This window comes from Perca flavescens, chromosome 13, assembly GCF_004354835.1.
Source record: "Perca flavescens isolate YP-PL-M2 chromosome 13, PFLA_1.0, whole genome shotgun sequence".
Lineage (NCBI taxonomy): Eukaryota > Metazoa > Chordata > Actinopteri > Perciformes > Percidae > Perca > Perca flavescens.
Window position 1 is genome coordinate 4739800 of NC_041343.1, and position 288358 is coordinate 5028157.

Here is a 288358-nt window from a genome sequence, read left to right on the forward strand (position 1 = left end):
TTTAAATAGCACCAGTGTCAGAATGTATATGACATGTTTTTTTTTGGCAATGTACAGCACCGAATTGGATGTCACCAATGTCTGGGGTAACGTTTAGCAGCTGCTGCAATGCTCAAACTCCACTTCTGAGCAAAAGGCAACAGAACGTTCATATTACCTTGCACATGCTTCTGCCTATAACCTAAACAAACCAAAAAACCCATTTGGATCCCCTTATGTCAGTTCAAAGCATCATGAAGCACTGTGTCTGTTACATACATACTGTAAATATACGACGTGAAACATTTCTATCTGCACAGTTTGTGAATTAGATGATTATACAGTTATATTTATGTGCTCTGCTGTGATACAGATTGCAAGGGAGCACCATAGTAAGGAAAAAAAAGATTCTTACCATTCTTTCATGGCAAAAATATATTTTTGAAAAGATGAATGTGTGACTGCAGAAGCCAGCCTGGTAGAAGAAAAAAAAAATCAAGAAGTAAATAAATGTTACCAACCAATGTTACGTGTGGTAAGATGATGGCCCACAGATAATTCAACAATTACATTTGCTATTCACACCAAATGGACGTTGCTATAATAACTAGTTTGCTGTATCCTTCTCTGAGAGTCTCTGGGTAATGGACAGTGAGATATACAGTACAGTAGTGACAGCCATTTTGGTGCACCATTCTCTTTTGTTTTGTACACAACTTAAAAACCTCAGACATATTTCTCTACTGTGTGTACGATTCTGCATTGCTACAGTATAGAGCAACAAATGGATATAAAAATAATAGAATATAGACTTATACATTCTTGAAAACAAGTACTGTCCCCAAATATAGATACTCATATAACCATTTTGGTTCCATGACAATATATTTATATAGACTTTTTTTTCTCTATATTTCTTGGCTCTATAATATTAAACTCTTTAACTAATTTCTAGCATTTAGAAGATTTCCATCACTCACATATAGACATTGGTCTGTTACATCATGTTATAATGTGTCACTGAAGCAGACCCTACACTACTCGGTTCCCACTCACTCTTCTATATAGTTAATGTTCATCATATTTTCTTCTACAAAAAATATATATGACAAGGTAAGCTTATTTGAGATATTATTTACACAGTGCAACAAAACTTTGTTTTCTAAATCTCAAATCTGTAATGCCTTTTTGTACACACACGCTTGGTCAAAAGTTGATACGTTATATCTCAATACACGTTGCTGTATCGATACACTGGTGGGAAGTATCTGCAGTGTGTTGGACTTCTCTAAGATTGATTTTCGATGAGCTCGGCTTTGTGTCACATTTAGTTTAGATTAAGGTCTCTGCGTCAGTGCATCCTTCCTGCCAGTAAGATGATAGAAGAGTCTTTTATTTAGTCATTTATTTACTATTTCACTGGCTTTTCAGCTTTTATTTCATTTGAAAGGCAGAGTCATGTTTTGCGACGTATTACATTGCACTTTATCATTGTATCAATTTGCAGTTTTATAATATTGTGAGTTTGTCAGTTCCGGCCATGAGTCATAATAGCAATATGTCCATTTATTTACAGATATCTCAGTGATATGATTAAACCCCATGTTACAACACACGTGTAAATTGCTCATTTGGGCTCTTTTTTAATAAGGAACATAATATGGCAGTTTTAGGTATCAGATCCAGTTAGTTCAGAGAGTTGCATTTCAAGAGCAACTAAATGTAGTAAATATGGTGGCAACAAAAACGTTGTACTTTTGCGGCATGTGTTAGCACCAGAGGTTCTCCACTCTTAGCGTATGGGATAAAAGTCTGCTCAACACGTCAACAATACGATGAGAAGTCTCTTTTAATGCATCTTAAAATATGTAAAGTCAGAGCAGAACGTCTGGTTCTCCTCCGCTCAAGAGTCAAGAGTGATACAGTACTGAGATTTTCTTTTAATGAGCTATTTCAGAGGCTTGTACAGTACTATCAACTGTGAATCATCACTGTAATCTCTAAATGTGTTGCACTAGTGGGGGCTCATATGACAGTAGAGTTACCCTCATCATGGTACATAGTCTGTAATATCATTCCGAGCTCGGGTATTTCACAAGTTTACATCTATGTACTGCACTTAACACAAGTCAGACTGCAATTTGACAACTAAAGCATCTTTTTAAAAGAAAAAATCCACACAGCCAACAATTCGTCTGTGCTCTACTAATAATCTAGTAATCTACTAGAGCATCAAAATGGACTTGGTTCTTTTCACTCCATACTACAGTTTGTGAGGTAACATTCACCTAACATGTACTATAAAAAAATATCAATTGATAGACATCACAGAAGTAGTAAAGAGCAAATCTACCTGCCCTAATGACCAAATCATCTAGAAATTCTCAATTTTGGGTGTTGCAGCGGCTTCAAATCCACGTATCTAACCGCATGGCATGTGCTTTTGTTACATGTCAACACTACTGTGGCCAAAACTGCCATAATGGTCAAATTTCAAACATTGGGACTGTGTCTGCCTGTACAGCAGGTGGTTTTATCATTTAAAGATCCTTACTGCTTTCCTTTACCTTCCAGGTAAGCATAGCTGTTTCATTGGGACTTAACATGTTGTCATGCTTTTGTTACACATAACCACAGCACGTTTGCTCGGGTAGTAGCCATCCCCCAGTAGCGTTCAAATGTTCATACCATGCAAATAATATCTTTCACTATACACTATGTACATGGACACACTTCTCAGTGGCACATTAAGAGGTATACAGTACTTCTTTGATGAGGCAGATCTGACCTTGCCCTCAGCCTCTCCCAGCTCACACTGTTCTCACTTCACATAAGTCTCATTAAAGCCCTTGGTGATGACAAAACTGCACAGTCATACAAAGCTACAATTTCCCACCACCGCTGCTTTAAAGAGCTGTCTTGTGACTTTGAATTTTCAGGGTTTTGTTGGTGTACTAAATTTTCAGTGCATTCATTCTTCTACATTCAGCCAAAATAAACTTAGCACAAAAAGTAAGGACCAAAATGCTAAGCTAACTGAATATTGCTCTGTATATAGGGAAGGCTCAGTGGTATGGTTTTTCTTTCATATAAACTTAGCACAAAAAGTAAGGATATTTGGTAGATTATTTCTCTGTGGTAACAATGCTTTTTGGCAATAAATCTTATACCGTTGGAAAGCCTGTTTAGTTCCCTTTCAAAAGGTGCCCCATTTGTAAGGAACATGCATTTGTGGGATGAGCAGCAGAGTATGTGGGTTGCACCCATGAAAAATTTGCCAAATCTTCTCTGCCAATGCCAAACAGCTTATTCTGCCATTGTTTGGTGGATTGGATGATTGAAGTTTGAAGAAACAAGACATATTGGCAATTTTAACAATTTATTCATTTCACAAACAGGAGCCTCAGTAGTGTGTGGAAGAACCATACACAGCCACAACAGCCTGGCACCTCCTCATGCTGGTCACACACTGCTGTGGGATGGCATCCCATTCTTCAACCAGCATTTGTCGCAAGTCAGCAAACGTGGTTGTGTTGGTCACTCTGGCACAAACAGCACGCTCAAGCTGATCCCACAAGTGTTCAACGGGGTTGAGGTCCGGACTGCAGCTGGCAGGCCATTCCATCCTCTCCACTCCCACATTCTGGAGGTAGTCTCTGATAAACCCCGCCCTGTAGGGGCAAGCGTTGTCATCTTGGAGGATAGAGTTTGGTCCCAGACTGTGGAGATATGGGATTGCCACTGGTTGCAGAATTTCATCGCTATATCTCTCTGCATTGAGATTGCCTCCAGTGATGACATGGCATTGGCAGAGAAGATTTGGCAATTTTTTTTATTTGTTTTATTTTGGCAACCCACATACTTAGTGCTGCTGCTCATCCCACAAATGCATGTTCCTTACAAATGGGGCACCATTTGAAAGGGAACTAAACAGGCTTTCCAACGGTATAAGAGTTATTGCCAAAAAGCATTGTTACCACAGAGAAATAATCTACCAAATTTCCTTACTTTTGTGCTAAGTTTATATGAAAAAAAACCATACCACTGAGCCTTCCCTATATACAGAGCAATGTTCAGTTAACTTAGCATTTTGGATGTGTTTCCCCAAACGCAGAGGCTCACCATGTTTGTTTCTGCTGACTTAATCCACTCTGCTCACATCTACATAACTATTTCCATATTGAAATAAAAAAATGGGTATATATTTTTCATTTGCGTAACTGCATGCATATCATCGACCAATTTTGATAAAATATTTAATTTCAATTTTCAATTTCAAATTTCAATAAATCTGAATTTATTTTAGGTCTTTTTCCACATCTGTCAGTGTTTTGGTTTATTTTAAATGTAATTACAACATGTTAGCTTGGCAGAGTGCATCAGTTATGAAATTCGCAGATATTTGCAATTAATTGTAAAGTTAATTCCTCAACAGAAACAATATAATATGTATGTATATTGGGAAAATATCATTGCTGTCGGGTGAAAACCTTGTATGTCCAAAATGGTTGTTTTTCAGGAAATGAAAAAAGGCTAACGTAAAAACATTTTATTATAATATATAAAATAAATATATAAATATTTGTAAAACCCCCGGGTGACCAATAGCATTGATTCATAAAAAAAAAAAAAAGACGAATATGGAGATACAAGATTTCTGCCCGACAGCGACAATATGTTGGTACAGTACAGAATGTACATTACAAGCTATCCCTATTGTTAATACACTTAGTTTTGTTTTAAATTTAAACTCTTAACAGAATGTTGTCGACTTTTTTAACACCTATTCTACTGATCTTACATTCCATTCTAGAACGTCATCATTGGTAGAAAATAGTGCCTGCTTTGGAATAATTGGTTAGAAATGCTCTGCTGGTATTAGGGAATGTCAGATTCCCAAACTTTCCTAACAGCAATATCTTGCTCGTTTCTTAGCAATGTAAATATAGTCTTTCTAGTCCTGGTTGATAAATTAATTGTTAATTGATGTTAATCAAACCGTCCCTTAAATGTGTTTACCTTGTCTTTTCATACACAGTGTTACATGCAATGGCCTCTGTCCCCTCGATCATGCAGGCCTAGAAAGTACAATGCCAAAGTCTTTCAACAAAACCAACAGACTGACTTCACTCATTCAGCGAACTCCCTCCAGAGCTCGGCTAAGATGACCCACAGCAACACAAACATCAGAAGGTCTGCAGTGAAACAGTCAATAAACCAAAATGTCATTTTGAAAGGAAACTATGGCACTCTTCTTCTTACATCTGACAAATACATTTCTATAATTACATATTTGACTTGGAGAACATCAGAGTGCCTTAAAACATGAAATATCACTGTAGGTATGCCACAAAAAGGCATTTATGGAAGAAGAGGTCATTGTTTCTCTTTCAGTGTGATTTTGAATCCAACCATCACTCCAACAAGTGCCTTCCAACCACCGATCTTTTAAACATAGGCTCATTAGAAAAGAATCATAAAATACAACAATACAGTAATTACACAGTTGTGAAAATGGAAGTGACATTTGTAATAATTTACATTACATTACTTTATGGTTCACTTAGCACATTGGACTGCATGAAGAGCCACTGCTCAAACACTTCCTGTATGATGGGATGGCCTCTCCGCTGATACATTTCAGTCATCCCATCAGTTAGTGCCTTAAAAAGCTCATGGTAATTCCTCTAGGCTCTGCCCCGACACATTCACATTGGAGGGCAGGAGTTCTCATTGATCACATGTTGAAGATGGTTGGGGATTGGTAATGTTGAAGTTGGTTGGGGATTGGTAACGTTGAAGTTGGTTGGGGAATGGCCAATGACCAATGATCTGGGTGTTCTACGTGCATTCTAATGCCACTTCATTCTCACTGAAATGATTCATGCTGACTTTGTTATCTTTGGAAGTACAGATTGTGGTTTCACTTTAGTTACATATGTTAACATTAATACATTATTAATGTATAAATTGTATTTCAAAGTTATTTCCACAATAATTGCATTATGTTGACATAGGCGCAATACTTCACTGTTAGCTACCAGATGTTCCAACCTTGGAGACATAATAATTCATAAAGGCACTAGCTTCTCTACTAAAACTGCTAATGCATCTGTATGATGCATGTATTAACTTTATTCCAGTATGATGGATATAGTCAAGTTATTATTATTAGTATTATTTTTGCTTCTCTATTTATGTATGATCATTTTCTAACAGGAGATGTAGTTATTATTCCCTGTTTTATGAAATAGATCACATCACTTCGTCTTCTTCACTCCTCCTGCACTTTAAATATTAAATATGAGAGGAGAAGTCGGTTGTCTGAGCAGATTGTTTTGTAAGCTTAACACCGCTAAGCACTAAGCATTTATTGTGGAAATATCTTAATCAAGCAAACAAATTGAATCACTTAAAATGTGGTTGATTTTAGAAGACTATGTTGGAGTTGTCAGAATCTGCTAAAAATCACAATAACACAAATAAATAAATTCATAAAAACTGAACATGAGCAAAACCACTCCAAACACACTTCAGCAGAACAGCTTTCATTTCATATTAGGAGCCCAAGATATGTTACTGTAACATCTATGAATGAATACAACTTCTGAAGAAATTGAGCACCTTTTGAGCAAAACAGGAAAAAGAAAACAAACAAAAAAAACAGCAACAAAACTGTTACATTACACACCCATCCTTTGTTGAACCTAAAATATGATTGAGCTGCAGCATGTGTAATATGTGATATAGTTGAGTTTCGGATGTTATGGCACTTCCTTTACTTATCCAATAAAAACAAATTTTAGCCCCTTAGTGTCTACATTTCCGTGTCAGTTAGACAGGCAAATGTAATATCAATCACTGGAATCTTTCAAAGTAAAACTGGGCCACATGTTAACAAAAGTGTAGCATACGACAAAAACTTTTGGCTCTCTGTGTGTTGCCTTCAATGCCACTTACTATTTCCTTCAGGGATGACTGTACTCTCAGCATTTCCATTTGAAATGACAAGCACATAAAGAGACAAAATACAAAGAGGCAGGTAATTACACATGCACGCACACATAAAAAAACAAAACGTAAATATATAAATAGAAATTAGACGTGAGTCAGGCAACCGACCAGAAGCTTCATTAAGGCCAAACAAAGCCATTGTTTTTTATGCCCTCTAAAATCTATGAAGAAAATACTATAATATACTATTTCACAAAATCTTATCCTCCACTATGTATGGATGGTTACTTTTTTAATTGATTTTCTTTTTGGCATAACTATAGTTATTAGGATTTGGAACTCTCTACACTACCTAAAGAAGAAAAACTGGAGGAGATGTAAAGAAGCAGACACAAATCTGAGGAAATGGACCCGATTTTGCTCCAGTGCAAAGACAGAGCAGTTAATTGGAGCGTTTAAATGACTTCATATAGAATAACTCAAAGCAAGTGAATTAACACTTTTCATTGCGCCTGTTAATCTTGGTTATAAGAGTGTGAAATGCAAATGTAGAGTAAGCCCCTGTGCGATTCACTGCTGAATGACATCTATTCAATAAGTAATTGGATATAGTGAAAGTCAATAGAATTCCCTCAGTAGGCTGAGTAAAGTAGTTTAAGGTTGTGTTTCTGTTTGTCAGTCCTGATCGTTTCCGACAAGAGACAGAAAAGATGAGTAGAATGTGACAGAATCATCATTCTGAGAGCTAAATAAAATGAATTATGTACATCTACTGTAACAAACTAGAAGAAGTGCATATAAGAAAGGAAAAGTAAAGAGAAACTATAACGCGTCATTATGAGGAAAGGAAGTGGAACACAATGACATGAAAAAAGGCTAGTTTGTTCTGCTGGCTGATCCTGGTGGTTGTGTGGTCTCGTGTCCTGTGCTCTGAGGTATACTTGGTAGAAAGTGAGAACACCCATATTTGTGAGGCGAGTTTTTCGGCAGATTAGAGACGCTGCTGGCGGAGAGGATCCGGTGGAAGGTGCTGTAAACAGAGACCCGCAGGGCGTTTTTTTGGGGGGGGGGGGGGGGATTGGCTCAGCACAATAAACATGATCTTAGTCTGGAGAAGCCTTTTAAATTAAGTACGGTAACACTGGAGTGGGAAAACTACAGTATATTCTTTTTTATTTTAAATGGGGAAAACAGGAGCTGGTTATCATGTACTGTATTGCCTCTTTTGTAATTCCTTTTTTTGCACTGGAGTAAAACTTTGGAAAATTGTGGCAACTATCATTTTGATTTAAACTGCTAATAGTCTAAACACATTTTTAAAAGGAATACTTCTGGATGTAAGCATACACAGATCATCCCAATCAGTAGTAGTCAAAATAATCTTTTTTTCAGAGGGAAAGCCTTGGAACCAGGATGCCCTCTGTGATGCCATTCCAATCTACAAATGCTGCTACTGTACATCACTAACAGTAAGTTGGGACCAGCATTTCAGACACAATCATTAATGTACTTTTTTTGTGTGTTCTTGATCTGATTGTTTGGGGTACATTTTCAGTCATCACAGATTGAACACAGCAGAATGCTTACTAGTGCGGATTGAACTGACCAAGGGCGTAACTACAGAAGGTACCCAATCTGAACGCTGAAATTTAGAGCTATTCCCCTTTATAGACAATAAATTGCAATCATCTTTGTTTTGTTTTTTACCATCTGGTATGTAGCTAGTGTTATTTTGGAATGATGGCATATGGTTGTGACCTTTCAGAGGAGGGTTGCATGGTCTAGGTCTATGTTGTCCATGCTGGCCAAAATAGCCTTCTGGTCCTCCCTGGGTGGGCGGCGGTACAGCAGAGCAGAAAAGCGAGTATATGGGTCATAGAGGATGGGCCGTTTCTTCTTCTTGCGGAGGTAGAGAGCTTCTTCGGGCTGGAGTACCTGAGAGGTGTAGGCCTGCTGGGTCTGAGAGGTGGTGACACCTGGAGGAGGGGAGATGGAAGGCAGGCCATAGCCACCATGTTCACAGGCAACGCTGCACAATTGTCCCACTCACATGACTGTAGCAGTTGTTTCCTGCCCCACCACTATCTCATTTTACCATGTTTTGTGAAATCATTACAAAAAAATGCAAATTAAACAGTATGTGACTTGCCTGAGGTAATGCTGTTACTTCTGGATGTGGCAGAATTGAGGGAGTTCAGTGTAAAATGTGTGTTGTATGTATGTACCTTTGTTCAGTGTCCAGTGTGTCCGTCAGCAGTTATTTTTTTTCTAAAAAGAAAATGTTCTTTTGGGAAACATACTCATTTGCTTTCTTTCAGAAAGTTAGATGAGAAAATACAACTCTCATGTTCGTAAACTAAATATAAAATGAATTTACAGCCAGCACATGCTTAGCTTAGCTTAACATGAAGCTGGAGTCTTTGCCGGTTGCCAGGCAACCTCATGGTGACAACAAGGCTCCAGGAAGTCACTGTCCCGGCCAAGAAATAGTTCCAGCACGCAATTCCCCGTAAAACCATGACTAGATGACTAGTTTTTTAATTCCTGTGTGTGTGTGTGTGTGTGTGTGTGTGTGTGTGTGTGTGTGTGTGTGTATGGATTAAACAAACGAATGATAAAGTATGTGACAAGTTAATTAGTAAAATGTACAGGTGCTTTCAGTCTTTACACTGACTCTCTTTGCTGACTCTCAGCAAGGATGAAAATAAGTTTCCTGTTATTCCTTGTTTCCTAAAATGTCAAACTATTGCTTTAGTCAGAGATGTAACCAAAATATCAATACTGTACCTTGAACCATTTTTCTCAAAGGCACCAGAAAACAGGAAATAACATCTGCTGTTCTGGGGGAGGATTTGCATTGAATAGTAATGTTCACCTAGTGTTGTACGTACTGAATGAAGTGCATTGAAGGGTGATGCGTTCACTTAGCTTAGAAAAAAATGGAACCAACTACATAGTCATTGGCTACAAATATTTGAATAGACCTGAACAAAAGGATTTCAATTAGCAAAGTGACTTATAATTTACATCCCCAGTGTGTACCGAGGCTGCATGCTTTGTTTGCAGTGTTTGGATGTCTCAGTGTAAGTCCCAAAGTTAACGGGAAGGCATTGGGTATGTATGGAGGAAATATCTATTCATAATTCAAATTGAAAGTCCAAAGAGAAATTGAAAGTCCAAAGGGAAAACAAAGCGAGATCAAGTTAAAAATATTATTATTATTTTTTAAATTTTCCATTTGGCTTTGGCTTTTGAATTTAATATTTGGCTTTTGAATTTCAATTTATCATTGGCTCTTAATTTTCATTTAATATTTGGCTTTTGAATTTCAATTTAACATTGGATTTTAATTTTCATTTAATATTTGGCTTTTGAATTTCAATTAAACATTGGATTTTAATTTTCATTTGGCTTTTGAATTTCAATTTAACATTGGATTTTAATTTTCATTTAATATTTGGCTTTTGAATTTCAATTTAACATTGGATTTTAATTTTCATTTAACATTTGGCTTTTGAATTTCCATTTAACATTGCCTTTTCATTTGGACTTGACACATGTCAATGTAAATGAGGAGGCGTGGCCCAAAGGCTGGTGGGAGGGTCTGAAACGAAAGGGGTGCAGAGGCACCTTATGAGCAGCAGGGGGAGCTTACTGCTGAGGAGCACACTGTTAAGCATCTGTCTGCAGATTCACCACTAGGCTGGGTCTGGTTTCACATGATAGAAAATGATGATGTAAGCTAAACACAAACCACATTTCATGCTACAACAGTGAAGTTTTCATGTAGTTACTATAATTGGGCCCGTGTTAGTGAGGACTAGATTAGGACTGGATTTAAAGCTGATTCTGGTTCCCAACAACCGCCCCAGGTGTGTCTGTTTAAAACACGACTCAGACAACTTCTCTCTTTTGATGTTATATTTAATTAAGCAACAGTAGAAACATGGGTGTGGGTAGCTCTGCTTACGTGTGTTTGTGTGTGGTCAAATTTCGAGGACGCACACACACAATCTCAACCAGATAGTCATCGTCCGAACTGCGACCTCTCCTTTTTCTTTCTCTCACTTTTTTCTCCGGGTGGTGCGCGCGGTGTGAGGTGCGTGTCCGCGCTATTATAAAAAAGCAATCAATTCTATAATCTAGATCGGGAGTTTGATGTATTAGCAGCAGCAAACAACTGGAAACTTTTTACATTTACATCTGCTATTCCACCACTAAATTCACTATTGAGACTTTTTTATGCGATAAATTAACTGTGTAAAGTTTGAATATGGGCAGTTTTACAAACGTTGATGGCCAACTGCACATTTTCTTCGATGTTGTCAGAAGCTTCAGTCTGACGGGACAGCCAGCTGGTGGCGGCCGGGATCGCCTCCCTGCTGGCCGGCCAGTGATGCTCACAGACACCGCTGTTAGCTGGAAGTCTGAAAAAGTACACGGGCTGTACAAAAGGCCTTCAGTCAGGAGTGATTGTTGTGAGTAGGCTACATGTTGGAGAATAGAGTGGACACGCACCTCACACCGCGCGCACCACCCGGAGAAAAAAGTGAGAGAAAGAAAAAGGAGAGGTCGCAGTTCGGACGATGACTATCCGGTTGAGATTGTGTGTGTGTGCGTCCTCGAAATTTGACCACACACAAACACACGTAAGCAGAGCTACCCACACCCATGTCTCTACTGTTGCTTAATTAAATATAACATCAAAAGAGAGAAGTTGTCTGAGTCGTGTTTTAAACAGACACACCTGGGGCGAAGTTGGGAACCAGAATCAGCTTTAAATCCAGTCCTAATCTAGTCCTCACTAACACGGGCCCAATTATAGTAACTACATGAAAACTTCACTGTTGTTGCATGAAATGTGGTTTGTGTTCAGCTTACATCATCATTTTCTATCATGTGAAACCAGACCCAGCCTAGTGGTGAATCTGCAGACAGATGCTTAACAGTGTGCTCCTCAGCAGTAAGCTCCCCCTGCTGCTCATAAGGTGCCTCTGCATCCTTTTGGTTTCAGACCCTCCCACCAGCCTTTGGGCCACGCCTCCTCATTTACATTGACATGTGTCAAGTCCAAATGAAAAGGCAATGTTAAATGGAAATTCAAAAGCCAAATGTTAAATGAAAATTAAAATCCAATGTTAAATTGAAATTCAAAAGCCAAATATTAAATGAAAATTAAAATCCAATGTTAAATTGAAGTTCAAAAGCCAAATATTAAATGAAAATTAAAATCCAATGTTAAATTGAAATTCAAAAGCCAAATGAAAATTAAAATCCAATGTTAAATTGAAATTCAAAAGCCAAATATTAAATGAAAATTAAAAGCCAATGATAAATTGAAATTCAAAAGCCAAATATTAAATTCAAAAGCCAAAGCCAAATTGAAAATTTTAAAAATAATAATAATTTTTTAATTTGATCTCGCTTTGTTTTCCCTTTGGACTTTCAATTTCTCTTTGGACTTTCAATTTGAATTATGAATAAATATTTCCTCCATAGGTATGTGCTAGTTCATTTTAAAACTTTATAATTCTTAGCCTTACATCTCTGCAAACTGCAGCAACAACATGATTAAACATTCACTGCCACTTTCCCATATCAAAGTAAAGTCATGAGCATTTCAAAAGCTTAGTTTTGTGTTCTTATTTATTCATCATTAAACTATCTTGTGATAATTTAGGCAAAAGTGAAACATGATTAATAAATAAGAGCACACAGCACATTTTGAAGGACTAGAAGCAGCAACATTCTCATAATTTAAAATGTTGATGTGGTGGCTTGTGGCGGAGCTGAAACGTTGAAATCATAAAAAGTAATGCACACATTATTATCATGTACCAACCATACCAGGATTTGACTGAGTTATATGACAAATGCAGGACATATAAGACTGGAACAATAGCCAGACTAGTTTGACTTTGATTTTGACCTTTCTTTTTTTCTTCCGTCTCTTGTGAGTCCCACCTCTTGATTGGAATTGCAAAGCTGAATCACCGGAGTACTCCTTGTTTTTAGAAATGTAAACACATTTTTACAATGCCATGCCAAATCAGTACTGACCACATTGTGTTTAATTGAGTCAACAGTGGAGTTTTGATTCTCTTATTTCTACTGACCGACACAAAACTGATGCTTCACAAACCCATTTGGAATCACAGTATAAGCATCACATTACATTATAAATAGTATTACCAGTTTTAGTGTGGACTAACTGCTATGCCCTCCTTTGGCAAATGACTGTAAAATGTTATTCCCTTTTAACCTTTCAGCCAGTGTGTTGTAAGAAACAATATACGAATGCAGCAAAAAATAAAAAATAAACATTTTACGTCTGGTCATCATGATCATGATCCTAGCAAATTTAAAAAATATCACTGCGTTAGAAGTGAAAACAGAGAGGAACAGGGATCATACCTGCTTTCTTTCTGGACTTGGAGTTATTGTTGTTCATCATCATCTTCTTGGCCTTTTTAATACGTTGGTATCTCAGTGCATCAATCCTCTCAGACCCTGAAAGGGCACTCGGCGCACCTCGGCGTTTTCTGGATAAAGAGCAGAGAGAGGGGAAAACGGGTAACTCTAGGCCAAACATAGTCAGTGGACTGTGTTTCTGCACTACGGAGTGCAACGGAACCAGAAACCCACACAATCTCAAAACAGCACTGCTCGTGCTAAGCAAGAGGTTCAGCACATTGCCAAAGGATCAATATGAGACACACCCAAAGAGCTGAAATCGGAAATCCAGCAAAAACTTTTTTAAAGGTTTTAAGTACAAAGTCATTAATTCTAATATTCCCAAAACCTTGTACACCATCTGGATTTACTAGTTATGTTTAGGTTAATGATGACTATGTTTCACAAAATACATTAATACATCCAGAAGGTACTGTAGATATTCAATTGTGCACATTTGAAATTCCATTGCCCTTCAGGGTCATCTGAGATATTTTGCTCAAATTGATCCAAACAACCTTTATCCAAAGGAAAGCAAAGTATTACATGACCCCTGGAACCATCTGTTGACCTCATGGTGCAGAGTAGAACAGCAAGTAACGTCTTTGAGAAGAACATTTTAAAAGACTTGCACTGTTGATTTCAGAGGGAAATAGAAGAGAATACTATTTTGAACTACATGTAAGCAAGACTTTTCAATTGATATGTTTGCAGATTGTATACTTCTTTTATAAATGAATCTATCCCACTCCGAAAATAACAGATGCAAATGTTTCCTTGGTGTTGAGTGTATACAGTATTTCTCAGCTGTTAATGACTGCACAGACATCCCTCCTATTCACTGAGGCACTTATGACTTGGCAGCCCACAGATTTCTGCCACAAACACACACTTGGTTCTCTCAAGGCACAGAAAACAATTAGCATAACAGAGAGGCCATCTTCCCACCGTGGCTGTAGAGAGAAACCGAAGGCTGTTAGTAGAGGGGGAGAATCACAGCTGAGCAACAAAGCATCATCAATATGTATTCATAGACATGGATACTGTCTACAATGGGCTTCACCATGCTGACAGGGGGAGAGATGGCGGGAGGGGAAAATGACTACTCGGGAACAGTCACATAATGAAAAATAAGCCAAAGAAAAGCGAAGCACTAGGACAACAAATGTAACAATAATTTATCCATATAATTTTTCCTTTTTTGAAACGGAGGAGCAATATTTAGCGATGGCATGCATGGCAGTTTGCACATGGAACACGACTTTAAAGGGGAATACATTCAAAAGCACTTGGGCAGTTCACGCACACATAAAAATAGGGGGGGGTCCCTCAAGCCCCCTGTGTTCCCCATCTACAAGCCCTTGGCAAAATATTCTTTAGCATAAAAAGAAGAAGCTGTTTTGGCAGGACACTTGCTTCACTTGGTAGTGAGAACTGTTCTGCAGTCCAAACTTACAAGTGCAATTGTATATTTACAGTAGATGGTTTGATTTGTGTTCTATACAGATGCTTTATACAGGGATTAAGGCCATGTGTCCACCAGGAAACTGCTTTTAGTTATTCGGGCTAGAGATGGTTGCTGGAAGTACTGGTCATGGCTCCTGCTTTTGCTCTGTTGCTGTTCAAAACCTGCTAAGAATCTGGTGCATTTTTGACAAAAGCTGGGATATTTTTTTTAATTCTTGAAACTGATGCACTGAGAACACATGCTGAGCTTTCATCACTGCCAGGAACATGCAACAGCATTTGTGCTTCACTGTTAATGCAAAAGAGCAGTGAATGATGGCTCCCAGTGGACACACAGCTTAAGCTGACGTCATAATGCCAATCTATTTCTTGGGAGATTGGGGTCCAAAATATTTTTCAGTTTGTATCGTATACTACAAGCATCTGTAAAAATATATAAATGGCAGAATGTGTCACGCTTGAGAAGAATGCTAAGAGCGTTTTATAAAGTGATCATCTGACATTAAAGAATGTCTATGTGGACGTCCACATAGACATTCTTTAATAAATACACAGTATGCCCACCTTGTAATAATCTATATAGTACAGAGAGACACAAGACAAAAATAAAATTGGTGAACATACATGCTGAGAACAGCAGAACTGCTTTTTATAATGAAACTATTATATGCCTACTTATGTGGTTTTGTTTTGTTATGGAAATCGTTATTGTTTTTTATATAAAGGAAGTAATTAGTGCTACAGCGCCCTTTATTATAAGCATTATTCATTCTATGGATGAGATTGGTCCTCCAAACCTCTACTAGGCTCATCTTCCAGACAGATAGGAAGGAGGGGCCTGGAGCAGCTGGTGTCAGTTCAACACCTTGCTGGATGTTAGACAGGTGAGGTGGAGGGATAGCATGTTGAGGAGTGCTCACCACTCATGTTCGTTCATCTACTGTATGTAGTGCACATGGGTTTCTCACAGCTGATTGTAAAGACCAGAGAAATCCTGAGAAGTGTTGGCCTCACCGTAGTCTCGCATTGCCAGACCTTCCTCCACAGCGCTACGAAGGAAGGTCTGGCTAGTCCACACAGCATGCCAGGATGGGAGAAAAACGTGCTCTGGTTTATTGGTATTTCTTTAAACCGATCACAATCGTTTTAGGCTCCGCTAAGCGACGGACGGAGCCACGGTGCCTCTGCTAAATAGTCTTGGGAAGGAACTTGTTTTGGTGAAACGTCTACGTTCAAAGGTTGTTTTAGTTGTGCAACAGAAAACTCAGATTGGACAGATAGTCTAGCTAGCTGTCTGGATTTACCCTGCAGAGATCTGAGGAGCAGTTAACCATAGTCCTCAGAAATTCACTGGAGTTTAGAACGCCAACACAAAGACATAGGGAGGTGATGGACATCCGGGGGAATTTCCAACGGCACCTGAACAATTCCAGAAATTAAATGTTGTCGATATAGACTAGCCTCATTGTAATCCTTGACAATCTTCTCGGGAATCAGTTCAGTCTTGTATTAGCAAGAGAGACTGCTAAGAAGGCTAGGCTAGGGCTGCACCCTGTGCAGCATATGCATATATGAAATTGGACAGGATCGAGCAGCAATGGATTTCTTCCTGAGGAAGATGGCCGAATGTGAGAGATGGTTTACAACTGGTCTCAAGAGAGGAAGAGGGAAGGAGGCACTGACTGTATTCTTGACATGTGCAATTCCTTTGTTTGATTGAAGGGCCTTAACCATGCATTTGGTAGATTAAGCCATTGCCACGGGATAAGTAGTTAGCAATGCATTCCGTTCTTACTTGGCGTAGTAAAATAGGGGGACATATAACCCAGGCCTTATACCTGGCGTCTTGAGCCGAGATAGGAGTGGAGCAGAAGGATCAGGTCTCATCCATGATGATATCTTGCAATGACGTTGGATTGTTGGACATGTCTGCTGAAGAGGTCTTTCTTTTTTCACATTGATTCAAGGTGAACACCAATCTCCCCTCTCTTAATTACGGCATAATACTAGAGTGCAATGATATGTCTCAGGGTGCTGAGGCAGAGGCTCATTAGGATAAATCAATAGAGAAGTCAGTAGAGGGCTGAGGATGTACAAAATACCATCAACCTACAGTACACTTTCAAAACTTTATAAAATTATAGGAGGCCATTTTAGGGGCTTGCGTCTGTATTGACAATCATGTAACTTTTGGCTGATGTCAAACCCATTACATATAGGACACAACAACTTTAGTGTGGCTTTAAATGTATTAAAAAATATATATACTTGAATGAATATTAAAATTGGTTTGAGGCTGATAAGAGTTCTATTGTCTTACTTATGTGAGGAGGTAGATTGATCTGTGAACGTGGTCAGTTAGCAAACCACTCAAGCATGAAATCATGTCGGTGATACATCTCTAACCTAATCTGTTAGCCAACAGATGGCATATGCATATCAGAATGCATAATGTACTAAAGACTGCAGAACTTAAAATGCATAGCCACTTTAAGAAAAAGGAAAAAGTAAAGAACTGAAATGAACTGCACGTGTTGACTGAAGGAAGGAACAAATCAAACAAAGACTCAAAGTCTTGTATTCCCCTTTAAAGGACGAGGTGATCAAAAAAGTCCCACCTGCTAACCCCCCCCTTTCAGACATGGATCCAACCCTTACCTATTGCGGTGTAGAGGACCTGGTCACAACAACGCTGCCCAGATAGCTGAGATCAATCAAAAACAAAGCAGGTAAGACTCCAGGAGCCATCAATAACCACCATACTGCCCCTAATTCATAATGATGGAGACATTGCAGTACATGAGAAGCGGACAGGCCCTGTGACACACTTTGCCCAACAACCTTTCCTTGGTAGTCAGACCTGGGGCTGTCCTGGGGGCAATTAAAGGGGTTAGGGAAAGGAGGGTTACAGAAAGGGAAGGGGAAGTAGGGTAGGAAAAAATCTGAGAGGTTGGAAGGTAAGGGAGAATTGGTCATGCAGTCAGGTTACTAAGGTCGAGCATGGGCCGCAGGGCCTGCCAAGATGAACTCTTCTTAAAGCATCCCTCTGCATGATAAAGGCATCTTCAAAGGCTTGGAGCTAGACATAACAATGGGTGTTTGTTTTGTCTGGGGAATCAATTGGATGAATATTATGGGATTCCTCCTGTTAGTTGAAAGCAAGATAACGCATGAAACAGATGGAAAAACAGGGATCTTGTGGTGACGTCTGCAAATTCCCAGGCTTTTAGGGGCTTGTGCCAAACAAATTACTGTACACAGTGAAGTGGCAATATTGTTTTTCATCCGGATGGACTGTAGCCCCAAAAGGTCTGAAATATAATCTGTGAAGCAAATGCATTTTCTTGTCAATTCAACAAATAGTTACTTTCACAATTTATACTAATGTATTTTTCAAGGTGATACTTTTGGAACAATGCTTCACAGATTCAATGGGTGGTACCTCTAACTTGATGTCTGACATGAAAAGCAGCATTGACAAAATTAAACTAAACTGAACTTCCAGAGCTCATCAAATGAATCATCACAATAAAATGTTTTTTCCCTCAACCATACAGTTAATTTTTTCACATAAAAGTGATAACAAACATCTAAAGCAACTAAACTATAAAACTAATTTGCCACAGAGATGATTTAACAAATTGATGGATATTAGACAGCACGTCAGTAACCAAAATGTTAGAGCAACTTCACACATCAAAGCATTATGGGTTGGGGCAGATGACTAAAATTGCATCCCTCTCTGCATGCCTAATGCACCTACCCTGAAGCTGACCACTGGGGTGGAGAGGGCTCAGATGGAAGGATCCCCTCCTCAGTCCTCCTCTGAGATGGCATCTGCCCAAATAGGTTGCTGCTTTCCATGGGGGGTGACGGGGACTGGGAAGCTGGGTAGCTGGTTGCAGAGGTGGCAAAGGCCATGTGGGAACGGTAGCTGGGACTTGCTCTGCCTTTACCCTGGCCTTGGGCAGGTGAGGAGGAGGGGGAAGATCTCCTTGAGAAGCTGGCTGTGGAAGGAGGGAGGAGGGTAATCTCAGACATCTCTGGGGGTATGCGAGGTTGGACAATGCTGGGACGTGGCCTGGGACGTACTACAATCTCTGGGGAGCCCTCATGAGAACTAAAGGGGCTTTGGGTGAGGGGTGAGAGTCGGGAGGGCTGGAGAACCACCTGATGCATGCCAGAATCCATCCTACGAGGCTGTCTAGGACTGAAACGAGGGGTTGTTTCAAACCATCGTGTGTCCAGGCTACTGAATGTGCTAGGGACAATATGGGCCATTGGATCGGTGTAAGGCAAAACCGGCACACCAATACCGTGGCTTGTGTGTCTTAGCTGCCCTAAATGTGCCTCTTGCATAGCTAAATGCTTGGCTGGGGAGCCATGAGGCTTGGCCTTGCTGGGAGACTTGCTTGAGCGGCTCTTTGGGGCCTCCAGTGGCAGAACAGCTGGGTAAGTAGGCATCGGAAGAGAGGAGGGCTGGAAAGCACTAAGGGGGAGAACATGAGGTGGAGGATAGGGGGAACCATGGCGGAGATGCAAAGGGTGATGCGGCGGAAAAATAAACTGGGGCCCCTCCAGACTTGCAAAGGTGAAATCCAGTCCCTGCCAAATCTCTGGTGAACGAGAGGAAGAGGTGAGTGTCAGAGGAAGTGGGAAACCAGGGACAGCATATTGTGGGAAATCACCCTCCCCCATTTCTTCAGGAATCATGGGGTGACCAAAAGGACCTTCAGCAAGGTATGGAGGGGAGGACATGACAGAGCTGAGTGGGCTAGTATCGGGCATGTAAAAAGGTGGGGGATCATGATCCCCATGGGGACCTAGATAGCCATAGAAAGCCCTGTGGTGGAGAGAACCTCGGATCTGCCCCGCGGCCTGGAGCCGACTGCTCTCCATTATGGTCATACCTTCGAAGGGCCTGTGGAATCGAGGGCTGTAGGCTGGAGGTTGCAGGTAGGATTCCTGACTGGAGATGGGGGAAATCTGGTGAGGCCGAAGGGGGGCCATAACTGGGGGCAGAGGCCTGGGATCGTCATTCTCTTCGTCTGACTGCCGGAATTCAGGATAGAGGTCTGATTCTTCCACAAAAGGAAAGCCCTCAATTCGCCGTGGCTTAACAGACATTTCTGCATCAGCGGGATCTATGACAAAGCGTCCATCTGGGCCTCGGCTGATGAGTTCAATGGGTGTTGTTGCTTCAGCTTCATGCTTGGAGATGCTGTATTTCTTGCTTGTTATTGCTCTTTTGGTCTTCTTGTACAAAGACAATTCCTCCCTCTTTCCCGGACTTGGGGGTGGTTTCTTCCCACGCTGGTCGTGACTGTCTTCAGATGATTCTGACGGGGATGCCTTTGAACGAACGCTCTCTGGGCTCACCTTTCCTGAAGATGACCTAAAGAAAAGAATACAGAAGTGAATCTTTAAATATTCAAAAAGCCAGTACTTTGCACAAAACTTTACTGAAGAAAAGCAGTTTTTGTGCCTAAACCTAACCAAACTGTGACTGTTCACAACGTAAACGACTTGTTTAAAACCGCGACCGCTACGTTTAGGTAATGAGGACGTAAAAAACGCTCCTGTTGGGTTGGATTTCCTGCTTTATGAAACGCTCTTATGAGTCGTATTAGAATGTAGAAACAAATGACCTGTGTTGAATGGTTTGGAGGACTTGTTGGCCATTTGTAACATCTTCATAAGTTGATACAAATATCACAAACCTCAAACGTCTTGGAAAACAATGGGAACTTAAGAAGAGTAATGACTCTTTCATAAGCTGTCTTTGCTCTCCCCTTGATACTAAATGTTATGAACGTTGCCTAACAGCCAGGAGTTTATGTGTATTGGCTGCTGCACCCTCTAAACCTGTTCATTTAACAGTCTTATACATACTGGCAGAGCTAAGCATTGGAAAAGGACACACACCATGTGCCTCAATGCCTCACTGTTATACCGCCCAAACTTGGCTGGACACATACTTCGCTTGAACAGTGAGATGTAACGGAGTGTAGATGCTCGAGTTTGGTGATACAAGAGAATTTTTTTATTTATTTAGTTGTAAGAAAGGTGCACACAAGGAGGGGATATCACACACAAAATGAAAAATTCAATAGACAAGTGTGAATCTCAAACATTCAACAGTATATTCATTTCATGCAATTCCATTACAAAAAAATTACTTTTAATTGTTTGGCACATTTGATTTTGAAACTACAATAAAAAAGAAATGAAGCTATAACATAAGTTCAGTCAGGAAGACTACTATTTTGCATACTTAAATCGTAATCTATTTCTCATACATACATCAATCTGTCAGCAGTAGAGAAACGATGCCTCCATTTGCTGTCAACTATGGGTGAGGCCAAATTTCCAGGAAAAAACCCACAGGATAGAAGTGTGCATGGTTTGTTGTCACGACATGTTAACTTTTTGAGTTCTACTTTTTTGTTTTTCATTTATTTTATTACTTCTGCCACGTAGGTTATGATTTTGCGCATTTTGAAGTAAAAAGGAATAAAAATACACTCTGGGACTCAAGCTTGGGAGAAACAGCTTGCTAGACCACTTCAGGGCCAAAAAATAACTATCCATGGGAATGTCAAAAAAGGAAAGAGCTGGCCTTTGCACTAGATTTAAGCAACATTGTGGCAATAGGGTTGAGGTAGTTGTTATCAACAGCAATAAAACGCTCTAGCATGGCAGACAGGTGACACCTAAAAAACCTCTGTACAGTAGGTGTCTTGGATCAAAGCCTCTCTTTCCACTCTTCTAAAGAGTATGAATATTACCAATCTAAGCTTGGAATGATGCTAATCGTGCTGTCTAATCGTGCAAGCTAGTTGAGATGGCCCAATTGCGAAAACTTTTCTGTAGCCAGCTTTAAGGATGAGGATTCTGAATGGCATCAAATACTTTAAGTTCAGGCGATGACAGACACTGTATACATTGTATTTGGATTTGAGAATATGACCAGTACACTACATTATGATACTGATCCAGCTGTTACAAGGAGCGCTACAGGATGTCCTTCCTGCCAGCTACCATCTGCCTATACAACCAGTCCCCTCTGTGTCAGGACAGGAGGCACGTCCCCCTAACGGACTAAAGGTTAATACAAACATTCTCACCCTGGACTTATACATCCCCTTTAAATGATCTGACCCATACCTGCACTAATTCAGTTTGCACTACATCCACTATGTCCACCTCACAGCATTAGTATTGTATCTTGCTAAGTTTTGTATATTGACAAGTATTGTATAGTTTCTTGCACATTATCTTTGTCTTTTTTTGCTAAGCTGCTGTAACAGTGGAATTCCTGTCGATCTGCCTTTACACAACACACACTTTAAAGTACATGATGAAACATGTCTTCTTATAGGAAGGAGTAAATGAAAACAATAATTTGTTTTGAAGCCACAATTACTTTATTTAGTGGAAAATGAAACATATAGCCAATCCTCATAGGAATCACTAAGGCTTGTGCTAATAATGATGTTATAAATAGAGTCTGAGAAACACTGTTACATATGATAGATATTCCTGCTGTGTTTCCAGGGTGCAACGCCTACTCAGATATGGTTTTCTTGAAAAAGCACATCTGCTTTATTAAGATACAGAGAGATATAATACTAAAATATCAAGTAGCTTCTGTTCATAAACTACAGTGATAATATATTCTACATAATATAAAAGAAACACATACGTTAAAACAACTATGCCATTCTTAATAATGTGTTGCCTTTCCAATGTTCCCATGAAAGACTGCTCATCAATGTAACAACTCATTTAATCCATACTTTTTTTGTTATGTTTGTTGATTTGACCATTATTCCCTTTGGTTACAATAACATTTTTTATTTTACATTACATTTGCTTTTATGCCTTTATTTTGATAGGACAGCTCGGTGAGAAAGGGGAGAGAGAGGGAAGACGTGCAGGGAATCGTCACAGGTCGGATTCGAACCCTGGACATCTGCGTCGAGGCATAAACCTCTCAGTATATGTGTGCCTGCTCTACCCACTGAACCAACCCGGCCATAGGTTACAATAATATCTGAATCAGAAACTTCATGAAATAGACATCATGGTAAAACTGGGCTTGTTTTAAAGCTTTTTGATGACTTTAGTTTGTTTAACCGTGTAAGAATGTTGTTAAGTTGTCTCTGCTGGTGCTATTGCGTCCCTGCTTCAACCAAAGGGAATAGTGGCCAAAACAATAAAATGCAGGGTAAATACTGTATAATCAGAATTTTCCCTTTATGTGCTCAGTACTCATTAGTATGTAAGAAATACAGCTGACACTCGTCAAACTGGCTGGATCATGACAGAAAGAAAATGACTGTAAGACAACACGGCAATTACTCATTAAAATGAAGATTCAGTGATAACTACTGATGCTGTAAAAATGTAGATTATTCACATTGACTCAATCATCATACAATTTAATAAACTACCAAGTACAGCCAATTTTTTTCATAAGCTTACACATATTATATGATGTAATCTCTACAAGCTAAAAATCCAGACTAACAATGAAAACACTTGACTTTCATCTAACGAGACAAAGTAGATTAACAGGCAGAACAAAAAGTGTGAGTGTGACAGCATCTGGGATGAGAAAGCAATAGTGGTGAGAAAAGAAAGTGTTTCAGGCCACTTGGAGGTGAAACAGTGATTTAAAAGGAGTGAGAAAGGACCCGGTCACATATACAGCTCAAACCATAGAAATGGCCACAAAGCATAAGCAAAGTGCTTAGCTTAGCTTAGCTTAGCATAAAGACTGGAAACAGGGTCAAAACAGCGAGCCTAACTCTGTCCAATGGTGACAAAATCAGCCTACCAGCACCACTCCTGAAGTATTCCTTTAACAAATAGAGTGAAGTGCTGTGGTTGAACACACAGCTCAAGAATGATTTCTTTGCTCTGGAAAGAAGTACCTAAGGATTTATATATTAGTTTCAGACAAAAGCAGCTATATACTGTATATTCCCTTATATTTGAAATAGTAAGTATGTTTCTCATGCAGTGTATGAGATCATTTACCACGGTAATTCTCAAATCTTTACTTTCATTTCATGACCTGCATTGCTCTGTTTGATGTTTCAACAAATGAATCACCATTTCCATACAGTGACTGATCATTATACTATATGTAGTTGACTAACCGGTTCTCAGAGCCCGGCAGCATTTGAGTTAGATGAGAAGATTGATACCACTCCAATATCTGAATATATGACGCAAGGGCCAGGGGACAGTTAGGTTAGCTTAGCATTAAGACTGGAAGCAGGGGATTTACTTCAAATGCTAAAAACTCACCATTTAACATGTTATATTTGATTTGTTTTCCTCTGCTTTCAGCCTTTATGCTAATCAAAGCTAACCATCCCCGGGCCCTAGTTTCATATATAGTGTGCATACATAAGTGTGGTATTGATTCTGATTGAAATCTCAGCCAGTAAGAGAATAAGTGGATTTGATAAAATGTCAAACTATTCCTTTAAAGTTACAATCACGAAGATCTCTGTTTCGTTCTCTTTGGCAGCGCCACTACCTGTGCACCGCTGTTCATTTTTCCCGGGAGTGTGGCCACAGACACCCAGTTCATAATAATGTAAGGCCTTTTATCAGTGGGCCATAGGCTCAATCCCCATTGTGTTACCTCATAGTGACTTAACAAATATCTATTTCAATGGAAATCTTTGAGATTTATTGCTGGGAGGCACTATGATCCTCTTAGTGAACTACATACAGTATAACAGCCATTTAATGTTTGGTAAGGGTGATTAATTCACTGAAACATCAACAAGGAGTCCAGAAATGATGATACAAAAGTAAAGATTATACGTCCCATTATCTACTACTGCTATGTTGTGTTAAGCTAAGAGAAATTAGCAGACAGATTGTGTCATACTTCCCTGTGTCTTTGAATCTTGTCCTGCATGGCAAGATGGATTGTTTATTTAATTTTAAATCCCTAACAATCAGGGCTGAACAGGTTTTTTGAACATCTTCTGACGATGAAGATCCTTCATCTTTAATCAATGAAAGAACCAGACCGGTATTGTTGTTGCCTTGTGGGGATATTTGGCCAGACGCATGCAGCCAGGTCAGGAGTCGGAGGAGCTTGGGTTGAACCAAAGTGCAAAGAGGGTGTATACAGTGTGCAAGAACGGGGGACAATGGTTGGCACACTCACTGAGGACTGGAAGGTTGGGGCCTGTACCTGCTTGCGTCCAGCCCCTCCCAGAAGGGTTCAACGCTGGGAATGAGGCTAAGTGGACTCCTGTAGAAGTGGGGAGATCAGACAGTAAGAATTGAGGAGAATATGGAGGTTAACAGGGAGCCTGTCAATGAGAGGTATGTTTGAAACCGCAACAGAAAATGAGAGAAAATATATCTTTATTAAAAAGTGGGCTGGAAAAAACAGAAATGGCAAGAGACATTAGTAAGTCACAGAGAAGATCTGAGAGTAAGAAGTGTCAGAGAAAAAGCTTGAAGACAAGAAAGGCTACCATGGAGCAACAAGAGGAAGATAAAGAAGTATGTAGGATGTGACCACTGCACTGTGAGACAGTTCTCCATGTATTGTTTCTAAAGATATATGGCCAAAATTACCCATTCTCAGACTTGAATCCTCTAGGTGCGTGTCATAAGAGGGGCAAGGAAGGAGAAATCAAGGAAACTTTTTTTGAGATTGTTGCGGCCCAAAATGCCTGATTTTGTGGGAGCTTTCGTAAAAAATTGCGATAAAAGTTGCAATGTCTTTTTTATTTTTGTTTATTGAATGAATCAAATTTGAACATATGTGTCAGTGGCTTGTTGATCTTTACATTGTTAGTTAATTTCCTATCAATTCATACGGTTTGATAAAGTACTTATTGGACTTTAACTTATTGCATTTACAATAACAAGTGTAGCTGTGCTCAGTTTAGGTCATTGTGTACGTCTCATCTCCGGTTTTTCCGGCATCCACCGTGTGTGTGTGTTTGTGTGTGTGCGCGCGTCAGTCAAGGGGGGAACTGAGCAGCAGCCCCGCCCGCTGCAGAGAGCCAACAGGATTGAAACAGCAGCAGCTTTCAGCGACTTTAGAGTGAAAAAACGTTACAGCGTACATTGATGTTAAAATGTATACAGGTTGGCAGGACGGTCTGAAATGTTTTGTCTTTCGCTGTACGTTTTGTTGGTGAATGTGAGATTCAGTCACAGCGTCACACACGTCTCGTCTTCATATCAGAAACAAGGAGGTGTAACATAATGATGGATATTTTCCATTTACGTGTGCCAGTGTCAGGGTTCCAGTCTGTGCATACTGGCTCACTGGCATGGCTTACTAGAGCCACGGTTAACGTTACACCTGTGCTCCTTCTGTAAGACATGTCAAAATGTCGGCTGTGAAAAGAGTCTATTAAGGGACCTGCAGCATCCTTTATGATGGTGGATTGGATTGATTTTAGGGTCACACCAGGACAAAGGAATGAAAAGACATGAAATAATGGGATGGCACCTTTGTCACCTGCAATCTTACTGTCCTAAAACAGCATTGTCCAATTACATTTGACACATAATAAATCCTGTCTAAAAAATAATAAGACTTCAGACAGATGTCTATATACCCTATTTTTATGACAGATGATTTTTTTTTTGTTATCTAAATAGAAGCAATTTCCCTTTCCCTAAATTATGACCCTTTTTCAAATTGGAAAAAAACATGACCCAACCAAGCTAAAGCTTTTAGCTGCTAAGCTCTGTTCACTCCTGCACAAAGATTGGAGTGTGAACATTTCGTTAAAACTGAAGCAACAAAGCTTCATTTGCATTTTTGAGTTGTTCATTGTCTTGTTGTCCTGTAACCAGGTGTCATATATTGTGAAATGGAAACATAGCTCTTGGCTCTGAGGTCCCCTTTCCAGCAGGGTGGCCAACCTTTTAGACCTTTCTGACTGAGGTTTGAGCAGCTTTCACTGGAATGAATCAGCAGTTTCATTACATCAACCACTGTTAAAAACAGCCATCCAACTACAACACACACCTGTTGCTGCGCACTGCATGCAATGTTGTGTACATTTGTTACATCACAGACAGAAAGCCCTGTCCCCACTCACACAATAACCCACAACAAACGTCAGCAGGCTACAATGCTAACTAGCCTGCTGATGTTTGGTTAGGAGCCAGCCTATCTCGGTTCACTCTGACACAACAGACTTCCACCTGCTCACTGTAATGCCACATTTGACACACTGATGAACCGGATATGGATTTCAGGTCAGACGATGTAATGTTGCTCCTATACACAAGAAACATTCAGGATTTACATAATTTGAAGTTGTCATTTAGATATCAACGGGATAACTTTATATATATATATATATATATATATATATATATATATATATATATATATATATATGAACCGTGTACGTACTTCTTCTGTGCTGCAGTTTTACTTACCATGTTACTAATGTACTACATACATCTCACATGTAGAAATAAAGCATCTGCTTTGCAGAATACAATTATATTTGGATGACCTAAAACGATGTCTTCTGATCCAGTGAAAAAAAAAGAATCCTAATGGGTGTGCTGTTTGATTGTGGGTTGGTTGTAGAGTACTCTGTAGGTGTAGCAGTATATGTCATGTAGGGGTTACTTACGGCGTTTCCATGCTTTTTCTGCAGTGGGTTATGGAAAGAGGGGGGTCTGGAAGACAGGAAATAGACAGACAAGGTTATTACAGCCATGAAGCTTGGATTGTTTTAGACAAAGACGAAGCCTTTCCATACCACGTGAAAGTTTTAGGAAGTGGTTCAACTCTACACTGTTTTCATTATACAGCCATGACATACAAACGCAATTCACTGCCCTCTGCCTGTTAAACCATTGCCACTTTCCAGTTTTAGAATTGTAATATTGCCCCAACTGCTATTATTATATTATGACCAAAGGATTGATTTACACACACATTTGATAGCTACTTCCTCTCAAGGCAATTAGTTTATTATACAGTTATGTTTTACAATCATTATACCACCAGAAAATACACACTATAAAATACAAATGGATTACATTATTTTTTTTCATTGTTATTTCTAAGCCTTTACTGGCACAAAATACAGTGTTTTAAACTCTTTGACCAACAGGTGGTATTGTGAGCACACTCAAGAAATGAACCCTTTGGCGAATCAACTGGCTGGAAAGCTTCAACGCTTCATTAAGGCTTCATCTCGCCATCACTAACAAATACTGCAGAGTTGGCTGTCTATCGTTTCAGAACTATTTCAATAAAGACTTCACGATGAGTAAAACATAGAGGCAGTTAGAGGCAGTGTAAATGCAACAAAAGGAGGCCAATGAAGTGTTTTCACATTCACAAAAAGGAAAAGGTCCTTTTAGGTATTCACGATAAACAACACTAGACATTTACATAAAAGGTTTATAAAAACTGCTGCTGAGACCGGAGCAGGGTTTAAAACCAAGTTACAGAATAACAAAAAATATGAAATATAACGGGTGGATCCCAAGTTTCCTATTTGATATCTCCTCGCTTGAACTAGAAGTTGCTGTGGTCCGCCTTCGTGAAGGCCGTCCAGAGCTCTTATTCCTGCCCAGAGGAGGGAGGATGGAGGAGGGATCTCTGAGGAGCTATGAGCGAGGATACACCAGAGCAGCCTTCCGGGATGCCTTCACGTGACACTTCAGAGGAAAGGACGTCTCATCCCTTTAAAAACACATTTTCTTGTTTCCTCTCTGCTCACATGATTTCTTCACATCGTGGATGCAATTTAAGGAACTGGGACGTACCCAACGACTATAGCCATAGCAGCTTTCTGAAGTGTCATTAGGCCGCTTTTAGTTTACATTCCAGGTCAAACATTTAAATGGATGTTTCCTAAAACGATGTTTGAACATGTAGTTAAAGCTGAGAGGATATGAGTCAGATAATGCAGCATGAGGTTGCAGTTCAAGTCCATGAATCAGTGAAGTACAAGTTAGGCAACTTGTGGTAAATGGGTCACAGTTGAAGTTTGACTAAATAAATGTATTAATTAACCATATACATATACATGAATGTTTTCTGTACAACATGAAAGAATCCTCTCCTCTTATTATTTGAAGTTGCCTAAAAGCTGGCTTAGCAATTGTGGAGATAGCTTTTGATGACTTTCACCTCACCTCTTTTCTTCTTCAGCTTCCGCCTGCGCTGCTTGTTGACGAAGCAGGCAGCCATGGTACTGAACAGGACAGCTGCTGCCAGGAAACAGATGGTGGCCACGATGCCAGCCACCACTGGCCGCGCCAGGCCACGCTCCTCAACCAGCTCTGGGGGAGGGAAGAAGTCTGTGGGGTGAGGAGGGAAGAGTCAGGGCCGTAAAGCTGGTTGAAGTCACAGAGGAGCATTAAAATGAAACGGATGTAAAAAAAAAAAAAAAAAAACAGGGACATGACAGTTTGCAGTTGGAGATGTGTAGGCACAGACGTGGCCCATTCAGAGGTGAAGGAAATTACAGATTAATGGAGGAGCATTTGTTAAAGATAGCAAACAGAATAAAGAAACAAATGTAAAACTTTACTTTGCTCACTAGATTTCTAATATGGCACTGCTCAAGTCTAATGCTAATGTCAACATTCATTGGCTCTGAAATGGTGGCTGATATTTAATATGAGATTACCGCGCAGATGTGAGTCCACTGAAAAAGAACACTGATTAGGCAGCTATTTAACTATATAAGAAACTGAATCAGGATGCATATGATATGCGTATAAGCTCATTTGCTTTTTGCCAACCCCGCCCCCCAACAAAAAAAAAGACGCCTCATGCAATAATTTGTACCTTGTTCCTATAGAGAAGCCTTTGAAGGGCCTACGAACGGAACAGTCCTGCCATATCCAAGATTCAAATTTGCAAGAGCTGACCTTTACTACTGTATGTGTCTTCAAAATGGGCATCTCTGCAGGGCATGCGCCATGATGATTTAGCAGAATCTAAACTTTTTTCCCAAACTATATGCATTCCGACGTTACAGTGAAGGAAGCTGCAGAGGCCACATGTACACTGTATTGCCTGGGTGCTACCTCTTTAGGTTGTTTTGGTTATGAACACTGACATTATTGTTAGAAATCCCCTTTAGACATGTTTTAACCAGGGATGGAAATGAACACCCGCCACCCACCAAATGCGGTTGATTTCGTGCATTGGCGGGTGAATTTGTCAAACCTATGGCAGGAGGCATGGAGAATAAAAGCAGCATACTGATTCAATCGATTTACATACTGTATGTATCGTGATTACTTTGTGACAATTTGTAAAATCGATTATTTCCCCCAGAATCAATATTTTTTTTTATTTTTAGCAATGATTCACCTAAATATTTTCTATTTATACGGTACCACTGATGGCGACTACATCATATTCGTTTCCAGCAAAACAGAGCAAAAGCAGAAAATGCAAACAATCCATGTTATGTACTTCTTTACAAATGAAATGTCAGACTGACTGACTGATGTGTGATGTGCATTCTTCTTATAAAACAATCAGTATTTAGAAATAGTCTCATAATATATTGTCTCTAGAAGTGACACGAAAAGAGAATCACAATACTCAATACTATCGAATCGCCAACATGGCATCATGACTTTGCGTAAACATACACGCCACTTTCCTAAAGCCAAATGGCGTGTTATCTGTACGCATTTTCAGCTATCCACGTGTATGTCTACGCCGTATACAGCAGATGTAAACATACCCACCACGTGGCATCACCACGTTGCGTATTATCGTGAGAATGTGACGTACTATCGCGAGAACAACACAATACAAATCCAATCGGCACCCATGTATCATGGAAGAATCAAATCGTGACAAAAGCATATTGCCCCAGCCTTAATAAACCATCACTGTCTGTAGAACTACCATTTAGCTTGCGTTATTCAAAGATTCAGATTGCCTGAACAAATCCAGCACTGTACCATATTGTAGAGCTGCATTTCTTCTCTATTTTCTGACGCTGTAGTCCGTTAAACATGACTGGCTGTACTCTGCAGCTTGTTACACTCAGATGCTTTAAAGCCAGAATCAATGTGACCGGCACAGTCGTGCATTAACAATATCATTAAGAAAATGAAAATCCAGCCAGTGTACTAGAGGAAAATGTGCTGTGCAGCTGCTTTAACTCCTGCTATAGAGCTACTAACTTCAGAACTGACTGCAGTTATTAATGTTGGAGTTGTTTTAGTGGCCTGCATGCTAATGAATCGCTCAGTGACGACCAGGGGGGATAATGTGTCAATCTTTGTTATGAACTTGTTAGAGTGGTTTATGTGCAGCAGTGAAGCATGACACAGCAAAATGCAAAGGTATTGTACCTCCAGCAATATTGGTACCTGAAAGAACTTCTAATCAGCCAAAGAACACCTTCACTCAGAAGGACAGGGTGTATCCACAACTCGCTTTGAGTATGATGCTCACTGACACATATGCACAGAAAACGCAGTCCCACTGATACCAGATCAACAGAGAAATGAGCAGGAGCCTTTGATCACCTCATTGCATAGCACTCCATCTTTACCAGTAGGGGGCAGCATAGTACTTCCAGAGATCCAAGGGTTCCTGAGCCAATCCTGTCTATAAATGCTACCAACAGCTGCTCTTACTAAATGATGTGTACCCAGTGACCTCTGCAGCAGAGTGACATCAGATTTTGAGGGGTTTCGTTTCGTATTTTAAACAGCCTTTCAGTATTGCGATCAAAAAAAAAAAAAAAAAAAAAAAAAGACAGCCTTAAATGAGTCTGTTTTTAGCACAAAGCAGCCCAAGACAGTCCATGGCAGACAGGCAGAACGATGATGTCATACTTTTCAGGATGGTACAAAGCAGTGTGCATGTAAAGAGAGCTTAGATTTAATATTGCTGAGTGGGCAAAATGTGAAGTTCAAATTGCTGCGTTTGCAACACATCCACAGCCCCTCCTCAGAGTTGATTGCCTGAGGTTAGAGATGCAGATTACTGCCAGAGGTTGCTGGGTTGAATCCCAACATTGACAAGAAAAGCTCCTCTGAATTAAAGGCAGTGAGTAGAGTTTTTAAGAAGACCTGCCTTTTGTTCCCCCAGTTTCTTATTCATTTTACATGCATATTCAGGGTGTCACATCTCGATTTTATATCGGTAATCAATCAAATGCAGGATCAGCAATTCCTACAGTATTTGTTTCTCTTTCCACCTCTGCCTACTTGCAGACGTCGGAAGGAAAAAAAAACACACGGTGTAGTTTGCCGGGCGGTAGCATTCAGAGCGAACGGTAAAGCCTGTGGCCTCCGTTGGAACTTCATGGTGCGTTCAGGTTCACCTCGTTAAACTCATTGTGCATGTAAGTGCGCCTTGTAAACTCTGAGGAACTTAAGTGTTATTGTAAAGTAGTAAGTGGCTGTAATTGTGGCATTGCCGTCAGTGCTGTATCGGCAGTTCAAACTCAATGAAAAATCGGAAATCGTAAATCGGCCTAGAAAGTTGAAATCGGTGCATCTCTAGATTTAATAATAATGTAATAACTATAACAATAACTTATTTCACCAGCAAATTGCTGTTGAACGACAAAAACAACCACCAGATGGAAAAAGGGTATTTTACTATTACTGTGAATGCACCACGAGGCTACCTGTTTTAAGTGAACTGTGTTGTTGTTAAGAGTGTGTGTTGTTTAATTCTGACAACGACAGCTGCTGCGCTGCAGAGCAGACCGTTACGTCCTGGTGTTGGAATCCTCTCCAGTGAAATACAGTCACACTTTACACTGTTTAATGTCAGCTGTCAGCATTTTAACCCTGTTTAATCCAGCTGCTAGCTAAAGGTAGGCTAACGTTACCTGCTGTCAGGTGTAGTGTAAAGTCAGGCACCGAAATGAGGCAGCAACATTTTCGTTCTTATTCAATCTCGTTACTACTGTTTAGGTCGGCACGTTTCGGTACCCAACCCTACTTACCAGAGTCAATATAGTGTGCAGTAACTTCTAAATCATTTTGATTACTCACTGACGTCCAGTGATCACCGGTTGATGAGACAGCGTTTGCACTTTGGTTTCAATAACAGGTCGGTGAGTAGCACTCTCCAAAATAGTGCTTTGCCTGAGCCCACTAGCATCAACCTGAGTCACGTTAACTGGACTATGCTTAGCTCGTTGGTGGTAGCTCAAGCTTGACGTGCTTCGGTGAAATTTTAATTCGGTTTTACACAATGTGCCTATGGCTTTCGACTTGTCTATGAGCCACGGGAGTTTTGGAAAATAAAAAGCGCCATTCAGAATTGTGTTGCTGTTGCATTTCTCCATCATGCCTGCAGCCTGCAGCAGTAGGATGTGTTAGGAGGAAGTATGACAGCTTGATGGTAAGTAAAGGTGCAGCAAAGGGTCAAAATAGTAGCCTGTTAGGCACAACGTGAAGCCGAGTGAAGTGAAAATAAATTAATAAATGGCAGCATGCAATTAATAAAAATGAACGCATTATGCTTGGCCATTAATCGCAACGCGACAACCCTAACACACACACACACACACACACACACACACACACACACACACACACACACACACACACACACACACACACACACACACACACAATGTATAATGTAGGGTTTCCACACTTGATATTTATACTTCAATATAAAATTAGATTGTGTTAAACATGACCACAGGTAAAATTAGAATGCAGCGTGTGTGATGCAATGGCTCACCTGTGCTGGACACTCCTACTACATTACTAGGCTCGCTGATCATGTCATCCATGATGGCCATGACACGGAACTCGTACCACGCCTCCTAGGAGCAGGGGAACAGAGAGAGATCTAGGTTAGAAGGTAAACTCATGTCTGGTGTCAGAAAGGTTGGATCAGGCTGCAGCATTCTGTTTGTGTCTCCAAAGACCAGCCAGCTGAGTCACCAAGGCTTTGGAAATGGATGGTGCCGCTCAGTCACTGACAGTTCCCATTGTGTTTAACAGCTAAAAATTAAACATATTTGTTCCTACAGTGCATAAATGACACAATGGAACCACAAAGCCATGTATTGAAAACTGAATTTGGCATGATTCAATTGTTTTTATTTTAGGGGCATTCCACAAATTTTGCACACGAAGATCAGTTTGCCAAACACATACCACTCAGCCAATGAAAACAGTTGTTTAGCTTCTGTGGCTCTGGGGGGAGCTTTCCTAAAATCTGACAAAATCACACTCATGTCATAGTGATGTCATCAGGGTTATCTTGGATTGGACTCTTGGACTTGACACTCACATTTTAACAGAAAGCCTGCATTATGAAATAGGGGTGTGGACTGTGAAAGATGTGGGCATTTATCAGGTGGGGAGAGTCACAAAGTCTCCCTCAGTCCTGCTGTTCCCATTCTGCCTCTCTGCGCCATGTATTTGTCTGCGTTTGAGTCTTCCTCACTTTTACTTTTTAACTAGTTATATTATGGGAAAGTAGGAGACAGCGTTTTTGGAGCTTGCCCCACATCATATTTAATGATAGAAATTTCAAAAATATTTGAAACGTTAAAATCTTTAAACACCAAATTAAGAGGAGTGTGGATGATATTGTTTAATGTTAGAACATTTTTTTTATTGTATTAATTCAGACAGCCGGATGATGTAAACCGTAATAATTGGCAGCTTAATGTGGCTTGTCAAATTGCTTTAAAAATCAATAAGATATTATCAAAATGGGCTGACAGGAACAATACGTAGCCTACAAGGAGGAACAAGTAATACTACCTAAACCCAAAAACATCACAACGTCTCAATAGAAAATGATAAGAGCAAATGCACTGATTATGTGAATATCATAATGGATGATTACTAAATCAGCTATGACTAAGTCATGATGAAAAGACATATTAAGTCTCTTTTTTATTTCCTTGGTGCTGGCTGTGCTCCCCACATTGCAGGGTCAGCTACAGAACAGCAGCTGTGGAGCTGGCAGAGATTCAGTCAGTGTCTTGCTCAAGGACACTTTAGCAGGGTGCAGTACCTACTTTACTGTACTGTTGGCATAACACTCAGGAACCGTCTGATACATTTGCTGTGGACTCAGTTGTCACACACCAGCAGGAAATAGGATTAGAATGTGGAGCGTTGTGTCACACCAAACTACATGCAGACAACCAAACATCCAGGAGCATCCCTCCCGGTCATGTTAGCTCCGCCGAAGCAGTAAGACATATGCAGCAAAAAAGTTATACAAGCTAGGTGCATTGTGTGTGTGGTGGGAGGGCTGGAGAGAAGTGTGTGTGGGTGTTTGCTGTGCAACGGAAGGAGAGATAAAAGCATCTGCATGGAGCTGACAGTGGTAGATTAAAGCTCAAACATGTCATGGCGGGAGAATTAGCTGACATGTGCAAAGATGTGAAATTGCTGAAAGAGAAGTATAAATCAGAAATCAGTATTGATTTTCCTTTGCTGTAGTGAAATTTACTCTCTTCCTCTAAAAAGCATATTGTATTCATAATTAATATTGATACAGTGTATTACATGTATCTATCGCTATTCTCTCTTCTCGCTCAGTACAAGCCGCTTGCAGACCCGCATCTGTGTATTATGCACAACATATAAGAACAAAAAAAGTCAAGTCCACAGAGATGGTAAGAAAGTGAGCCTAGTCAGCGCGTGCACACCTGCATTGTTACTATGACAGCCAAGGTGGATATGGCAGCACATTATTATACGTATGCAGAATCTGATCTGGGTAATTAGAGCATTAAAGTACCAGTGTGTAGGATGTAATGGCATATAGCCATGAGGTTGAGATTGCAACCAACTGAAACTTCTCCCGTGTGCCAAGGGTGTAGAGAACTACGCTGGCCAACGTGAAAATGCAAATGGCCCTCTCCCATGCCAGTGTTTGGTTTGGTTATTCTGGGCTTCTGTAGAAACATGGCAGTGCAACATGGCGGTGGAAGAGGTTGTCCGAATGTACACATAAACAGCTCATTCTTTAGGTAACGAAAACACAACCATTCTTACTTTGTGGGGATTATACACTAATATTATATTCCATTTCTGCCAAAAGACTGCCCTGAATCCTTCACACTAGACCTTTAAACAGTACAATTTGCAAAACAGATCAACTTTGCCTGCAGCCTGTGTTGATTTTGTTCAGGTATTAAATTAAATAAATAAATATTTTTTTTATATATCTTACTGTTATTTCTTCTTACACTTTCATTAGCATACAGTGTTAAATCAGTACAGATGGGAATGAGCAAAGAGGAAGAAACTCAATTTCAGCACTTTTAACTGAATCCAAATGATTTCTGAAGACTCAGATTATGACTGGATGAAGTGAAATGATGGAACACTTAAGGTTAGAAAAATATGTTTGATCTGTTGGTGGCCACTTAATACTGGGTAACCAGCTATTGCACATAGTTAATTAAGACTCTTTAGAAGTAAACACGTCTTTTTTCATAATATCACTCTTGCGTGAAGCTACTATACTACTATCCAGTGGGATAATTCCTGGGTTTAAAAACTTAAAATTAATTGTATACAATTTTAAACATCCAAACCAAGTAAACCCAGAAATTAGCCCACTGGATTAGCTATTGTGTTTTATCGTTTAGACTAAAGACAAGTATTTGACGTGGTCTGTGTAAAAGAATCTTGAAAGGCTTAAAGGTGCATGCTGATTGCCCGGATATACCTTGTTTTGCTGGATTTGCATTTTACATATCTCAACAACTAGTGATGAGAAGACGGGTTCTTTTAAGTAACACGGTTGGTGTAGAGTAAGGGCCACTATGAACTGACTCACGGATGACCCTGGTTCAGTGAGCGTGCTTTGTCAGAAAGGACACAACTATGAGGATAAGACCTAGGCTGAGAAATACCTGAAATTTCATTTAATCACGGACATTGGTCTTTTCATCAAGCTCTTAGTCGAATATGAAAAACACCAAATATCCTCACACTCTTTTTAAAGATCCAATATGTAATATTTGTACTGTAATAAATCCAAGAATGACACCAATGCCTCATCAGATATTAAGGAAACGTTAAACTGAAATACTATCTTTTCTGACAACAATGCTAATGTCAGTATTTTTTCTTTTTGAAATGTACATTCCGTGACGGAATTTATGTTTATGTTTTGATGTGTGTGTTGGTATCAACGGCCCAGTTTGACAGGCAGGCCGGGTGGCCAGATATACCTGTAAAAACGTAAACCCAGCGCGCTACAGCTGTAACGGTAGAACAGCCATGAAAGCAGCAAACAAACCAACAGGATCAACGGAGATAGATTCTACCGGACGCAAAAAAAAAGAAAACAGCATGTTTCTAACAGTTGCTTGACCAGAGACGTAACAACCCCCTGGTAAATATTGGAGATGTATTTGAAAGATGGAGACAGCTTAGATCCCAAAAGGACGTAGAGTTAGCTTATTTCCTCCAGAACAGGTAAGCATTAGCTTCAGGCTAATTTATCACAGCTACTAGGGATGGGCATTTTTTGTCATTTCAACATTTGTGTACTCACATTGAATTATATAGCTAGAGTACCCGAGTTGGTTACTCGCAAAAACAATTGAGACATAGCCAGTAAAGTGATCCCGACTGGTCCTGGCTAACTGCTAACGTTACCGGGAGGACCAGGCATGCAGCCCATGGCTGTTTACAACGTGTAGTTCAGCGGCTGGAGCTGACAACGGTGAGTTATTCTAAGCCACGAGAGGGGGGCTGTAAATCGGAAAGAGAGGACTGTGAGTTTGCGGTGTGTTTAGCGATTGTTGCTGTAATTCTAAGCCAATGAAGTGTGTTCCGTCGGCAAGGTAGTGGTATTTTTAGCGTTTCGTATTGTAATTCTAAGCCGAGGAAGTGTGCCTGACTGGCGTGTGGAGAGGACAGTGAGGTTGTTGTGTTTTTAGCGGTTCATACTGTAATTTTAAGCCGAAAAAGTAAGTAAGTAAGTAAAGTTTATTTATAGAGCGCTTTTCACAGATAAAAATCACAAAGTGCTTCACAAGGTACAACCACATTGAAATATATTGGATGAAGATAAAACATTTAAAAAGGTCAAAGATAAATTAAACCCAGTCAACTAAAAGCCTTTTTAAATAACAGTGTCTTGAGTTGCCTTTTAAAAGAATCAACAGAATCAGCCACACGGAGGAGCAAGGGCAAGGCGTTCCAGAGTCTGGGGGCTACAGCCTCGAAGGACAGGTCTCCCCGTGTTTTATAGCGAGTCTTTGGGACCATTAAGAGACTTTGGCCTGCTGATTGAAGGGCACGGCCTGGGGAGTATGAACGTAACAAGTCAGCAATGTATTCTGGGGCCTGACCATTTAAAGCTTTAAAAGTTAAAACCAATATTTTAAATTCAATACGAAATTTAATAAGTAACCAATGTAGGGAGGACAAAATGGGATTAATGTGTGTCCTTCTGCCAGATCCTGTTAAAAGCCTTGCCGCAGCATTTTGAACCATTTGAAGACGATTTACAGCAGATTTGTTAAGAAACATAAAAAGAGAATTACAATAATCTAAACGTGAAGAGATACAAGCATGAATAACCATCTCAAGGTCAGAGTCTGTTAAAACTGTCCTCAATTTTGCAGTATTTCTTAGATGATAAAAACAATTTCTGACCAGAAGTCTTGAATGGCAGTCCAAAGACATTGAGTTGTCAAACCAGACACCAAGATTTCTGATGCTCGACTGGACAGTGGAGCTCAGAGAACCAAGATGTTGGATGATGGATGGAATTTTGTTGTCTGGGGCTACAATCAGGGTTTCAGTCTTTTTCGTGTTTAATTGGAGGAAGTTACTAGCAAGCCAGGATTTTACACAGGAAATACAGTCCAATAAATCCGTTAGTTTGTGTAACTCAGAGTCATTGAACGAGCAATACAACTGTATGTCATCCGCATAAAAATGGTATGACACATTGTTAAAGTTGTTCAAAATTTTTCCAAGAGGGGTAATGTACAGTAAGAATAAAAGTGGACCTAGGACAGAGCCCTGAGGAACAGCATTTAAGAATGGAGTGGTTTCAGACAGAATATCATTTACATATACAGAAAAAGTTCTATCACTCAAGAGGAAAACCATTTTAAAACGGGCCCAACCACACCAAACTCTTTTTCCAATCTATGTAACAGTATTTTGTGGTCCACTGTATCGAAAGCTGCTGATAAATCCAATAAAACCAATAAAAACCTTTTTTTAATAAATTATGTACTGTAGCACACACAAACACTAAAATGTGATTGATTCTTGTGAAATGCAGTAATAGTAACATCCACATTTTCTTTGTAAAATAAGGCTGCTTTCAAGAATAGAATTATAGACATAGAGAATTCTAAAATGCTTGACACAATCATCTGACACATTTAAAAGGGAACATCAGGTAATGATCCTGATATAGTAGTTTGAATTAAAACCATAAAAACGATGTATAACTTGGACTCTGCCAATTGAAATGTATATTTAACCCCCCACTATGTCCCAGACGTGCCTTTATCCTGGAACTGGTCTTTTATAATATCGTGTGTGAAGTCTACAGTCCGTGTCCTGTCTTTTACCTGGATCAGATCTCGGGCGAGCAAGTCCGTCTCCCCAGCAGGAATGCTGTCGTCCAAGACCTCCCACCGTTCCCCCAGGCGGAACTCCATGACGTAATGCTGGATAGGTGCTGTATGATTGGCAGGCGGCATCCAGGACAGCAGAACTCCCTGCTGCGTGCGATTGGCTGTGAGGCACCGTGGTGGGGTAAGCAGCACCAATGGTTCAGGGGTACTTATAGGAAATACTGAAAGAGCACATAGGATTGAGAATGTGTGTGAGTGACTCAGTTCTATATTCAGTTCCACCAGCATGATGCCAGTGAATCAGCTCTTTACACTCTGACATGTATCACAACTGTGACTACATGTCATAACACTTTTATACCAAATGCATGTCCCACACACGCATGCAATCCACATGCATCGTTAACATTACTTCTGGGGCTGTCTTTGCTTAAAGGAACTCTTAGTCGACTAGCACCATATGATTTTGTTGACTAATCGATTAGTTGATTTAATGGACAGATCTGTAAAACTGAGTTGCTCCACAAAAAAATCATGCAAAGGCACCACTTTAAATCTTGTGTTTACCAGAGATATGCTCATGAGTTTCTTGGAATAAAGTCATTCAGCATGAAAAACGCATTAACAATGACTAATAGAGTAAGAAATCTTAGTCAACTAATCTACTGAAAGTTATTTTAAAATTATTTTGTCTCTAAATCCTTTGCAATCATTTCATCGTGCTATCAAGTCCACTTCCTGGTCAGATCTGTAAGTTTATTCCCATTATAATAGACAATGAACTCACTCTGCATTGACACTTCACACACAGTTTTTCTCTGACCACCTGTGGACATGGTTTGGTTAAAAGATCGTCCAGTCCTTGCCATTACCCTCATTTACTAATTAAGTGGTCATCTCCATTAAAAACAAATAGTTAACTGTAGGTGGTATCCAACTTATTAGCTACTACTTTTTTTCTTTCTTCAATAAAAAAGCATTATGATTTAATAGATGTGCCAATATACCTGACTTCCCAATGAATGGTGTAAAACGGTTTTGAAGCGAGAGCAAGACAACAAGCCTTCTTTGTTTCTCCTCCTTGGCTGACACAGAAGGTGATGAAGCGTGAACAGTTATCCCAATTTTCAGCATGTCACTTATCTTTAATTAATAATCGGTGACAGCTTCATTTATACCTAATAAATGTCCTCACTGCTGTTAGTAATGATACAATGCATAATGATTCAACCAAAGCCTAGTTTAAGCTTTTACATTGTGCTTCTGAAAATCAGTTTGTTTCAGTCAAAAAGTTGTCTTGTTACAATATATGTAAAATTTCAGGGCACTTATTTATGTCCCAATAAAAAAGGGCACTGTTAGAACAGTGTCTTAACAAGCTGAAGCAAATGACAGTTTGAGCTGGCGACCATTGATTTCACTGCCTTCTAATGACAACTGTCCCCGGCAGATTTACTTAGCTGTAGTTAATAAACAATAATTCTGTAAGTTGGCGGAGCAGCAAAAGAAACCATCTTGGCTGTTGTCTGGTTAACGGATTCTTTGCCTGCACGCTGCTGTCTGCAGTTTCTGGTGGTTTTGTGAAAGAAAAAACACCACTCTGTCTCTTTTTTGACTGTGGCTGTGTCCTTTGCTGTTAATATAAGACCAACGGAGTGACCTGTCTTTCTGGACATACCTTGAACGATGACCTGATAATTTTAGACAGGCAGTGAACAGGTAGCTCAGCAGATGTGGTGTAAATCAATATAATGCCACTTTTGAATCTTGTGATTATATATGAATATTATTGAGTAGTGTGCAGTATACCACTAATGTAATATCTTAAAGGTCCCATGGCATGAAAATGTCACTTTATGAGGTCTTGGCTAGAAATGGTGATAGGTGTAAACCGAGCACTGGGTATCCTGCTCTGCCTTTGAGAAAATGAAAGCTCAGATGGGCCAATCAGGAATCTTCTCCTTATGAGGTCATAAGGAGCAAGGTTACCTCCCCTTTCTCTGCTTTGCCCGCCCAGAGAATTTGGCCCACCCATGAGAAAGAGAGAGACATCACGGCTTTCAGGCTTTGTGATAATGGTGGGTACAATCATATCATGTTTGATATTATGTAGAAAACAAAGAGGCCTGCAGTTTAGTACATAGAAAAGAATTGCTATTTAAATTGCAATATTGGTCAAGAAAATTGCAATTACATATTTTCTTTTAATAGTTTAGCCGGAAAATATAACATATATATATTATTAAGGACAGAAAATAAAATGTTCATTGACAGAGCCTACACACCGCCGGCGAAGCGCTGCAAAGCGCTGCAAAGCGCCGTGAAGTGTAGATTCGTGCCTGATCACACGCCTGGCTGTTGCCAAACGCACATTTCTCCACGCCGGTCATCAAGCGATCCTTCTCCTCTCCACTCTACAGAACGTCTCTTTTTCTCTCTCTCTCTATGAGTGTTTGTTTGTTTGTGTGTGTGTGTGAGTGTGTGTTGTGTGTGTCACTCTGTCTCTGTCCGTCTGTCGGGCTGTCTCCGTGGGCGACGAACAGTGCTTCACAGTTATTCGCGTGCGGTGTGTTTCCGGTATAATTTACTCACTCACTCACTGACATAATATTGGTTAGACTATGAGGTTAGCAATGTCTAAGAACAATCACTGAACCAGCCAGAATCATTCACTGCCTCCTCCCTGTATAGTCCTCTACTTTGTGGCAATCTTTGTATTTGTTTAAGGTTTCTGGATAACCACCAGTAGACATGAAGGGAATATGGGAATGGAAGCCTATAAAACATGAGCATGATCCTCTACAGCTGCTCAATTCTCACACCACACAACCAGCACTCTCACGGAGGGTGTTGTTTGGATTTTCCAGAGCGGAGGCGTGAAACATGAACTTGTCAGACTTCATTTACAGCACAGATCTAAAATTATTGCTCTACCACTGGAGCGCTAATCTTATCTGGAATGCTATCTGGACATGTTTCTTGAACTGGCCTACTTTTATATTTAGCACTTTCCATAGTTCTTTAGGTTTACGATCCTTGGTGGACCAGGAATTTTAGTTTTGCACTTTAAGATATGAAAAAAAAGCAGAAATAAAAATGATTCTAAATGTTTTGTTTTAAGAAACAGGCTTTCTGGTCATTCTAGTTGCATGCCTGTCAAAGCCATTTTATAATTGAATCCCTTTGTCCCGGGCGAGCAGCCGTGAGTATGCTCACCTAGTGTGTTCACAGTGACAACCTCGCTGAAAGGGCCTGTGCCAAGTTTGTTTTGGGCCAGGATGCTGAACTGGTATGTTGTCTCTGGCTCCAAGCCGGGCACCAGCATCCAGTCGTGGCCTCCAGGCACGGGTATGGAAAGCCAGTCATGGGGTCCTAAATGCTCCCTCTTCAGCCTGTAGGAGTTAGAATGAGAGGTGAGCGGACAGACAGGATAATGGAGGTTCCCTCACTTTTTTCTTTTTGATGAAGTTAAAAGTCCTTCAAGTTTAAAGTAAAAAAAAAAGACACAATCTGAAGTAGAGTCTTACATCTTTTTTCAGCATCATTAGCTAGATCCATTATTGATCCAACATTACAAGTGTAAAGTTAAATATTTCTTCCATGAATTTTTGTTCACTTCATTCACAACATGACTTTCAGGGTAATAATGCCCATGCTGAGCTCAGCTTTGCGGTTTGATGTTTGCCCATGCCATACATTCAGCGTTGACTGCACCTAGTCACCAAACAAAGCAGGACACATGCAGCAGCAGCAACACTCCGACTGTAAATGCCTGCTGTAATAGACCTGTATTTTGCAGGAAATGCAACATTTGTCAGAGGACATCACCTACTGAGATTCTTTTATTTCACCAACACTGCCACTATAGTACTTCGGCGTCCATGCAGTACAATTCAATATATTGATTCAAGTATTAATATGTTTTTGCCCCAGGTCCAAAACCAAAGGCTGTGAAAAATGATGGACGTAGCATCCGTGATGTCACCCATTAGTTTGTGGCCTGCCGCTTTGAAGCACATATTACTGGCAGCAGCTACCACTATCACAGTCACATGTATTAAATATATATTAGGTTCATGCCTAAATTACTGCATTAGTTGCTACATCTGTAACTGAGTCAGTCTTGTAGAGGAGTTTGCCAATATAAAATCAACACGTCCACTGAAAATGCATACAGATGGCAGCAATGTAAAATACCACAGACCTTAAAATGAGCACTTAGTTAAATAGAATGACAGCATCCTGTAAACTTGTTGTTTTATTGATTACATATAGATTACGTATAGGTATATTTCTGCTCCTCTCCTTGGTCATGTGTCATAGAAATCTTCCATCAAGTCCACCAAACTTTTTTTTTTTGACATTCTGATCACACAGCGGGAGATTGTTCGGAGAATCGGCGCAGTATTACATTCAATTTATCGCACCGTTGTGACGAAAAGAGACCTGAGCCAGAAGGCAAAGCTCTCGATCTACCGGTCATTTTTTGTTCCTACCCTCACCTATGGTCATGAAGGCTGGGTCATGACCAAAAGAACGAGATCCAGGGTGCAAGCAGACAAAATCGGTTTCCTCAGGAGGGGGGCTGGCGTCTCCCTTAGAGATAGGGTGAGAAGCTCAGTCATCCGTGAGGAGCTCGGAGTAGAGCCGCTGCTCCTTTGCATTGAAAGGAGCCAGTTGAGGTGGTTCGGGCATCTGGTAAGGATGCCCCCTGGGCGCCTCCCTAGGGAGGTGTTCCAGGCACGTCCAGCTGGGAGGAGGCCTCGGGGAAGACCCAGGACTAGGTGGAGGGATTATATCTCCATCCTGGCCTGGGAACGCCTCGGGATCCCCCAGTCGGAGCTGGTTAATGTGGCTCAGGAAAGGGTCCCCTACTGGAGCTGCTGCCCCCGCGACCCGACCCCAGATAAGCGGACAAAGAGGATGGATGGATGGATTCTGATCACACACACCCATCAGCCAAAATGCAGATGGCTACCTTGTAGACCTGGGTTAAAACAGTACTTCATACTCCTTCAAGAAGATGAAATACTGTATTTATTTAGACACTGTGATATGCATGTACCCGCTTGTGAAGATCAACCAGATAATTTACTTTTTAGTACACCTACATTTCACAGATTTTGCTTAAGTTAACAAGTGAAAAATCTCTTCAGTGTGGTTAAGATTGTACTGTGCCAGTCATGGCTAAAATCTCAAGTCATTAAATAAATGAAACATTTCAACCCAGGCCTTTTCTTCAGTCAAGCAGCAGCAAAGCAGCAGCAGCAGCAGCAGCAGCAGCAGGACGACAGAGAACTTTGGTTCATGTTCAGTTAAGTTGCAACTGTTTTTATGCGTTCCTCCAGAAATACCAAAGATTAGGGATGAAAACTCACTCACACTGGATCTTCATGTATTTCCATCTCTACGTTTTCACAACTGTTCTGAACACAACCCTGGGAAAGGACATTTTTTAGAAATAACAGAGAAAGTAATGAAAGAAGAAAAAAGCAGGAAGCAAAGCATGCTGGGATGACTCACACATGGCCATACCAGACTGAGAATGTCTGCTGGAAGCCTCCGTCATAGCCCGCGTCCCAGGACACATTAGCCCAGGTGGAGGATGGCACCACATGGATGCTGGTGGGGGCGTGGGGGCTTGTGCCTAGAGTGATGGAGAGCAGTGACATAGATGTGGTTAAAAGAGCACAATAGTCACTAATGTTGTACATTCATTTTACTTCAAACACATTGGCCCTCATTTATCAACCTAACGTAGAAACCAGCGCAGATATGAGCGCAGAAATCATCTTACGACAGGCTTCACGTGGGATTCATGAAAAGTTCGTATCACACCAATCCGAGCGTAAGAATGGTCGTACATTGATAAATGCGGCGGCTGGAAACGATCGTCATTTAAATATCACGCCCCAATATATTCTGGATTTTGAGGCCTCGCCCCTACAATTTACGACATGGCGAGACGTAATCCGGCTGAGAAGCGGAACTTTTCAGAGGTGGAGATTGAAACCCTGATTTCTCAGGTTCATTTGCACTAACGTGTGTACTATTTGGCAGCCTGAAAACTGGTATTAAAGGCTGTAGAAAGAATGCGGGATGAAAAGAGATCACTGATGCGGTCAACAGTGTTGCCGTAGTAAATCGGACTCCAGCTGAAGTTTAGCCTATTTAATTTATACATCCTTGACACATTTTCTATAGTCCTAATAGTAATATACAGGCTTCTATTGCAATCTATTAGGCCTACATGTAGGTGTACCTATAATTAAATAAACACACGGTAGCGGAGTTTATGCAGTGTCTTTTATTTTACTCGTGTTTGTCGGAACGAGGCAACAGCTGAGGGAGAGCGCGTGTCCTCCGCCCCCCCGTGCTGGACCCTGTCTCCTGACAGCACAGGGGCTGGAAAAACAAGCCAAAATAACTTGGTCAATGGCAGAAATAAATCATTCACTTGAAAGAGAAACAAAAACCTGAAGAATAAATAAAAATGTTGTGCATCGTCATGTTTCCTGTATTGAATATCATTGCCAAACATACCACTATAGGCTACCTTTTAAAAGTGAGGAATAATATCCTGTCTCCTTCATATAGCCCTCAGTTGGTGGCTGTTCTGGACACTGCTCTCTGGGCATCGGGTCATCTGGCTCCATCGCTACATTTATGGCACCGTGTCTTCCTGTGCGATGTTGTGCAGAACCCCACAGGCTAAAACAATGTTGCAGACCGGCGCATAGAGGTCTTCTAAAAGAGCCAGATCTGCCATTGCTGATATGTGATCAACTGATGACTTCTGCTTCTCCTGTTAAACTGATTATATGCTGCACCGCAAGTCCACACTGACTCGAGAACTTGCGTACACGAGTTCAGACCAGACGTGAGATTTGATCGCAGCCTACGCTCACGTCCAAATTGATAAATGCCAAGCTTTGCGTAGGAATCGGCGTACGCCCGTCGTACGCCTGTTTTAGGTCGTACGCACGTTTCATAAATGAGGGCCATTGACTGTAAGCTGGAACCAGTAATGTGTTTTTAAGCCAGCCAGCAACCCAATGTAACATCTAAGTGTAAAATAGAAACATTTTAGGTTGCATGAATAATGTAATCTTGATCTTTTTGCCTGTCAAATGTAAATAATGTAAGTAAAAGTGCTAAAGAATAATTCCACCCAAAATGCTCAATATGCATTTTACTCATTTCCAGTTCCATTGTTAAGGTACTGTACTGGAGCCAAAGCAACAGGAAACCAATCAGGAGCCAGTTCAATAAAGTCTTTGTATTGCTCTGATTTGATTGGCTCACATCCACATAGGAAGCACAGTGGTCAGCCAGGACAAAAGGTGGACAACAGGGCAGACAATGCCCATGACTGCATTAACCATAGACATGTATTCATATTGTAGAAACAAATAACATTTCAAAACTAATTCTGGAGCCAAATCATTTACTCCTGGACAGCTTGTAGTGTGTTGTCCTTGGGGTTGAGCCAAAGTAAAACAACCAACACTACCACTACTGTCTACATGGGCAAGCATCTGGTTTCCTCTTGGAGACATAAAGTATCCACCACTACGCAGCTTCTGAAGAAGCCAACCACTAAGCACCTCTTGTAAACGTGAAAATGTAAAAATTAAAATGTGCCAATGCGAAAAATGGAACACTAGGTAGGTGATAGGTGTAGCAACCGTAACGGAGGCTTAGTGAACAAGTCTGATGTAATGTAGGTTTCTATATGTGAATGTGTGTTTGTGACTGTGTGTACATGTTGGGTACCTATGACTTGGACGTGCGTGCTGGCAGTGATGCTCGTGGCAACGTTGGTGGCGACACACTCCCACTCCCCGTGGTCCTCCTTTATGAGGGACTTGAACTGTAAGCTGCCTCGGGGCAGAACATTGTGCTTGCTTTTACTGGGCTTCCCTACCTGCAGTCAACCAGCCAAGAGAAGACATAGATAGATTGGAACATGGGAAACATATAGAAAAACATAGAGGCCACACATACAGAAGGGACAGTTTAGCAGTTTTTAAAAATCTCAACCTACAATTTTACATCTACTACAATACTAATGCTCTCAATATCTAACTTAAATATCAAATCTTTTTTTAAGTGGGGGAAAAATGCAACACCTAATCACACTGTAGTCAATATGCGAGATTCAACATGCTTCATAATCAAGCAAACAATTGAGGGAATCTAATATATTCCCTTGATTGCATATTTTATAGACATCATTAAAATGTAATTAAAAATGCTAAAATGACAAACAGTAGCTTGAGTAATTAATATCAGAGCACCCACTACAGACACACAGCTTTCAGATTCACTCTCAATGGAAAACAGTGAATGTGATTTAAAACAACCCAAAGTGGTGATTTAAAATACACATAGGCAGGTGGGGTGTAGAGCTAGAAAGGGTCTTACCTTCCTCCATGTGATGTTGGGAAAGGGGTCTCCCTCTGCCTCGCAGGGGATGACCAGTTCTCTCCCAGCCTCCTGCCTGTACTCCCCTCCAGGAACCACTGAGAATTTGGGAGGGTCCTGCCGGGGGTGAAGAAGCCAGAACAGGTAAGTCAAAACTGATGGGTTGGTGGGGAACTTGAAATGCCTCCTGTTTTGCTATCTCGGGATCATTTAAATGCATAGTAGTCTCGCATTGCCAGACCTTCCTCTGCGGGGGTGGGTCTGGCTAGTCGGATGGGAGAAAAACGTGCTCTGGTTTACTGGCATTTCTTTAAACCAATCACAATCGTCTTGGGTGGCTGCGCCGGACAGAGCCCCGGTGCCGCTGCAAAACAGTCTCGGGAAGGAACTTGTTTTGGTCATTTTAGTCGTGCAACAGAAAACTCCAATTGGACAGATAGTCTAGCTAGCTGTCTGGATTTTTCCTGCAGAGATCTGAGGAGCAGTTAAACATAGTCCTCGTAAATCCACAGCAATTTAAAATTACAACACAAAGAAAGCCCAAGGTAACAGATATTGGTCCGAAAAGAGGTACCGGAGGCAACAGAGACTAAATAGCTATGGCTGTACCTTTAGCACCAGGGGAGCGGGAGGGGACCATCCCATGGAACCCAGGGCGTTGTAAGGCATGCAGGTATAGGTGCCGAGAGAGTCCTCTGTGACCTCTGCCACACGGATGCTCCCATCGTCCATTTGGCTCCAACCAGGGTACTGTGGAAGGAAAAGTCATGGACGGTGTGTAATGAAGAGTTACGTTTTGTTAGAGATCAATGCAAATGGTTCCCATCAATAACTTTGAAGGTTAACTGAATCGTTTCACTCAAATAAGAGACAGAGGGGCGTACTGAAAATGAAAGGATGAAGTGAAGAAAGGAATCACACTCAAGCTTCATCTGAAGAAATGACCCACTTGTTTCCAGTTTGAGGCAGGGTAAAGTGAGCGGAACCAAAGCTGCAGCACTGCACCGGCTCACCTTATCTATTCGGAGAGGGAGGCCATCTTTCTTCCACTTAACCAGAGTTACCGGGGGGTTGGCATCGACAGGACAGCGGATGAAGCCGGGCAGACCAATGGCCACGTAGATGACAGATGGCATGTTTCCCACACGGGCAGGATCTGGTGAAAAACACATGAAACAAGATAGAACATCTCTTTGTAGCTTAGGAAAACGGGTGCCTGCTGATTGTAAAATCAAACAGTTTATGGGATGTGGGCTCATCATTAAATGATAAATGAGTTTATGTGGAGCACAGCTGGTCTCAGAGCAACATTTGTGCGTGTTTGCAGAGTGTAAATTGTTCTACACTGAACCCCCATGCTCATAAGTTTTATTCCTGAACTGAAGCATTGTGCACATGATGGCACATAGAGTAAATCAAACAAGATTTTAACAAGGTTTAAATCTCACTACCAACCTGCTCGCTTCACTGACTTCTATCACACTTAAAAGTAATCTTTCAACCTGGACCCTATTTTCCCATGCATTGGTGTCTAAGTGACTAATGTGAACAAACATCTTTGAAATTGGTTCAGTATTGAGCGAAAATAATGTAACCGGATAATTCTTAATGTACTCCGGGACAACAAGTTTTTATTTTTAAAAGTGCTCATATTACGCTTTTTGGCTTTTCCCCTTTCCTTTATAGTGTTATATATCTTTTTTGTGCATGTTATAGGTTTACAAAGTGAAAAAGCCCAAAGTCCCCCCCAAAGGGACTTACCATCTCCAACAGAAAACACTGTTCACCAACTGCTCCAAACAGCTCTATTGTAGTCCAGCCTTTACCTCAGAGACCAACGTGGTCACTTTGGAACACACGTTATAATGCTAGCCTAGCTGCTAGCATGGCACGCCCTCATACTCTGCTTCTGACTGGCTAGTAGTCCTTACCTAGGTACTGTCAGGGCACGCCCTCATACTCTGCTTCTGACTGGCTAGTAGTCCTTACCTAGGTACTGTCAGGGCACGCCCTCATACTCTGCTTCTGACTGGCTAGTAGTCCTTACCTAGCTACTGTCAGGGCACGCCCTCATACTCTGCTTCTGACTGGCTAGTAGTCCTTACCTAGGTACTGTCAGGGCACGCCCTCATACTCTGCTTCTGACTGGCTAGTAGTCCTTACCTAGCTACTGTCAGGGCACGCCCTCATACTCTGCTTCTGACTGGCTAGTAGTCCTTACCTAGGTACTGTCAGGGCACGCCCTCATACTCTGCTTCTGACTGGCTAGTAGTCCTTACCTAGGTACTGTCAGGGCACGCCCTCATACTCTGCTTCTGACTGGCTAGTAGTCCTTACCTAGCTACTGTCAGGGCACACTCTCATACTCTGCTTCTGACTGGCTAGTAGTCCTTACCTAGGTACTGTCAGGGCACGCCCTCATACTCTGCTTCTGACTGGCTAGTAGTCCTTACCTAGGTACTGAGCATGTGCGACTCCAACAAAGAAGTGAGATGTCTCACTCTGTAGCTAAAACAGAGAGCTCAACACACAGGGTGAAAAGAGGAGCTAGAGCAATGTGCAGTACAACAAATATATGGTGTTTTTAATTTTTTTTTTATGTAAAGCTATTCTGATATAACCTCTAAATACAATTATGAACCTGAAAATGAGCATAATATGAGCACTTTAACTATTATATCATCCTATCATCATACAAATCTGTATGCCATTTACTATTTAATACTAAGTCAACAAAGCAGTATTACAGTGCATCTATTCTCACATTCAGTTGTAGACAGTTTATAAAAACATCACACTACATCACACCTGACCTGCCTCACCTCAATCAGCCTAATCAGATCAGCTCCTAAATGTTTGAGTTTTATTTCTATATTTGCTCCACATTAGTGGCTATCCTTTCACATGTCCACCCCCTGTATTTTAAGTCTTAAATAATTGGGATTCGATATGGTCGAGCTATACCCTTTGGGCATAGAGAGGCACACAAGTAAAACAGAGAGTCCATGTGGTAGAGGAAAAAGGGGCTGAGAGGAGGAAAAGGAGGGCAAAAAAGAGGAGAAGCTCAAACTTCTCATTCCCAAACCCTGAATCTTGAAGAGGGGAGAGAACAGCGTGGTTCCTAAATGAGGTCAGAGAGGAGAGCTTCAGAGCAGGCACTGGATGATAAGGAGGAGAAGTGGTGTGAGTGAGAGGAGGGAGAGGAAGGTGTGGGGCGGGGTGGGGGGGGGGCGTGAGTGCTATCAGAGGAGCGATAGAGGAAGGACGAGCGAGGCTGAGCGTGGGAAAGAGGACAGATGAGAGAGAGAGAGAGCTAGTTTGTTACAGCACTTTAATTATCTGTATACATATATATCCGATGTTAAATTCTGTTGAACATTTTTATTAGAATTGAATTTTTTGTTTTTGTTTCATATTGCTCATTAACTATTGTTTTCATATTTGCTATGTAAATGGATTTACATAATTAATATGAATCCATCCTATTATTGTGTTAATGTTCATATAATTGTTTGTGTTCTGTCCGAATATTTGGACAAATTGCATGTTGATGCTTTTGCAAAATTGTTATTGGAACTTTCATGCCAATAAAGCCCCTTTGAATTTGACAGAGAGAGAGAGAGAGAGAGAGAGAGAGAGAGAGAGAGAGAGATGTGAATGGATGATGTAAGGTAGAGAGGAGCTGGTGGAGGAGAGAGAAGAGAAGGGAAAGAGGGGGAGGAGAGAGGACAGAGGAGAGAGGGGAGGAGAGAGGAGAGAGGAGAGAGGGGAGAGGGGGAGGAGGCGGGGTGACACAATGAAGCAGGCAAAAGGCATGCATCTGGCTTTGCAAAGGAGAGGAGATGAGAGAGTGAGAGAGTGAGAGAGTGAGCGAATGAGTGCGTGACAAGGGGAGATGGAGGGATTAAACCTCAGCGAGAGAGAGATCGACTGACCGCACCGTTGCCAGAACAACTTTGTACTACAGCTGCTGTCCTCCTGAGTCCTAACCGCCGGCCAGCCAGCACTCGGCCACAGAGAGCCCAGAGGAGCGCCGCCACCAGGACCACAGACCAGAATATCAGCCAAGTTTCTAAATATAGCCCTCAGACAGCGCTATCGCTCACGACACGCTGGTTTCCCACTGCAAGATGCTTTAGGGAAGTCATTCACTGGCAGGCATTTCAGGGAGAAAGACAGAGGCAGGACAGGGAGGAAAGGAGGAAAGGAGACTGTGGGAGAGAGATTTCAATAGGACGAGGCAGAAGAGAGAAAAAGGGCATGAAGCGAATGGTGAGGAGCGAATGTTGAGGATTGAGAGAAAGTGATAAAGAGAGGAAGAGGGGACAGAAGGAAAAAAATGAGAATAAGGGGAAAGAATAGGACAGAAAGACAGAGGGAGCGCTCTGCAGTCTGACAAAGAAAAGTCCTTGGTCTTACAGCAATGATGTAATCCCCCCCCTCACTTCTCCCTCCCTCTCATGACTGGTGTTGCCTGCTTCTGTTCGTCTCACACACACACACACACACACACACACACACACACACACACACACACACACACACACACACACACACACACACACACTATCTAATGTACAGCCATCAAAGGAGGCAGGAGAGCAAAGGAATGCAAAATGTCTGTTGCCTTGACTACTGCCAGTGGCCGGTCACCGGTCGCCGAGGCTAAAATCTCAGAGCTCGTCCTGCCTTCTGCCTCTGCCTGTCTGCTCTGGATAAGAGGATAAGAGCCAGATGCTTTTCCAAAGTGACAAATTCACCAAGCGTCATGATTATAGCGCTGCAAGTGACTGATGGAGAGTGAGTGTTTTATGGGAGGGGAGAATGAGGAAGGGGACACCCATGATGAAGACAGAGGGCGGGAGAGATAGAGATGTGTTGCTGTGCATAGGAATATATATGCATACATGAGTACAAATGAGCAATTAAGAAGGGGGGGGGGGAGGCAGAGGAGAGACGGGGAGCAGGAGGGAGAGGCAGAAAGCAAACAAATAGAAAAGTGTATTTGAGAAAGCAAATAGGTGTTTGTATGGCACTGGCTGAGAGGTGGGACAGAGTAGGCCTGGAGACCAGGGGTTTACCTTCCATTACAGGTCTTAGGAGGAGCACCCAAGCCTACCATACACTAGAAGACTTTGAACAGACTACTGCAGTCCGACACCATCTCACATCTGAAGACAACCGTCTCACATCTAACGTTAAAGACATAAACAAAGTCATAATATGTAAAGACTTGCAGGGTCACACACGGCAAGACTACAACTAGATTCGTTTTGAGCCCTGCGTTTATAGGTTCCACCAGGGATTTTGGTTTTGAGTGAGTTAATCCATGAATGAAAACAAGGCTGTTTTCTGCCACTCTTCATTAAGCCCACTTGAAAGCTATTTTTATCCAGAAAATGTCTGCTATCAGTCAGCCTGGGGAAGACAGTTAGGCCTGCCGCTGTCCTTTCTCAGCTCAGGAGTTGCTGCTGACGGCCGCAGTTGGTCTGGACTCAGTAACACCTGATGTGGATTCCCAGTTGATCATATTATGTGTTTTAAAGGATGTGAGATTAGCTATTTGCATTTAAAGAGTATCAATAACATAAAATACATTTTGACGTTCTTGATTGGTAAATAATACAACTAAAATACAATTTCATGACCTGTTGATTAAAGGCAGTCAGATTAATATATATATATATAAGGTCTGGTTTATTTACTCAAAGCTGGGGAAGGCAGTTTTATGGAAAAGGCTAAACAAACGCCCGAATCTGAAACTCTGTCTAGCCCTCTTCGTGCAGCAACCTGTACCAGTACTAGTTATTCATTTCAATCATCCCCATGGTGACTGTGACCCTGATGCGGTTATATAGCAGCAATTCTTTGAGAAGTACTGCCCTGTTTTCTTGTGTGCCCTTTGAGATGACATACTGTGATTCAAGTTCATGTTTATGAATAAAACACATTTTAATAATTTTCTCTCCATCTCTGAAACGCTTCGCCCAAATTGACACGTGTTTTACTGTGTTTGTCAGACTCTCTTTGAGATCACCATTGAACCTGGCTATTACTATCTGAAGGGACGTGCACATGTAACAGCCAATGGGAACACTCTCTCTGAAATGACCTGTGATTGGCCAAAGTCTCTCGTCACGGGCTACATTTCCTAAAGCCTGAGAACAGAGCCAGGAGGAGGTGCAGAAGTCTAGTTTTCTCTCAGACCCCTTGAATTATAATATGCTGAAAGGTTATTATGGAATGTTATGCCCAATGATGCAAAAAATAAAGGGCCTATTGTAGCTTCAAATTCCCTAATAAAGTATTTCTTGACAAGCTTCTTTCTATGAGCTACGGGATCCTATATGAACACCACCACTACCAAAGTTAGAACACTTCAGCTTATTTCACATGATTTTTCTTGGTCTTTGGATATGGGCGGGGCTCAGTTGGAAAAAGGTGATGTCACAATCTTCCATCCCCCCCAATCAGGATTAAGAATCATTTCATCAAATAATTGAATGGAATTTGGTGGATTGTTTGATCACTGTCAATCAAATGTGATCAAACCATACCCACACAGTCCCCAAGAAACCAAGTAACAGACCTTTTAGTATTGACCTCTTAAAACAATACCTAAGGATGTTTTTGATTGTTGCTGATTTAGTTATTCATATTTAATGTCTAAGATTTGAAGCCGAGTTTTCAGGGGCTGGAAGTTATCCATGTTCTTGCAGTGGACAGCGTCTCTTTCTCTACCTGCTCTGCCATCTTTCATTCCTCTGAACCTCTGGCATGATTAGTGCTTGGGTTCAGGTATTATTAGTACAGAGTTGACCCACGCAAACACGCATAAAGAGGAATCCTTGCAATGAACCAGGACAGACTCTAAAGTTCAGCACATACAGCAATGAAAAGTGTAGAAAAAGCAGAGCACTCACATTGCACTGTTAGGTAGGCAGAGGCAGTGGGGGGTTGGCCCAGGCTGTTGCTAGGAGCACAGGTGTATTTCCCAGCATCCTCCGGCTTGACTTGAGCAATGATGAGGGATCCATCAATGAGAATACTGACTCTGCGCTTCAGGTCACTGTGAAAAATGAAGAGAGCGGAAACGTTCATGTTGGGATCAAAGTGGGTTTTTTTGGGAAGAAATCAGTGTTGAGAAAAAAAAGACTTGGCAAAATGTTAGCGAATTAGCAAACATCTAAGGCGTAAGACTCATGCAGTGTGTACCAAACGTGTACACATTGGGACAACTATCTTCCACGCTGAAGCTTAGTCTTTGTTAGTACTGAATACTATTTCAACACATCTCGTCAGTCATCAGAAGGCACAAGTCTTATGAGCATTTACTTGAGAATATTTATAGATAGATGCACACGTATGCTGTCATACTGATTTATGATGCAAGGCTTCCATGAAGACGACGACAGTATATTTGGCCACTGCCACATTTTCTTGCCCTTTTGTGCTTTTACCTCAGTGGATGTGTAGCTCTGACTTTCATATAAATGATGTCCAGCACACAGCTTGATTCATGATTCCTAGCTGAATGGTTGGTTGCATAGGAACTGTAAGTCTCCACGCTATAAAAAGGTAGCTGGAAAACTCATTAGGATATGCCAGTGGGAGGTTGATGGATTAATTGATACCAATATCAATAATAACTTTGCCAGATGCAGAGATTTCAGATTTTCCTTTAAATCTCTAGAACCCCCCCCAGCTTGCAGGCTTTGTGTTGGATCTGAAGAAGGGGATCTCGGTTCATGCTCAACTTAGCGTCACGCACAGTGCCTGCAGATTTTTCAGCAGCACATTCATTCTTTACAAATCCCATTTATTTTCATCCTAAAGGGGCTCTATTATTGTGAGATCTGGGGGTGTGTGTGTGTGTGTGTGTGTGTGTGTGTGTGTGTGTGTGTGTGTGTGTGTGTGTGTGTGTATATCTCTGGAGAACTACACCAAAGTTACTGTCATGTTTCTGGAACTAGCCTCAAGTGCAATATTTGTGAGAAGTATCCATTTAAATATGGTTAGACTGTGGCGGTGAAGGGATTTTGACCGCTGTTTTAGCTGATTTTGGACTAAGGAAAAAAAAACAAGTCAGGCATAAAGTAGCCTAGCATTTTCAGGTTGTGATGGATTACATCACACCATATTAGCATGACAGTATTAAAGGCAATTTTTTATTTTACCGATCAAACTCCAAAAACACTGGCTCCTACCCTTGAACAGATGTACGTATTATTTACAGGATAAGTCTCTTGAGATCCTGTTGTCAAAAAGGTCCTGACAAGTCATTTCATTTTACCAGCTGTTGGGTGGTGCATACAAAAAACATACAGAAACCCTTCAAGGTCATGGATTATGGGAAAAAAGAATGTTCTAAATTGGTCAATCAGCAGAGGCAAAGATTTCCCAACTTAAGTCCATTTATGGGTCATGCTCCCCAAAACCCTCGCTCCAACATTTCCCATAATGCAATGCGATAGTGTCCTTTTTAGATAGTGCTCATTAATGTTTATTCTTTTAATGCCAGGACTGCCAAGGATTCTTCTTCCATCATTTAGCTTTAGCTTTCAGCTTTAACAAAAAGCTTGGATTTCAAGTTGTGGAGTTTGAAAGATTTGGGTGTTTAAAGAATGTCCAGACCTTGGTTTTTATTTTTTCATTGGCAATAATGTGGAGGTTGGATGACAGCTCAGAATCAATAATAACTTTTAGAATTATATAAATAATATATAGAATAGAATCAACTTGTCATAATAAAGACCAATCACTGCATGTAATTGAAAGAATATTTGAGGATCTTTTGACTCAGTGTTTAGTGCCAAGAAGCACAATAGAATACTAGAATTTTCCATAATGCATCAACAGCATCCTCCCTGTCTGTAAATGCCCATGTCTTACAAACTCCAGGCTCCCAGTTTGTAATGCAGGTTATCTGTTGTCCAATCTCCAAGCCTAAACTGAGCTGACCCTGATGATCCAGCGTGTGGTCCAGCACACACTTATCCAGCTAAAACTGGTTCTTAATGCTGAAAAGACCAAACTAATGTTGTTTTCAAACACAAAGAAGGTCCCTCAATCTACTCCCTTAGTGTCCACTCTTGAGGGAAATGTCATAGAGATGGTTCACACCTACAAGTATCTTGGTATTTTGCTTGATGACTCCCTGACTTTTAAACCCCATATAGATAATCTTGTGAAAATGCTTAAACTTAAACTGGGCTTTTTCTTTCGTAATAAATTCTGTTTTTCTTTTGAGGCAAAAAAGCACCTTGTTAATGCAACATTTTTATCCATTTTAGACTATGGAGAACTGTTGTACATGAATGCCTCTGCTAAATCTCTCCATAAGATTGACATTGCATATCATGCTTCTCTGCGGTTCATTACTAATTGTAGGGTCTTGACCCATCACTGTGAACTGTATTCTCGAGTGGGATGGCCTTCTTTGTCCTCCAGGAGGCTGGGTCACTGGTATACTTTCATTTATAAGGCCATGCTTGGTCTATTGCCATCCTACATCTGTAACTTAATCTCACGGAGGAGTGTTGGCTCTCTTTGTTTGCGTTTAAATGATCTTTTGTTGCTCGCTGTTCCACTTGCCCGTACAGAACTGGGAACAAGGGCTTTTGTTTACTCAGCCCCCCACACATGTAACATGTTGCAAAAAGACTGGAAATTGACTGAATTACTCATTGAACGCTTTTAAGTCCAGTTTGAGATCACTTGAGTCAATCCTTTGTAACTGTTTTTCCTAATGTGTATGTAATTGTATTGTATGTTTGAAATTCTTTTGCTGCTTCTTGGCCAGGACTCCCTTGAAAAAGAGGTTTTTAATCTCAATGGGACTTTCCTGGTTAAATAAAGGTAAAATAAAAAAAAAAATGATATCATCAGGGTTATTTTTTTTCCCTCCAGAGTCACAGAAGACATTAAACAACTGTTTTCATATGCTGGGTAGTACTCCTCATGATGAGTACATTTGTGTGTAAAATACAACATTACAGTATTAAACATAAGGGCACACTGTAGATTATTCAGTGCTGTAAATCTGCTGTTTTGCAGAACACAGCATGCGCTGTAGCTCTGTCTATAGTTTCAATAGTCCAAGATGTTGCATTTATCCATTTCTACATCAGACATGTTTGCATTTGGAGAGAGGGAGCAGGGATGAGATACAGGTCTCGTGACTGTTGACCAGCCACTTGCAGTAGCCAAGGCAACAGATATTTTGCAATTCTTCGCTTTGCTCCCTCCGCTGCCCATTCCACATCATACTGTAGTGCAACGAGCAGAGGTGGGCTGTATGAGTCTTGGGAGAAAAGCGAGTGAAAAAAGATGACATCATCCCTGATGGAAACAACACGTTTGTTGTCATTTAACCACTGTTGTGGTGTCACTTTCACAGGATGTGTTTTGCAAAGCAGCATTTCTGCTGATTGAACATAGAATATAGAGGCCTTAGAAGCAAAACATCAAATCTGTCATGATTGCGGCTTTTTCAAAAGACAGAAGCCTTACATTTCAGAGAGCTGTTCACGCTGCTCCGACTGAAACATGAGGGGAAAACAGCAGTCAAATTTAAGGGATTTGTTAGCAAAGGCAATCATTTATCAAACTACACAATTCAGTCCTCAGTCACTACAGTCATAAAATAACTAGAAACTGCCAGGAGCAACAGAATCTGCATCGCCTGCCCTGTCTGGAGGCATTAGAACAAGCTTTGTGTGAAATCCTTCGTTTTTATACCCCAGTCGCTAGTCAAAATATATCACAGCAGTTGTAGTTTAAGCCATGTTGTGGACAGAGAAGCTTAGCAAGCGGTAGTTTAGGCCACGAGTGACCTAAGAACTCGGGTCAAACTGGGACAAGCCACATTGATTGCCAGGCTGATCTAGTGACTCTGTGAGCAATTTGAAATACAATTTGAAGGCATTAATGATGCTTGAGCCTTGTGTCACACAGTATCTCTCACAATACGCATGGTAGTGAGCTGATTCATCAGCGTGGTTGTTTGTGTTCACTATCTCCCGTCACAGAGACTGATGAGCATTAAATGAATGACTCATCCGGTGGGTCTCCCTTCCACAGGATAGAAGCTGCAGAGTGTCACCCATCTCATTTCTCCTAAGCTTTCTACTCTTGTCTTACTTCTTCAGGGTTTCCCCCAGAAACGTTGTTTAGGCCCGGTGGGAAATGTCTTTTTTTGACGAGGGCCCAGCTGGGGCCAGTCCCTGACTGATGGCAGCATTAATGTAGAGGCCAATAGTTTCTGTAATAAAAGAATCATGGACAGAATCGCGAAATTGAGAATTTAAAAAAGCTATAAGACAGATTCCATAGGGCCGCACATTAAGTCAGAGCTGAAAGCTAACTGGAGATTTGAAAATATGACTGTCTAAGTTTTCAACCCCAAGGCCTACACAGGACTTCCAAGCGGGGGAGTGTTATTCATGTCCCAGAAGAAGATAAACTTAACTGTCACTAGACCTAAGGTTGACCGGTTATCAGAATTTCGTACAATATCATACAAACCCGTTGATGAGAATATGTGACTAGCAATGACTAAATATGTAGTGAAAGCGCCTTATAACTAAGAGATGGCTTAATTTCCCACCAAACAAATGACGATGTTGGGAAGTTGCGTGGAATTATGGGAGTTGTAGTTTTTAATGTTAAATACCTTTGCTGGTTAGAATGCATCTGTTCACTGACAAGTTTACCCATTCAAGGTTATTCACGTTACATTTAGTAACGATTATTCATGTTATTCTAATAAAATAGCTGCAGTTTCCCCAACATAATTATGTTTTTCTTGATTCGATTTGTATTGTTGGCTGACCAGTTAGCTAGTGAGCCAGCAAGCTAACATTAGCCAGCAGCTAAAACTCAGAATATTTCACATATCACTGTCACCTTTTGGATGGTTGTAACCCTAGCTAGCTATTCAATGAGGCTGAGAGACGGTGTGGGTGGGGATTGCTGGGGGAATGGCCGCTATTGTGATTCGGGTGCTGGGTCTGAAATGGTCCGTTTCCCGACGCTTCATTAAACTGCCGTTAGCGTCGTAAGCACCAGGCACTGGAGTTAAGTGCTGGCCGGGGGGTTGCTGTAATGAAAGGCTGGCTTCTAGCTGACGGGGGGCTAATGGTAACTAGCTAGTTATATGTCCCGGGGCAGTTGTCAGCTATCATCCCGACTGAGTCTCTCTGCGCCGGGGGAGTGAGGCAGACAGACCGGGGTGTGCTAGCTAGCTGGCTAAATTAGCATTAATCGTCTATCTATACAGCTAACGTTAACGTTACTGGTGAACTCATTCGTGGGTTAGTCCAGTGCTGTTAACCATGGTCAAAACAATCATACTTAAAATAACTTTATGAGCATGTTGAACGATGTTGTAACCAAGCTTTAGCATTAACGTTAGCTACTTGTCAACCAGCACATTGTAGTAACGTTAAGCTGATCGATATTGATATGTATCAATAAATAAGGTCTCTGTTGTATTACTGTGTTGCAAAGTGGCATGTAATCAATTACAAAATGATGCTGCGTGGCAAAAAAAAAAAAAGCAGTATTACGGTTACGAATATTTTTCTGTGACATTGTATGATTTACAATTACTCCTGAACATATCATCTGGGTGCCGTGTTCTGTGTGATGTTTTAAACCTTTTCACTACACAGTATATCAACTCTGGAAAATAAACATATCAGAGCAAATTCTTCCATCATGTCCTTATTTTAAATTTTTCAAAAGGGCAGACATCCTGTTATTGAAATGAACTTACGGTATACTGTAAAGACTATTTCCTATTTCTTTTTCATAATTTAATAATAAATGAAATATAATATTAGGCAGCATGAAATGGCCATACCAGTAAAAAGAGAAAATCTCCCTCTTTGTTTGACAATATAGCCTGATGCATGAGAGCTGGGTTTGACTCTGTCTCTTTTAAAAACCGTGCATTGAAGCGGACGTTGATGTAATTTGATGCATTGTGAATGTGCATCATAAACCTAACTTAACTTCAAGCTTTGGTGGCTGTAGGGCACTTTATGGGGAAGCAGAATGGACAAGTGCATTTTTGTCTCTGTCAGAACAGCTTCCAAGGATCAACAGTGGAAATGTCATCGCTTGGGGCTATGGAGGGAGATGTGCCGACTGACTGACATTTCTAGAGATCCATCATACAAAATTAGTGATTTTGCTTTCTTTCCATTATAACATTTCTTTTAGTTTAAAGCTGATAACATGGATAGAGAGATGGAGAGATGTATGTCTTTTTGTCTAAAAACTCATCAAACTGAACTCGCTCAGCATATTGTCTAGCAGTGACTAAATATGTAGCGAAAGCCTTTTAACTAAGAGATGGCATCATTTCATACCAAACAAACTACGTAAAAAGAGATGGTAAATAATTTAAAAGGGTTCAGATTTGATGACTTAACTGGAACTGGACTTAGATGTAATAAAATGCGATGAAAGCCCAGATGACCCTGATAATACTGCAGACCAACAGGGTGAAGAATTGCCATTTTTCCACTGCATGGTACAGCTCAACACGATTCTACTCGACTATCTCCGTTTTGGTTTAAATATTACTGCACCTGGAACTCTCTTCGGTCGAGGTTCCAAGCGAGCTGAGCCGATACTAGAAGGTGGAGTTAAAACACTGCGGACCACTGATTGGTCAGAGAGACGTCAGTAGCGCAACACGCAACATTCTGCACAAACCTGCCATTTTAATATAGCCAAGCTATCGTCAATAGCAACGGCAATTTTTTATTCACTTGACCCACATATAAAAAATTGGCAGCCCGCAAAACTACGGCGTACACTACACGTCCAATTAAGTACAGACATTCCTCTGTTTGGATGCCAATACAAGGATTCAGCGAATGACACAGCAGTTTCAAGCATCGTGGCTATGAAAATCGGCTGACAATCTCACCTACACTGATGGGTACTATCTTCTGTGGAAAACAAAAAGAGAAAAGTACTGGTACCAAAAAAGTGAGCCGAGTCGAGCAGAGCCATACCATTCAGTAGAGACACGGCATTACAACACCTGTTGTGCAAGAGGAAGAAGGATCACTGCCAGAAATCAGCAATGAGTTGAAATGTCTCATGATATAAAGAAAGAAGAGTGTTTTCCGTTCTCTCACAGGCTGCATTCACTGATGGATTTTAAAAACTTATTTTGTGAATCTCTCTTAATAAATGTTATTACCACCTTCATCAGTTATTAGAGAATTCAGCTGCAGTGCGACAGACCACAATCACTGTTTGCAAAGCTAGGTTTGGCTGGATATTAATTTATTCATCTATGCTGTTGGAATATATGAAATTTAAAGGAGGGGGGGCTGGTCCGATTATTACTGTGGTTGTTTTATTAAGTATTTTGTAAACCTCTCACCCATGAGGGTAAAACATTTTTTATCTGACATGAGAAGAATCGGAAAACTTCAAATCCGCTCATTAAAAGTTAATAAAACTGATGTGACTGTTTTTCAGCAAAGGAGATGATAATTAAGTTCTAACAGTATTACAGTATTACAGTAATTAGGCGAAGAAGACATGCATTTATTCCATGCAAACTTAACCATGTGATGCAACTTTTACATTAATCTGACCACATTTCATTTAGATTTTTGCCATGTTTAAAGTGTTACAGAAATGGTACTGTTTGACCTAGTAAGATTGCTGCCATGCTTTTGAAATAAAAGTGACTGTGCACTACTTTAGACATGAGACCCACATGTTAAATCACCATTTACATGAATGAGTGAATGTCTGAAAGGGGCTTTGCTCCATGCTGTCTTGAATGGACTCTCAAAAACATTCATGTGAGAAGAGATCTCATATCTCAATGGGACCTTTCTGGCTAATTAAAGGATACATAAAATAAAAAAATAGCATGTGATGTTATTCTCAAAACCCAATCACCAAGTTGAAACAGAATGTAACATACAATGACTCCTAGAACTTATTCATGAAAATATACATAATGAAGTCAAGGATATTGTTTTAACATTGAATATCATTGTCATGTAAAAATGACTTTTTTAGTTCCACTGCAGCTACTACAATCTTAAAGGGGTGATAGAATGATTATATAGGGTATTTCACACTGTTCCTTATGGTCTCCTAATGGGGTATGTAACATTGGTTGGGCTGAAAATGGCTTGTTTGATATTTTATTGGCCCTTATGCCTCCCTGTGTTTTGGCCCTATTTGTAACAAGAGCTTTTCTTCCAAATATGGTATGCTCATGAATATTTAGATGAGCTGCGCGCTGATTGGTTGAGCGAATTGCCATACGCACACATTAGAGACACGCGCTGATTGGTTGAGTGAATCCCCAATACACGCACATTAGAGACGCGACAGAATCTCATATTCCAGACACTGCAATGTTTCCTTACCAAATTCACTTCTGAGCCTTTTTAATGCGAGAAATCAACTATATAAAGCTCATATATGGGCCGTTTTACGAAAATTGATGGCTAATTGCAAATTTGGTAAGACATGTCGGACTTTAGGAGCTCCACACAGTCTGACGAGAAAGCGGCAGCCTGCTGGGCTCCATACCCAGCGCAAAGTCACCCTTTGTGGATACTGCACTACCGGCCGGTTGCCGGCTGCCGGCATAACTATATAATATATTCACGGTTTGAATTCGTCACGCCACTTATATAACATCTACCCCAATGTCTTATAAAGCTAACCGTTGTGTCCGATTTGATTTTAAGGCATTTTTATGAACACCAGGCATCTTATTAGGACGAGCAGTTAGCTAGCTATATGTCCCATTCAATACAATGGGAAACGATAGCAACTAGCTAGCTACACTTTCGGCATAACTATAGTATATTTACAGTTTGAATTTAGTCACGACACTTATATAACATCATTCCCCAATGTCTTATAAAGCTAACCGTAGTGTCTGATTTGACTTTAAGGCATTTTTATTAACGCGAGGCCTCTTTGTAGGACGAGCACCTGCTAGCTATATGTCCCATTCAATACAATGGGGAACTATCGCAGCTAGCTAGCTAGCTACACTTTCGGCATTACTATAGTATATTTACAGTTTGAATTTCGTCACGGCATGAATATTACAGGTTCCCCAAGGTCTTACAAAGCTTAGCTAACACTTGTCCGATTTCAGATTTCAATTGAATGCATTTTTGTGAATGTCAGAGGTCTCGTTAGGAGGAGGCTAGTTAGCTCTCATTGATGGACTCCAGCTCACCGCGGGCTCTATCAATGAGGCTTGCGGACAAGAGGCGTTTATTTCCCCGATTGTTTGTTTAAATAACTCAACGCACATATCTATTATAAGATTAACTGGAACCTGCGGGCTGCGGTAAGAGATTGCGGGCGTAACAAGCTCGCTGACCGCGCTCTCAGTCACTCACCGGCCGGCCGGTAGCAGGAAGAGGGGAGGGAGAACAGCGAGCTGCAGGCCCTGGAGCGGGTATTGAGCACCGGGCCGCCGGCCGAGCTCAATCGAGCTCACAGCAGGCCGGGGCAAAGGCGCGGGAAGTCATTTTCAGCAGGGGGTGCGGGGTGCTGGCGCGGGGGGGTGCGAAGAACGACTCTACCTCTGCCTCCCCCCCCCCTCCATGAAGTAGGCTACATACGGTGCGTACTGCACAGCGAACTAATGCACTAAATCACATGCCAATCACTACTGGTCAAAAGATTCCTTTGCAGCGGCCCGGGTTTAAATCCGACCTGCGGCCCTTTGCTGCGTGTCATTCCCTCTCTCTCTCTCCCCCGTTCCTGTCTATCCACTGTCACTATCGAATAAAAAATAACAAAAAAAACGATGAATGACCAGCTGAGGAGGCATCAAGTATGCCTTTCCAGTTCAATAAACCAAGTACTGCCATCTGACTCACACATCACAAGACAGTGTTACAATTAATTAAATCATACCAAAGCGTTGTATGGCTCAAGACTATGGCAATATAATATTCACTAAAAATCACCCAAGCAGAAAGCACAATAGTAATTCTGAAACGTGATTGACTGAAGATACAACAATGCCATCACACAACACAGCTGAGTGCAGGTTGTAAAATAACAGTCACTTAGTCAGCTGGCTACTTCACAAACTGCAAAAGCCAACATATAGGCTACTGCACTTGACAACTGTCTCACACAAGCCTATAGCAGCATCACAAAATTATGATGCCATTCGTCTGATATGCATGGCATTTCAATAAACTAAACAAAATATGTGCATTATCTGGTCACACGGTCACAACAGATTATATTAACCTACTCAATTTACAGATAGCATAATAGCTCTTACCTTTAGAAGATCTAATTTCTTGTCTTTTTCTTTGCAAAGTCGCAGATCAAATCCTCAAAGTCCAGCTCCCTCAGCAGCTCGCTAAACCCTACTACACATGTGTTGCTGTGTGTTGGGAGCACTTTACAGGCAACGCGACAAATGTCTCCGGTGGACAGTGATCTAGAATCCACTCCCGTGGTACCGTTTCACCGTTGTGAAGGTGTCGGGCAGTGCCTCGTTAGTGAGAGAGCGGGTCTTTTTGCCGCCAGCCTCGTCCCCCCTCCGAGATGCTGGATATTTAGCCGCCGATTCTGAAAGGCTAATATCCCTCTGGGTATAACTTCCTCCCGGATGGTCTCTGTAATCGGTCCCCGTAGTGCAGGGTCTTCAGAGATGATGGTACCTGAGGGGCCATTACCTTGTTCTGTAATGCTGATGACCGCCGGCCTCATCTCTGTCTTTTTCCACAACAACTTCGCTAAAGTGAACGTTAGCCACCGTTAGCTGTGGCTGAGTGTAGCTGGTAGAAGGCAGCGATTCTTCCAAGCTAACGTTGGCTAGCTCCTCGACATCCTCCTCTTCGTCATTCCCAGCTCTTTTAAAAAAGCTTTTTATTCGCGGGACATTTTTTATAGCAGCCGCTTCTTTCTCTCTCTTTTCCACACTTTCACTCGCTGATGCAACCCAATCTGACCGGGGATCAGTTACAAATTAATTCCACTCTTTCAATCTCAACTCGTTCTTAGAAAGCTGATCTTGGATCAGTGCGATGTAAACAACATGCTCTATGCCCACCCACCTTTATCTTTAGCCAATCTACACAGTGCACCCAATCATTACATTAAACAACTTTTATTTTATTCTGATTGGATAATTATCCCCATAATGATTAATGCCCATTGGGTAATACGGGTTTGATCGCAGTTTGCCAACAACGGGTGCTGCCACCAACAGGGGGTGCTGCAGCACCCCCAGCACCCCTACTTCCCGCGCCTATGGGCCGGGGTCTGTAACAGAGGACAGGCAGGGCGGCGATGTAGCAACCCAGGCAGCACCGGCCGCTGAACTCCGACACACAGTCGGACAAAATTTGCAATTAGCCATAAATTTTCATTAAATGGCCCATATTTGAGCTTTAAATAGTTGATTTCTCACATAAAAAAGTTTCAGAAGTGAATTTTGTAATGGAATAGCACAGATCTGCGTGACCTAGATTCAGAACACTACCTGATCTCAGGTCAGTTGTGTAGCCTATGTAAATGTTGGGGCGTGACCTAGGGCTGGGCGATATATCGATATTAAAAATATATCGATATATTTTTAAATGAGATATGGAATTAGACCATATCGCATATATCGATATAGTTCAAATGTGATCCTTGCTCCCATAGATATATACACAGATGTCGCCTTGAGGTTCTAAACATACGTCGAAACCGCCGCCATCTTGGAACAGGGGTCCGAAGCATTCAGATCAACGCTAAAGATGCCGGACTTTTGTACTGCTTAATTATGTTCGATAGAGGAAATGAAAAGAACAAACAGCAATGAATAACATTTAACAGGTGACAATGTGTTTTATGATTATGTATGCCGCCTTCGACCAGCAATCTGAGCTCCGGCGGCAGCGGGAGGCGGAGAGCTCCGTGGCCGGCCGCAGCGTCTCTTCCCCCGGGAAAAACACAGCTTTGCCTCGCTGCAGCGCCGGTCCCCGCTGATCCAGATCGGACCAGCCAAAGACAGAGTGGTGATCGGTAGGATCTTACACGTAGTCCAGGACGACTTGTATGTCGATATCGGCGGAAAGTTCCACTAAGTTTGCCGGCGGCAGGCGGACGGAGAGAAGCTACAGCGGGGCAGCAGAGACCGTCTGCAGCTGCAGGATCTGGAGCTCAGTGCCCGTTAAAATGACATGTAACGCATAAATACATACAGAAATAAATAGTGAAGGAATGAGCCTGGACATTTCAGTCTGTTTTAAACTTCACCTTGAAGCAGAAACTCTTAGTTCAGAAGGGTGAAGTTTCCGTTTGGACTCAGATCTGTGAACCGATCATAATAAATATTCTTTGTATTAACACATTAATTAGTTTCTTTGTTTTGTAGTCGATAGTTCATCTTTTAGTTTACTTAAGTGGAAGCAGTATCAAGTGGAAGAATGGGACTATAAACCTAGGCTTACAGGCATGAGGCATTACATTTTGAACAAAGTAGATTATATTAATATCAAAAGCTTAATTGACCTTTGGAACGAATCACAAATATGGAGCTTTGATTTCAAAAAAGGTACTCCTGTTATACAGTATTTAGGTTTACATTTTATTGTTATTTGAACAGCTGAGCATTTAATCATGAACCAGGTGAAGAAACCGGTTTATTATTTATTTGATTTTGCAACTGTCTCTATGAAACTACTTGTGACATGTCATATTTGATTTTGGCTTTGACTGAACATTTGCTCTCACTTTGCGGAAAAAAATATCGGGATATATATCGTATATCGATATTCAGCCAAAATATATCGGGATATGACTTTTGGTCCATATCGCCCAGCCCTAGCGTGACCGTTCTCTTAAAGGAGAATTCCGGCCAATTTTTACGTTAATCTTGATCGCTATAGCTACGCGAGTACTTTTGATAGAAAAAACCCCGACCCGAATCAGTGCAGGTAACACGGAGAAGCTGCAGCTACGTACTACAAGCGTCCCCTGAGCTAAAACGGCAGTGCTCGGGGCAAGTTTTAGAGTGCCTTTGTGCCTCTTAACAGACACAAAATGCAATTAATATGTCTGTGCCACAAGAACAGGGCCCTTACGTGTCAACAAGATGCGTTTTCAACTCAGACATTGTTTAAATTCACCTACCCTGGTCCCTGTCTCGATCCTGCCAGTAGCTAGCTTGCCCTGCTAGCTGATAGCCGTTAGCTGCTAGCTGCCGTTTGGTGAGTGTATTCAGACAGGCTTCTGTGATAATCATCCCAAAAACAATCCACGGAGCGGTGGTGGTGTGGCTATGTCCTCCAGAGGACAGGTCATGTCATGTCTTGAAGTGTATTCCCCCCTAAAAAAAAACAATAGTGCGGTAGTAGCTGTTAGCTGCTAGCTGCCCTCCGGTGAGTGTGTACAGCCAGATAGCTGTTAGCCGTTAGCTGCTAGCTGCCGTCCGGAGAGTGTATTCAGCCAGGCATCTGTGCTAATCATCCCAATAGAAATCCACGGAGCGCCCGGTGGGTTGGTGGATATCCTGCATAGGACAGATCATGCCTTTGCAGCGAAAGGTTTAGATTATTTCCCCCTCAAAATAGGTAATTGAGCACTGTAGTGGTTATGACCATATCAGTGACTATGTAACTACATGGAAACGGGATAAACGATGTCTGTGGCTTGCACAGTAATAGCGTTACTGAAGCCTAGCTGTTGCATCGCGCGGTCTCCTGGGAATTCAGTTGTAGCAGAAAAAGGTAAACAGTAATTTGCAGATTGGAGCGTAGTGTGTGTGAAGAGTGAAAAGCAGAGTTGTTTATAACGGAAGAAGCTTGGAGTATGAAGAATATAGCAGATATGCAACACACGGAAGAGAGCTTTTTGCGTTTGATGGTCATCCTTATTTATTCGAACCAGAGTATACAGACGAAGAACTAGCCTCAAGAGTTGGAAAGAACGAGACTGACAGACAGAGGGGAAACAGGCAGATGAACTTGCTGTTCCAAGCACAAGCTAAAGGTAGCCTTCAGTAACTGGGGGACATAGCCACACCACCGGGCGCTCCGTGGATTTTTACTGGGATGATTATCACAGATGCCTGGCTGAATACACTCTCCGGACGGCAGCTAGCAGCTAACGGCTAACAGCTATCTGGCTGTACACACTCACCGGAGGGCAGCTAGCAGCTAACAGCTACTACAGCACTATTGTTTTTTTTAGGGGGGAATACACTTCAAGACATGACATGACCTGTCCTCTGGAAGACATAGCCACACCACCACCGCTCCGTGGATTGTTATTGGGATGATTATCACAGAAGCCTGTCTGAATACACTCACCAAACGGCAGCTAACGGCTATCAGCTAGCAGGGCAAGCTAGCTACTGGCAGGATCGAGACAGGGACCAGGGTAGGTGAATTTAAACAATGTCTGAGTTGAAAACGCATCTTGTTGACACGTAAGGGCTCTGTTCATGTGGCACAGACATATTAATTGCATATTGTGTCTGTTAAGAGGCACAAAGGCACTCTAAAACTTGCCCCGAGTACTGCCGTTTTAGCTCAGGGGACGCTTGTAGTACGTAGCTGCAGCTTCTCCGTGTTACCTGCACTGATTTGGGTCAGGGTTTTTTCTATCGAAAGTACTCGCGTAGCTATAGCGATCAAGATTAACGTAAAAATTGGCCGGAATTCTCCTTTAATACACCCATGGGCTGACAAGGTTACAGGTCTTGGGAGATTGACGTCAACTTCCAGCTTTGTTGAGATTTGCCTGTTTTCAGCAGCAGTTTCAAAATATGAGATTTTCATAGTAAAGGGGTGTCAATGGAATTTTGAGCTTATGTATGTCCTATTTACCCACCTGTCGTTATTCAACTATGACATGGTAAAATCGGTTTTGCATTCTATCACCCCTTTAAAGCAATTAGATAAGCCATGTTACACGCCAAAAGAGTCCCTAAAAGCCTATATAGTTAAGCTAAATAACTGCTACACCAAAGGGCAGATTTCTGTCCGCACACATGATCATTGCATTTGTACCTGTTGTTTTTTTATTTCATTAAATTATATCATTTCTCTCTAGTAAATATCCAGCACAGAAACAACACAGGACTCTTGACAGTGGCTGGTGAACAGTCGGTACAGACAGGTGAGGTCAGGGTTTCCCGCAGCACTTTGCAGCTTAGGCGGCCACCTAAGCAAGACACGCCTGCCGCCTTAACTACATGGTTAAAAAAAATCAAAAAATCCAAATAAAACAAAGGATATGAAAGATATCCGCCGTGTTACTCTGACCTGTTTTCTCCCTTTCATTCCAAACCGTGACCAACGCCAGTCTCCCTTCTGTGCGGAAGGCATTAAAAATAAAAAATAAAAAAACGTGCCATGAATTGGAAAATAATCAGTTTTTACAATCTTTAAATATGTGACAGGGCTCGACATTAAGGCTTGTCCGCTTGTCCGGAGAAGTGGATTTTTTTGTAGGGCAAGTGGAAGAGAAATGTACTTGCCCCACTGGACTGGAAGTTAAAACTCAAACAAAATAAAATGCCATGTTACTTCACGTTATGTGCCACTCATTACTAGGGTTGGGTACCGAACAAATGACGTCGGTACTACCGAGGACGGAGTCACTTTAAATGAAACGGTGCCATATTTCGGTACCCGAGAGCGCATAAGCGCGAGCATATCTGACGTCTCTGCATCTTGACAGAGAGCGGAGCTCCGACTGCCGACACCCACCCACAGAGCTGTGGTGCAGACGGAGCGAAACGTCGATTTTGTTAAAGTCAGTGAGTCACGGCAACGTCGGTAAAGCGGTTGCAAGTGTGTTTACACTTTTCAAAACTCCATGCAGACAGCGTATGTAACGGCGAGGTGAAAGCCGTCACGGTATGGGTTAACTAAAATTAGACTTCCTCTGTTACAGGCAGGCACCACTGTGTTCACTATGCCCTATGGCACACTGACAGGCTGAGGTTGTCAGTCTCTCCCCCCACCCCCGGTCTGACGGCAATCGCCACCCTACCACCTTAACTGACACATTTTCTGCGGGAAACCCTGTGAGGTGATATGGCAGACCATAATGAAACCGATCATAACTTTACTTCTTGAAGAAGACGTTGTCCTCCTCCCAGAACCAGGTGTAGGTCAGGTTGCGAGGGTAGGCCTCCGCCTGGCAGGTGAAGAAGGCGTCCTGTGAGATGTTCACTGTGATGTTCTCTGGTGGCGAAACAATGAACGGAGGGCCTGGTGGGGGTTGGGGGGGGGGGGGAAGACACATACACTGAGTAGGACACTTAGCCTCAGCAGAAGTGCATGATGCCAAATGTCATTTTGTCAAAAAGGGATTGAGACGAATTTGTTTCAAATAAATCAATTATAATATTTTGCTTAGCAGAAAATCCATTTTTGCAGGGATGGAACCTGCTGTTGGAAAAATAATTACTAGGGCTGTCACTTTACATTCAAAATTCAAACTACTATTCAAACGTAGGAAGAAATCAAATATTTGATCTATAGTCATCGGATCAAGTTCAACCCTTTCAGTGTATAAGTGCAACATGTCAACAGTTTGTTCTTAAACCAGAATTAAAAAAAAAAAAAAAAAAAAAAAAAAAAACTAGGCTACCCCCTCTTAAACGATTAGTCAACTACCGGTAATCGGCTGTTTTGGTCTTAGTCAACTAAGATTTCTTTAGTTGATTTCTTTAGTTATCATCTTTTATGCTTTTTTCATGCTGAATGACTTTATTCCAAGAAACTCATGAGCACATCTCTGGTAAACACAATATTTAAAGTGGTGCTTTTGCATGATTCTTTGTAAGAGAAACTCAGTTTTACAGATCTGTCTGATTAAATCAACTAATCAATTAGTCGACAAAATCATATTGTGTTAGTCGACTTAACGCCTGAAGCACACCGCATGCTGAAGCGCCGTGAAGCACAGCTATTTTCATTTCGGCGGCCTATTTTATCTTTCAGGCCACACCGGCTGGCACACTGCAGCGATCTTTTCGGCGTCCCTTCTGCGAATGTGTCAAGCCAGTTAATCACATACAGGAAGGCCACAGGGCAGCCAGATACTTTACAAAATAAAAACAAATTTCAAAATAAAAACACCCGGGTCTATGGTGATTTTGGCTGTCTTGACTTCTCAGCTGTGTCCAGCGAGACACGCGATCAGGCACAAGGAGAGACAGACAGAGTGACACACACACACACTCGCTGTTGGGGGGGAGAGAGAGAGAGAGAGAGAGAGAGAGAGAGAGAGAGAGAGAGAGAGAGATCTGTAGAGAGGAAAATTGTTTTGTGACCAGTGCGGGGAAATGCGTGCTATTTGCAGCGCTTTCACGTGCAGTGTGTTCCCGCTGTAAGAATTTCTTTAATCCTAAAACCAACACAAGACATATACAGCACATACAGGATCATTTTACTGCCTGCAGCATGAAATTAATCAGTGTGAAGCTATACCGCAATCTAAATGACTGCACGGTCCACATGGAGAACAGGGGCCAGTGTGACACTCACATATTGACCACTCTCAGTAGGAAGCACCTACTCAACCACTTCATACCTACTACAGACACAACACAGGAATTAGTTAACAGACTGAGCAAGGGTCATGTGGGGTATTTATGGCCATGTACACATACTGTGAAGACACACGGGGATTAACACCGGTACAGCCACTCTGGTTCTGTTAACAGACCCCAGAGCCATATGACATACTTATTTTGCACTCAGTAAAGGATTATGAGAATTTATTGAGTGATCCTTGCTGTGCCAGATGGATCATCCTCCTTGCACGCATGGATATATTTATATACCATGATACATGATTTGCAGTTATTTCTTATCTGTGAACATACATCCATAACCATGCTAAAAGCAGCCTATTCTACCATTATCTACGTTCAGCTACTTACCACACACACTAGGTGGTAAGATTTATACAAAAGCACCCCTTTAGTGTGTGAGAGTATGTGGCAATACCACCCAAAATAGATTATACTACACATAAGTACTGCTTAAGACTGAGCCATTACGATCTCATTTGAACGTGTCAGTTCTGCAGGCTTTCTGATGTGTGGATTTTATTCTTTCAAACTAAATATATAAATAATTTTGACATAACAGGAACAGTGGCATAAGCTTAAAAGTCCAACTGTAATACAGAATTTAGACAGATACATGTAAAGCCAAGGAAGGATGAAGAGATGGACAGGTAGATGGCCCAACTAAATCTCAGTGAGACTCTGCTGGAGAGGGAGCCAGTATCAAAGAGATCTTTCTCTCAGCTCCTCAACTGGCTGGAAGAGTACGAAGAGGCAACTGAGGGTTGAAACTAAGTATGGAGAGATTTTAAAGCGTGTGCTCAAGACTATTGGCAAGGGTTAAAAGGTAGGAGGAGTAGCGCCACCAGTCCAGAGATAATTAGCGATGAAGAGATTGATGCAATAAAGACATGGCTGCGGTGCGCTCCGAGTTCAAGGCTGAGGAGTCAGCAGTTTAACCAGCTGAGGATGCAGTCAGTTTATTTTTTTATTTTTTTACAAAAATTAGATCAATAAAATGAAAGAGGGAAAGGGGGAGGAGGAGGGTGTCAATGGGGACATGACAGTAACAGATGGTTATAAAGTAGGTGTTGTTAAATTATTAGGTTAAAGGAAGGACGCAGACATTATAAAAAATACAAAATTCCAGCAATATGAGTGATCATCTTTGATGAAATATTATTTAATATGGTATGAATACAAAGTACATTCAATGACATGCTTCACTGTAGTATCGTACTTTGCTATACAGTATGAGCTAATTTACTATTCATCAAGGGATTCAAATCTTTCATAACACCCACTTTCTGATTTTTTTAACCATAATCTATAGCAAATGCAGAGTTCTCTTGGAGAGTGCGCTTTATCCTTTACAGCACTGTTTCCCAAACTTGTTACAGTCCCGTACCCCTTCAGACTTTCAACCTGCAGCTATGTATAGAGACACCCTTACATGATGTTTTTTTTAGACGTACCCCCTAAGTCACATCGTGTAACCCTGGTTTGGGAACCAATGCTTTACAGCATAATTCCAACAAATGCAAGCAGCATTTCCTCCTCCAATTAGGACGACTGCCAGGCGTGTGTGTGCGCGTGCTATCCTGCCCTATTTGGAACCAGCTGAGTGCTGGAGATTTGTTGGCGCTGTAGTCTTAGCTGATCTGCTGCTCAGTGGCTTTCCAGGAGGTCCTCTATTAATCCGTCTGTCCCGTAAATTATACAGGATGGGTCAAACAAGTGCTCTGGCCTCAGCCATGGCTTTGGACTCAGTCGCTAAAGGAAACATGGGATCTCTGGGAACATGTTCTCTGACGAATGACAGCAACTGACCAACATTTAAACCACAGAAACTTTTTTTTATTTAGCGTTCACTTGATAAATGCAATGCATGATACCATATATACATTACACTTGGGTATAACACCAGACTACAGAGCAGCTTCTTTCCTCAGCTGTAAGAATCCTCAAATCATCCTCCATTCTGCACCATAAAAACAACTGTTTTCTCGTGTAGCATAAAGAATGACAATAAATTACATGTACATGTCTGTACAAAATTTGGTGCCAACCCATCTGATAGATGTTGAGATAGTTCACAGGATAAGGGTAAACTTTAAACGGCTGGTGACACTAAATGGAAAATCAGGATCACCAATGTGGTGATCACCAAAGGACTCATCCTCTGGGGAACACGAATGTCTGTTCAAAATGTCATAGCGATCCAACTCCAGTCCAGTCATACTGGACCAAAGTGGTGGACTGACTGACTGGCTGACATTGTTAAAACTTAAAGATCCCCTCCAGACATGTTTAGGACATATGGAAATGTTGTGCATTGGTGAAGCTCTAACATCACAGTGAAGAAACCATAGGAAGTATCATTCAGAGAAATTCTCTAGTTTTGCAGTGCATTATATGGCTTTCAGCTAGCTTTAGGTCTCATAGTCCAGTCTTGCACAGTCCTTTTTCTGGTATCTAACTGGCATTCATTATGAAGTGAGCATGTCTTTGCTACTTTGTTAAATTTCCACAAGAATGACAGAAGTCAATCTGCCGAAAACTCAGTGAAAATGTTTCAGTTAGAGATGGAGCCCCAATTTCCTCAGTTCAGATGAACACTCAGCTGTGTACATCTGGGGCAGCCATCTTTAAATGAGATGACCTGGAAAGCCATGTTTGCTGCTTTATCATTTATCCTCTTCGGTGAGGCGTATCAAATCTATGGTTGTTGCACAGACACGTTTGATACTGTGTTTACTTTCAATTTCTGGATAGAGAAAAAAAAATGTAGTTTCAGCACTGATGTGTGCATGATGTGGCACATTCTAGACAATAAATGATTTATTTGCTAAATATGTCTTGATTTTGTGGTAAAGCGTGGATTGATACAAACAGATCTTCATAGTTACAGAAGCTGATGTTTCATTTAGAGCTGCAGCCAAAAAGCTCTCTCTTCCTCTGATTCTTTCTCTGTAGGCCTCTATAAATAATAAACTGTGCAAATGTATGAATGCAATTGCTGAGCTCCATTTAGTCTTAAATGTTCCTGTTGTAAAATGCAGCAGTTAGTTGTCCCCAAACTAATTTCAGTGTAGAGCAGTCTCACCCCTAAACATACTATCATTAACTAGTTCAATTCTCCTCAGCCTGCTGTGTCCACATGGGTGTGATAGCACTCTTGATGGATCAGCTAGCTGATATCACATAGGTTGTGTTGGTTTTACACCAGCAGGGAAGAGATACATTTAGCTTTAACACATTTCAATCTAAGACAAAATGTTGCAGTTTCACTTAAAGCTGTTTACGTTATTGTTAGCGATAAAAACGGCATGGCTCAAGGACCAGCAATTTCGGTGTGTAATGTAAATGTAAACTCATCTCAAAACTAGACTAGACTAGACTATTATTCTGTACAGTATATTACATTTGGAGGTTTGTGGATGTGACTTGCAACGCTGCACATCCAGAAGAGTTTCTCTTAGCGAAGCCACTCTGTGCTGTCCTTACTGCTCATTAGTCTTTCGGCTGCATTTTAAAGGTGATGAGGGGAGTTTATGAGATTGGCCATTACTGAGGCATGCCCAAACATCAATCTGTAATTACACTGCAAAAAGTGGTGCTTTAGACGGGTTTCCAAGCAATGGAATAATTTTCAATGCAACCCAGGATAACTAAGAGCTTATGAGAAGATCAACATGAGAGGTTTTTGTGCCATAAACTGCACAAATCGAAAAGCAATGCACAAAAAGTTCAATATCCCAAGAGGGAAACCTCCCTGTTAGCTCAGAGGGCATACATCTATATCAGCATCCTGTTATCTGGATTTAAATAAGGTGGTGGAAAGTTTTGCAAAGATAGTTTATCAGGCTCTATCATAAATTAGGGTCAGAGGGATGTGTGCTTAGTTTCAGTGTATGATTTGGTTACAGCTGTTAGAGTTGCAGTGTTAGCTTTGGAAAATGCATCATGTTGTTACTGGTCATTTTTCAGAGAGAAAAGTTTTGCCTGTATACTGTACTGCTAACACAGTACGCTATAGTACGCTAACGTTACTTGTTAGACGAGCTAACTGTGTGGCACGGCTTTGCGTTATTACTGCTAGTAGCTACTGTTCTCACTGGAAGGCTTCTCTAGCTGGCTTAACGTTTTGGACAAGTACGGTACACAAATTCACCTCTAAAAAGCAACTGGTTTTCAGCTTGTTGCTCCATTTTTGAATACTAATAAAAAATATTGTCAGGTAAGAAAAATTATTAAAAAAAGTAGAACAAAAACAGTGTATCACATCAAATTAAAGTAAAAATCACATACAAGAAAAAAAACAAATAGAAATGTCCTAAATAGGCAAAACAGCATTATTCCACTAAAATATTAATGTATCTCTCAAAGTAGTATTCCTTAGTATCACATTCCCAACCTCCAAAAAAGTTGCTATACTTTATCTATAATGTGTATGTACATGTAAATGGACTGTTCTTATATAGCGCTTTTCTAGTCTCAACGACTACTCAAAGCGCTTTAACATTGTACAGGAACCATTCACCATTCACACACATTCATACACCGTGGCCGAGGCTGCTGTACAAGGTGCCACCTGCTCATCAGATAATCAGTCACAGACATTTACACTCTGATGCACAGCATCGGGGGCAACTCGGGATTCAGTGTCTTGCCCAAGGACACTTCGACATGGGACTGCAGGGCCAAGGATCGAACCACCAACCTTCCGATTGGCAGGCAACCGCTGAACCACAGCCGCCCCTTATGCATGACTGTATATTGAACTGTTGCAGCTACCACAGACTCCATGTCAACAGTAAAGTTAAAGCAAAGAAAAACTATTTCCTGAGTGAAAAGTGGAGCTACATCTAAAAAAAAGTCCATCAGAAGAATTCAATCAAAGTTGTTGTCAGTTATATTCCATGCTGCCTGAGGACAAACACATGGAATGATAGAAATTAAAAAACTTTATCTGCAAAAGTCCAATCAAATGTTTTCATAGTCTTAATCCAAACATTTCTTAATCAAAAGAAGTGTGTGACATAAGAACATGTAAAACATGCTTTGCACTTCTAAGGACACAGCAACACATACACATGTACCTACCTTGTACTAGCAGCCGTGTGGTGTGAACGACCTCTCCCTGAGGGCTGAAGGCTCGACACGTGTAGGCCCCACGATCCTCCCGGGTGATGGATAGCACTGTCAAACTCCCATCAGACACCTGAACACACACACAAACATTTTAACTATTATATGTCTACTTTGTATTTTTTTGTTATTTGTTATTTATAGTTGTTATTTTTGTACAGAAAAATATTAATATTAAAATGACACATTAGTCAAACCACACACACACATATATATATATATATATATATATATATATATATATATATATATATATATATATATATATATATATATATATATATATATATATATATATTAGGGCTGGGTGATATAAATAAAATATTTACACAATGAGATTTTTGATAAATAATCATCAGTAATGTGGATATAATGACTAAGTGGGTAAATGCAAATAACAAAACAGTTACAACAGTCAAATATGACGTAACTTTACTGTAATGCAGCCTTTAAAACCAGGAAAAGGCAACACTTATGCCATATTACAATATTACGATATCCAAAATCTAAGACGATATCTAGTCTCATATCACGATATCGATATAATATCGATATATTGCCCAGCTCTAATATATATATATACACATACACACACACAAACACACTAGACTAGAAATATTCAGTCCAGTATTATGATGTCTCAAATTTGATTAAAGAAAGTGCAGTAGAGAAACCAATCATCACAGGCACAAAAAAGTTGTGCATTTACGTAAGAAGATCATGAAGTGGGCTCCATCTGTGTGCTGAATGGTAGCTAAAAGCAGCTCGTTACTACCAGCTCATTGCTTCTAAATCATCTGAGGGAACTGCTGTATTTATATTCTCTAGGCAGAACTGCATGTTGGCCTGAGGTTGTGAGGTGATTTATAAACCTGCAGCAGCACTTTCAAAATCGGTTCTATAACTAACCAGAAGCCAGTGGGAAGATTTAAGGACAGGAAGAATATGCTCAATGGTACTGGTACCGGTTTGAACTTTGGCAGCAGTGTTCTCAATGTGCTGAAGTTGTCTAATGGTCTTTTACAATAACCCACACTGCTGGAGATGAAGACATGAATGCATTTCTCCAAATCTTGTCTTAACATGTAGATTTTTTTCTTCATGTTGCTATTGAAGCTATGAACATCGCTATGATGATGCAGATGAGTGTAAATGCCAGACGACAACTATATAAAATAGCCGTTATATTTGGCTCGTAAATTACATTTAAAAAGTCTCTCGTCTCCTCGTTCGTCCACTTAGATCTCTGTCTTTGTTGACACTCGCCACGTCTGCAAAGAAAGCGTAAATTACCTAAAACTTCTTCTTCTTTGTTTTATGGCAGGTTGCAACCATAAAATGGCCTAAAACGTAATAAAAATTCATTATTTATTCGGCAAATAACGTTTCCATCTGCGTTTATTGCATAAGCTGTTTACCAATTAAGAGAAAATCCAATGAAATCGAACGTATAAAATTTGCGTCGATATTCATGAAATTCAATTGAATTTTTCTGTTTCTTTAAGTCATTTTTACATTCGATATTACTTAATTCGCATTAAAAACGTGTGGATGGAAACATGGCTACTTTCTGTCTTTATTGAATTGACGGAAATGTAAACGCATGGACGTGCACAGGTACGGGCTATTGTTCCCTGAGCAACAGCCCGTTTGCATAAACTTTTCTTTCTTTCTTTTTTTCTTTCTTTTTTGCTGTTGTGGCTGCATCATTACGATAAGCCCATCATTAGCAAAATTAAATCAAATTAACTCGCCATATCATCCAATCTTGTGTTCATTTGTTTTGCCCTCAGCCCAGTCACGTGACTTTGTTTTAATTCTCACACGGAGCACTGCGTGTGAAAGAGAGGGCATTCCCTTCTGCCTTCACGCGAGTTTTGGAAGTCATGGAGATAATGACAAATGTTTTGACAAACCAACAAACAGACATGAAACAAACATAATCTCCTCGGCTGAGGTAATTAATATTTTTTTGATTTAAGGGGCAGGAAGTAATCTATGAATTTCATCAAACTTGAGCATTGATTAGGGAATTCTAAAAACATTTAGAGGTCCATCTGGAAATAACAAGAGTTTGATTTTCACAATAGACTAATAACCTGCTGTAGCTCATTACAGCAGCAATCCAACTACTATTACAATCCCAGAAATAATTATATTGCTTCTTAATTTGCTTTTTAAGCATGCTACTGGTATTGAAGAAGGTAAATGGGGAGTATAGCTGGAAAGTGAGTTGTGGAAGACTACCGATACAAGAACCTCTACAGTACACCCAGGAGAGGGGGGTTTTATGACACAATGTCGCCTTCAGGGCCAAGCCTAGAGGCATGGAAACGTTGAACTTGTTTCAAATTGGAAATTGGTGTTTGTGAAGAGCTGAGCACATTGCATTGGTTGGGCGGTTTTACTTCTTATTTAATTGGACGAATGAAACCAACTGAATATTACTTTCTAGCCCCTCCCATTCCGAGCGCATTTTAACTGCTACGGTGGCCGTATTATTCCAAGAAGTATGACTTTGTCCGTGAGAGTTCCTTCCAGTGTAATAATAGTTTGATATTTTGGTACCATTTCATTGCTAATATCAGCTTTCAGGTTCCCAAACATATGCAAGCTAATGTTAGTAAAGTATCAATGCTATCGTCATTCTGTATGTTATACGAGATTAATAGTGTATGGCAATGTTTACAGCGCAGGACAGAAACAACTAACCTGACTCCGCCAGATGGATTGCTTTGCATTTGCGCGGCATATCCATCTGGGAACTTTCCGTTGGAGAACTTTTGGGAAGGGGCAGAATACTGGTTATTTGATTGGATGAACCATCCAAATCAACCAATCAGATTCACGAAGCGTATGAAAATACAACCACAAGCCCGCCCCTGCTGCTGCAGGCAAAGCATAGCTCGTAAGCTCAGCATGCAAGCAACATGTCGGTAAAGGATATTTGCCGTTTGTGTAACGAGAATTTAGGAATAAAAGACACCATTTCAGGTTCCCGGACCATATTCCAAAACAAGGATCCAAGAGAAAAAAAGCATTAGCGAGCGGCTAACAGAATTAGGGCTACCGCTGGCTGATAATACTGGTTAGCTGATTGGATAAACCATCGGTCTATCACCACCTAACCCACCTCAAAACCAACGCTGATTGGCCCGGTCGTTTGGCTAACGGCTCCAAATTTTCTCTGCCTCAAGATGCCAGACTGATCTGGGAGGAGAACTGGAGCTCGCCAGATCAGGACGGTCTCACGAGGCTAAGAAACAACGGAGGTTTGTGTTTTTAATATATTTCTCTGAGCAGTATGAACAATGTCAATGAAACCGAAATAAGCTCTTAGTATCTCCATGTTTACACGCAGCAGTTCTAGCTGTAGCTAGTCTGTGTTACAACTCCATTACATGAGTTGTCTGCCAGGGAAATCGCAACACATATGATTACATTTACAGTACAGGCCAAAAGTTTGGACACACCTTCTCATTCAATGCGTCGAATTTCGAATTTCCACAAATAGGCAGAATTACCTTTCGAGAAGAAAGCAGGCAACTTCAGAGTGCCTTTTTAAAATCCTTGCTACTTATGAGCCACTCGAATATTAACTTTGGTCTTGTTGTTTTGCCTGTCACATTGTCATTTTAATTCTCTTTTTAACTCCCTCCATAATCTTCTCCCCCTCCCTGGCATTCGTCACGGTGCCACTGAGTATAAAAGCACGAAAGGCGGAGGTATGTCCCTCTTTGGCTAATGTACTTTAAAGATGGAGGCGCTACATGGCTGCCGCCATACGAGCGACTCGCTCAAATGTATTCTGAATGATTCTGAATGGCAGATTCTACGCCTACGAGAATACATTGATTAGTTGGTGGAAGTAATTACACATGAATGAGCACATATTTGTCAAAGAACAAAGGGGTTTTTGCTAAGAATCAACTCAAAAAATTACACAATGGTGCTTTAAAAAGGAACTCCACTGATTTTACATTATATTATTGTTTAAGACGGACATGAAAAAGTGTAGTATAATGTAGTTGTAGTTCTAAACAGGACCTGTTTGCCATTTTTTGCAGAAGCTTTAAAAAAACATTTTTTATGGTAAGCACGTCATATCAAATAAACACAGCTGAAGTCAAAACTGACTCAAAGCACTTTCCTTCTCCTCCCTTTAACTTCATTTTTCAGTCCACCACACCTGACAGCATGATGCAACAGCTTCCACTTTACATGGGGCAGTTTTTTCAGAAAACAAGAAGTTTGTTTACTGAAAGAGATGAGTGCAGCCTAGGGCTTGGCAATATATCGATATCATATCCATATTGTGATATGAGACTAGATATTGCCCCTTATTTTGGATATCTGGATATTGTCATTTCTGAACTTACCAGACTGTTCTAGACGTCTATTATTTGCTTTTACCCACTTAGTCATTGTATTCACATTACTGATGATTATTTATCACAAATCTCATTGTGTAAGTATTTTTGTCAACCCTACAATATCGATATCGAGGTATTTGGTAAAAAATATTGTGATCTTTGATTTTCTCCAAATCGCCCAGCCCTAGTGCAGCCTTTCGATTAACACTAAATGGTCATTCAGATTGATGAGTCAGTCAGTGTAGAGCACATCTTCATGTTAGCAGATCTACAGGTTTCACAGTTGCTCACCAGACTATAGAAGTAAACAGCATAGTCTAGTGACTCTGAGAAAGCTGCTGACCGCTACTTTAGATATAGAACTCTTCCATGAACAAACGTGTGTGTGTTTGTGTTTGTGGGGGGGTCATTTCCATTCTTACATGCAGCATTTAATGGTAGATACTGTACAGCATACACTTCTCTCGTCATTAAACTAAAGGCAAACTCTGCCGTATTAAGTGTAAAGATGAATGAGACTCAAAGATCCCAGCTGCAGTGACAATTTATTCTCAATCTGAGATGCTACACTTACAGTAAATCGCATAAGGAACATACTCACTAATAGATTCACAAATTCTCCAGGAGATTCAGTCCCTCCTCTAGTCTTTCTCTCCCTCGTGTGCATGACGTCCTTGTCTTAAATTGGGCTATATAAATAAGACTTACATGACTTGACTCAACAGATCAAGAATTAAACAATAATAAAGAGGTAAGGAAGGAAGCCTAGAAGAGTGATCAGGAAGAATGTTAAGTGAATTTGGCCATTAATGAGATGGAAATTAGCCTTTGGGCTATAATCTGGCACTTTTACGTGTACTGCTGTACATGTTCATTAAATGTGCATTGTCCTTAAATAAATAAATAAATAAAAATGATAATATTGTCATTCTAAGTGAACCAATCACACAACACGTTGTTACAAGATGTATGAATGAATTCCATCTAGATGCAGAATTCCAATTTGTCTCATTAAAATGAATAACAAAGCTGCATATTTACACACAGCACTGGTGTCAGTCTGAACACAACCTGAAAGGAGCGTCACGATCAATATTCAGATGAGACATAAAGACATTATACAGTCATATACCTTGTACTTGGCACTGCTGACCATAAGGCTGCCTTCCCGCAGCCAGCTGACCGAGGGTTTGGGGTTGCCGAAGGCTGTGCAGGTCAAAGTGATGCTACCTCCCTCCTTGGCCTCTACATACTGAGGTGGCGTATCTGTGAATGTGGGGGGGGCTGAAGAGTCAGAGGATAGGGAGCAGAAGAAGACACAAGGACATGTTAAAATGCTTCAAAAAGGATCAAGCACAGATAGAACAAGGACAGTGTTCTTTCTGCAGACTTCTTCTTTTGATCCATTATAAACTGTAGCATACTGTTAGCAGCAACCAACCACATCCATCAGACAATGACAACTCTTGTTAAAACAATGTAGTTTTGAGTACATAGATGCCTTTGGAGTATACATGTTTGGTCAGTCATTGCAAATCTCAGCTTACCCAACATTAACTGAGCCCATGGACAATATTCACTAAATATGTTTTTCTAAATATATATTATAGTATACTGGCTGTAAAAATGAAACCAATACTTAATCGGGTAAATCAGTTATTTTATGTTGCTCTGTGTATGATGATGCAGATTTGTCCGTGGTGTATGGTACCAAGAGTGTGCAGGTGGGACTCACAGCAAAAAGGCAGAACTTTCCCAATTACACTTTGTGGAAAGCAAACACAAACACAAACACAGTCCAGTCCGTATGCTGTACAATCCCATGGCATCTACATGACGGAAGACACATTTTTGTGGAGGTCAGCTGTATTTAGTAAGCTAATTATTTGGTTCAGTGGGCATTATATGTCTGCTTTGATGGCACAGTCTTGTTATAAGTTCAAAACCCTTTGGTACTATCTTGCGCTCCCTGTTTTTTTCTTGTTGAGCAGTAAGCAGTGATTGTTCACTGCAACCTTACTGCACAGTGAGTGAGCAATGCTTCCTAATCACTGGCCAATGAAGACAAAACTGCACTGGTAGCTAAATCTTGCTGTAATCACATGTATAACAATGTGTTAACAAAATATGTAGGTGGAGGGGGGGCATTGGGTTTCCCCTCCTGATGCTGGTTGCACAAAATGTAACCAGCGGATCTGCTGTGCGTAATTGTGGCTTGGCAGTGACATCATCACTCCAGTTAGAGAACGCAGATAAGATACCTGTTGCATTCAGAGTCACATGTAAAGGGAAGGCCTTCTGTATAGAACTAAGGAGCACCAGACAACACCAGGGTTGATATTTACATGTTAAAAGAACCCTTCCAAGTGCATTTGACATTTGACATTGAAGTCTTTGAAGTTCTTACATGGTTCGTACATGGTTGCAGAATTCCTCCTTTGGAAGCCAGGTGTACATAATAGCAGGAGACCGACCAGTCAAACGGGTTACCATGCAATAATGCATGTGTGTAAACATTTGCCTGGCTTTGCCTTTGCTATCTGGTTGGCTGCACAAGTCACAACTTTAGATTTGTACCAGAACAGAAATAAGACGATGAAAGTCAGGTCACTGAATGGGAAGAAGAGCTGAGTAATAAACATGAATGACTTTTACCCCTGGTGCTGCAAGTGCATGTACACCAACAGAGCATATGCAAAACACACACTCACAAGCAGCTGATGAAAGCCTTTATGTTTGAATCCACATCCATCTGAAAAATCATGTCACAAATGGAGCAGCAGGTCTGACATTTTCTGCAGCCGCAGAATAATAAACAGGAGTACTTGTTCTTGTCCTTCTTCACGGACATGAGTTCTTAGAATAGTTTTTTTGTCTGCTTTTGAATTCCAAATGTCACCATTTTTTAATTTTTTGCAAAAATGAAATACACACAGTATAGCGAAGGTTGTGAAATTAATATGTCTAAACATCTAAATACCCATAAACTGCAGAAAAAGTTTTCCACCTTGGCTGTCAGGGCTTTTACAATTCAATCAAGTGTGCATCTAGTGTTGTGCCAGGCATGCTGCATTTTTCAAAATCCTCTTTAGCTCAGAGGCCTTCTAGATTATGAAGAGGGATGATCATGCAAGACAGTTGGCATGTCTTCCTACCAAATATACTTAAGCTGTGTTTTCTAACAACCCCACCCCCATTTAACCTATCCCATTCAATGCACACACATGTAGATATCATTGTCAGGGATTTAATACCGATTTTGTTCAGTCATAATTCCTGTTTTGATATTCTCAATCTAATCACCTTAGGACTGAAGCTGATCTGCTTACATGTGTAATCCTGTAGCCTCTCAAGTGCCAACATGTCATTCCATCTTCAACCATAAACCAGACCATAGTGCTAATTCCATGCCACAGAGATGGTGACAGTAAAGGCACTCCAACCATGCAACTTCTTAGCGACATTTTTTTTCTATTGATTCATTTAATACTTAAAAAAACAGCAAATGTGTTGGGATTTCCATCTTGTTTTTGGGTGATCTGCAATTGCTATGGGACGCAGGGTATTTCATCATCATCAATCAGATATCTTCATATCTAATATTATGATTATTTTTAAATGTAATTTAAAACTTTTCCTTTTTCAATGGTAGTGGTTTTTCATATTTTAGTGCAACTACAAACCGCATACACTAAACAATATTTTTAACCATTCACCTTTACCATTTGCCAGAGTTACATAATTGTTGTCATGTGAACTGCAGTAGGGAGCAGGTACTATTTTTATAACTCTACTCTGTTGTGCATTCAAGGGCACTTTGACTCCCAATAAGTGATAGCCAGCTTTCCCAAAGTATTGCATTCAGAGCTATATGTGGTATGACTGTCCTAGTTGAGTGAAATGCAAGACAACCTGATCTGGGAGTTTGCCATGCTTCGAATACTGTACTGTGTGCAGGTTGACTGTGATCATAAGTCATCCTTAACTACATCCTGTCATGCAAAATCTGCAGGTAATGAGATGCGATTCATAAATCTACCATGGCAGTGATGACCATTATGGGGTCAGTACCCCACTGACCTACTCTGAGCAGTGGCATATGTGACATAAAATGTTAGTGCTAACTGTGCCTCACTGCAGGCACTGGCATGGTGTTGGTTGGGTGTCTACAGAATCAAATATCAACCAAAGATGTTTCTGTTGCTGTTACAGCTATCACAATAGGCATCTCTCTGTATCACTGTAGGCGGCCACATTACTATGTTAGATTGGCAGATGGTAGTATTCCCTTTGTACATGTTTTAATAGGGCTGGGAATATTCATGCTGAGCTGAGCTGTGACCAACCACTATTCAAGCCCTGCTGGCATGGAGTGTTTTCCATAGCACAGCAAGTTAAAAGGCATTGCTGACCTGTTGGAGGTGTGTTCGTTTGAACCAACCACAGTAAGCACAGTACGCTATCCTGCAGCTCTTTATCTCACAGCTCACTGTGTCTGTTGTATGCTGTATGTCCTCCCTGCAATATCCAAAACAGATGCATATGAATATGCCATGTCAGTTAGCAAAAATATTAATTATAACTCCAAAACTTGCCTGAGAATCATCATGTTTTTAACTTGCTTTGGGTATCAAAGTAATCTCATATTAGTTGTCTGTAAATCTAAAGCAGGAACTGCTAATAAGTAATTCAGCATACTCTAAATGGTGCCAATTTGCCTAAAATTTGCCCAAAAATATTTATTAATTTAACTTATTTTTTAAAAGTGCTTTAGTACAACTACCAGGAGAAATGTAATAATTGAGGTAAGTTTGGAGACAGTACCTCATTTAATCATTAAATTAATAAATATTTTTGTTGTATGTCTTTTTGGTGTTGTAATTTGTAGACGGCCCTAAGCACTCGTCTAATTTCCGGTAGCAGCAGCAGCAGCAACAGCAGAGAGCAGAAGCCAGCAGGCAAGTGCTACTTAAAATAAACTCCTGGTGTACTTACAAACTTTCCAATCCATCATTTTATGAGTACATAACCTATTTGTACTAGTGTAGAAGTTTGGTATAATTTCGGGCATTATTATTGGGGTAATGTACAAGATATTCATTCCATTAGCGCCTGCACTAAGCTATTCAGCTGATAACTCATCCAATGTTCGACCCAGGTGAAAAAAGCTTCTGGGGGGTGTTTGGCTCGATGTCGTGGTGCAAAGGACCCTAGGGTGAAATTACTGAGAACCATCACTTTAATTTGAAACATCCCTGATACATTGTCCCAACCTTTTGGAGATGCTGTGACAACGTCACTTTATGGTGCATGCAACGTCCAGGGTTGTTGCAGGAACGTCACTGCAACGTCCGACATTGAACGAACGTCACAATCACGGCGTTGCAGGGACATACTGTGTTTGTAGGAGTGGCGACTTTTCTACTTAAATCCCTGTTTTTGTCACCCACTTAACTAATACAGCCTTTATAACAAAATGAGGATACTAACATACTGTAACATAAAAAGGGAAAACTGCAATAAACCATATTTCCAGGTGCATCTATTTATGCAACAAATTCTTTGTCAATACAAAACACAAAAGAGCATTGGACACGTGTTAGCATGTCACCACAGTCACTCACAACAGGCAACCAAAATATGAAACAAGTGCAAATGAGGCCAGCACAATGCATCATAAAGAATAAAGGGCTAATTATTATTCTGTAATATCTTAGACTAACTGTGTTCATTGTAGTCTGAAATAAGTTCTAATGAAAGCTGTATGTAAAATCTTATATTACAGAAAAGTAGGTGTGTTAACTTGATAGATTTGGAGGGTGATCATTTTGTCTTGGGGGTTTGGACACTGTGCTTGTTAATCCAACAGTACATGGGATAAGCAGTGACCAGTTGTCAAATCCAAATCTGTTTTTAGACCATGACAAGGAAGGGGCATAAAGACATTTGTATCCCTTTTTCCTCAATGACTTCAACCTGTGCTTTGTTTGCATGTGTGTGTTTGCAAGTCCAAAAAGCTCACAAGAGAGAAAAAGAGGGCAAAAGGTAAAGTAGTAGAGAGAGCGGTAAAGATGGGGGAAAGAAAGAGAAAGAAAGCCACCATCAAAGAGGTAAGATAGAGAGAAAGGCTGTTGTGCAGCATGGTGGCACTGCAGACTTCTGCTGCAGAATACAGGGATGGCAAGCAGGAGGATGTGCTGAAGCTATTTTAGGGGGAGCTGTTGAAGACTAACCCTGAGAGATATGAACCTTGCTTCCTTGGAATCACCTCATGCTGGATTGGGGCCTGCACAGTGAGGGAGAGCGAGCAAATCATTTTAGAAGGAGAATAAAAGGAGAGAGTAATGACCCAAGAAGCCAGAAACTGGGATACTTAGTTACAATGATCCTCTTCGTCCCTCCATGAATTCCATTTCGAAACTACTTAGTGGGTAAAAACTGCACGTCTCGCAACAGCAATAACTTAAATACAAAAAAATAGAAGAAGAATATTTGCTAAAATCATAGAGTGTAAAAATGGTGGACGTAGCATCAGTGACGTCACCCACTTGTTTGAGGACTGTCGTTTTGAAGCCTTGAGTTTGGCAATTTGGCCGTTTTTTGTTTTTTTTAAACCGGACGCAACGATCTTTGAACGACAAGGTGGAGCTGGGGAAGGATGGCACGGCCAAGCCAGTGTTGTTTACAGTTGCAGTGGCAACCTAAGCTAACCGCTTCCGCAACCCTTCTGAAGCGAGTCCTTCATCTGCATGTACGGCAGTACACAGAAATCGGCAAACTTTCGCTAAAGTTACCAGCTAATGCTAAACTAGCAATTGAGACTATAAACTCATTATGTAAATGTTTACTGAGGTAATAAATCGTAGGGTCATTTTCTCATAGACTTCTATAGAAACAGACTTCTTTTTGCAACCAGTGGAGTCGCTCCCTGCTGGAAATTAGATAGAATGCAAACCCCATTCCATGCTCATTCCATTCAATAACTGGTGGTATTCCTTTCATTCAAGCAAATGGCTTGCACAATAATTACATCATTCTTACAAACACATCCTCTCTTCCTGCTCATCCTTTTCTCCTCTCACACTCTCCGAAAAGAGATTGAGGGCGATATAAGTTCACAGGAATGGAGCATAGGTGTCAATTTGTAGAAGAAAAGCATCAGAGTGGTATAGCACTCTCACCCACAATCTATATGCATCACACCCGGAATCTATATGCATCGCTTACTTCCTCAATGCCAACAGGGCTGACAGCTAAAGTGCTGAGAGTAATCACTGACAACCACTGATGTTTGACAATGATAGTGAGAGGTGGGTTGCAAATGGGGATCTATAAATAGCAGCACTGCTGGAGCTTCATGCAGCATGAGTATGTAGCAGGGCCCTGAACCTTAAAGATTCTGTCACGGCAATTCCTAAAAATATAAGCCACACTTAAACATGGCGCTAGAACACTTGTTAAACATTCAACACACTTGCGCTATTAATGGCCAGGTAGGTATTCACAGACTCACAGGTAGTACAGTACTGAAGGATGTACACTGCAGTTGTAAGCATCAGCTGGTTCACTGTGACTGTATAATATCTACAGCCTGCCAGCACTGTATTGACAGAAACTGGGGTGTGAGGATGTAAAGCTTGGGTGGGCTCATCTACTGTAGATGACATCTCATAGATCACATTAAAACCCCATAAAAAGGTAAGCCTGAAAAAAGTTCCTTTCAGCTCTATTTCAGACACGCTTCACTGCCAATTGAGCTCTTAAGGCTCATTCATCTTCTTAAATCTATGGTCAGAAAATGGGCATGTATATGCTCAGTCAACTACGGTGGACCTGGGCCTGTATTTGTCAAAGTGCCCAATGACCAGCCAGTTTGAGAGAGGGGGGTGGAACGGATTTCTCATTCAGGAAATTTTTCTTGTTAAAATTCATGTTAATGGAACAGCACTATGAAATAATACAAGCAGCAGTTGCTTGGCTGCACTGAGTGCAAAACAGCGACAGAAGTTAGTGACAATAAAATATGTGATAAGACGCTGTATAATTTGTCAATCTCACCAAGCAAAATCTGGTCTGACTGTAACTAAAGGCTGGGCAGCTTTATTTATACAGACATTTTTTTATTTAATCTTCCTCTTAAATCCCGTCTTATTCTTCACCTGGAATTAATTTGATATTTGATATGGACCTGATCAAAACATTTAGAAGCATATCTTTGATGCACTGTGCTTTGGTGACTCCACCATGACTTCCACAGCCACAGACCATTGGATTCTGTATACACACATCTGTCACGGTGCAGAACACACCACCCACTGCCATGGAAGACTAGACATCCTGAATTAACTGCTTCTACCAGCCAGCCAAACAGAAGTGGGAGGTTTTCTCCTGTCGTGCTGCATGTGGATGACATCAGCCAACAGTAAAGCAGCAGGGACTCCCCAGAGCCAGTGGCGCAAAAAGTGGGTATGCACTATATGCGGCACATAGGGGCGCAGCACCGTGGGGGCGCCAAAGCGATGGTAAAAGAATTTTTTTTAAATATTTGTTTAGGTGTTTTCTATATGTAGCTGCTTTTCTGCGTTTCTAAATCATTTCTGCATTTCCTCAATGTTATTATATAACATTGTAGAGGACTAACAGGCTTAAGTAGGCGCCCTGTCTCATAAGATTCCATCATAGATGAGAAGAGGGAGCGGGGGGCGCTCCCTACTATGGCCACGCCAAGACCCGGGCTATTGAAGGGCGGGTCCGGCCTTGGCGTGGCCATAGTAGGATTCGTAATATCGCGAGTCGGGGCGCCGTGAGCGCTGAGCGAACAGGTACAGTAGTGAGTTGTCGTCTGTGGAAAAAGATGGATAAAGCAAAAAAGAAAAAAGAAAGAGGGAAAAGGAGATAGCATGTCAATGTATGCAACAGCAGTTAAGTACGTGGATGGTGAAAGGCAACAGGTAAGATTTAAAGTGTGACGTCTGTGCTTGGAGGCTTGCAAATATTAATGTTAACAGACTAGCTAGCGTTAGCTAACACTGGGAATGTAGCAGCCAAATATTCATGTTAACAGACTAGCTAGCGTTAGCTAACACTGGGAATGTAGCAGCCAAATATTCATGTTAACAGACTAGCTAGCGTTAGCTAACACTGGGAATGTAGCAGCCAAATATTCATGTTAACAGACTAGCTAGCGTTAGCTAACACTGGGAATGTAGCAGCCAAATATTCATGTTAACAGACTAGCTAGCGTTAGCTAACACTGGGAATGTAGCAGCCAAATGGGGGTTTACAGCTAGCTTAGAATATGCAGAATTGAGGTTGCTGAGCTGAAAACTGATAAATATAAGGTAGCATGTACAATAAATAACAAGAATCTGGAAAACATAACTAATGCTATAACTTTGGTTTACCATGGAATCATTAATATATTTTGTGTTACCATTAGCTGTCAGACATACAGGCTAGGCCTATACATCTGTACATCTGTTGGGTGACATGGAAGCTGTAATTACAGGGTTACATCTCTCTCTCTCTCTCTCTCTCTCTCTCTCTCTCTCTCTCTCTCTATTTAAAGGTCTCTGTGCTAAGTGGCTCTCCATACTTGTACTTTTTAAAATCCCCATAAAACAGCAGCACAACCTTACTGCATAATAGTTGTGTTATCTAATGCCATCACTAGGCTGATTTAAGAATTGAATTTAGGCTGCTACATTTAACAGTGAGTTCATTTCATTCAGGTGTGAGGATGGTGGATCAGTAAAGACAGGGGAAGGCAACAGGTAGGTCTAACATTAGTTGGAAGAGTAGGGGGAGCCACTTGATACCAACAGATTCATTTCTTAATATTATGGAAAAACTAATACATAATGTTTGTTTGACAATATGTCTTAGTGGAGAAGAGCACAGGCAAGGAGTGAATGAGACAGACATGAGGTCGGCGATGACTAGAGATGAGCCCAGTGATGACATCAAGTAGGAGTTCTATTAGTTAGACCACACAAAACTAAATGTCCACTATGGTTTGAAGTTCTGTTGACCAACCTATTCACTGTGTCCTTTTTGGGGAAAAAATAGTGCAGACAGAGATGGAAAATATAACAATTAGCCTATGTCTGACAGCGGGGACGTAGTAAACATATCAGAACATATCATATTTATTTATTTATTTATATGTTTTTTGTGGGGGGGTGGGCGCCAAAATTGTTGTTGCATACCCCTCTGACACTGGGTAGTTGCGCCCCTGCCCAGAGCCCCGGTCCCCCTGACCCTGACTCCGCTTCACTGCTGTTTTACTGAGCATTTCACCAGGCCAGCCTCCTTGTTTTAGGCTTACTTTCTTTCATGTTTGAGTTATTTGATATTTTATCCCTATATTTTAACTTGCACTATATTATGTCTTAGATTCTCATTCTGTTTTGTTTTTTTACTTCATTTAATGAGCACTGTTGCAGGGAGCCTGAGGCCCAAGATTTTCATTGACAACGACGGCTTCTGTAATTGTTGTGCATTTGATAATAAATAACTTAAATGTTGTTTTTTTATAAACTAACAGGGTGCAACCATCTTTTCTTAGTGGGCAGTTTCACAACACATACCATGTTATACTACTGTTTTTAAACCAAGCTACCTTTCAGTTTTATTGGTACAGTACACTTTAAGTTGGTTCTCATATTGACCTCCCACCCACTCCTACACATCTAGCTTTGTCTTTTTCTTCTTAGTGAAAAATTGAAACACTAAAAACGCTGGTGTACCTGGTCTGTCTGTTACCACAGCAACTAGCATCATCATATGCTGTCTGATTAAGTGTCTCGATGAATGCTTGAGCTATCAAGAGAAGGCAAGAATAATTGTTTCTGTGTTTCTCATGAGTCCCATGAGTGGGTTACTTATTTTATACTCAGGTGTTTGTCTGGTGCTCCTCTCTCCAGAGACAATGTCAGTGACAGAGCATGTAGGGGGGTGCAATGTTTTGCTCAGGGTCACCTTTGTCAAGCTTCCGAGTAATGACACCGCCACCATGAGGCCAGTGAGACACCACAAACAGACAGGGAGTTTGCTTTGGAGTTGTTACTATGGGGACCTAACCTTTGACCCTGTGGGTCACTGGACAGTAGCTCTGCCCAGCTGACCACTGTTAGAAAATTTGACATTCATGCCCAGAAGAAAATAATTGTAGTTTTATTTTGGTCATTTTAGTGAAGCAAAAACTCACCAGTATTTGCTGGTTCAAGCACCTCAAATGATATGATTTGCTGCATGCTCTATGTTTCATATCACTATAAACTCAATATATTTGTGTTTTGGACCCATATTTGGGGTTTGAACCAACCAAATATTTGTTGGTTGCAGCCATAACTGTGATACAATTCGATTCCTTTAAAGGTCCTATGACATGTTACTTTTTGGATGCTTTTATATAGACCTTAGTGGTCCCCTAATACTGTATCTGAAGTCTCTTTTATATAGACCTTAGTGGTCCCCTAATACTGTATCTGAAGTCTCTTTTATATAGACCTTAGTGGTCCCCTAATACTGTATCTGAAGTCTCTTTTATATAGACCTTAGTGGTCCCCTAATACTGTATCTGAAGTCTCTTTTATATAGACCTTAGTGGTCCCCTAATACTGTATCTGAAGTCTCTTTTATATAGACCTTAGTGGTCCCCTAATACTGTATCTGAAGTCTCTTTCCCGAAATTCAGCCTTGGTGCAGAATTACAGCCACTAGAGTCAGTCCCACAATGAGCTTTCCTTAGGATGTGCCATTTCTGTGTCTGTAGCTTTAAATGCTATTGAGGAGGAGAGGGGGGGGGGAAGGTGGAGGGTGAGGGTGTGGCCTTGACCAACTGCCACTTTGCTCGTTTGAAAGCCATGATGTCTCTCTCTTTCTCATGGGTGGGCCAAATTCTCTGGGCGGGCAAAGCAGAGAAGGGGGAGGTAACCTTGCTCCTTATGACCTCATAAGGAGAAGATTCCAGATCGGTCCATCTGAGCTTTCATTTTCTCAAAGGCAGAGCAGGATACCCAGGGCTCGGTTTACACCTATCACCATTTCTAGCTACTGAGGGACCATAGGCAGGCTGGGGAAACTCACATTAATGTTAAAAAACCTCCTAAAGTGAAATTTTCATGCCATGGGACCTTTAATATCTGGTATCTTCTGATGACAAGTCCTATACAATAAAGAAAAAAAATTAAAGGAATTAAGATGTAGCTACTCAATCTGACACTGTTTTTACGAGCTACTTGATCCAAATGCTCGACGTCCTAGTTCAAATATATTATGTTATATATACTAAAACTAAAATGACTGATACACTGTATTATATGAATGAAACTGGAGAATGCATCTCCTGAAAGATAAAGAGAAGACATTTCTCTCTGTTGGATTTGATGGGACTACAGAAGCACTCCCAGTTGTGGTGTTCCAGAGTGGAGCGTCCTCCCACACAAACTATCTTTGACAGCACAGACAGCAGCTGCAGAGACAGCACTTAAACAAGGCAACAGCCAAGTTATCAAGTTACTTGCTGAATTAACAGTGTGTTGAAAAAAAAACAGCCCTATGGAGAAATTATTAGCCTTAAATTAACATTCATTATATTTCAATAATTTTAACATAGCCTCACAATTTCTGATTTGAACATTTATCATATATAGTGCTAAAATCCTGTAAGCTCACACACCACTCATTGCCATGAGAAAACATCAACAAAAACATATATATATATATATATATATATATATATATATATATATATATATATATATATATGTGTGTGTGTGTGTGTGTGTGTGTGTGTGTGTGTGTGTGTGTGTGTGTGTGTGTGTGTGTGTGTGTGTATGTATGTATCTGTTATTATCTGTATCGTGAGCCATATATCATGTATCGTATCTCGAGGTACCTGGGATTCCCACCCCTAAAAAAAAAAAATCTATCTATCTATCCATCTATCTATCTATCTATCTATCTATCTATCTATCTGACTATACACACAGTACTGTGCAAAAGTTTTAGGCAGGTATGAAAAAATGCTGTAAACAAAGAATGCTTTCAAAAATGGAAGTGTTAATAGTTTATTTTCATCAATTAACAAAATGCAGTGAATAAGTAGAAGAGAAATCTAAATCAAATCAATATTTGGTGTGACCACCCTTTGCCTTCAAGACAGCATCAATTCTTCCAGGTACACTTGCACAAAGTTTTTGCAGGAACTCTGCTGGTAGGTTGTTCCAAACATCTTGAGAACTAACCACAGATCTTCTGTGGAGGCTTCCTCACATCCTTCTCTCTTCATGTTATCCCAGACAGATTGGATGATGCTGAGATCAGGGCTCTGTGGGGGCCATGCCATCACTTCCAGGACTTCTTGTTCTTCTTTATGCTGAAGATAGTTCTTAATGACCTTGGCTGTGTTTTTGGGGTCGTTGTCCTGCTGCAGAATAAATTTGGGGCCAATCATACGCCTCCCTGATGGTATTACATGATGGATAAGTATCTGCCTGTATTTCTCAGCATTGAGGACACCATTAATCCTGACCAAATTTCCAACCCCAAACTTGCAAGGAACCTCCACCATGCTTCACTGTTGCTGCAGACGCTCATTATTGTACCGCTCTGCAGCCCTTCGGCGAACAACCTGCCTTATGCTACACCAAATATTTCAAATCCAGAGCACCTGCTGCCATTTTTCTGCACCCCAGTTCCTATGTTTTCATGCATAGTTGAGTCGCTTGGCCTTGTTTCTATGTCTATGCTTTTTGCTGCAACTCTTCCATGAAGACCACTTCTGGCCAGACTTCTCCGGACAGTAGATGGGTGTACCTGGGTCCCACTGGTTTCTGCAAGTTCTGAGCTGATGGCACTGCTGGACATCTTCCAGTTTCAAAGGGAAATGAGATTGATATGTTTTTCATCTGCTGCACTAAGTTTCCTTGGCCGACCATTGCGTCTATGATCCTCAACGTTCCCTGACTTTTTGCAAGTGTACCTTGATGCTGGTTTGAAGGCAAAGGGTAGTAACACCAAATATTGATGTGATTTAGATGTTATTTAGATGTCACTTAGAATTTTGTAAATTGATAAAAATAAACAATAATTATATTTTTGAAAGCATTATTAGTTTACAGCATTTTTTCCCCCACACCTGCCTAAGACTTTTGCACAGTACTGTATTTATTTATTTTTTTACAGAGTCATACTGTAAAAAACCCTACTGTAAATACTTATTTACAGTAGTTTATCCAAGTCCATATCCTTGTGCAAATGGTATTGAGTTGACCTATAAAATCCCAGTTGTCTGTCATACTGTGTGTGTTTGCATTGATTGTGCGCATATCTCAAGGTGAGAAGGGACTTTAAAATGTCTTACACTGGAGCCCATCTTTACTAGCTGACGCCACAGCTGCTAATATTAATAACCCTAATAATCAATATACCTACCTGTGCAATAATACATCAGTCCACATATGTACACATATATAAGTCTGATGTTTGTATTGAACCGTGTGAATAAAGCATGCTAACTGTGCTTACCGTTGACGGTTAGATGCACCCAGCTGCCGTTGTGGAAGGTGTTATACTGCTGCTCCAGCATCAGCACCTTACACTCATACCAGCCTTGGTCGTCTGAACGCACATTCTCTATCCGCAGGGAGGACTTGCCGTGCAGACTGGCCCGGCCTAGTGCAGAGACACGGAGATGAGGTGTCAGCAGAAAGGGACACAGAGAGGTGAGAAAGGACGGGTGGATTGAATTTAATGAGGGGAAATGAAGGGAAGGAAAGAACAGGTAAGAGGTGAATGAATAAAGAAAAGGAAGAGAAACGCCAGATGAATTTTAAAGAGAAAATCAACCTTTGAACGGTTCAGATATAAATGTGCAGGGATCACACAATGTGTTAGTGTAAGTGTCTCAGGGTAACAGCACAGTTCAGACCTGTTTCCAAACAGAGTCAATGCTGCAACAACATCAAAGTAGGATAACCAACGCAGTTGTGTATATACGCAGCAAAATCTGTCACTTAAGCCTCAGTGCGGCTGAGATGTCCTCATCTCCATGTGTGTGGCAGTCTATTTTGGAGATGCACTGAGGCAAGGACAGGTCATTACTTCCTTTGAGGAGTGGGAAGTGGCCAACATGACAACAGAGAAGCCTCAGGGATACACAGGAGTCACAATCCATCAGAACAGATATCAGCTTTTGACTTGGCGAGTACAGAGTCAGGAATAGCTGCATTTTACTTTTACAGATCAAAAGCTGGGAGAAGGGGGATTGATGATGTTGCTCCGGGCAATCTGGCAACTGGATCATAGCAGATGGCGACTGGCAATAAGGGCTAAACAAAAGGGCTTTCAGGGAGCACAGGCCGGCTCAAAACGTCAGCATTATCAAAGCCTGGCTATCCCTCATTAATCCCCTCACTCTGCCCTATCCTCTTCATTTTGTGGGTATTCCTGACTAATTTGGTTTGCCTTCCTAAATCTCCTCTGCAGCATGACAGCCCAGGTAAATATATCAGCTGCACTGGCGGCTGCCTCACTGAGTTAAAGGTACGACAGTCAAAAGTGATGTGTGTCCCCTAGCCTGTATTTGTGTGTGTGTCTGAGTGTGTGTGAGTATGTGTGTCCTTGTTAGCCTATTTATATATCAGATCATATTTGTCCAGCTTACAACCATGTCGGTCTCCTCTCTTGGCTGACTGGAAAGAACTGAGAAAGAGATGCCATGTTTCTTATTGAGTGTGAATTATGTATTTAATACACTGTATACAGTCTCTATGTATCCTCCACTATCCACCACTGTGTACCTGCCCTTTGACTCAATCTCTCTTTGTCTGAGGGTAAACAATCTGTCCAGACAGAAGTGGATGTCCTTTTTGGACTTGATGTATTCAAGCATAGAAGTTAACGAACAGGAAATCATGCATGAGTGTGTCTGTATAAACACAGGGTGCTATTCTGACTCTCACTTACGGTATGACAGCGTAGTGGTGCTTCATTTTCACATATGGCCCTTGCTTTACCCACGCTAATCTCTGAATTACCCGGTGAATGTTTATGTAAATTAAGATGTTGATGACTAGAGACCATCTTGCAATGGGATCACACCAGCCGCAGTGGTGGCTGGTGTGATCCTCGAATACAGATGTGAAGAGTTTCCTGACTGTATCTTGCACGGTTGTGACACTATTGCGGAAACAAAAATCAGTTGCAGACAGACAGACAGACACCATCTTGTAATTTTGGAGCTAGTAGTGATCCCATCCCGCCCACACACCCGCTCGACCAATCGCGAGTCAATCACAGCTGTCAATCATGACGTTTCAACCCATTTTTATGGCATCAAATAACCAAACATCAGAAAAATCCAAAAACATCAGCGGGATCAGAACGACCTAAAAAAACAGAAACCATCTTCAGGGAAAATGTGATTGACGTTTTTAGTTTGGCTCATGTCCCATCCGCTAACATAGAGGGGCGGGGTTTATGACCTATACTGCAGCCAGCCACCAGGGGGCGATCCAGATGTTCTGGCTTCAGTTATACAGTCTATTCAGCAACCCCTAGGAAAAAGAAAACAAAAATTTGGATGCTGTTCATATCCAAAATGTATTTGTATTCGTTCACATCCCTTACATGAAACACATTCCTCTTTATCATCAGCCCTTGTGCTTGCATTACTTCCTTTCTGTACAAAACAAAGACTCATCCTGCCAATTAAACGGTTGACAAACTACGTCACTTAAAAGCAGATGTCTAAACAATCTGCTACACGATTTTTGGGATCACCAGGTAAAATCAAGTAGCTTTTAATAAGCACTTAGAACACAAATAAGACAATGCTATTTAACATTCGGACTGTTTTTTAAATATCTTTAAACAGGAAACAGAATAGATACGGCAAGCCCTGCTCACACAGAAGGTCAGACGATATTATATACCACAACCCTGTTAATGATGTATTTTACATTTACCACCAGTTGCTGACATGGCCTCCATGCTCTGTGCCCTCTGGGGTCACATCCTACTCAATTATCAACAAAAATAAATCTCCACTGTTGAGTCAAAACACCATCAGTGGTATGATGCTCTCTGTTTGCTCTGTGTGTGGATACATTTCACACCTCTGACAGCTATAGTCTTAAGCTATTTTGAAGTATATGAATGCAGGTTTTACTCTTGTTTTCACAACAGTAAGTTAGCATTTGTCTGACAGCCTATGCGAAAAAGATATCACCGGGAATGGGATATGTCAGGCTTTGATACTCACACAATGCGTTCCAATAGCCAGTTCCATTTTGGATCTGATTCCAAGTTCATAAAATACCTGGATTTCTTTGTTTTATTCACCATCTCTCTTAGATAGTCTATTTAGCATCTTACTGACAGTACAGGCATCTACAAAGAAATACAGGTGACGTATACAAACCTGTGCTTACTAAGAGACACTGTTGTTAATAACGCTGACTAGGGCCACACTATATTGGAAAGACACTGCAATATTTTTTTCCTGCGATACATATTGCAACATGAATACATTCTGGAATATTCACAAGATTACAGTATTTTATTTGAATATTACTATTTTGAAATAATAAATAATTCACAAATTACTGGGGTGATTTTTGAAGACGAGTGCATCCGCATAGAAAAAATTAAAAAGTGACTCTTATTTGAACCATCCTTTGTTGAACTTTAATGCTTTACAAACACAAAAGAAAGTGAGGAGGGGTACATTTGCTACTCAAATACACTGGTTGACTCACATCTTTGTATTCATATAATACTCTACTATCATTCCATTCTGAAGTCAGTGATATTAATAATGCATGCATGTTGCTTCCCCTAAAATAAGGGGGCTCCCTGATGTTGCTCCCCTCCTGTTCCTCGCTCATTTTCAGGTTGTGGTCGACTAGCGGGGCCTGCTTTGCAGGGGTGGGGGAAAAATCGATACAGCATAGTATTGCGATATTTTCCGTGGCAATACTGTATCGATACACAGACGCCAAGTATCCATCTTTTATTATATATGTGTTGGTCAGTTTGTCTGCCTGACAATTCCATTTTGCAACAATAAAGTTAAAGTGAGATAAACAAACAGAGAAATGTATCATTTTAGATAAAACAGATGTTGAAAAAGTTTCCTTTTGGGGACATAATTTGAAATTGGAAAAAAAATTATAAATTGCAATATATCGCAAGAATATTGCAATATATTTAAAATCGCAATAATATTGTATCGTGACATAAGTATTGTGATGATATCATATTGTGAGGCCACTGGTGATTCCCACCCCTACTGCTTTGGTTGTTTGATTAATTGATCAACTGATTGTTGATTGTGATTGGTGGTTGGCTGTACATGTCACGCACTAGCAACAAACTCCATGTACCAAGAACCCTTGAATCAGAGTGAACTATGTTATATCAGACACAGACTTCTCTTGTAGATTAGTCTTAGGTTTCCAGCTTCAAACCGTAGTTGGGACAGACCCCTGGTTTATTTAGGCTAACTCAATTAGCTTTAGCTGAGAATGGTCGCGAGACGTCGTGATAATGTTGCATTAATCAGGGGCTTTATTTCTTCTTGCCAGCAAACAAAACACTGACTACTGTAGCTTCGCTACCCACGGAAAAGCACACATTTCCCTGCGTCTTTGCCACCATCCGATTACAGTACTTTTCGACACACGCACGCACTCAATCTCTCTAGTTGAATATAATAATTTTCGGGTTTTGTCATGGTGTTCGCTCACTAAAGAAATTATTAAAGAAGCTTTGACAACTGGTTTTGCTTGACGAAGAAAAAAGCAGGAGTGCCATTTGGAAATACTTTGCATTTGAGGCAAATTAACAAAGAAAGGCAAAGGTTTCAAGCAAGCCCATATATCCTCTCTCTCTCTCTCTCTCTCTCTCTCTCTCTCTCTATATATATATATATATACTCTGCTGCTGCTGCTACCGGCAGTAAGACTAGTGCTTAGGGCCATCTACAACTTACTACACCGAAAAGAGATACAACAAAAATATTTATTAATTTAATGATTAAATAAGGTAATGTCTCCAAACTTACCTCAATTATTACTTGTCTCCTGCTAGTTATACTACAGCACTTTCTAAATTAAAAAATATTTTTGTTGTTGTTGTGTTGTAATTTGTAGACGGCCCTAAGCACTTGTCTTACAGCAGCAACAACAAACACAAGAGAGCAGAAGCCAACAGGCAAGTGTTATTTACATAAACTTCTGGTGTACTTACAAACTTTACAATCCATCGTTTTATGAGTGCATAACCTATTTGTACTAGTGTAGAAGTTTGGTATCATTTTGGGCATTATTAGTGGGGTCATTTACGAGATACAAACGTGGGTCCATTAGCCCCTGCGCTAAGCTATTCAGCTGATAACGCTACTCTACACTAACTCTCCCAATGTTCGACCCAGGTGAAAAAAGCTTCTGGGGTGGTGTTTGGCTTGAGGTCATGGTGCAAAGGACCCTAGGGTGAAATTACTCCGAACCATCACTTTAAGGAGGGACTAACTGTCATACAGATAGCTTTAGTCCGGCTAAAACGGAGTATAGTCCTTGTGCTAGCCTTATAGATGTGAAGCATGGGTTATGTCGTCACCATGAGCCCTTGCACATTCTTTTCAAACTGTGGCAATAAGGAGGAAGCATACATGGAGCCTAACACGCAGCTATGGTACTTTTATTCCCTCCTTATTTAAGGAAAGCTAAACCATGCAGAAAAATGACATTTACTATCTATTGATAGAATAGGCCAATTAAGCGTATACTTTCTCTTTTATACCCTGTGGAGCAGTGACGGTGTGTCAGCATGTTGTTTTTAAGCCCTGCAGTGCTATTTCCCTGTTAAATCTTTTAATTACACAATTCATTGACAGAGTTATTTCTCAGGCACACACTATTACTCTGGGGAGGAGCTCCAATTTTTCAGGGGACAACAGTCCGCCAGGAAAAAGGTGAATGTATTATGATTGACGATTATTCTCATGCATATATACAAGTATATGGCCACACTAGTGGCTCTGTAGGCTGTACCTGGGGACAGCTTTGAGCTAAAAGCTTAAGTCAGCATGCTAACCAGGGGTGGGAATCCCAGGGTACCTCACGATACAATAAGATACACGATATATGGCCCAATTATGCAATAATCAGTATATTGCTAGACGATCCTGTAATGATACATCACGACATCAGTCTTACTAGGTACTCTAAGTGATGTGACGCGTTTTTTAGGCTACAACATTTTTTGTCACATACAGCAAATATCTCCTCACTATCCGCTAGCTGCCTGTCCCCTGAACACACTGTAAAAAACCGCGGTCTGTGCAGACAGCCCAGGCTCCACAAACAGCAACAAAAACAAACTGCGCCAACCTGCCCCAAAAACCATAACAAACAGTCTTCCAGCCAATAACCGACAAGAAAGACGTTGCCGTTTGTGGAGCCTGGGCTGTCTTCAGAGACTGCGTTTTTCTTACAGTGTGTTCAGGGGACAGGCAGCTAGCGGAAAAATGTTGTAGCCTAAACTACGCGTCACATCACTTAGAGCACCTTTAAGTACAGGTGATCTCTCTTTATTCACTGCAAGTCCAAACTGTTAGAAAACAGCACAATTCTGCAACACACGTTTTTCAATCTGTAAATGAAAAAAATCCCGCCGTCTGTCACAGATCATGGAAAGTGAAACTTGAATCTGTCATTGGGCGGTTGGATTTATTTACGTACTTTAAAAAGATTTATTAAAGGGGTGATATAATGCAAAACCGATTTTACCCTGTCATAGTTGAATAACAACAGGTCAGTGGGTAAATAGGACATACATATGAGCTCAAAATCCCATTGACACCCCTTTACTATGAAAATCTCATATTTTGAAACTGCCGCTGAAAATGGGCGAATCTCAACAAAGCTAGTTGCTTACGTAAGCATCTCAAAATCCGGAACCTTTGTCACAGCCGTGGGTGTATTAAGAGAACAGTTACGCCCCAACATTTACATAGGCTACACAACTGACCTGAGATCAGGTAGTCTTCTGAATCTAGGTCACGCAGATCTCTGCTATTGCATTACAAAATTCACTTCTGAAACTTTTTTATGCGAGAAATCAACAATGTAAAGCTCAAATATGGGCCGTTTTACACAAATGTATGTCTAATTGCAAATTTTGTCCGACTGTGTGTCGGACTTCAGCGGCCAGTGCTGCCTGGGTTACTGCCTCGCCACCCGGGCCTGCCTTCCTTAACAGACCCCGGCCTGCTGTGAGCTCGATTGAGCTCCGTTACGGCTGGCAACCCACGGCACTTCATACCCACGCAAAGTCACCGTTGTGTGGGCTAATGGACTACTAAACGCCGGTGCTCTGACAGAGCTCCAGGGCCTGCAGTTCCCCTCTTCCTAATGCCTTGTGTGTGTGAGTGAGAGCGCGGTCAGCGAGCTTGTTACGCCAGCAATCTCTTACCACAGGATCCAGTTAATCTTTTAATGTGTGTAATTATAATGTGTTGAGTTATTTAAACAAACGATCGGTGAAATACACGCCTCTTGTCCGCGAGTCTCATTGATAGAGCCTGCGGCTGGATGTGATAGAGCCTGCGGCTGAATGGAGCTAGCTAGCCTCCTCTTAGAATTCTTCTGGAATTCACAAAAATTAATTAACTTGAAATCGGACACCGTTGTTAGTTTTATAAGACATTTAGTTAGATGTTGTATAAGTGGCGTGACGAAATTCAAACTGTAAATATACTCGGAATTACGCCGAAAATGAAGCTAACTATCTGTGATTTGTAGCTACACACAGCTAGGATTGTCGCAGCTGACAAAACCCCTAGTCTTCACAAATATTCATTAACTTGAAATCGGACACCGTTGTTAGCTTTATAAGACAATTAGTTAGATGTTGTATAAGTGGCGTGACATGTGTGTAACATGTGGTAAGAGATTGCTGGTGTAACAAGCTCGCTGACCGCGCTCTCACTCTCACACAACGGGCCATTTAGCTAGCAGGAAGAGGGGAGTTGCAGGCCCCTGGAGCTCTGTCAGGGCTGCCAGCCGTAACGGAGCTCACAGCAGGCCGGGGTCTGTGAAGGAAGACGGGGCGGGCGGACGAGGCAGCAGCACCGCCGCTGAAGTCCGACACATAGTCTTACCATATTTGCAATTAGCCATCAATTTTCGTAAAACGGCCCATATTTGAGATTTGTATAGTTGATTTCTCACATAAAAAAAGTCTCAGAAGTGAACTTGGTAATGAAACATTGCAGTGTCTGGAATATGAGATTCTGTTGCTTCTCTAATGTGTGTGTATTGGGAATTCGCTCAACCAATCAGCGCGCGTCTCTAATGTGTGTGTATTGGGGATTCGCTCAACCAATCAGCGCGCATATCTAATGTGTGCGTATGGCAATTCGCTCAACCAATCAGCGCGCAGCTCATCTAAATATTCACGAGCATACCATATTTGGAAGAAAAGCTCTTGTTACAAATAGGGCCAAAACACAGGGATGCATAAGGGCCAATAAAATATCAACCAGGCCATTTTCAGCCCAACCAATGTTACATACCCCATTAGGAGACCATAAGGAACAGTGTGAAATACTCTATACAATCATTCTATCACCCCTTTAAAAGCTTGTTTATTTTCACATTTTTATTTACAGCAATATGTTGATTATTTATATCATTATAGGTTGTATATTAACTTATCAGACAGCACCCCCATATAACAAAAATGGCGTGATCCTTGTTTCATAAAGCCTAGTTCATACCAAAGATTCGCAACAAGACAAAACTGTTTTAGAACGTTGCAGAAAAGTCCGTCTCAGCTCGACTCAAACCAGCTGATGGTGTCGCTGCGACTCAGCTGGTCGAGTCTCCAGAGGCTGGTTTTAGAACGTAAGAGACCTCTCCTGTTTCAACAGCCAATAGAGAAGTCAGCTGGTCAAGTTAGCTATAAACTATAGATTTGACTGACTAGTTTGGAAGCCAATCATAGTCTAGCATGCAACTTACACAAGTGTGCAAACTTGAAGCCTTCAGTGCACACACACTAAGAATGGACTTTTGAACTTGTAACTTTTCAAATTAACAATTTCTGCTTTTTCATTGATTCTGGATTCTAGAGCAAAAGATGAGCCAAATAAAAAATAATTGGGGGGGACAAAATGATTCCAAAAAGAGTATTTTTGTTATAAAAGAGTCAAATAAAAGCTACAACTTTTTTGCACACACAACCTCATATTAATGGAAAGACATTATTATATCTCAGCTTTGAAACCCAGAAGATATATTGGCTAGTATAAAAAAATTCAATTAGAAAGATTGTTTGCAAGAGTGGAGGGTGTAGAATTCATAAGGTGCTCAAAATTCTCATTTAAATCCCTGTTCAATTCACAGTGGGAATATACAGCCTGAACTGTGTCCATAGAATAACGTAATAAGTGAAAATAACAGTATCCCTCAGGCAGCAGACGCAGCAGTCAGCAGGACTTTGGTTCATTGAAGTAATTATAACACAACTCCAGCTGTTCCTCCAATCTTGTTCTATTCAGTCAGTCTACCCCACTTCTTGTCTCTTTTATCAGCTTCCTGCAGTCAACACATGGCAGTCTGTCAACGAGCTCTACTTCCCGTGATTGGCGTTAACTGGGATAACATAAAAGGACTTGCCTTGGGTCCACGTTTTCAACTTCATTATAAACTGCCCTTCATAAGTATGAACCCCACCCAATGATTTGATTCTATTTGGTTCATAAGATCAGTTATAGAAGATGAGAGATAGATTTGAATCGGAGCCCAAAATATTCTGCATAGCTTTGGAAGAAGGGCAAAGCGGATTTGTCAGCTTCAGGGAATGTCTGCTTAGGCAAGTCATTTTAAAATGTCACCATTCTTCTGGACCAGCTTGGAGATCGTCCATGATGATAGGAGACATTCAACAATGTAATCTGGGACCACTGCTATTTCTTTATTTCTCTGTCCCTCCATTTCCCGTTTAATCTTCAATTTATATTGCTTTCTTCCTGCCTGGCTATCACTTTTTGTCCATATCTTCCTCTCTACACTCTCTCATGGAAATGTTTAATACTTGGTCTGTCCCTTGTACTCTCACGGATGTTTTCTCCATCTTCCTCTCTATAAAAAATAAGACAATGGCTTGTTTGAAACCAAGGGCCGACGAATGTCTATGAAACAGTGCCTCTGTGGTCGGCTCGACTCATTAACCCTCAACATCTTCCCAATCTAAAGAGGGCACAATATGAGCCTCTATGTATCTCAGCAGCTTTGACTGTGACCTGTGACTTCCTTCCATGATGCAATATCATGGATTCACTGAAGCAAAGTGGGATGTTGGTGTTCGCCTGCATCCGGCTATGGAACTTCAGATATTTCACTGGCGCACTTTGAGACAACAAGATGCTAAAAGGCTAAAGCCAGCGATGGGTCTCATCAGACTAAAAACACAGCAAGAGGAATTTTACAGTACAAGGACCAAGCAGAGGTTGTGCGCATAGTCTCTCAAAACCAGTCAAATGTATTTCATTGATATTTAATAATTGCATTCTTTACTGTAGATCACCGTTTTAAATCTATATAATACCAACTAGCAATACATGACTGACAACATTTTTTTTTTTACTATAACTAAGAGGAAGAGTAACTGAGGAAGAGCCCCTCAGATGGCAAAATACTAATCTCTTTTCAAACGTTTTATTTCTTTTCTCTCTTTTTATAAGAAATAGCAATGTAGGTAACATTAGTAGGCTTTTTCTTAGCCTGCATTGCCACCATTTTTAGCCTGCGATGGCTGTCACTTTCACCAGTTTAAATGAAAATTGTTGCAGTGTTATTAATTAACCTTTATTATATGGCTAAAAGGAAACTTTGGGCTGTTGTCTGGGTAATGTGTTCCCAGCAAGAAGGTATCTGTGCTCAACCAAAGATTGTAAGGCAAAGGAAACATCACTTTATAATGCGGCATTTCCACTGCGTGGTACGGCACGACTCCACTTAACTGGACTCGCCTTTTTGTTGCTTTTTGCCATTAGCAAAGTTTGTGGATAGTCCCTGGTACCTGGTAGTTTTTTTTGCTACTGCCTTGTTCAAGGTTCCAAGCTAGCATAGCCAGTACTACAAGGCGGAGTAAAAACACTGCAGACTACTGATTGATCAGAGACATCCGTCACTAGCACGAAACGGGACATCCTGCACAAACCCAACATATTTTAATATCCAAGCTACCGGCAATAGGAACCGCAATTTTTCTATTCACTCGACCCAGATTTTTACAAGACTAGGTTGAAACCTAGTACATGGCTGGACAGTGTTTGGTCAATGTGCTTAATTGTGGCCAAATTGTTACAGGATAGTCAGCTGTGGTTTTTATAACATGACTACCATAAGGGATTATATATTGCAAATTAGAGCCCCAACAGGGTGATGCAGGACCCGCCGGTATTTGACGGTGTGGGATTGAGAATGAGTTGGACCAGCCCTTCATGTTCAATCTCGCTGGCTGGATAAACGCTGGTGACTCACCGCCGCTATGCACGCTATGAATGATATGCACACTGCCAAGCCCGGGCTTCTGTGGGAGATCAGTGCTCATACATTGTTTACCTGATAACTAGTATATATCTACGATGTTTCATTTCCGGGATTTTTTTTTTGACTTTACTTACAAGTGCTTCTGTTAGGGCCTTACATCTTAATAAGACTAAGTTGGTTAAGTAAGTAACAGCAGTTATTTTAATGTTTCAGATACATTTTTTGGTGTACTGGTACAAGTTGTGAACATTAAGAGGGCGACAGTAGCACTAAAACCTGTTTCTGGCTTCTCAGCTAACAAAACATGATTTTACATGAGTTTATTTGAGTTTCAGTTATGTAAGTAACTTGCAGATGTTGAAAGCTGAACCTATTTACATTCTTATCAGGGATCTCAAAGGATTTGGATTAAATAAGAAAATGTAATATTGGATTGAATCAAATTTGACTTCAACCCTATACAGTATGAGTCTAACTCATAGGTGGACTGGCACACAAACTAAATCATGATATGATCGTGTCCTCAGTTTGGTGGCTCAGTCCTGTTTCCGGGTCTACTATACAGACTTTGTTTGGTTCATGACAGAATACTGTCCCACATAATGGTGTGACTGTTGCTGTCCTCGGGGACTGTGATTACATTCATATCCTACTGCTCTTTTTGCTGTGGTCAGGAGTCTGTAACTCGAACCATCGGTTCTGAGACTCAGCAGGTATTTGTGCTCAGCGATCTAATCAATGGAGACTGAGAGAAGTGTGTGAGAATGCAGAAAGATTATACAAGGCTTCTGTATTTTTGCCACAATCCTCTAATACATCAGACTGTTTTTCTTCCTGCTGCTGCAGGCAGGTGGGACGTAAAGGACACTTTAAAAATAAACATGTTCCTGTATCCAATGCAGACGGTGGCCAACCAATCAGCTGCCTTTCAAACAGATGTGGAGATTAGTAACTGCCATGTTAATGGTATAATGTTTCTAATTAGAGTAAACCCGTCATACATCGTCACAACTAAATATTTTATTTTACCAGTACCTGACCTCGGTTTGACCAAAAGAGGTACCCTAATTCAGAAGCTGCATGACATGATCATCGCATGTGTGGATATATGTGTGGATATTTATATTTATACGCATATCTTGGTAATATATCACTATAAATGTATTTTTGTAGTACATTTTGGAGTGGATCTGAAAATGCTATTATGGTATAACGCTCAGAAGGCTTGAAGAAAAGGGACATCCTGCACACTGCTCTTGCAGCAGCATCACAATTTATTAAAGAAGAGAAAAAAAGTATAGAGTCATAAAGAGTCACTCTTGACGAAGGGCCAGAGGGGCCGAAACGTTAGTTTTCTTTAATAAATCATGATGCTGCAGCAAGAGCAGTGTGGGGATTTCCCTTTTCTTTAAGGATTTCTTATTTTTAACGCACCTGCACAGAAGAATTGTTTGGATGTGCGAATAAAGAAAAAAAAGGGAAATGAAGCAAAATGTTTGTGGATGCTACTTGCACTGGCTCATACTCACACAAGGGATACTTGCATTTAATTTGTTATGACATGAATGAATGCATGATAAAAGCTCTTTGACTCACACACATACCAGAAGGGGGGATTATTTCTGAAATGTAATGATCAGAGGGGAAGGAAAGCAAAAGCAGGCAAGGGGAAAATCCCTCTCACCTCCCCAGCAAAGTTCACCTTGAGCGCAACACATAAATAATCTGAGGTGGAAGGAGCTGCTGCCTCCAAAATAAAAATGTCATCTCATTAAAGCTGTCTACATTACTTAGTAAAAACATTTATTACAGTCTAACCTGGTAAGCACATCACTGATCAAAGACAGAACTGTTGAGAAGGTTGATGGTTTAACGTCTTTGTTTAAACCCTTTTTACCAAAACAGAGTGGAAGAAAAACCAACAGCAAAATGTGATTCTATGAATCAAGATGTATGCACTGCGGCTGACTCAGTCTAAGAAACTAAAATTCACTAAACATGTATCTACACCATGCCTCTTCAATCACACCAACATTTAACATAACTGCTGAATATATTTTCTGTGACTGTCTGTAATTATGTTTGTCTATGCATTGTTAACTCTATATGCCACCTTTTTGTTACACAGAATCGTCACAAATAATAAAAATAAATAAATAAAACATAATAAAAAGCTGACTTAGTCTGGTTTCACTGAGACAAAAAGGGGGGTGAGGGGGTTGAGTATGCACATTTATCATTCTGCACAGTGAAACTCAAACAGCACGGTGAAGGAACTGTAGGGAAAACACATTTCCCAGTGGAGGGGGTCTTTAAAGAGCAACCCGATACCAGCTGAGACGTGTTCTTGCTAACCTCCAGCGGTTTAACCTCTCACCTCGCTGCAGTGATGTAGCCGTGTACTCAAGGGTGGCGCTGCACAATTCAACGCAATTTCCTCCAAATCGCAATATGGACTAGTGCAATATTCAAAACACATTCTGAATTAAGTATTGTGGCGATCCAGAGACGTCCCAGCCTGCAAATTGTATCCAACAGACAAAATCCTTGCAAAAATCAAGCCAAGTATCAAGTCACTGCTTGCTAGGGTTGGGAACTGAAATTTGGTTCCAAATTAGAAGTAATTCTAAAAATGTCAAGAACCAAGTACCAAGTTATAAAATAAAAATGTGGTTCTGCTTATCTGTTCTTCAACAATTACACATGGCGCTCTTTCTGGACTAGACGACGCTGCGTGAAGCGATACATTTGGTTTTGTTTAGCTAGTATGGGCAAGATAAATTAGAGTTGGGAGCACACGAGTCAGCCATGCACCATGGACCGCAGCAACCAAATACTAACAGCAATCAATTAAAACTGCATGAAATTAATTTACCGATTTCATAAAACTGTATGTGTATATAAGTGAATTTTAAATATGAATTGTGTAAAAGTTTTAACGTTTTGTTCTGTGAATTTAGCACATGATTTGTTTTTCCCCCCACCCCTCAAACAATCGTAAAGAACCAAAATCGATGACCGGAATGGGAATCAGAATCATTAAAACGATACCCAACCCAACTGCTTGCAGTCTGAATGGGACTGCTTTCATCATCTTACCGGCATATTCCGGGTCCACATGTGGAGGGTAGAAGCGGAAGTTGATGAAGAAGGGGATGGGCATTCCATACTTGAACCACTCCACCACATAGGGCTGGCCGTTCAGGGGGTGGGACACGTCGCATCCCAGGATGACGTTCTCTCCTGCACGTGATGTCACAAACTGGGGCTCGTCTCGCACTCCGTGGGCACCTGGGTAACAATATTCACAGGTCAGCCAGCTCCACAATCACAGCTGATCTGCAGCTGTGGCTAAAAGCCCATTTTAATCCTACATATTTGAGCTACAGATTACCATGTAAAGCAAAACAATGCTTCAATATTTCATTTCAATAGTCAATATTTCAAATTTGTTTCGGCATTTCACACAATAACATTTTAATCTTCACACATTTAGTGCTCACATTAGTGCCTGTGAAAACATCTTTTTCTTTTTCTCATATAACGTCTCTTTGTTAGTACCTTGGTTCACAGAATGACTCTTTGTATTAGTTTCACTTCATGGATGAGGTGTAATATGTATCTGTTATGCTCAAAATCCTACAAATAAATCCTACATTAAAAAAAAGAGAAGAAAATATATGACATATGTGATTTTACTAACTAAGTAGTGTCAATAGAGAATAGAAATTAATAATTCCTGACAGTAATTACAGTACAGACCCGTTATTACCCTTAAAAATAACAGATTTACTTGATAAATGATTAATCCTATTTCTGGGTGACAACCATAAGACATACACCAGCTTTCTACTATTGTCCAGTCAACAACAACAACAACAGCACAGTCAGCAAATATGTGCTTTGTTTATAGGGATAGTTTGTAGAAAATATGTTTATTCATTTCCTGGCAGAGAGTTAGATGAGAAGATTGACGTCACTCTCATATCTTATCATAAAGACTGGAAACAGCTAGTCGACAATTTGCTGAGCCAAGCTAGCTGTTTCCAATCCTTATGTTAAGCTAAGCTAACAGATGACTGGCAGATATGAGAGTGGTATCCATCTCCTCATCTGTTTGTGATTCCCAAAATGACAAACTATTCCTTCAGGGGCTCTTGACAGTTAGTCTAGTTTAACAGAAATGCCACCGTGCACATTAGGGATGGTTCAGATTACAAAGAAATATAGCCAAAGGGTCTTGAGTTTCACCCAGGAAGTGAGTGTTTGTGTGATAACACACACATGTGCTAAGCTACAAGTTCCATCACTCAGGAAAGCACAGACAGCCAGTGGCAAATCCAATACAGAGCCAAGGCCAATGGGTTGGGAAAAGAAAGATTAACGGCACTTGCAGACTCATGACTCGTGATTTATCTGGCCAGAATCTTTTTCATCTAATTCATCTGACAGAATGTGGGCAGACAAAAACATAAAAGAGGTAATGAGACAGTAATGCACCTGATGTTCAGTAATACTTGGACCTTTAACCTTTTACAAAAATAATTCCCTCTGTTAGCTCAGCGATGGAGCAATCTCAGTGAAAGTGCGTAGCTGCCGGACAGCCGCATCGATCCCAGGCTAATTACTATGCAGCTTGGCTTCATGAGCGGAAACCCAGCATGGTAGCATTTTACCAGTCAATATGGTTAATCAGATGTACTCGCTGCTCGTCCCTCTGTGGCCTGTAAGGAAGCCAGGCAGGCAGCTACTTTCTCCTGCACACAGAAGATGGTCAACTGCTTGCAATCGCCTCTCATTAGTGAAAGCAAACAGTGTAAGGCGTTGTAAAGCAAACAGTGTAAGGCGTTGTGTACAAGGAGCCAACAGAACTGTATCTATTACATCTGCAAATAACTAAGGCAAGGGCGAACCACTAGTCTTGGTCTGTTATTCCGTAGCACAGCATAGATGTGAGTCAGTCAAAAACATTCCCAGACACAGACCAAAAGAACTGGAGTTAAGATCAGATAAAACTCTTCCTACACCCAAATGAAGATGACAGAAGGAAATATGTAGAACCTGTGCTATGGAAAATGATTAGTGTCAAGCTTAATTTATACTTTAGGGGCTATGCCACTAGGGCTGGGACGATTCGTCATCGATTACGTTAATGCGTCGACACAAATAATTTGCGTCGACGCGTCACTAAATAAAATAAATAAATAAAACTTGCGTGCAAATTAATTAATGTAATGCGGAACTACTGTTAGATACTTGGGTTCTAGGGACACCTAATCTGTAGCCCCTCCTTAGCTCTGAAGCTAGCCAAGCTATCCGCCTACATCCAGTTTTTTGTCAGGTCCCGTGTCATGCCCTCCCACCTGGTGCTGTCCCCACCTCGAAAACTTGGGTCTTCGGGACGGCACGGCGCGGCGTTATGGGTGGGCCTGACGGGCCTAGGCCCACCCACTTTTCAACAGGCCCACCCAAAACATTTTTTCAAAAAACATTAATTAATTAATATATTATAATTTGTTGAAGAATTATTAAAAATCTGCAAATAATCTCATAATTTGTGCTAAAATTGTCTAAATGTTTAGCTTTCAAAAACAATAAAAAAAAAACTGGTCATGTCTATTTTTATGTTTCTGCACAAGTTCAGCAGACAGTGAGGTTCGGATCGGATGTAGCTTGTAGGTATGCTAGGCTAGCTCCCAGTGATCTGAGAGTGTGAAAATCATTTCCAGTAAAGGACAAGGTTGCAACAGTTGTTGTTTAGGTACCTTAAACGTGCACGAACGGTCTCAGAGTCATCGTTGCAACCAGGAGATGAAGGAGAGCTGAGATCCTCAACGCCGAGCACATCTTTGTCTCGGACACCGCAGAATGCCAGCGCGGCCAGCGCGGTTAGCGCGGCTAGCGCGACCAGCGCCGGTGCTATAGCCTTTGCCTCTGCCTCGCGAGTGGATGATATAGCCCCTATGGATATAGTCCTGTGGATCGGTCTTCCGTGGATGAGCCCGCAACTCAACCAGTGCTAAAGTATCCGGTACTTTCTTCTTTAGGGAGTTTAATTGTGTAGGACCGCCAGAGGATAACAGTAAGGTATGTGAAGGCTACTCTGCCTGTATTGTATTATCTCGTTATATGAGATGTATGGATTAAAATAATCAATTCATAACTCGCTACAGAGCTGCAGGCGCAGTTCTATTTCTATAACAGCTTGTTACTGTTGTCAAGTTGTTTTTCCCTCATGGTTTTCTCTTGTTATGGCCAATAATGCTTTAGGGCTTGTTAATGCGATTTATTTATTTTTGTTAAACATGTTTATAACATGAATCATCACACTAAAGTAAGAAAATAACTTGAGTCTTGTTTTACATGACAGATGACGTTGTCAATGAACATGTTCTGTGGCCGAGTATTGATTGAAACTGTTGGGCAGTGTTGCTGATCTGTATATTGTTGAAAACTATTGAAAAGAATTGTGAAATATTCGGCCTCATGTTATACGAGCAGAACTAAACTATGTTTTGGGGAAATATTAGATTCCTGACCACTTTTACAGTCTATAGGCCTCAGGTTAGGAGAGATGCGCTATAGCCCAGCCAGGTATGGTGCAGAATGGAGATTCCAAAGCGCTCTTCTTTTGGGCAGAACCAAGGAGAGCGATCGCGGATAGGTCCGTCCTTTGCACCGAAACTTTTTACAGTGCAACAACATATAAATAGCATCAAGCTATTACAATCTTTATTATGTAAGCACATATAATATATATAATATAACAGTATATTAGCCAGTCATTTGTATTAGGTTAAACAGGGATTTGATAACGTTTTTAATTTAAGGCCCACCCACAATTGGTCTGGCCCATCCAAAACTGGAATCCTGGCGCCGTGACTGGGCTACAGGTGAGAGAGTGGTGGATAAGACGAGGACTGTGTGTCGGCGTTGTTCAGCAGTTGTTGGGTATGTGAGTGGAAATACATCTGAAATGCTAACGCATATCAGACGCCATCACCCAGATGTTCCAGATCACTGGAACGAGACAAAAAAAAATGTCCAACTTCTCCTTACAGTGCTAAACCAGCCTTTACATACCAATAATTAAAGTTAAATTAAAGGAAGAAGAACTTGGATGTTAAAAAAGAGCTTATTCATTATTTTACCTACTGTTAAAAAGAGCAGATATAGGCTACTCTTTTGGCCTTATTGAAATTTGTTTTGTGTAAATTGTTAATAATTTAGCAATGGGAAATTAATCGTTAGATTAGTCGACTAATCAAAAAAATAATCGCTAGATTAATCGTTTGGGACAGCCCTATATGCCACACCTAGAGTGGCTATGTGTGAAGTAAAGCCCGACCGATACCGGATTCAATACGAATATTAATATTTGGGCGGTTAAAACTTTTAATACCTAAATGCATTGGCAGATAGTATTTTCTTAAACAAAAACAACAATCTTCATACCGACCCCTATGGCGACTGTGATTGGTCAACTTGAGTTGCTTGTGTTTTCTGTGCCTAATGACAGTGGAGTTGTTGAGAGTGAAGACAACATGAACCAAGTTGAATGAAGGTTCCGTTATCTTCCTCTTTTTAATAACACAGATCTCGCAAAGCCCTCTGCTCACTGTGGTCACCAATCCCTATCACAGTACATGACAGAGCGTACATGCAGCGACAGCAGGGATGGTAACAATATTTAATCGTTAACCAACAATGAGAATGTTGACCAATGAATACCATCACTAACCAATATTTTTATAAATTAAAAAAAAGTAGTAGTTTGTTACATGGTAAAAGAAAAATAAGCTGTACAAAGAAAAGTAAGCTGTACAATCTATTTCTTAACTGCTAGTTGCTAGTGGAAACTTGTACACTCCAGGGTTTTCCCAGCCATTATAAGGTTTAGGTGCAGCACCCAAGCCATTTTGGGTAGCAAATGTAATTTGCAGCCAGGGTCGTCTCGTAGCAACTCTCTGTAGGCTTGCAAGCTGGAAAAACCAAACTCTAGTCAGGCCAATCACATAGAGTATAGAGTCGGTGGGCGGGCTTAAGATAATGACGGCAGAGTTGCGACGGTTCTGCGTGAATTCCCTGCTACTTGAAAACAAAGAAGATGGCTGCTGCTGCTGGCGAACAGCGAATCGGCTTTGGCCGCGACTCTGGAAGACTTGGAGTTAAGCTTTTCTTTGAGAAAAGAACAAAAAATGGCACGGAAGTCATTCTTAAAAAAGGAAGATGTGTTCGGAGTTTTGCCGACCGGATACGGCAAAAGTTTAATCTATCAACTAACAACGTCACCTTCTTTGTTGTTCTGCCTGGTTGTAGCGCTATCCTATTGCTTGCAGAGGGAATTTGAAAGACAACCGTTTATCCCGCCCCTCGGATTGAGCCCTGCCAATGGTGAGTTCACAGACCCAACATCTTGATGTGGGTCTGGCTTGTCAGGCTAGGGGAAATTGCTTTTTTATTTTATTTTATATATTTTTTTTTTAATCTAAAAACATTTCTTGAGGCCTAAACCCCCCTCCAAATATGTGCACATAAGACTTCCACAAAGCTAGGGAAAACATTGCGCTCTTGTTGGTGGCTCTCACGACTGACTGCTGAACAGCTTTGTGAAACATGTTAAATTAGCTTAAATTAGCCATCCTACACACAGCGTATGCCCGGCACACACACAGCTGACATCCTTGCAGCTAAACTAAATGATGCGGCGGAGAAAGGCTTGGACATACGTTCTGTCTGGACAGCTGCGGTTAAAGAGGGTCGGCTATCAACCAGAAAACAAAAAATCTCAATTAGCATCCCTAGGCAACAGCGTACAACAATGTACACAGTTACTGTGAGGAATATAAAAACTTTCAAAAAAGAGCATTTAACAGAAATGCATGAACTGACACAGATCTCATTATCAATCAATGAAATCTTTCCAGAATAATATCAAATGTAAAATTCACCAATGTATGTAATAATTGGCTATACATAAATAATATCAATTTGTTTGTTATTTCTTCAGTTGAGAAAAAAAAAAATGGGACGCCTCAATAACACATGGCCCAGAAGGGCTTAGACAAACAGTAGGAGGAAGATAAACACAAGTATCATTGAAAGCCGAATGGGACAGTGAGGCAGTAATGCTCTAGGCTATCTTAGTCTACATGTCTTTCACAGGGGTTGCTGCATGGACTGTACCAAGTGAAGCCAAAACATCTGGATCACCCCCTGGTGGCTGGCTGCAGTACAGGTTAAACCACCCCCCCACCCCCTCTCCATGTTAGCAGATGGGACATGGACCAAACCAATAATTAATTCTAATAAATAACTAATAAAAAGTAAATTGTTTCTGTCTGTAGGTAGTTCTGATCACGCTGAGGTTTGTTCAAGTGTTCAATTTTTCTGATCAGTTGGGTTTTTATTAGTGATTTGATGCTATAAAAATGGGGTGAAACGAACATCATGATTGACAGTTGTGATTGACTCACGATTGGTCAGGTCGGTCTAAGGGCAGGACTTTGATACCACGGCTCCACCACCCGATCACTACTGTGCAGGCTCTGGCTCCAACATTACAAGATGGCAACGCCCGTATCCGGGATATTTTGGCTTCACTTTGTACAGTGGGAGCAAGTGGAGACGCGTCGTCCATCTTTGTATACAGCCTGTGGTCCATCAGCAGAGGTGCTGTATGTAACCGCTAGAAAAAGGTCAGGAAGAACAGCTTGCTGAAAGCACAACTCAACTACTTAAAGCAACAGTAGAGAACTTTTCCCACTTTGGTCCCCCTACAGGTTGGAAGCAGAATTGTCCATTAAATTACATTATGCAAGTTAGCCAGATCGGGTAGCGTGAGCTGTAGTTCCAATGAGACAACCTGTAGGGGGACCGAAGCGGGAAAAGTTCTCTAGTGTTGCTTTAAAGGATGACATTCTACGGAGCTTCAATCCCAGCACTTGATGTGTCTCCATTTTGCAACTACCAGGATGTGCTCGATGTGGAAAAGAGCAAACAAATTACACTGATTGAATTGAATATTCAAGGCCAGCCATAAAGTGTTAACCCAAATGACATGTCTTGACTTGACAGTTTTAGCATTTAAATGCATTTTAAGGCGGCATTAGGAAAGCATGAAAGTCCTCCACAGGCACCTTGAACGGAGGTCAATATGAAAAGCAAATCATTATCAAAAACACTTGCAAATTCAAAGTGAAACGTAAATTAACAAATACCACAAGGGCTGTGTTTCCCCAAACGCAGGGTTGAGAGGTACAGCACACATTAACCATTTCAACAGCACTGCAATCACTTTGTGCAATACAATGGAATATGAATATCTCTGAATACATCATCACCATCAAAGGCCTATCATTTCATACAGCAACCAGTATATAGCCCTCTCATGTATCATATGTAGAGTATATTACATCACTGAGAGGCTGTGTGTATCAGAGGAAGCCTGTGGATTCCTGATTTGATGTGCATGTGCTCTCATGCTTGCCGGCAGGACCAGATAATAACTGTGCTTTTCCCAGTGGTGAACTCCCCTCACTACCCCACCCCCTCACTCACTCAGACACACACTACCTCAAGCGGCGCTATGCTTTGATTGGCTGCTGGTGACATCATGGCAGATAGCACAAAAACAGGCCCCTTGGAAGGTATGACTTCACTGTTTCTAACTGATGAGAGGGAGCAAGTGAGCAGAACACAGAGAGAGCGAAGCCACAGCTAATTTGCCCATCCACACCCATAAGGGTCGAGCTCAGTTACAATCAAAGATCCAGGGGAGGGCCACACACGCACACGCGCACACACACACACACACACACACACACACGTGTGTAAACAAGGTAGAAGAGGGAAGGGGAGGGTATGTTTGCTGGGTATTTGTGATTGTTGCCAGGAGTACTGTTAACACTTGTGTAATCAGGCTGCTTTGAAGCCACCATCAGATTAAAAATATATTGTATTGCAATATTAGTTCAATCAGGGGAGACGCCACAAGTGAGCAAAATGCACTTTTATTTGGATTTTTTAAGAGCTTTGGTGTCAACCCTGTTATCATAAGGTCAATTGTAAGTGTAAGTGTGTATGTGTAAAACCACAGACTGTAGAAATAATGGACGGAGCTTCCAGGTCTGAAAAGTGAAGCCAATGCAGCACTGCCTTAAAGCTGCATTCTATCTAATTTCCAGCAAGGGGAGACTCCACTGACTCCAAAAAGAAATTCTATAGACATCTATGAGAAAACGAACCTACTTCTCACTTGATTTATTACCACAGAAAACATTTTCATAATGAGTTTATAGTCTCACTTGCTAGTTTCAAGTCTTCTTCAATCGAGCATGATGTTCATTTTGTAAATTATGGTAAAAAAAAATTCTAAAATAGACAATAAAGCAGGGGATGCTTTAGGGCCTGTTATCAGGACAGAGGCTTAGCAATGCTAACCATGCTAACACAGGGGACATTAAAATAGACCTCAACTTGTTTTCGGGTGTTGTCCCTGTTTTTTCATCTTAAACTTTGACCCTCTCACTGTGTGTTTTTGGAATTGATTCTCGAATGTAACTAAGTTTAACTCAAGTACTGCGCCATATGTAGGTCACCACATTTGTGAGACAGCCAGATGGACAGAGACTCCTGGATATTAGTATCTACATGTTTCCATCTTATATATGCAGTGTTTCCCACACATAGACTATTGTGTGGCGGTCCGCCTCACTATCAACACTGGCCGCCGCACATTGTGTTTCGTTATTATTTTTTTTACGTTACGTTTTTTATTACGTTCTTCTGCATTTCCTTTCCCTGCTCTCCTCCGTCTCTCTGTCACTTGATGTCTCGCTCACATACAAACACACACACACACACACACACACACACACACACACACACACACACCTCCTCCCACTGTGCGGTGTTGTTTTTTTTTTAAGCCCCCATACGTCACCTTCAAGGCACCGTGGCAATGGTTATGTTTAAGGTTACGGTGAGGGTAGTGCCTGTAGGGCGAGGTTGGAGGCTTAAAACACCATCGATCCCACCGTGCACACAGCTTCTGTCTCCATAAAGGAGAGAAGACGGCTGGCCAAATTCACAAGTTCACGAAAGGTTGGTATCTATCTCGTGAACACCTTTACACAATCACACATTCACAATCACCGACCCGACTCTTAGTAAACAAGCGATTGCGCCTGCTTTAGAAAGTTAACTAGTTGCACGTTTGCGGTAAAATGCAGTTGGGTTGTCGAGGTCAAAACACTATATGTAGCAGCTGTGAATCAAATAAACGTATTATAAATAATGTTATGTCATTTTTTACTCTTACACTGAATGTTTGTTGCTTCAATCCAGATGAGTATTGAAAAGTATTTTCCGCAAAATTTTCCGTGAAAAAGGCCCGTATTGAGGATGAGGACCAGCCTGAACCGGAGCTATCAGTCTGAAACAGAGCTCAACAGTCCCACCAGTGGAATTAGTTATGTTATTAATTTGTTTTACAGTATTTTCAGGCTTCAACCAGTGAAAGACAGGGGAGAGAAAGAGATAGATTTGTTAGGCATTGAAGTAGGAGATGAGGACAGCATCCAACTGCGTCTCTCCCCCCCGCCCCCCCCTCCCGCGACACCCACCCACCGCCACAAGTTGCTTTGTAATCTGTGGGAAACACTGGCTCCAGTACACTGCAATTCGAAAATACTGTGTGATTTACGAGTTATATTTGATTTCAGGTCTTGGGGTGTCAAAGATAAACTGTTCTTTCTCTGTTATATGACAGTATGACAGGATATATATCAGTATAACACAATGTGACAGCACAGACAGGCGTATTTCCACAGTGAAGCCTCAAAGAAAACTGCATTTCTACATTTATTCAAGGTGACAAACGAGACCATGTATGTAAATTCAATGGGATGCAATTAATAAACAATACAATTATGACTCATTACCAAACACACAAAACATTCTAGTATGTAGTACCATTTCAGAGAGACTCTCTGTTGGCACTTAAAACCCTGAATATACTCAAGCGCCCCCCCATTCCTGTCTCAGCAGCTCCCCTGGCTCCATCATGGCTCTGTCTAGCAGGGACAACTGGCCCACTCTGCTAAGTGCCAACAAAAATGAAAAATAAATGAGATTTTTACACAATACAACATGAATTATTGATGACTATAGCAAGGTCAGTACATTATCATACAGCCTATTATTCTTGCACCTGCACTTGGTCTTCCTGTATCTTATTCCAAAGTTGAAATCAGAGGTGGCTACAGCCTTGTGAAATTAATGGAGGCATTATTAATGTTGCCAGCCAGCCCACCAAGCCAAAGGGATGAACAATGAATAGAGGGCATAAAATGTTCTTCTTTAAACACCATCCTCACTGCACATGTGCTTCATCTGTCAACACAACACAGGAGAGGTCAGCCTGTTTGCAGCAGGCTCACTCAATTAGTTTTCAAAAACTAGTACAAGTTTGTGTATGAAAGCTCAGGAATTCACACTGTGTGTACTGTAGTAGAACATTTCCTCTTTCTTACTGTCACTTGGCCTTTAAACTCCTTTAAACATCTGCTACCAAAATATGGAGGCTTGAATCATGTTAGGCAACGGCTATGAAGGCATTCACAGCATGAGTTGCAAATGTCAAAAAGCAAACAATGAAAACTAAGATTTATTTGCTTTGTTTGAAACACTGACGTTTGCATGTGTGTCCCCAGAGGACCAAACCATTCACTCATTCTTGTTTCACCAGATTTGACTCTCATCTTAGTACATTATATATTACTACGCAGCAGCAGATTAAAAGTAAAGCCCACCCTGTTACTACATATATATTAAAATACTTAAATAAAGTGGTACTTAAACAGACTGCTAATAAGATGACTGAGCACAATGAACAAAAATCTCTGCATTTATAAGTCCAAAGAGGGACTTTTACAAACGGCATCAAAATAGTCTCCTAACCCAAAAGCACTAGAAGAGGCCATTAAGAGCTTGTAATCCCCTGTGTGGGATCAAAGACAAGTACAGTTTTAGATCAATAAAGCAAAATGTGCAAAACCATGTGAACTAAAGTGTATTGCATTGTGCATTCTTGCAGGAAGAAATCATCTGAAGAGCAGTGACTGGTGTGTGTGTGTGTGTGTGTGTGTGTGTGTGTGTGTGTGTGTGTGTGTGTGTGTGTAGCTCAATTTGAATGGAAAGGAAACCAGAAATCAGCATCCAGAAAGTCAAATAATTTTTGCCTAAAAGCTTAGCGAAATTGTCAGCTTGTGCTACAACCCTTAGATATACGGGTGGCTTAAAACACTAATGCTACACCAAAGGGTGGGAGACTTGACCTAATTCTGAAGCAAGCACCCTCCTCATTTGGAACTCACAGGAGATCTTTCCAGGGTGCAGAGGCATCTGATCCCTCCTGCATCACATGTGGAGTAAGGCAAAGCAATGCTAGAAGTTATGTTGGTGGTAGCCTTGCTATTGTTACACTGCAAACATTTGTGAATAGTTTGGACAGCAAGACGACAGGGTTGACTTTTAAAAGGGATTTGATCCTGGATGCAGTTTCCATTCATTGTTAGTGCATGCATGCAAACCGGTCAAGGTGACTCTGTCTGGTGTCTGTCAGACAACAACTTTAAACTTCAGCTCAGCCAGTTCTATCATGGTGTTGCTGTCAACATGTGTTGATGTTCACTAAGTATTTTGTCCATTAATCCTGTCCTTCTCCATGACCCACTTCCTGGTGCTTGTCATGTGTCCTGAAAAATTCCTGAATGAAATTCAGATTTCAGTGTTCTCTGATCATAGACTGTAAAAAAGAATGGACAAAAAATAATGGAAGAAGCTTCTAGGTCTGAAAAGTGAAGCCAATGCGGAAATGCCTTAAAGCAGGGGGCGACTCCACTGCCTCCAAAAAGAAGTATGAGAAAATGAGCCTATTTCTCTTTTTTGTTTATTGTTTCTGGTTCAATACAGCATGATTTCTTTTTGGCAAAATTATGGTCCCATTTATTTTAATTGGATGATAAAGCAGGGCTTTAGTAACTGTCAATCAGGACAGAGGCCTAGCAAGGCTAACCATGGCACTGTCAAAATCAAAATAGACCTGAACTTGTTTTTGGGCGTTGCCAATGTTTTCAACTTAAACTGACCTTCTCACTGTGTGTTTTCCCTTCAAAGTTAATTGGAACATTTTGGTGGCCTTAAAATGTCTTGTCAGCTTTCTGCCAACCAAGCCAGCAAGCTACTGCTAGCGTTAGCTGGTAACTTTAGGGATAGTCTGCGATTTTCTCCGCCCAAGTACTATATTCTTCCGCCTGAGAATGTAGTTCCCTGTTTGTTTACAGTTAAAAGACGGCTGTGTCTCATGTTACGTTGTTTTTTGTACATGCTGTGACTCTATAAATCACAACATGTAAATAGGAACATGTTGGCGTTATTTTGTCACTTATTCGGAGCAGTAGGATTGCTGGAACCATTCACCTGCATGTTCTGTGCTGGCCTGATGCCGCTGGAGCCGTCAGACAGCCTTACAGCACGCACGGAGATGAGAAGGGTATGTATCGACTTGTCTAACTCCGGGGGTTACGGTGAAGAAGCTAAATTCCCAATAAGTCGGCGTGTTCCTTTAACATATACCTGTGCACGCAGTTCTGTGTTTCAAATATTGTTACTGACAAATGTTTTAATGGTGTCTCATTGGCCCTTGCCCTTCTAGGTTTACCCTGCAGCCCCCTCTGCATGCTTCCTTTCCCAACCTGAGATGTCCTACGATTGAAATTCATTACCTGTGGCATTTATTGTGGCGGCAGGGAGCCAAACAGAGCAGATGGTTCAGACAAGAATAGGTGAAAACAGGCAAACTGTCAAGTCAAATTGAAAGGGCCACATCTCAAGCCAAGGAGCAAAGTTTAGATCGGCATTGGAACTTTAAAAATCCTTCCTGAAGGCACATATTAATTCATGGTATGAATGGGGAACATACTAGACTATCAGCCAGTTTCAATTAGACATTGTGTCATTTTTTTTTGGACTACTGACACACATTCTACAGTATGTGAGGGTAAAGTACAGGCCAGCGGGGTATTAAGACATGTCATTTCTGCATCTCACATTTAAAACAGTGTTTCATTTAAACATTGCTCCATATATGCATAATTTACATTGAATTATACGATTGTTTTACACATATTATTGTAATTTTACTATTTGTTTGACACCAATTATCAACATCTAGAGGGTATGACAGTTTCCACACATTTTATTTTTGCAAAATACAAATTTTAGAAAGTAAAATACTTGTATTAATCTCTATTTTAAGCAAAGACATGTATCACTTTTGCAGTAACACAGTCCAAGAAAACTGCTAGTAGGCATGTTTTTAAATTTGCTTCAACTTTTGAACCTGTTGCAGGTTTCTACCTGAGAGTCTTAGATTTTGCGATGTGTGTGTAAAGAAGTGTTTTTGAGCCTCTTACCTCCTGTTGACTGGCTGGAATTAAGGGCAGATGGCAGAGGGTGGATCATCGGATCCTCAAGTTCAGCAATGCTCACAAATAAGCAATATTGACTCCGTACACAGTATTTGACGAACAAGCCTCTATTTCATCTTGATGACTGTCAGTGATATATTTAACAGCCACAATCAATTTTCACACTGCATCTGCATATGATTTCTTAAACAATTCTATTTATTTATTTTGTATTACAGCTGCAGTATGCAACTTTGGTTAAAATAACATAGGTGTTGCATTGTGTGTGCTACAAAGGTCTTGTAAAAGCAGAGATAGTGAAAGTGTTGCTGTGTTCAGCTTTAACTGACACTCTTACTGCTGTTTAGATGAAGGTTCTGTGTTCTCTTCAGGCGCTTTCACACCTGCCTTGCTGAAATTGAGTCAAACTCTGACACATCTACACCCTCGGTACAATTGGTTTGGGAAGGTGGGAACGCCCTAATCAACTCGGGGCTGCCACAGAGAGTGAGTGTTGGAGCCCTTCCAAGTGAAGCCTGGAACACCATGTGAGGGAAAACTAATCGGAATAAATGCTGCACATTATGGGCTGACTATGGAGAGATGCATTCTTGTCAGGAATGGTGTAAACAGACATTTTGCATCTGTTCGGCTGTCAGCATGCATTACAAGCTTCAGCCTGCGTCACTTGCTTTCCTTGCAAAGAAACTGGGAACATCATGATAACACTTCATCACTTCAGGTATTCCTTGTGCATCCGATTGTCTCCCCTCCCCACTCCCCCACTGGCCTGCACTCACACTGCAATAAAACAATCAGGGCCAGAGCACGCTTATGTCATTACATTGTGGGACTCACCAACTACAATTCCCGTTCATCTGTAAAGTAAAAAGCAGACCTGGGCACGTTTAGCGATCACACTGGTGCGAACCGGCCCACCTCTTTCAAGCGGACCCAGTCACAGTTAGGCAGGCCGGTTTAGCGTACTGTCCCCGGGCACAGCACGGAGTGATCACAGTAGTCAAACGAACCAGACTTTGGAGTCCAACGGGCACGGTTTAACTGGGCCAAGTGAGCGTACGCCCTTATACATACGGGATACTTGAAAACCTGATCACTTAGCAATGATAACTGCAATCAAGGCCCACGTTTAAAAACCCACAATGAAACCACAACAGTTTGTAGCGCACTCATGTCACATCACTCCACAATCACTTGGATCTGTTTAAATATATTGTCTCATCTTATCAAACATGTTCAAATCTGTCTAAAGTCTACAATCCAAAGTTAAGATTGGGGATCTTGACCTTTTAGATAGGTATCTGCGTCTCCCCATGCCAATATGGTCAAAAGCTCTGGAAAAAAGCCTTGGGTTTAGAATATTTACCATGGATTCAATCATAAGGTTTGTGATGAGCAATTATTTGATTTATCAATAGCCAGTAGATGTATTAGCACAGCTATGGAAACGGTAAAGATTATTACTGTAATGGTACAGTCGCACTTTTACTGACAGATGGTTGGCAATCGCCTCTGATGTGAGCACTCAGGTTTATAGTCCCACTGAATCAAATGACTTCCTCGAATTAGACAAGGGACTTAGAATCAACATTAAGCTCTCAGCCAATACCAGCTGGTTGAGTCCCTACAGCTCTCATTGACCCAGTTGTACAGTTGTACGTTACCTGCTGACCACAAAATGATAGAGAGCCAAATAAACAACACCTGAAATTAATTTGGACAAACCTTCAGAATCTAAATTAGGGGAGATTAAATGCTCTGTGGAGTTTAACTTTGTGATTTTGAATGGATCAGTGCATGCAATTTGTTTAGAATATTGGGTTTCCTTGATTCATAGTTCAAGCAAAGGCTAAACGGAGTCCCGCCGTAGATAACTGCAGCGTAGGTTTTAATGTATACTGGAGTCTCTGATTTTACCATTGCAACACTAGATGCATGTATTGTGCATAATCAGGCTGTATATTCCCCGCAGTAACTGGGTTTACATCCAGGTAACCTATTATGTTGCTTTGTCTCGTTACTGAACGGTCTGCAGTGAATTGTGTTTGCTACACGTGTGTTACTGAGAAACACAAGACTATTCAGTCTCTAATGTTGCTTCAACTCGCAACAATCTCCACCAGCATCAGAAACTTGTAGGAAAAAAAACCCAAGCAGCTAATTACAGTTTTCTGTAGCTGCCGAAACCCCAACGTGGAGTTACATTTTTTAGGAGGAGCACATCAGCAATGGCGTAGCCTACAGAATACAGTAACCTCGCACGGAGGCATAACCTCTTAATGCAATGATACTGAGTACTTTTACATTTTGCAAGGTGACTGATGCATGTCATTTCACTGATAATGTGTTTGTATACTAACCGTTAAGACAGACAATATAAAGATTTAAGCATTAAGGCAATTCAAAGCATTAATGCTTGCATAGTAATTTTCACAGTATGGAAGTGGAGAACTATTACATATTGTCACAAAAATCGATGTCAGCTTGCTTCATGTTTAAAGTGGAGCTGGTGGTAGGCTTGTTAATTAAAGAGCTGTTAACAATGTCATGACAAGTCGCATTGTAAAAGCAATTAAAAATAAACACTTTGCCCTTTAAAATGACCCAGAAATTGTGCTTACTGTAGGAGGTTATAAAGCAGTAAACAAGGCCAGAGGCATTTTCAATGTCAAGCTCATGAATGAGGACAGTTCTCAAAGCTGTCCTGTCCAAAAGTCTTATTTTTAGATGACTGTAAAACTACTAATTCTATTAACTAAAAGGTTTGCTGTCACAATTCCTCACCATTGGTTGGTACAGGTTGATTAGAGAGTTTCAGTTTGTTTTTACAGAGGGAACTTTCCCTCAAAGTCTCACTGGAATTTAGAGATAGTAAAATGTTTCACTAAAAAAATGTATTTGAATAATATTCTCTACTGTGTCACATCTTAGTAGATGGAGCGTTTTTCTACTGTACACAAATGGCGTTGGGGTTCAGTGTCTCGCTAAAGCTGCTTTAGTCATTCCTTTTAGATTCTTTGGTCTTTCGCTTTGCCATGACAATCACATGATTCCGGGCATAGTGAACACTTTATTTATCTCTAATATACACAGCCATTGTTAACCATTATTAAAGCATGCATGAGCACTGAGCTGAACATAATTATTATGGGAAAGACATGCACCACAGAAGTAGTATACAATGATTGGCCAGCAAGTTTTGAGTCCAAAGGTGACAGGCTGATCCACGACAAAATGTCTTCTACAGTGAACATTGTTTTAGAGTTGTATGGATGGATCAGCTGCCACTTTTAGGGATTGTTGCTATGCAACCTTTTCTGCCTACAAAATAAACAAGTTGAACATCTAGTGAAACTGTATAATCCGGCTGCTTCTGTCTCCCTGGCTCCTTGTGTGGCATTTTGAATACATTTCTGATTTTTCTCCTTTATGATTTATGACTATAAGAAATAGTGTTAGTGTTTCCATTGGTCTGTGATACCCCATCAGTTACTTGTTCATATTTAATGTCACACTTGATACTTGACACCCTGATTACTCTAAATAATATACTGGACGTTGTACCTCTTTGCTGTACACGCCCCAACCCCTGTGTTTGCACTGTGCTCCATATTGCTCAGACATTATATGCTGCCAGTTTTCTCTCTATTATGAAGGAGTCTTTGATGTCTGGCTTTTTACAAGCCAAACTTTTTCTCCCTGAAAATTACAGGTTAATCTCTAAAGTCAATCTAATCTCTGTTCAACCCTTCTTTTGGAAATTCAAGCCAGTCGACAGGGGTATATCCCTGGTCGTGACAATTCAGAGATCACCTGGGTCACAACCGGGGAGCAATGCATACCAATTACCTTAAGTGCTAGAAACGGGCGGGGCTCAACATGTCACATTCAGTGAACAGCTAACTTATCACATACTCCAGTCCAGCAGAACTAATTTTTTTTTAGCTACTTGAAATTGACATTGTACAGTAGAGAAAGAGAGAGAGAGAGAGAGAGAGAGAGAGAGAGAGAGAGAGAGAGAGAGAAATAAAGTTTACTTTAGGATTGTTTTGCAGTGATTACGTTCTAAAGCATAAATAACTATCAAACACTAATAGATGATTTTGTGCAGACTGATTTCTCCTCCTCTGCTGCAGCTGGACAAGGAAGTGGGTTACTCTAGTATTGATTTTTGACTATTTTAAGATGAGTAAAAGTAAAGTAAAGTTGGGCTTTGCTGTTGGCTTCACGACTCATTTTTCAAAAAGACAGAGAGAAAAAGGAAAGATATTTGCGCTGCGCTCCCCAGCAGCCACACTGAACTGCAGTCTGCAGAGGTGTGTGTGTCTCAAGTGAGATGCGGTGCTGAGAGAATTTAACTAAACTTATTTTCATACGTTGACGTTCTAACGATGGGTTTTTACAGGAGGTTTTGCCTGTAAAACTCTATCGCTCTGCATAGCACTCCGCAACATGCACTCCGTTCTGCTGTTGTTGAAGCTGCTTGTGTAAACCAGGCATAAAGCACAGTGAGACAAAATCTGTGTTGTTGTCGTTTTATTAAAATGTGCTGCGGACTGCCCCACTCTCTTTTCCCACCAATCACATACTTTGTCCCGCCCCAGTTGGTAGCGACCCAGGTCGTGCGCAATTCACATTGAAATCGACCCTAGTCCTACCCTGATCAAAGCCACCTGGCGACCTGGGTTGCGAAGCCGAGTAGATCGAGGAGGGTTACCCTTATTCAAACACACAGTCAACCTGGGTATAACCCTGATTATCAGTGTGCCATTAGTGTAAAAGGGGTATTAGTGTTGGACTAGGGTTACAGGTCAGACCTGAAGCAGGACTCATTTGGCGTTTCTCAATCTGTGTTCTTCTATTGACTTGTGTTCTTGTGAAACGTCATCTCGTGTTGCCAAAGTACTGTCCCAATACACAAGTTCGCATTTCACTAAGAACAGTTAAGATTCACGGAAATGTTCTTGACACACCCATTTTACTGAGGAAGCATTGGTTGGTAACTTGTATGAACTTGGCAGCACCCGTATCCCAACATTCATTTCGGTATTCGGTTTCCGGTACATAGACAGATTGAGAAACATCAATTGTCTTTGTGGACTACAAGTAGTTGCTGTTTTTTTAATGACCCTCAGCCGCATTCTGGAAGAAATCATTAGTGTGTGTTTTCTGCAGCACCAGCGGGCCATGCCATGATGCCAAATTACATGAATTATAGTGTTTCTCTCGACAGGCACAGATCATGTACAGCTGCAAACATGTCAACACTTCTGCCCTTGAACCTACAAATTTAGCAGCAGCACTTCAAAAGACACATCTAAACAATCCAGGACATTCAGCCTGTGCGGTGTGAAGTTGACATCTGGCAGACACCAGAGGGAACACTTGTTTTGAAATAAATCTCTCTAGTTATATGAGCCGTCACTCCGATTAGTCACCATCTGTTTCCACAGACCTGACTTGTGTTTGCCAACCACAATCAATAAATCAATGTCCAATCCAGATTTGACAAAGTTAAAGGCTCAGGAGCCAGCGGCCATTTTAAAGCCTCTGGTTGTTTGAGGGATGCTCCCGTGTGCACGGCTGCTTATTAGGCAGTAATGTGTGGCTGTCCATAGCTCGGACAAGGCCACGGCATCAGGTCACAGTAGATGAGGGGACACCAGAAAACCACAGCACAGGAACCCACATAGTGAAAGAACTGATGGAGTCCTGCAGTTTTACTCATACAAATATGAATGGATGCCTCATTATATGAGAAAAAAAGTTCATACATTACAACTGTAGAAGATACTGAAGAGCATACTCTGATGAGATCAAAACATAGGATTCATGGCAGATATGTAGGACAAATCCTGTATTGTTTGCAAAATGCTGTCATCCAATTTTCACAGTAAGCACATTTTAGCTGGAGGTAGAGGAGACAAAATGCCAGCTCCCCTAATATGTCTCTATTTAGACATGACAGCTATTCCCTGCTCACCTCATGTCCACAGCGCACTCTACCTGCTCTGAACACAGACTATGTTCCTCTACTTCGTTCCTGAAAGCTAACTGTTTTCCACAAGCTTCCTCCATCATTGACATACGAAACCACACACTGTTCCTTTACATACGTTCGCCCCAAGTAGCTCTGTGACGTTTACTATATTTTAGTGAATTACCAGAGCTCTTCATGTTTGCCTCGTGTGTCTGCATTGTTTCTTGGACAAGAGTGATCTGACCTTTTGATGGAAAAATTACAAACAGTTCATGTCAGCAATACGCCAAGTAAGTTGTTACTTGACACCTTGGAACCAGCAGGCTGTTCCATCTGCCTCACCCTTTAGGGGTGATGGAGAGTCATGGATACTGCCATGGGCACAGGGCTGAAACTACTGCACATACAGCGCTTGGAATATACTTTAAAGGCCTGATTATCTATTATCTCAATCAGCTTCTTACCACGATAATAACGAGTTAACACAAATTCCTTTTTAACGCCACTAATTATTTTCCACATACAGCCGTGTGGTTCGTGCCAATGAACTACAGCATTTACTTTGCTCTTTATAAGACCATGCATGTTTGTAGTTGGATTTGCTTTTTTGTGTTCTCTTACAACTTGTCTGAAAGTATAGATAAATGAAAAAGGAAACATCCTGGTAGTCATTATCTGCTCTTAATATTTTGGCCCTAATTACTGCTAACCACAACAGTCATTTGTCTGTGATATTCGCTGCAAGTTGTATCAATCCATGTAAGCCTACTCCAACATTACCAATCAGTTTGCCTATTACATATCTTCTACTGCATCTCTCAAAGGGGCCAATACGCAGCCATGCCTATAGAATTTGCCTGTTGGATTGCAGCATCAGGGTTAGGCTCAGATCTTGGGCTGAATTTAGTGTAGCAGAGCTGAGGCTATGGTGAGGTATCTTATGGCCCTATCCAATAAATGTTTAATGGGTCTCGAGAAGTCGGCGTGGAGGAAGCTGACTGTGCTGCATCAGTAGGCCAGGCTGTAAAATGAGACAGGAAGCCAGCCAGCTCAGAATGGCAGGAGGAGAGGGGAGGGAGCATGAAGTGCAGTATTCAGAGAAAGTATACAGAACAGGACAGAAACCAAGATGCATGGCAGCAGGAAACCAAAAAAAAATCATACATTTCAGAAACGCTCTATTCAGAACCTGCACTAAAATCAGGCTCATTATAGGAGACTGACTAGACATAATTAAAGGGGTGGTGAGAGGATGGTGGGGGCTTCAATTATGGGAATTCTCCAAATTGATACAGTCGCACCTTTGGGGGACTTGTTGGGTCTCTGCAAATTATATCGGTAATGTGTCCTGAGATAACTTCTGTTATGATTTGACACCATAAATAAAACTGAAATTGATGTAACGATGGCTGACTTTGAGCCTGTAGTCAGAGTTGTCCTTTGCTTGTTGACCGTTGGTGAGAAATGGGCTTTGCGGTGCTTCCCCCTCCTGTCTGTTGCCGGGTCAATCTGCTCTGTGCAACGCGCCGGGGCGAAACTCTGATTTTGTTTCCGCATGAGAAAAATGTATTTCCCATTCGTGAAGCTCAGCTCTATCAGCATCACACATAATGGAACACTTAAGTTGAAGTAGGATTTATCAATTTACGGCATTAAAAAAGTATGCAGGTTGCCTCATTTACATGTTTGGGTGGCTACACTTACGTTCAGAGCCCCTAGCACGGCTGTGGACTCTTACTATTGTTTCTCTTCTGCTGACTGGGATTTTTAAAATTTTAGTTGGACAATGATACTTTATGCATGTGCCCCTGTTTAAATGGTTGAGTAAATAAACCCCTTAAGAGAAATATGTGCACTAAAAATGAATTATCTTTGCTTTGACGTGAGGTAGGGATGGGCTATATGAAAAAAAAAAATATATCCCGATATTTTTGACCAAATACATCATTATCGATATTGCGGCAAGGTTGTAGGGTTGACTATTAGTGCTTTCACAAAATAGCTTACACAATTAGATTTGTAACAAATAATCATCAGTAATATGAATATAATGACTAAGTGGGTAAAAGCAAATAATAGAACAGCTAAAACAGTCTGGTAAGTTCAGAAAATGACATCACTTCATTGTAATACAGCCTTTAAAACCAGAAAAAGAAAACACTTGTGTCATATTGCGATATCCAAATTTTAAGACAATATCTAGCCTCATATATCAATATCGATATATTGCCCAGCCCTAACGCGATTCTCCCCAATGTAAACTCCACAGCGGCACTACAAGTCGCCAATGCAACTAGGCAATGCTTTGATGATGTGCCCATTCTGTGTATCCTGACTGCAGCAGAAGGGCTACAGCAATTACTAGCTGGACAGCTTTAAGATGAGTCAGCTAAAACGACACTGGTACAGTATATTCAGAACAAATACCAAAGAACAATACCTTCCTGAAGTGCTTTGCTGCGAGAGCTGCTCCAAATCAAATACTTTATCGTGATCAGTATACCATGCACACACTTATCTCTAACTACCACAATCTATTTTAGACATCACAGATGTGAGACGTAGCTGTGAGGGAGCCAGGAGGGAGAACGTTTTGGATAAAACAGCTGTCTTTATGTGAGCCAAGAGACAACGAGCGAGATATTGTCTTTATCCATGTTGAACTACACCAGCGGACCCAGACATCCTTCTCTGCTAGCTCCCTGCTCCTTTAAGGAGAGATATATAATTGAAGTTACACAGCAATGCAACACCGTCCTCCCCCGCACGGAATTAAGTGACCACCCCAGGACACTGAGTGATGATGCAGACAAATCGAAATGCAGCTAGAAACTGAAAGACTGAAGCAAAATCAGCTGTTGTGTTTACATTTCCTGGGCTATAAAAAAAATTCCAAGCTTATTAAAGCTACTTAGGGAATGAATTTTAAAATCAACAGCGGTTAAGTCATAGTAATAAAGGAGCTTCGACTGATCGGTCACCACTCATAATTGCCTGATATGTGTTCCAAATAATCGGATCACTTATTTAAAAAATGCCAATCAGATGATGATACGTGCAGTGTTGGGAGTAACGGCGTTTAAGTATAACAGCGTTATTTTTTCAGTAACGGAGTAATCTAATTAATTACTTTGCCCATTGTTGCAACGCCGTTATCGTTACTGAGAATGTAAAGTGGCGCGTTACTACAATTTGGTTGAATGAAGCGCGAGGTGTCAGGCTTTGGCAACACATCAGCTGCCTGGAGAGAGCGGGGGGGAGGAGGGGGGGTTGGGGGGATGATGACACCGTTGCAAATGCAATGATGATTGGCTAGGTGGGCGGATACCCTGCTCACGCTGTCTCACTCTACTGTCTATGGTCTCACTGCACGCTCTGACTACCACTAAACACAAGAAAGCAACAATGGCGACAAGCCAGGGAAATTCAAAGGTAGCGTTCTCGAACTGGAAGTACCGGCACTACTTCTCGCTCAGTGAAATTAAAGGCAAGAATGTTTATGTAACATGCACGCTATGACCAGGAAAAAAGACACAACACTTGTTGCTGCTGCTAACCCAAGCCCAAGCCCAAATGCAGCTAGCATGAGCTCCAGTGAAGGAGACGGAGCCACTCTGTTAAAACAAGCAACGTTCGATTTTTCGGGTCAGCAACATCTTTGACGTTAAAGATGTTATAGAACGTAATAGCGTTATAGAACATAAAAAATAACATTACAGTTACTTTGCTGAGTAACTAATTACTTTTACAATGTGGTAACTGAGTTACTAACTAACTAATTACTTTTTGGGAGAAGTAATTTGTAACTGTAACTAATTACTTTTTTAAAGTAAGATGACCAACACTGGATACGTGCAGACGTCTTACGTTCCGCGTTTTGCCGGTGCTCCTGTTGCTTACTGGTAGCCAGAGCCGTGCAGCTCTAGCTCAGTTAATTTTGTTATATTCCTAATTACAGCAGCTAATTACCCGCTATACAGATTTAAACTTTGACTAGTTCGCTAAAGCGCTCACAGCTCTCTCATTTTTTAGCGTCTTTCCCACTAAATCCCACAGTTGTTTACACGCTATTCAGTCCTGTTAGAGCTAGCTACCATAGCTAAGCTACGCAGTTATCAATCGCTTCGCTCTCTTGCCATATTTAGCATTACAAAAATAAGTTATTTGTGGCTTTCGCGAACGTAAGTTAACTTTCACTTATCCATTAAAATGCCATTTTACTGTGAGATATGGAGATATGGGACTTGTGATAAATGGGTCCAATATTAACTTTGGTGACTATGGGGTGAAAGAATCGGTGCTAATCTGTGTTCGCTTTCACTTCTCCGACTGGAATCAATACACTCAGGACCTGCTGCTAGTCTCCGAAAGAGGCATGGCAGTGGTAAAACACACAAAAAAAGCAGGCGAGAAAGCAAACAAATGGATATTGAAAATGTTTCAATTTAGAATCTATGTACAATTAAAAAATCTATTTTTGACACCGCCAGTACGCATATTCCACTCTCTCTCTTAGAGACACAACTCAAACCATAGCAGCCTACGCTTGGCTATTGGTAGCCGCTTAGAGCTTAACAAATATGGGTTTCCTGTGGAAAATAAAAGCTAAATGTGCACAACACATTGTTGTGAAATTATATAGAAGAGAGTGAATATTGCACTGCCAACAAACACACAAACAGTTGTCAATTATTGATACTTTCTCAACTCTTAATTTTACTACTTAATAATATACAGTGATATTAAGAATAGCCCCAGCAGATTAGTTCACTGAACCAAAATAGAGGCTGCTGGGAGCTGGGGGTCTCACATCAGCTGCCAGTCACTGCTCCTTGGCCCAAATACCAGGTTGATTGCCATCTAAAGGTTGGTGACTTTTAAGAAGTGTGCCATTTGCCCAAGGCAACAGGGGTGCTACTTTTCATTAGGCTCAGTGGGGGTGAAGGCTTCTGTACATGGAGCACCAACCGTCCACAGCAGATTATAACGCAGAGCTGTACATGATCCATGGATACCAAGTAAAACAGATTCTCAACCTCTCCAATGGGAGTATTTTCTATACATTTCTGTTTTATATCACAGTAAACTGAATCTATTTGGGTTTTGGACAGTTGGTTGGACATAAGACATTTAGGACATCACCTTGGGCTCTACAAAACTGGAATGGATATTTTTCGTTGCCGGGTTGGTTCAGTGGGTAGAGCCAAGGGGGTAAGCTTTGCTTCAGAACTCAAACCTCCGATGGCGCCATTTTGTTGCTACAAAGGTATCATCTCTTGTTAGCATTACACTGACCGCCATTTTTTTTAACGTCACTTGACTGCAAATAACTTTACATCTGAAGCGTTTAAAGACTCTATTTGTCCGTTGTTTACTTCTAAAGAAACACGACAATGTATAAAAGGCTCCATTACCTTGTACCTCACGTTATGGCTCCATAGCAGACGTTTTTGTAAAAATAAGCTAACGATTGTGTCATAACCAAGTGACTTACTGTCGCATAGTAGAGGAATTACCGTATAGTACAGGAGAAGCTTGCAGGCAGTTTCGACTTACATGAGCTGTTTAGGTTTAATTACTAATGTTAACTAGCATTTTAGTTAGCAATAATTAGCCTGTGCCTATGTTATCTCCTTACATATACCTACGCTCTCCATCTCTGTAAGATTGGAAATGATTGAGATTTCTCTTGGCACAGCTACCAGAAGACTTACAACTTTCAGACACGTTGCTCACGTCACATTTACGTTGTCTCTCTCAGTTGGAGGCTGCGCAGTAAAGCAAGAGATCACCGGAAAAGTGCTTCTAATAGCCTTCACTGGTCTCCGTCCAGAGCAACGGGCTCTGTTGGTCCATTATATATATGTCAATGGGTAGAGCAGGTTCACATATACTGAGAGGTTTATGCCTCGACGCAGAGGTCCAGGGTTCAAATCCGACCTGTGACGATTTCCCTCATGTCTTCCCCCTCTCTCTCACCTTTCTCACCTAGCTGTCCTATCAAATTATAGGTGGAAAAGCCCCCAAAAAAAAGGAATGGACATTTTTCATTATTTTCGGCCATTTTATAGATTATAAATATTGTCAAAATAAATTGATAATGAAAATAATTGTTAGTTGCAGCCCTACTGGCCAGCCCAGTTGATTACTTAGCTAAACACACCACATGCTATTTTTGTTGGTATCAAGGATAGAGGGGAGAGAAGTGCTCCCTCTGCAGAAACCTTTTAGTGTCAGCCCAGTAATCACAACAACTAAACAGCTGTTAATAAATAGATTAACAAGCTAATAAGACCGTGGTATGGTGATACTTTGGCCACTTAAGGCCCCATAAGACCACACAGCGGCTAAGACAGTCTCAAACAGGGGGGCAACTTAAAGTCGGACACAAAAATAGAGGTGTGTACCAAGCTGAAAACCTGCGCCAAGGAACACACAGACACACAAACACACACACACACACACACACACACACACACACACACACACACACACACACACACACACACACACACACACACTTTAAAGAACATGTACAGTACAGAAAGGAAATGAGCCTTTTGAAGTCCTGAAAGCATAAAAATAGACTGGTGGGGGTTATGCAGATAAGATGCAGCCTCATCCAACTGGGCCTCAAGTCCACTGGCAAAATCCAGGTTGGAAGATTGGCAAAAATATAAGTGAACTGATGAGATACTGACAAGTTATATGTTAAAATATGTTGAGTCATTTAGTCATGAACAGGAGTGATCGGTATCAGATCAATTAAAAAGGCCAGATCGGAGCATTCCTAATTAAAACCTAATGTGTCTAAAGCCACATTAAGGCTGCACTATATTGGAAAAAACTGACATTGCAATAAAAAAAAAATCTGCGATATATATTGAAATATGAAAAGAAATGCTGGATTTTTGATTACTTGAATAGCTCTATTTGGAAATAATTTATTATTATTTGGCCTGAAAGGGTCGGCCGGTAACATTAGACGTGTAATGAGAACAGTGCAAGTTTTCCTTTTGTTACAAGCAGCAACAAAATTGTGCTGTAGCATTTACATTACACGTAGTGCAATGTGACTACTGCACATGCGCACATCGCAATGGTGATGCTAAAACAATGTATCGTGAGCCCTAAGCCACACAGAACACTCAACACAACGATGAGAGTCCTTCAGTGAGAAAATGCTCAACACCCACAGGATTTTAATCCATGCGGTGAACAAGCCTTTTCTTGGTCAGCAGCTTTGTTTTTGCCAAGCAGCCACCCACTTACTGGGAGAACACTCATTAAGTGATCATACTGTAGGGATCATCAAAAAACAGGGATAGCAGGGACATTTCAGGGAATAAAATGAATTAGGCACCGGCACTCAATTAATCACTTGGTTTCTTAATGTCAGAAAATACTTGATTTTTCCCAAAGTTGAAGGTGCCATCTTCTGATGTCCAAAACAAAGGTTGTACAGTTTACTATCATAGAAAAACCAGAACAATATGCCCATGTAAGAAACTGGAACCAGAGAATTTGGCATTTTTCCTAAGAAAAATAACTCAAAATGATGAATAGATTATCAAAATAGTTGCTTATTTATTTTCCATCCATCAACTAATCAAAATAATCAATTGTAATTGTTGCAGCTTTACAAAATATAAGTCTAAAGTGCAGAACACAGATGTGTTTCAGAGTAAGGTGTAAATGTAATCCAACTAAATCCAATTCCTAGAGAGAGTGGATGGATCAAAGGTGCTCCGACAGCGAGAGGTTAGCACCACTTCCATTGTTCCCAATATAAGCACAACTTCAACCGAGGCAGCGGCAATGGAGAGAGAGGGCGGCTCAGTTATATGCAGCCTGAGTTGAGTTCATTATGGTTGAAGCTAATTTTAACTACTGCTAACTAACTACTATTGGGCCAACTAGTTTATGATAAACTAATCTTGTTATCAAATTGCTGCTGAGATTAGAGAGGGTAGATAGCAGCATCATGTAGGTCTTTGTAGGCTCCAGAGCCACAAAAGACATTACATACAACTATTTTTCAGGTTAAGAGACATGTTCTTGTGCCGTTTTCATACAGACCAACAGGTCCTAACCCAAATTATAGTTTTTGACGGTTAATGTTAGTCATCCTGCATAATCAGCTCTACATGGACCCACATCAAATCAAATTCTGGAGACTGACAGCAAGTCATGCAGCACTTTACTGTGCATTATGGGTGTATTTATCTCTCTGGTGGCACAAAGAGTTCACCAAGTAATCGCACTGAAAAATAATTGGGATAAAACATGACCTAGTGTGGGGTCGACATAGCGCCAACGCAATAATGGGTTAACTTTACCCAGTTCATCAGGGAAAATCCCTGCACACACCTGCTGATTCACATATGGGTTACCATGGTTACCATACTACCTTACATGAATAGTATACATTGTTTATAGTAGGGCTGCACAATTTGGAGAAAAGGTCATATTGCGATTTACAATACTGCGGTTGCGATATAATGGTATACATGCTTGATTATCAAGGAAAATGCACAAAATACAAAAAATGTGAGTATTCCTCTACTTGAACATACAAAGTTAAACAAGCATAAGAAGAAATACATACCCAAAAAATATGCAATATTACAAAATTAAATAAATAACAAATATTTTCAAAATAGATATTTTTTCTTTGCTCAACAGTACAAATGAAAGACATAGAATAAATAAGAAAAATACAAATTCTCTAGTGATTAAATTACAAAATATAATTCTACAACCTCTGCTTAAAGTCTGCATGCTCTGAAACCCTCTTCACTTCTGATACTCTACGTGACCATACACGACACGCGCGCTGCTGCCTAAACATAGACTCCTGATTGGTGTGTACGATTGTGTTGTTGTCATTACTTAGAATTCCTCATGGGGGCGACAGAAACTACGCACTACAACTTTAACAACAAGCTTCTCAAGACACGGTGGCTTCATCTGTTGTTAATACTGTCGGTAAAGTGAAGGGTGTTACCCCCGAAAGAGCATTGGCCCTGGAGAGAACGTCTCCCCTGTGGTTCCCGCCCAACGTGGAGACTGCAGCGCACATAGAGTGTCATGCACACAGCACACCTTTTTGTTTAATTAAATCGCACACTTTTTGCGGTTATACTGTAGTTATGAGTGACATTGCGATTGCAATTAGATTAATCATGCAGTCCTGGCTTATAGTCTACGGATTGGGACAACAATTTCTTAACAAATAATGGATTTCATTATTGATATGATAAATTGATAAAAAATGTATTTGTTTTGTACCACTGCTAAACTGCAGTGTTTCTGTGATAGACTGATGTTTTGCCACAACATAAAGACAAATAACAATTATACATCTGGTTAATTATTTACTTACATATTTAACACCGGATTTTGAAACTTAAATGTTGGCAGGTATGCATCAGTCCTTCCTCCTCTATCCCCATCGGTCCCTAGCCCTCTTGGCATGTTGTGGCATATGTATTTATTGAGCAACCAAGTGGCATTTATCTCACAGCTTAATCATAATTAGTCCAACTTAGTCCAGGGCAGACAGCCTGTTAGTGGGCATATGTTCAGATCCTGGTTAAAGACACACGGCTCCCCCAGGGGATGCTTGCGTGTTGACATGTGTGTGTATGTTCTGCGTGTGTGTATGTGTGCATGGGTAGGGGTAACAAGTGCGTGTGTGTGTGAATGGCAGCAGACGGTTGCTGTGGAGCGCGCCCTGAGCCTCCATTAACACAACCCACCATGTTCCCTTCCCTCGGCTACACTGCCATGCTGAGAGAGGCCACTTGAAACCTGGAGGGAAACAAGTTCATCCGAGTGTACGGAAGAGGAAGACGACAGGGCGGAGCATGCAGGAGAGACGAGAGACGGGAAGAGGATGGGATGGCGACGAGGACCTGAGTCAGACAGGAAAAGTGAGAGTAGGGAGGGAGGGAGGGAAGGAGAGATGAAACCAGGTGAGAAAAAGAGGAAACCAGAGAGGAGGGGAGAACAGAGAGAAAGAGAGACAGTCTGGCTCAGGTCCAGGGTTATCACTGGCAAAAGTCGAGGCATTTGCCAGCTGCCAGCTGGAGACAGCAGCACTCGGCCAGAAGGATGCTACCCTGCGCAGCTTCTGACGGCTAGTGTGTTTGCCTTTGTTTGTGTGTGTCTGTGTGTGCACAGCACGGACACTGCAGAGTACTGAGAGCTCTGTCCATGTGTTAAAGCACGGGACAAGGACCATATGCATGACCAGTTACATTAACTGAAGGGACAGTCTTTACAAAACAAGTCCGGTCACAGTTGCTCTTCCTCAGAAGTTAGTGCTCATTTATGCCAAGTTGCCGGCTCTCCCAACCGTGGAAGAGACAAGGGAAGCCGCTTAAAAACATCTCCCTAAGTCTCCCTCTTTTGGCAGACGATGCTTAAGTGTATCCTCTTTAGGCAGGACATTACTTAGGCCTTACAGTTTGCCGTGCAGCCAGCCGAGCCCATGTTGCATGCCAGAAGGATGTCAACAAAAATAAACATAAACAAGATTTGGCATCAAAAGTTTAACACGCAGTGAAGGAAAGCTTGTTTGTATCATAATGCGCTCCTTTCTTAATCATCTAATCAGTGATGCTGAAGCACAGACACTGTCCCAATTTTCTCCATCTCTCCTCTAAAGATGAGTGGCAGGGAGGGAAAGAAGGAGGGGGGCAAAAGTAGCAGGGATTCCTTTTTATAAAAAGTATGGTGTGATGCTGCTACAGCTTTACTCCCTCACCACGTGTCCCTGTCGTCATCGATGAGAGACAAGCTCACATGCACACAATGCACAGTGTCAGACCGCCAAATGATACACCAGTCCGCCTACTAGAGGATGATGCAATTTATAATTAGAGCTGTATTAGAGCTGTAATTAATATATAGATTATCGATCATCAAAATGTTTATGTTTTTTAAAGCACAAATCATCAAAATACACTGGTTTCAGCTTCTGAAATGTGAATAGTTCCTGTTTTTTTTAGTATTCTATCATAGTATTCTGAACCTTTCTGTTTTGGACAAAAGAAGTAATGTGAATATTTCAATTTGAGCTTTGGGAAATTGTTATCGGCATTTTTTTTTATTTTTACATTATTTTCTGACATTTTGTAGTCCAAACATTAGACAATAATCAGCAGATTATTTGATGATGATAGTGGAAATGATCATTAGTTGCAGCCCTCTTTATAATATCGTGAAAGGTTAAACTGAGGTGACCCACCCTCCATCAGTGTGGCTTTCAGACACAACAATAACCCATCTCTTTCAGCCCTCTACAGGAGGTCGGGGGTCAGCTGCAAGGTGGCATGGTTGAAAGATCTCTAACCCATGGAGCCATTTTTGTCAAACAAGACCGATGGCTCTTTTTCACAAGAAAAGCACATTTAGATTAGTAGAAAATAGTTTAAGGCTCCCATGAAGTCATCACACATGTTATCAAAGTTGCATCCCACATAGCTGAGTGAGAAGCAGTCTGGGAGTGCTGGGGACCGTTGCGATTCACCCTGACGCGGTGCTGGCTCAGAAAGCGCTCCCTCTAACGGACAGAGGCGGGCTGACTCACAGTTAGCACAAACAGCTCTCGCCAGGAAGAGGTTAATCCACTCATAGCATTTTAATGACATCTACACCAGTGCACTACGCTAATCACATTTGCCTTCACATCTCACGAAACGCTAGCAGCCAGTGTGCAGCTCAGTGTAGCCGGCTGCTACAGTCCAGTGGCTATGTCATGGAGCTCCAAACTCACACATTTTGGGAGAAATGTCAACCCTAACAGACTGCAAAACCAGCCCAAAACGTCACAACTCCGATAGTGCCATTTAACACGCACGCCCATGATGTATTGCAGTGGGAATGAGCAGGTTGTCCGCCTTAAAAAACAGGTTTAACCCGAAGAGTTGCTTATCCTCCGTGGGAATTAAGCTCCGTTACTATTCATGTAGCTAACGGTTAACTTGGTCCGTTTCCCTCATCATTAACCACCGGGCTCCTCTCAGGTGCGGTGATGAACACACGTATGAACTTCATGGCGTAAAGTAGGCTATGACGAGTTTAACATACAAGCGACATATCCAAAGTTAGCTAACAGACAAGCGGGAAAAAGGTTGCTTTTTAAAGGAAAAAAAAGGTAAGTTAAAACTTGAACAATAGGCGCCGGTGTATGCAGATACTGCACTTCGACTCACCTTGAGCGGCCGTTCCTCGGGTGCTGAATACACTTGCTATCAAAGTGGCCACATACCAAATCATAGTACTATTGCCGACCAGAAATAAACCTCATCATATCTCAAAGTGCCCCTTTCGGTGAATCTCTCATCGCCGAATGTCCCAAGAACGAACTGAAGCGGGCCGGTATCCTGTTTTCTTGTTAACCGAGCCCTGGACACTTTTCCATCGGCGCATTCCCCTCTCTCTTCCCCTCTCCTCCGCTCTCCTCTCGCATCCTGAGACGGATCACCTGCGCCAATGGGACGAGAGCACACGACGCAGTGAAACCAGGCGCGAGCTCCTAAATAACCGCGGCCCCGCCTCCGCACTGGTTTCACTGAGGTGCGTGGGAAGAAGTCCCGGCCGCTGATTGGTCACCTGCGCTGTCGGTTTCCCAGCTGGTGTGTTGCGTTCAATGAATATGGAAATACACGGAGATTTCAGGCTTTGGTTAAAGGAAACCACCTCAGTGTGCTCATGGCGGCTAGAAAGAGGACCAGCTTTTTAATTATTGGCATTTTCACCCTAAACGCACTTACATTTATAATGATAGCAATAATATCATGATATAGGGTAATTTCTTTTTTTTAAATAGGCCTACTTGCTAACCGTTTTTGTAGTAAAGTTAGAACACATTAGGATACAGCAAGCTGCGGTCAAAACAATCATAAAACAGAAGGCAAAAATAGTATCATTAGGCCCTATAGTATAAAACCTATTAGTAGCCTATATGGATGGGTAAGACTGAAACGTCCTTCTTACAAAGACAGGCCTGGATTTTAATAAATTTGTTCATTGTTTGTAGTAAACTATAGCTATGCATTCAGAATGGCACAGTCCCAACCACAGATGGATGAATCCAACAGGTGGTTAGCCTGTAAATGCAATGAAAATAGGCTACCTCTTGCTTGTTTAAAAGACAGTAATACTACCATTGCTCGACTGTAGGTGTTTATGCATGACACAAAATTTAGTGTGGGTCAGAGGAATTGGGATCCATATAGGCTCCAAAACTGCAAGTTTCTGACTTCTGGGTCATAAAAGGGTTTTGGGATTTTCCCGATTTTCACGTAGGGCCTGAACGCAGCACCATAGGGAACCGTTTTAAGGTGGGTTGGAGTGTAAAGCCGTAGCGGAGCTGCGGTATCATCCTGCGCAATAAGACGAGAGGAATCCTCCAGCACTGTGCATCATCAGATCACTGCCTGCATTCCATATGTTCAAATCCATTTTGTAAAATGTTCACTATGTATGACTGAAATAGTGGTGGTCAGATTGCTATAGTGTCACATTAAAAAAGAGTTGGCATGCACTGTGATCACTAAACAAATAACTTGTCTTAATTCAGCATGATTCATCTTCACAGTGATTCAGTCAAGGACAGTTTAAAATTCAACTGACTCAGTCTGCCTTGCTCATAGAGTATTATGCCTCAGAGCCAATTCTAAGTCTAGGACCCCCGAGGAGGAGGCCCAGCAACAGCCTCCAGCAGTATGACGAATAAATCCATCTGAAGTTATTTGAGGTCATTCTGTTTCACATGCTAGTGTTGTTCTCATCATTTGCTATTCTTGTTTATATCCAAATGTTCTCAGCTGGCAAAATGATGACAAATGTGACGGATGATACAACTCGTCTTGCAACGTCAGTAATTTATTTTCATCTTCTCAACGACTGTAGATAATGTCTAAAAATTATTCTCTAAAGCACTTTGCACTTATTGCAATGGTTGATGTTGCACAAAATGTGCGCCATTTTACGAAAGAAAAAACTTAGTTTAGTTTTTACATCACTTATGCTGTAGCATGTCATGTAATTTAACTTGTTGGAAATCTACTTCTTCTCAGTGGCTTGACAAAATATTGTTTTTCATTAAATTGGAGAAAAACAAAAACAAAATCTGAAAGGCTTATAGATGTTTTTGATGTGTTTCTTTTTTTCTAAAAATAAAAATATAAAAAGTGCCCATTGTCGGTTCTCCACTTTGATATAAATCAGTGCTTCTCAAATTCTTTCAATAATGCCGTCCCTTTGAAATATTTTCTCAGCCAAGTACCCCCTTAACAGCGCAAAAAAAAATTGTAGATAAAAAAAGAAAAAACAACTTTGTAACTGAAAAACACTTAGTGCTATTTCAAATGGTTAGAATCCATCACTAAATGTATTCTTTATTATAGTATAATTATTTTAGTAATTATACATTAAATAAATCTGTACCCCCTGCAGTACTCCAAAGTACCCCCAGGGGTACTAGTACACCCATTTGAGAAACATTGGTCTAAACTGAATTAAAGCTGCAAGCAGCCTTGGATGGGCCCTCGCACCTCATTGCACGTCGGGGTTACTGGTGGACGCCGCTCCTTGCGACCGTGCATTTGCGCGGCACTCAGACACTGCAATTCATCACCAATGAAAATGGAACTCTCTGCTGAGTTCAATGATACCTCACACAAGACTCTACGTCATACAGTTCATTAGCTGGGAAAGGGGGCTAAAGCATAGGGGGCGGGCCAAACCATGACCAATGAAAATGGAACTCTCTGTTGAGTTCAATGATACCTCAAACAATAGTGTACATCAAAGGGGTCATTAGTTATAAAAAAGGGGCGTGACTAAAGCATAGTGGGCGGGAAAAACCATGACCAATGACAAAGGACCTCTCTGCTGAGTTCAATGATACCTTACACAATAGTCAACCTTAAACGGTGCAAAAGTCATAAAGGTGATCTGAGTACATGTGCGTTGTTAAAGTATAGGGGGCGGCTCAGTATCACATGTGGACCACACATTATAAGTTTCATGTAAATCGGATGATGTTTGTCATATAAGGCTGATTTCCTGTTGCCACCAGGGGGCACTATAACCAAAAGTCAATTTTTGCTTATAAATGTCCTCAGGCCTGGACTCTTGTCAATCGTGAGAAATTGGAGAACGTACACTTAAGTTACAATAACTTCTTTGTTCATCGATAAATGCTCAAAATGGCCACCACGCCACGCCCACACCGTTGGACGAAAATTCAAGCTTTTAATAACATTTCATCGTAAAGGTCTTGAGATGACACAAAACGAATTTGAAGTTGATCGGATGAAATCTCTAGGAAAAGATCGTTAAAGTATAGCACCTTGACTTTTAGGTCTACTTCCTGTTGCCACTAGGGGGCGCTATGACTTTGAGTCAATATCGGCCTGTAGATGTTGTCAGGGTTGGACTCTTATGAATCCTGAAAGGTTTCGAGCCAATTAGCCAATGTATACTCAAGTTACACCCACTTCCTGTTTCGATGGCCTCCTACAGTAAGTTGGTCCTCTATAACTTGCGCATTTTTTGCGCTATTACAATTCTTATTAATTCAATAACTTTTCATCTTTAAGGTCTTATGAAACAGACCAAATTTGAAGTCGATCGGATGAAATCTCTAGGAGGAGTTTGTTAAAGTACGACATGTGGAAATGGCCAAAATCACAAAAATTTCGATTCAAAATGGCGGACTTCCTGTTGGGTTTAGGGTATGGCTCAATGAGCTTTTTTGTACGTTTTGACATGTTACATATGTGTACCACGTTTTGTCAGTCTACGTTAGACGTACTGCAGGTGCTCCATATGTTTTATTTTGTAGGGGGCGCTAGCGAGCCATTTTTGTGCGCCTATTCCCGAAACCCTTAAAATACGTAAGTTTTCACCATGCTTGATGCAACCGCCAATTTTGGTGAGTTTTTGAGTGTTAAGTCCCTCAAAAAGGCAATTAATTTGTCAGAAGAAAGAAGAATTTCATCAGTTTCAATATGGCCTTCGCCGCTAAATATCAGTTATATATATATCATCAACTATTTGATTGAATGCTGTAAAATTTGGTACATGTACCCTAATGACTTTGGTAATCCCTTGATTTTTCCTCTAGCGCCACCAATAAGGGCTTTGTGATTTTACATAGGTCGCCATGAACGTTGGCGCAGACATTCATTTTCCCCTCAGGATAAATTGCAATAACTTTGGAGATCCCCTCATTTTGGATGTAGCACCATCATCAGGTCAAACTAATCTTTTAAACATACATCATAGCATTGCCATTGTGAACATTGGAGCATGCTGATGTTACCATTTGGCTCAAAGCATCACACTGCGCAACTACAGCCTCACAGAGTCAGTAGTCTAGTTTAAAAATGTCTCCACATGGTGATGTATCATGTTTTACTCATTCTGTCAATCAGCCAAGTCTTTGCTATTTTGCAAGCTAATTTTAAAGATAGAAAAATTCACCAAAAGAGAATGAAGGATTGAAAAAAACAAACAGGGAATTCTGAATCATGAAACATTCTGCCAGTCCAAACTTTAGTACTTTTCATTCTGTAAACCAATGTGGGAAACTTAAGAGGCATTCTTATTTATGCCCTTTTCTTTTTCATAATGCCTGATGGAGATGTTAATATAAAGTAGCATTTTGAGGCAACCATCCAGGTACAAACTATCTGCTCTCACTCTCTGTCACACTCTGCCTCTCTTTTCCAGGGATACCTTAATCTCTCTCTCTCTCTCTCTCTCTCTCTCTCTCTCTCTCTCTCTCTCTCTCTCTCCTCTATCTCACAAAGCCTGTGAGGCCTTTCAAGTTGTCTCTTCTACAAGACACAGCCAGCAGAGTCTGGCATGTCAAGCTCCAGCATGTCAGCATCTCTGACGGAGACATCATGGGCTACACATGCAGCTGAAGGTACTTCTCCTGCGGCTCAATAGCCATTTAGGCCGCTGTTGTGATTGGAGACCAGCCATGTCTCACAGCTCCCAGTCACACCGAGCACTGTGCTTTTAAAAGAGCTGTGTGAAGTGCAAATAGTAAATTCAAATCCAGCTTTCATCGTGTTCTGTGATCTACTCCAGACTCCAGCACACTCAGCTACAATGAGGTTTTTGTATCTCCCTGGTGATGTAATGATAATGAGCCAGGTGTGACTCGTTAACAATTGACCATGGCCACTGACTTTAATATATGTGGTAATAATGAAAATCAACTGGTGTCATATCTTTCAGTCTTTCCTTTTCTTGTATCTCCCCAGTCTCAGTCGTACAAGTTTGTTTTAGGGGGAAACTGTGGTGAACGGAGCTAAAACAAATAATGGTCCATTCATTAATTTGCCGATGGACAAAACACTAATAAGCAACCATTTAGATTTTTTTTTTTTAATGATCAATTTTTAATTTATTTTTTCATTTCAAACAACAACAACAACAACAGAACAGACAAACACACTTGAACAAGAACAACCCCCCTCTTCCACCCACCACCCTCTGCGGTCTCAAGGAAAAGAATGAAAAAACAAACAAATTAACAAAAAATCATTTTCTTGGTCGCGGTTAAGCCGGCTAGCCAAATTTTCTTTTGTCTCCCGAGCAGATGTAATTTAGACTTGTCATTAAGTAACAAAACATCCAAATTCGACATCCTATCACATCAGATATTATTATTATATTGTTGTATTATTCCAAAACTCATGCACCTGTAGCCCATGGGCCCACCACCTGTGGGAGGAACCGTTGGGGTCGGGTGCGATGCCACATGGGTGGCAGTGAAGGTCAGGGGCCTCGACGGACCAGACCCGGGCGGCAGACGCTGGCTCTGGGGACGTGGAACGTCACCTCTCTGTGGGGGAAGGAGCCGGAACTGGTGCGGGAGGTGGAGCGCTACCGGTTAGATCTGGTGGGGCTTACCTCTACGCACAGTCTCGGTTCTGGAACCATACTCCTGGATAGGGGTTGGACTCTTTTCTTCTCCGGAGTTGCCCAGGGTGTGAGGCGCCGGGCGGGTGTGGGGATACTCACAAGCCCCGGCTGAGCGCCGCTGTGTTGGAGTTTACCCGGTGGACGAGAGGGTCGCCTCCCCACGCCTGCGGGTTGTGGGGGAAAACTCTGACTGTTGTTTGTGCATATGCACCAAACAGGAGTTCGGAGTATTCGGCCTTCTTGGAGACCTTGACTGGAGTCCTGCATGGGGCTCCAGTGGGGGACTCCATTGTTCTGCTGGGGGACTTCAACGCACACGTGGGCAATGATGGAAACACCTGAGAGGCGTGATTGGGAGGAACGGCCTCCTGATCTAAACCAGAGTGGTTGTTTGTTGTTGGACTTCTGTGCTAGTCATGGATTGTCTATAACGAACACCATGTTCGAACATAGGGATGCTCATAAGTGTACCTGGTACCAGAGCACCCTAGGGCGAAGGTCAATGATCGATTTCATAATCGTTTCATCTGATCTGAGGCCGTATGTTTTGGACACTCGGGTGAAGAGAGGGGCAGAGCTGTCAACCGATCACCATCTGGTGGTGAGTTGGGTCAGGGGTGGGGAAGACTCTGGACAGACCTGGTAAGCCCAAACGTGTAGTGCGGGTAAATTGGGAACGTCTGGAGGAGGCCCCTGTCCGACAGACTTTCAACTCACACCTCCGGCGGAGCTTTCGTGCATCCCTGTGGAGGCTGGGGGCATTGAACCCAGTGGACAATGTTCAAAGTTTCCATTGCTGAAGCTGCGGCGAGGAGCTGTGGTCTTAGGGTCTTAGGTGCCTCAAGGGGCGGTAACCCACGAACACCGTGGTGGACACCGGTGGTCAGGGAAGCCGTCCGACTGAAGAAGGAGTCTTTCCGGGATATTTTATCCCGGAGGACCTCGGAGGCAGTTGCAGGGTACCGAAGGGCCCGGAAGGCTGCAGCCTCTGCCGTGAAAGAGGCAAAGCAGCGGGTGTGGGAGAAGTTTGGAGAAGACATGGAGAAGGACTTTCGGTCGGCACCAAAGTGCTTCTGGAAAACTGTTCGCCACCTCAGGAGGGGGGAAGCGGGGAACCATCCAAGCTGTGTACAGTAAGGATGGGACACTGTTGACCTCAACTGAGGAGGTAATAGGGCGGTGGAAGGAGCACTTTGAGGAACTCCTGAATCCGACTAATACGCCCTCTATGTTAGAGGCAGAGCTGGAGGATAACGGGGGGATTGTCGTCGATTTCCCAGGCGGAAGTCACTGATGTAGTCAAACAACTACACAGTGGCAAAGCCCCGGGATTGATGAGATCCGTCCAGAAATGCTCAAGGCTCTGGGTGTGGAGGGGCTGTCCTGGTTGACACGCCTCTTCAACATTGCGTGGAAGTCTGGGACGGTGCCAAAGGAGTGGCAGACTGGGGTGGTGGTTCCCCTTTTTAAAAAGGGGGACCAGAGGGTGTGTGCCAATTATAGGGGTATCACACTTCTCAGCCTCCCTGGTAAAGTCTACTCCAAGGTGCTGGAAAGGAGGGTTCGGCCGATAGTCGAACCTCGGGTTGAGGAGGAACAATGCGGATTCCGTCCTGGTCGTGGAACAACGGACCAGCTCTTCACTCGCAAGGATCCTGGAGGGAGCCTGGGAGTATGCCCAACCGGTCTACATGTGTTTTGTGGATTTGGAGAAGGCGATGACCGGGTCCCCGGGAGGTTCTGTGGGAGGTGCTGCGGGAGTATGGGGTGAGGGGGTCTCTACTCAGGGCCATCCAATCTCTGTATGACCAAAGTGAGAGCTGTGTCCGGGTTCTCGGTAGTAAGTCGGACTCGTTTCAGGTGAGGGTTGGCCTCCGCCAGGGCTGCGCTTTGTCACCAATCCTGTTTGTAATATTTATGGACAGGATATCGAGGCGTAGTCGGGGTGGGGGGGTTGCAGTTTGGTGGGCTGGGGATCTCATCGCTGCTCTTTGCAGATGATGTGGTCCTGATGGCATCATCGGCCTGCGACCTTCAGCACTCACTGGATCGGTTCGCAACCGAGTGTGAAGCGGTTGGGATGAGGATCAGCACCTCTAAATCGGAGGCCATGGTTCTCAGCAGGAAACCGATGGAATGCCTTCTCCAGGTAGGGAATGAGTCCTTACCCCAAGTGAAGGAGTTCAAGTACCTTGGGGTTTTGTTCGCGAGTGAGGGGACAATGGAGCGGGAGATTGGTCGGAGAATCGGGCGCAGCGGGTGCGGTATTGCATTCAATCTATCGCACCGTTAGGACGAAAAGAGAGCTGAGCCAGAAGGCAAAGCTCTCGATCTACCGGTCAGTTTTCGTTCCTACCCTCACCTATGGTCATGAAGGCTGGGTCATGACCGAAAGAACGAGATCCAGGGTACAAGCGGCCGAAATGGGTTTCCTCAGGAGGGTGGCTGACGTCTCCCTTAGAGATAGGGTGAGAAGCTCAGTCATCCGTGAGGAGCTCGGAGTAGAGCCGCTGCTCTTTTGCGTCGAAAGGAGCCAGTTGAGGTGGTTCGGGCATCTGGTAAGGATGCCCCCTGGGCGCCTCCCTAGGGAGGTGTTCCAGGCACGTCCAGCTGGGAGGAGGCCTCGGGGAAGACCCAGGACTAGGTGGAGGGATTATATCTCCAACCTGGCCTGGGAACGCCTCGGGATCCCCCAGTCGGAGCTGGTTAATGTTGCTCGGGAAAGGGAAGTTTGGGGTCCCCTGCTGGAGCTGCTCCCCCCGCGACCCAACACCGGATAAGCGGACGAAGATGGATGGATGGATGGATGGATCATGCACCTGTTCACACTCCCAGACCATGTGTAGGAAAGTTCCAGTTTGTTCAGGTTGACAGAACGTGCAATAGGGAGTAGGAATGTCTTTAGAGACGTATCTCTTCTGAGGAGTCCAATATGTCCTATGACATACGTTGAAGTGGATCTGCTGGTGATTTGGGTTCTTGGAACAGTGGGAAATGTCCCAAACTGTCTCCCAATTAATTACGTTCCCCTCCGGGCTCAGGTCTCGCTCCCATTTCTTTACTATCGGGAGTTAACCATTTTGATTATTGATGAATCACTTAAGTCATGTTTTAAGCATTTAATATCTGTTGCTAAAGTCTCATGTGCCATTACCTTTCTTGTATTCATTCTGCAGTCCATTGCAATTACTGTGGAGGACAACAGGGAAATCAGTGATATTTTACAACTTAGCAAGCTGGACTGCCATTTCTTTTAACAGGGGAGACATTTACTATATCGGTGTCCAACATCATCACGACATTTTGGAGAACTATTTGTGTTTTTTTTTTTAAATGTGGCAATTTGTTGTCGCTGAAATGAATGAATCAGTGTGTCAAGTCTTTTTCTATATCATAGTGTTTCTAAATGCAGTACTTGAAGCAGTTTAGCATATTTACTGAAGCTGATGTACTTGCATGATTCTTGCAGTGTTTGGGTTGGTATCCACATGGTTGAATGCACCTATTGTAAGTTGCTTTGGATAAAAGCGGCTACTAAATGAATGCATTGTACTGTAAAGTAGAATGCAACAGAAGGATTGCAAAAAAATGTGAATGCATATGTTGCTGATTCAGAGAATGGACGTGGGTCTGTGTACAGGCACTGATGATTAAACAGCAATGGGAGAGAGGCTACTATTACCCAAAACTGCTTGAATATGTGTTTTCATCCCCAAAAAAACCTTCCAACTGTTTTTATTTTTGACACTAGAGTTTCAAAAACCAGCAAATGGTCTCAAAGGATTGTTCCTGTCAACTCAGGCCAAGTCCACACGTACCAAAACAATCTTTTTTTCCCCGCCTTCCCTGGCATCGTTTCAAGAATATTTGCATCCAAAACGGATCCATTTGTAAATGACTCAACACACTACTTCATATTCCAGGCCTATAGGTGGTGCTGTTTCTGCTACAGAAATTCACCTTCAGCTTAAAATAAAAGCTTGCGCGCTGTATACAAACAGACAGTAGAAGAAGAAACCAAACACAAGAAGACGACGATGAAAATGGCTCAATATCTTCTCCAGCAGGAACGCAAGCATGTAGTCCGCCATTGTTGTTGTTATGAGACGTCGTTGTGGGGTAAGAGGTTGAAGGCTAGAGATCGAGGGGTGTGGCGGTGACATCATCGATACGCAAGTATGCGGCTTCGCCGTCCAAAGGAAGATGCAAGGGCGCCGTTTTCTAATTTTTTCACCCTGGGACCAGGTTTCAAAAAAGTGCGTCTTCAGGCAGTGCGTTTACAGGATTTGTTTGGACGATCGTCCAAAACGATGCAAAATATGTGCGTTTACACTAAAAAGTGTTTCCTTGTGGATGGCCCATCAGAGGCACAGCAGCTTTACGACGCAGAACAGCTGCAGGTGTGTCCGCTCAACACTTTGATAGAGCTGAGGTGGTCGAGAGAGACAAAACTCTCTTTCAAAACCACTTTCTGATGAGCGTTCATTATATAAAAATAATTGTTACCAACAGTTTAGGTGGATAATAATAATACATTTACAAGCATATTTACTGAAGTACAAGTTCAAGTCCACTATATTTCAGAGAGAAATGGGTTTCTGTAGATATTTCAACATTTATTTGTCAGCTATAGTTACTAGTTGACTTTCAAAAGATCATTTTACATTGAAAAAAAAGCATTTGATTAGCTTATAAAATATAATGCATTGTTAAAGATTAAACCAGTAGTTCCCAACACAATTTTTGACTTGTGATCCCTTTACAAAAAAGCAGTGTCTACTCGGGGCCCCTTGCCATGTTTCAGAAGTCTATCAATCGTTAGCAGTTCCACCAAAGAGACATCTCCTCTCTAAACTTCTCAGATAGTTCCATTTGAGTAATTACTTTTGGCTGAAGATGTACAATGATCAATTATTTCCCATTAAAACATACATTACAAAAAAATCCAAACATTATTATAAATGTGTGTATTACAACTTTATTTTTTTCTTCTTCCTTATCACGTTAACCCTCTTTGGAGGGGCCCGACGCTCAGCTCGGGAGCCCTGTAACAAACTACAGTACCTAACTGTATGTAAAATTGTTAAAATAGCTCCACCGTGAGCAGCTGCAAACAGTCAAATGCTGCTTATGCATTAACAATATAACAATGTAATTTGGAATATTATACATCAGTCAGGAACCAGTAGTTTTACTTTTGATACTTTAAGTAAACCTTGCTGGTCATACTTCTCCCATGTTTACTGTGTAGAATTGTAGAATAATCACCCTCAGGTCGTACGTCGCCATTCCATCAAGGTGGGAATGATTGTGAAAATTGTTTCAAGCAGGCCTCGTTGATAATGTTCGTCTCCCTAAGAACCACAAAACAAAGCTGGAGACCCAAGCATTTGCTTGAATAGTGTGCCAATCCCCGTTAGGGGCGTGACACCAATGGACCTATGGAGTTACCATTAAGCCAGGCCCACCTGACTGTAGTCTCGCATTGCCAGACCTTCCTCCACAGCGCTGCGGAGGAGGGTCTGGCTAGTCCTGTATGGGAGAAAAACATGCTCTGGTTTATTGGTATTTCTATCAACTGATCTCAATTGTCTCGGGCGGTGCTAAGCGTCGGACGGAGCCCCGTTGCTGCTGCAAATTAGCCTCGGTAAAGAACTTGTTTTGGTGAAACGTGTACGTTCAAAGGTTGTGTTAGTCGTGCAACAGAAAACTCAGATTGGACAGATAGTCTAGCTAGCTGTCTGGATTTACCCTGCAGAGATCTGAGGAGCAGTTAACCATAGTCCTCACAAATCCACCGGAGGTTAAAATTACATCACAAAGAAAGAGGAAGGTGACGGACATCAGCCCGAAATAAGGGACATCCTACGGAATGTCAGAACAGGCACCAGAACAATCCTGGAAATTAAAGGTTGTCAAATATAGACTAACCCCACTGAGACTGAGAAGTAGAAAGAGAAAGTGTGCCTGTGTTGGAGAGTCTTGATTGTTTTTGTGGTGCTGGCGGATGTTTTTGTGTTCCCCTGAGGCGCCACAGAGTGCAGACCCACGAGAGCTGTGATAGGGAAGTTGTGGCGAGTCGCAGCTTCAGGAACAGAGGCAACGGAGCAGGGTGCGGCTGAGGGACTGAGGGAGAGCAAAGCTGTCTGATGCTTGGACAATTTTGAGCATTATCATTGTGTACAGTGCACATTTTACCATTTTCCTGCATTTGTTTTTTCTAGGAGCTTGTTTTGAACTATTTTATATTTCCGTAAAGTCATTTTAAGCCTCTGTCTTTTCGTTTAGTACCACTAATGGCTGCCACACATTATCTAAAACCTCTGTGTAAGAATCTAGACTCACACAAAGCTTGGTGTAAAATGAGTCCTTCCTTTATAGAAAAGGAGCACTTTCTCTGCCTTGTTTCAACATTTTTATTAAATGAACATGTGACAAATACAACCTTTGACTCTCACAGGGGCTGAGACAATTGTGCAATTGTTGATGAGCTTGATGATACTATGCATTACCATGGATGCCATAATGACTTCACCATTACCAGCCATAACCTGCACCTGGGACTGAACAGCAATAGCTCAGGTTACATCCCAGCAGGGCATTGGGCATCCCATAATGACTTCAAGTCTTACCAGTTTATTACATTACTGGAATACGTTGTCATGTACCCAAATAATCAGCTCCACCACCATTCTGGAAACTTACTTACTTACTCATTACATTTAATTATTACACAGCTTCGTTAAATACTTAATTCTGATTGGTCAATTACGACATTCTATAGTGTGTAATTTCTGAATAGCAGACCGCTGCTATGAATAATAGACTGTTGCTATGGATGCAGTTGTGATCATAGAAAAAAAAAATCAGATTAATATATTTTTGTCAAATTATTGATTTCTTCAATAAGTGGCTCTGTAATAAGCGGGATAAGAGCGAGCAGTTTTTCTGTAGTGTGAAATAAACCTGTTCAGGGTGTCTGGGTTTAATTCGCAATAATGACCTGCTCACTCTACATTATCTGTTACTTCATAACACGGGCTATATTTGATCGCTTTCATAAATACAGACGTTCCATTCTGTCCTCTGAGTCTGCCATGCACATGACTGGGTTAGAGTGGGCATTGGGGTGGAGGGGATCAATTAGGGATGTCTGCTGGCCTTCCCCCCCTCTCTCTCCACACACACACACACACACACACACACACACACACACACACACACATAGTGTCTCTGCCTCAGCCAACCTTTCCCTACAACCCAGGAGAGTTGATGGTCCAGCTGGCATGCAGCCCAGGCCATGCCCCCCCCCTCAGACCACCATTATGGGGAGTGAACCAAATACCACAAACACAATGATATCCAGGTCACCACACAACTGTGGCAAGATATGACTGAAGCAGACTGATGCAAATACTAATTCTAATCACAAATGAGTTCAATGTTTTGGCTACAAACAGGAAAAGATAGTAGAAAGTCATCTTTTGTTTAGTTTTAGTTATGTTACAGACTAGATAAAGCCTTTAGACTCAGACAACAATATAATTACAGCAAAAGTTAAAGAAAATTAGACCATCAGACCAGGAACATGAAATATATCACACAATAATCAATAATATAATAGAATAATAGAATAATAGAAATGCTTGTTACCAACATAGCTCTGGGGAGCTTATTCCACAAAGTCCTTATGTTTTTTTCGCCCAGCATGTTTCCTTGGATTAGGGTGTTACCAAAATCATGGTTGCAGCTGTCGCCATGGTCCTGCTACACGCCCTGCTATGCCCTGCAGTGTCCTGCTGCATCCTGCTGCATCCTGCTACGCCCTGCTATGCTCTGCAGTGTCCTGCTGCATCCTGCTACGTCCTGCTATGCTCTGCTGTGTCCTGCTGCATCCTGCTGCATCCTGCTGCATCTTGCTACGCCCTGCTAAGCTCTGCTGTGTCCTGCTGCATCCTGCTGCATCCTGCTACGCCCTGCTATGCTCTGCTGTGTCCTGCATCCTCCTACGCCCTGCTATGCTCTGCTGTGTCCTGCTACATCCTGTGACGCCCTGCAGTGCCCTGCTATGCCATGAACTACTACAACTACTATTTCTAGTCACTGATCCATTATCTTTATTGTTACTGTTATTGCCACTGTTCATCACACCCCCAACTGGTCTGTCCCAGGTTTCTCTCTAAAAGGGAGTTTTTCCTCGCCACTGTCGCACTAAATGCTTGCTCTTGGGGGAATTACTGGAATTGTTGGGTCTTTATAAATTATAGAGTGTAGTCTAGACCTACTCTATCTGTAAAGTGTCTTGAGATAACTCTTGTTATGATTTGATACTATAAATAAAATTGAAGTGAATTGAATTGAATAAGTGAAGGAAATAGATAGAAAAAAAGAAACACCCAGAATGGATCCTTAAATAAACCCATAAGTACATTTTGCATTAAATAGCACCAAATTACATAAAGAAACACAAAATTGCCTTTCAAAGGTACATTAATAGATTATTAATTGACACAGCCTGTGACACGTCCACAAAACGAGAAAAAACATGAAAGCCCTGAGTTTTCTGACCCAACCATCCACCCCGACATCCTTAGATCTTCGCGCTCTTATACAGCAGCAGTCAATGTGGTGCGCACAGTGATAAATGTCAGGAATACATACACATTACAGTGCATTACAGTTCGTAGCTATATGTACAAATGGTTCATAAGATCAGCCTGAATTAACATGCAATAATATACAAGATTTACACAGTTTCCTCCTAGAAAGAAGCAAATTATGTAATCAGATGAACAAAAGCAGTCATAGCTCTACGATATACTATAGTATATAGTATAGTATAGCATTTTGGGACCCACAAGGCTGTGCAGACCCCACAAGTATACTGTATTCCCCGGTTTTTGGACCCCACGAATATAGTAAAACAAGCCCACACACACACACACACACACACACACACACACACACACACACACACACACACACACACACACACACACACAATCCACTGGTCTGTTTCTGTATTATTTTGTCCTCCCTGCTGCTATTTCAAATCTTGCCAGTAAAGACAAAAAAAAAGGACCATATGTGGTTAAACTATTTCTCATTTAAGACATATTGAGTCTTAATCTGTCTCCAATAAAAGCCACAGAACATAAATATAGACCATGTTTATAAACTATCTGTACAGTCGGTTTGCCGGTGGACATTTCCAAATCACATAGAGCACGTGTGTTTTATGTCTACAGAGCAGTGAAGCAGCCAAGGCAATAATCCTGTGTTGATAGAATTAGAATAACACCAGTTGACAAGTGGAAACAACACTGTGTCTGTTTAACATTGGTATAGAGACAGGAAGGGGAGAGAGAGCTCCTGATCCTGCTTCTTTAAAGGTTAACACGATTCACTGGTTTAATTACAGTATTTTATATGGATCTTAACACCATGGAAAGTACTTTGGACTGCACTTTGGCCATGGCCACATCCAATTGGAATTACATGTAGAGTGAAACTACTTTTGACTACTATTGTACTACGTTTGAAAAATAAATCATGAATTCTTCATAAAAATATTCATCCAAAATGAAGAGGTGTGTCATGTGTGTCCTGTGTAGTGATACATTTTGATATTAAATTTGAGTCGCTGGGATACATTACATGGTAATTATTAAAAAAACAGCCATTTATTATAATTAAATATTTATGTAATATAAATGAAAACACATGATAAAAACAATGTTTGCTACTAACTTTACTAAAATTGGCAAGTCCGCATGAAGGTATTGAAAAAACATTGGTTTTGTGTTATTTAAACAGTAATACATTGATGATCCCTAAGTCAGCCAGCCCCCAGCAGTTAAACTGGGAGGATGTTTTTCTTAAAATAAGGTTGATTTCATACAGACCTGTGGCTTCTACAGAAGCATGAACATTCGTTTCACAATCTTACAGCTCGTGGTCTGTCTACCTTGGATGGTTCAGACATTATGGTAATAAATCAAGTGAGAAGTAGGGTCAGTTCCCCATAGACTTCTACAGAAACAGACTTCTTTTTGGAGCCAGTGGAGTTGCCCCCTGCTGGAAATGAAATAGAATGCAGGTTTAAGGCACTTCAGCAATGGCTTCGCAATGGGGACGTTTTGACCCTTGGTCCGGAGTGAATGTCTGTTGAATGTGCTGATCTGTCTTGTCTGTGTGTGTGCACTGTGTCTTCTTTTCGCGCTGTAACATTATCAGTTATAAATTAGTTTTACACTATGAGAGAAAATGCAACATATTTTCTGTACCAAGTTGCATGTGGTATTTCGATCCCTGGGTAAGTATACTTTTCCAAAGTTGGCTTATAGCCCTAAAATTAATATATGTAGTCTATATAATACTGACAAGTACATATGTATCAGGTAAGTTATTGAAGTTAAACAGATCATCGAACATATGACAACAAGGACATAGTAAGCCAGTTAATGGTGCTTATGGAGTCAATGATAAGTTGATTCAGAGTGCATTATGTCCCATATGATAAATTATTAAAGGTGGTTGCAGGGTGTGTAGTGGTCAATCCCTGCTTTATGTTTTTCCATTCAGTCTCAGAAACAACCGTCACCACTTCCGTTCATTCACATGCAGGCCCCACTTAGATATGGTCCTCATGTTCCCATTGCCAGTCAGTGTTTTGTGATTTTCTGAGAAAATAAAAAGCTTCCCGGCCCCGGCAATGTTGAAGAAGGAAACATTTGGATTTTGAACACGTATTCAAAATCCAAATTTCAGGAACAGGAATCTTCTTCTTCTTCTTAGCCCAGAAAAAGAAAAAGGATATTGAAAAGAGCAAGAGAGCGGCTTTTTGAAGCGTGAAGGCTACCGTAGCTGTAATACCTACTTTGAACTGCGTGGTGCGAGAGAGTTGATTGCGATACATGATCTTAACGCTAGATGGGAGAAATTCCTACACAATGGACCTTTAAAAATTTATAATATGCAGTATTTTCTTAAAAAATTAGTATAGATACATGTATAATACAAATGTAATCCCTCTCAATCATCGCTCATGACGCACCAGAAGTGTGTGGTGGTATCTGTATCTGCAGAGACCGTGTCCTCTGCCTGGATTTTCTCTTTTCTTCTTATTTGTCTGTGTGCAGGACGTTTATGGGCGTCAGCAAAGAGCCTTTTGGCCCCACGTGGTGTGTAACCCCCAGCCAATAACAGTGTAACAGGGTCATGGCGTCTGATACTGACACATACTCCGAGCACAGCAGCTCCTCACAGCATACAAGGCACTAGGAGCAGGGGAAACACTGAAGCACGTGCAAACACACTGAGGTGTAGGTGTGTTTAGCTGTGCTTTAGATCAAAACCACCGTGAAACAATCAGAAAATAACGTTTTATTCCTCTTATTCACCGCTTTGTTCGGTGCCCCCTATCTTCTTTCACAGCTCTCTCTCTCTCTCTCTCTCTCTCTCTCTCTCTCTCTCTCTCTCTCTCTCTTGTTGAGCTGGGGAGAAGGAGCCAACTTTGAACACTGCATTTACAAACACCAACCGACAAAAGTAAGTCTCCCTCTTCAAACTGTGTGTGTCACAGCACTGTTTCCCGAACTAGCACCGGCTTTGAATAATCTTTGTATTTAAAGAAGCCTTGGTGTTTGCAGTCGTGTCACCGTGGCTCTCTGCTGCCAAGTTAAGCTCTTATTTTTGGTCTGGATTGTTGTTAAATGCGAGGCTAATGTTCTTCCCATTTATAGGATGCTTGTGGGAGAGTCAAATCCTTCTAAATGTCTAAGCACACCTCGTCCTCCAAATAGCTCAATTTAACTCCAGTTTCCAACTTAAAGGAGGCGTTCTGCTTTCACACTCCTCTGACTCAAACGGCTCAGAATGACACCACAGCTTTTTCCAGTTTCCTGTTTACAGCACCTGTTAAAGTTTGGGTACAAACAGCTGCCCGGACTCTTGTTTGATGTGACGACTGTGGTGGAATATGGAATATATATTTTTTTTAAATCAACATTTATAGTGCAGTGGATGGTGTTTATTTGAACAATGTGTAATGCTTTGACTGCCTCTGCGTGGCTGACCTGACATGGCATCTGTGATGTGCTGTTATATTTCAGCCTGGTCTATATGGAAGATCTAGAAATAAAATTCAAAATTAATTTCTGAATTGGCGTTACAGATCTCACACTTGAAGTTGCTTTCATGCCTCAGTAATCTTCAAGTAACATGAAGCCTGGGGTTCTATATATTCAAGTTTCTTCATAAGAGCGCTTCACGGTTTCTTGCCTTTACGAGTTTCTTCATTTTTTATAAAGCTCATGTATTTATAAGGACAGCGTTATACACTCAGCTGCTTTCAAAGTACCTCTTTGAAAGCTTAAATAGAAAAGAAAAACCATCTCTCATATGCTTATAAATTACAATTGTATTTAACATGTGTACTATTTATTGCCTGCCAAAGTCCATTTCAATCTTGGTGAAGAAAAAGGGTTGCCCGACCTGGAAAACAACAATTTGACCACACCAACATCCATAAACAATCTCAAGAAAAGATGAATGTATTCATATAGGCCAGCTACAGTAAGTGCTCCTCTGTCATTATGTCCTCATCAATCATCATGTCCTTCACTTTATTATTGTGAAAGTTCTAACATTAATATGGTTATATTTTGTTAATGTTTCCTTGATTAAATAGAAAAAAGGAGAGGGAATTGCCTGTAACAAAGCTGTTTGGCCAGTGTGTAGTGTGTGTGTGTGTGTGTGTGTGTGTGTGTGTGTGTGTGTGTGTGTGTGTGTGTGTGTGTGTGTGTGTGTGTGTGTGTGTGTGTGTGTGTGTGTGTGAAGGGTGCAGAGAGAGCTGCCATTTCATGAGTTGCTTGGAAATGCAATTGCTTCTTCTTTTCAACTGGTATGAAGTTCAACAAAGTGCAGTGATGACTGAGATTAAACCCTATTTCCATATATACTTCCAAACAGGAAACATGGAAATGATTTAAAGTCATTTTTGTTTTACAATTCAGTTGTAATCAATGTCTAAGATGATTAACAAGTTTAAAGTGGGAGAATCATAGCTCATATAGCTCTGGATCCTGTATTTATCACACGTAAAATTTGCCACCTGAGGAGTAGAATAATAACCTGACCCCGCCAGATGGATTGCTTCATATTTGCTCGGCATATCCATCTAGGAACTTTCCGTTGGAGAACTTTTGGGAAGGGGTGAAAATACTGGTTAGCTGATTGGATGAACCATCTGTCTATCACCACCTAACCCACCTCAAAACCAACGCTGATTGGCCCGGTCGTTTGGCGAGCGGCTCCAAATTTTCTCTATCTCAAGATGCCAGACTGATCTGCGAGTGGAAAACTGGAGCTCGCGAGATCCGGACGGTCTCACAAGGCTAGTAGAATAATTCTTCACTCAGTATAAAGTTAAAATTGACTCACTCCTACAGTGAAGGAAGAACTTTTAAGAGCAGCTCTCAGGTGACTACATGATTAATCACGTGCACACAGATCAAAAATAGCCAATCAGCAACACAGATTTTCCCTATATCTGCTCCATTGTTTCTTCTTTGAAAGGAAATTAACTTATTTCATTAACTGAAATGTGCGAGGTGCAGAAAAAGATGATTCAAAAGAGACTGCTTGTTTCAAGATTGCCTGTCGTGTGTTTTATGAAGGTAAATAGGGTGCAAAATGCGCAAGCTTTTATACTTCATGTGAGCACTTGTAGAACATGATGTGAGAACTTGCAGAACAAAAATCTAAAGTTGTAAGTTGAAATTTTCACTGACAGAAAATATTCACACACCTGCATGTTCTGAATGTGAAGTCACAGAAAAGAAATTCACTAACGTGTAGATTGATATTTACAATGACAGCTGCAAACTTACTCACATATATTTTTGTTTTTTTAATATTACTTGAGTCCATTTTCCAGTACAACCACAACTGTGTGATTACATCCTCTTGGATCGGTCACTGCAACTTCACATATGTGCTCTCTTGCATCCAAAGTGGTGAATCTGTGCGCCTCGACTTCTTGCGATACATTTGGTGCAAAACAAATTTGTACCTGTGGACTTGGGCTGTGGAGCTCTCAGCGATCGCCAGATGAGGGATTGTCCGGCTCATTTAGTGTAGCATGGAAGCTTGGTGGAATAAGCAAGCGTTATCGAACTAGCCAGCCGGCTTCTAAATAAATAGCATTTTAAATCATCTAAACACTCTTCAACAGTCAAACTGAAACACTGGATAGGAAGCAGGCGGTGAGCTCCAGTTCCTGCAGGCGCAGACAGTCATCAGTGGGGACACTACCTTCCTTCTACAAGCTCTGAATATTTTAAAATACAAGTTCAGATCTTTGCTCCGCAAGTTCTCACATCATATTCTGCAAGCGCACACATCAAGTCTACAAGCTCTTACATCTTGCACCATATTTACCTTCATAGTGTTTCCCCACCAACCCCGACTTTGATCACACAACTTATGTAATGGAATACAGAGATGGCACATTGTCTCATTTGAAATGAATGAACCGCCACTGGAGAGCAATGCAATGAAGGCATGAAGTGTCATCGTGGTGTAAGAGCCACTCCAGTCCTCCAGAGGGACCACAGGCTTCCCATGCTGAACCTCATATCTCTTAGCACTTAGGAGGAACAGTGTAATAAACCTAGAGCAGCCATGAATTAGCTCACATTCTACTACATGGCCTCATTCATAGCTGCAGGCTTCCTGTATGTTTAATCTATGGCTTTAGAAAGAACTGAAGACTTCACTGAACCAGAAACATAGCTCATGCTTTGTTCTTTGTGGCCACAGCCTGCATCCTTGTTCATAGTCACATAGTAGGCAGTGGAGAGTAAACTGCTTGCAGTATTACTCTTTAAGGAAAGTATAATGTCATTGTCGAATTAGAAAGACCTTAGCTATAACTTCAACCCATAACAGAAATCCTTATGGCTTAAACAGAGAGTGGGAAATGGACCTGAATGATCAGAGTTGGAGACAGATGTTCCTTGTGAAAAATACAGTGTTGTAAAAGATGTATTCCTCTTTCTTTTGATACACAGAGAACTTACTTTCTTTTTTTAAGACATCGTGTTCATTTTAGGACGTTTCAGGACACCAGGCACAAATTTCCCCAGAGTTCTTTAACAATGCCATATTCAATCACATCCTGACAAGCCTGGCTGACTACGAAGAAAAGGGTTAAACGTATCTGACCCCACTGGGGGCCATTCAATGGAGATGAGATGATCAAATCTCAAAAGATGTCAGTGGAGTCAAATGGGTTGCAGAGCAGATATCCTTCAATAATATCATTTTAGACAATGCCCACTGGACAGGCATTTTTCTTGAAAATGAGATGAACAGTAGTGGAAATAATCATCCACCTCTGTAGAGTAAGCTTTAGATAATCCAAGGGCACTGGCCCAGTTTGTTCTCTGAGATGGCAGAACACGCAAACACCTGGTTGCATGTCAGAAAAGCCAAAGATTTACACAAACTATATTCAGAAGAACATTGGCTGCTTTGCTGATAATAAAGGAGACAGAGAAAAAGCATCCAATGCAAATGGCTGGAGTTATGACTGGAGGGGGTTGTGGTGCAACAGCTCAGGGAGAGACTGCTGAAAAGGATTGTGCCGAAGGACGTATCCCTTACCTTCAGTCCGGTGGCTACGTGGTTAGGTTCTCTAGTTTTTAAATGCATGAGTAAAACCAAGCTCTGTTATAATCCTTTTTTGACCTCAATGCAAAAAACCTAGAACTGAATTAACACCTCAATGACGGTGTTGAAACTCAACATTATAGACATCATAAAAGTAGACTTTATGGTAGAACTTGTATTGGATTGCATTAGGTGTACCTAGATAGGTAAGATGAAAGGAAGTTAACTTACTTACAACACGTTGGATGTCAGCGAGGCAAGCCATTCCAGAGAGCAGGCAAAAGACACTACCCGGCTACGGACTGGGCCAAAAGAGAGGCAGGCAGATTGGAACGCTAAATTTAGAACACAAAGGATGCTCTGCCAAAGAGGAAGGACAGGTGTACAGGTATACATAATGAGGGGAAGATGAGGGGCAGATGTGTGCAGGAGGTAAGCAGTGGCAGGAAGGGACATACACTCCTGCTACGTTTACACATGGCCAGCTATTTTCATAAACAGACATTTCAACCTCTCTATTTTCAAAAATATCCTCTCGCTCTCTCAGCTGCTTAAACCTCTGTTTGTCTCCGTTTACATGAAAACGAATTTGACTGTTTCCATAAGGCATTTTTCATTCAATATCACTTAATTTGCAGTTTTCTGTTGCACGACTACAACAACTTTGAGCCATGTTTCCACAAAACAAAAACACAGCAGTCTCTGAACTTGTGTTGGGAGTTTCGTTGAAGGTGGATGTAGTCCAGTTTGTTGTCTAATGAGCGGACACTTACAAGCAGGATGGATGGGACAGGTGGCCGGCTAGCGTTAGCTTTCCACCTAGCTCAAACTCCTGCCCTTGGTTTCCGCTTTCACACACACTGCTTTCGATGTCCCCTTACCCGGCTAGCGGCATCAAGCGACATCGCAGGCTGAGTTGCTGGTCTCCGTAGCAGGCGAAGCTCGCGTAGTGTGTCGAGTGTTCTGTCTGTAATAAAGTTTTCTGCATATTCTCCGATCTGTACCAATGTATCCCGATGGTACACATGTGCTTTTGTTTGAATGCACATAATTGTTGTAAAACTTGTTGCTGAAAAGAGAGAGCCTGTTTAGCATAGCTTCAAGATGGCTGACACTCGTCTCGCATCAGATAGTGACAGTCCCACCCCCTATGGGCGGGTTGAAAACATGCAGAACTAGCTGGCTGTAGTCCATAGCCTCTGGGTAAAAATGCCTCCGATGGCGCTAAATGACGATTTTTGCGTCATCGGAGGCTTTTTTCCAGACCCACAATACAGAGAAATCTAGTCTCTGGGGGACATGAAGGAGGGAAGCACGGTCATTTGAAAATACTACCGGGTTTCTACTGATACAAAGCTTAATGCTAATCGGTGAAGTATCCCTTTAAAGAAATGCCAATAAACCTTTTGCTCCCATCACGGAATGCTGTGTGGAAAAGCCAGACCTTCCTGTGCAGCGCTGTGGAGGAAGGTCTGGCCTGGCGTGAAACACAGCTGGAATATACAAACCATGGCAGCTGTGCCACACGTCATATTTAATTGAGGTTGCCTTAAATTAACGGATCTGAAGCATGAATGTCTCACTTGGTTAAATGCCTGTTGCCTTGACTCATCTCTCCTCATGTCTCTTCCTCGCCTCCTCCACTTGGATCTCAGATTGGGGGGACTCAGACATTAGGAGAGGAGGCAAGGAAAGGAATAGAAGAATGTGGGATGATGAACATTTTAGATTGTAGATTTAAGATTATGTAATGTACTAAGTTTGATGAAGTCTGAGGTTTGTTAGATATGTATTAACAGTCAATTTAGAGACAAAAGTCTCATATGATCAAAGGATCATGTTTTCCTGATAAATGGTTAGGGAGAAACACTAATACTAGAGGGGGGCAGCTGGTACACATCGACGGGTATTGTGAAGTACATTAACATGACTTGTGATTCAGGAGAGAGCTCAGAAAATGTATGTTGTAAAATGCACAACTCAATCAATCTCCTATCATAAGGACAGCAACTGTTGTTATTTTGCTGTATTATATGATGCTGTATATAGAGAGAAGGGAAAGAGAGAGAACACTCTTTTTAGGTCTTCTCTTTGTGTCACACGCAGTAAAGAATCTGATTCATCATACCGCCGACTCTGTAATTCTTTAAGAGAACAAGAAGAAATTCTTCCACAGGATGTACAAAATGAAAAAAGAGGGGAAGGTGTAGAATGATAGAGTTGGGACTGGGAAAACATGATGAATGATGAGGCAGAGCCTGTGACATGTTAACCAGTGGACCACAATTAATATGCAATATAGGGAAGGACGGTACAAAGACAAGTAGTGTAGGTACCCATCACAATTATTTATTGTTTTCTTCCCATTGCAAACCTGTCCCTACATACATTTTTACAGTAGTAGTTTGTTTAGCCATATACATTGTGAGAGAAACAAGATAGCATGTTTTTGTTACATGCCAAGTTAAGAGTTTTGCAAATACATTTTAATACATATGATAAGTGTAGCATTCATTAAATGTTTGATTATTATGCTGCTTTGGCATTACAGTTCTCTCTGCATGTATTTGCTAAATTAGCATATAAATGTCATTTTTTTGCATGACTACTGTGTGGTCTTGACATGGCATGCATTGCTCATGCCCATCTGCCAATCCTAGAGCTCACTATACTTCTGCTGCTGCTTCTCTGGTGTCATGAGAATCGAGATTCTCCACATGTATGTCTCCTGTCCAAGAAATGCTTGCTTGTTACTAATCTAGCTCTGGGGAGTTTACTCCCCGGAGTCCTTATGTTTCTTCTTCGCAGAGCTATGCTCTGCGATTCTCGGTATTTCCCGGCCGCTTCCTGCTGCGTCCTGCTGCGTCCTGCTGCACCCGCCGCACCCACCCGTGCTCTGCAGCGCCACGTTACATCCCGCAACGCCCTGCTGTGATGTTCCTATGCACAGAGTAGTCAGGATCCGGTATAGGAGACTGCACTACTCAGTATGACACAATGTGCCCTGCTATGACTTCTAATGTGACTGTTATCACCACTGTTCATCACGCCCCCAACCGGCCCGTCAGACACCGCCTACCAAGAGTCTGGGTCTGCCGAGGTTTCTTCCTAAAAGGGAGTTTTTTCTTGCCACTGTCGCAATAGCCACTGCTAATGCTTGCTCTTGAGGGAATTACTGTAATTGTTGGGGTTTTGGAATTTATAGAGTGTGGTCTAGAACCTACTCTGTCTGTAAAGTGTCTCGAGATAACTTTTGTTATGATTTGATACTATAAATAAAATTGAATTGAATTGAATTGAATGTGTTTTTACACGTTACGTTGCTGCTAACATGCAAACTTTGTCACAGAAGCAGCAGCAGCAGCAGCACACCTCAATAAGAGCAGATGGAGTGGAGAAAATGTTTTTCCACATACAGGCACATAGTATATACTGCATAATCCTGCACACTTCTATGACCCATTATTAAGTGATGCTTGTAAGATGTAATTTATTCATTGTTTCATTTATTAATTCAAGGTCATAATTAACCAGGACGATTCTCCAAAACCCTGGATTAGTTTTTTTTATGTCCAATGCCAACCTTTTTAAAATTCTCATTCTCCCATTGATTTGTGGACTGGTGTTTTTAAGCCTTGAGTTTAGCAATTTGGCCGACGCCATCTTGGATTTTTCAGACCGGATGGGACCATTTTTGGACGAGAGGGTGGAGCTGGGCCAGTGTTGGTTGGTTGGTGTTGTTGGGTACACTGACCTCCGGGTAACTGCACAATTAATCTGTATGTACGGCCGTACACAGAGCTGGTTGAAATTTGGCAGACTTTCCCTTAAGATACCAGCTAATGCTAGCTAGCCTTGGTTGGCACGGTGCTACCAGGAACAAGACATTTTTAGGCGACCAAAATGTTTTATTTTGATGAAATGTAAACACAAAGTGAGAAGTTCAGAGTTTAATTTATTAATTTATTTTAATGTCCCCAGTGTTAGCATGGTTAGCATTGACTGGCCTCTCTCCTTATTGACAGGTCCTAAAGCATCCCCTGCTCTATCATCTATTTTTGTTTTAAATGTTTATTGAGGTAATAAATCTCAATAATAAAAGTGAGAAGTAGGGTAATTTTCTAATAGACTTTTTGCAAGCTGACTTCTTTTTTGCAACCAGTGGAGTCGCCCCCTGCTGGAAATTAGATAGAATGCAGCTTTAAGGCACTTCCGCATTGGCTTCACTTTTCAGACCTTGAAGCTTCATCCATTATTTTTACAGCCTTTGAACTGTGCATGGCACAGTATGGTCAAGGTTAGATTATGTTAATAATTCAAATTACCGGACTCACTTTACTCAGATCCTTTGCTCAAAAAGTACCAATGGTACAATGTAAAAAATATGAGTAAAAGTCCTGCATTCAAAATCCTGCTGAAGTAAAAGTACAGAAGTAGTATTAGCTTAATGTCGGCTACTTAAAGTAGCAAAATTAAAAGACAAAATGCCTCCTGTGACTGATATATTATAATATACTGTATGTATGTTACCGTATGGGAAGTGCATAATTCTGCATTTTATCTGCAGATGATGTGGTCCTGATTGCACCATCGGCCTGTGACCTTCAGCACTCACTGGATCGGCTCGCAGCCGAGTGTGAAGCGGCTGGGATGAGGAACAGCACCTCTAAATCTGAGGCCATGGTTCTCAGCAGGAAACTGATGGAATGCCTACTCCAGGTAGAGGGAATGAGTCCTTACCCCAAGTGAAGGAGTTCAAATATGGTTGGGATAATCCTACATTTCTATGGACCAAAGTCAAAGTGATGCTTCTACGTTAGACACAATGCACCTTCTACGTCATTTCTGCAGGTGGGATAAATTTAACCAAGTAGTTAAACTTCATGGAGTGATATTTTTAGTGCAATAGGCCAGGAACCCAAAATGGCACAAGCTCTTACACAAACATTAACAAACACACTCACAGAAAACAGACTGTCTCTTGTTGCACTCCTGGTGGCAGCACTCCTTTGTCACGTCTATGTGCGCTGCATCCTCTTATCCCACCTCTCCATCTGAGAGCACAACTTTGCATATCAACGAGAGAGCAAAAACTGCATAGTCACCCTATAGAACAGGAGGAGCTGGATGATGTACAAATTAGATGTAGAGGTGAGTGAAGAGGGGAAAAATGTGATTTGACAGATGTACTGCAGTACGACTATGCTACTGTAAAAAGAAAGAGGGGGAAGACATGTTAATGTGTTCTGGCTTTGTAATGGAGCACTGAGCGCAAACTGATGTGGGTAGCATGTTAAATTGTGTGGAAAGATACCTTTGTGATATCTGAGTGGTCCAAATGATATAGAGATGATGATTGATAAGCTTTGATCGTCTTTTATGCATTTACATCATGTGTTTTCTCAGCAACTGTTTAAGGCCACTGTTTTAACGCTGAGAAACCTAAGGCCATTTTTACAATTCCTTGTCCGTCTGGTTTTATTTTCTAAAATAGCTTGTAAAACATCAACCCTGTTGTCTATAGTCAATCAATGTACATCATTTTTTTCAGGAAAAACGGGGCTATTAGAATAGTTGTGCTGTAGTGAGGTCAATTGAATGTAAAAAAAAAAAGGTTGCATGACCTTAAAAACAAATAAATAAATAAAACGGAAAATTAATCTCACAGATATTTATTGATATCACACACAGAACAATAAAAGCTAAGCCAATCTCCTGTCTAAATCAGTTTCCATATGTCTTGGGCGTCAAACTCTGAAGAAATAAACATAACTTATACAGTTGACAAAATATATAATTTTTTTCAAAAAAAGTCCAGACGCTTTTGCCAGTAATCAAAATAATAATGTCAAATTTATTGATATCACACACACACACACAGCAATGCTACACAAGCATTTGTGTTGTCTAAAACCGTTATCCTATATATTTGGAGTCATCCAGTGCAAAAATAAACATAATGAACATTGATGAACATGATGTATGTATCATAGTGGTTTTAGCCGAAGCTAATTCTCGACACTTGTCCCTAAAACCAATGTGATAATTTCAGTAATGTCCTACTAAATGCACTAGGGAATTATTACACAAGTACTTTGTATTTCATATTTGTAATTGATTTCACTTTGTAGAGATCTGTTTTCACTTTGACATTAAAGATTTGTTTGCTCTACACACAATAAATCCCCTTTGATTCAATATTGTAAAACCGACATAAATTAAAACTCTCAAGGGGGGGTTGAATGCTTTTTTTAGGTACTTCAATTACAGCAAAATGATTGGGATAAGTTTCTTAGCCAGTGACTCTGCAATGCACTAATAAGATAATGGTCCATTTCCCAATAAAACTCATTTTCTCATAGATGTATTAGATCAAACCCGCAACCATATTAGCTGAATATGTTCTCAGAACACAGCAGCTTGAACACAGGGTGCAGCATACACTCAAGCCAGATGGCAACTGCTGGTTAATTGCTAAATAATCTTCCCAAACACTAGATTGTGTTTTTTTTTTTAGGTGTAAGCCAGTATTTCCAGACTGCATGCTGGGAGATCAGAATGTAAGTCTCATTTGCAGGGGAGATTTCTCAGTGGGACCTCTACTATTTTAAAGCAGATTATAAAAGTGAGACTGTCAGCCTGGGCTTCCTCGTCACCCGTGTTTTGGTGATCATGTCGACAGAGAGATATGTATGAAACAGTGGTAGAAAGTAGCCAAGTAGAGAAGTAATTCTTCTTTACACTTTTACTTCAAGTAAGTTTATTGCAGCTATGTAGCACTACTGCCCAAACAATAGTTCCTCTTCGGGACAATAAAGCATCTTGTGAGTGATGATGGCGCAGTGGATATGACGCGTGCCTTTGGTGTGGGAGACCCGGGGTCAGTTCCCTCTGTGATACATCAACCAATGTGTCCCTGAGCAAGACACTTAACCCCTAGTTGCTTCAGAGGCATGTTACATACATATAGCAATTGTAAGTTGCTTTGGATAAAAGTGTCAGCTAAATGACATGTAATGTAAATCTTACTACATTTGAGAGAGATTCCGTTTTTTTTTTTTTTTAGCTATAGTTATTAATGACTTTGATTTTATTTACAAAATATATGATCAACATAATATGATGCATTATTATAGATTAATGACCCTTCATGGCCACACAGGTGTTTGCAGTTATTGGCTAATTAGACCTGGTCAGGTAGGAGTTGTGCAATGCTAGGGTTTATGTAAGATCCCCAAAGTCTACATACCAATAGGAATGATAAAGTTGAACGTTGTTCTGCAACAAAACTAACAGGAGAGTGAAAGATATATTAATCGAGTCCAGTCAGTACACACCCACACAGTCCTGACAAAAGGTCAAATCAGGCAAAATATGTGAAAATATACCTGTGGGGGTGGGCTATGGGTGTGCAGGAGCTTTAAAGTAACCAACTGAAAATAGTTAAATTAGTGGCACCTAACCAGCTAGATTAAATTGCTGCTTCAACCTCAATAATAATAATAATAATAATAATAATAGACAACTTATGTTTAAAGATATCATATGTAATATTTACATTTTAAAATGTCAAATCAACTCACACTTCATATATTTTGTTGAGTTGCTTACATTATCCCAAATGTTTCCAACAATGTTTAAACCCAGAGAAATCTGTAATTTTAATGAATGACACCGAGCATTTTCAACCTATTGAGGGGATCCATAGGACCCTGTGGACATAGACACACTCCCCTGTGAGGCAGTACTTAGGCATAGTGGTGCTTTGACCTAAATGCTAATGGCAGGATGCTAACAAATTCACAATGACAATACTACCAAGCTGATGTGTTGAATGTCTGTACATTTAGTGCCAATTAATCTTGAACTTTGACCTGCTGATGATGCTAGAGGAAAAGTCAGGAGATCACCAAAGTAGGATTCATCTTCTTGGCACCAGAAATGTTTGCAAAAAATTCATAACGATCAGTCTAGTGGTTGCTGAGATACAGTATTTCCGTCTGGACGAAAGTGGAGGACGGCCAAGATCGACATTGCCATTGACAATCTGTTGGGACTTTGAAGGCTCTGTAATTTAAAGGGGAACTATGCAGTTTTTTTAAACTTAATTTACCTTAACTGAACAGCTTCAGAGTCACTGGAATGGTTATATGACTTATAAGTTGTCTTGCTCCCCCCTGGCGCCTGTGAGCGGAAAAACCACGCTTGCATTGGGCCGGTGAACCACCTGCCTCAAAGTCAGGAAGTACGGCGTGATATCAGGTCTCCCAACGTAACTAATTGTTCATGGCACTGCACACATACACGCCGCTACTCACCCCCCTTCCAGGAACTGGCTAGCTATAAGAACAAGGTAGCAATGGAGTTTTTCATACTATCGTCATGGGTGAGCTGGCAAAAAAGAAGCAGAAAGCTAGGAAAGCATTGTCGGAGGAACAGAGAAAGAGGAAATGGCAGACTGACCGAGAGAGGAATCAGACACAAGTAGACATCGGACCTGCGTTTCAGAATGGCGAGAACAGAGAAAAACCGAACCCTACAAATCCAATGCTGACCTGGCGTTATTGCTGTTGCACTTGAAAGTATCTTTGATCAGAAACTTTATCTGCCACAGAGTTTCTTGTCAGCTTAATGTTGGCAAACGCAAGTTGCTTCTGCTCCGACAGCGTTCTGAGGCCATTGTAGGAAAAAAGAATAATGTAATGGACCCGGGAGAGAAGGGTAATAGTTTGAGAAAAACCTCAGTGGACATGGCTCCGTTTGTTCGCCGGCTTCTTTGAAAACAAATGCACATGACCAGAGGGAGAAGATGGGAGGGGGGGGAGAGTCGCCAACGAGTTTTTACAACACCACTGCCAAATATCTATTCCGAAGCTGTAGGGGGAGCTCTATAGAGAAACCTGCGAGCAAAAAGGACCATTACTTTTACTTTTAATAAATCTTTTGCAGATAATACTTTTATACTCTTTACTAAAGTAGAAGTTGGAATGTTTGACTTAACATTATTCATATCAGTATTGTAATGTATTGAATGTAATGTATGAGTATTTTTTGCATTATGGCATTGTTACTTAAGTAAAGTATTTAAGTACTTCCTCCACCGCTGGTATTAAAATGAAATTCAGTAGCTGTAAAAAAAAAAAAAAAAAACTGCAATAGATGAAATATTCAACACATTTTGTAATTTTACCATATATAGCACCTTACCATTTCAGTTTGTTTGTGACCATGATGTGAAAGACAAGTACCTCTAGATTTCAAAAGCAGATGTAATTTGACACCCACTTCAGGTAAGGGGCAGGGTCCCCCTCCAGACACTACATGTATGCAATCATGACAAGCATTTCAACATTGAGTTATAGACTGCCTATTCGTCCCCCCGCGTATTAATGATCTTGGATCTTGAAGGGCACTGATGAGTAGTGAGCTGGGGTTGAGAAATACGTCAACCTGACCCACTACCACCCAGCACTGTGACTCACTACTGTGACTGTACTCCTCCCATCCATTCAGGCCTGCTGCATGTTGAACCTGCGTAAGAGAGCTATTACCTCGCCGAGTAGTACAGAGGACAACATGAATGATGAATAGTGTGGGCAGGTGGGGGATAAGGATGCAGTTTGAGGAGTTACCTTCACTCTTTCCATTTTACAGTATTATGTATCACTTTCATTAAACTTTAAATTCAGAAATAAAGAAAGCATACATAGTCCTTCAAGGGTAAATTCATATTTTTCACTCTGTTTATTTTATTTTATTTTACACATCACACAGCCACAAAATGCACAAACATATACACAGGCATTACTGGAGAGATGTCAGAGTGAGGGGGTTAGGCACCCTGAGCAGTTTGGCGTCCGGTGCCACGCTCAAGGCACCTCGGTGCCCCGGAGGCAAACTGGCACCTCTCCAGCTACCAGTCCACACTCAATGGTCCCTACAGGGACTTGAACCAGCAACCCTCCAAATCCCAAGCCAAGTTCCAGATGGACTGAGCTACTGCCACCCCAGATTAGCTTCGTGAGACTGTCTCGCATCTTGAGGCAGAGAAAATTTGGAGCCATTAGCCAAACGACCGGGCAAATCAGCGTTGGTTTTGAGGTGGGTTAGGTGGTGATAGACAGATGGTTTATCCAATCAGCTAACCAGTATTTTCAGACAGCGGTAGCCCTAATTCTGTTAGCCGCTCGCTAATGCTTTTTTTCTCTTGGATCCTTCTTTTGGAATATGGTCCGGGAACCTGAAATGGTGTCTTTTATTCCTAAATTCTCGTTACACAAACGGCAAATCTCCTTTACCGACATGTTGCTTGCATGCTGAGCTAACAAGCTATGCTTTGCCTGCAGCAGCGGGCTTGTGGTTGTATTTTCATACGCTTCGTGGATCTGATTGGTTGATTTGGCCTGTCTATCACCAACATAGGTGATAGACAGATGGTTCATCCAATCAGCTAACCAGTATTTCCGCCCCTTCCCAAAAGTTCTCCAACGGAAAGTTCCCAGATGGATATGCCGAGCAAATGCGAAGCAATCCATCTGGCGGAGTCAGGTTAACCCCAGATACCGGTGTCTCATATTACCATACTACTGTATGTGTATTTTAATTTACACTGGGTTATGGTGCTATAACATAGTGACATTACAACTATAAAGGCTACAATGCTTTGCTTTCACAGTACAATCATAGTGATATAATGTAAAAGAACTGATCGATAGATACAGTGTGTCTGTTGAATATTTGCTTTAATTAGACAGACAGACAGACAGACAGACAGACAGAAACCGCACGTTCACTGCAGAACAACCTACCAACCTTCTGCCTCTGCCAGCAGCCTCCTTGCCCATTTCTCCTCCAATCTCCTTTTTCCCTTACAATAAATCTTTTTTTTTTAATCCGTCTCCTCCTGAGTCTGTGTTTGGGTCTCTCTGTCAATTCATAACACTTACAGTAAGATGTTGAGTTGTAAATAACAAAAAAGAAATGGAATAAGGCAGTTTGGCTTATACTACAGCAGTTTGCAACTGTAACAAAGACATTGAATGGCCACTGAGTGTAGTAGCTTGGTCCAATATGTCATGCAGTGTGTCACAGGGTTATTTCTGAGTTTGTAAATAAGCAGAAATATTGGTCAGTTAGGAAGCTGTGGATATAGCAATTCCTAGCTATTCGTAATACATCACTTAATGACTAGCGGTGTATGCTACTTAATCCTGCTATTATCGCAATTTTCATATTGATAATGTATCCAACGATTTTGTTTAATGTGAAATGTGTCGATCTTAGTGACAAACCCACAGAGAATTATTCTCACTCAGCACAAACACAGGGACAGCCAGGCTCACACAAGGTCAGTGAAATAGCCCAGATGAAAGAGAACGACAACTTAACTAACTTAAGGTAAAAGGCTATTTTTTCAATCTTTGCAGTGACTGAATTGTGATGATAGAACTGATTTGTGTGTGTGTGTGTGTGTGTGTGTGTGTGTGTGTGTGTGTGTGTGTGTGTGTGTGTGTGTGTGTGTGTGTGTTTGTGTGTACGCACCCGCCGTGGTGATGTTTGGCCTGAAGTAGGCTGTCTGTCAGCATCCGCCGTGGTGCTTTTTTCAATTTGAGAGATGTGCTTTGTGTATGTGTTCAATGGTATCTGTCTGATCGTATTTGCTGTAGATCACACGATCGCTCATAGTGCTGGCTCTCATTTGCAAACGTGCACTAATTGCGTGCCAGTCTCCGATAGACTATACCTTGCATTAATTCAGTTGATTGCTCTTGTAAATGCGCCAGATTGGTGCCAATTATTGTCATGTCTGCATTGTAATGCACAACTTTGCCTCTCCTTGTTGTAAAACAATGTGCTTCCAAATCACTTTAGCCAATGCAACCTCCTATGTCAATGTTGCTTTACAAATACTATAGCATATCGGATAGATTTTCAAAAATTGTTAAGCGTGTGTGTGTGTTGTCATGTAGGCTAGACTGATTGTCTTGGCTTGCATCCATGACAGTGCTCGAATTATCTTTTTGTCTTTAAGGGGGTCTCTCTATCTCATAAAAAAGAGTTGGCACACCCTGCACATAGCCTAACAAGGATATACAATTAAATAACCTGTATATGCGCACGGTAGGCCTAGACTATAACTTTTTTTTTTTTTTTTACAGAAATGGATTTCTTTTAATTAATTTCAACATATTATTGATTGTAATGGTCCATATTTCATTTCAATTTCGCAATACAAAGAAATAGACTACATGTTTTAGTCTGAGTGTCATTCTCAATTTCACAATCAAATAAAACTCATTTGAACCGGACCACCGTCTCAGATATCCTCAGTGTCAAACACAATAATGCATGTAGTCTTTAAAATTAATAAAGCCATTGCACAGCTATGTTCTAGTCTTATAATGTAAACGTAGTGATAACAACACCTGGGTGTTCAGTCGTCTGGCTTTATGGAGACAAAAACAGACCAAACTGCCCTGCTCTCTGCTGGCTTGGGCCTGCGTCCAGGAATCCATGATGCTGATGTCCGGTGTCCACTCTTAATCCATGACTGGACAAACGGCACGGGGTTAAATTTCTCCCTGGCCTTTTTTTCGGTGACATAACTGACAGTGATATTTATATAAATTATATTATATATTAAAAGCAAGGTGACTTCTTCGGACTTGCGAGTGCTGTCAAATCGATCGTTTGCGGTTTGCTCACGTAGCCTAGCGGTGTGGTGGTGAAGTGCAGTTATGCTGCGTTCATGAGCGTAGGGTAGGCTCAGGTCTACATCCCGTATTAGCCTATATTTAAATTTAACGTCTTTAATGGTAAGAGACCGCACAGGGATGGATAATGACTGATGATAATGATGAAAGAATATAAATAAATATAAATAAAGATTAAATTACAATGCCACATATGGCAGACACCTTCAGATATGAGAGAAACACCCCCCACACAACCCCCCCCATTGATGGGTATTTTGCACACTGCAAACGTTCAGGCTTCACGCTGACTCGTAGGCAGCTTGAAGCTAACATGAGTCAGTGGCTGATATTTCTGTGTGGGCTCTAACTATGGATAATGATGACTAACGTAAATGACCTTTGTGGTCCAGCCAACGCCACTTACCGTGTGGCCTGAGCAGGCATTGTTCCCTCTGACATCATGTCTTCAGCAGCCACCCACCAACACCTGATGCAAGCGGCCTGTCACTGTGTTGTCCTTCATGCGTTGTCATCAACATATCAACATATTGGCTCTAATCAGCCGCTCACATGCTTTGTTCCGTGTGTCTGCCGTGTGTGTGGCTAACAGGGGATAACATGAATGAGTCACCCACCTCTCTGTCCCCTTCATCAGCTCCTACATGTTTTTTGTTATATGTCATTGACAGTGTGAGTGGAAGGGAGCTGGGTTTTCTCTGGGTGACTCACTGAAACTCCAGGTCTAGATTCCCACTGGGCCTCTAAATGAGCAGCAACATAGTCAATCAGCATTTGTGACCATGAACCAAGGCTAATTTATGTTCACAGAAGGCCACTTTCACACGTGTTGATTCAATTCTCAACCTTTCAAACATATGTAATATTAAATTAATATAAAAAACATTAGCAATCCTCTATAATGTGCCTATCGCCCTTCTTTTGTCCCTAAAACATAAATCCACCAGAGAGATCTTGCTTTCTTATTGCACATAATAGTAGATTTTTGTAGCAGGCTGGTTATGTGAACGAAAGAGTAATGACTTAAGAATAATATTTTTCCGTCTGGTGTTGCTATGGTTTCCTGCCCTATTATATCATGGTGATGTTAAGGACTCCCAAAATTTTGTTTCTCTGCCTCTGTGTGTTTTTTGCAGTAGATTACACTCAATTGTGAACCACCTACATGAGCTCACATCAACTGTAGGACTGTAGCACTGTAGGTTGGAGGCAAACCTGCAGTGACAGCAGCTGGTGCTTCAAGGTGTAGTGCAACTCTGCCACAAACCGAGGCCATTTTCAAAGCTGGAAAAAAGTTTGATGCGTTAAGAATGTCACTGTACTGGAATTAAAATGTTTTCTTATTAACCCATACGAAACCAACACAAATTTGTCCGTACGAATAACCCGTACGGACCAAAGTACGGGGTGTGGACTGGTAGCCAGAGATGCCAGTTCACCCCCTGGGCACTGCCAAGGTGCTCTTGAGCAAGGCACTGACAATTGTAATTTCCCCAGTCCCCTCTGGGGATCAGTAGAAAAGCATACATAATTGTTAAATTACATATATCAAATAAAGTGTGCTGTAACTGTTGCAGCCAGGCCAGACCCAACACACACTCATGTAAAAGTGCAAATTAGTGAGTTCATTACCATGGGTTTAGTGTTTAAATTGGACCCCTATTCATTATCAAATCTAAATGAATTAATTTACAATCCATTGTCTCAAACAATTTACTGGTTCATAATTGGATGGTAGAGCAAAATGCATGCTGATGTTGTAGTACGTTTTTGGACCAAGCCAGCTGGATTGGATTGACCCTTATGTTAATTCATTTGTTACTGTTAGCGACGCTGACAGCAGGCTCCTTCATGCCCGAGAGGCACAGACTATTTGCAGTGGAAAGGCAGTAAAAACGGATAATTTTTTAAGCTTCACATTACATTATGAAGCAGAGCCTGCATTTATATCAGTTCGGTATCAGTATATTTGCCAGGTGGCCACACGTCAGTGTTTTGACACCGAGGTAAAGGTTGTGCCGGTGAGAGCATGTGTTCACAGCTTCAATACCTACGCACTTCGGTTCATGTTGGGTGAGAAATGATGCAGAGAACACTCACTCTGTCATGTTATCACAGTTTTCAGAGCTAATTGGTCTGACGTCCTTTCAGTGTGTGAGCTTTTATGTTGCTGGAGTCCCAGACCCAAATCATTACCCAAAGTGACGTTTGAGATAAATCCCAAAGGTGTAAAACACCAAAGGTGTGTTTGGTACTAGAGCTGGACTGGTCAGGCTGATAAATCGGCCATTATTACAGTAGTTTGTAGCAAATGTACCGGTATCTGCAGTCCCAGCGGCATGGACGGGCATTGGGTGTCCGTGCCCACCAACTGAGATCCTGCAGGGATCGTTGAGGTCCTGTCATCTTCCACTGTTTGCCTGTATGTCATGCATGCTCACTCGGTCATCAGCAACAACGGAAACCCCATATTCGAAACTTTTTGACTTGTTTGCTTTTTTTTCTTGTTCTCTTTGTTGGGGGGTGGGGAGGGGGTTGTGGAACGTGTTTATTATATTATTAAAGCTTATTATTGTTTTCAAATTAATTAAATTAATTGTATACAAATAGGCCTGTCACAATAACAAATTTTGCTGACGATAAATTGTCCCAGAAATTATTGCGATAAACGATAATATTGTTGTTGAGAGACCATTTTCATCTAATATAATGATAATGGCATAATAATGCAGGTACACCTTTTCAAAGATCAATACCCTATCAACACACCCATGTGGGGCCCATATGGGTTGGATATGGGCTGGTGACTGGGCCCCATCTGGGCAGCCTAGCCTAGTTTTGGCCGGGGGTTCCATGGTGGACCCATGTGGGCAAGCCCAGATAGACTGAAGGTGGGCTTCACATGGGCCCTAGCTAAAACTCACATGGGCAACCCAGGTTTCTCCCATCTGGGGCCCCATGTGGGCAAGCCCAGATGGGCTGAAGGTGGGCTTCACATGGGACCTAGCTAAAACACACATGGGCAACCCAGGTTTCTCCCATCTGGGGCCCCATGTGGGCAAGCCCATATGGGCTGAAGGTGGGCTTCACATGGGACCTAGCTAAAACCCACATGGGCAACCCAGGTTTCTCCTAGCTGGTCCCCATATGGGCTGATTATGGGTCCCTGCTAGTCTACCCATAAGGGAAATAACCATTATTATGGGCTAACAAATACATTTTTGGGGCTTATTTTACAGTCACACCATAAAGTTCTTTAACCCTTGTAAGGTTTTCATATTTTGTGCAGTCATTGAAAATAAGTTATGTTTTATGTTCTTAACAGAAAATGAGCCAAGGCCAATGAGTTTGAGTTAGAAGAACTAATAATTGGCATGATTTCTCTTTTAGCAAACACTGAAAACGTGTCCCACAGACCCGAACATCTTGGGTTAAACAAGCTACAATAACAAAGAGACCAGTAATATAGGGTGACCAGACGTCCCGGTTTGACCGGGACAGTCCAGATTTTTAATTGCTTGTCCCGAGTCCCAACAAAAGCCTGTCGGGACGCTAAAATGTCCCGGTTTACACCAGGAGCGGCGTCAGCCGATTTTGCCGTGTCTTCAGCCCCAAATGTTTTGAGTGTAGCCCCGAATGTAACTTTGTCCATTTTATTCTTCCGAGGCAAATAGAACGGGCAGCTACGTGCAGGGTCCGACCATGCTGTATTTGTTGCTATTACCTAGCAACCGTCTCTCCGTGAGGAAAGCTGTGAAAGGGGTGAAGTTTTCGGAGGAATCGTAGCCAAATCAGTCTAATACAGTGATTTCATCAACACAAAGTTAAGGAGCGCAATACTAATGATTTAGTTTGAAGTTCCTGTGACGTGATGTTTCCAGTCTATTGTTCAGACTCAACCACACGGAGCTCTGAAGAAGACCTGTGCGTCTCTTAGTGTCCACTCTCTCTGTAAAATGCAGCGCAGCCTCAGGTTATAACGGATGCGCTCTGCTGTCGACATGCTGCGGCAGATGTGTTGCGTTTGTGCTCCGTGTATTTCTGCAGTAGATTCGGTTTTCCACCTCCAATGTAGAGCAGCGTACGGCCACTTCCCTAGCTAAACTCTTTGTCTCATTCAGACACCCAAACAGGGCTCTGTGTCTGTCAGAAGGTCTGAGATCTACAGCAATCACGTAAAACCAGACTATGGTGCAGGTAGATTTCTGAAATAGTGACTTTATTATTGTAATAGCCTATTATAACTTTATTTTTCTCAAAATCACGACTCCTCCAAATCACAGAGAACACAGATATACTGTATTTTGAATGTGCACAAAGTTTTGGACATTGCTCAAACACATCTGAAATATTACAGTCCAGGGGTTTATTAATAGGCCTACATTAACAACAAAAGAGCAAAACAGGAGGGAGGAGTAAATGATGCCTAAGCTACATGTGTGCTGACTCAGCTATAATTAGAAAAGTCCATCCAAAGGAGAATACATATTTGAAAGCAATACATAATGCCTGTTAGCTTTACTTCAATATATTCCATTATGTTTTTATATTTGGATTGTAATCTATTTTTCTCTTTACATAACGATATTTGCAGCATACATTGATTCAAAAAAAGGTAGAAATAGTTGCATAAAAATTCACCAGAATGCAGGAAATGAAGTGTTTAATGCTCAAAATTGTCAATCATTTTAATTCTTTTGGTGTTATTGGAATAAATAATACTTCAAAAATCTTTTTTAGAAAAGTCTCAACATAAATCTCATTCTGAACTGAAAAAGGCTGTTGCTGCAATTTTGTTAATTTTACCGAAAAAAAAAAAAAAAACATTTATTATTAGATGAGGAGCCTATGATCAAAATAATTAAGTTACTGTCTATGTCTGACCTCGGCTGGCACATGTTCACGTTAAAAAGCGTGTGCGCGTGCACAAGTACTACAGTCACACGCAACGTGTCCCGGTTTCAGCTCCCAGAAATCTGGTAACCCTAAGCTAATGGCTGGAGACAAAAATCACCTAATTCACCCACCACAGATCTAAGTCCATTCTCTCTCAAACAATGATACAGCAGTACTCATTATTGCACGTTTGAGAAAACCGGGAAGGCAACAGACAAGAAACGAGCACACAATAAGAAAATGGCACACAGAGACAAAATGGTAGCCTCAGCTTCAGCCCGGTAGAAGGGAGAACATTAATGGATAGAAACCCTAGCCGATAAAACTTTGCTTAAATTTACATGGATCAGTGTTTTTGCTTTAACTGTAAATGCAACAAGTGCAAACATTATAATGCCACCAGCTGGTAAAAGCGGAGAAATGGGCATTTTACAGCTTTTTTTAACAGCTTGCTAACTATGCCTGTTCGACTGCCTTGCTAACGTCACAACCAAATCCTTCTAAACAATATCTTTAAGTCAACCACTCAAAATAAGCTCAAAATATGCTTGATATTGACTTAATTAAACTTGTCTGTTCAGAGCCATACTTCAACCAGGTTTAATTACCAAAGCTACACAGCTAGCTAGCTACCTCACTAACTGAAAGCTAGCTACGAATTAGCTAGCTTTTAGTGAATGTAGACACATTCACTAAAAGCTAGCTAGTTCCTGTCCTCTTAAGTACCCAGCCAGCAATGACATGTGGGGCCAAGATGGGTTAAGTACGGGTTCCATGGTTACTGTGTGGGCATGGGCTTTGGCTGGGTGAAATCAGCGGGTCCCATGTAGGTTTTGTAGTATGAGTCCCACATAGGAAGCCCATATGAGCTGATTACATGGGCCCCATAAGGGACAGGCATGGGCAAATTGGGCATGGGTTTGAACTGAGAACACATATTGGGTCCTGCATAGCATATTTATGGGCCAAGTGGGCATGGGTTTGAACTGAGAACACATATATGGGTCCTGCATAGCATATTTATGGGCCAAGTGGGCATGGATTTGAACTGAGAACACATATATGGGTCCTGAATAGCATATTTGTGGGCCAAGTGGGCATGGGTTTGATCTGGGAACACATATATGGGTCTTGAATGGCATATTTATGGTCCAAGTGGGCATGGGTTTGAACTGGGAACACATATATGGGTCTTGAATAGCACATTTATGGGACGAGTGGGCATGGGTTTGAACTGGGAAAGCATATATGGATCCTGCATAGAAGTTTTATGGGCCGAGTGGGCATGGGTTTGATCTGGGAACACATATATGGGTCTTGAATGGCACATTTATGGGCCGAGTGGGCATGGGTTTGAACTGGGAATACATATATGGATCCTGCATAGAAGTTTTATGGGCCGAGTGGGCATGGGTTTAATCAGGGAACACATATATGGGTCCTGCATGGCATATTTATGGTCCAAGTGGGCATGGGTTTGAACTGGGAACACATATATGGGTCTTGAATGGCACATTTATGGGCCGAGTGGGCATGGGTTTGAACTGGGAACACATATATGGGTCTTGAATGGCACATGTATGGGCCAAGTGGGCATGGGTTTGAACTGGGAATGCATATATGGATCCTGCATAGAAGTTTTATGGGCCATGTGGGCATGGGTTTAATCAGGGAACACATATATAGGTCCTGCATGGCATATTTATGGTCCAAGTGGCCATGGGTTTAATCAGGGAACACATATATGGGTCCTGCATGGCATTTTTATGGGCCAAGTGGCCATGGGTTTAATCTGGGAACACATATATGGGTCATGCATGGCAGAGGCGCAAAGTAACTATGTAGGCCTATTGAGTTATGTAATTACTTACTGTACAATTTTTAGTAACTTGTAGTAACTCTACATTTAGGCTAATCAAGCATGTTGAGATTTAGTAATTGTAACTCAATACATTTCAAGTCACGCTAGTCACCAAAGAACAAACATTGCATACATGTAGATCTTTCGCCAAAACAATCCATCAGTCATTTTTGTTAGTCGTGCAGAAAATGAAAAATGTAACTTCCCAAAAATGTAAAAAACATCAAAATATGTCAAAGTTTACGCTGTGTTGAATTATGCTGATTAGTGGACTCTCAGAAAGGTTGCAGCCCTACCGTAACACTTCAAATAATAGCCCAGTCCCAGACGCCTGTAACTTGGGGCAGAAACACATATTTAGACAAATAACTATGCTCGATATTATCGGCCGATATTGGCTTTAATCTTCAATATCGGTAAATATCGGTATCGGTTTTTGAAATTGTTTAAAATGACTAAAGTATGTCATTTTATACCTTATTGGAAAGCTTGTTTCCTCTCAATGCGAATGCAGACAAAATTTGGATGTAGGTTGTTGGCCAACCAGTAAATAAATTCTTGAGCAGGGCAGATCTAAGCCCCAATGAGTGGAATGAGTTGAATTTTTGTTCTTGTGTGGATATTTGTTTTCAATTTACCTCAGTCAAAGAAATGTTCAGTTGGCATCTTCTCTCGAAGGGGTAGTAAGCACCGCACCCCAGTTAGCCTACCGGTTGCTGGCTAGTCCTTCAAAACATTCAAATCCCCAGTATCAAGGGAGTCATGGAACAGTGGGCAGTAAGCCTATAAACGATCATATGTTTCGGTATCTGTATCGGCTAATATCGGTATCGGAAATTAAGCATTGGACAATATTGGTATATTGGATATTGGTACAAAATCAATGTCAAGCATCCCTACAAATAACCCCATACGGTTATCCACATCCCATAGATGCCTGTCCCAATGGTCTATTTGATCAAATAAAACTCCGGGATCCAATTTGAAGTTTTACGGTACTTAATTTTTGAAGATGAGGCCAAATAGCTCACAGACAGCTAGTCCCTTTATGGACATGAATATGATGCATTTATTACCTCTTAGGAAATTGTAATTCAATATTTGTTAGAAAAGGACTTGCAGGAGGCCTCATCATCAATCTGTCTTCCACTTCTGTGTTGATAGATGTCCTCGGACCGAGGAGTAGCATGTGTTTCTATCAAGGTGTAGCTCATACACCAACAATGACAGATGTGTTGACTGTAAAAGGTACGGTAGATCTGTTTGAGAAAAAAATGAGGGAGAAACACTTGTTTTGTATCTAATCAATTATTAATGATTAATAGATTGTTGGCATTGTAACTTTTGGTAAAGGAAAACACACATCCAGCCCTAGTCTGGACAAGTGACGGTGGTTAAAAGTAACTAATACTCTGAGTAGTTTTTTTTTGTTTTTTTACAAATTGTACTTTTACTTGAGTATTTCTCTAACACCAGTACTTTTACTTGTAACAGAGTAATACTTTAGCAATGTAACAGTACTTGTACTTGAGTACAGATTTTCAGTACTCTTTCCGCCTGTTATGCACACAACACCTAATTAGGCTCATTCATAATAAAGCCAGCGGAGCAGTTAATGTTTGTTAATTCTCTCAATTTACGAATTTTACTGTATTTAATTGTTATTTGGTCAGGCAGTTCTTAGGACATCTATAAGGGGTCTGTATGCAAAGGCCTTGTTTCGCGCTCAAAACGTTAGCAGTCCATTCGGAAAGCACTGCTGCTAGCTGTGACTTCAAGGAGAACTTCTATCAGACATTCACAAATTGAGGTAAGTTGAAATATTATTTTGCCAGAAAAATAACACTGCAGATTGTACAGTGGTCTGTATTTTTGGTTTGTGCTGTTTAATCTGATGTAGAATCTAACCAAAAGGAAAAACAGCGGGAGAGGTTGGACAATAATTAATACATCACGATAGACGGAGCTCTGAAGCAGACCTGTGCGCCGCTTAGTGTTCGCTCTCTCTGGATAAAGACGAGCAGCAGCACAGACACCAGGGGCATCGGACCAGGGGTAAAACCAATATTGATTACCAGGGCCCAAGGGGAGAGAGGGCCCTTGAAAAGTCTGGAATATATTTTATTTTACCTGGATATTTTTATTTCCTAATAACATTTCATAATGCATATCAGATGAAATGTAAAGTTAGTGTATTGGCAGAATAACTTGGTTGATAGACTGAATATTTTGTATACAAAAAGGTCTCACCCCCCCAGCGTGTCGGAGGAATACAGCGTTCTCCTGCAACGGGAGTCAGAGACAGAGGGACCGTCACTAACGTTAGCTTCTTGTCTCATCTGGGGTCTGATAAACAGTAAATTCATCAAATTCAGTGTCCACAATGCTATTTTCCAATAAACTGTAGCTGTCATATTTCACGGGACCCACGTGAGTGCGGATTTCATGTTGCGGCTTTCATCGCTGTTTGTCACTTTGCCTAAGATTGAGTGACGTGTACTCGCCCTGTTGTTTATTTGGTTGCCATGACTTTGCGAGTGATGACGTCCTGTCACTGTTCCAATTGCTCACCCTAACGCTACCTTCACACTGGCAGTTGAAATCAGCTCCGTAATATGCAACACGCCCCCAGCGGATGTCGTACTACACCATTGAAAAATGGCGGAGAGACTAGAACGAGTGATAAGTGTCTGAATGTACGATTCTCTGACCTCTCTTATACAGATATAAATAGAAAGCCTGCTGCGTGGAGAAAAGTTGCCCAGGACATTGACATGTCACGTCGGTTAAATGTGATATAACCGTATAATGGCAATAGTTCGATGTCTGTTGCTAGCTAACCCATTAGCATTAGCAGGTTTGTTTATTTGAATTGTCGGATAGGAACCGTCCGTAGCCTTTTGCAAGAGTTAAATTTTTTGAACGCATCCGGATGACCAACAGACATGATTTTTTTCACACCGCACTCGTTCAGATCCGTGTATATATCTATGGGACCCGGTTCGGACCCATTCGCATGCGGTAAGCGAATCTCCATAGGAAATGAATGACTTCCGGGTCGGTTTGACGCCGTATCGGAGCTGATTTCAACTGCCAATGTGAAAGCAGCGTAAAGGGGAGAGAGAGCGGATGACAGTTCGCTTGAGTTCAGTAGAGCACACGGCGCTGCAGAGTCATGTAATTATGACTTTATGACTTTTCATAAACAGCTGAAGGAGCGGCGGTGCGCCCTACATGTACATAGCGGAAACCCTGTTGTGTGTCTGCCCTATTTCTGATAGCGTGTATTTCTGATAGTCAATAAATCAATTAATCGCATGATGAATATAAATGAGCTCAATAATTTTTCCGCCTGCGATAATTTCCATTTGCATGCTTGTGTGGGGAGGCAGGACTCCTGCCGTAGCCTACCGCAGAGTACAGCAAAAGAGCCGCGTGAGGAGTATAAAAAAAGAAAACGCTAGTTGAGAGTTTCAAAAGTCAAACGCGACAGCTGCAGTGTGGGAGCACTTCGGATTCAAACCGAATGACCGTGGTGAACCACTTAACCTGAGCGAGTCGGTATGTCGCATCTGTTGTAAAACAGTACCAACTAAACGCGGCAACACAACAAACATGCATAAGCACCTTTTTGTTACAACCTGGTCTCACGCCAGGTCGTGTAATAGTCACGTTATTTTGATTCATAATTTTATGTACAGGTTACGATTTTTACGTTTTTTTCGTGTATATGAAACAAAAACACTTACCATTAATAATATAATTATGAATGACAAGCGAAATAAAACGTGTTTATTTAACATGATCATCCTAGGGCGCCCCCTCAGCCACACGTTTACTTGTCAACCTTTCAGCCACTTTTCCAGTCTCTGGGTCAGACTCAAACACACGGAGCTCTGAAGCAGACCTGTACGTCGCTTAGTGTCCACTCTTACAGCGGCACAGACACGGAGCTGCTGCAGCACGCCTTCCATGTTTATAATGGGCGCACATGTGCCCTATTTCTGCGTAGTTTTGTGTAAAACACTGGTGAAAACACTGGTGCTTTTTCAAGGATCCACCGAAATAAAATCCACTTTCTCCAGAAAATGGAAGTTCAGCACAAGGGCTTGGCGCTCCCCTCAGCAACGGAGTTGCAATGGAAGACGAGGATTTTCCTAGGATCAGGCTTTTTATAGGTTAAGACCCCCTGCTGTGTTTATGGTCCCGCTGAACCAATAGGAAGACTTGAAACTCTTGAAAGGGTGAAGACTACAATCTTGTAGTTCTTTGACTTCCTGCCAGTTGTGAGGCGTTTCCCTTCTGGCTGGCACTTTGGCATAGAGGTGTGAATTACCCCGGCTTTGGGGTTTACATGCAGGCCAAGATTCCATTGTCTCTGAGCACATGTGTGTCCTGTATCCAGAGGTCAGTTTAATCTGAGGCCTTTTGGTTAAAATCAGGTTTAACCAGACTCTTGGTCCCCAACAAAACCAATATCCATCCATCCATCCATCTTCGTCCGCTTATCCGGTGTCGGGTCGCGGGGGGAGCAGCTCCAGCAGGGGACCCCAAACTTCCCTTTCCCGAGCCACATTAACCAGCTCCGACTGGGGGATCCCGAGGTGTTCCCAGGCCAGGTTGGAGATATAATCCCTCCACCTAGTCCTGGGTCTTCCCCGAGGCCTCCTCCCAGCTGGACGTGCCTGGAACACCTCCCTAGGAAGGCGCCCAGGGGGCATCCTTACCAGATGCCCGAACCACCTCAACTGGCTCCTTTCGACGCGAAGGAGCAGCGGCTCTACTCCGAGCTCCTCACGGATGACTGAGCTTTTCACCCTATCTCTAAGGGAGACGCCAGCCCCCCTCCTGAGGAAACCCATTTCGGCCAATATCTATATCTATCTATAATAACTATCACTCTGAGGTGAGGTCTAAACACGACGTTTAATTTTTTTTTTTCAATCAGTCTAAAAAACTATGATATAGCTTTAATTGGACATTTTTAAAGCCTTTCATTTTAAAATCCTACATCGGAATGGTCCGATATTACCCGAGTGACAGTATGGGGGTGGTGTACTATCACTCTGAGGTGTAATTAGTCTGTCTAAACAGGAGGTTTTGATTTTAGAGTAGCCTGAAAAAGAGTTCAAATATAGCTTTAATTAGCAGCCTTAGAAGAGTTAAAGGAACATGCCGACTTTGTCTTATTCCCCGTATCCCCCGAGTTAGATAAGTCCATACATACCCTTCTCATCTCCGTGCGTGTTTTAACTCTGTCTGACACACCCACCGCTAGCTAAGCCTAGCAGAGATCCTGGAGGTAACCAGCTCCATCTAGCCTACTGCTCCCAATAAGTGACAAAATAACGCCAACATGATCCTATTTACATGTTGTGATTTGTAAAGTCACAGTGTGTAGAAATAACAAGGTCACTATGCTTTTATTTTTTAGTAATTGTTGACTCTATTACTCCAACTCTGAATGAACTCCAGGTGAGCTCTCTGCTCCTCACCACAGGGCTTCAGGTGCTGCTAGCAAATCACTCCGCCCAAGTAGCAGAAGTAGCAGTGCTTTGCCTTTCTGAGAATATAGTTCCCAGTTTGTATACAACTGGGCCTGAAAAAAAAGTTAAAATATAGCTTTAACTGGACATTTTAAAGCCTTTATTTTTAATATCCTACATCAGAATGGTCGAATAATACCCAAGTGACCCTGGGGCTGTCGTACTATCGCTCAGGTCAGGTCAGGTCAGGTCAGGTCAGGTTCATTTATTTGTACCCGTAGGTAAATTAAATTCCAGAGAACAAGTTCAGGCTATTTCTCAAACATATAAACAACAAACACCATACACAGAACAAAAACACTAAAAAAAAAACACACTAAGACTATTTCCCCATCTTATTGCTATTCATAAAATTAATCACTACTGGGACAAAGCTATTCTTACTTTGAGGTGAAATGAGTCGTTTAAACAGAAGGTTTAGTTTTTAGAGCAGCCTGAAAAAGAGTTAAAACATAGCTTTAATTAGCAGCTTGAAAAAAAGTTAAAATAAAGATTTAATTGGACATTTTCAAAGCCTTTAATTTTATGATGTATATGAATCAGCTTTCAAATTCAACGGGGAGCAATATTTGGACATTTTTGGGCCAGTGAAAAGTCAGGCACTTTAGCAATAGAATTGTCAAAATCTTGATTTTGGATCTGGGTTTTCTCTTTGGAGCTGGGTTTTCTCCATAATTCCATAGTAGATATGGACATGCTGGGCTTCAGTGGGACTGGGAGGAGCTGTTGTATGATAATCAGCTTTCAAATTCAATGGGGATCCATATTTGGCCATTTGGGGGCAGTGCAAATTCAGGTACTTTAGCAATAGAATCGTCAAAATCTAGATTTTTCTGGAGCTGGGTTTTCTCCATAATTCCAGGGTAGATATGGAAATAATGGGCATCAATTGGATGCTGAGGATCAGGGCTCTAGAGTGCGAACAATTTGTTTGCAAATGCGACCAAAATTTGTAAGGGTGCGACCAGAGCCGGCGATTGCTATAGGCGACCTAGGCGATTGCCTAGGGCGTCAGAAGTGTTGGGGGCGCCGTGTCGCCCTTATATCTACTTACCATTAATAATATAATTATGAATGACAAGCGAAATAAAACGTGTTTATTTAACATGATCATCCTAGGGCGCCCCCTCAGCCACACGTTTACTTGTCAACCTTTCAGCCACTTTTCCAGTCTCTGGGTCAGACTCAAACACACGGAGCTCTGAAGCAGACCTGTACGTCGCTCAGTGTCCACTCCTACAGCGGCACAGACACGGAGCTGCTGCAGCACGCCTTCCATGTTTATAATGGGCGCGCTCTGCTGTGGGCATGCTGCGGCACATGTGCCCTATTTCTGCGTAGTTTTGTGTTTCCACCTCCGATGTAGAGCAGCGTACAGCCACTTCCCTAAACTGTCTCATTCAGAGACCATAGACCCAAACGGGGCTCTGTGTATGTCAGGAGGTCTGACATCTACCGTCTCAGCAGAGATATCACATAATGCACAGCAGACTATGGTGCAGGTGAATTATTTTCTGAAATATAGTGACTTTATTCTTGTAATAGCCTATTGCATTATCACTTTATTTTTCTCACAATATCACAACTCCTCCAAATCTCAGAGAACACAGATGAGATATGCTGTATTTTGAATGTGCACAAAGTTTTGAACATGAGCAGAAATCTTGCTCAAACACATCTGAAATATTACAGTCCAGGGGTTTATTAATTCATTAAAATTAATTAATGTATCATTCAGGTGAATCATTTTAATACGCACATTTAAGGAGGTTACTTCCTCAACAAAAGAAGCAAAAGTGGGAAGAGTAAATGATGCCTAGGCAACATGTGTGCTGACTCAGATATAATTAGAAACATCGATCCAAAGGAGAATAAATAGATGAAAGCAATACAGAATGCCTGAGAGCCTTACTGCAAAATATTCCATTATGTTTTTATATTTGGATTGTAATCTATGTTTCCCTTTAGATAAAGATATTTCCAGCATAAATTGATTCAGAAAAAGGTAAAAAATAAATAAATAAATGCATATATATTCACCACAATGCAGGAAATGAAGTATTTAATGCTCAAAATTTTCAGGGGGGGGGGGGGGGTCTGGGGGTCCTCCCCCTGAAAATTTAGTAGAGTAATAGCGTGTAAGATGGAGCCTGCTGGATCATAGTTCATAAAAATGCAGCGCAGTGACGATAGACTCATAGCCTACACAAGACGGGTGTAACGCCGCTGACCCGCCAAAGCGCATTCGACCCGTGTTGGACCCATTCATAATGAGTCAGCCGTCACTCTGTGAGTAGCATACGTTTCAGTCCATCGCCCTCCCTCTGTCTCCCTCTGTCTCCCTATGTCTTTCGGTCTGTTTTTTTTTTTTTTAAAGATTTGGGCCTTTATTTTGATAGGAAAGCTGAAGACATGAAAGGGGGGAGAGAGGGGAATGACATGCAGCAAAGGTCGGAGTCGAACCTCTATATTTACCAACTGAGTCCTCTTTCTCTTTTAATCAGTCTGTTATTGTTGTTGAAAACAAGTGAAGGAGCTTTTCTCATATATATATATATATATATATATATATATATATATATATATATATATATATATATATATATATATATATATTTATTTATTTTTTTATGTATTGCAGCTGTATATTTTCAAACTGGTAAAGGAAACCCTGTCTTTGCATTTTATTTTAATCAAAATCTGTTTTAATAAAAGATCTTGTGAAAAGTGGCTTTGACTTAAAACTGAACATTTAGCCCACTTTGTAAAAAATACAGAGCTATATATCGTGTATCGCCATTCAGCGCTAACGGCGATGCAAGGAAAAATTTTGGTGCACCTAAATTTTGTGCTGGTGCACCTAAATAAAAAAGTTAGGCGCACCAGTGCAACCAAGACAAAAAGTTAGTCTGGAGCCCTGTGTAGTATGTGAATCAGGTTTCGATGTCAACGAGGAGCCATATTTGGCTATTTGGGGGCAGTGCAAAGTCAGGCACTTCAGCAATAGAATTGTTAAAATCTTGATTTCTCTGGAGCTGGGTTTTCTCCAGAATTCCAGGGTAGATATGGACATGCTGGGCAAAGTCAGGCACTTTAGCAATAGAATTGTCAAAATATAATGCCAGGGTAGATATGGAAGCTGAGGAGCTGTAGTATGAGAATCAGGTTTCAAATTCAACGGGGAGCCATATTTGGCCATTTGGGGGCAGTGCAAAGTCAGGCACTTTAGCAATTTGGTGGTAGTGCACTTGATGATACTCGAGTGACAGTCTGGGGCTGTTGTTCTATCACTCTGATGTGAAATAAGTCTGTCTAAACAGAAGGTTTAGTTTTTAAAGCAGCCTTAAAAAGAGTTAAAACATAGCTTTTTAAATACTTTAATTTTAAAATCCTACATCAGAATGCTCCAATATTACCCGAGTGACAGTCTGGGGGTGTTGTTCTATCCAATCCAATCCAATCCACTTTATTTATATAGCACGATTTTAACAAACACAAGGTTTCCAAAGTGCTGCACAAAAGATGAAACAAAGTAAATAGATAACACAATAAAAGCAGAGGTACCCACTGTAAAATAAATGCAATAAAAAAACGATTTAAATTGAATTAAATAAGTAAACATTTCACTCTGATGTGAAATAAGTCTGTCTAAACAGAAGGTTTAGTTTTTAGAGCAGCCTTAAAAAGAGTTAAAACATAGCTTTTTAAATACTTTAATTTTAAAATCCTACATCAGAATGCTCCAATATTACCCGAGTGACAGTCTGGGGGTGGTGTACTATCACTCTGAAGTGAAATGAGTCTAGCTAAACAGGAGGTTTCGTTTTAAGAGCAGCCTGAACAAGAGTTAAAATATATTGACTTAGTAACTCAGAACAGTGACTTAGTATCTCAATATATTGACTTAGTATCTCAATATATTAAAATAATATCTCAAAATATTAACTTAGTATCTCAATATATTGACTAAATATCTCAAAATAATGAGAAACTTTAAAATATTGACTTAGATTCTCAAAATATTGACTTAGTATCTCAGTATATTGACTTAATATCTCAAAATATTGACTTAGTTTCTCAAAATATTGACTTAGTATCTTAATATATTGACTAGCTAACTCAAAATATTAACTAAGAATCTCAAAGTAATGAGAAACTTTCGTAGCTTAGTATCTCAATAAATTGACTTAATATCTCCAAAAATGTACTTAATATCTCAAAATGTTAATTAGTATCTCAATATATTGACTTAGCAACTCAGAATATTAACTAAGAATCTCAAAGTAATGAGAAACTTTAAAATATTGACTTAGAATCTCTATATATTGGTTTAATATCTCGAAATATTGACTTAGTATTTCAATATATTGACTTAATATCTCAAAATGTACTTAATATCTCAAAATATTGACTTAATATCTCAAAATATTGACTTAGTTTCTCAATATATTGACTAATTATCTCAATATATCTACTTAATATCTCAATATATTGACTTAATATCTCAAAATATTGGCTTAGTATCTCAATATATTGATATAGTCACTCAGAATATTGACTAAGAAGCTTACAGTAATGAGAAACTTTAAAGTATTGACTGAGAATCTCAATATATTGACTTAGTATGTGACTATATTTACTTAATATCTCAAAATATTGGCTTAGTATCTCAATATATGGACTTAGTAACTCAAAATATTGACTAAGAATCTCAAAGTAATCAGAAATTTGATACTATACTATACTACATACTATACTAGTATGTCAATATATTGACTTAATATCTCAAAATATTGACTTATTATCTCAATATATTGACTTTCTAACTCAGAATATTAACTAAGAATGTCAAATTAATGAGAAACTTTAAAATATCCAATTAAAATCTCAATATATTGGCATCCGTATTGTCCAGCTGACTCTTCACCTAGTGGTCGGTGCGTCCGAGCAGTGCTGGTAAAAATAAGCTCAACGCGTTGTTATAAACTGACATTGCTAACAATAGCTAACCTGGCTAGAGTTAAATAAAAACAATAAAAAATCTGACTTGTAAATGAAATGCATTCAACTCGGGTGTGACATTCCCAGCTTCAGCTTCGGCTTCCGAGTTCCGAGGTAAATGGAACTCAATGGAAGAGAGATTCTGTGGTGACAAGTTATTAAGAGCATGCAATGAACAAAATACTTTAATCATTTCAGACCAAAAAGCCCACATGAATATGAGTTTGGAAGCAAACTGAATTACAAGACTAACTGGTTTATGAAAGATAAGTGTATCCAATGAAACTCACTAGAAGTCCATTAAAGTGCATAAAGGCATGATAACAGGATATGGAATGTTCTCCATAAAGATTGTATTAACCTTAGGTATGATAGTTAATCATACATTGAAACATTCCTCTAGATGAGGAGTGATTTATTGTCTTCTTCTGGCAGTTGCTGTTTCCTCATCTCATTGGGATGTTGCGCCGGTTGAGTTGCAGACATTGACTGACCACAAGAGAGCAGCATTCCACCGCGAACCAGATGACACAGTCCTGTGGTCACTTGTAACAAACATGAGTGAAACACATCTCTGAAAAGCTCTCATACAGTATACAGTACAGGCCAAAAGTTTGGACACACCTTCTCATTCAATGTGTTTCTTTATTTTCATGATGAGAATCTACAATGTAAATAGTCATGAAAATAAAAAGGAAATGCATTGAATGAGAAGGTGTGTCCAAACCTTTGGCCTGTACTGTATGTGTCCTGTGCTGTATGAAAGCATTGGTGTCCAGAAGGAAGTGTGACTAGTGTGAAGTCAAAACCTTACAAACAAATGATCATTGCATTTGTGACCTTCTAAATGGGAACACATGAGGAAAAAGAGCAATCCTAATGATACAAATGCTTCACCTGCAGCTTTAGAGTGGGACACTGCTTCATGGGACCAGGAGCAATCACACTAAAGAAACAAAAAGAGGAGAGAGGGGTATTACACAGTGTCAAATTCTGGCTGCCTGGCTCTTTTCTTTCTAAGATTCTTCCCACTGGCAGGGCCAATTTACATGGACCCCAGTGCCTTACATAGAGGGCTGACTGTCAGTGATTTGGCTGTGGGCAGGTGTATTGCACTAACAGGTAGCCTTTGAGCTCCCACTTCACTGACAGAGCAATTAAATCACTTTCACAGGGTTTGCTGCATGCATCCCATGGGCTAAGACTGTCATTTAGCAAAAGGAGAGTGTGTATTCTCTGCTGAGAGGGGAGGGGGAGCAGCAGCATGGGTGTGCTCTCTGGCGTTCAGGCTGCGAGTGGCTGAAAACAGTGGATTAAGGGAAAGGTCTTTGCCTTGCTGATGGGATTTATCTGAAAATATAGCCATGTCCCGCAGCAGTGTTCTCCCTCACAATATATAAATAATGTTTTACATCATGGGTGCATTAAAAACAGTGGAGGAAGGCACTATTTAAAACACATTAAAACCAATTTAAAAGGAAATGTTTTTGTTTTTTTCATCTGACTTCATAGTCAGTGTGTTTGGGTTTTTGTCAGGATACAATTTAAACCCTTGGTTAAGCAATAAAGAATCAAGATGACAAATAATAAGTGGATTACATAGTAACATAATCTAAATGGCAACAGAAAAATCAGGGCAGAAATCATGATATAAAATGTCTCCAGTAGAGGAAACGGCAAATAATCACTGGGAGTGGAAGTGATGAGTCTAGTAGAGAATGCGTATGGTGTGTCAGAAGACAACCAAACCACATTCACTAGTTCAATCTTCATAACAAAACAGAACAACTTAAATCTCAAATGTCCAGTTTCCTAACACCAGTAGGCCACACAGCTTTTTGTCAGCCTGAAAAATATGAGTAAACTTGACTGTAAAAAAGAGGGTTGTAAACTGAGCTTAAGGTTTCAGTTCAGTGGATGCAGTGGAGCTTTAGCCTTACATCACATCCCTTCAACTCTTGATCTATAGCCTATATTTAATACTGTTGTGTGATGTAAAGCTGGAGCATTGCAGCATATGACAGCAGATAATCCATGGATCCTATAGCTATGTTGTGTTCACATGGACACTGAAGAGCTGACTGAATTTTCTTCATTTGACTTATCACATCATATACAGATTTGATGATATAGTCATACAGACATCAGAAAGATTACTTAAATAAGTTTCTTTGGAATTGCTTTAACAATACTGTACATAAATTACGATATTGTGGTGAAATGGCAGTGGTGAAATGTGATCATGTACTTAACAAAAGTTTCGAGGTGCTTGTTCTTAATTTGATGGTGCCTTATACTTCTATGTCACCATATGTCAAAGGGAAACATTTGACATTTTACTACATTTATCTGACAGCTGCAGTTACTTTGCAGAATGGGTTATTGCATATAAAATATACGATCAGCTAATAAAGTATAATCCACTGTTATACATTACACATATTATACATGAAACTGCTCAACTGTATAGTAGTTCAAATAAATCAGTTCCACCTTGGCAACATTAAAATGCCATTTTCACAAATGCATGCATAAAATATAATATTCCAATCATATGATAAATATCTGACTTTGAATGGGGGCATACTAAATTATCCACAGTATGTACAATAGTTTAAATTAGCTTCACCATGACCAGGTGCAAATTAAAATACTGCTTAGGCCTGTATGTTAATCCACCAGTGATATTATTATTCCAATATCCATCTATCCATTAATATATAATAGTCTACACTGACAGGTGCCATTCTACATATTGTGTACTTTTATATTTAGCTCATTACTTGTTCCTTATGTTACATCTTTAATGTTGGATGTTTTTCTTTTTCATTTTTGAATTTTGATATTGCTACATTTACTAAAGTAATACATCCACCACCGTAAGATGCCTGGAGAGCTGCCCCTCTTGTTTAATTAAACGTCTGATGGTTGAATAGAGCAGCTGTTTGAATGTGGAAATGTTTGTCCAGACGTGCAGAATGAGCTTAATAAAACCATCCAGCTCACGAAACTAAAGACAGAATGTAAAACCTCAGTAAAGCAGGAGGGTGTTGAGAACAAAAGGTTGTTTTTTACAGAGGTTGCCATCTGATGGCCAAAAAAATATAAAATGATTAGCGTAAATCCCTTCATGGACTTTTAGTCCAGGTTTATCTAAAGGTGTTCATCGTCTTTTGAGAGTGAATTTAAATTTAATTGGTCAAAACTTGTTACTGATATCTAAAATATTCTTATTAGGGCTTATGAGACTTCTTTTAGTAATCTTACTATAGTATATTTTAATCTTAATTACTTTTAAGAATACTACTGTATAGTTCTCATGTATATGCCATATAAAAATAATAGTTTTATAAAATGTCAAACTCTATACAAACTTTCTTCTTGATGAGCATCAATAACAAGAAGTGGTTGAAATCACTTCAAACACATGCAGCTCATGCTACCTGTGGGACACCACTTTAAATAGAAGACAGCGAATGTGTAGTTAAATGTTGATCGTGGAGCTTCTGTTCGAATTGTCTGGAGCTAAAAATTGTGCACAAAATCCTCTTAAGATCCGCAATGGAGACTGGCCTGGACCGTCGGCATTCCTCCATAATCTCAACCCTGCACACACCCTCAACATTTGTTCACATCCACTCTGCCTTTCTTATCCCCTCACACATCTCTAACCTCACCTCCTTTCCAATAATATTCAGTCCGATAAAACAAAGGCTGGTCACTGCTTGTGCTTTAGGTAACTCCTCTTTCACCGATGCTATATGTTGTGATAGATATCTTACCTAAACAGGAAGAGTTTTTGCGGTCATCGTGGAGTGGGCAGATATTTGCGGACAGAAATAGAAAGGAATGGGGGAGGTTGGTGTTTGAAGGAAAAAGCCTTCAGGGATTTCTAAACTTTCACAAGGAGGATAAGATATCAATCAAAAGAACTGTTACGAGTCAAAGTATTGGAATAAAACAGACTTCATATTGTTGTTTTCATTTTGTACAATTCAAAGCAAAGCATCATGGGATGTTCTCTGTAGCTACTTAGCTGAAAATCAATGATACACTGATGTTGTGGATTTAACATGATTCCTTACCCACAAATAAGTCCCAATTCTATTTACTGTTCAGTCTTCGAGCACTGTGCTCTGAGGTTTTAAAGAGCATAAAAGAGAGATCTTGTGTATGTCCTCATTATAATACGGGTTTGTGTTGATCTGGGCATGCGTGAGGTTTAACTTTATATTGTTATTTGGCAAGTAAGTTATGGTGCATCTCAGGTGATGTTACAGAGTAATCCTAAAGTAATGTAACTAGTAGTGTAACTAGTTACTTTCAGCAGTGAGTAATGTAGTAAAGTAAGGCATTCATGTTTTTAAAGTAACCAGTAATGTGTAATCCATTACTTTTTTTGAGTAACCACCCCACAATGAGGGGGGGGAGGGGGGGTTAGGAATTCAATTCAATTTTCAATTCAATTTTATTCATAGTATCAAATCATAACAAGAGTTATCTCAAGACACTTTACAGATAGAGTAGGTCTAGACTACACTATAATTTACAAAGACCCAATAATTCCAGTAATTCCCCCTTAACCCCCCCAAGCATTTAGTGTGACAGTGGTGAGGAAAATCTCCCTTTTAGGGAGAAACCTCGGGTGGTGATAACCATCTCAAACAATGTTATTTTAAATCCATAAGAATTTGTTAAAAGGAAAAAGACAATTTAAACAATAAAAAAAAAACATGTTAAAAACAGCTGTGCTTATAGGTAACACCTCTGCAATGTGTTAACAGTCTACCAGTAATTACTACTGATCAGGGCCCGTTTCAGAAAGGAGGTTTAACAGGAGATGATTTACCCTGAGATGGGAAAATCTGAGTTTTCGGTTCCAGAACAGCTGATTTGAGTTGGTTTAATCAACTCAGAGTAGGTTCACTCAGAGTTAAATGCGTGCACCACCACAATAAAATGACAGCATGAATGGAGCCATGACACTACGATTCACCACGGCAACAACCACTAAAAATCGTTTGGTGTACTTTACCCCTTTTGGAACTAGAAACACTTATGCGCACATACAGCGAGTTTGAACATATATTTCGTAAAAAAATGCAACACGGCGGCTGCTGCTGCAGAAGAGCGCGAATTGCCGTGGGAGAATATTGCTGCTTGAGTCAATGCATAAGTTCCAATATAGTGTATTAATATCATATTTAATCACTAGTTTAATATTACTGCTGAAAACTGGTGGAATGGTATTAAACCTATAATCTATTTCATATAGGTGCAATCCTGCGGACAAAAAAATCCTAGGCCTACTAATCCCATTCTGAGGTTGCAGCACCATGTCATTAACAGAATTATAATATATAATAATTTGTTTCAAAAGGTTTTCATAATTCACCTGCAATACTGTGGAAGTCCTTTTAAATGGCTTTCACTTGGTCTGTGTCCAGGGAACACTACAAAAACGTTTAAAAAACGTTTCAGAGCGAGGCACATTCTTCTGACGGCCCTGCATACAGTGGCTTTACTATTTTGCTCCGCATCACCAATGATGTAAAGAAAACTGCCGTTTGCAAAAGTAACGCGACACAAAGAATGTGCTGGGATGTAGAGCATGTCCATGATTGGGTGATGTTAGTGATATGAAGACCGATAAGGTTATGTAGTCTACATATCTGATGGACTGTGAAGAAAAACAATACCGCTCAAGTAGGTAGTTATCTGGAAATTTAAAAACATCTATAGTCAGGGCCTCAATATCATCTCCAGACGTATTTTTAACCCCTGCGAAGTAATACAGCTTCTTCATCAACGGGATCGTCGAGATAAGGACATGCCATGTTTTGAGAAAAAAAACGTTTTATAGTCTGCCTAACATGGTTAATAAACCAACTCTGTTTATTTATTCATGCAGATGACAAACTGCGCTAAAAAGCTCCTGATACAGACTGAATGAATGAATGAATGAGGAAATGAAAGAGCGCTGAGAGAAGAAAACCTGCTCCCGAGTCCCGACCAGGTTAGGTTCACAGACTAACTGAGTCTGAGGTTAAGTTACCTCTCTTTCCGAAACAGAAAACCCAGTTTGAGTCTCCCTCATCTCAGTGTTAACAAACTCAGAGTTTTCACTAAACCTGCTTTCTGAAACGGGCCTCAGGTGTCAGGTTCACGGTCTACCAAGCTGGGGTTAAATTTAGAGGAAGGCGGTAAAGGTGCATCATGGTGTAAACACAACCTCACGACTCAAGAATGCAGGGAGAGGAGGGGTCTAGTTGCTGTTCTCTCCCCCGGCTTGAGCAGTCACACCCCCCCCTCCCCCGCCCCCAGGATTAAGCTTTATCCTACAGGACAAAGAGAATGATTTGGCAGATGGTAAGTGCACACACAAGATCTAACCTCAACACAACCAATGTTGACGTACTCACTGGCACAATAAAATATGGTCAAACGTAGGGCTGAAAAATGTGAGATATGTGATAACGTTGTTACACAATTATTACTTGCGATAGATAATCCGATATTAAAGAGTACTCAGTTCTGCTGCTTTCAGTATTGTGCTTAAATACAACAAATTGCTTGTTGAATTTAAAACAAACGAAAGGAAATCATTTCCAACATTCTTTTATTGAACAAACTGAACATTGAATTTAACATAAACGGCAGTACTAAAAAAAAAAAAGTTACATTATAAAGTTCACTTTTTGTACTGATATTTTCTTTCAACTAACTCAAAAAATCTCTGAGTGTCTTTCGCGATATGTTGCAATCTTTCGCGATGGGTTTATTGTGTCAGTTGATATTGCAATGACGATATAACCCAATCAGACTTTAAGGAGGACTGGACCAGCTAACCCTACTAAACAGTGTTCAAACTACATTTATTAGTATCTTTCAACTCTAAATTAGGATGCAAATGAGCTCGAAGTGACACCAACTCATTAAGTCTTCTACTGAACTGTATTTGTCACAAATTTCAGAGACATACATTTGTTTGGACAGAAGAAAGCCTCCCAGTGGACATATTTTTTCCAAGGCATATTGAACATGCTTATATTTCAAATGGCTAATAAGCACCTACATGAATCAGGCAGCAGTAGTTATAAATCAGCCTATGTAACCAGCAGTTTTAATTAGAATTCAGACGCAGTGGATTTCTCTTTATAAGCTCCATGTTCACAGGTGGACCAGCAACTGGGGGGCGGGGTTCACATTGCAATGCTGAAACCAGATTTAGATTCAGACACTTAATTAATGACAAGGGGCAATTTATGTGCATACAGACATTCCAACGAACACTCACCAAACAATAGTTAGAAATGTTAAAAATATTAAAGACGTCTGAGGAAACGTATTAAAAAAGGTTTTGGACAGGTTACAATAACTAAAACCATTAAATAAAAGCAATACATATAATAGTTGATTGTAGGTGCTTTGTGATAAAAAAAAAAAGACTTGGATTCACATTGGTGCCTATAGCAGATTAATACAAATTATTTAAGGTCTAAGAATGTGAGCAGTTGGCTTCATTTTGTATGCTTCACTCAAAATAGTGACTGCAGAAAGACCCATGATATTCAGGGCACCTCTTTTTGAAGGTCACAATAATTGTATAAGACTTACTTTGACTTGAAAATTTAAAAGAAATAATGTAATGCAAATGTCACGTTTCACATTCATGTCTGTGTGATAAGATACAGCTCAAAGTAATTAAATATCCAACAGACGGTGTGCAGAATGTATAAAAATAAGTCCTTAAGGAGCAGTTCCAAAAAAAAAAAAAACTGTTCACATAGCAATATTTCTTCTCTCTGCAGAAAGCGTAATGTAACCGCAGAGAACAGTAGCTTTTACTGGTCTTACAAGACATGGGGAGCTTTCATACAGTATTTGTTAGTTGCCATGTAAAATGTAAAGTACACTCTACTGAAATGGCTTGGTCTTGGGATCCTAAGTAACCTCATTAAATATGTACTTTCATGATGCTTCATCAGGCCTTAAGAATTAATGACATTTGAACACGTGCATGCAGCCAGAGAGAGAGAGAGAGAGAGAGAGAGAGAGAGAGAGAGAGAGAGAGAGAGAGAGAGAGAGAGAGAGAGAGAGTCTGCTTTCACTTGAAGCCTTTCAAATTTGACTGCGGATTTTAATTAGGCTAAAGACTACTTGTGCTGCTTGATTTTGTTTTTTTATTTTTACACAGGGGCATATATCATTTCCATCTTTAGTAAACATGCTTACACGTGATGAGCTGCACACTCACCCTGTTCAGTTTCAGTTTTACATATCACCTGGATAGCTTTATATAAATGATATCCCTTGTCTCATTGTTATATTGTCAGTGTCTTGCAAAATATTTCTGCTCTTTTTTTTTATAATGGAATGTTCAGATTCATCATACTGGCATTTGCAGTGAGAGAGCTCACCAAGAACCCAGCAGACAGAGCATGAGAGAAGAGAAAAGATCTGCTTCATAACCCTCTCTAAAACTGTTAGTCCCAGCTATGGAAGAAGTATAGAGATTGTTTTACTAATGTTAAAGATTTTCCATTACAAGAATATTATTTCTGATGTATTAATGTGCAAGCAGCATTTTAATGTTGTCAAGGTGAAGCTGGTTTGAACAACTCTACTGCTGGGTAGTTTTTGTCTAGTCAGTAAATTATGCTTTATAAGCTGATTATACCCTATATTGTATGTGCAATATAATTATCTGCATAGTAACGACTAACTATAGCTTCCAAAAAAATGTAGTGAAGAAAAATGTATTTTAAGTTTAATACTACCTCAGAAAGGTGTGAGACATAAGTGAGGTGAATAAATGTACGTATTGTAAAGGTACCTCCAATTAAACAATATTACACGAGAGGGTGAAATTTATTTATTTGTCATGAAGTATTATTAAGTAATATTGTGATTATACATACAAAGGTTACCAAAAGAATAAAAGTTATAATCAAAGTGTATCAAACTGTATTCATATCGTTGGGCAATTTGCTCTCAAAATAATAATAATAAATCTCAATAAATGCCGCACATATAAATACAAAATTGTTTTGCTTGTATCTGCTGAACAAATCATTTTTCTATTGACAGATTTTGCTACTATAAGTCTGCTGAACTTCACATGTGGCAGCTTTTTTTTTTTTTTAATAGTTTTTTTTAATAGTGGCGTGTCACCGGCACAGCTGATCCAAACATTTCCAGTAGGAGTCAACTCCAAGAAAATATATATATATATATACAATGAATCACTTTATATAAATATGTTGGAGAGTGGTTATGTTGGACTATGGTTCCTGATTTATTTTCATGGATTTTTTTTTTTTTTAAATATAACAAAATGGAAATGGCGTAGTGATATTTTAAGTGATGAGCCTGGTGTGTTCAAACGGCTCTGGGTGTGATGTCATGCCGATTTGAGCATATTCTAAATGTCTAGTTGACCAATCAGATTGCCTGGTTGGATCTATTTGTTGTATATTAATAAACTTGAAATGATTGATGATTACATATAATTGTCATTGCTTTAATGTTGTTTAAATATATCATAAAATTGAATAGTATTTTTAAACTTTAAATTATAGAGGGAAAATGCTAAATGGACTGCATTGATATAGCTCTTTTCTAGTCTTAGCGACTGCTCAAAGTGATTTGCAATACAAGCCAGCAGTCACCTATTGATACTCACAATTCTACACTGATGGCAGGGGGCTACCATGCAAGGTGCCACCTGCTCATCAGGAGGCGATGAACAAACATTGACACATACACTCACACACCGAGCAAGTTGGGCTTCAGTATATTTACAACTTTTTCTTTCAAAGTCTCTCTGAAAGTGTCTTACAGAAACTACTGAGAGACAGATAGACAGAGACCACACGCGTTGCCCACAAAACTATTTTGCAGATGACTATCAGCTCCCGTATCACCACATCACATCTGATTTATCACTAAAACGGCATGATGAGATTGCTGGAGAAACCAAGAAATACCTCAAAGCGTTATCTGTTTCTATCACCTTGGTGGAGAAGGTGAGCTTGCTTGATGAAATCAAGAACAGCAGAACGAGCCAGATGCAATCAAGTCCCAATCCATGTTAATTAGCATTAGCTCGGTGAGCGCCTCACCTCATCAGGGGTAAACAGAGAGGGGCAGAGCTGAAGCAGCGAGGCGCATCGAGGTGATACTGAGCCTGAGCATGCTCTGGCAAAGCATCTGGAAGGATGGCACAGGGCCAGTCCATCTTTCTCTCTTTCCGTCTGTATTTGAAACTGACTCATGTTTCTATGCAGATGTTGGCACATTGGAAACACATAAGTGAGGTCAACAGGCAGAAGTAACGGACCAAATCAGTCACCACTCTGGCCTAGAGCCACATTGGAGGTGCTAAGGGAGCACTCCGTCGCTGAGATAGGCTACCTCCGACCCAACCGACCGGGCAATGAGTTGGCCTGAGCGTCCTGTGTAGCATGCATGCCAGGCATGCTGGGATTTATGACAGCTGTGGGCAGAGAGTAGAAACATTCGGTCAGTCTTGGCAACTGGAAAGGAGGGACAGGTGGAGCAGAGCTCATCCGATTGAGTTTTGCATGCGTGAGGGGGTTGAGTCAGCCAAAGCCTCATATTATCATCATAATGCAGAAATCCAGAATATGACCCCTATCAGGGCTGCATGTTGATGCCTGAAAAGAGTACTGGAAAAACACTGACGAATGAGGCCATTTGACATGACACAGTTTATGCTGACCCAAGCCCCCAGGCATAGGCAATGAGCCCCAGTTTTCACTAATTAGGAAAGAAAATAATAAGCTTTATGGACTTTAGTAGAGGTCTTTTAAGAATTATTTTTTTATTTGTTCCACCTAAGCACTAAACCACTTCCACTTAACTACATGTGTGCATGTGAGATGTACAGTCATTGTATTCAAACGTGCTGCACATCTGATTAATTCTGACCTTGGGCAGTGCATCAAAAGTATTTAATAAATCTATTTCCATTCCACTTACCTCTCAGAGTGCCAGGCTTCATCATCACATAGGAAACAATTAACAATTCATCTTAATCTTTCCTGAATCTCCTTTAATGAAGTTTTTGACTCTCACTCAACAGAACCTGCTTTTAGGGTTATGCAGTTTTTACTGAAATAAAAAGGATCTGTATTTGTTAAGAACAAGATACAAAAAGTATACTTTATATACCATATTAAAATGAATCATAGTGTCTTCAATAAAGAAAATAATATAATTTAAAGATTCTTCCAATGTTGCATGATTGGAAGTGGATATGCCAGTGTTATTTGCATATATGCGATCATCAGCATCAAGGTACAACTTGCTGATATTTTAAATTACAAGTTGATTTTTCCTAATAAGGGTTAAATACTCTGAAGTATACTTTGACGGCTGTTGGTTCCTGAAAAGAGGTAGAGGTGTATGTCCGTTATGTCCAGGACCGTCTATCTGATGTGTAAAATCTCCACAATCAACATTTACTTTTGGTTTTTACACGGGACACCAACAGTGTCTCCTGGGTGAAAGTCCTGTGTTTGTTTGACCCATCCTTCCACCCCGACCTCCTCATCCCCGGCGCTCTTTATACTAAATCATCCAACCCTGTCTCACGGCAGTTTGTAAAATGGTCACGTAATTTAATCTATTGATGGGCGTCTCATACGGATTTAAATGGTGCCTTGTGCGTCGGTATCAGACACTGAGGGCCACTGATCAAACTGCCGTATTTGACGAATAGCGAGTGAGAACGGGTTGTATATTACATAGTTGGGTGAAAAGATGTGTTTGTAATTCATGCTGACAAATCAGATTCTAGACCAACAAAGTAAAAATCATCTCTGCCCTCCAAAGCAAAAAGGCAGTAACCGCATTTTTGGTCAAAAATGAGTTATTATCATTTTCATGACATTCAAGGCATCCTTTGTTATGTGACAAAACATCTTATCTCAAATGTGTGTCGTTTTGGAGAAAAACGGTAGTCGTTTGTACAGTAACTGCAAAAAGCCCTAGTGAAACAAAGCAAGAGTACAGTAACATCAAATAACCGTGTTGCTGCGCAGTGAAGTTACTGTTTCCATGGTGAACACACACAGCTGATTTCGCGGCATCCTCACCAGACGGTTTTAACGGTTTTAACATTTGCGATTTCACCCTTCTAACTTCACACAAATTTATTTATTGTAATTTGCACGGTTTCTTCTTCTGAATATAAAATTATATATTTAATTTGGATTCCCTTTAATTATATTAACCTAAAATGGTCAAATTAGTTTTGGTTTTGGTATATCCATGTTCAGGAAAACAAATGGTTACAATTATTTCAAATACAGTGTATCTAACACACCCAGAGCCCAAGTTGTGGCAAAATAGTTTTTGGAGAATCTGTAGTTACTGCCTTTTTCCTTGGTATGGTGCCACGTTTTTGGTAAGTAATACAAAGCAAGAATACAGTAACTGCAGAATAGGGGTAAAATATCAAATTTAATATGAGGATTGATATGTACAAAGAATAAGCTAATATAAAGTAACAAAAACAGCCACATGTTCAATAGTCTACCTACAACTACTTAGTTGGATGACAGGATAACTTTAAAGTCATTTTTCTCAGTTCTGCACTCTGCGTAGTTACTGCCTTTTTGCTTTGTAGGGCAGATCTGTTTTAATTATTAGTGTGAAGACTATCAATGTCACTAACTTAGTTATCTTCACCATCGTACTGATAAGTTATGGTCAGAGCTCTAAACATCGAGCTGCTGCTACAACACAAATGGCATTTTTCCATTACATGGTACCTGCTCGACTCTAACCTGCTAACATGTACTTTTTTAGCATCCCCTCCATCGAGGTTCCAAGTGAGCTGAGGTGATACCAAAAGTGGAACTGAGCCATTGTTTCACCTGTAATTTTCCTGCTATGACAAGTCAAAATGTCTGCTGTGAAAAAGGTCTACCGGAAGCTGAAAGACAAAACTGGAAATGGAACAAAAAATCAACATCTCAATTTACCACCAGAGAATTCTTAACCACGTTTACAGGCTTTAGCCTTGCTAATGATGAAGACATATTTGAATCCTGTTCTTTTCATATCATTTTAGTTACATTTTTTATTTAGATTTCTTTTTCTGTGATTAAATGGGAAAATGATTGTGTTTTATAATGTGTTAGTTGTATTCGAAATAGTTTTAAGTAAGTTTAGTTTATTTCATTTGTTTTTCAGCAAAACTTGGGGATACCCTCGATAAGCCTTTTAGGCTTTTGGCCTCCCGTGCATATTCTATTATTAATATTGCTCTTTTAATGTTCTTTATGTGCTATTAAATAAGTGGAAATTAGCACATTAACTAATAATTACTGCAGGCGCTTGACAAACTACAAGCTGGGTTGACAGAATGTGGCATGACTGTAGAGTTAACTGGCTTAGTACTGAGGAAAAATAGAAGAATTGCAATAGCATCATGCAAATGGATTGGACAAGATGTAGCGATGACAGATGTGCAGAATTCGGCTACCCTGGATGACTTAAATTATGAGCAGATTAGCAGGGTTCATTCAGTCTGTCAGTTCAGGGTTGTGCGTGTGTGTGTGTGTGTGCGTGTGTGTGTGTGTGTGTGTGTGTGAGAGAGAGAGAGAGCAGGAGAGACAGAGAGACAGAGAGAGACAGAGAGAGAATGTGCTTGGCGGGCTGGATGTGCACCATGACTGACATTTTATCTATGACGGTAAATTGTAAACATATAGCAGCCTGTTTGCAGCCGGTGTTGTTTTGACACCTTTATGAATTGAAGCCACTGGACTGCAGCCACATTCTTCCTCAACTAGACTTTGTTGGCGTGTGCTCTTCTTTGGTTGAATAAAAGATGGCAAAAAAAAAAGACTCCTTGACGTCCCATCCTGGCGCTGACAATCAATTCCCCTCCACCTCCACAGCAGCCTCTTTCTCATTCACATGCCCTCTTTGTTGCAAACTTTCATTCATACCAGCATCATTTGATTCTACATGCTTCTCCCTTTTACATTCCAACCACCCACTACTCATTTTTGATTGTAGTGTAACCACCTGCCTTCATTTCCCAGAGACCCTGGGTCAAGGAGCCTTTGAAATGCAGCCTGTAAAGATCCATCCAGCCCTCCGCTCTGGCTCCGAGTCCACGTGTCACTCGCTCATGCCTGCTGTCAGATCCCATTACCTAATTGGAATTGAGATGCATCTGGCCTGCGTTTTTGTCTGCACTGCACTCCTGCTAGAGATACAGTAGCCTCCCAACCTCTCCCCCGCCCTCTCTTGACTCTTATTCATGCCGTCCCAGTGGGAGAGGCTTTCTCTCCCCTGATGTGTGGTCAAACAGTCTACATGCATAAAAAAGAAAAACGAGAGACGGCACCGAACAGATCACAGCCGAATGCAGGAAGGCAAGTCCTGCGGTTCAGTACAGTTAATAAGAGCACTGTTTAATTCATGAGATCTGTCATGCTACAGTGGCTTCATCTTCACTGTTGGTACAAAAAAAATTAAGGCAGCTTCTGTACTTCAAACTCTTTATCTGTCAGGATCAGTGACCATGCATCTCAAGGTCCGAGATCCGTGATGACACATCTGCCGCCACGTTTACATAAATGCATCATTAAGCTGCATGTGCTATATCATTGCACATGAAGCATGAATCACATTATTGATAGTGATTTTCTCTTCGCCATTATCTAGGAAGAAGGATTTTTTCTTCCGTGCAGGGAACTATAAGTAGCCCGTCACATCAAGTGGATTATAGCTCATTAATATCCATTAACTTAGCAGAGGAACTTTTGGCAAATGACCCAAATTTGAAAGTGTTTGAGGACAGCTTTTATAAGAGAATGAGCGCTCGGAAACAAAAGGATGAGTGTTAATTGTAAGAGATATCTTTGTTCCCCTCTTCAGCTTGTCCCTCATATTCAGTATACTGGTGCTTTTATTCATCTGCACGTTTTTTAACTTAAATGATGGTAAATGTAAATCATGATGTAGGAATCATTAACAGCTAAAAGTAAATCCTTTCTTAGCTAGTCCTTGTTACTTTAGAAATGATGCAGGAGTTGTGACTAGAAGAGTTGTTGATTAGAGGTTCCAGAGTTTGTCCCATCGCACTATTTCTCTATATTACACTCATCGGTCTGTCTGGTCTGAGACTGCTCACCGTGAGGGTCGTTTCAAAGCAGATAGCTAGATTTTTCCACATCCCTGATGTGTTGCTTTGAGCCATTTCTCTTCATAAAGGAGTTGGAATAGGTTTCACTCTGAACAAGCATAATACAGCGCGCTGTAGAGAGATTTACAGCCCGGTCTTGAATACTGAAAGGGCTTCGTCGGTGCTGAGAGTGATGTGCTGAAGGAGCAGAGGGGGACAGCAGATATCTGACTTTTATTTTCTCTGAGAACAAATGTGTAGCCCTTCTGTGATGAGACCAAAAAGACCAAGTAATTTATCTGACACAAAAGGCTGAATGGCACTCGGTCTGGCCCTTTGAAAAGCTGAACGCTTCCCAGTATGCAGCAACAGTGGCATGATTTCTGGACTAATCTGTAGAGATAATACACATTAAAGCTGGACTAAGACACTGACATACATCACAGTACCTCAGCAAGACCAGTTTATTTGAAATGGACCATCTTGCACAACTGGAATGTTTAGTTGCTGTTGTTGTTCTTTAATAAAAGCCCACAGCTGATTTGGGGGCAATGTGAAGCAGATTTCCCCCAGACAATGTACAAAGGAACAGAACCTTGGTGGAGCAATTAATGAATACATCCGGATGAAGCCCAAGCTGATTATACACTGGGGAACTGCAATACATGACAGTCATACTTAAAAGAAATCTGTTACAACCATTTATATCACAGCGTATTCCTGTTGGATGTCACACAGCATTGACTAATGCTTCAAACTGTATGAAAATATCTTGCTGTTGTCATACATCAATTCAGTAGTTCCCATGTTCTATCTCTGAAATGTACTGTAGCATGAAATACAATTCTCTATTTATTTGCATTATGGGAAATTTAGATCGGGGTATTTGACCAATACTTTGGAAATAAAAGTCAGGATATCTTTATGGGATATCATTCTTTTTGTTATCTGTTTCTTGTGAGTCCTCCAACTTTATGGAAGATCAATACTAAGTTGCTGGACTAGCCCTTTATTAGTAGCTAAAACCCTATCCAAGCTGCGTTAGCCTGGCAGTTGTAGCTACTTAATTTAAACATTGCTAGCTAACTGGATAAAAACAGGAAATTATTGTATTTTATTTAATTAATTTGAATAATGACATTAGTTTTCGGATTAAAAGTCATTGCATAAAAGCAAATAATACTGTACATCTCTGAATTGTTCTTTAGATGCATTGAGTTCGTTAATTGTATATAGAAACAGTCACCCTTTATATTTGGCATAAAATAGCTATGCTAACCTTTACTCTTTTATCTCACTCACTATTTGAATTGTATGTATGTTCATGCAAAAACAGTTGAAGAAAGGGAGTTAAACTTCAGCAGAGTGCTCCAACTCGTGCAGGTTATTTTGGGACTCTCCACCTCTGGTTCCTGTCACAGAAATCCATTTATCCAGAGGCCAGGCCTAAGTTTCCATTTGCTCACCGGTTATCACTGTAATGTGGCCTGTTGGAGTCTGTGGAGAGCAGCAGCAGCACATCATTACCTGATGCCTGACTCAGTGACTGGGAGCACCGTGTAGGATTTACGGAGCCCTGACTCTCGCTGTTTGCTGCATTTAAGTTTGAGGTGAAAGTTACAGCAGCACTGTGCTTGACACAAATGTTTGATTAATGCACACTCAGTGTTTTGTGAACACTCACGGCTTGCTCGCAGTACTGCAAGTGTGTTCTCTGAAATGGCAAGTAAAATGTTCATTACTTTCAACTGTCCATACTCTTTTACATGCGTGAAATTCCATTTCCTGGGCAGGTTCCCATGGTAATGGATTCCAACACAAGTCCTCCAAACCATACGACGATATGGGTTGTTTAGTCCTACCTTCTGATACGACCCACAGGAGTCTTCATATCTAAACCAGAGAACGCAACAGTCACAGTTTTAAACATGTTAAAGATCCTATGACATGCTGCTTTTTGGATGCTTTTATATAGGCCTGTATCTGAAGTCTCTTTTATATAGACCTTAGTGGTCCCCTAATACTGTATCTGAAGTCTCTTTTATATAGACCTTAGTGGTCCCCTAATACTGTATCTGAAGTCTCTTTTATATAGACCTTAGTGGTCCCCTAATACTGTATCTGAAGTCTCTTTTATATAGACCTTAGTGGGTCCCTAATACTTTATCTGAAGTCTCTTTTATATAGACCTTAGTGGTCCCCTAATACTGTATCTGAAGTCTCTTTTATATAGACCTTAGTGGTTTCCTAAATGGGTTTACAAAATGTACACTTGATTTAAATCATGTTCTCTATTGATTACTGTTGACAGTCGTGTAAAACCTGTCTGTTCAACACCAATACATTTTGTCTGTAGATGATTTTTGAAGTGTTTAAAAGAATCAATGCCTATGTAGATTCTGTACTTCAGACCCCTCACTTTGCATAGTTTAAATGAAATTATGACAATGTAACCTATTTCCAGTTGAGGTGGTTTGGGCATCTGGTAAGGATGCCCCCTGGGTGCCTCCCTAGGGAGGTGTTCCAGGCACGTCCAGCTGGGAGGAGGCCTCGGGGAAGACCCAGGACTAGGTGGAGGGATTATATCTCCAACCTGGCCTGGGAACACCTCGGGATCCCCCAGTCGGAGCTGGTTAATGTTGCTCGGGAAAGGGAAGTTTGGGGTCCCCTGCTGGAGCTGCTCCCCCCGCGACCCGACACCGGATAAGCGGACGAAGATGGATGGATGGATGGATGGATGGTCCCCTAATACTGTATCTGAAGTCTCTTTTATATAGACCTTAGTGGTCCCCTAATACTGTATCTGAAGTCTCTTTTATATAGACCTTAGTGGTCCCCTAATACTGTATCTGAAGTCTCTTTCCCGAAATTCAGCCTTGGTGCAGAATTACAGCCACTAGAGCCAGTCCCACAATGAGCTTTCCTTAGGATGTGCCATTTCTGGTTCTGTAGCTTTAAATGCTATTGAGGAGAGGGGGGGGGGCAAGGTGGAGGGTGGGGGTGTGGCCTTGACCAGCTTGTGGCCACGGTTGTAGCTCTATTTCCTCATGGGCAGGCCAAATTCTCTGGGCAGCTGCGGACGGTGGGTAAAGCAGAGAAAGGGGAAGTAACCTTTCCCCTTATGACCTCATAAGGAGAAGATTCCTGATTGGCCCATCTGAGCTTTCATTTTCTCAAAGGCAGAGCAGGAGACCCAGGGCTCGGTTTACACCTATCACCATTTCTAGCTACTGGGGGGACCATAGGCAGGCTGGGGGAACTCATATTAATGTTAAATACCCTCATGAAGTGAAATTTTCATGCCATGGACCTTTAATGTTTTGCAGTTTTGTTATGTGTGGGCACAAAAAATACTTTAAGTAGCTAAGTTTAGAAAAAAACATTGTGGTTTGGGTTAAAATGTGATTTTACTTTACATAAGGTTACGCACATGGCATGGTAGGTTTGTTTGTTCTGTTTGTTCCATAAAGTAAAAAAAAACGGGGTTTGTTTGACCCATCTCCCCCCCACAACCCATCTCTTACTCAGTACTTGGCGCTCTTATACTTTGTTGCATTACTTCCTGCTTTGCCCCCGTCATAATTACTAGAGGGCCGCCACTATAAACGTTAAAAGGAGTCGTAATTGCTGGTGGAACCAGCGACCTATGGGAGTGCTTTCCGAGGAGGACAGTCTCTTCCTAGAGTATGGTGTTTTTAAGTGTGGGAGGTATGTGCAGGGGGATAAAGAGTGAGGAGCTACATGGTAATCTTTGATCAAAATCAGTATAATCTTTTTCACTTGTATACTGTCTTTCCACCTTGCTGTTGGATGACCGGTTATCTCACACGAACATGGTAATGTATGAAGGTCTTAGAGACTAAAACCTGGTTTAAAGACTTAGATTTAAGTACTCGGCAGTTCCTGAAAAGGCAGCTGTGCCTCCCTTTAACACGCTCCTTCTTCGTCTTTCTCTGCAGTAATGACTTGTCTTGTGCGAGAGGGTAAATGTGTGTGCGCATGGATGATCTCACGTAAGCTTCACCGAGGGGGCTTCACCCGCTTCATCCTCGCTGACCACCTCCCACAGAGCCATCTGGCACCCTTTTACAGATTGACAGAGGTCGGCTCTCTGTCTGCTTGCTTGTTTGTTGGAGTGAGTGCGTTAGTGTGTGTGAATGCGTGACTCTGCCTGTGTGCGCACTGATCCGAGCAGCAGTTCTCCAGTATTATGCATGTAAACAGCTCTTTGCCGTGATTTATTGATCTCACCTTTTATCGCACAGTGCAACCTGGACCCTCCAGTGATCTAGGGAGCACATTTTTCACCAGCCCTCTATTTACTCATTTGTTGATTTACTTTGTCAGGTAAACAAAAAGTGGGAAAGCCTCCACAACCATGGAAGCAGTGTTTCTGTGTTTGCCATGTAATTAAGTCATACACTCACAGATGTTTGTTAGTGAATCTTTTATAGGCCTATAAATATTCACTGATTCAATTCAATTCAATTCAATTTTATTTATAGTATCAAATCATAACAAAAGTTATCTCGAGACACTTTACAGATAGAGTAGGTCTAGACCACACTCTATAAATTCCAAAACCCCAACAATTACAGTAATTCCCTCAAGAGCAAGCATTAGCAGTGGCTATTGCGACAGTGATGATCATCAAGGATCACTCCCTGATGATACATTAGAAAGATTCCCAACTATGTTTGTGTTGCAATAAATATTTCAAGTGCTAATAACCCCTGATGTGCTTCGGTTTGTGGGCGTAGTTTCAATCTAACATGATAATAACCTTTACACATTACAGGCATGGCGGTTGTGTTAAGGACGGTTTACCTGCTCACACTCTGCAGGTCTAATTTTAGCCTTGACTTGCGTTTCCCCCTTAAGGATCAAGGTTTTACTATTGGGGGTGATGGTAGTATAAATAGTTTTAAATACAGTAGTTAATGATAACCGCATGGCAGCATCACACTTGATGTTTCCATGACGGACTTGCTAAGAATGAGAAATGATTACTTGAGACATATTGTGTCCCCCTGAGAAAAAAATGCCCTATTTCTTTGATCTAAATATATTTATTGTATAATTTTTATTTATTTCCCTAGCCCAAGCTTTTGATTCCCCCAAGCCTGACATTACAGGCCGGGGTGGGAATTACTAAGACTGGAGAAAAGCTATTATTAACCCATAGAAATCCAAGAGTCCCCTTTATGCTGCAGATTATTTTTCTGTTTTTTTTTTACTTTGAGAGGAAGGGGGGCACAGGGCAAGATTCTGCCATGGAGAATTTTGTGTGACAGAAGCTTTCAGTTTGCCTGTCTATCACTTTGTTAGACTTGAGACATGAGGGATATAAATACACTGCCTAGATACACTTGTCTCCATCCTTCGCCAATCTTCTCTCATGTGGTCCCTTTGATTAAGCACCGCCCACCTCCCATGGCCCCTTCATGGAGGCTGGAGGTCCGTCTGAGTGCTGTTACTGCTTCGCCCTTCATGACTCTGATAAGGACCTCAAAATAGCAAAAGCTTCCATCATTCTCCAATTGGCCAACCACAGTTCCAGCGCTTTTATTGCATTAGGCTTCTTCTTGTCTGTTTCCATTTCTGTGGGGGGGACATATGCTGAGACAACATGACGAATCTGTAAAATGGCAGGCTAGCGGGCGCCCCTGCAGATTAATATGATTGATTATAGGAATTATACCTTTCAGGAGACATGTGACCTTGCAGCACAGATTTGTTCAGTTCAGTCTCTGCATCTATGTCTAGTTTGCTGGTTAAACACATGGCTGTGTAGACAGACAAGCTGAGCTGCAGACACTGATGCAGTGACCCAGATCAAACACCTGGGGCCAGAGGGGAAAGACTGCACACACAAAATGCATCTTCTATCAAGAGATACAGTATATATTCTAATTGACCATTTTACATTTTCATATTACAGGTGGGGTATTTGTTTTTCTTTTTGCCATTTTTCAAAATAAAAAAAACAATGATTAAACAGGACACTGGCAATTATGGTTGTATTTGCTTCATTCTTTCTTATTTCAGTCAGACAACTCACGTGTCAAATGTTTATTATAACAGCAGAACATAGTGTTTGGCGTCCAGACTCTGACCTCATCGCTCCCCACAGATATGTTTAGATGAGATATTAGGGATTAGTTGGGTTTCCGACCACACCACAGCACTGAGACAGCTCTTGTTAAAGTCTTTAATGACATCCACTTAAACACATAGTGGCAAAACTACAGTCTTAGTATTACTCGATCTCAGTGCTGCATTTTACATGGTCAACCATGACATATTACTAGACCGATTGGAAAACTGGGTTAGCCTTTCTGGTTCAGTACTAAATTGGTTTAAATCCTATTTAAAGAATAGGGACTACTTTGTGTCTATATGTAATTATGTATCTGAGCATACAAATATGACGTGTGGAGTTCCCCAAGGCTCCATTCTGGGGCCTCTTCTGTTTAACATCTACATGCTTCCACTGGCTCAGATTATGGAAAACAACAAAATAAGTTACCATAGTTATGCAGACGACACACAAATTTACATAACTTTATCGTCAGGGGACTATAGTCCAATACAAAAACTAAGTCCATTGAACAAATTAACAACTGGATGTGCCAGAACTTTCTTAAGTTAAACGAAGAAAAAACTGAGGTGGTTGTATTTGGAGCAAAAGAGGAACGATTAAAAGTCAGCTCTCAGCTTCAAACAATAATGCTAAAAACAACAGACAAAGACAGAAATCTTTCATCACCCTATTACCACCTTAAGAATATATCAAGGGTTAAAGGACTTATGTCTCAGCAGGATCTGGAAAAACTTCCAAGTCCATACTTTTATCTTCAGTAGACTTGACTACTCTAACGGTGTCTTGACAGGTCTCCCTAAAAAATCAATTAAACAGCTGCAGCTGATTCAGAACGCTGCTGCTCGAGTACTCACTAAGACCAAAGTGGATCACATCACTCCAGTTCTGAAGTCTTTACAGTGGCTTCCAGTGCCTCAAAGAATTGATTTCAAAATACTTTTGCTGGTTTTAAATCACTAAACGGTTTAGGTCCAAAATACTAATAATTTCTGATCTGCTACTACACTATGACCCACCCAGACCTCTCAGGTCGTCTGGGATAGGTCTGCTTGTTGTCCCCAGAGTCAGAACTAAACATGGGGAAGCAGCATCCAGTTTTTATGCTCCACATATCTGAAACAAACTCCCAGAAAACTGCAGATCCGCTGCAACTCTCAGTTCTTTTAAATAAAGGCTGAAGACCTTTCTTTTTGATGTTGCGTTTCTTTAAATAATTGCTCATTTCTTATACTAATTTCTTATACTGCACTGTAACTTTTATTCTTATATTTTAAATCGATTTTATGTAAAGCACTTTGACTTGCCCTGTTGCTGAAATGCTATACAAATAAAGCTGCCTTGCCTTGCCTTGCCTTGATGATACCCCCCTCCCGTCTGGAGCCTGCAGGTGGGTGGTGGGGTGGTGGTGGGGCTGAAAGAGCAGGCAGCAATAAAGGTGGAGGGCAGCAGTGGCATTGACAACGCAGAGGGAGAGATGGGGAAATTTTGCAATTCAATATATCCCCAATTTGAGAGGGTGTGTTTGGTAAATGATACGCAGAGTGAAAGTTTTGTAAGGGTCAATCTCACTCACTGCACAATCGTCAGCTCCTTTTTCAGGGAAGGTTGTTTGAGGTAGTTGTTTCCTATGTTCTATTTTCAAATGAACAGAATTTAAAAAAAACAGAACAGTTCACTGTGGTGCAATATTAAAAATGCAAAGCTGATTGCGTATGCATGTCATGAGGTTAACCCATACAGCTACCAACAGTACATCCAGACAAATAGAAAAAAATCTGCTCACATTAGCCACAATCACAAACAACAGAGAATACACAGACAGGTGACAGATTTAAGGTAAACCACAAGCAAATCAGTGGAGAAATGAATGCAGATGCTTCCATACAGCCTATGAGGGGTCTCTTAATAGTTGGAGTATAAAAATGATTGGGAATCGTGCTGTGACTATCAGTCACTAGATCTTAACCCAACTGAACACCTATGGGAGAGTTGTAATAACTTTGGCTTTTACTTTTTTGTCCAGTTCTTGGTTTGAAAAAAAATACCTGCAAGTAAGAATTGAATGACATTACTACTTTACGTTTAGTGCTAATTAGCAAATGTTAGCATACTAAAATGCTAAACTAAGTTGGTTGACATCATAAGCATCACCTGCTAAACATCAGAATGCATTGTCATTTTGAGCATCTTCGCATGCTGATGTTTGCGTTAAGCTCAAAGCAGGCAAGTACAGCCTCACAGTGCTGTTAGCATGGCTGTAACTGCTCTTAGTCTTGTTCGACAAGTGTTTGTCCCCCTGTAAAGGCTGGGGTGGTTATACCGCATGGAAACAACACCTTTATACAATGTCCCGTGCTCTCTGTCGGCGTGTTATCCTGCTCCACAGGGCAGGTTAACCAAAGTATAACCAAACCTGGCCACGGAGCTAAATGGTTTTACTTGTTGTGGCTCTCCCTCTGCTGTCTTGTGAGATGAAACCACTCAAGTGGCTCCCCTTGTTGCAATATGTGTCTGTCTGGAACCACCCTGAGTCAAATTACTTCAAAACATCATGACACAATATAAGTAGGAAAAAGAGACACATTATAATATGTAAAACTAGCATTTTTTCAATACACTTTGCAACACAATCCCTAACAAACCACAAGAGAAGCAATACATCAAATGAAATAGAGATCTGGCAGACACACGCCTGGATAGGTGACAACTTTGCTCCTTCAGGCATAAACCCGGAGAAAAAGGTTTCATTTTTCACAAAAATGTGCTTGCTGAGTGCAAAAAGTCCTGAAGTATTAATGTGTGGTGCAAAAAAATGACGGTATGCTTTCCGAGCAGTAAGCCAAACATTTACAAAATGAATCAGAGCATGTAGCCCATTGACTGGCACACCATGGAGTACACACATCATATACTGAACCTCTGAGGATAGGAGAGATGGAGTGAGCCTGTATCATGTGAAAAAGCATGTCAGCCTGAGTTAACATATGACTGAATGACTCAGCTGCTGAATCTTTATCAATCAGGGGGCTCTCTGGCTGTGTGACGAGCTGGATCAGCAAAGTCCACAGGGCTGCTCCTTTATTAGCGCTGCAATGGCTTCAATCAATAATAGCTCAACTTCAGTGGCATGTATTACTGTCTCACCTTCCTGCTCAGCTTTGCTTATTGATGCAGGGTTGCTTATATCTGTAGAACATTTCCTACATTCATTTACTTTACATCACTTCTAGAGTAGTCTCGCATTGCCAGCTCTATTTCCACAGCGCTGTGGAGTAAGGTCTGGCTACACCTCACAGATATTCTGGTATAGGAGGGAAAAAAAACTCTGGGTTGTTTGCAATTCTTTAAATCAATCACAATTGTCTTGGGGAGCGCTAAGCTCTGGACACAGCAACGGTGGCTCTGCTAAATAATCTCTGGAAGGAACTTGTTTAGGTGGAACATTTGCACCCCGCCAAAGAAAACATCAAATATAATATTAAATTAAGGTATCCCATCCCATCAATCGTCCCAAAACGTCGGCATTTGAAGGATGGCTCTCCATCTATTGTGGCCAATGAACGTTAGGTGATCAGTATACGATGTAGAACTGGCCAACAGCAATTGTTTCATCCGTGTCTTCATCTTGCCCGGCGTAATCCTGATTTTCTATAACCGGTAGGCAAACCATGCTTGCACGTCCCAGTTATACAGCAAATGTTGTGAACATATTCTTCGTAAATCTACAGTCTTTTACCAAAAGCACAAGCAGGCCTGCCTTATTGCACGGTCCAAGTTTTCTTTAAAACTTGCCATTTTCAGCGTGAAGCTTGCTAGCTCGGAGGTTGTTGTTGCTGCGAAGGGAGATGGAGAACTCACAGACAGCAGAAGGGGAAGGGCCGCAACGGATGTCAGGCTTTAGCGTGGGTCCTGTTCAATCTCAAAACGACGTGCTCCATTTTGCTATGGTTTCCTGGTTGAACAACACGGTTCTTTGGATGCGCTTGTGCACGCAGCAGGGTGTCCAACGCACCCGTTTCAGCTCCAACCATACAGCCTGTTACTTTTACAAAGACCACTTCATGAATGCACACTCCAGAGAAGTGAGTAGCACTTGGGGAAAGGTTAAAGATGACTCTCAATCATCTTTATCTGTATGCATGTTTCAGAGCGAGCTGGGATGTGATGACAGAGGTTCATGCATGTTGACTGATAAAGATGAATAAGTCATGTTGCTATCTTGAACCTTTCTGTGCCATGTGCTACTTTAACTTTAAGTGTTAAAGTGATGGTTCGGAGTAATTTCACCCTAGGGTCCTTTGCACCATGACCTTGAGCCAAACACCCCCCGAGAAGCTTTTTTCACCTGGGTCTAACATTGGGAGAGTTAGCGTAGAGTAGCGTTATCAGCTGAATAGCTTATTAGTGCAGGGGCTAATGGACCCACGTTTGTATCTGGTAAATGACCCCACTAATAATGCCCGAAATGATACCAAACGTCTACAGTAGTACATATAGGTTATGTACTCATAAAACGATGGATTGTAAAGTTTGTAAGTACACCAGAAGCTTATGTAAATAACACTTGCCTGCTGGCTTACAGAGATACAACAAAAATATTTTGTAATTTAACTTTTTTTTTTTTAAATAAGTGCTGTAGTATAACTAGCAGGAGACAAGTAATAACTGAGATACGTTTGGAGACATTACCTTATTTAATCATTAAATTAATAAATATTTTTGTTGTATCTCTTTTTGGCGTAGTAATTTGTAGACGGCCCTAAGCACTAGTCTAACTGCAGGTAGCAGCAGCAGCAGCAGCAGAGAGCAGAAGCCAGCAGGCAAGTGTTCATAAACTTGTTGTGTACTTACAAACTTTACAATCCATCGTTTTATGAGTACATAACCTATTTGTACTAGTGTAGAAGTTTGGTATCATTTCGGGCATTATTAGTGGGGTCATTTACGAGATACAAACGTGGGTCCATTAGCGCCTGCGCTAAGCTATTCAGCTGATAACGCTACTCTACACTAACTCTCCCAATGTTAGACCCAGGTGAAAAAAGCTTCTGGGCAGAGGTGTCAAAAGTATTCACATTCATTACTCAAGTAGAAGTATAGATACTAGGGTTTGAAAAGACTTTTGTAGAAGTTCAAGTATCAACTCAAGCTTTTTACTTAAGTAAAAGTGTAAAAGTACTGGTTTCAAAACTACTTAAAGTATAAAAGTAAAAGTAATGTAAGGCAGAGATCTTCAACAGGGGGTCCTCAGAGTCATTGCAGGGGGGCCTCCAAATTATTGTACATTTTTGAGTCTTTTAAAAAAAATAAAAATAAAATGCCTTAACATAATTCCAACATATTATTAGCAAATATAAATTCCCACTGATGATAGGCTTACTGACCTATAGGTAAGGTAGTCACTAAGATATCAGCCCACAGATACAGTTAATCCTAGATTTACTGTACCACATATGTAACATTATGATTTATAAAATCATGCCAACAATTAATATTTTAATAGCTTATGAAAAAACGTATGTAAGAAGGCTTTAGGTTACCCTAACAGTTATTGTAGGCCCAGTTTAATATGCAACTTAATTTCATACAATATGTAGTAGGGGTCCCTGCTACATCTCACTTTAAGTTAAGGGGTCCTTTAATTAAAAAACGTTCATGACCCCTGATGTAAGGGGGGGAAATGCCATTAAGGACAAATGCTTAACTCTAAAACGCGGGGACAAAATCATATGACTATAATAATGTTACAGTATATTAAAATCATACCTGCAAACTCAGAAGGGCTGAAAAAGGTGACACGTAGGCTACATCTCTTCTGTGTTTTTCAGACAACGGCAGCTACAGTCTGGTGTCAGACTCCTCTCCAGTGAAATATAGACACACTTTACACCGTTTAGCTCTCAGCATTTTATCATGTTTACTCCATCTTCTAGCTAACGCTAGGCTAACCTGCTGCCAACTGTAGTGTTAACTAGCGTCCCGTGCGGCGATGTTCAGTTCCCTCTAACGTCCGTTTTCGGAGCATCGCGCAGGCACCTAAGGCACCGAAATCTGTGTTGCTATTCGGTCCGGTAGATGACGGTCGTTAAGGCACCGGTGTCGTATTAGCACCGGGTCTGTACAGGTGTTATGGATCGCGTACAAACCAATAGGGTGTCGGAATAACTATGTTTATACTTCTCATCCAACCACAATCTCTCCGGATGGAGCGATTTGGATAGGTTTTTTTGTGTGTGTGTTTTTTTGAACAATGACTGACGAGCTGGAATGAAAACAAGCCGAACTGAAATATGAGTAACGAGGCTATTTTTAAAATGTAGGGAGTAGAAAGTACAGATAATTGCGTGAAAATGTAAGGAGTAGAAGTAAAAAGTATGCTGTAAAATAATTACTCCAGTAAAGTATAGATACCCAAAATTTCTACTTAAGTAAGGTAACGAAGTATTTGTACTTTGTTACTTGACACTTCTTCTGGGGGGGTGTTTGGCTCGAGGTCATGGTGCAAAGGACCCTAGGGTGAAATTACTCCGAACCATCACTTTAACATTGGCGAAAACTGGTGCCAACAGTATAGGCCCTTGTCACAGCAGTTATTTTAATTCGTCAAAGCTAGAAAAGCACTCATTATTGATAGCTGCATTTATATAAGCCAGTGACATGGCTCTGTGTCACAACCGTCTCTTTTTCCTCATTTACCTACTGCCTGGTCCTTAGGCCCAGGAGATGAGCCTGGCCTGCGCAGAATCAATCACAGGTGATCTCCGCCCAATGCGTGCCGGTTAGATTTGTGTCCGACTTGATCCTGACTTGCTCTGACGCCATGGACACGTGAGCAACGATAACCTCACAAGATCTAACAGCTGATTGGTTTAGAATCGACTACACGTGATGACATTTTATATACTTTTTTTTTTTTTTTTAAATTGGAGGGATTTTAATTGCTATTTGTTCGATTTAAAGGCTTATTCTGTTAACAGAACACGTGTTGATTGTGTTACGACCCCTCCCATTTCTACCTGCTGTGGGCTTCACAGGCTTTCCTGCAGGAGCTGTCAGTTTGGGAGGGCCAATTGGCCAATGGGCTGACACCTGGGTAGGCCTGGATCAAGGCCTCAACCAAGGCTATATCTGCATGCCATGTCTCCCCTAGGATCCACATCTCCTGGTTTGGGGTTCGTTTTTGACACTTGTGTTGCAGTTACCATGCATAGTTATTGTGTTTATTTATCAATAGACCTGTCATTAGCACTTTAACCTGTCTGGACTCCCCTCTTTGTCACATGCTTTGAGCCGGTTTGCTAGTGTGGCTGATGGTGACGTTCAGAAGTCAGAGAGACTAAATCCATTCAGATTATATATCATCTACAGTCTGTTTATTATCATCAGCAATATAGAGCATTTTGACAGGTACTCATAATAAAAACAACTGGAGACTGCGTATGAGCTGATACATAGGTGACTGATAACATTTTATTAAATCGGACCTAACAGGATGTGAGTGTTTCTGTGACTTCCTGTTCAGACTAAAGGCTGCTGGAAACGGCTGGAAACTGTCCGACTTGACCTCGGCTTTAAGTCTCCGCCCTCTGTGCTGCCGTTTCTCCAGTTTAATTCTCTGTAACCAGCCCTGCCTGTTATTGTTTCTCCTGCCTCGCCGTGTTCCTGGAACTCAGACCTGCCTTCTACAATTCCTCCCTCAGCCCTTTCTGTTTCGGGTGAGATTTGCCTGTCTGCCAGACCTGGGTTCCGTGAACTGTGTGTGAGCGTGAGTGCTACTTCTTTTCATCCTGTGCCAGCAAACACTCTGATTTTTCGACGTTTTTGAAGCCTTATTTTCACAGTTTGTTTTTGCTTTTTCCAACGTTTTAAGTTGTTAAATTTTTCTTCTACACATTTTCAGCACTTATTTCTACGTCCCATATTTTCTGATATAAAACAAAAATTGAAAACGGGTCAATGTGACCCGCACTTTGACAAGTCACATTGTCTGCAGTGAAAAGGGTATATTGTGTATGTAGATACAGTACAACCCTGTCTTCTAGAAATGTTTATATGCAACTAATTTGCAAAAGCAAACATGTTTTGGGGAGAGCATAGTTTGGCTGGATCATGTTTTCTATTAACATGAGGAAATGTTAATTGCCCTATTTCAATCAGGAGAGACTTCCTTACAAATATGAAAAGATTTATTGTTAAATGACCAAAATCTGAAATGTACAAAGTCTATGGAGATTAGACGCCATCGTATCAAATATGTTATCAAGGGGTAGGGAAACCCAGACATATCCCCTGATGGAGTCTAGACACTGGTGGTGGTGATGAAGATGCACAGGAAACCCAATCGAGAGCAACAAGGGGAGACCAGCCGACGAAGACCCAGGTAACATGGGTGATTGGTCATCGGTGGTTTGAAGGGGAGGAGGCGGGTCGCACTGTGAGCCTGGAACGAAAACTGAGAACCGCAGAGAAGAGACCAGATTTAAAACAGGATGTCACGCTGTGATTGGCTTGTGAAATACATGGCTGAATCTGATTGGTTTAACTGAAAAGTCAATAGATGAATCTGATTGGTTACGGACAAGTGAATGCCTAGAAACAGCTGATCACTAGGAGTGATGAGAAAACGTTATTGGAGTCTTCCTGTAAGAACTTACGCTGAGCTCCATTTGGTAAGACGCAAAATGTTGCTACATATCAGAACAGTGACGGACTGTCGCAGATAGAACTTTTGACATGCTATAAACAACTGCACCAAAACATACTTATAAAAAAATTAATAAATCATCAGAGCCAGCCGCTCCATAATATAATATTACTGAATACTACACTCCCTCCTGCACCATTGGTCTCCATCTCTGTTGCTTCTGGTAATCCACATTCAGACCCACAGCAGGGTTGTTGTTCTGTGTTGGTTAGTTCCATGGATTCGTTATCCATGTCTATCTCTTCATCCTCCTCTTGCTCGTTTTGTTCTTCCTCTTCCTCATATTCCTCACTGTCCTGTCTTTCTCTGTGGTGTGCTGGCTCAGCTGTGTCGCTAACATGCTAGCTGTATTAGCGCTAATGCTAGCTGAAGCTGCACTTGAGTTTAAAAACAAATCAGTCAGTTTGCAGCATTTTTCAACGTCAGCCAACAATGCTCTCTTATATTTCTCTCTCTTTTTCTCTGCCCCCCCCCCCTTGTGTCGCTTGATGCCTTGATTCATTTTTTTGTCAACAACTTCCAACCAACTCGCTGACACCACCATAGACACATAAAGACGCAGACGCGGTCTACTCGGCTCTACTTGATTCCGTCTTAAAATTCCCAGAAGGCATTGCTTCATTTTAACTTTTGCAAACAAATATTCAAATAAAAGAAATGCAGGTAGATTTGTTTATTTCAAACCATTGACGTTTACGTTTTTGAACATCTGATCTGAATAAGTAATTTTGCTACAAAACAATACAGACTGATGTAAAAGTTTGTGACTGTAGAGGGTAACCATGACTGTGATATTGAGAGACTCACATGTGGTATAAATACAAATCAGATTACATAACTAGTAAGTGTTAAGAATTTGGATACATTTGGCTGTCATTTAGCAAAAGAACTTGTTATTGATGCTTGAAAGGGGGTCAAGAGAAATTATATGGGCCGCAGTTTACAAGTAAGTGGCCGCATGGCTGTGACAATCATGCGGCTCTCTGATTGGCCGGCCGGCCCAAACGGCCCATGAGGGCCCGCGGCCCCTCTGGCATCTGCCCAAATGCCAGATTACCAGTCCGTCACTGTATCAGAAAGATTTTAACTGACAATGTCTTTCAACTATTTTCCACCCAAATATCAACTCTTGTTATATCTGCTCACAGTGACTATTACAGTTCCTGATGGAGACACCACTTGGTTAAGGTTAGGGAAAGATCATAGTCTTTGATCATAGTTGTTTAATAAAGGAAAAAGTCCACAGTGACTTAAGACACAGCCATGACGTACAAAAATGTATTATCAGTTCAAAATGTGTTTTATAGACAAAAGTAAGCTAAGATTTACTGGCCCGTCTCCACACTACTGAACACGTGCTTCATAACATGCCCGCCATGGTTGGCAAAAAAACAAGAGGAGTTTGAAACCTGTGTCATCCTGAGGTGAAGTGTTAGCTAAGTCACTCCATTGTTCTCTGCTGAAAAGTAGACTCTGGCAGGTTCAACAACAAGTCTGTGTGTTGCTTGGAGGAACAATGACGGTACTTAATATCAAACTCATGTTTATCAAGCTGACTCACATGAGGCTTGGCCTAAATGGAACTCCGCATGCAGTTGGCACAAAGGTTTGTACAGACATCCATGGTCCCCTCAGAATTGTTTGTTTTTATCTAACACCATAGGTCAATATTTCACTTTTTCCATTACTTGGGATTATGACTAACCTGACCCGCCAAATGGTTTGTTACACAGAACCAACTGAGAAGCGGTCTTTGGAAACTGTTTGGATAAGGGCAGGCTCTTTCAAAAAAATACCTGAAGGTGATTGGATGAATCATTTGTCTAAGAAACGAAGCCAAAGCCAGTCAGGAGAGAAGCAAAAACATCTTTTCCATGGAGAAAAGATTTCAGTGCTGGTCTTGGCTCTTCTTTCTTTGATATAACTGATGCTATTGCAGCATCTACGCTAACCCCTTTAGGATTTGCCATTGTTGTTTTGAACGAACAGTCGCTTCTGTGTCGTCACACCCCTAAACCACGCCCGTAGCTGCAGTAGCTCCCCTCTGGAGGCTGATTGGTCCAAACCACTGGTGGCTCGGACACAAACGCTTGACTTAATGCCTGACAAGATGGATTTTCATGTGGTCTTGTGATCTCGCGTGATCTCGTGATATTGCGAGAATCCAGCTGCCTTGCAAGGTAAGTTTATGACCAAATACCTGCAAAATGAATGACATTCCCATTAGCCTAGGCTGTACATGCGTAACATGCTAAACTAAGATAGTGAACATGACAAACTTTATACTTGACATGTTAGCATTTAGCTCAAAGCACTGCTCTGTCTTAGTAGCTACAGTCGTTTGTGTCTGTATATTCTTGCTGTTCTGTCACTGTCCTTACACCCTTTACACCAGTACCATTAGTTTGTTGGTTTCTGATACAACAACCTCACAAGCACCTTGGGGTAATAAACATTTTTCCATTTTAGGAAAAGCAACATCTGTGCAGATTCGATTAGATTTGAAAGTTTGCCAGATTTATACAGGAATAAATATTTTTTCATGGTGATGATTCTATCTGTCCCTTTTGGTCAATGGACATATTGGTCCACATAATAGGCAGATTATCTCTTTGTAATATTTATGCTATTGATGTAAAGGCCACATTTTTAACAATCTGCATTTGGGAATGGATATTTATAAATGTAAGTGTCCACAGACTTTTTGAGCTGTATAAAAGTTTTATGTATTTCAGCTTGCGCACAGTACATGAAAAAAAATTACAATGAAATATGCTCACATAGGCCCTCTCCACCACGACTTGAGGATAACTCTAACCTCCCCGAGCTTCTGGAAACATAAATGTTTGTTGCACTAACAGTGCTGTGAGTATTGACTCTTAGTTAAGCCAAGCAAGCTGAGGGGATTTCTCTTGTTCAAATGAGCCAGCGTCAGCGTGCCCGTCTGGTATTTGAAAAGCTGCACATCAGATCTGTGGCTCAATTTCAAATATTGCAATGTGTTTGATCACTGTGGGAACGTCCAAGTGGAGACGTGAGATGTAGGCGAGTTTGAGAAGAAAAACAAATGGCTCGCCTGGCGTGAGAGTGCAGCAGAAGGCTGGTGCAGTCTGGTGGTACACGGGTCTGGGTTTGGCTGTAATAAGGAGTCACAGTTTGTAGTGTTTACAGAGCCTGGTGCACCTTAAGGAACTAAAACACACAACAGAAGTTCATCCAGAAATATCTTGAAATATCTCCTCCACTATTTTGACAGAAGAATATTAATATTAAGGAATATATATAATTTTTTATTCCAGACTCAAGGTCCATTCAAAAGACACAGACATGACATACAACATACCTTAAAAAGAAATAGAAACATAAACAAAGAAATAAAAACCAGAAGAAACAACAATACTACATTTCTATAAAAGACACATACCAGTGTTTCCATAGTGATGATTGGTATCGTATGGCACTAAACCTAGGATTTACTAATAGCATAACAATGCTATTTTGGGAGACGTTCAGGCGACAAATGAATTTGTAGATGAGACTCCTCAACAATGCCTGGAAGGTGCTGACCCCCGCATTACAGAACAGCTCACTTGAACTAGAGCACCTGGGTTTGTTGAGCAGTATCCTCATACAGTCATTACAAGCAACCTTGAGCTTCTGCATGCTTGCCTTTTTGAACTTAGTCCATAAGGGAGCAGTATACAAAGGAGTTCAATAAGCTTTAAACAGACTCATTTTGACGTCATCCGTGCACATATGGAATTTTCTTGCCAACATGTTAGCTTAGGCATATAATATGCGACGCTGCCTGAGTATATCCTCATTATCAGATAACTGATCTGTAATGTAGTGACCCAGATATTTAATTTTATTACAGACACTCATCACTTGTCCTGATAGATAAAAGTCTGGAAAACAAATGTCTTTGTCCACTTTTGTCCTACATATCAAGACAGAACTCTTTTTACCATTATACAACACATCATATTTCTCCCCATATTCAGAGCAGATATTCAGTAGCAGCTGAAAACCAGCACTGCTGGGAGAGGAAATGGCCAAATCATCTGCATACATGAGATGATTTACCAAGGTGTTACCAATCATACAGCCTGTTTTACATCTTGTCAATTGGTTGGATAACTCACCCATGTACACGCTGAAGAGTGCTGGTGAGAGTAGCCCCCCCCCCTGACGTACCCCGTTACTTACCCCAAAGGAGGCGGAAACTGTATTACCCCATTTAACCTGCATATTCTGGTTGGCATATCAGTAAGCCAGGATTCTTATAATACTGTCAGGTGCACCCCTTTGGCTCAGTTTTTCAAATAGCTTATGATGATTGACCCTATCAAAGGCCTTGGAAGCATCAATAAACCCAACTAGCATAGATGAATTCTGCCTTATGTACCCCTGTTTTGCCTCCTTCAAGGCATAGATACATAAATCAGTACCAAGCTTAGCTTTAATGCCAAATTGATTGCCAGTGGTACCAATATAAGGACATAGACAAGCAGAATTCTTTCCAGTACTTTAGATATCACACTGGCTAGGGCTATCGGCCTATAATTATCCAAACAAAAAAATACTTCATATATTTGTATAGTTTTTTTAACTAAACCGTAACGGCAGTAAGGTTCACAGATCCTGCTGCAGAGAATTGACAATCAAACTGACAATCAACTAACAGCATTAAGTGAACACAGCCAATGCAGCTCCACAGAAAATGAAGAGATTTCAGACCTTTGCACTCCTCTGTCGCTGGGCGTCATGGAGCGGTGGCCTACAGACCTGCAATGCCTCAGTATAGCCTGCCTCTTTATTGTGGTCTTGAGGCAGAAAGGGCAGTGGAAGTGACCACTGCTTCCACTCTTGAAGGCCTGGTGGCATTTTGTTATGAAGAAATCTATGAAGGGACAAAAGCATTACGTGCTTACCCTATAAAATAAAGCAACTAGTATGTAAAGTTACTATTAGTAAGCTTACTAAGTAGCAGTAGTTACAAAAAAACAAATGATAACGGCATAGCACAAAGCTGATGGAGGGAACTAACCTTCATGTTGAATGGCATTCTTTACATGCACCTCCATGTGCTGCAAAACCTTTGCCCTACACCGGGGCTTGTATATAGAAGTGGGGCAAAGGGAACACCGTGCATCGTGTCACCTGCGGTCAGAGGGGTATAAAGTACTAGAGACCCAGACTTGAGTAAAAGTACAAGTGCTCTATCAAAAAAGTGACTTGTGTAGAAGTAGAAGCGCTCTTTAAGCACCACACTTAAGTAGAAGTACTAAAGTATTCAACATTTTTTGTACTTAAGTATTGCAAGTAGTTTATTGTAAAATCTACTACTCAAGTACTGAAAGTAAAAGTGTTATTTAGTTATTAAAGGAAGCAGTCAAAAGTTTGAATATCATATTGTTTATATTATTTCAAATGTTTAGCCTAAGGCTGTAGCCAAAGGAATTAACAAATTTTAAATATATATTAAAAATAACAAATATGAACAAACACTGAAATAAAATGTACAATTATCACACTGTGCAAGTAAAATGAACATCCTCCCTTTTTTTTAAGACACTGATATGTACCTTAAGGAAAATCACAGAAAGAAACCATCAAAGTCTGCGACCATAAATTGCTCTAGGTAACGTTAGCTAATATTCGCTAACCAATGTCAACCAACGCTGATGCAGGTTTCATCAAATGTACGTTAACATCAGGGACACAACAATAACATCCAGAAATCAGCAAACTATATCTATGGCTAAAATTGTTACTTTAACAGTTTAAACGTTTTTCAATTGATTGCAACAAACGTGGTCACAAACTTACCCGTGACTCCGGTGACTCCATCTGGAAGATAATTTGTAAGTTTTTGTAAATATAAGCTAACGATTGTGTCATAACCAGGTGACTTACTGTCACACAGTAGAGGAATTACCGTATAGTACAGGAGAAGCTCGCAGGCAGTTTCGACTTACATGAGCTGTTTAGGTTTAATTACTAATGTTAACTAGCATGTTAGTTAGCAATAATTAGCCTGTGCCCATGTTATCTCCTTACATCCACCTACACTCTCTGTATCTGTAAGATTAGAAATGATTGAGATTTCTCTTGGCACAGCTACCAGAAGACTTCCAACTTTCAGACATTCTCTCAGTTGGAGGCTGCACAGTAAAGCTGGCCATCACCGGAAAAGTGCTTCTAATAGCCTTCACTGGTCTCCGTCCAGAGCAACGGGGTCTATTGGTCCATTATATACTGTCTATGCATGGGACGCTCCAGGCTGCAGCCATACCGGCCTCGCTGGTACAGCCCCTAGTAACACACCATATTTTTACCGTATGTTTGTTGAACAGATCCATGAGGGGATCCTCAAATACCCTCATTGTTGTTTTATTAAATCCGGGGTTAATGCATTGCTCGACATCTCTTGCTTCCCCCTGTTTGTCCGATTCTCGAAGAGTGCGGTAAGAGGCTAAGCTCAGATGAGTAAGAGAGAAACAAGATTGGCATATACAATGTGGGCTTAGTGCCAGCAGCAAGAGTTCTGAGTGAATGGAGAAAGGTGGAGTGTTGTTCTAAGTGCTGGAAGTAAATCAGAGAATTCAATAAGTCTCCAGCCACTTCTATTATTCAAAAGACACAAGGAACACAATGAAAACAAAAGTGTGTTTGTGTGTGTGTGTGTGTGTGTGTGTGTGTGTGTGTGTGTGTGTGTGTGTGTGTGTGTGTGTGTGTGTGTGTGTGTGTGTGTGTGTGTGCGCGCTTGTTTAACTATATACGTGGGGTCCAAAAACCGGGAGTCCAGTATCCTTGTGGGGCCCAAATGCTGGACCCAACAAGTTTAAAGGGCTGTTTGTTAAGACTTGGTTGTAGGATTAGGGATATAATTAGGTTATGGTTAGGGTGAAGGTAAGGGTTAAGGTTAGGCATTTAGTTGTGATGGTTAAGGTTAGGATAAGGGGCTAGGGAATGAATTATGTCAATGACGGGTCCCCACAAAGATAGTGTGTGTGTGTGTGTGTGTGTGTGTGTGTGTGTGTGTGTGTGTGTGTGTGTGTTCGTTCTTCCCATCAACCTCGCATTGGAAAGCTTGATGCATCTGGTGCATAATTTAGCTGTGTTGTATCCGTCTACACTCTGTGGGGCATGCCATCATTGTTCTATGGAGATAACTGAACTGTAAGAAGTACATGTGCCGTTATGTTACTCTCATGGTCTACCTGTTCCCACAACTACAAAGACTGTATCGTTCTCCCTCAGCTTTGTCTAGCCATAAAATGAGCTCAATGCTTGTTTGGAATTTATTTAGTGGACTGTTTTATGTTAAGGTAAATACAAGATTATTTAAATAATTAGTTAGTTTAGTGTTGTTTTGACCTATAACACGTTCATAAAAGTTTTTTACTTTGAGTTTTTAGCCACCGAAAGCAGCTACATTATTTATTGGTATTTCAGTCTGAAGATATGTTCTGACTATAGGGGTGTCAATCAATAAAAATATTGAATCCAGATTAAACGCATAATTGTCCATAGTTAACTCGCACTTAATCGCACATTTTTTTAATCTGTTCTAAATGTACTTAAAAGGGTAGATTTTTCAAGTTTGTAATGCTCAAGTGGTATTTGAGACTGTTCATAGGCCTACTCCGGTGGTAACTCAATTCATATCGACAGTACATGCAAATAACTTTAGTGGAGAGAACCATCTGGAAGGGCTTTGAAACTCAATTTTCCATTCAAAAGACTTATTTATCCATTTCTGCTCAAGGCAGGGTGGGGGAGGGGGAGGGGGGCGTATTGACCTTCTTTTTAACTATCATTGATTTAGTAAAAAATGTAAGTAATTAAGCCTGTTACTCAGAACAGGAAGTCTCTCTTTAGATAAAGTGTGGCTTTTAAAAGAGCCTTTTTATTGGCGATTCGGGATCAGGTTTAACCTCCGAAGCCGTACAGGGTGGGGCCCTGCCTCTCCAGAGCGTGCACCACATCCAAGGTGCTCACCGTCTTCGTCTTGGCGTGCTTGGTGTTTGGTGACGGCATCACAGACCAGGTTCTCCAGGAACACCTTCAGCACACCGCGGGTCTCCTCGTAGACCAGACCGGAGATGTGCAGCGAGCCAGACAGCGGGTGGTGGGTTTGGTGAACCCCTGGTTATTATCAAGAAGCACTTTATAGTTTCTGCTAACCATCCCATGGATGTATTCTATTGACCTGGATACAAGATTACAAAATGGCGGCCATTCAGTTCAATGTAGTTGCTCGCCTGGCGCATACGGCAAAAAGGTTTCTAATCTTCCGGGTTTCCTTCCGTGATATGCAGCCCACTGAATATGCGCAGTAGTATTTCTCCCGCTTGCCCCGCCCGCAAGTTTCTGCTCGGCCCTTGATTAAAAATTCGGAACAGAACGAGTCCTAACCTTGTTTGCAGTTCAAGGTGTCCTGGCAGCAGTTTTACAGACGTCTCTTTTACAATGGTGGCCTACGGGGAAAAATCCTTTCTGGGTCGCAGGGGGGATTTTTTGTTGCAATACTGTGAGCGGCCACTGGAAAGAAATTACCAGAAAGACTGAGATCCACAACGTTACTGTTGCATCGCTTCTAGATTTTAACAAACTACACAACGGCCCGAGGCCCAGATCACAGAACGTGTGTGTGTGTGTGTGTGTGTGTGTGTGTGTGTGTGTGTGTGCGCGCGTTAATCGCGTGTCAAAAAAATTAGTGGCATTAAAAGGAATTTGCGTTAAGTCGTTATTACGTTCATTTTGACAGCCCTAGTCCAGACTGAAAGATGACATTTGGAGAGCCTTCTGTATGTGCCCTCTTGACTTTAGTCGTTTGCTTGCTTAACTCACTCCTGTTCTTCCTCTCGTTGACTAATTTGCTTAATCTGAACAGCCAATCAGTGATTCCTCTCACTAACAGCTCCAACGCCGATACAACATCAGCCGGAAAAAAGTCGACTAGCGGTAACGGTGCAGGACACACCACAAAAACTAGGGCGACGGGCCAGCACCTTATGATGTATTAAAGAGGGTGTGGGAAGCAGAACAGTGTTAAAAAGACAACATAGGAGAGAATGATGTATACTGATATGTGAAGAATTACTGTTTTATTTCACAGGAATTGGAAAATGTTAAGCACTGGATAGTGAAGCCTATTTGTATAATGTTTTGAATCTCCTAAATATTTGAATGGGCAAGCTGTTTATGAGCATAACCTACTGTATATTATCATCACCTTATTGTCACCTTATTTTATGAAGCTTATGTTTTAATTATTTTTGCTGCATGGTTATCTAACTCCTGATGCATGTATAAAACAATATCTTTTTACAAAAAAAGAGTTTGGGTCGTTACTCACTGAAAGAAATACTGTCCGAGGACATGCTCGGCCCTGTTACTGGCTGACCTGATGGATGTGTGTATCTGGCAGCGGTGATAGCAGCCATTGTGAATAGCAACAAGTCTCTTGACTTTTAGCCATCTTTCATTTACACAACAATAACCTGGAGAGTTCATGCTCGAGCTGATCTTTTTTCTTTTTATATGCAGGAGAAAAAACATTTATGTGATTTGGCCTGCACATTGCAACTGTGTAAAGACAAACTGTGCATTTATTGTACACTGAATTGTAATTTGGTCAAACTAAAGGTACTGTCCTTTCTTGTTCGTGGTGCAGGATTAACTTGGTATGACAGCAATAAAAGACCAGGGCTAGAATATCAGGTCCAATGGGATGCCATTAGATATTACCATCTGGCTGGTTGATCCTTGGATAACGGTCTTTTTACAGAGAAATACACCAACCATGAGGGAGGGAGGGAGGGAGGTAGGTAGGTTGGTAGCACTTTATTGTTTATTTATATAAATTTGTCTTGCAATACAATTTCCAACAATTACAACACAACTTAAAGGCAAACCGCTATAAACATATAGGCATCATAGCTGAATGGGTGAAATAAGAACAGAAAAATGGCTATCCACAAAGCACCCAAGGCAGAACATTTGATGACAAATATTAGTGTGTGTGTGTGTGTGTGTGTGTGTGTGTGTATATATGTATATATATGTATATAAGTGTGTGTATATATGTATACATATGTGTGTCTGTGTGTGTATATATATATATGTGTGTGTGTGTATATATGTATGTGTGTATATATATGTGTGTGTGTGTATATGTATATATATATATAAAATCTATATATCTGTATGTGTGTATATATATATCTCTATATCTATATCTATCTTTGAAATACAAATGTATTCTTCTGTTTTATTTAACCAGGTAGTAAATATCCATGAGCAAAAACATAATACAAGAGACATAAAGGTCAATTCGGAGTCAAAAGTCATTCTGCGAGCAGTAGTGCAGCACGTCAGAAGGAACAGGAAACAAGCTAAAATAGATTGAAGCTAAAGAAAGAATAATAAGTTTCTTATTGAATCTGGCTTGAAATCCTTCATAATCATTTTAAACTCATACAGTGAGACCAGCGCTTTCAGTTTTACATCATTTCCCCATGGGCTGTGGAAGCAGAGTACATAAAAGCCCGTTGGTCTAATTCTGTTAGACCAAGAGAAAAAAACACTTCCATGGTCACAGTTATATACCACCAGGTTTTTCAGCTAAAGTAAACAGGCAGACCCAGCCTTGCAGAGAAAAGAGTTCCAGTGAACACAGTTATGACGTACAATGACAGTTGAGATATCCAGTGTCAGTAATAAACCTCAGTGCTCCATGATACACAGCACCAATGCCACGCACACTGGGAGGAAGTATGTGTATGTTAAACAAGGTTTTAATAAAGAACAGACAAAAAGGTCTTTCTTGTTTCCTCTTTAGTGTTTAGGTTTTGTTGTTTTAATAGTTTTAACCACATTGCATTTGATATTAATACACCTTTTTCACAATAGATATTTAACCATGTCATAGCAGGAAAAGCATAGGTGTAATGTGTAATTAAAAACATGAATCACCTTGTATTCTGCCTCTACTTGGCCACTACACTGCACAGAATAATCATTCATGTGAAGTGTAGTCACTTGTGCTTTTCCTGCCATGACAAGTCAAAGTGTGTGCCATATTAAAGGACCATGCTGTAAGGTAGAGCTGGGCTATATATCAATATTATATCGATATCGTGTTATGAGACTAGATATCGTCTAAGATTTTGGATATCGTTATAACGTAATATGGCATAAGTGTTGTCTTTTCCTGGTTTTAAAGGCTGCATTACAGTAAAGTGATGTCATTTTCTGAACTTACCAGACTGTTGTCACTGTTCTATTATTTGCCTTTTCCCCAATTAGACATTATGTCCACATTACTGATGATTATTTATCAAAGATCTAATTTTGTGAAAATACCAATAGTCAACACTACAATATCGTCTCTGTATCGATTTCGAGATATTTGGTCAAAAATATCATGATATTTGATTTTCTCCATATCACCCAGCTCTAATGTAAGGTCATAATGGCACCTTACCATGGATAGATTACTGAACAGGCCTACCGGGCACAGGTCCAGGGCCCTAAAGTGTCAGGGGCACATACTGACCACGAAGAGATGCAAAATGACCACAAAGAGACACAAAACAACTACAAAGAGACACAAAATGACCACAAAGACACCAAACAACTACAAATAGACTCAAAACGGCTACAAAGAGAGACACAACAACCAAACAGAAACACAAAACAACTACGAAGAGACACAAATGACCACAGAAAGAGGCATAAGCATCACAAGGTTGCTGTCTTGCTCCTATGAAATGGTGGGGCCTATTGCATGTCTGTGTCCAAGGGCCCATTGTCTCATAATCCGTCCATGCTTATAGAAAACATAATTATTATAGTAAGAAATTCATCAGTAGAGTGTACTAATGAATAGCGTCTTCGTCTTAACACTTACTAATAAATTGTTTTGTTTGTTTTTCTTTCATTTAGTTTTTCCCTGTTTTATATAACAAATGTTATTACTGTATATATTTTGTCTTAGAGCTAACCAAGCGTGGGTTACCTCTACTTGTATGCTGTACCGTATTGGCTCAGTAGAGCATAATGTTGTGTCTCTGTTTGAACATTTACTAATGAATTATCCTGTTGTTCTTTTCTTTCATCCTGTTTTATTCTTTTTTATATAGCAAATGTTACTAGTGTATATCTTTTGTCCTTTTTATTGTAATTTCTACCTGCCAAATGGACTACAGATGGAAATTAGCCTTTGGGCTACAATCTGGCACTTTTACGTGTACATGTTCATCAAATGTGCATTGTCCTGAAATAATAAATACATTGAAAAAATTATACTAGCCCACCATATTTCCATAGGTGGATTTTGAATTCAACTTTTGTTAACATTAAAGCAACACCAAAGATTCTTTTGTACCTTAAAATGTTTCCAAAATTGTTCCAGTGGGTCATCAACTCATAACAGGATGAACGGCACTTCTGCATTCTCTTTGCGGCCCTCTATCGGCTATAACCGCACTATGCAAGTTTGCCAGATCGGGTAGCGGATCTGTAGTTCAAATGAGAACGGTAATGGACAATTCCGCTTCCAAGCTGTAGGGCAGGGGTGCCCAACCTTTTTTGACCCAAGATCTACTTTTCAAGGAGCCAACCTCCCGAGATCTACCAGTCAACATCGCAAACCCACACACATCGTTTCCAGCCGGCAGTAACTAACCTCACAACACTTTTTCTTGTTGTCACACAACTACTAGACATCACAACACAAACCCTCCCTCACACACACACACACACACACACACACACACACAAAGACACACACAAAGACAAATTCCTCTCACACAGTTGCCAGTTTGCATAGTGTGCTGTAGCACAAACCCGCTCTCTCTGCTCCTCTCTCTCACACACACACACACACACACACACACACACACACACACACACACACACACACCAATCTGCATGATGAGCAATAGTCATAACTGACCTTAATATGAACCAAACAGAAAAATAAACTAGATACAAAACAGGTAGATCTCTGAGTTTGAAAAAAGGAAATCACTTTCTTCCTTAGCGGGAGACCTGGCACTGGGAGGAGGAGGCTAGCTTGTGTAGGAGCTGGTTGCAAGGCGTAGGCAGGCTGCAAGGTGGTCATCAGTCATTGTTGATCTGTACTTGGACTTGATGATTTTCACGTGCGAGAAAGCAGACTCGCACACATAAGTTGATCCAAAAAGAGCTGTCAGGTTCAAGGCACGTCTTCTGAGATTGGGATACTTCTCCTCCACCAGTAGTCTCCAGAACGCTACATGCTCTCCAGGTTGAGCGGATGCTGATCTGGCTTTGATCTCAATGTCATTTTGCAATGTCAGAATCTCATCCTCAAGAGCGGAGCTTTCCAAGTCGAAAAGTGATTTGACTTTGGTGGCAATGTCACCAACATTAAGACTTGCACCAAATGGATAACACATATAGCTGGCCACAGGCTCGATGGACGCAAAGTCAGTAAAACGCCTCTCAAACTCTGATGAGATGCTCTGAACATGCTCCTCATAACGTGCACTGTCAGGCTGTGTCACACCTTTACCTTGACGTTGTAGTTCTGCGTGCATGTGAGGGAAGTTGCGCAGGTTACCACGCTGCAGCCTGTTTGACATCAGCTGTAGCTTGCTTTTAAACATGTTCACTGAACTCATTGTGTTGACTACATCTTTACCCTTACCCTGCAGCTCTAAATTCAATTCATTGAGCTCGCCAGTGAGATCAGTGAGGAAAGATAAATCTAAAAGCCACTGGTGGTCCTCTAGCTTTGTATGGTAATCCACATGTTTTGAAAGCTTCAGGAAGTCCTTGATTTCAGGCAATAGCTCCGTGAATCTGGCCAAAAATGTACCTCTGCTTAACCACCTAACATCCGTGTGAAGCAGCAGGTCTGTGTGCTCAGCATCATTCACCTCCAAGTGAGCACGGAAAAGCCTTCTCTGCAAAACTCCTGGCCCGAACCGAACACACAATCTTCATCGCAATATCCATCGCTTCTTTCATATTTAAAATCTTTCCACACAACGCTTGCTGGTGAATTATACAATGATAATTCAGGGAAAGATTAATTTTCTTTGCATAGTGCAACGAGCCCACTGGTGCAGCCCATCATAGCAGGCGCCCCATCACTAGTGATGGAGATCAGCTTGAAGAGCGGCAGTTTTGTCTCGCTAACAAATCCCATGAAAGCATTAAAAATATCATCATCTCTCTTCAAAGTATGTCTTCAAAAACCATCCTGATGAAAACACACAATTGTGCCACATCCACCATATCAGTCGACTCCGTCAAATTGGAGGGAAAAGCACTCACATGCGTAAATATCCTTCCTCAGTCGGTCCTCCACATCCACCGCCATTCTCTCACATCGCCTTGTAGTAGTAGTATTGCGGGAGAGTTGCACTTCTTTAATGGCCTTCACGATCTCTGTTTTATTTTTAAAGTTGTCAAAAAGGCTATCCGCTGCCTCGAGAAAGGCTTCCTTCACCATATCGCCGTCATTGAATGGCTTCTTGTGTTTAGCAAGGACGTGACTGACGCAATAGGAAGCCTTACCCTGGGCCTTCGGTGTGGTGACGATTGACTGCCGTGCTGCAAGCTGTGCTTTCAAATCCCGCACTTTTGTGGCGCGTAAAAGCGTTTTTGCGGGGAAATCCCTCTCGTAGCTCCCGTGTACTGTTTTAAAATGCCGCTCCAGATTCCCTTTCTTTGCCAACGCCACCGTTGCATTGCAGATCAAACAAACAGGCTTTGAATGAGAATAAACAAAAAAAATAATCTTCCTCCCATTTAGGGTGAAAATGGTAGGACTTGGCTCATTTCCCCTCAGCCATATTAACGTTTAGGAGCGTGTAACCGCTCTGTTCGCTAGCTTCTAGCTACTGTTGACAGCTGTCAACTTCCTGTCATGCATGTCACACGCGACCGTAGGTTAAACGTGACCTACTTTTTTCTTTTTCTCTTTCTTTTTATACTTTTTTGTGGACGTGTTTAAGAGACTGATAGGGTGCGCAGGCAAGGACTGTTAGTGTACATTTAATACAAAATATAACACACACACACACAAAAAAAACTTTATTTTTTTCATTTTTTCCTACACCACTCGCGGTTGACTTGGGATCAATCCACTGGTTGGGCACTCCTGCTGTAGGGGGACCGAAGAGGAAAAGTGCTTTGGTGTTGCTTGAAAGCAACAGCGTGTGGAGCCATGTTGCATTATGTTAAGGTAGTTAACATAACAACTGTATAATAATTGTAGTACCAAAAAGTAATATTGAGGTAACAACAGATATTAATTCTTTGTAAGGGTATCTTATGGTTATTTTAAATGTTGTTGCAAGTGAGAGGATTACACTTTCAAAACAAATAAAGATATAAGTGCAACAGCCCAGGCTAAAACCTGCTTTATCTTGCCAGTTGCTAAAATGGCGGAATCATTTCTGATTGATAGTGTTGCTCTGAGACAGTTTTTTTCTTGAACATTTGTAACCCATTTTATCCAAGCTTGATTATCAACCTTATTAATGCCATATTTAGGCACGTTTTGACAAACACATGCAGTATCTGCTCATATACCTGTGTCCATGATACAAAGACATTCTACGTAACTTTGCTTTTAGGAAACGCACACATTGAAGATAAACCTCCACTTACTAAATTCATCAAGTAATTATATATTCAGATATCAATTATAATTCATTCTTTGCAATCACAGTGTAGGGAGGGTTTAATTTGCATATATTTCATATTTACCTCATTCATTTTAGTCTGCTCCTGGGAAATGGAGATGGCCTGATTTAAATTATTTAAAAAGAAAAACCTGGTTGTAATTTAATTACACCACCTAATGTTGCTTAAATAATATCCCCAAAAAGACACTTTCAACATTGTAACATATAACGTATACTGACTTACTGTATAATACAAACCTAGAGAGCAGAGCCTCAAGACAACAGTGTGGTTAAAATAACTACACCTGATTCATATTAGAATCTCGCTTGAATTACAGATTTACATGCGTTATGTAATACAATTCATACGCATGCTAAAGCTATTAGTCATAGTTCTATATTTAGACATAATTACCACATTAATGAAGTATGCAGTGAGTAGCAATCATCTCAGATTTTACTTTTATAAATACAGTGATGATCCAGTATCAACTGATCATGTGCAGGTATTATCTCTGCACAGATGCAGGTAGATAACCTTATTTAGCCTGTTATGGAACTGTTTGAAGAAGTTGAATAGTATGTCAAAGGCATGGTTTGAGTGGCATTTATATTCTAGGCTGCCATCAGCTTTCATCACAGAGTTATAACAGGGCTCATGGGAGAAAACATCTTGATGTAAGCAATGCATGTCACTGGAACTGGAGGCCTGCAGAGCAGACCATACCCACTATGACAAAAACAGGACTTTACAGGATTCATGTGAATAGGGTAAGAGAGCTCTGGGCTGACATGGCTCTAGTGCCTGTCACTGGGTTCCGACATATGAGCAGGCCTGCAGTCCCTGACAGGGTTATGATTTACAGTCAGTGAAAAATGGTAAGTGAATATTTTATTGAAAGCCTGCCTTATGCAATTGGTCACAGCAGTGACAGGCTGCCAGACTCCACTCGTACGGAAGTTCAACATGCATGACAAGAGTTATAATTACACATTAATGCTTCTTATTTTCTGTGCAAGAACCCCAAACAATTCCTGCAATTAACTTTAGGGGTATTACAATGTGTCGGTCATACTCAACAGTGGATTTATAATGGAATGGAATATCTATAGCTTTTTATCTATGCCTATGGTTTTCACTACAATACAGCTTATTAGATCTGTGATATTGTCTGTTGACACTTTGTGTGAATGTGGTCTTTCAAACGTACTTTGCTCTATTCACCTCTAATCCACCTAACAACACATAAAAGACTGGAAGCTGGTGGTTTCCTATCTAAAGCTCCCAGCTGCCGCCTACCTACAGTATAAGGCCACAGTAGTAAAAGCCTCCCACATTGTGTCAACTATAAATTCTTGTCTGCGTGAGTGATGCTTTCGGTAGCTATGGAAACCTAATATAATACATACCTCCTCCCTCCCTCCCTCTCTCTCTCCTTCCTCCTCTCCCACTCTCCCTCTATGTCTCTCTCCCTCTCTCCATCCACACCAAAGCTCTTTAGGCTACTTTGCGCATGTACGGCCAGTCAAAGCGAGCATTGCATCGACTCCAAGATGGCGAAAACACGTCTGGCTTGCCTCCTGACTCTCCTCTCAACTCACTGTAAGTACAAAAATCATCGCAAACTGCCTGTTATTTTTCCCATGTTGTCTTCGAGGAAAGTGGCCGTCATATGCTGTTTATTTCTGCATGTGTTTGGTCGGGATTTCACACCAGCGTCCGGCATAAACTAGACAGTAGCTTCTGCCTCAGAAGTAACCCTATCTGGACGCAACTAACGTTAAACTCAAGCCAGACTGACAGCAAGAGCAGTCTCTCCGACGCGAAGTAGCCGAAACATAGTTAATAATTCTGTTAAGGAAATGAAAAAAATATAGTCGCCATTTTTGATACAATTTACTGTCAAACTGACTGGCAAATGTAACGGCTCGAGCGATGGTTTTAAAGCAGATATTGTTTCTCAAATCCATCAGTTTTAGTCGGGGTGGTGTGGCTGTGTGTGAAATAACAAAGTGTCTGAATGTAGCCACACGATAAAGCAGATAGCGGGACTAACCGAGCCTAAGTGTTCAGCTCTCGCATCTGTTCAATTAGCGGCGTGTTCGGAGTCTGGTCACCGGGGCACCACGTTTGTCCTCACTCTGAAAAAGTTTCAACCTATCAAGTTTCGAGAAGGACTTTGTTTTTGTCTATTAAATATGAATTAAGGCAGTTGCTGTTAACTATTTAACGTGGGTTTGGAGCCGCGGTTATTGCAGAGATGTCGAAAGTAGTGATGCGAGATAACGGTTTTTCCTGCGGCGGAATAAAGCAGGCTGTCCGCGGGAGGAGCCAGCCTAGCCAGCCAGGCCAGTGAGTGTCCTCTACCCCCTCCTCCTCCTCCTCCTCCCCCGCTGCTGCTGCTGCTGCTGCTGGACCCTTTCAAACAGCACCAGAGCCGAGCTGGTAAACACAAACAGCCGTCGGAAAATCAATTCGTTTCAGTAGCCCCACTATAAAGACCCGATAACCTCTGTCTATCAGATAGCTGGTACGGGATACCATGGATCGTAGTAGCCTAGTTCATTTTAACACACACGAGCCCCCCCCAAAAAATCCCGGATTTTAACATTAAGTTGCGTAACGTTACGTATTGGACGATATTTGGTGAATAACGCAGTGTAATCATTAGTTAACTAGATGCAATATAATATGTAAGAATCAAATATTTTTACTCCGCCGGTTTTATTCACACTCGTCATATTTGTTATAGAAAAGCAATGGGCCACTTGTTGCTGTGCTATGTAACCTAGTGTAGCGATTTATTTATTTTTAAATCAAGATGGTTTTACTCCTCTCTGCTCTTTCCTCCGAGCCTGTCAAAGACTCTCAACTGTAGTTTATTAAAAAAATTCGGGAGCACGTAAAGCTATAGATTAAATACCCTACTGTTAATTTATTTAGATAGATTTGCTTCAGGTTGAAAAGAATGAAATGGTTCATGAAATGGAGCGACTCACCCTTCATGACATCCCTGATAATGACAACCCTACATGTCTGGCCATATATTTAATGGTCTGAAGCCTTTAGGGAAACGTTTTAATTTAATTAGGGCAGGGGGTATTGTTGGTTTGGCCTTGCTTTGAAATTTAAGTAGACATTTTGTTTTATTTTAAGTGTAACAAATGTTTTTGAAAAAAAAAACATTTGACTTAAAACTAAATGTTACAAATGCATTAACAAACTGAGTACTCTTTCCCTGTGTGTGCATGTAAATAGCTGTGCTTTTGGTAATCATTTTTGCCACAACCTTTTAGTCTGAAATGTGTTGATTTTCTCTTGTTTCCACTGGGTAGATCAAGGTGTGAGAGGACAGGAGATACTGATCAAAGAGAAGTACAGGCACAGGAACCTCCTGTGATCTCTCACGTGTGTCAATTGGCTTATTCTCTGCTTTAATCAGGAAAAGCAGCGGAGCTTGTTTGAAATCTGTTGCTGTAGGCCTATACTATCTGGCTCTCTTGACACACCTTGAGGCTGCGTGCTTATTATTTTTATCAAGCGATACATTTCAAAGTCAGTACTCTTAATGATGTTCCCCTGAGTAAATGTGTGACATGGCATTGAGGGAGGGGGGGGGCAGTGAGCTGGTGAAGATTTAAGAATTTCTTTTGTCTTGCCTGGACAGGGCTTAGCCATGTGGCCGACTGGCTCCCAGCCAGCATCGCCACTGTCTCTAGAAACGGGACAAATCTGGCTAACTAAAGCTGGTCACAAGCTGTGTTATGAATTACTACTTAGTGCTGAAACTAATAGGCACTGACTGTAATTGGAATTTGTCTTGTATTTAGGTAAAGCTATGCTCCAAATTCAGTTATTTGATGTTCCACACTGCGAGTAAGAAATTCAGAGGAAGCAGTGTGCCATTTGCTTTGCTTCTTGTTCTGTAGCTCACACTCTGTGTTGTTTTCTGTGAGTATGTGCTTGTTATTTTTAATTCACAGCATTGTTTTTTTTTTTTTTTTTGGTAGCCATCATTTTAATGGCCAAGCAATCCCAGCCAGTTCGGCTGAACACAGAGTGCAAATATCAGCCCAGTCATCTGTCAGCAGAGCCAAAGACGAGGGCCATTGTTATTTTAAGTACACATGCTTACAGCAGACTTTCCAATCTGATCTAATGGAATGCATTGACATTTTCCATTGTTGGCTTCACCTGAGCCATTACACTAAAAATATTCCAAAGAAAGTGGTACGCACTTAAAGAGGACATCTGCTAGAACCCTCCTGCCAAGCGCGTGGCCAAGATATGTGGGAGCTTGGACGATGCTCCAAGTGGATTAGTACAGAGCTAATATAAACTTTGAGATCACTGCTTTCTCGTATGAAACACCTGTATTTGTGTAATTATGTGGCTCAACAACAGAAAACTTTATCATTAACTTAACAAAAGTCTAATTGTGAAAACCTGGTAATTCACAATTCATACCTGGGGAAAAAAGTGTTGAAATTGATTTCTCTTCCTGGACAATTGGCATGTGTATGACTTGACCTTATCTTTGTGTTCACTCATGGCTGTCAGCCTAATCCAATTATTTATCCGAATGGATAAGATAAGGCAGAAAGCTGTCCGCTAGATTTGTTGTTGTTCTCTGCTGATAAGTTATGCATCACTCAGAGAGCTTTGAACATCCGCTAACCCCAACATAACTGGGGTGCTCACCGCGTGACGTTCAAACATTTGTGTATATTAGAGCCAAGTGTCGGCACTGCTCTCATTGTTTTGCATGTGTGGCGTAGCCGTTTGTGGCATGGCGGGCCCCAGGATAACTATGGATAGTGGCTCCCCTAGGAGCTGCATGTTGTCAGATGTTTCCCTACCCACCCAAAGCTTGTGAGCAAATGTTTGGAGCACTTTCTGAATGGCATGCACGGCCCCTGTGGGCAAGTCACATACAGTCTGACATTTTACTGCAGAGACCGTAAATGGCAGAGTAAAACAGGGACAGACAAACCGAAAGGAGTCCCTTGCTGCTGAGCATTTGTTTGTTACAAGTCAGAGTTGTTCTCTCCAGACGCCCCCTAAAGTGAGAGGTGTCTGTGGCGCAACACATTTATCATAGTTGTCATGTTGCTCTCAGCCCAGCAGGAAGGAATTCTACAGTTACCCTGGGCTTGTTTGCGCTTATTGCCTAACTGAGAGTTGTGTTATTATTTTCTACAAAATCACACCCTTTTGTAATCTCATTTTTTAGTCATCCATGTGGATATCTGTGCAACAACAGTCCCTCCATGGAATAAAGTCATAGGGGGCACATGGCCCTTACTGTGGAATGACCTGAAACAGCTGAGCAGGAGTGGGTGGCGGTGTTTTGAACAGCGTTGCAGGCGTAACCCTGAAATATCTGCTGCGTCCCTGCCAAACCTGCAAATGCAGCATTCCAAATAGGAAACACATGGAGGCAGAAACCTCCTCATCGTATGTGCACTGACTAACAATCATAACCACCTGTTTTCCTAAGAGATAAAAGGGACCCCTGTTGATGACTTGGCTGAGGTCAGAGCAGAAAGGGGGGAGTTGTGAAGAAAAGCTCAGCACTGTTGCTAGTTGAAGGCGTTCAGAAAACAAGCTGGGTGTGACGATAGATACGTCTCCTGAGACAGAAATCCATTTTAACAAGACACAGAGAAGCGTTCAGCACCTTCTCGTGCTTTTATGATTTTTTTATGATTTGTTTTGTGTCCCTCGCAGTAAGCTACAGCAGATGCCGAGGTTGAAAGGCGAACACTGGCGCGCTCACGTTCCAGAAATGGCATCGGCATGTGCGTGCTTCAAATGTCAATAAGACAACCATGTGAAAAGAACCGTGGGTCATAGCCTCCGGGCGGTACACACTGGCCAAAAACTCTGTGTGAAAATATCACACAGGTCTCGGTGTGGAGCAGGAAGGTTTCTTATAAGGGTTTGCAGATAAACAGATTCACTATCAGAGGTTTGGGACAAGAGAGGGATTCATGAGAAAAAGAAGTGAACCGTCGTCCTGTCTAGGATAATGAGCTTTTGGAAATGATTCTCCTCCCGAAAGGACTAAAAGTGGTTGTTTGTTTTGACAAGACATTACGTTCGATGTTTAGGCTACTTTAGATCAGCACGATAATCTCCCAAGATGCCTCTGCACTGGCTGCCCGAGCTCAGGGCAGCACAACAGAGCTTTCCTGTTTAATGATCTCTATCTGTGGTCACAGAGTGGCCTGCAGGGAGGAAGCGCCATAGCAGTTTTCTGGATACTGACCGACCACATCAATAGGTCAAAAGCAACCGCCATCGATCAAACATTGGGATGCTGTCAGCTTAGTGAAATAATTAGGGGTTTCATTAATTGACATGGTGGAGGCAATGAACTACATGTGGCTGAGCCGCTGTCGCTCGGAGAGGAACAAGCTGGAGGCTGTGCTCCTGCTGAGAGTCATAACCAGATAATCGCTCCGGATTCATCTTTTGTTTACCAGGCTGTAACAAAAGGGCAATTACTGATCTAAAAATAGCCACAAGGCAGAGTCATCTCACAACCTCAGGTGTTTGATCACAGTTGATTCCAAACCATTGGGCCCAGCATTAAAATGCAGATACAGTAGCTGTACAATATCTCAAACAGCGCCCTCAGCTTGTTCTGTTTCTTTTCAGTTCCAGGACACTTTTTTTTTTATTTAAACGTGAACGATAACAACAGCTACATTGAACAACATTACAAGCTCATCCTGATGGTGTCAAGCCACATAGGGATTTTAAAGGACTAATGGTGGCAGGAACCAGACCCAGGTGAGTCCTAATATCAAACTAAAATATTAAAATCAACTCTAAAGGCAGCCAATGCCTGGCTAAAAGCTTTGCTGCTGCATTTTGAAACAGCAGGCAGGCTTTTAACCTTCCTGGGAGTTGACAGAACTTCAGTAATGAAAAGAAATTTACGACTTTAAAGGCATTTCTTGGTAAGAGGAAATATGACTGCACAATCTTTTTGACCCGTTTGTCAGAAATTAGATCTGGCGTCTTTTTTTCTTTTTTTTATCCGCTTTTTGTAAATCTCATTGTCTGGATTATATTGAAGAACCAGTGAAATGGAATTGGACCGATGACCCATGGCCATGATAATAACAAGATATTGGGCGGGGAGCTTTTGGGTGATCACAAACACAACTGTGTGTTACCTTGGAGACCCCAGCTTTCCACCATTATGTAGGTGGACTACATAATGTCCGGCCTCTCAGTATAGAAGCAGAATCAGAAAATTTTTTTTATTGCTAGGTAAGTAGCACTTGGAATTTGCCTTGCTTGATAGTGCATACATAAAGCATATTTAAACATTAATATACAATATGTTAGGGCTGCTCAATTATGGAAAACAATATAATCACGATTATTTCGGTCAATATTGAAATCACGATAATTTAACACGATTACTCGTTGTAATATTTATGGACAGGATATCGAGGCGTAGTCGGGGTGGGGAGGGGTTGCAGTTTGGTGGGCTGGGGATCTCATCGCTGCTCTTTGCAGATGATGTGGTCCTGATGGCATCATCGGCCTGCGACCTTCAGCACTCACTGGATCGGTTCGCAACCGAGTGTGAAGCGGTTGGGATGAGAATCAGCACCTCTAAATCGGAGGCCATGGTTCTCAGCAGGAAACCGATGGAATGCCTTCTCCAGGTAGGGAATGAGTCCTTACCCCAAGTGAAGGAGTTCAAGTACCTTGGGGTTTTGTTCGCGAGTGAGGGGACAATGGAGCGGGAGATTGGTCGGAGAATCGGCGCAACGGGTGCGGTATTGCATTCAATCTATCGCACCGTTAGACGAAAAGAGAGCTGAGCCAGAAGGCAAAGCTCTCGATCTACCGGTCAGTTTTCGTTCCTACCCTCACCTATGGTCATGAAGGCTGGGTCATGACCGAAAGAACGAGATCCAGGGTACAAGCGGCGAAATGGGTTTCCTCAGGAGGGTGGCTGGCGTCTCCCTTAGAGATGGGGTGAGAAGCTCAGTCATCCGTGAGGAGCTCGGAGAGAGCCGCTGCTCCTTTGCGTCGAAAGGAGCCAGTTGAGGTGGTTCGGGCATCTGGTAAGGATGCCCCCTGGGCGCCTCCCTAGGGAGGTGTTCCAGGCACGTCCAGCTGGGAGGAGGCCTCGGGGAAGACCCAGGACTAGGTGGAGGGATTATATCTCCAACCTGGCCTGGGAACGCCTCGGGATCCCCCAGTCGGAGCTGGTTAATGTTGCTCGGGAAAGGGAAGTTTGGGGTCCCCTGCTGGAGCTGCTCCCCCCGCGACCCGACACCGGATAAGCGGACGAAGATGGATGGATACTCGTTGACTTCTGGAAAGATGTTGCAATTATTGAACTTAAAAAAAAAACAAGTGGAAAAAGTTAAATAAATCAAAAGTAAAAAAAAAAGTAATACTTTTCCTATTAAAACTTGATTTTTTTTTCAATCAGAACACGAGAAAATAAGAGTTTACTTGCAAAACGGAATGAGCTAAATACATGTTTTTCTCAATTCTGTTTTTGTGATCATGGGGAGCCGAAATCATGATCACGATTAAATTTCGATTAATTGCACAGCCCTACAATATATATATATGTATAGGTTGAGGAAGCTGAAGAATGACTTTTGGCTATTGTGAGTGCAGAGTTTTCTGCTCTGTGTCATCACCTTGGAACATGATAGTTTGGTTTTTGGTTTCCAGTTTCAGAAATGTCCACTTCATTTTTTTTTGTAGGGCGATAACAGAAAAGCTGCAGCATGTGGAGATCTCATCTGAGGAGCTGTACCTGTGATCGATAGCAGTGCTGCAAAAGTCCCTGGTTTACCACTAGTTATTATTACCACAACACCTACCTTGGTTACAGTAACTAGGAGCACTTGAGCTTGAAGCGCTTTCCCTTTTCTTAAATACGACAGCCTGTAATTAGGAGGTTTCCACACCTCCATCCACCACGCCCTCCAGGTTCATGTCAGGCCTGGAACATGCTGCTGTGGAGGCAGTAGGGGGGGGGGTGATGCACCTGTCTGACATGGCTATAAAAAATGATAAGCATGTAACATCTAGTTTCTTAAATAATTTTAGGCACATGCAAGTGGTGTCCGTGTTTGAACGCAGGCTGTTTGACAGGAGGTCATGCGAATGGTTAGTAGTAAATCCAGCCGGAGACACTAAATGTCAGATAGAGGACTTATGTGAGTTACTGGCATCCTCTGGGAGGAAGAGCAAAATGGGTTCAAAACAGCACAGCAGTGATAGATGAGGCTTGGTGAGTGAGCGAGACCTAGACCTTGATGCTCATAACTTAAAAATAAATAAAATTAGGAAATTATTTATTTGGAGCATGGCGTTTTCAGACTCGGCACGCACCGAATGGAGCTCAGGGAGGACCATCAAGTCTAATCTATCGCTTCTAATTGAAAAGGACAAACTAAACATTTTCTTAGTCAAAGATTGAGCTCAGTCTTCATCTCTTAAAAGAGGGGCTCAGTAGCTCCATACTTGGCTGGCCAGTCTGCAGAGAGTGCTTAGGCTCAGACATGACACAGAACTCTTGGTGCTCATCCAAATTAGTTATTAGTGATGATTAGGGTGTGTGTGTGTGTGTGTGTGTGTGTGTGTGTGTGTGTGTGTGTGTGTGTGTGTGTTAGGGCTGCACAGTATATAGTTTTTTTTATCGTCATCGCAATATCAACTGCCGATAAACACATCGCGAAAGAATGCCACAAATAGCGAAAGAAAATATAAAAAAAAATGGCACTTTAAAATTTCACTGTCATTCCTTTTTTTTAGTGGTGCCTTTTATATACAATTCAATGTTCAATTTAAATTTAATTCAAGCTAAATAAAAGAATGTTGGATATCATTTCCGTTTTATTGTTGAAATAAGGGCACTTTAATATCTGTTTATTAATCGTAAGTATTATTATTATCGCGATATTGGACGTTATCACATATCGCATATTTTCCTCATATCGTGCAGCGTGTGTGTGTGTGATAACGGTGATGCAGTGGAATTCTCTGTCAATTGAATGTTACTTGTTTCCTATGTTGTCTTTTTGCTTCTACAGTTCAGTGAGGCATTCTCTACTGAGGTACTATGAGATAGAAGCTCAGCATCATCTGCATAAATGAATGTCTAGGTGAAGACGGACTGGGATGATCTCTTGGTTTTACTACTATTAAATTATTCACTTTTTTTTTTACTTAGGGATTAGTGTAACTTATTGACCTGACCTTGCTGTGTTGTTTGTTCAGTAACATCATGTCTGTATGTATGTTGTTTGTAATGGTAATGGCAGCAGCATGGGGGTTGGCCCAAGCAATATTTTTCACACTGTGGAACAATAACTTATCTTATTCTTAACACCATCTCAAAATAGTTCAGCTTAAACTAATATAGGACACCGCTGACTTTGAAAAGAAATCACAGGTTAGATTTGGGTTTGAACGAGTTTGCTGCAATGGCCTCAGCCTGCTCTGGAATCTGATATATGTGAGTATTTCCAACCCTAATGGAATTCAAATGTCACTTTGACTAGTTGTGACAAGTCACAAGACATTACTCTCAAGAGCTCAGGAAGCTTTTTCTATTTGACCAAAAGATATATTGTGTTCTATTAAAGGAATAGTTTAACATTTTGGGGGAAAAAAAGAGTAGGGCTGGGCGATATGGCAAAAAATGTGATCGTGATATATTTTCCCATTTTGATCCATATCGATATTTATCACAATATAATTTTTTGATAATACTGCCCATTCTAAGTGCATACTGACTGGAGCCAGAAGAAACCATGTCTTCAGCTTGAGAGGATAACGTGAGTTCATGTCCACGTCCACCATCACTTTTGTTGCCCTCGGCTTCGCTCTTGCCGTTGAACACTTTTCCCTCGTCAATATGTGTTTCCCCCTACCTAAACCTGAACCAACCTTATCTCTAACCATAACTATGGATGGTTGCGCTACGCATTTTACCAGGAGGGACACACTATTCGACGGGGGAACACACTTCCACACAATACCGGCAACTCAAACGCTCACAGTAGGCAGTGGGCATGCCCAGCATCCAAGGCGAAAAGCCAGACTCTGGCAGTTGTGTTATCGGGGAAATATGTCCAAAGCTTATCATCATTATTGACCTGAAAATCCTGTTTCAAAGTTGTTTTATCGCCCAGCCCTATTGCAGAGTCTGTTATAAATGAAGCTACAACCAGCAACTGATTAGCTTATCTTAGCACAAAGACTGGAAACGGAAGGACACAGCTACAACAACTGGCTCAGTTGAAGGCAAGAAAATAGCACTTACTTAATTAACATGTTATATCTCGTTTGTTTAATCCGTGCAAAAATTCTCCATTTTACTTGGGGTGATTTGATGGACTATTTCTCGACCAGGAGCTTTAATTTCCTGAAGCCTCCCAAAATATCAAAATACTCCTTTAAACTAGTAACTGAGAGTAGACGGACAATACAAGTAATATTTTTTTGTGCTAATTCCAAAAGCTGTATTGTAGCTATGATCAAAAGCTGAGCTGGAGAAAGCCCACCAGCACCACAGAAGTACAGTGTGCATTCAGCTGACTGGACAGAAAGAGTTGGCAGATTGTAACCAGACCATCTGGCCATATGGTGTCAGGGCTACCCCTTCCGGGCTACTCAGTGGTAAATATGTTGAGATTGAACTGGAATTGATAGCACTGTTTTAGAGCTTGCCAAAATATCTTTTGGTAGAGGGTAATCCATTGATCTGAATGGTATTGATCGCTTACACCACTGGCTTTTAGGTCAAATGGTGAAAAAGTCCAAACAACAAGATGATCGTGAAGACCTCCAGCTGAGTGCTCTTCCTCTGCTTCTACTAAAACACTCCCTCATGAGCTGCGTGAAGAACTGTGCTCGTTCAAAGGGTTGTCGGATGTCACAGGAATAAATACTTAAAGAGAGTTGAAATGGTTGATATCTAGGGGCATTAATGGAATTTCTTGATTCTGTCAGAAAAGATCGCAAGAAAGATCGTCTATGCTTTTTAGGCTTTGCTGTGAGTCATGCTAGAGGAGAAGCTCAGCGTGCTCAGCACTGTTGCCACATGTGTGTGAGGGCATACTTGGGCTAAGTAAGTGCCTCAGATATTTGTCAGGATGCCAGACATAGGTGACGAGTTTGTAACGTGGCTGCTGGCCCCTGTCTGAGCTCCAATAGAGGGGGCTTTGCATGACATATGGCTCTGCCTGGTTTCTGTGTCGTTGAAAGGAACAGAGGCGAAAGAGGAGAAAGCGATTTGGGTGGATTTCACCATGACTCAGTGGTTTGTCAGGCATTTGTCATCATTGTGACAGGTCACTCAAAATGGCCAAGCCGAAGCCTTAAAGCTGATCAGAGACTTAAGTATTAAGTTGTGACTGTCCTATAATTTTTAGCTACAAAACCTTCATGGAGTGAACCAATGACATCAAACAGCAGCACTTAGAGGAGCAAAGTATTTTAAATGTACTTCAAATACTGTTCTCTGTGTTGACCTGAGTAATGGAAATCAAGAAAGGCAAAGAAATGACATGGAAATAGAGGATGAGCCAGTGAATATTCCACAGCCCATCTGTGTCCAGGGATTTCCTGAATCGTTTGCCATTAAGATTGTAATTAAACTAAATTGTCAGTTTCTCATCATATCCTGTAAGAGAGCGGAGTCATTCCCAAAATGACCATGTTATCTACTCTACCATTTCCTTTCACAAGACTGCTCCACTTCCAAAGTCAGATTAATATACTGTATTTATACAATGGTCATTATCAGAGCTTGAAAGGTAATGTGGAGATTCTTCACAGAGCCATAATAATCACAGAGCATTATTACTCTATGTGGGATTTTCCGAGACTTAAAACTATCCTTGCTGTGTTGAAAATGAATGCAGAATAACCAGAGATTTCACCTAAATTTTCTCCCTTTTCAAAACCTGGCACTTACATTGCCCACAATGCAACTTGACTACTGACTGACGATTTATCAAATTCCCTCTGGAGCCACAAAAGGCTTTTTTCACAAACGCAGTATCAGTGACCAACACCTGCTATAAATAGACTTTAATGTTTAAATATGTTTTTAAGTATACTGATTAGGGCTGGGCAATATATCGATATTATATCGATATCGTGATATGAGACTAGATATTGTCTTAGAAAGTGATGTACTTTTCTGAACTTAACCAGACTGTTCTAGCTGTTCTATTATTTGCCTTTTCCCCACTTAAACATTATGTCCACATTACGGATGATTATTTATCTAAAATCTAAGTGTGAAGATATTTTGTTAAAGCACCAGTTGTCAACCCTAGAATATCGCCGCAATATCGATGTCAAGGTATTTGGTCAAGAATATTGTGATATCTGATTTTCGCCCAGCCCTGATACCGATATATCAAATAAAATATCAGCCGATAAGCTGGTTGCACCTACCTGCTTGACAGAAAATCCTTACTGTATGGAATCTTGATTGAAACTTAAAAACAACTTGGAATGATCATGGTGGAGCCGTGTTGCCAGGGAGCACCAACGTGACAGATTTTACATTTAAGACACAACTGTACCTCGTTCTTCAGGGGCTAGAGTAGGTTCTTGATTAGTTGCAGTCCACGCCTCGTCTTGCTCACATATAGAAAACAAGGCCACATCTCAAAGTTATACCCTTGAACCAAAGAATACAAAGAGCACAGATGTGCAGTTCCTAAAATATTCAGCATACAAAAGCAAAGAGCCAACAAATAATTTATTGAGAAAATAAAAAAACAACAGCAGTACACACTCAAACAAAAGCCATTTAGTCGGCAGGGGTAAAGTTTACGGCGCACACAGGAGGCCTCAGAATATGTGTGTGCCTTTTGTGGATGGTGAGCAAGATGGGAAACATACAAACAGACTTGCAACCCCTGCACTCACCGCACTCCACCCCAAAGTTGAACTCCGGAGCTCCCTCACAGCCATTTCTTAAATATTCCGGCCCGATCTGGTTTGAGCGAGAACAATGATCTTATGGTTTCACGAGCTTTCCAACACACATTCAGAGGGCATCTGTATACGTGCTGGCGAGTGTTTCTGAACGGCCTCCGTCCAGCCAGTGCTCGGTGTAATGAATCCCCCACTTCCACCCCCACCCCTCTGCCTTCCCCTCCCACTCGCCTAGGATCGCTCATGCAGAACTGAGCGACTGTACAGTTTTTATCTCAGATCATCAACACTCAACATCATCAGTGTTCACATCTGTGGGCGGCTTCCTTTGGGGCGATTGTTAGCGTGGTAGCGTTGTATAGAGAGAAGCTCAGCTCTGCAGTGAGCGATGAGCTCTGAAGGACTGCAGCGATGTGCTGGTACCAAGCTAAAGGTTCCAGTCAGAGCTGAGTACAACACTCCTCAGGAATAGGACTGAACCACTTATGCCTCCTCTTTTTCATACGGTTTTCCTTTCAGTGTTTAGAAGGATGCATTTAAGCAGATTGAGCCTGGCTTTTGCCAATCAGTGGTAGTTATGGCTTATCAGGGCTGGGCCTGCTGAGCACACTTCCACAGAATCCAGTGCAGCCTGGAGATTCCATACTGTGGGGCAACAGGCTGACTTTCTAATTGATGGAATATTCTGCTCACAGTGACCCACTTCTAATTAGTTAACAGGCACACAGCTAAACCATTCCACATCCATGCTGCATGTGAAGCAAAAGCCTGTATGAGAGATACTTACTGGACCAAGCACCAGATGTGTGCAGGTTTTTGTTTTTGTGCGTGTAAACACCAGAAAGTGCCTTATGATGTGCTTCGTAAATGATCCCCGCATGGGTGTGTGTGTGTGTGTGTGTGTGTGTGTGTGTGTGTGTGTGTGTGTGTGTGTGTGTGTGTGTGTGTGTGTCATTAAACTTTGTTTTGATTGTCACAGGCGACACACTTTTCTGTGTAATCAACAAAATATTGAACAGGGCAGCGCATGTATGTGCATGCTCAGCCACAGAGCAGTTATATTTTACGCGAGCAGAGACAGCATGTGATGAGGTCGCCAGCTGTCCTCTATTCTTACCATGAAAGCACTTTGGTACTTAGCCATTGTTTCCCGGACCAGCAGGTCACACTGTCACTGTGTACAGCACACCTTTACTTCCTGTGTGACTGTACACATGGTGGTATAGTTCACGTCAGGGTCTGGTAACAGAATGGGAGGTACGAAATGTTTCGGTCGTTCGGCTGTCTGATGCCTGTCTGGTATTTCCCACGGAAACCCATCACGGATTCCTCCCCTAGCAGGTGATGGAAGTGGGGGGGGGTCAGCAGCATGAGCCTCAGATGGTTTCCCTCCCCAGCTGTTGTTTAAGCAACATTCCCTGTCCCACAGCTCAGCCAGCCTGTGCAAACTATTTGAGTCTAGAGTATGCCTTTATGCACATTTGTTGTTGGAGGGGGGCTGCTTGTTGGCAAATTCTTGCTTGGAAATTGCACACTTTGATGTCTCAATATTTATTTTAGGTGGGTTTTTTTTACATGGAAGGCACATAACGTTAAAAAACAACTGCCTCTTTAAATGAGTAACAGTCATGATTCATTTCCAGTCATGTGTCTTGCGAAATGGAATTTGAAAGTCTGTTTTCAGTATGTTGCCTATGAGCTGGCGTCTCCACCCTGTTTAATTGGGACTTATTTCAGAGATTGGAATAAACATATACAAAATAAAAACTTTTATGTTGATATTGTTTGAATTGTTAAATGTTAAATCGCAGCTCTCTCAAATTTTAACTTCCTCATGGTTGAAATACCTGACAATAAATAATTGCTTGTTGTGTAAAGCAGTGTTTCCCGACGTGGGGTTCCAGGGAACCCCAGGGGTCTTTTAGGGGGTTCCAGGGGGTCCCCAGCAAAAAGGGGAATCATTTTTTCACTAAATGTTTCACTAGAATTCCAGCCATAAGTAACAGAATGACAGAATGTATGACTATTTTGGCTCTGGGTTTCATACGCTTTCTGTAATAAAACATCTAAAAGCAAAAGTCCTATTGAATGGGGGACCCTGGGAAGAAATCTTATCAAACAGGGCTCCGTTGTCTAATTTGTGTCAGTTGAGGTGTCCTTCACATGAAAAAAGTTTGGGAACCACTGTTGGCACATCAACCAGCAAGAGCTTTCCAAAGGAGCTCCAAGACAAGAGAAAGTTGTGTCTCTTTTTCAAAAAGATCACGCAGCCCTTGTGCCATTACTTTCTCCATTGAAAGTCTTGCGGGCACACTGAGTGACCCCAGTCCCATCCACCACGCCTGCCTGTCAAAGCTCATTTCACCTGTGACCAGTCATCCCCACACAGTCACACACTTTTGGCGACCTCACATTCTGCACTCCTCTTCATACACTCCACATTAGTGCCTACTAAGGAACAATGAAAACAGTCAGAATTGCTTCCCACAGCGTTAGACAACAGTTGCCGTAGTTTGCGAGGGGCTGCTTTAAAGGAAATCTTTGTTAAAGACGGAGTAGCCTAAATCTTTGCCGCAGTGACGTGTTTGGTCCTTGACTCTTTGCTTGACCATGCTGATTGACTTGAGCTTAGTTTTGTTCCCACAAAGTCAGCAGGCACTCCCTTCCGCCTGGTGCTGAACATATTAAAATGCAAGCAATAATCAGACTGTACACTTCTCTAAAACTCTCCTTTTACATTGTATTCCCTTAAACAGCTTCTGGAGTTTGACTGATGATGTTCTGCAGTAATACAGTACATCATCTTTTGATGCTGGCGACTATGACTGGCCTTGTGCAGCCTATTGTTTGTGGAAAACTGCAAATGGCATGAGAAAGAGAGGCTTTTTCTGAAATGATCAGACATCCATCATGTGAGTCTAACCGCCATGCTTTTCCAGTATTCAGACTTCCACTACACAACGTGGCCTTTATGCCAGAATGAAAACAAAAGCCAGTTAATAGGCTGGGCTGTGGGACGCCTCTGTTGTAAGAGTAGACTTTATAAATACTGTGATTTGTCCTGGGCCTGCTGTCTCAGAGCTGATAGCATCTTGATGATTGAGCTGAATGCTGCTGGGAGGCCCTATTATGAAGACTTTATAACAGGGGTCACCAACCTTTTTGAAACTGAGAGCTACTTTATGGGTATTGAGTCATACGAAGGGCTACCAGTTTGATACACTCTTATGAAATAACAAATTTGCTCAGTTTGCCTTTAGTTATATATGATTATTAATGATTAATGATACTCATTTATGTGAAGACATTGGTCATGTTAATGATTTCTCACAATAATTATCAACAATGACTTAACAAGGTGGGTAACCGATAATATCAATATTCAATTTTCATTTTTAGAACAGGCCTGAGGGCTACTCATGTGGTCCTTGGGGGCTACCTGGTGCCCGCGGGCACCGCGTTGGTGACCCCTGCTTTATAAGCTTCCTGCTGCTATCTCACACACTATGCTCCTGAGGGCCACAAATATGTAACTACACAGCTCCAGACGTGAGTGCATTTGGCTACACTCTTGTTGTTTAATGCACTGTTACACTTGTCTGTTGGCATTCATCCTTAGTTGGTTAGTGTCATTTAGTTAAAGTGAGCCTGGATGAGATGACTCCCAGCGCAGAGGCAACACTCAAGTCCTGCCCATGCTGTAGAGATGTGCGTGTTGGGGAGATATATAACTCATGAAAACTGTTCAAAATAAAAGTCAGCACCGTTGTATAAAGAGTTGGTGTATCCCCAAAGGCTGCATCGCAAAAAGCACCCTTTGAGTTCAGCTCTTTTCAGCCTACAGCGGGCATCCTTGGAGCATGCAGGAAGTGAGGCAGATTAAACCTTTTGGACCTGCTAAGTCAACACGTCTCTGCTGTGTGCTGGTGTATTATTGTTCAGTTGTCAGTTGAGCCTTAGCTCATCGTGGTCAGCTACGCTCACTGTCCACACACTCAACAATGAGCGCTTATCTCGGCAGGCTGTGGCAGAGTGGCTCCGCTGCCCCCCCCATCTCTCTGTCAGTGTGCCGGCATTAGGGTCAGTGACAAATAAGGGTTGGGCAGATGAAAAAATGAAAAAACTTTGAAAAAGATTTTTTGAAGGCATCCTTGAGTTTCGTTAAAATGTATATTTTGTGTTATTGTACATTTTATTTCATTTGAAATAGGATTTTCACCATTTTTTTTAACAAAGGTAGGACCAAATGGACCTAAAATGTCAATTGGTGTAACCACAAAGGAATGATTAATATTTAATATTTCATCCACTACATTGTTTGTGAGTGCACTCATACAAATATAACTATTACCTATTTCCAAATTTCAGCCAAAAATAGATTTGATTAGGATTACTTCTAAATTTAAATTATATTTGTTATTGCAATATCAAGTGGTAGGCGTGCTGGAAACATTTGTTTTCTAAATAATCTTGGACAAATTGTGTAAAAAGTCTTAAAATTGTGTTTCTACAGTGGAGTAGAGTATTACATTTTATCAAACATAAATTTACCTGCACATTATCATTTTTTCAAGAAAAATACTGGTTACCCCATTTGACACAAACCAGTTACACCACCTGACGTGATGCTTGTAAGTGACACTAAACTACTGAACTTGGCATTTAATTTCATTTCAATGACAAATATTTAAATATATTATAACTCATTAGATTAAATTAAACAACTAACATCTTAACAAATTGTGTGTGAACAGTATTTGTGTGTGAGAAAGAGGTAGATAGATGAAAGAGAGAGGGAGAAGCAAGTCTGTTTAGGGTTGTGCATGCCCTTTAACATGTTTACAGGTAAAGAGCTCATATTATGCTTTTTGGGATGTCATAGGTGTACAAAGTGAAAAAGCCCAAAGTCCCCCCCAAAGGGACTTACCATCTCCAACAGAAAACACTGTTCACAAACTGCTCCAAACAGCTCTATTGTAGTCCAGCCTTTACTTCAGAGACAAACGTGGTCACTTTGTAACACGCGTTATAATGCTCACCTAGCTGCTAGCGTGGCACGCCCTCATACTCTGCTTCTGACTGGCTAGTAGTCCTTACCTAGCTACTGCGCATGTGCGACTCCCAACAAAGATGGAATAGAAGTGAGATCTCATTCTGTAGCTAAAACAGAGAGCTAAACACACAGGGTGAAAATAGGAGCTGCAGCAATGTGCAGTACAATAAAAATATGGTGTTTTTTGAAAATTAAACCATGTTAAACTATTCTGGTACAACCTCTAAATGCAATTATTAACCTGAAAATGAGCATAATATGACCTCTTTAACTTATTCTGGTGCATTTATCGGAATTCAATTTGATAAACTGCATTTTTTCAATGGCATTTTTAATATTTAAGTAACATTTTATACTTAAATAATCCTTGAATTTTTTAGGTATTTTAAAGTTGCTGTTCTTGTAACACATTAGAGGTCACAGTTCAACTGCCTCATTCTGTGTTATTAAATTGTTAAGAAATTATTGTAAAATTGCAATGGAATGATATGGAAATTTTAATTTAAGGGTAAAACTTTTTTTAAACACTAAGGCCTTGCACTATAATGACTTAGCCTAGCCAAGCTAAATAAGCTATCTTAATTAAGTGTTGGATAAATTACCACCACTTTTAAAAAATTCAAACAAAAAACACATACAAATAGTTCTGAATAGTATTAAGTTCATATAACCTCTTGGACCAGTAACTGAACTAGTTATATTTGAAAAGATTGGCCAAAAATTGAGAGGCTTGTAATAGGAGTCAAATGGTGTAACCGGTTACACCATTTGACATTTCAATGTAAAATCAAATTAGTCAGGCATTATAATGGACACATATATCAGCATATGGCCTTGGTGTAAATAATCAAAACACTGTTTTTACACTAAATACAAATATTTATTCAACATAATTTTTTTCTATGTTTTACTTGGGTCATACCATTTGACATGTGAACCAAAGAACTGAACTTAACCTAAAAATGTCTTATTAACTTATATTTATCAGAGAGTTATTAACCTTGTGATGCAGCAGTTATGCTGATCAGGGTCCTTTTCTCTGATGTAACTTCCTGTCATGTGGTCTTCTTGCTGATTTTAACAAAATGGCACCTTAAATGGTGGTTACACCACTTGACATTTCAGGAAGCTAGCATGACTGACAGGATTCCCTAAATTATTAAAATAAATATCAGCATCATTTTAAAATATATTGGAAATATGTATAATAACCTTTAATTTACGTTAATGCCCAAGTAGTTAATGGGATCTTTTATTAAGAAATTTGACCTTTTTAAGCAAGATAAAAATTTTGGTACAAAGTTTTGACGGTTACACCACTTAGACATTTTTGCCATTAATCGCCAATTATTCTCTTAAAATTAATTAAAACCAAACTCTTTAAAATATGGCCTCTAAAAAAGTAGGTATTAATGTAATTTGTTTGTCTTTTTTTTAAATTAAATGTATTTAAATTTAATTTAACCTTATAGACACAAAAAAATGTGCGTCACGTCATTGACCCACTAATAGGTAAAGGAACTGCTGGATGGTCAAAAAAAAAGACCCATGTTAATATCCCAGTATCCAGATTAGCCTGATATCTGCAGATGTGAGTGTTTCCAGACTTTCATTTTTTGTTGAGGAATTATTGGTTAATCCTTTGTGACGTACTGATGGAAAGCTTTAGAAAAGGGCGACTGTGTGTGTGTGTGTGTGTGTGTGTGTGTGTGTGTGTGTGTGTGTGTGTGTGTGTGTGTGTGTGTGTGTGTGTTTAAGTATAGCGGGTGGGGGAGGTTTTGGTGTCTGGTTGAAAGGACAGGCAGCAGAATGTTATCCAGGGATTTACCACCATGTATTATTATCTGACCAGTTCATTGTTGACTGGCAGGGAGGATATAGGTTAGTACACAGTAGCATTAGTCACTTATAAAACCCTGCTCTAGTGATCGGTTTAAAATGGCGCCACAATGAGTGGACTGGTGTATCATTAAAATAACACTACCCATAAGCCACTGCAGTAGCCATACAAACATTTATTTCCATCATGCTTGAAAAAGGCCTGTGTGTGGAAATTGCATTCCTAATTAGGATTAAGGAAGGGGTCAGGCAGCCTGGACTAGAATGTGAAGCATTTGCAATGAGTGCCGCTGATGCCATCTGTGCAGAGTGTGGTGAGGAGCTAATTCTGGCACTGAGTGTGGCGCGATTTAACACAGAATTTTTGCGGTAGCAGCTCCAAATCAAGCATGGGATTGGACTCTGACTGCAGCCCAAAAAAACGGTTGTAGTCCTGTTAGGACTCCTCTAAGCGGACGCCATGGAGCTCCCCAATTCATTTGGACATCAAACATGTGTGGCATGTCAGATTGCTCACATAACAGAGATTCTGCACCAGGGGAGGCCCTGCTCACCCTCGTGGCCTTATGCTTCGATCTGTTTTGACATGGCATTCTCACTGTCTCCCTCAAGAGGCTGACCTGGGCTAGAGAAATGACCGGCCAATTATTTGACCACCAAGTATGGTCAAGACTTCCTGGCTGCCTGTGAAAGGCAGGGAGAGCTACCGCTGCTTACACTTCTTACCTGGGAGGGATCCCAATTAGCAAACTGCGGGGACTCTGGCTGGCGCTGACAGTCACTATTAATAGTGCCAGGGCATTTGAATGCCGACCTGTTCTCACTATAGTGAGGAACAGCTCGTGACTGTAGGAAATATATTACCTGCAATCGTGCACATCATCATTAAACAACACTGACATCAATTGAAGTTTCAGGAGAGATAGAAATCTGTTACCAGTTATCTCCCTTCCAGCTCCTCTTGTAGCTTTGTTTATTGACATTATCACTGATACAGTGAACACATAGTATTTAGTCTTTTACAAGTCAATATTGAAAACTAACACATAACTACACAGCAGACGCGTAAAACAAAATGGTTGTGAAGGTGTTACATTTTCTAATTGTGTATAAATTCTTACATTTTGGCTTTCATGAAACATAATTCATATCATTGCACAGGTAGTCTGGATGAACAACACTTCTCTGTTTGTTGCCCTTTCTTAAACTCCCTTGGCTCCGGGAAACAACAACCAGAACCTCCGAGCTAGCGAGCTACACGTTGAAAATGGAAAGTTTTGAAGAAAATGTGGATGGTGCAACAAGGCAGGCCTGCTTGGTTCTTTCAGGGAATGATTGTAAAGATTTACAAAGAATATGTTTAGGGCATTTCCTCTCTAACTGGGACGTTTTGGGGCTGAGTGGTGGGGATTTGTTATGGACGATATACACACGGTGATACTCTGGTAAGAGCCAATGAGGTTTAACCATGTATCAGCTAATTTAAATAGATCACCTTACTGTATTGTGTCAACCGTTAACTTCATTTAATATTATATGTGGCGTTTTCTTCTACAGGTGGCAAATGTTCCACCTAAACAAGTTCCTTCCTGAGACTATTTAGCAGAGCCACCGTCGCTGCGTCCGGAGCTTAGCGCCGCCCAAGATGATTGTGATTGGTTTAGAGAAATGCAAACAACCCAGAGCCATTTTTTTCCCTCCTATCCCAGAATGTGTGTGTGGTGTAGCCAGACCTTACTCCACAGCGCTGTGGAGATAGAGCTGGCAATGCGATACTATTGCAGACAGACACAGTCATGTTGCTAATAATTCATGTTCAGACAGCTAGAGGAGGGGGCACCGTGTTTCAGCACAGAGTGCAATAACTGTAATTACTCAGCATCTCAAATATAACTCTGTGGATTATCATGTTCCATGAGGTACCGTGTCAATAGAGTTAGGTCTGCATTTCCACAATGTACTTTATGTAGTCGATGGTTATTGTGTACTCAGTCACAATACCCATCGACCATTGTTCTGTTTAATTAAGCATTCATTCACTCCTACTGCCTGTAACTGTGTCACAAAACAAAGGTCTCCATTGGCATGCATGGCTGCCGGGACCACGTGAAGAGGCAGTGTGACACCAAACAACAGTACTATTTTTATACAGCTACGAGGGTCTGATTATCTCAGGGCCAAGATGTTTCACATGACCTAATGAATAAGCAATATTATCAATGAAGATCATTCAGTGAATATCCGTTCCTTCTAAATGCTAAAACAGCTTTGGCAGCATGAGAGACTACATGGCTAAGGAACAGGAGCCTCATGTTTTAATTATTTATTTTTTGGCCATTTTAGGCCTTTATTTGACAGGACAGCTGAAAACAGAGAAGGGGAACGACACACAGCAAAGGGCCGTAGGTCGGAGTCGAACCCAGGCCCCCTGTGTCGAGGAGTAAACCTCTGTAAATGGGTGCCTGCTCTACCAACTGAGCTAACCAGGCGCCCAGGAGCCTTGTGTTTTAAAGGGTGCTTACACAGCAGTTGTCTACGTGACACTTTGAGGATATTTCTTCATAATGTGCATCAGCGGTCAGATTGTGTGCTCACTTTGTGAGCCATGTTGCAGCATGCGATGTAATAATAAAGGGATTAAAATAATTCTAATCACATAATTAATCAGCATATAATATATATATAGTGATATAATGCACACTTGTCAGATAATGATCACAGTGTCTGTTATATAGCTCTGATCCATCTGTTTTATGACTGATGTGAATGAATGTGCTTGCAGGGTTTATATAGAAACTAAACAACGCACATTCATGCTGTCAATTCATGGATTTTATGATATATTTGCTGGTAACAAATATGCCCAATATTCAATGAAAAATAATGAATCATGTGTGCCAGTGTTGTGTGTCAGGCTCTCAGGAGACGGCGGCCACCCACACTGTCACAGCCACACACACACACACACACACACACACACACACACACACACATGCATGTTGCAGCCCACACATTAGCTAGTGGGCGGTGGAGAGAGAAAGAAAACAAATGTGTATGTCGGTGAGTGTGATGTTAGCAGTAATGCAAATAACAACAACAACAATATGCAGATGAGCGTATGCCGTGATTTGCACCTAAGCGCTCGAAAAAAAACCAAAGGAAATCCCTGAAATAATAATAGATTCTTGGAGTCCACCTTTCTGCTCTGAACAAATCACTAATGGCGCTTTTCCATTACATGGTACCTACTCGCCTCGCCTCGACTCTACTCGCCTTTTTTGGTTTTCCATTACAAAAAAAAGTCCCTGGTACCTGCTAACAGGTACTTTTTTTAGTACCTGCTCAGTCGAGGTTCCAAGCGAGCTGAGGCGAGCCGAGAAGGTGACGTGAAACCCTGCAGGCTGCTGATTGGTCGGAAAGAAGCGTCACTGATCACTGCATTGCTAGCGAGAGACGGCATTTTTAAATAGTTTAGCCAGCGGTGTTTTTTTGCTGCCGGAGGCTCCACGCAGAGCTTTCGCCGTAGCATACAAGTGGCCTGATGGTTATACTGGTGCGCTGGTGTGTGGAGGTGTGATGTGTGTGTGTCGAGTCGCCGTATGTGTGTGTGTGGGGAGCTAGTGAGCGAGGGAGAAGTGAGAGAGTGACAGCGATTATCTCCGCAGCGAGTAGCGACTCTAGAGTCATATACAGTATATGTGAGAGAAAAAAAGCGTGATGTGACCACGGTGGGAAATCTGGAGTAGTAAACGTTAACTATCTCTTTGATATCATGTTGTTTACGGAAACGGAGAACCAGGAAATGCGTCGGGGATATGTCAATGGGAAAGCAAGCTACTAAGCCACGCCCACGGCAGTCGCTATGACGACCAGCCACGCTGAGGCGATACTAAAATCTGCAATGGAAAACGGACGCACAGCGAGTCGAGTAGAGTCGAGGCGAGTCGAGGCGAGTCGAGCAGGTACCATGTAATGGAAAAACGCCATAACATTTTGATAAGATTGTTTATGCCAGTAGTTACCAAACATTCTCTGCAGGGTAGAGCTGGGCGATTTGTTTCCCTAAAAAAATCTGTTTTTTTTATAAAAAACTTGATTTACGATTCGATTCGATTTTCCCCCCCCTTCCATTTAAAACAAAATAGCTGCGAACTGTAAATATATTTAAAAAATATATATTTATTGTATTTAATTAAAGTGCATCAACATAAACAAAATTGCAAAGGCAAACCCTTTCTCTAAGTGAAAAGTCACTGTGCAGTGTGCAACAAAGATTGTTAAACATCCAAATTATTTATACTGTATTTGGATTAAAATAAATCTAAAAAATCGATTTTTTGAAAATATGAATTGATTTGACCTACCAACTTGATTTTTAAATCAAATTGATTTTTTTTCCCAGCCCTACTGCAGGGCCCCCATTTTTGTAGATAAAATATGTCAAGCCCCTCACCGTGTATTGAAGAGAGAGAGAGAGAGAGAGAGAGAGAGAGAGAGAGAGAGACACAATCAGCTGTTTTTCTGCGAAGGGAAAGTCAACGAGATGACACTGCCACGATTCGACTGGGTGATTACCTGTCCAATCAGGCTCCTCCTCTGATTGTGGTCACCACTTTATATTTTGTTGTCTGTGTTTTGGTAGCTGTGGCGTTGGTGTGGCTTCATCGTCTGCTTTACGTTCACCTAGCAGTCCTTTCACTCGCCACGCCCCCGCTGTTAGAACTCGGGCCCCCGAGTTTGGAAACCACTGGTTTATGCCAACTGCAATTTCCTGTAATTGTATGAGAATTAAAAGGCCTTATGGGAAATAGATAAAACATATTTATTCAGGAGATAAAGAAGTAAGACGAGAGTCTTGTGAGAACAGTTTAAAGTTGATGAATATATAAGCCTTTCTAGACGTGCATATACCTAACAGCCATTTAGCGGGTGTATAATCTGCGAGTCCCCTGATGTGAAGTAATAGCTCAACGCAGTGACTAGCATTGTGGCAAGGGAAGGCACTGCGTGTGAGGTGGAAGAGTAAAAGTTGCTTTTCCTACTCGGTGGTCCAGTCCTGTGAGCTAGTCATATTTAGCTCTAGGTCAAAGTGAGAGCAGGCCAGATTTAATCGTTAACACTGACACAAAGTGACAGGTTCCCAGGCATTCAGTGACACCATCAGCTCCTCCCTTACCCTCCCTCCATCCTGTCATTGGCTCAGGCCGAGTCTTTGACCCTGCCTAGATCAGAGGGCTCACCAGCAGTAAGGCACATGGGTAGCCCCGGCCTTAGCGGGCTCACAGATCAGGGCCTGCAGCGGCCTCATATGTAAATGCTGAATAAATGAATACACAAGGATACCTTGTGGGGAAAGCTGAACCGTGTTTGAGTACACCTGGAAAAGATAGGATGCATCTGAATGAACTCCTGATACCAGGATACAACTTTTAGTCAGACAGAATGAGTTTACCCGCCAGGGGTTGAGTGGTTGGTGGGGGAATTAAAACCTGTCTGGGACATCACATGAGTCTTCCTAGCTTCATTTAATTCCAATGCATCCTTGATACAAATAAGCTTTTTGTATTCAGATGACTTTTCATCCATACTAGGAAGTGCCATTATGTCCATGGACATGTATACGTTTCTCCTTTACCTCCACCTGCTCTTCTTCAGGGCTTTGCTCTGCTCCTGTGCCTATTAAAGCTGATTTGTATGCCGACCTCTTAGCATTCTGAGCACAATGTTAGTCTGACCACTTTCATCTCTGAACATTAGAATTCCGCAGGCTGTGGCCACAGGAAGAGGCACTTGCACGCTAATGTCTGTGCTGTAAATATGAAGCTACCGTGAGCAGCTTAGCATAAAGACTGGAAACACCACTAGCCTGGCTCTGTCCAAAAGGTAACAAAATCCACCTACCAGCACCTCTAAAGCGCATTAATTAGCACTTATGTCTGGTTTGTTCAAACCGAGGTGTGAAAGCAACCATTTGTTTTGTTTTCCAAAATGTTGAATTATTCCTCAAATAGCTAGTTTGCTAATATTCTATTAAATAATCAATACAATAAATAGTAATTTATTTGTATTAGTCACAAAGAATACGTTAACTGTCGGCCTTAACAGGAAACCTATCAAACTATGACCCAAATACGGACATACCATGAATTTAGTGGACCACCCCTGTTCACCATGTGATACATTTATATATGGGTTTTATATAGCTGCATATTTAACATGCACTTGACAAGCTGCTCCGGGTCCATCCATGTATGCCCTCAAACGCTGTGACATTTGCTCAGCAGCTGAAGGAGCATGCATTTATGTGTTAGTATGGTGTTTGTTGTGACCGCTCTACATGTGCATTTCCCTAGACTTTCCTTTTGACACAAGTTTGGACGTTTTCGTGCTGATTGACAGTTCTCCCAGAGGCTCTTTTAAGTCACGTAACAAAAAAAGTGAATGCATGTCTTAGATCATTTTGTAGTTCCGCTCAAGCTCAGAGGAACCAAAGTCTAGTTAAAGGCTTCAGTATGTAATGAAAAAAAAAGAATAAAATTTTTTTTTCACCAATAGAAGGGGATTTCCCCAAGGCGATCAAACAAAGAGATTACTCAGCCTGAAATCTTACCGTGTTTTATTTTATCTCATGAATAGGTCGTCTGTGGTAATCTGAAATATCTGTGAGCTTCGACAGCGCTGTCACGGCATACCAACACCAGAAAGGTAAAAGTAGGCGTGAGTGGGAGAAGAAAGTTGGGCATACATTTGGGGATGGGAAGAGTGCGACACTGGTGGGTGACCACAGCTGTGACAATACAGCCCGGGGTCATTCTCCCTGCCAGCTCAGCCCTAAAAGCTCTCCCTCACTGTCATCATGTCACAGGCCTACTGTTTTCCTGGAAGAAGACCTCTGAGGTCTGTTTAGTCACTTTCTCCCACAGCTACCCAAACAGGTGGGATCCTGTCTAGCGTTGGTCACCATTGGGGTGGGGGGGGGGGGGAGTGAAACGTCAAGTATGACAGAAAAAGCATCCAGTTACTATGGTAATATCACCAATATTGCTATGGGAACTGCAGCACCAGGGCACGCTTTGTCTAGGATCTAGCTGTAATCGTCTCTCAGAAAGAAGCTTATGGTAATATGTGATGCTCTTATGATTTAATTTGTCAGGCTTTGTGTCCCAGCTGACATCATAGACTTTTATCAAATGGAAATTAGCATCTCCTCAGGGTAAAGCATGCAAGACATGAGAGGGCTTCGGCAATGTGCTGTTTAACTTTTTGCTTGCCTCCTGTCCTCGCCCCCAGTGTCACAGTGCGTGGTTTAAATGCCTATAATTAAAGTGCCTTTTCAATCACAATCACATCATTTTGTTTATAACTTGGCATGACATCATATTCCACCTAAATATTCCACTATTTGATTGGAATACATTTGTTTTACAGTGAATAGCCATTTTAAAACAATTACCAGTGACTCTGGGCTGTAACTTTTAATTCAGCTGGCACATCATTGTGACATAATTCTCTAAATCTTACAGCACAATTGGCACAATTTAATTTTTTCTTCCTTTCAACGCTTCCCCTTAGAACACACACTAGAAATGAGCCTTTCCTGTCCTGGCTACATTGTGCTTGGGGCTCACAATGAACTTTCGAGCACTGTGACCAGAAACATAGTGCTCATGTGTGCCGTGCCAAAATCTGTAACCTACTTTGAAGAACAACGTTTAACATTTACACCCCTTAAAATATGTTCTGTGTGCTTTCAGTAGAGACATTCCAACAGAGACTTCTTGAAGGGATGCACAAGTGAAACCCCACAGGAGGCCTGGCAACCTCTTAACACATCATGAATTATAAAGGGCAGTTCTTTATCCATCTATCTGGGGGCCTAGAGAACCAAGTCATTGAGTCCTTCCTAGGGAATTCATTCACCGCAGTGATCCAATAATCTAAGATCATTGAATTGGATCAATAGATCATTTATTGTCCTCCATTAGAGGAAATGTGTTTGCACCGCCTGTACACACGCACAGGTGTGTCAATTCCATGAGGCAAACTCCTTCAGAATTTTAGGATTGAGACATTTTGCTAAATTATTCAGATCAATTTTGTTAGTGTTAATTGCCTCCTTAACTAGTGCACAATGCATTCAAAGTCGTGTAGACATTACGTTGACATTTACAGTACTGTCCTTAAATAGATAATACAAAATTCAAAGGAGTCTATAAGTAGACATTTTGTATGATAACCTGTATTTGAAAACATTTACAGGTTCACAATTTGACACTGATGTGGACTAGAGGATGGATACCCAGCCCGAGCCGGATGGGACCCGACGGTACCCGATGGGCCGGCCCGTGTTCGGACAGCTATTTAGAAATGATGTTCGGGTTCGGGTTGGGCTCGGTCAGTGCGATAAGGCGTTCATTGAGTTGGCCCAGCAGCTTATTAATGTCGGTGCTACATATGGTTCAGTGGCAGCGCAGGACGTACTGCCTGACCCCACCACTGGGTCAAAACGGTGCCGTGAGCTGGCAACAGAAAAACGCACAAAGCTGGTTGATCAGCTAAATGACATTCTGACTGAGGTGAATTCGATCGGAATGACATTGGATATCTGGACGGAGGACTACCATGCGCTCATCTGTTGACATTTCCGAATGCCTTGCTACAGTCGCTTAATAAAAGCTTTCCACACAAACAAACGTACATGTGTCATTAACATGAGGAAAAAAAAACAGATTTGAACTGTGTCGGGCTGAGGTCGGGCTCAGACATAAATTTCTTAATGCCTGTTGGACTCGGGCCAGGTTCAGTTACTGCTCTGTCGTACGCGGGCCGGGCTCGGACAGAGAAATGCGGCCCAATCAGCACTCTAATGTGGACCTTGTTACGGACTTGCTGTTGTGTGAATTCTTTAATGCCCGGCTCACATTACAAGAGTTTTAGGCCGATTTATGCCCAATTTACCCCTCCCGAGAATCTGAGAAAAAATCTTGTCGAGGACCTCGATCGGTTCCGATGTTCGGCGCAGATTATCTGGTAATGTGAGGCGTTCACAGATCGAATTTTGCACCTCCCGATCTGCTCGCAGACACATCGGGGCCGCCCCGATAATATCAAACATGTTTGATATCTAGGATTATAATCGGGCGTGAAACGACTATGATTACGTCAGTACTTCCACAATAGCCAATGAGAGACAGGTCTGCAAGGAGACAGAAGTGACGGAAACTTTTGAAAATGTCCACGAAAGCAGCTGTAGTACGGGTCCGAATTGGAAGAAAGGATGGTGGAGATGTGGAAACAGCACGAGTGCCTGTTTAATGTATCATCATATCATAATCGGAATGATAAAGAGAAGAGCTGGGGAGAGATCGCTTCAGATATGGACCTACCGGGTGAGTGTACAAAGTTGCTAGCGCACTAGCTAGCAAATGTAAACGATAAAGATGCATTGCACATACCGTATTTTTCGGACTATAAATCGCTCCGGATTATAAGTCACACAGAACAACTAGCAGGGCGTGGAGACGTAACTGCACCGTTGACCAGCCCCTCCCGGCAGCACGTTGTTCAAGCCCCCACCTGTGGACTCGTTCCTCCACCTCTGGCCATCTTGCTTTCAGCCCGCGATTAGCCGATTAGCTTTCTTTGATTTCTTCATTGCAGTAAGAATCACCTTTTCGCCAGTCTCCCTCACAACTTTTCTTTCTCATTTGTGTTTAGGAGCAGCATATAGTGGTCACAAGCCTAGAGCGCTCTCTCGCGGCTGTAGACGGTAATGTTTTCAGTATGAATTAACATTTAAAAACATGTTAAATTATATATATTTTGATATATAAGTCGCACCTGACTATAAGTCGCAGGACCAGCCAAAGTAGGAAAAAAGTGTGACTTATGTATTACTACAGCAAGTTGCCGTGACACAGTATCCATTTTGTTTACATGCGCTTCCCCAGATCGCGTCACGTGAGGTGCTATAAATCTGGCAAGATAATCTTAAAAATATCTCGTAGTGTGTGATGCCCCACTATTTTCAAATCTTGTAGTGTGAGTATGTTCAAGATTTGAGGGAAGAAAATCTGCAAAGATTCTCCTCAAGTGTGTGATGCAACCAGATTTCAAAATCGGTTAGGATTTTAACACTCCTGTAGTGTGAGCCAGGCTTAAGTCTCGTAATGTACTATACAGATTTGCATTGCTAATGGCCTGTTTGTTAGCATGCGTGTGTTTTCTGGTTGACTTTGTTTAGCTTTTGATGTGGCGATGAACATGTTTCTTGTTCTCCGTTGTAGTCCGGTTCCTTTATTCAGAGGTTGTGGAGAAGACAAGCAGCCCGGGTGATGTGTTATTGGATGATGAACCAGTGTGCTCAGTTGAGTCTCTGCATTTCCATTCTTTATTTGTCCACCACACTCCTCACCAGCCATATCGCGGTTTGCTTCGTTGGTTTGTTTGTTCACCTAGGTGTGTTTTGTATTGGAAACATGGTGCTGAATATGTATCAGGCTTATCCAGGCCATGTTATTCATTTAAAATTAGCTACACGCAGTGAATATATAGCATGGGTGTTCTCATATCTATGCACCTGGCTCTACACGTGTGTGTTGTGGATGCACATGCTCATCCTGCTAAAGGTGTGATGTCCTTAATGCAGCACAGCAAATGTGGGACACGTACACTATCTCTCTCATGTTGTCATTTTTATAAACTGGTAAAAAAAAAAAAAAGAATCGTATCATTTGAAGGACACGGCCTTGGAGATGTCAGTGGTTGATGTGACTGGCTGGCTGGTCAGGGAGCAGCAGAGCGTTTTTATTGAGATGACCAGTGATTTGTGTTGGAGGAGGGAAGAAACAAATTGCTCAATCTGCTCTTATTGAACAGGCAGCATTCCTCCTTGGCGAATCAATTGAATACAGCAACTCAGAATGAAGTGAAACATGATTAAAAATTGGCTGTTAAAATAGGCCACTAATTATTTTTTTTAACGCACGCACGTTACATGATTTCGCTCCATAGTTTGGGAAACCAGGAAGCTGCAGCAGTAACGTGGGACAGTCTTGCCAACATGGCGACTTTCTCGCCAGATTTAGTGACTTTTCAGACCCTCTTAGCAGCTTATAAATATGTTCAATTATATTTCTATCGTAATTCACACTACCATGAGCTAGCAGAAACAAACCTCCTTGAGAAGAAATGGATTAAGTAAAGGGCCTTTTGAATGGCAAGTTGAGTTTCACAGCCCTTCCACATGGTTTTCTCCACTAGACTGAAGTTATCTGCATGTACTGTCAATGTGAACAGAGTTACCACCAGAGTAGGCCTACGCCCAGTCTCAATTACCACTTGAGCATTAAAAACTTGAAAAAGGACATTTAGAACAGATCAAAAATGTGCAAAAATGTTAATCAATTGACAGCCCTAATAAAAATCTAATAAAAGAATATTAATAGCATCATGGTTCATTTCATTTCATTTTATTATACAGGAAAATGTAAAAGCAACAATTAAGTTACAATATAAACGGACTGGTTTCCAGCAGGTACCTGTTCTGCAGCACCATAGAACGTGGAACACAATTTCAGCACATTTATACAGGACATTATCATAGACTAGACAGATACAAACAAATAAAACATTAAATACGGACAAACAAGACTAGAACAATACATGAACAATCAATGTGTGCAAGTATGACTATCAAGAAGAAACTGTTTATATGACTTTTTTAAAATATAAAAAAAGGATTTCAGGTCATATTAACAACACCTTTATAAACAGAAAGCCAGATTTGGTTGAGAGGCTCCGTGCAACTCAAGTAGCAATGGAAGACGTGAAGAGTTTCCAAACAGCAACTGGTTGATAGTCAGTGAAACTGGGTGTGTGTACTTTGATGTCTGAGCTTCCAAAGGGGCGTGGGAATATCCTCCACAGGCACGAGGCAGCGATGTTCCACAGGGAACATCACTAGGTTGCTTAATTGAACCTTTCTATTTATGGTAGCGGCCTCACCTCTCCGGATTCAGCGAGCAGCGGTAGAGGAAACAAGTGTGGTTTCCCAGGGGGGAATAACAGAAAAAAGGAGGGATTCATTACACCGTGCAGGCATCAGGAAATACCCAGCTCCTCTGTGCTTATTGTATTATTCACTGATGTAAAACCTGCGGGGTTTATGAGGGAATTACAACTAAGATTACAAGAGACAACCCTGCGCCCTTCATGAGAACGGAAGGAAGATTAAAAAAGACTTTAATGTAGATTTGCAGATTGCCAGATCACACACAGCTGTGCCCAACCAAGAAGGGAAACATAGAGAAGGGAAACTTTATGAAGATTCCTATGTCATGATAAATGCATGGCATATGTAGGTCACTGAGCACCTGCATGGTTTAAAAGCTAATAATCTACACCACACACACTCACAGTGCATTTACATGCAGTTTAAAAAGCTGATTAGATTTGGGTTAAGGCAATACCCTGGATTCTCAAACGCCTTCTCCGGGGCTGTCAACGCTGTGCCTCGGCAAAGAAGTGGAGGGACCGAGCAGCTCCCTCGCTGCGGCAGCTGGCTAACGCTAACCTAAGTTAGCTAACGTTAGCTTCCTAATTCCACCCAACGTTACACATGAGCCGAACACAAGTTGTCACGATCTGGCGAGAGTACTGTGTTTTCCCACGCTGTGACGAGCGCGTGGATGAAAATGTTACATTTGACTCATTTAGTGGCCAGCCAGCCAGCCAGCCAGCCGGTTTAGACAATGGTCAACCGGAAGAAAAAACATATTCTGACCAGTTGGAAGAGCGCCACCTAGTGTACTGGGGGTAGAGTTACTCCGTCATTATTCCCCGCTCATGTATACGGGGAGAACTGGCATAACCCGGTTATTCACACGTTACTGCTGTGCATGTAAACGCACTGACTGAGCCGGTCATGTACTGCTTGGCTCTAGTGCATCAGAGAGTAAGAGTTGTGTCCCATTTTTCATAATGACCCCTTACTTATATGTAGTTATCATTGGTTCCATTGACACAAGAGATGAGGGCAAGACCTTAGAGGCTATTCAAGGAGACACATACAGGACGGGGTAAGACATGATCAGGATGGGATATGTGTCAGACAGACTGGAGGAGAGATGGGAATCACCGCTCGCATAACACTCAGTCAGCCCTTCCTGAGCTTCCATCCAGCTCAGATACTACTCTGGACAGTCCAGCTGTTTCTTGCGGGTGCCCAGTTAGGAAAAGATGCAGCCTTTGCTGAAAGGATACCCAGAAGGAAGCAAATTGTTTAATTGATTGCTGAAATATTTAGGAGGGGAGTCAAAATATCCCTATCACTGCTATCAGTATCATGAGGAAACACTTAGTTTGCAGGACTTAGGCTACACATTCCAAAATGTATTGCGGTACACCGTCAATCAATTTGTTCATTCATGCTTTACCTTCTGCCAGTAAATGATCAGGAATTCAGTTTTCGTGCCTGAGAGACTTTGCAAAATACTCTGATTCCAATAAACTATTATTTTCATCCATCTTTAATCCATCTGCCGATTATTTTCTTGGATAATTGATTGAAGGTTGTGTCTATAAAATGATAGAAGATTATGAAAAACGCCTAGGACAATTTCAAAAAGTCTTCGGTTTTGTCCGACCTGAGAGTCAACCGAGAGTCAACCTATACCGGACTCTCAGATATGTATTTAAAAATTAATATAATGTTTTAACTAGTTTTGTTAACTGGGCAGTCCTTCCAGAAAAATGAGTTTTTTTGTGATTGTTGTGGGCAAAAATCCTTTGTTATGCAGCATGTTTTCTTAAAAAATGCGATGAAATATGCGGGATATTTATGCAATTTTATGCAGTATTTATTGCGGTTTGATGAAAAAGAGAAAAAAAGTGATTCCCCCATCATCACTTCATAACGTTCCCATGGCAATAGGGGAAAATGGCTGCTCTTGTGTGAAGTAAATGCAACATTTTTCAACTTTCTGCTAAGATATATGTGCGGGGGAAATCGGCAATTTATGCGGCCAAAGTGCGGCGTATTTGAAAAAATGCGGGCCCCGCATAAATATGCGGACTTTGGCTGATTATGCATTGAATTATGCAATCGCATAATCACGTTTTTCTGGAGGGACTGACTGGGTTTATGAGTGAGCAAAGGGAGTCTGCCTGATTGAACTTTCGTCATAACTGGTTATTTTCTCGTTAACAAGGCCCCGGACCCCCCCATCCCTTGTCACTACACTTTGCACTAACCTTCATCCTGGACTTTACATCTGTGCATTACACACAGTGCTTAAACTACTTCAACAGCTATTTTGTATATATCTGTTTCTGTATTTATTGTTCATTCCTATTAATTATGTTTGTTTGTGTATGTATGCACCAATCACCAACGCACATTCCACGTAGGGTAACTTCTGTGGCAATAAATTCCTTTCTGATTCAGATTCCTTCCTGTTTACTAGCTTGGTTTATAATGTAGATGAACCTCAGTGGCAGTCTTTTTAAAATGTGTTTTCCTGGACAGCTGTTTCCACGGCAGACCTCTCAAGCTTTTCATGTCTACGTCAAGCTCACTTAGGCACCTAATCTGCACTAATACTTTCCGAATTAAGGAGGAGCACAGGGGGCAGGGGGTAAACTCCATTAGCTCTGTCGGAGCAGAAAAACTGAGCGCTGCCTTTAATGGAAAGTCATAACACTAAATTAATCACCTGGAATAATTTATCGTCAACTTTGGATTCTATTTCAACACGGCCTATTCTGATATTTTGGACTCCTGGCATACTTGGCCTAGTTAGATTTGCTATTAGGTTACAAAGTGCATGCTGTATATTTAAAACTCAAACCCAGAAGTAAGCACTGACATGCCTCACAAACCACAATTCTTTTGTCAGAAACAGTAAACGGCATATTTCTACAAGTACATGTATGATTTAAGTTAACCGAAGAGCAGATTTCTGCACCATTGTGTGGCTTCAGTCATATTTCTAGAAATTACCCTATCAGCCCCTTTTCATCAGAGGATGGTTTGCATGTGTGCAATGTAGCTCCAGTACAAGGAGCTCTGAGAATCACTGGGAGTCTCCTCTGCTAACAGCTTTGACCTGTGTGTGCTGCTCTGCATGTAGCTCTGTGGAGAGGAAGCTCAATAATGGCGCTTACCCACTGCTAGTACCAGCTCGGCTCGGTACTAGCCCCGTCCTCCATTTTCCATTGCTGATTTATTACCGCCTCATGCGTGAGGCGAGCGTGGCTGGTCGTCATAGCGACGCCGCAGGAAACTGCCGTGACCTAACGCGACACACACACAGACCGTCAGAGGTGTGTTCTTTTTGATTCTGTTGCCACAGCTCAGACTGATCTCATGAAGTGGCATATGTATGAGACGCCAATTCGTGTACCATCATTGGCGTGTTATCAAGACGCATACTCGCGCCGTTTGGCCTCCATTCACTGACATTACCTTGCGATTGCGTATGAATTTACGCCATAGCGAGTAGTATGAAAGGGCGAAAATCCGCATAGGGACATTGGTTGGGGTGGAGGACGGGTAAAACTCAGGACTTTCACCCAGGAGACCTTGTGTCCCGCGTGTCACTTTTCCTAAACCCAACTGTAGCTTTGTTCTTTTACTAAACCCAACCGGTTCTTCTTTTCCTAAACCCAACCCGTCCACTGTATACGGCGCTCAAAATGCGTACAGATAACACGCCACTTGGCTTAAAAGTGGGCGTGTATGTTTACGCAAAGTCATGATGTCACGTTGCACAGCCAGAAGGCAAATTTAGTTTCAAAAGAAGCTGGAGGCAGCACAAAAAAACACTGCTGGCTAAACTATGTTTACTTTGTTCAGGACACCCCCGTCTGTCACTAGCAATGATTAGTGATCAGTGACGATTCTCTCCGACCAATCAGCAGTCTGCAGGTTTTCACCTTTTGGTATCGCCTCAGCTCGCTTGGAACCTCGACGGAGGTGATACTAAAAAAACTACCTGTTGGCAGGTACCAGGGACTTTTTGTCATCATGGAAAAAACTAAAAAGTAGAGTTGAGGTGAGTCGAGCAGGTACCATGTAATGGAAAAACACTATAAGTGACAGGCTTCGACTGGATCAGTGTTTTGACTGTCACACTTCTAAAAAGGAGTGCAGATTCTCGTCTGTGCTCCTATACACTTCTTTGTTAAAGTTCTTAGTTAGAAAAGACTACTTTTTCAGGTTGTCAAGAACTTTTTCATGTAGTGCTGCTGTGGAGCTAAACCTATTCCTCCTGGGACCAAACTGTGTTGTCTTTGCTGCTGTAGCACAGTACAGAATAAATTACATCTTGAGATGTAAAGCCAACTGTCAAATATTTCTATTTCTATTAACGTTAGCAATCCAAATCGAACAAATGAAAGCTCACTGTCGTCCTTAACTGTCGTACTGTTGAGCTTTATTTCACCACAAGTTTCGTAGGGCTGCCCTCTCTGAGTCGATTAGTCGACTAATCCGTTGTTTTGGCCTCCTAAGATTTCTTCAGTCAATTAGTCATGTATGAGCACATCTCTGGTAAACACAAGATTGAAAGTGGTGCTTTTGCATGATTCTTTGTGGAGCAACTCAGTTTTACAGATCTAATTAAATCCACTAATCGATTCGTCAACAAAATGATATGAGTGTTAGTCGACTAAGAGTTCCATTGATAGAGGACAGCCCTAAAGTTTCAAATGGAACTATAATTCTACTGAAGTATGGAAGGTCAGGGTGGGTCCGAGCTGGAAGCTGCTCACCATACAGTTTGGCTCCTGGACCCTGGATGTCTGTCTGGAGGGCTGCTTGAAACGTAGTTTTCTGGTTGAAGAATTATCTTCATAGTGATTGGCCACATACTTGATGTCGTCAAGAAGAATTGCATCTCTGCGTTCATGTAAAATTGCTCACAATGAGCACATTGTGTGTGAACGAACATTTTGCGTCCATTTGAAGTAATGTTGCATCTGTGCTTACATATCAGTAAAAAAACTAGATTTTACAAATACATTGTATCTGGTACAGGAATATTAATAAAGTCCGAGCATTAGCTTCACACTTTCTCAAGCAGCTTCCTGAGGGCAGATCTTTTATTGTCCGGCTGGGTGTGACCTACATGTGCCCTCCATGCATTGTTGTTAATGTCAGCAGCGGCTAAAAACAAGCTGTCGTCTTGTCATTAACTCCAGGAAGACTGTGGGCTAATCAGCTTACCCCGTCTGCTGCAGCAGGTGACCCCACACACTGCTGTTGTGGCCACAGGACAGTTGGTGGAGGTCAGGTTATCCTGCTTTGAATGAGAGGCACATGACCATTTCCAGCACTAATTAGTAGCAGACTACACGTACACTGTATGCACCATTTAGGGTGCTTTTTTTTCTAGTCGCTTTGTGTCTCTGTGGTCAGTTTTGTCTCTTTGTGTTTTATTTTTTTGTCTCTTTGTGGTCATTTTGCATCTTTCTGTGGTCATTTTGCATCTCTTTGAAGTAATGTTGCATCTTTCTATGGTCATTTTGCATCTCTGTGGTCATTTTTGCATCTCTCTGACGTTACCATAAGAAATGTTAAAAGTCACTTCATGCAGAGGTTGTGGTCCAGGGGGCCTAGGCCTGTACCCAGTAGGCCCACACAGTTAGCCATCCATAATACAGAATAAACCAATATGTGTTCAATCATAACCCGGGTCACCTTGATGTTATAATCCATTTCTATACAATGGACCACTGAGATGTATCACAACCCGATTGGCCAGATGTACATGACGGGAGTTATTAATCATTTTATGAAGCACTATTTCTTCTTTTTAGGCTTCAGCAGGAGAGGTTGCACAAATGTAGATCAGGCATCCCATAGATTTTCAGTGACAGCCCAGTCCGTACAAGTGGCCCAGCCTGCATCCACGAGCCAGACCATCATTTAAGGTCTCTGAAAGTGTTTATGAGCATACTCGGTTAACATTCATGTGGAAGTGACTTTGTGTGGATCTGTTTGTGGACCACGGGCTGCCAGGATGACTCAGCAGTGTCCCCTCCCAAGGCCTCAGCCCTCCACCACATACCAACACAAATCTTTCCGGGGTGCTTTTGCACCATTAGTCCCACATGGGCAACAGCATCAGACTCAGAGAGAGACAGAGAGGGGGTGGGGGGGCTGGGGGTGGGGGGGGGTGGGGGGGGGTTGAGGCAGGTGGTTGAACTACTGGCATGGTCAGCTTGCCCTGAAAAGGCCACATGCCTCCCTGCACAATTATCCACTGTGCATAGAAACAGCTCCCCCACCCTCAACACGAACACACAAACACACACACACACACACACACACACACACAATGGTTTGACCAACACAACTAAAAATGGAAGATGGACAGTAACCGAACATGGCCGACGAGCACCAGGATGTTCACTGATGTGGGATTGACATGTATCTTCATTTTAATTTGTGAAATTTAAGATGAGGGAATGTGTATCGAACATCCTCAAAGAGAGTGTTAAAATAAGCCCAGCACATCCGGGGATGTCAGCTGGTATTGTGCAATATCGCATGAGATCATCAGCGTATCATGAAAATTCATGCTCTGGAGAGTCTCATGTTGCATTGCCTCTCCTCTCTTGTGTTGCAGGCTACTTCAGCGTGTCAGCCGTGGTCCTGAAAACCAACAACGAATCACCGTGGACCGATGAGTTTGACAGTAAGACCCAATGAACAAATATCCCCACAAAAAAAAGAAAACAGAAAACAAAAACTATTTTCACTTGAATTTATGACTCCCTTTTTCTCCGTGCTGCAGAAATTGAGTTATCGTGTTTGATCGAGTCCATCTCTACAACCAACCCCAGGATTGAATGGAAGAAGATAACCAATGAGGGCCCGAGTTATGTCTACTTTGACAGGAAGATCTCAGGTAGTGTACAAAATGCACCAACAGGCCTCTTCTGTTTTCCGCAGTTTTCTACACACTCGTCGCTGAACATGTTTTTTTTCCTCGGACAGGCGACCTGGAGAACCGAGCGATGATCAGAGAACCGGCCACATTGCTGATAACCAACGCCACAAGGTTGGACACAGCCAAATATCGCTGTGAGGTCACCGCCGCTAACGACCAGAAGTCCTTCGACGAGATTGTGATTGACCTTGTTGTAAGAGGTACTCCCCACTCACCCACATTGTCCGCCTATACCGCATGTGGAGTCAAAGATATGAGACAGACATAAGTAAAATATGATGAAGATTCCGCTAAAACAAGCCATTATAGTGGCCTTAAAGAGAGCCCTTGCTAAGTGATTCACACTTAGATGCTGTAAGATGAAACCGTGTAATAGGTCGCACCGACCCTCTGACCAGACCTGCCCAGCTGCAAGGGCGTGTTCTGGGCTATAAGAGGAAACCTCTGAAACTGCATCTGTCTGAATTGCAGTGCTAAAGAAAGCAAGCGCTGCGTGTTTCGGTGGCGTTTTTTGGCACGGGCCAAAAATCATGTACCCGCCCGGTGAACCATGAAGGGTCAGGGTGACATTGATTTTTTGTTGTTGTTGTTTTTAAAGCAGCAAAGTCAATCAGACCTGGCAGCATCACGAAAGAATGTGTGGGTTCGTTTTATCGCTGTGATGCATAAATCCTCTGGAGAGTCAAGCTCCCCATGAAGACTAAGTGATCGTGTTTTTATGTCACCGCAGTAAAGCCGGTGGTGCCAAAATGCAGCGTCCCCAAATCAGTGCCTTTTGGGAAGTCAGCCGAGCTGAGCTGCGTGGAGGACGAGGGCTTCCCCAAGTCTCAGTACCAGTGGTTCAAGAACAGGGAGGAGATCCCCGACGACCCAAAGACCAGCCTCAAGTTCTTCAACTCCACGTACACGCTCAACGCAGAAGCCGGAACTCTGGTTAGTACGTGTGGGCATGTGTTTGGCCAGGGACAGGCATGACAGAGAGGCGAGGGCGGGGCAGCTGGGGGACGCTGTGGCCTGACGCCCAGGGGTGGGGGCAGATATTTTGGGGAGACAGTTGATGGTGTGAGAGGGCTTGAGCCACGAGGGGAATCCACTGTCCTCGTTTGCACATTCCTCAGTTCTCGCCCTGCTTCCCAGCGCAGCTCGATCTGCTCACTGTTTGCCTCCAACACTCTCCTGTCAGCCTTCATCAGCGCTGGAGGAAGTATTCAGATCCTCTACTTCAGTAAAAGTACTAATACCAAACTGTAACAAATACTCTGTTACAAGTAAAAGTCCTGCATTGAAAATGTTACTTAGGTAAAAGTATGTAAGTATCATCAGGAAAATGTACTTAAAGTATTAAAAGTGAAAGTAGTCAATGCATAACTCTCCTCCCATTGTAGAAAGTGTAAAGGATCCAACCAGCTGTGTGTTTAATGGTCTCATCATCTCAGCTGGACTTGTAGACCGTTGTATTGTTGGCTAGTTTACTTTAGTTACTTTAAAGTAACTAGCAACTAAAGCTGTAACAGATGAACGTAGCGAAGTAACTAGTAACTAAAGCTGTAACAGATGAATGTAGCGAAGTAACTAGTAACTAAAGCTGTAACAGATGAATGTAGCGGAGTAACTAAAGTAACTAGTAACTAAAGCTGTAACAGATGAATGTAGTGGAGTAACTAAAGTAACTAGTAACTAAAGCTGTAACAGATGAATGTAGTGGAGTAACTAAAGTAACTAGTAACTAAAGCTGTAACAGATGAATGTAGTGGAGTAAAAAGTCCAATATTTCTCTCTGAGATGTAGCCGAGTAGAAGTAGAAAGTGACATGAAAAGAGAAGACTCAGTACCTCAACATTTGTACTTAAGTACAGTACTTGAGTAAATGTACTTAGTTACATTCCACCCCTGACTTTCATGCCGGCCTCTAAGATGTGACGTACCAAATCATACTACAGTGTTTGTCTTGATGTGGAACTCTAGTGTTGCAAACAGACTGCTGTAGCTGTAAACTAGGGAGGTTTGGAGGAGGTGTTTTTTTTTCTGCTGTACTTATCTCCTTTTGACTGTTATTTTTAGAGCGTTCACGGAAACAAAGTTATCACTCCTCTGCTGCTCCCATACGAGGAAGTCACGCCCACCAACCGATTTAGAAATCTATTATTGCTTTGTATCAGATTAGATTACATTATTTGTCTGGGAAAGCTTAATTCTGTATGGAAGCTCAAAGAAACCCAGAGAATTACTTGTTTATTGGGGGTTCTAATTTTTTTTCTTGTAATCATTTAATGGAAATTGTTTTATTGCAAGACACCACACATTTCTGATTTGCGTTATTCTACTTTGAATTATTTCTGCTATAATACCAATACTTATAAAATATAGATATATTTTTGCTTGAACGTTAAAACGGAAACGTACTACAAAGACAACCCATTTTCTAAACATTCCTGATTAAACATGATAGTGAGTGCAGTGCGTTTGAATGTCATGGCACAGAGTTTGATGTTGTTTTTAAAAGGCTAAGGCATAAGCCTGTGTTATGGTCCTGCGCAGGCTCCACACAGAGCTCTCTTCGTAGCCTACTTAAGTGGCCTGATGTTTATACTTGTGCGCTGGTGTGTGCGTGTCGAGCCGGCATGTGTGTGTGTGTGTGTGTGGGGGGAGCGGGTGATAGAGCGAGGGAGAAGTGAGAGAGTGGCGGCGAGCAAGTAGACTCTAGAGTCCTAGTGAGAGAACCAAAGTGTCTCCTCCTGTTCTTTCTGACCACGGTGGGAGATCTGGAGCAGGAAAAGTTAACCCTCGCCTTGATTTCATGTTGTTTATGGAGAAGGAGAACCAGGAAATGAGTCGGGGGGGGGAAATGCAACGCTACCGAGCCACGGCCGAGTGCAACGTGTAGTTACATTTTTCGAGAGGTGACGTCAGGCTACGGCGTAGACGCAGAAGGGTATGCCCTCGATTCGACGCACGACCGTAAAACAGCCTTTAGGAGCAATTCTCAAAGGTTTACACCACCCCACTCAACACGATTGAAAGTTCGGTTACACTTTACTTGAAGGTATCTACATAAGAGTGACATGACACTGTCATGAACGTGTCATAAACAAGTCATAAATGTTTATGACATAACATAATTAATCAAACTTCCATTAATGTTCCCCGATGCAGAACTTCATCGCAGTCAGAAAAGAAGACGCAGGCGAATACTTCTGCCGAGCGAAGAACGACGCAGGACACTCCGAGTGTCCGCCCCAGAAGATGGAAGTCTGTGAGTGTGTCACACACACACACACACACACACACAGACATTGTTCGCCGCCAGGTTGACCCATTGTCAGTGTCTAATGTCTACATTCTCACATGAATTCCACAGATGATATTGACGTTGTGGGGATCGTACTGGGAGTGCTGGTGGTGGCCGTAGTGCTCTTGTGTATAACAGCGGGGATCTGCTGTGCATACAAGCGAGGCTACTTCTCCAGCCAAAAACAGATGGGGAACAAGTAAGACATGAAGACCATCCAACCATTCACATGATCAACTAATGTGTTCCTCTCTCTATCCAACCGTGTCATCCATGAAACCATAACGTGCTCTGTGTCTTTTTAGCTACAAAGTTCCAGCTAAAGGAGATGGAGTGGACTACGTCAGGACGGAGGATGAGGTTTGTAGATAGTAGTGAGATTCAGATGCCTGTCAAATTTGCAGAGTGTGCTATTAAATGCAAAGTATTCAAATGATGGGCGCCTGGGTAGCTCACCTGGTATAGCGCGGGTCCAGTTCTGACCTGCGGCCCTTTGCTGCATGTCATTCCCCCTCTCTCTCTCTCGTTTCATGTCTCGCTGTCGTGTCTAAAATAAAGGCCTAAAAATGCCAAAAATAATAACCTTTTAACAAGTGTACAAATGATGGTTAATGGGCTCAAACACACAGAGATACCTGTTTGCTCCTTCAGTGAGCCACACCTGGTCTGCATCTGCCACACACCAGGGCCCAGTTGTAGAAATGATGCACGCACAATAAACATGCATAGACCATTTCTACCACGTATAAATGATAGATAGATAGATAGATAGATAGATAGATCGATAGATTGATATATATATATATACAGTGGGGGAAATAAGTATTTGACCCCTTGCTGATTTTGCAGGTTTGCCCACTTACAAAGAATGCAAAAATCTACAATTTTAATCATATGTACATTCTAACAGTGAAAGACAGAATCCCAAAGAAAATTCAAGAAAATCACATCATATGAATTTATTAAAATTGATAACCATCTGATGAGGAAAAACAAGTATTTGACCCCCTGGACAAACAGCATGTTAATATTTTGTAGAAAAGCCATTATTGGCCAGCACAGATGTCAAACGGTTTTTATAGTTGGTGACAAGGTTTGTGCACATTTCGGCAGGGATGTTGTCGCCTGGCAACTCGAATTTTAAGCTCCCTCCAAAGATTTTCAATCGGATTCAGGTCTGGAGACTGGCTAGGCCACTCCAGAACCTTGATGTGCTTCTTCTTCAGCCACTCTTTTGTTGCTTTGGCGGTGTGCTTAGGGTCGTTGTCGTGCTGAAACACCCATCCTCGACCCATCTTCAGCTCTCTCACTGAGGGAAGGAGATGTCGGTCCAGAATTCCACGATACATGGCCCCGTCCATCCTCCCCTCAATACGATGGAGTTGTCCCGTCCCCTTGGCTGAAAAGCACCCCCAAAGCATGATGTTGCCACCACCATGCTTGACGGTGGGGATGGTGTTCTTTGGGTTGTACTCGGTGTTCTTTGCCCTCCAAACACGACGAGTTGAGTTGAGGCCAAAAAGTTCTATTTTGGTCTCATCTGACCACATCACCTTCTTCCAGGCCTCTTCTGAGTCGTCCAGGTGGTGAATGGCGAACTTCATGCGGGCCTGTACATGTTTCTTCTTGAGCAGGGGGACTTTGCGTGCGCTGCAGGATTTCAATCCATGACGGGCGTGTGTGTTACCAACCGTTTCTTTTGTAACTGTGGTCCCAGCTGCCTTCAGTTGATTCATCAGTTCCCCCTTGTGGTTTTGGGATGATTCCTCACCGTTCGCATGATCAGGGACACCCCACGAGGCAAGATCTTGTGTGGAGGCCCAGACCGAGGGAGGTTGGCGGTGGTGTGGTGCTTCTTCCATTTCCTGATAACTGCACCGACAGTTGATCTTTTTCTCCAAGTTGCTTTCCGATTCTCTTGTAGCCCATCCCAGCCTTGTGCAGATCAACAATCTTGTCCCTGATGTCCCAGAGAAAGCTCTTTGGTCTTGCCCATGGTGGTGATGTTGGATGCTGGTTGTTTGGATGTTGACAGGTGTCTTTTATACAGGTAACTGGGTGAGGCAGGTGTATTTGATGTAGATAATTGGTTCGGATTGGGGCTGTGTCTTAAAGAAAGACTAACTGGCTTGTAGGAGCCAGAATACTTGCTGTTTGTCCAGGGGGTCAAATACTTGTTTTTCCTCATCAGATGGTTATCAATTTTAATAAATTCATATGATGTGATTTTCTGGAATTTTCTTTGGGATTCTGTCTTTCACTGTTAGAATGTACATATGATTACAATTGTAGATTTTTGCATTCTTTGTAAGTGGGCAAACCTGCAAAATCAGCAAGGGGTCAAATACTTATTTCCCCCACTGTATATAGACAGACACATACATACATACATACATACATACAAACATACATATGAATGATGAATAAAATATGTACTTTATTCATCCCCGGGGGGACATTCGAGTATCCAGCAGCTCACACATAAACACACATTTCCATACATACCATAACACAGATTCCTATAATAAACACAATGCAAATGCATACACAAGAGTTAAAAACAGGATAAGAGCCACATAATTACACCTGTTGAACACAGCTCAGGTCTGAATGAATAAAAGACCAGCTCACACACACACTTTGCTGATATGATAAGGTGAGAGATGGAAAAATAAAGATGAGGGACAAATTCTGAATGATGTTCAGGTTTCACAGATTCTTTTGCAGTCTACACAGCAGTTTGCACCATGTCAATCAAAGAAGTCTTTATGAACGTAGTTTTGAGTTTGTGTGTTCCGTTTCATCCTCATGTTTACTGGAGGCATCCTTTTATTTCCCTATATTTATTTGTTTGTGTTCTTTTCACTTGATCCTTTATTGTGAAGCACTTTGATATTAGCAATCTAAACCAAATCACTGAGTATCTCTCTTGACGTTAAATTATAATGCATGATTTCTCAATGTCATAAAAAAAGAATGCATACGCAGCTTTCCGTCTTTGCGCGTACACAGAGGTTTATAAATCTGGGCCCAGGTGTGGCTCATCACCTACTTAAATATAAAATAAAAAACAAAAAAGTTTTATTCCAAATTCCCAAAGTGTCAAGTAAGGCCAATTTGAGCTGTTAGAGAAAGTAAGTAAAAACAAACAACAAAATCATATTTAATTTAAGTGTACAGGGTTATTCACGCAGCAATAACCATGATCAGTCTGCGTACAGTAAAGGCAAAGAGTCTGTGGTGCAGGGGGCAAATGGAAGAAGAGTGTCTGCATTACTGTTGAACTCCTTCTGCAATACGATGGATAACTAAACTCCTGTTTTCCTGTTTGTTCTCTGCAGGGGGATTTCCGACACAAGTCGTCATTCGTGATCTGAAAAGAGATGGGGGGGGGGGGGAGGGGAGATGAGGGGGCCCTGTGCTGAATGGAAGACATGACACGTGGGACTGCGCTCCACGCTGTCTGACCCACGGAGCTGCCACGGCTCATGCTCGGAGCTCTCAGCACGGGCTGAAATCCAACTACTCGAGTTTGCCAAAGGTGACAAGATTTCACAGGACAACTACGTCAAACTACTCCACACGTAGGGACGGCGATCCGTTCCTCAACTTTTATCACCACCAACTGATTGCTTTTTGCTAAATTATGGAGTGCTTACTTTACAGTTAATTGCATGGTTTTTAAACCCCACCCGAGGTGGAGGAGAGGAAACATTTCTTTAGTCTGCCAGGTAGAAAAGGAGGCGTCTCTTTCCTCCAACCTTTCTACTTTTGCTTCGAATCTTTTTGCCATTTGTATTTCTTTTCTACTGTTGAAATTTGTCAGACTATTTTTGATGGAATATATTTTAAAATGCCTATAGATAAAGGTTTACTTTTTTAAATATTTGTAAAATACTAACATGTTTTTTTTTTTTTTTTTTATTTGGTTGTGGATAAAAATATGTAACACTTTAACCACTTTGCGTCGAGCTGCAAGCATTTACACCTGTGTAAATCAGAAGAAAGGAAAAGACAAATGAAAAATGACTTTCAGAATCTCAAGATGTGGCTCTTGATCGGCGGTCTTACATATTTAATATCTCCCCCCTCCTTTCTGTTGTGAGAGACTTCCACGTTCATGTTTGTAGATAGTCTTAGTAAGAGGCTTTGAAGAGTGCCAGTCAAATGCTGTGAAACACTGCGCACAATCAGTGCTGCATTTTCTTGATTTTAAGTGTCCTTCTATGCTTGCTGTTAATCTTGTATATATTGAATTTACTGTCCAGGATAGAGTTTTGCTGTCATATGTACGTTCAGTATTACACTATAATTCTAATTATGATGATAATAGTAATACAGGGTTTGTTAGTTAACCTTCCAGACCCAAAGAAAACTAAGTTTTAACACCAGTCATGGTACTCTGACTCTGATTTGACTGTGTAAAAGCCTTGATTTGAATTCTGAATGAAACCAATTGGGTGACCTGATAGAGAGAACAAAGAGCTTTCTGTAAATGTGAGTGACAGACTATTATTTTAAAGGGTAATTTCGGGTTTTTTTCCAACCTGTAACCTTTCTTTTTTTCCATGCGCTGATTTCTAAGTAGGGTTGGGTACCGAAAAGTATCCGGTAGGAATCGGATCGGATTACAACGCAAATTTCGGTTCCTCATTTCGGTTCCGCTTAATGCGTCAACTGAAATATTTTCCCTCGGTCGCTCCGAAACTTTCTCTGTAGTCTACCGTTAGCTAGCTGCCGTACTTTTAAAATGCCATATTTTCCCTCTGGGCTCACCAAAACCGGCGTAAAAGCATATTAACCATTCACTGCACGTGATCACTAGTTAAAATATTACATCTTTGATGTCATTTTTCAGTTTTTCAAGAATCGGTTTAGGAATCGGAATCATTTTAAAAGTACCGGTTCGGCATCGGAATCGTAAAAATCCAAACAGTACCCAACCCTAGGTCTAAGTGACTAATGTGAACAACAATCTTTGAAATTGGTCCAGTGTTAAGCAAGAACGCTGTAACCGGCGTCAATTTCCATCCACTACAGTGCTGTTTGTGCCGCTGACGGGCTCTGATTATTATTATTAAGTGTCAACAACATAATGGAAAGGATACAGTATATAGTAGTAGCGATTCCGGGGCTGTTAAACAAAAAGGATCTGACTCTTTGACAAAAAGGTCTATCTCTGTAGGGATCCTTTCATAATGTTGTCAGACACTTAGAATAATAATCTGAGTCTGTCAGCGGCAAAAACAGAACTTAAGTGGACGTGCATTGCAGCTTGTTTCGCCGCGGTCTAGTTTAATACTGGACCAATTTCAAAGATTGTGTTTCCATCACTCACTTGGACACAAAAACATTAGGAAAATATGGGTTGAAACCCCCCCGAAGTTACCCTTTACTGACTCGCCTATTTTCAGGCTACAATTACTAAAGGTACCAAGAACACCAGTGACTCTACAGTACACACACACAGACTATTACAGTCAGGTAAAGCCCATTGAACACAATCTTTGGCATAAATCCTGGTTGATATTTGCTGATGTCCAATCTGTTTGCAAACGATCTTTGCTTATATTTGTGCTAATTAGAGAGTAGACCTCATCTAACATTTCTAACCTTTAGCTGTGACTAGGTAGTTGTAATGAAAGCTCCTCTTAGGTGTGACTGAAACTCCTATTGTACTCATTCCTCTTAGCAAAGCTGAAGGCAAACAGCCCTGACCCGACATACAGTCACAGTGACATACAGCTGGGGTCTGGAGGGTTAACACTTGTATTGATTGTATATAGATATTTGTAATTGCTGTGTCTCTCTCTCTCTCTCTCTCTCTCTCTCTCGCTCTCTCTGAAGATTATGTAAAGTGGTGAAAAATGTCCAATTTGAGGCGATATGAAACTCTTTCCATTTGTAAGACTGAGAAAAGGTAACATTTCATCACATGGTGATTCATAGCACGTGAGCACGAGCTTCTTGGCG

General features: G+C 41.2%; 2 protein-coding genes, 1 long non-coding RNA gene and 1 pseudogene across 9 annotated transcripts; 2 read left to right on the forward strand and 2 right to left on the reverse strand.

Annotated features, from left to right (window-relative positions):
- Positions 1-4580: 4580 nt before the first annotated feature.
- igsf9bb (immunoglobulin superfamily, member 9Bb) lies at positions 4581-142460 on the reverse strand. 6 transcript variants are annotated; one of them, XM_028594643.1, is made up of 21 exons: positions 142195-142460; positions 110600-110791; positions 96465-96611; positions 83065-83216; positions 77515-77632; positions 70960-71101; positions 54776-54921; positions 48866-49008; positions 48462-48602; positions 47853-47969; positions 47202-47352; positions 44961-45072; positions 42642-42817; positions 39420-39646; positions 33578-33662; positions 29026-29190; positions 27507-27552; positions 25052-25138; positions 18617-20248; positions 13348-13475; positions 4581-8909 (listed from the first exon to the last, which is right to left on the reverse strand). In XM_028594643.1, the coding sequence occupies exons 1-21, from the start codon at positions 142256-142258 to the stop codon at positions 8695-8697; spliced, it is 4386 nt and encodes a 1461-aa protein (XP_028450444.1). In that variant the 5' UTR covers positions 142259-142460; the 3' UTR covers positions 4581-8694. The 6 variants fall into 6 exon arrangements, with proteins under 6 accessions (XP_028450444.1, XP_028450445.1, XP_028450443.1 ...); XM_028594644.1 differs by having other exon boundaries at positions 39420-39586; positions 44949-45072; XM_028594642.1 differs by having other exon boundaries at positions 44949-45072.
- LOC114566318 (uncharacterized) lies at positions 90715-99927 on the forward strand. 2 transcript variants are annotated; one of them, XR_003694039.1, is made up of 5 exons: positions 90715-90883; positions 91664-91705; positions 91818-91898; positions 96583-96661; positions 97181-99927. It is a non-coding gene; the product is annotated as an uncharacterized LOC114566318 (long non-coding RNA). The 2 variants fall into 2 exon arrangements; XR_003694038.1 differs by having other exon boundaries at positions 96583-99927.
- Positions 142461-231537: 89077 nt separating the features above from the next.
- LOC114566970 (histone H4-like) lies at positions 231538-231795 on the reverse strand (annotated as a pseudogene).
- Positions 231796-240755: 8960 nt separating this feature from the next.
- On the forward strand, positions 240756-285775 carry jam3b (junctional adhesion molecule 3b). Its single transcript, XM_028595843.1, has 9 exons — positions 240756-240897; positions 278773-278841; positions 278941-279054; positions 279144-279296; positions 279827-280029; positions 282250-282349; positions 282455-282584; positions 282691-282745; positions 285727-285775. The coding sequence occupies exons 1-9, from the start codon at positions 240756-240758 to the stop codon at positions 285760-285762; spliced, it is 1002 nt and encodes a 333-aa protein (XP_028451644.1). The 3' UTR covers positions 285763-285775.
- The last annotated feature ends 2583 nt before the right edge of the window (positions 285776-288358 follow it).

Bases quoted from the DNA above. Each gene is read 5' to 3' on its own strand.
- igsf9bb (XM_028594642.1), bottom strand. From the start codon at position 142,258: ATGATTTGGTATGTGGCCACTTTGATAGCAAGTGTATTCAGCACCCGA. The intron at 25,139-27,506 runs GTAAGTAACCCC...CCACTTCTACAG, and splicing joins AGAAAAAGCATGGAAACGCC to GAGTCCACTTAGCCTCATTC. The intron at 20,249-25,051 runs GTGAGTGTGCCA...TCTTTTCTTTAG, and splicing joins CCCCAACCTTCCAGTCCTCA to GTCATCTTCAGGAAAGGTGA.
- jam3b (XM_028595843.1), top strand. From the start codon at position 240,756: ATGTCTCTCTCCCTCTCTCCATCCACACCAAAGCTCTTTAGGCTACTT. The intron at 278,842-278,940 runs GTAAGACCCAAT...TCCGTGCTGCAG, and splicing joins GTGGACCGATGAGTTTGACA to AAATTGAGTTATCGTGTTTG. The intron at 282,585-282,690 runs GTAAGACATGAA...GTGTCTTTTTAG, and splicing joins CAAAAACAGATGGGGAACAA to CTACAAAGTTCCAGCTAAAG.